Source organism: Saccopteryx leptura, chromosome 1 (assembly GCF_036850995.1).
Source record: "Saccopteryx leptura isolate mSacLep1 chromosome 1, mSacLep1_pri_phased_curated, whole genome shotgun sequence".
Classification (NCBI taxonomy): Eukaryota; Metazoa; Chordata; class Mammalia; order Chiroptera; family Emballonuridae; genus Saccopteryx; species Saccopteryx leptura.
This window is the reverse complement of record NC_089503.1, coordinates 72,132,123-72,420,480: the sequence shown is the minus strand read 5'-3', so window position 1 is coordinate 72,420,480 and position 288,358 is coordinate 72,132,123. Positions and strand designations below refer to the sequence as shown.

The following is a 288,358-nucleotide window of genomic DNA, read 5'->3' as shown; positions in this document are numbered from 1 at the left end:
AGTCACTGGACTGGGCTCTCAGCATGAGGGAGGGGAGACAAGAGTTGAGTTTCATGCATCTTTATATCCAAGTGCCGACGATGGTGTCTAGCACCATGGAACGAAGGAATACAGCTGCACCCTGTGATGCAGGTTCTGTAATAGGCCTCCCTCTCTGGTATCCTAGCAGCCTCACACTGCCCGAGCAATGATGGTGCCAGGCACCTTGCATACACTACTGCTAATCCTCACAACAACGCTGTGAGATGGGGTTATCAAGTTCAGTTTATAGATGATGAAACCAAGGCTCAGAGCGGTTAAGTGATTTATACAAGTCTGCGCAGCTGGTCAGTGTCAGAACTGGGATTCAAAACCACATCTTTCTGGTTCCAAAATCTGCATTATTTCAACAATTCTGTGCTGCCTCCCTGACACTTTGTGGCAGGAGTTTAAGAATAGTCTGGGCAGCCACACCCCATATTTTGTAGTTACCCTCACCAAAAGCCTGGGTGGACCCCAGCTGGCAGAGTGAGAGAGAATGTCTTTGAACCCAGTGGAATACACAGCAAGCAATCCCTGAGGTCTCCTATGGCTCTGAAGCTAAACACCAGCCATTACCCTGGAAACCAGAAATCATCTGCAGAGGTCAGGGGTACTAGGGAGGTAAGGTTCACTTGGATACATCTCCATCACCCCGAGAGTGAGTGACATAAAAAGTAAGAGCAACTATACCTGCCTCAACACTCGCATGAGAACCAGGCTTTTGTTTTTGAGACCAGTTACCACTATAGCAAATGACCATTAAACCAAAAGGAACGCAAAGAACAAAGCCGTAGCCCTTTGATGAACTCTGTTCCTGACCTGGCATCTCTACGATCTGAGCATCCCTGGCAGCACCCAGGCAATCACATTTACACATAGTACCCAAATCTCTAGTGCACTGAGCCTCTCCCTTCTTGAGCGTAGGAAAACAGGCTTTGACAGAAACCCCTCCAAAATCTTTTTGAGTAGCCCCAGAATGCTCACGTGTTTCCAAGAATCATTGCTGGTGCTGGTTTCTTGCCAAACATTGCAGCAGCTGCCCGAGGCCAGATGCTGCCACAGCCCTCATGAGAAAAAGAAAGCTTCTTACATGCCACCCTCAGCCAGGGCTCCACAGCTTCGGCCACAAAGGGTTGGTGTGTTAAGTAAGAGACCTATTTAAGTTCATACACATATTCCCCTTCCAGCTGTGCATTGTGGGGTGGGGCGGAGGACAGGTCAAGGTCTAATATCCGGTCTCAGAGTAGATCTGGAAACATGACTTTCCTTTCGCCCTGGCTGCCTGAAGAGCCCCTTTCTCTGATGGATGATTCTGTTCAGGAGAATCCATACCTTCTCTTGGCAAATCTGGCTCTTATCTGACAGTCATACATATTGCAGTTATACCTCACAGGTAAATAGAATTCAAATCCTTTCTTTTTTCCTGTCAGGATTACCTGAAACAGTGGTTCTTCCTCAACTAAGATTCTTTATTAGATTTCTTTTGAACAGGCAAAAAGAATCAGTATTTAGCCAATTAGCCATAAAACCTCAGATTAGAATTGTAGATTATTAGTTTTGATAAGGGAATTTACAGATAATTTAGGGCAATGGCTTTCAATTTGTGAGCCATATACCTAGGTGTCTGTGGATTATAATACTCTAATCCAAACACTGTCTAGATCAGGGGTAGTCAACCTTTTTATACCTAACACCCACTTTTGTATCTCTGTTAGTAGTAAAATTTTCTAACCGCCCACCAGTTCCACAGTAATGGTGATTTATAAAGTAGAGAAGTAACTTTACTTTATAAAATTTATAAAGCAGAGTTACAGCAAGTTAAAGCATATAATAATAATTACTTACCAAGTACTTTATGTCGGATTTTCGCTAAGTTTGGCAGAATAAATATTTATAAAACAATTTACTATAGTTAAATCTATCTTTTTATTTATACTTTAGTTGCTCCGCTACTGCCCACCATGAAAGCTGGAATGCCCACTAGTGGGCGGTAGGAACCAAGTTGACTACCACTGGTCTAGATTCTGAATAAATAGTACCTTCCCATCACATATACTATTTTTCAGTTATGCCCTTGTTGAGATGAACAAACTACAAATGCATCTCAAAATGTAACTGAATTCATTATAGTTTCTAGTTGTTACATATTTTCTCAAAAAACAAACATAAAATCCATTTACATTTATATGATGAAGGCATACAAAATTTTTTGATGTTAAAAAGGGCATCCTCACATTCAAAGAAGGTTATGACACTTTCCTCTAGGCCTGCATTTCCCAGAATCAGCTGGGGGTATCTGTAAAACGCACCCCGGATCCAGTAAGACATATCCAGCAGTGGGGCCCAGGAATCTGCACTTTAGGCACATTTTCCCAGTGGTTCATCTACACACTGACCTGTGAGAACCTCGGCTCAGGTCGACCCCCTGATTTTATGGATGACGGAATTCAAGCTTAGAGCAGGGAAGCGATTGGGCCAAGGTCATACAACCTTGATCAATAGCCCCATCTATCTCACACATGTCTTGTCCCTCTCGAGCCAACCAAGGGGCCAAGCAAGCTTTCTTCTTTCCCAGGAAGGGACCAGTGACAAAAACCACAGGGCCTCAGCATGACAGCAAAACACTATGTCCAATGGGAAATGCTCTCTCTGCAAGGTCTTCACTCTTCCACTCAGCTATCACAAACGACCCCTGTCCTCAGTCATGAGCCCATGGCTTCACTGCCGTCCATCATCTGGCATGTGTGGTCTCTAGGTTTTTGCCAGGACTTTTACCACTTCTTGATCCACTCCCATCCCTCTCACTGCCTATTGGTAGATTCCACCAATTCTCTCAAGTCCCACTTACCAATTCTGCTTGAGAAATGTTTCACAGTACCACTCTACCCTTACTGGTCACTCTGTAGCCTTAATTCCTCTACACCTGGGTGTGTGCTTGTGTTTATGTTGTTTGTGTGTGGGCAGTCAAGCTGTGTCTCACAGAGAATGTCTGATGCAGAGCTGTACACATAGGTTCTTGCCTGATGAATGATTGTGTCCAAATATGCATGACACAAACTTCAAAAGTGTTTCGTGTGAATACACACATTATCCAGCCCTTGATTTATTTATAACCATTTCCAAACACTTTCTGCCAGGACCTACTGATATAAAATGGAATAACTGTGGGCCTTCTCTCAAGGAGTTTGTGTGCTGTGAGTGGTTTAGAGTCTTCCTGATGTTTGAATTTTTTTTTTTGTATATTGGCACAAATTTAATTTTTTTTGTCCCCAAATAAATTATAGTTACTTAACTTTGTAATTAAGTAGCAAAATTGTGAGAGAGAACAATTAATGGAAACAAGCATTTATTTAAAATTTCATTTATTGATTGATTTGAGAGAGAGAGAGAGAGAGAAGCATTGATTTGTTGTTCTACTTATTTATGTTTCACTGAGTATTTCTTGTGTGTGTCCTGACCAGAGATTGAATCTGCAACCCTGATATATTGGGACAATGCTCCTACCAACTGAAGTACCAGGCCGGAGCTGGAACACATAAATCCTTAATAAATAATATAATATTTATCCAATTACAGACTACTTACTATATTCTGGGCCACTAATAACAACATCTCAATTACTCTTCCATGCAACCCTTCAAGCACACCATTATTTCTGTTTTAATGATGCAAAATACAAAGCAGCTGACTTGCCCAAGATCCCATCAAATGTGATGTCAGGTTTTAAGCCCAGGTCTGTGCAATAAGCAAGCTTGTGTTTTCAACCACTGCTCTATATCACCAACCCATCCCCTGACAGTCCTGCATCCAGGGTTTCATAAATGCTGATGTGCAAGCAGTTGCTAGAGGATAATGAAATGAACAGGATGAGTCACTGAGGACAGGCAGCCGGCCTGATATGATTGATGACTCTGTTGTCAGTAAGTTGGGTTGGGAATTACAAAACAACTTTAGAATCTAGTGCACAAAACCCCAATTTCTCAGTGCTCTGTGCTAAAAGCTAAAACACATCATGGTTCTCAGATGCTGAGTGTGGTGTCTTGACCTGCATTCCCACCCACTTACCCTGGAGCCTTCTCTCCTCCAAGGGCGGTTCTCTAGAAGCAGTCTAGAGAATTCAGATTTAAAAAGCTTGCTCTCCGGCCATCTTTGCCTGACTCATTGTGTGGTCTCTCAACGGTGAGTCACCCGTCTATGACTCAGTTTTTGTGTCCTACACAGGGCTCAGAATTTGCTGTTCAGATCCTGGGGACAGATTTCTATGGAGGTAACATAAGGTTAGTGATGTGCTGGGCTCAAAGGTTAGCTGGTGAGGACTAGATAGATTAGATTTTGGGAATAACTGGGGCTCCAAGCAATCTCCTGCCTTTGTTTCCAAGCAAGATATAGCTCACTTGAGCATCCTGGGAGACACCATTTCCAGAACAAGCTGTTATGAATGTGGGGCATAACAAGATCTTAGAATGGGATTTTTCTTGCCGCTAGTTCACCTGAGATCCCAATATGATAAACATCGAAATTCAAAAATGAGTTTTCCAGCCCTGGTGGAGCAGGAGGTAACATCGTGAGAATCAACATCTGCCACCACAAAGATCTAAAAGTTGAGCACAAGAGCCCAAGAGCCAGGACATCTACCTTAGGTTGTTGGTCAAGGTGTACAGATTTCTGGCCAGATGAACCAACTCTACCTTCAACCAAATGGTGCTGAAGGGATTGTTCAGGAGTTCCCACCAAGTGGCTGCCTCTGACCCTTCCCCGAATGAGCCAGAACAGCGGTTCTCAATCTGTGAGTCGCGACCCCGGCAGGGGTCGAACGACCAAAACACAGGGGTCGCCTAAAGCCATCGGAAGAATGACCAATGGCTTTAGGCGACCCCTGTGTTTTGGTCCTTCGACCCCGCTGGGGTCGCGACCCACAGGTTGAGAACCGCTGATCCAGAAGATGAAGCTTCCTGGCCAGGAGGACAAATCTGCTGTGGTTGTAGGGACTGTAACTGATGATGTGTGCATGCAAGAGGTGCCCAAGGTAGATTAAGGTCAGTTGAGGCCCCAGGCGAAGAAGAAAATATTGGGCCCCTTAAAAAAAATAGAGACAGGGAAAATAAAAATACATGCTAACCATATTTTTAAATAAATAAAAATGTTTTGTACTATTAATGTTTTACTTCCAGTAAAATTTGAATATAATATATGTATAATATAATTAATAATAGCATAATAATAATCATAAAGTTTTGAACTAATAGTTGAACATATGTAAAAGTATAATTATAACTAATGATAGTATACGTATAATAGGAGTAACAATCAGAACTTTGAACAAAAGAGTCATAGAATTTTACTTGAAATTAAAATTACAAATGTGAAATATTTAAATAAATTTTTTCTTGCTTTTTGTTTTGCAAACTTATTAACTATCTCATCACAATCAAACTAATTTACATCCTTGTGTATTTGCGTATAGCCTTAAGTCTGCTCTGCAGGAGAACCTTTATAAGTACAAAGTAGCAAATACGATTCTATTGCTCCCATGAGCGGTAGCGCGGCTGCGCGGGGCCTATGCAACATAGTCTGTGTATAGTATGCAGCGTAGCAATAAAATAATGAAAATGAGCGAATATAAACATACTATCAGGTTTTAACGCCTACTATAAACTTGTACGTAATTAAAATTGCACCTATGAAACCAAACTTAGTGTCATTTGAAAAAAGTACGAAGTTGGGGTTTTGCGGGTCCCTTCAGAAGTCGGGTCCCAGGGCACGTGCCCGGTGCACCCGCTGTTAGATCTGCCTCTGTTTGTGCACTTAGTGTGAGTAGCTGTGCCTGGAACTGCATCTTCAAGGTTGAGGGTTCAGACCCTTACTTTCAGCCAGCTGGTCCTGGACTCTCGCAAGGGCCGAGGCACGTCCTGCTCTCTGGCCCTCAAAAGGGCCAAGAGGTGTACAGGAATTTCAGCAAGGCCCCAGGACCCCTCTCAGCCACACCAAACCCAATCTATGCTCCAAAGGCCGGAAGTTTGAGCACGGGAGAGGCTGATATGCCAGCTGTGACTACAAAATAAACCCAGATCTTACCTGTTATTGAAAAGATTTGGAGGCCCTGGATGATTGTTCAGTGGATAGAGCGTCAGCTGGCATGCAGACATCCTGGGTTCGCCTACATAAGAAGCAACCATATGCCTCTTTTCCCATCCCTCACCCCCTTCTCTCTCTCTCTCTTCTTCTCTTACAGCCAGTGGCTCGATTGGTTCGAGGCCTGACACGGGCACTGAGGATGGCTTGATTGGTCACAGCGTTGGCTTCAGGTGGTGAGGACAGCTCGGTTGATTTGAGCATTGTCCCCAGAGGGGGTTGCCAGGTGGAGAGAACGGAGCAAGGAGAGGACTGAGAAAAGGTTCCTTTGGAGAGAGCTGCTGCTTCTCTCTCCCATAAAGGAAGGCTAGAGACGCTGCAGCAGAACATTGAAAGATGTTCCCTGCAGGAAGGAGACACAGAGATCTGGTGTCTTAGTTATGCCCGAGAAAGCTGACTGTGACTGGCACCTGGCTTCTACCCCCAGCAGGCAGAGGATGCTAGGGGGTGACTTTTATCTAGGTGCAGGGACCAGGAGAGAGGGCTAGGTGGATTTGCATTGCACTCCCCGAGTTTTCAGGGTAAGAGATGCAATTTTTTCCTGCGCTTTCGGCGAGCCGTGCCAGGGAGAGAACTGTCGTGTGGCTGAGTCATCGTAGGCCTTGTCTGAGGGTGCCTGCTGGAGGAGTGAAGGGATTTCAACGGGAAGACAAGGTGTGCTGCTCCCCAATGCCTCAAGTCACACCAGAAATGGAGTTATATCTGTCAGTGTCGAGGGAACTGTAGGATGGAAGTCTCAGAAGGGACCTTGGAAAAGCCCAGAAAAGGATCCTGCCCTGGCCCACCAAGAGGTACTATTGTTGACCAAAAGCCAGGCTCAAGTCAAAGCTGTCTGATCTCCTTACCCCTCCTACCAGTCATGGCTTTGACCTGAAACAGCAGAGAGAAAGCAAAAGAGAGTGGGGTAGAGAAGAACCAGGACAGGAGGAGTCAACAATCAAGTCTCGTTTCCACTAGGCCACGAGTCCTACTTGCTCAACATATGAGTTACAAAAGCCAGAAAAGGTGTTGCCTGTTTTTCACTTGTTTATTTTCTTAATTACAAATAAACATCTTTGCCTTTCTCAAGGACCTTGACCATGTCAAAACCTTTCTATTCCTTCTTTCTGTATCTCAGGTTTTCTGTAAGTCTCTATGATAGCATGCCACCTTGTATTAGATCTGATTGCTTACCAGCATTCCCCATATTAAAAGATGAGTTTCTTATGGGCAGCAACTATATCTTATTCCTGGTAATATTCTTTGTAACTAGTACAATGATGACATGTGGTTGGTATGCAGTCAGTTCTTGCTAAATGAATGATTAAATGAATGTATGCATATTGATAGAAAGGATTTGGCCAAAGGGAGATATTTACAGGTTGGGGCAAAGTAAGTTTACAGTTTTGAGTTTCCAAAACAGAGTTTATTCTTGTATTATTAATGATTAATTATTGTATTTTCCATATGAACAACTGTAAATCTAATTTTGCCCCACCCTATATTTAGACCGTTTAGATCTTCTTAAATCTTACCAGCTGGGCTGTACCCACTAGTTCGACTTGTAACTCTAATCATGCTCCTTGGAGGCCTGGGGAGCTCTTTGCCCACTTGGATTTGTTCAGGGGTGTAAAGCCAGCAGGCACGGCCAGGGCCACTATCAAAGCAGCCCGGCCCATGCAGGTTCGCATTGGATTCGGACAGTCGGTAAAGAAACAATGGAGCCAAAAACTGGTGGGCCATAGTCTTTAATTCTAGCTTGCACCTGGCGGGCAAGTAAAAACACACACTGGGCTCCAAAACCCACTTACATTCAGTGCTCACAAAGCCACTGACTTATCCGAGTTTCCTAGAATCAAAGGTTTCTAGCTCACCAGCCTTATTCTCCTCAGTTCCCCATCTCCTTCCTTCTCCAGCATCAAACTGCACAAACTGGCCTCTCACTCAACACTCCACCATCTTGGCTGCTTCTCCTGGCCTACTCCACGTGGCCTCCTTCTGCTCTCTGCTCTGCTCTCTCCTCTCTCATGCTAGTCATCCCAGGAACCAAGAGCACAAGCTCCCGCTCCGACCCCATTTTATAGTGTAGAAATCCAAACCCTTAATCCAATATACATAATAGGGAAGTCTCTACTACAAAGTCACTTCTCTAAGGCATGATTGGATTGTACCACCTCACACCAAAAAGGGTGGGAAAGGCTTAATCCCAAAACCAAGCCCCAGGCTACAAGGATTCTCAACACACATTAATATCACCTGGGCGACGGCCTCCCCGTGGGCAGCGTAATCTCCAACAAAGTGAGCATAATACATTTTATCTGCTCAACAAGGGGAATCCCAAGTATATTCATGAGAGAGCACATCTCTGAGGAGAGAAGGAGAAATGAAGATAACAAGCTCTCCATCGGGGTAAATGAAAAATGGGAGCTGAGCCAGGCCTGCCGGATTTCAACAGAACCCTTTGTTGTATAGGGAACAGAGGAGAAATTGTTCGTCCACATCTCATTCTTTGTGGAAATATTCTGATAGCAAATTTAGTGTCAGCTTTGATTTCCTGCCCTGGAAGGAGATGTGGTCAAAAGGCACAAAGTGGGCATGTGCAGAGGCAGAGGGATTGGAGGATTGGGAGGTTGCATAAGAGGAGAGGGTCACACTTAATCTTTGTTCCAGGGTGGAACTTCTAGCATGGGGGTGGGCAGCCCAGCCCAGCCCAGCCCAGGCCTAGCCTGGGGCTCGGCTAAGAACTCCATCCCCTCTTGGAACCATAACAAGATCACAAGCGGAAGAGCGAAGGTCAGACGAGACCTGAGGGTCAGTGCCCCAGTCCTTTGCTTGCTTCTTGGAAAGGAACGAGCACAGATGTCCTGGAGTGATGGGAATCTGAGGGGCCGAGGGCAGGCAAATCAGAGGCAGAATTCACCCAACTATTCCAGGTCCCCTTACAAATGACACCAACTAAACCTGGAAAAGGCGCTTGTGGAGCAAAAGCAAAACCAGTTGCTGTCTCAAGGCTAATTTTAAGAATGTTCTTTTCTCTCGAAATTTCATCACCATGAGTCATTGCACAGCAGGCCAAGATTCTGAAGCTCTGAGTCAGACTGGGCCCTGGGAGTTGAAGCTCAATGGGGAGTTTTACCTAAATAAAGCCTGCGAACCCAGCCTGCTGTGATAGATGAGTTAGAAATTTGCTAATTCAGCAGTGCACACACCCTTGCACCTCTGCCATTCACAGAGCTGCCTACAAGTTCCTGGAGCTGTTGGTGTGAGGCTTTCTCTTAGACATGAGATTCCCTCTTGCTTTTTCTCGAACCTACAGTTAGTATGTTTCTATATCTTCCCTGCTAATTACCACCATCTGGTCATGACTGATATTGGTGCTTTTTCTGACACCTGCAGCCAGAACAGGTATGACGGTAAACACAAATTTCAGGGAGAAGCCAGGGTCCCCTTCCTGAAATGCCAATCAAAGAGAGTGACATTTACACTTGGATTTTAGAAAGTCAGAGCTGGAAGGAGCCTGGGCTCACACCCTCTGCCCTCCGTGTCACTGAATAGATAAGGAATCCAAGACTCAGAGATGTCAGCCAACTTGCCCAAGCTGACACGGTTAGGAAGAGAATCTAGACAAAAGCCAGTATTGTCTGCTCAAATCTTGACTCTACTGCCTCCACTTTCCTGCCCGCCCCCTGATTAATCCAAGTAAATCCTTAGACTTGAAAAAACCCGTATCTGGGTACTGGGGGTGGAGAAGACCTACAAAAATGAGAGAAGAGGCAATTGTCAGGGTGGACTACCTGCTCTTTGATGTCTCTTGAACATCCGATCAGTGACCTAAGAAGGTGTCTGCCACAACCATGGTGGCAAGAGGCCTGCAATAGACCCTGGAGAAAAAGGTAGGCTAGTAGGGAGTGGGCTGGGGGAAGAGACCCAATCTTAACTCAAAGATGGTGGCAGTGGGAGGTTAACCAAAGAAACAGTCAAGGAACTTGGCATATGGAAACTTTGTTTTGGCTGTCCTCAGGACACACAATGGGTGTCATCCTTATTGCGATGAGAGGTTGGGAGGGTATGTAGTCAGGTGTAGTAAGACTGGCTTTCGCATCAGACTATTGAAGTCCGAACTTTTTTGGTGGCAACAGAAGCCCAGTCACTCAAGCTCAGGAGGAAAGGATTGTGAGGAGGATTCAGAGACCTCACAGGAAGCCAAGGGTAGGTGCCCCATGCAGCCAGGGCTCTTCAGGCCCAAACTCAAGACTGTCAGGAGCTGAAGGGGCCAGCCCTGAGACAGTATAGGGGTAGCACTGAACTCCATCTTGACTGACAGAATGCCATCTAAAAGGCCTGACTATGATTTCTTGCCTTTTTTTTTTCCCCTGAAGTTGGAAACGGGGAGGCAGTCAGACAGACTCCGCATGCGCCCCACTGGGATCCACCCGGCATGCCCACCAGGGGACAATGCTCTGCCCATCTGGGTCGTTGCTCTGTTGCAACCAGAGCCATTCTAGCGCCTGAGGAAGAGGCCATTGAGCCATCCTCAGCACCCGGGCCAACTTTGCTCCAATGGAGCCTTGGCTGTGGGAGGGGAAGAGAGAGACAGAGAGGAAGGAGAGGGGAGGGATGGAGAAGCAGATGGGCACCTCTCCTGTGTGCCCTGGCCAGGAATCAAACCTGGGACTCCTGCACGCCAGGCCAATGCTCTACTACTGAGCCAACTGGCCAGTGCGATTTCTTGCTTTTAATAAAAGTCTGTAATTGAAATTAACCTAGCCACATCCTTAAAGGAAAGAATATATAATAATAACATATTTTCTTAACATCACGTTCTGTAAAATAGTTGTTTTGTCAATTAAATGGTAACTAGAATATTTGCACAAGCATTATTTTCCAAGCCCTTTGAGTTGTCCACTGACCATGGAAAACATCTTGTGACTTCCCCGGGATCAACCGCCACCAGATGACAATCACAGGATGATTGACCTCGTCCCCATTCCCAAGCCCTACACCCACCTCAAGATCCCTGTGTAAGCCTTTCACAAGAACCCCTCAGGGAGCTCAACTTCTCTGTTCTGGTTGACTCCCTTGTGTGCAAACTCTTCTCAATAAACTCTATCAACTTGATCTTGTACTGAGTTCAGTGCTCATTTGTATGACATTGGGACTAAAGAACCTGGCCTTCAAGGTCCAGTAATAGTGCCAGGCTCCATTCTCTTTGGGTCTGTGTTCCTGCCCCTGATCTCTTTCTCACCCTCTGTCTCTCAGTGTATCTCTCTGATTTTACACTCATTTTCTGATGACATCTCTGCTTCTCTCTGTGTATGTGCTCCATATCCCCCTCTCTGTGGCCTGTATTCTTCACTTTAGTTTGTACATGGTTGCCCAAATATTTAGTTTACCTTCTTAACCTTTAACTCTTCTATAGCTAACTAGCTGTGGTTTTTCCAGGATCTAAAATTATAAGAATTATAAGAGAGAAGTCCAGTAGGCCCAGATCACACTTTTGAGCCTGGTAGCACAAATAAAAGGTTGCTGGCCACCTCAATGATTAGCTGCCTTTGTGTCAGTTGTCTAAGCCTTATCTAATCACTGTGGCCACAGCGTCAGGGTCTCCAGGCTACAGATAATCGGCAGGAAGTGGGAACAGTATAGACTATGGAGGTTTGTCAAGACACAGAGTACTTACCTATATATTCTAGCTTTCTTGCTTATAGGACTTGTGACTCTAGACAAGACTTTTTATGTCACTGGACCTTAGTTTCCTTATCTGTAAAATGAGGGGATGTTGGTCAAATGTTTGTAAATATGATATATATGTTTGCTTGCTTATAGTTTGCATTGGGTGGGAGACAGTCTGTAAGCAGGCAGGGTCGTTATAGCCTAAGACTTAGTTTTAAGACTAAGCTTTTCCCCACACCCTCGACTGTTGCATGATGTAATGTAGCGTGGTGCACTCTCATGAGGAATCCCATTATGCCTCAGATAACTGACTTTGTATTAGAGACTTCCTTATAGGTATATTGGCTTAAAGGTTTGGATTTCTACAATATAAAATGGGGGAAACCGGGGGCTTGCTCTCTCTTGGTTCCTGAAATTAACATTGCATAGGAGAGCAGAGAAAGGCCCCGTGGGGGAGAGGAGAAGCAGCCAAGACGGGCGGAGTGATGAAGGAGAAGCCAGTTTGTGCAGAGTTTGTGTAGAGAGAAGGAGATAGGGAACAGAGGTGAATAAGGCTGGTGAAATAGAAACTTTGATTCTAAGAAACTTGAATGAGTCAGTGGCTTTGGGAGTCCTGAATGGAAAGGGAAGTGTTTTCCCACTGTGTGTATTTCTTTTTTTTTCTTCTTTTTTTTTTATTTTTTTTTATTTATTTTTTTCAGAGACAGAGAGTGAATCAGAGAGAGGGATAGACAGGGACAGACAGACAGGAGCGGAGAGAGATGAGAAGCATCAATCATTAGTTTTTCATTGCACATTGCAACACCTTAGTTGTTCATTGATTGCTTTCTCATACGTGCCTTGACCGCAGGCCTTCAGCAGACTGAGTAACACCTTGCTGGAGCCAGCGACCTTGGGTTCAAGCTGGTGAGCTTTGCTCAAACCAGATGAGCCCGCGCTCAAGCTGGTGACCTCGGGGTCTCGAACCTGGGTCCTCTGCATCCCAGTCCGACGCTCTATCCACTGCGCCACCGCCTGGTCAGGCCAGTGTGTGTATTTCTTACCCACCAGGTGTGAGCTAGGACTAAAGGTAATGGCCTACCAGTTCTTGGCTCCGTTGTTTCATTACCGTCTGTCCGAATCAAATGCGAACCTGCCTGGGCCAGGCGGCTGTGATGGTGGCCGTGGCTACTGGCTTTACAGGGGAATATTGAATATTACCTCTTTGAAAAAGTTGTTGGGAAGACCAGATAAATATATCTAATTAACCCATGCCTTGCACAGGGCAAACACTCAATAGTTGCTGTTATCAACTAGTATTATTTCTATCAACTAGTGTTTAAGAGAACCAGAGTCTTGGGCAAACACAGCACATTGTAGCCTGTGGCTTTTTGGGCTTTTTCTTTTTTTGCCTTTCTTCACTTGGAATCTTTTTTCTTTCCCCTCTTGATGTTTCTTAATTTTCCCCATGTTGTCAGTAACCCAATGAGGATTTCGCAACAGGATGCACTGGAGCCAACGTTTTCCATTTAGATACGACTTACACGCTCTGCCTTGTTGTCAGCAGTGTTACAGCGCTGGGGGGTGTAGTGTTCTGCACTGAATAACACTGTGCTCTGTTTTTTTGAAAACTGCTCCAACAAAGGAAGGAAGTTGTCTGTGATGACACTGCTGGCTTTTAAAACATAAATATGAAGCTCAGTGTTGTTGTTTGGCAAAATTCCTAAAATTTCCCTCAAGAAGTTCAGGCAAAGTGAGAGCCAGCTACAGAATGCTGAGATATATTTAATAAGAAGCAAAACTTACTCCAGCTGCCAGAAATTGTTATAAACAAATAGCCAAGCACACACAGCCTTCTCTCTTCCTATCAGTCCCCTATCTGTACACATTGCAAAGTCACTGCTTAGAATGCTGAATGCATGAGCTGCGTCCATGACAATGTCAGGGTGCAATGACTGGATTGGGGAGGGGGCGGGGGCAGCTAGGTTACTGGGACCTTGGAAAATTAAAAACAGAGCCACAAATGAGGGAAAGTGTCAACAGAACATGGTGAAGATAGGGCTGTTTTATGGAAGAGCAGGGAGACAGGATGCAAAACAGAGTGAGAATCTGTGAGAAAATATCTAGGTCATTTCAAAAATTGCAGTGGAAACTGCCAGGGCCCAGGCTGACTTCATGGGCATGTGAGCTGGGCACTTGCACCGGGCCCCACACTCAGAATGGCTTCGTGGTTGGTTTAACGCTCCACTGTTAATGTATAAAATGCTTCAGAACTTTTGAACAAGAGGCAGACCCTAGATTTTAATTTTGCATTGGGATTTGAAAATTATGTTGTTGCTTCTGGCCAGAAAGAACTGAACCAAAGACTCATTTTCAGAAATGCAAGCTGGCAGGAAGAGTGAGGGAAGAAGGGAGTGAGTCCAGGGCAGGGGCAGGGGCAGGGGCAGGGGCAGTCATCGAGTGATTTTATAACCTAATGAAAGCAGGCAGAGGTCAATGACCCGGCTTGAATAGGTGAGGTCTATGGCAACAACTGATACCCCATTAGGGCTGTGCCTTGATGTGTGCCTTGAGGTGACATGGCACACTGAGCACGGGCTTTCGGATATCTGCCCTGGTGTCAGATAGCAGTCCTTATCCAATCAACTGTGACCACAGAGACAGGGTCTCATGAACACAGCAAATCAGCAGGAAGGGAGAGAAGTAGAGGCCAAGTGCAAGGGAAGGAGGGCTCCCACAGACAGACCTAGACAAGTGCCAGCTGTGCCACTCACAGCTCTTGTGACTTTAGGCAAAAGCTCCTTACTTCACTGAGCCTTAGTTTCTTCACCTATAAAATGAGGGAAACAATAGCTGCTCACAAGATCGAGAATAAGATTAGATGAGATACAGAATATAATGTTCTTACCACTTTGCCTGGCACATGTAAATAATCAACCATTACTATTCTGATGTACTATCGATTCAAGAGGATTGGAATTAAGAAAAGTAGATTCTAAGCTCACTGACTGTGACCTTGGGTAAACCACTTTACGTGTCTGACTCTCAGTTTCCTCATAAGTAGGAGGGAAATATAAACTCCAGTGCCTAAGACAGTCTTTGCACATAGTAGGTTTCACTATATGTTAAGTGAATGGATGAAGCTATGTATCCTGCCATACCGTAAGAAGAAATATGAGATCTATGTGCCTACCTGCAAAGGGCTTTGCAACTATATTTTCTGTTTTGTTGACTTCAGAGAATCAGACTTATTACTTTTGGGGGATAAAAATCAAACATGTCAGATCGCCCTGTTCTGAAAAAAACTTTTTGTGCGCTTGCCTGCGTGGGTATTTGGGTCAATTTTTTTGCTACTGGCATTAACGTACAGCTAACTAATCCAAATGTAACCAAACTGGGCTGGAGTCTTTGCTTTTTCCCCCAAGCAAATTTTTTTCCAGAATAAAAGGGAAGTGCTATTATCATACGGGTTACCACAAATCAAAAAGTCTAATTAAAAACATTCAATCTGCATGTACATACATCAAATGGATTCAGAGAATGTCATTTCTTTCCGGTACAGCTCATGAAGCATGAGGAGTATTAAGAGAGAAAAAACTCTCATTCGTTAGCCTCAGAGATGCCAAGAGGGGAAATTACTTATGTACAAGTGATATATATAACACACATACTTTTCTTGCTCTGAGTTTACATATCCCATACGGAATAAAAGGAAATGCAGCATCACCATCATACCAAGCGCCTTGGATGAGAAGAGTTCCAGACAGAACATTGAACACTGAAGGCCAAGGGTCAGCCTCCTCAAACTAGGGTGATTGAATGGATTCTTAAAACATTACAGCCTCTCTGCCTTGAAGAATTAGAGTGTGATATGGTTAACAATTGCTGCTGAGGACAACCTGGTTACATCTCCACCAAAAATAATCTGTATTCCTCCTTCCATTGTATAGAATTGTGTCTTCTCGATCAGGGGCTAAGTATCCCAGGTCTTTAGCATTAAGGGTGACTGTGTAAATAAGTTCTCAACAATGGAATGCATGTGGAAGTGACATGTGTATATCTTCTTTGTAGAAGTGGAATACAAATCCTTGGCCCATTATTATTTGGATAGTTTGTCTTTTCTTTTCTTTCTTTCTTTTTTTTCTTAAGCAAGAGAAATAGAGAGATAGACAGGGACAGACAGACAGGAAGGTAGAGAGATGAGAAGCATCAACTTGTTGTTGCAGCACCTTAGTTATTCACTGATTGCTTTCTCATACATGCCTATATGGGGGGCTACAGCTGAGCCAGTGACCCTTTGCTCAAGCCAGTGACCTTGGGTTCAAGCTAGTGACCTTGGACTTCAAGCCAGCAACCTTTGAGCTCAAGCCAGCAACCATGGGATCATGTTCACGAGCCTGCGCTCAAGTTGGTAACCTTGGGGTTTTGAACCTGGGTCTCAGCATCCCAGGTCAATGCTCTATCCACTGCGCCACTGCCTGGTCAGGCTGTCTTTTTCTTGTTGAATTGTAATAGTTCTTAATATATTCTGGTTAGCAGTTCTTTCTTTGATACATGGTTTGCAAATATTTTCTCCCATTTTGTTGGTTCTCACTTATTTATAGTACCATGAGATGCACAAAGTTTTTAAATGATGAAGTAAAATTTTTCTCCTTTTTTCTTTTGTTGCTTGTATTTTTGATGTGATAACTAGAAATGATTGCCCAATTCAAGATCACAAAGATTTACACTTATATTTTCTTCTAAAATTTTTATACATTTTTTAACTCTAACATTTTTAACTTTGAACCATTTGAGTTCAATTTTGTGTATGGGAGTCCAAGTTTATTTTGCTATGGATAGCCAATTGTACCAGCTCCATTTGTTTAAAAGACTATTCTTTCCTTATTGAATATTTTGCCACCTTTGTCAAAATCAATTAATCAGGATTTATTTCTGGACACTCAAACCTATTCTGTTGATCTATATGTCGACCTTATGCCAGTACCATGTGGTCCTGATTGCTATAGTATTATAGTATGTTCTGAAATCAGAAAGTGTGAGTCCATTAGCCTTCTCTCTTTCAAATTGCTATGGCTTTTCTGAATCCTTGCATTTGCATTTGAATATTAGAATCTGCTGTCAGTTTCTGAAAAACAAGGCAGCTAGAATTTTATTAGGATTGTCTTTTAATAGTGAGAGTTAATCCAGTTACTTATCACTACAAATATGTTAAAATTTGTTTTTTATATTTGCATTTTCTATTTAAATTGCTTTTTTTTCACATCTCGTTTCTGCTTTTAATTAGTTTTTTGAAGTTTTCTTTATTTCTTTTTTTTCCTTCCAATGTTTAGACTGTACCAGATTCCAGTTCCGTTGGGATGACACGCCCTTTTTGTAGTAGATAAATCTCTGAATATATGACCAATTGAGGAAGTAGGATTTCCAGCTAATAAAGCAAGTGGATATTTAAAGTATTAACTATAAAAATGAAAGAGGCGTGATAGTATTTGTGCACCGAGTCTATGGAAAGTTCTTATAGCATAAAAATGGAGATAATAGTCCTATCTGTCCTCTCTGTATCACAGGAGAATAAGAAGTAAAAAGGAAATGTAAGCCAGTTCTATTCTGTTGGTGTGTATATTAAGCTAGTTATAGCTCTATTTAAACAAGTGATTTGAACTAATTCTCAAAGCCTCAGCCTTACCTGTTTGTTGAGAGTGACTAGATGGATTTCAGGCACAAGGAAACACATAAGCCTGCCTCTAGGTCAATATTGACTTTTCCCAATTTGCAAAATTTTCTTACTACACTGAATCCCTCTGAGCAGATAAAGGTCCACAAGGTAAAATAAAGGATACAACGAGCTGCCTCCTTCAGGAGCTCAGAGAACCTTTTCTCAAGGAAATCCATGAGAAATCTGTCATTTCCCATTCACCAAAAGAGGGAAAATCCTATCTGTTTAACAGCAGGTTTAGATTTTGTTTACAAGGCTGAAAATCTTGTTTGCATGTCTTAGCTTTTTACTTCTTTTCTTCTCCACTCACATCTAGTTCATTCTCCTCTGTGATATTTCATTGATTAATTCATTTTTATTCACTTATACAGTCAAAGTTTATCAAGTGCCTATAAAAATGGTAGGTATCAATGATACCAAGATGAGCAAATGCTCCCCCCCCCCCCTCTACAGTGCAGTAGCTGTTTCTTAAAGAATGAATAATAGGAATTTCCTGTAAACAGAGAGATTTGGGGCAGAGCAAAAAGTATGTACAGAATTCTTTCTTATCTTCATGGTTCTTTTTAAATATGTCTAGGATGACTTTGGAGTACTGGATGATGGCAATGAAAGCTCAGGAAAGCCTCTTTACCAAGAAAATAACAGGAAATTCATCTGTTAACTGACCCCTCAGTGTTTACAATTGGTGGAGGAAGAGAGGCTCTTTAAAGAAACCCATATAAAATTATCAGTCAGAAAGTAGAGGCAGAATCTTGGAAGGGGATCTATGCAATTGTGGAGCCCTGAAGCTTGCCTTTCATTAGCTTGGTGAATCTACATTTGGCCAGAGTTTCATCTGTGGGAAAGAGGGATACATTTCTGTTCTGGACCATGAAGTCATTGGCTTTTTTTTTTTTTTTTTTTACAGAGACAGAGCGAGAGTCAGAGAGAGGGACAGACAGACACGAATGAAGAGAGATGAGAAACATCAATTCTTTGTTGCCACACCTTAGTTGTTCATTGATTGCTTTCTCATATGTGCCTTGACCGGGGATTGGGGATGGGGTTTACAACAGAGCAAGTGACCCCTTGCTCAAGCCAGTGACCTTGGGTTTCAAACCAGCAACCTGTGGGCTCAAGCCAGACACCATGGGGTCATTTCTATGATCCCATGCTCAAGCCAGCAACCCTGCACTCAAGCCAGGTGAGCCTGCGCTCAAGCTGGTGACCTTGGGGTTTCAAACCTGGGTCCTCCGCATCCCAGTCCAACACTCTATCCACTGCACCACTGCCTGGTCAGGCGGCATTTGTTTTTCAGCATGTTTTGCAGGAGGTAACCCACCCAGGAGACTTCATGACATATCCTTTGGTTTCAATTTTATTCAATCATTTTAGGCACTAAAACTTTTAGAACCCTGAATTGCAATTGATCAAGAAGAGTGTGTTGAGCATTACATGGACCTCAGGATGCTAGTCTCTTTTCTGAGATGGTTGTTATTCTCAGAACAGCAAGCATCATCATTCCTTTTGGGGGCAGAGGGCTGTGAACCCGCACCAATCTTCAGAGTCACCAGGGCAGCCCAAGGTCCTACTTCTGGGCAACATAAACTTGAGCATGTTGAGCATGTTTCTACATGTATTCATGGGCCAATCAACTTGAGTCCTGAATTTAAGGCAGCGAATCACCTTGAGGACAGACTGTGCTGTTGGTGCTTGCAGGAGTTTAAATGGCCAACTTGGGAACCAACACTGTTGAATTTAGAGGGAAAATATTGACTTAAAAAATGTTTCTCTCTCCCACCAAAAAAAAAACTCAGGATTAATCCTTATTAAGAAGGAGGAGCCCTGCAATGACTGGCAAGAAAAGAATGTCTGAGGAAAATCGTGATTTGCTAATTCACTTAGTATCTTACTTCTATCTGATTTCCTTTCTCATCTAGGAATTTTGTTTGGCATTGTATGTGCTTAGTCATCTTGTCGTGCATCAGTGAAGGCCATTGCAGAGTCTAAGCACTGATGGGAGCTGGGGTGACAAAGGAGCCTAAGAATTGGGTTCTGCCTTATGGAGTGTTCAACAAAGAATCTGACCCCAAGAGGGTGATGTTGAGCAAACTGCTTAAAATCTATGTGCTTATTTCCTCATCTGCTCATTGAGATTAAGGCTAGTACTTTCCTCAAAGTGCTTTAAAATTATAAGAGATAATATATGTAAAGTACATGGTAAGATGTCTGATATGAATGTTTAATATTAAGAGTATTCTGAGTTACAAATGATTTACAAGGGCCCGAAGAATACAAACAAATAGAAGAACAGGAAGCTTGTGTTTGGATGGTTGGGGACTAGTATTGGGGTGACATGAAAATGGAATTGAGGATGGGTGGGTGGATGGGTGGGTAGGTGGGTGAATGGATGGATCAGTGGCAAAGCAGGAGTAAAGATGGCCTAAGATCTGTTGTTCTATTTGTCTTCAGCAGAAACTGTTTTCTGTCCTATTGGCCTTCAAGTCTCCCACAAGATAGGCAGGGTGTGACAAAACATTGGTGTGAAGGGCTTTCTTTCTTTACATTTCTGCATAACCCACAATGCATAATTCCAGCATAGTAAAGTATCAACACACCAGGGATTGAGGAGGGAGAGCCAGGCAGAGAAGCAATATAATCAGGGAAGTAAATGTGATTTTTTTTTTAATAAACAAACCAAAGAATTGGGGGATCATATGGGTCAAATGACTTACTTCAAGTCACTCAAGTACATATTCAAACAATGATGGATGATATTCAATGTGTGACACTTTCCCAGAGCACATTGAGGGTTACGCACAATGCCTTGCATACAAAACTATGACACAATCCCTTTTTTTGACTAAAGAAAGCATATCAATAAACTACTGTGAGACGGTGATGCTATTATAAGCAGAAACTTAAATCTATTGTAATGCATTTTTAGAGAAAATAACTTGCAAATATTTACCTATTACTTCTAATATATAACTTGTGATGACTTCCACAGACTACAATCTACTTCTGTGTCATGACACCTCTACTGAGAATGCTGCTCTGACTCATGCCATTTCCTGCAGAGTGTAGTAAAATCTTGAAGACCTACTAAGTTACCCACCCCGTAGTATTGACTGGACACCCAGACATTGTTTGGGAAAAACACCTCCCACAGGCAATGGGCTGGCAGGAGTTCTTTGTCAACAGATGCCTTGGTCACATTTCAGACCCATGGATAGATGGATTCCCACAATGGATGGCACGCAGCTACCTTGATTGATGAATTTCCTCTGAGAAAAGTTCCTTAAGCAAAATCAGTTAGGTTAGAAAAATGAGCCAGTTCTGCATGTATTACTTCCCCGAGCATGACAGAAATAGGTTTAATGCACACATGCAGTCTACTCTTGCCTGACAGCCAGTCTTAGGAAAAGAATGCGCAGCCTGAGCACAGGCATTTCCTACCCAGGGATTTCCTTTGCTGGGTTCCTTTGTCCTCACTGGGAGCTGTGGAGCAGGCGGAGGAATCTTCTTCCAATTTTCACCTCAGTTTTCCACCCACTGCTCTCCTGGTCTCTTTTGTCCTGCCATAGTTTCTGAAAACATGGAAGAAATATGTTAATTATTGTGTATGATACACTATCCTTGCAGCTTATGTGTCTATTGTCCAATTAAATGAAAACACCTTGAAGGCAGACACTGTATTTTCCATCTCTATGTCTTCAATATGCAATAGTCTTCAATAATAAATTAGATTGAATAAGTAAACCTAAATAGCCTTCTTTCCCTTTGTATAAACAATCTCTTATTGTAGTCAAAGGATTACGTATAAGTCAGATAAGAAGTCTAACAGCTAAAAAGGAAGAAAAAAGAAATGATAATAGTTGGAACAACTGAAGTGCTGCAACAAAAAATTGATGCTTCTGAGCTCTCTCCCTTCCTGTCTGTCTGTCCCTGTCTATTCCCATCTCTGACTCTCTCTCTGTCTCTGTCAAAATAAAAAAAGAAAAAGAAAGAAAGACATAATAATAGCTGGCATATATTAAGAAGTAGCATATGTCTAGCACTGATTTGAGAGCTTTTTCTATATTGAGGGACCCTGTGCTCCCCAAGCCCCATACATGTCAGAGTCTGGCATCTTGCACTAGAGTGATTAGAAAAGATGTACAGTCCACAAGAAACATACGGCTTAACCTCATCTGTTATCAAGATCCGTCAACCTCGACGTGGAAGTCTGAAGGAAAAAGTGCCCAAGCATACCATTATTTATTTATTTTAAAGTAAAAATTGTTTATATATAAAGTGTACATGATGATTTGATATACATAGTGAGATGATTACTACAGTCAAGCTAATTAGTATATGTTCTCCTCACATAGTTACCATGTCTGTGTGTGTGATGGCACACCTGAAATCTACTCTCAGCATATTTCCATCATTCAATGCTGTATTATCAACTGTAGTCATCATGCCTTATGTTAGACCTCTAGACTTACTCATACTACATAACTGCAACTTGGTACCTGTTGAACAATATCTCCTTTGCCCTACTCTAACCCTATTCCCCCAGCCCCTGGTAACCACCATTCTACTCTGCTTCTATGAGTTCAGTCTTTTTTTTTTTAAAGATTCCACATAATGAGATAACATGGTATTTGCTTTTCTCCATCTGGCTTATTTCACTTAGTCCTATAGATTAATCTCTGTTTTTGCAAATTGCAGGATTTTCATTTTTCTCATGGCTGGATAATATCTTATTTTTATCTATTCACCCATTTACAGGCCCTTATCCAAGAATATTTTCAAGAGTCCTGTTTCACCATAGAAACCCAGTTGCCTTATTCTAGGAAGGAATTTTGACCTCACAGTTTCTGTGTTTATATTCCTCACTTTCTTCCCAATGAATCACTGAGATAGGAACCAATAGAAAGGCTTTCGTATTTAAATCAAATACATTGCAAAGGCTGGTTTCATTAATAGTGTTTAGGCCCTAGCTGTTTGGCTCAGTGGTAGAGCGTCGATCCAGCGTGTGGATGTCCCAGGTTTGATTTCCAGTGAGGGCACACAGGAGAAGTGAACATCTGCTTCTCCACCCCTCCCCCTTCTCATTCTTTCACCCTTCCTCTCCCAGTCATAGCTTGATTGATTCGAGCACATTGATCCTGGGCACTGAGGATGGCTCCATGGAACCTCCACCTCAGGCCCTAAAAGCTCGGTTGTGAGCATGACCCTGGATGGGCAGAGGCTGCTGGTTGGATCCCAGTCAGGGAGCATGTGGGAGTCTGTCTCTCTATCTTTTTCCTCTCACTTGGAAAAAGAAGGAAAAAATAGTTTTCAACTCTTTTGAACTTTACAACAACCCTATGAGGTAGGTATTCATTATTACCCCTATTTTACAGGTGAGGGAACAAAGAAGCAAAGAGAAGTTAAGTACTCGCTCAAGGATAGAAATCCAAATAACCTTAACTTTTGATCCTGTGCTGTCATCTAAGCCATTACACTTTCAAGCTGGGTCCACCTACATACAATGTAAAAACAACTGCTAACTACAGTGATTCAGAAAAACATTGTTTTTACTGATTATGTTTTCAGGTAGATAGAGTAATATCCAAAATCTTTTAAAATTTTAACTCTCATCAAAAATCTTCAGAAAATTCAGTGGATATAATAATGGATTCTCCAAAGAGAAACCAAACTCTGACCACAACAGCTCATTTAGGTTCCCGACCCTCTCCTGCCTCATGACTTCTCTTTGGTCCGATCAGGAGCTCGTCACTCCACCTCTCCTCAGGGCTTCACTCTTGTGCAGATCAGAGCTGCTCTCCAGTGAATCACTCTTTTCCCATGCCTTCTGCATTCCACTAGGCTATCATTTTGCTGTCCCCATCTTCATAAGCCCTGAGCTTCAGCTTAACCCTATGTTTTACCTTCTGTTTTCCAACTAACCCTTCAAGTGTTACTGGAGAGACTCCCTTGACCACGCTGGTTGGTGCTATGACAAATCCAGAGCTTCTGACCAGGCTGGGCCTCAGTATCACTCTGCAATGTTTTACTGTGCTTCTGTTTTCTCACAAGGAGTATCCAAACTCGCTCCACTCCTGCCTGAGCAGGTGGTGGCACAGTGGGTAAAGTGTTGGCCTGGGATGTGAGGACCCAGGTGAGGTCACTGGCTTGAGTGTGGGATTGCCAGCTTGAATGTGGGATAATAGACATGACCCCAACATTGCTGGTTTGAAGCCCATGGTCACTGGCTTGAGCAAGGGGTCACTAGATTGGCTGGAGCCCCCAGGTGCTGCAATTATCAGTTGATGCTTCTCATCTCTCTCTCTTCCTGCCTATCTGTCCCTATCTGTCTCCCCTCTCCCCTCTCTCATTCATGTGGACTTAAAAATAACTAACTAACTAAATCAACTCCACTCTTGAGTTTCTAGTCCTGTCCTTCATTTAGTTGAGTGACTTGAACAAATCATTTAAAAGCTTTATATTTTACTGCCTTCATCTGTAAGAAGACTTAGTCAGATCAGTGTTTTTCAAATTTCATTAAATGCATGAATATGGAATATCTTTTATATTATTTGGGTTTTTTATATACCACCTAAGTTGTGTATGAAAGGATTCCTAAGAGAGGAAAATGCTAATTCTCTGCAATATTTTTACAGTCTTCAGTGTATCCGTATTATACAGTTTCCATTAAATTCCCATGAATTTCCACTTATTCACATTTTTGGGTATTTTTGATACTAATGTAAACTGTAAAATGTTGGCTTGAATCTTCCAATTGCTGCTATTATATGGAAATACAGTTCATTTTTGCATGACTCTGGCCTGCTAAATTCACTTATTCTAGTAAATTTTTGCAGATTCCTTCATTTTTGTTTTTTTTTTCTTTTTTTAAAAATAACTAGATGAATTTTATTATATAGCTTACTTAGAAACCCTTAAATGCACAACTTAAGATGGTACACATTGGGTTTTGAAAGATAATTCCACTCCCTTATCTATCAGGGAGTAGTAAAAACCAGAGCATTACAAGGTAGTTTGAGTTATAATGAGTTCCTGTTTCTCTTGTAGAGCTCTGATGAGTTTGGGCTTACCTTCCAGAGTGCCTAAGCTTGGCTGCCCCACTCCTGTTGGTGGCCTGCCTGTCCTTGCCTCTTGCTAATCTGAGAAACAGCTTCTTGCTTCTAATACTCTGCACCATGCTGACTGCCAGCTGGGTCTTCATCTCTCATTTGGGGATTGACTTCTCTTACAGCTTCCCTCAACCTTGAGAGCTTACCGGAGTATATTCTCTGGCCCAATTCTCCGCACCATGCTTCACCCTCCAGTAGTCATGAAGGGCAGAGTGTATTAAAAAGAGTGATTTTTCAATGGCTGGGAACTGAGATTAAAAAAGGACTGCAGCCTGACCAGATGTTGGCGCAGTGGATAGTGCATCAGACTTGGATGCAGAGAACCCAGATTTGAAACCCCAAGGTCGCCAACTTGAGCACGAACTCATCCAGCTTGAGTGCAGGCTCACCAGCTTGAATGCGAAGTTGCTAGCTTGAGCATGGGATCATAGACATGACCCTGTGGTCACTGGCTTGAGACCAAAGGTCACTGGCTTGAGCCCAAAGGTTGCTGGCTTGAGCACAAGGTCGCTGGCTTGAGCAAGGGGTCACTTATTCTGCTGTAGTGCCCCCACCCTTAGTCAAGGCTCATATGAGAAAGCAATCAATGAACAACTAAGGTGCTGCAATGAAGAATTGTTGCTTCTCTTCTCTCTCCCTCCCTTTCTGCCTGTTCCTATCTGTCCCTCTCTCTGTCTCTCTGTCTCTGTCATACAAAAAAAGAATGACAGAAGTCCAGTGGTTTGTTTTCCAACTTGACCTTGACATCAATTATTATGTAGGTAGGATGGGGCAGAGGTGCAAAAAGTATACAAACAATGTCACAATCGAAGAGATCACAATAGTAAAGCAGCCATTCTTATTTTGATCACACACTTTTTCAACTCTCTTCATTGCTCAGTAATAGAAAAATAACATAATCTAAAGGCCATGAACACATGTATTCTCAGCATTGTTTCTTAAGATATGAAAGTAGATTCATGACTTTTCTAAATTTTAATTGTTGTTCACCTATATTAAAAGCTGGTTCTTCTTCATGCTTTCGTGTGGTTTTGATGTTTCACTAGTTTACTTCCCCTGCGCAGCATCTATCACACTCTATCATAATTGTTCCTCTACTACAAGACTGAATTCTGGGAGGACAGGCTTATCTCTCAGATGGTCATATGTTATCCTTATATCCAACATATGGCCAGGCACAATAGGAGGAAAAGATTCTTTATGATTTTCTATATAAACCATCATGTTTTCTCTGAATAAAGACAGTTTTACCTTGTTTTCTCCAAGTTTTATGTCTTTTATTTCTTTTTCTTGCCTTATGGCACTGGCTGATATTTTCTAAACAATGTTTAATAGAAGTGGTAAGAACAAACATTCTTACTTTGTTTTTCATTGTAGGGAAAAAGCATTCAACATTTCACCATTAAGAATAATGTTAAATATTGTTTTTTTCATAGATGTTCTCATCAGATTGATGTAGTTCTTTTCTCTTTCTATTTTGCTAAGGATTTTTAAAAAATAAATGGGTGCCGAATTTTGTCAGCTGCTTTTTTTTGCATCTATTTTATTTACCACATGGTTTTTCTCCTTAATTTTCATAATATGGTAATTATAATAATTGATTTTTAAAGGTTGAACTACCATTACTCTTCTAAAATAAGCCCCATTTGGTCATAATATAGTATCTCTTATATATATGTCTATATTGCTATGTTTTGTTTGGAAATATTTTGTTAGAAATGTTTTCATTTATGTTCTTGAGAGATACTAATTTTTAGATACTTTTTGCATAATGTCTATTTGATATCACAACTGCCATGAATATTAGAGAAAATAACAAATTTTACATTGGTTACTAATCATTTAATGGTGTTGACTATATTAGGTTTACTTAGTTGCAAGTAATAGAAAGTAACTTGAGCTAGGTTGGGCAGCTTGCACCGAACCCAGGGTCAGATGTAAGATGTGTATCCAGCCTCTGGAAGGAATTGGGATTCAAATCACCCAGCCCTCCATTTCTCATGGTACTCCTGTTCCTCAGCTTCGTTCTTCCCACTTGCTTCTCTGAATCATACAGCAATTCCTAACTTTATCACTAATAAACAAACAGGTAAACACACAAATGAGGCTTAGAAAAATTTAGGAAATTTTCTTATGCATCACTAGTCAAATACATGCATAAATACAAATTAATAGATTAGTTTCAGTCTAAGGAAAAGGAAAAGCGAGTTGGATTAATTGATCAAAGCAAAAGCTTCAGGAGTAATGATGATAGCTAACAGTTACTGAGTGCATACTCTTGTGTTAGAGCCTTGGTAAGCACTTTACTTGCTTTATTGTATGAGATATTCACACCCTTGTGGATAGAATCTCTTATTAGCTCAACTTCACAGATGAAGAAGCTGAAGCTTAGAGAGGTGAAATACCATATTTCCCCATGTATAAGATGCACCTTAATTTTGAGGCCCAAAACTTGAAAAAGCATGTATTACTTAAAGTTATTGAACTCAAATTTTATTCATCATAAAATTCATACAATTCCTCATCATTGTCAAAACTCCCACCCATTAGTTTGTCCTCATCTGTATCTGATGACAAATCACTGTTTTCAACAATGAGTGCATAAACAAGCGCAAAAAAGTGGGAAATGCAAGTAAAAAAATCTACAACCACTGTATAAGATGCACCTAGTTTTTAGACCCCAAATTTTTGAAAAAATGTGTGTCTTATACATGGAGAAATACGGTAACTTTACCTACTTATTTATCAATATTGCTGCATCTAAATGCAGTGCAGGCCTCTGGGTGAAACAGAAATTCTTTGAAACAATAAAAGAAGAAAGTGGAATGTTAGAACTGTTAACTTTCACATTGTGTATGAGTTTACCTTCACTGTGTGTGGTAATATGAAGAAGATTGCCAACAAAACACTAAAAGATAGTGCTGCTGCACAGTCAAAATGATAAGATTAATTTTTACTATATTACAGTAAGGAAGCTTTTGTATTCTGCTGTAGCAGAAGAATATCAGAAGGAAAAGAGGAAAACAACTTTGGAGCTAAAAATTCTAAATTAGAAAAACCAGCCAGTAACAATATAACTGTCACTTAGCCAGTGCGACTCGTAATTTTGCAAGTCTCGAGTGGGAACAGCAGAGGATTAGAAAACAAACACAGAAAGAAATAGGATGGGATCAGGAGGTCTTCTGGCGGCTGATGACCTGCCAAAAGTGCCTGCACGCCCAAAAGTTTTATTTTTATAGCGTAAAGCAAAGTCATTTGCAAAACAAACAAAAAAAAAGCTCAGATACAAGTCACATTTCTGAGGCAAACCAAGAATTCTCCCAGTGTAGAAAACTCCCCACCATGCATAACATCTTAACTTCACAAAACAAAGGGTCGAAAGAAAACTGCCTCCAGTCTCTCAGAGGGACATGGTGGATGGGAAGAGTAGAAACCATCAGTGTTATAGCTAACATAGAGGTGTAGGAAGGGCATGTAAGTCGCCTTTACCAACTGAAACAATCAGAGGTTGTGGGGAAGAGCTTACTTAACCTTTAGCAACTTAAGCAAGTGAGGTGGGGGGATGGGCGGCAAGGACTCTGTCAGTTTCCTGCCAGTCCCCCACACCTCTGTCCCCCACAAATCTAAATTGCAAGGGCTCTGTCAGCTTGCAGTCTCCTACATATAACAATAATTACTACTTTATTAAGGTTTTGTTTTGTTTTTAGAGAGAGAGAGAGGGACAGACAGACAGGAAGGGAGAGAGATGAGAAGCATCAACTCTGCTGTGGCACCTTAGTTGTTCACTGATTGAATGCTCATATGTGCTTTGATCAGGGGAGCTTCAGCTGAGCCAGTGACCCCTTGTTCAAGCCAGAGACCTAGGGCTCAAGCCAGCAACCATGGGGTCATGTCTAGGATCCCATGCTCAAGCTGTCAACCTTGTGCTCAAATGGTGAACCCGCTCTCAAGTTGGCCACCTCGAGGTTTTGAACCTGGGTCCTCAGTATCCCAGGTTGACACTCTATCCACTGCACCACCGCCTGGTCAGGCTTTATGAAGTGTTTGTTAAGGGCTAGGTGCTCTAGTAGATGCTTTACCTTTATTGGTTTATTTGGTAGTTGCAGTCTCCCAAAAAGTGAATATTATTAGCCCCATTTGAGATGCAAAAACTGAAGCACTGAGATGTTTAGGAACTTTCCCAGGATTCACAGCAAGTGAGCAGCATAGCCAGGATTCTAGCTTGTGTGGTGTGAGAAGAACTTATATTAACACCGATGAGCTCTTTGCTTTGGGACTGGTGTGGTTCATTCATTTTGCTTATTTTTAAAAAAGTATTATATTTTGTGCCAATTTCTCAGGATTGCTTGCTGGCCTCCAAAATTAAGATACTATTGTGAACCCAGGCGCTCTAAGATGCTCTCATTCTAGCTCTCAGCCATAGCAATTCCTGTGTTTCCTGACCACAGCAACCTCTGGCTTTTGCAGCCCAGTGGCCCAGGGCTCAAAGCCACTTCCAGTTTCCCAGAAGTGCTGAAGACTAGAGTGTAAATAGTCCTTCAGTATGAAACAGAGCAGTGCAAATACCTCCCCAGGCATACACAGGCTAGAAAGTTTGCTCAATACACAAAGCTCTAATAGCAAACACAGCAAAACAAACATAGCACTGAGATGCAGAGAGGGGAATGGGGCTATGAAGAGTCTGTTGATTACACCCAGACTGTTATCCATCTGAACATCGGGTTCCTGCCGAGGTACAGGGAGGAACCGGGAGGTCAGATCTGCTTCTTCAGACACTTGTTGTACTGCTTTTGGTTTAGCCTATAATTTGAACAGCAAAAGCCATTTGGGAGAGACCTCTGTTTGACCATATCACATTTGAGCAAACAAGATGAAAACACCTTCAATGTTGACATTGATCTCACCTGGGTTAAAAGAAAAAAGACAAATATTAAATCAAGTTGCTTCTAACCACTGAAGTCCACAGACAACTCTCAGTCTAATGAAACCTAGGCAAAAGGAAGTTTGAGGACTCCGCCCAGGGGATCTCTGTGGTACTTCCTTAGGTAAAGGCTGCTTCCATTAAGGGCTCTATGAGTTAGGAGGAGGGAATCCATGTCCACCTTTCACCAACCCACACTACCCCCACGGTCTTCACACCCACCCATGCTAATAAATCTATTAATGCACAGATGGCTTCTTCAGTGGTTGTAAATTGACTAGTACTAAACTTTTGAGTGTAGCCAGTAGGTTTTTAAGAGATAGAACCCTAAATCCTCATAGTTTTCTATTTGCTAAAATAGAAAATGACACCACCCATTGGATTGGTCAAATACACTTGCTGGCAAATCTGGAATATGCCCTTCCAATGAATGGACAGTATTCCAAAAAGACTAATTCTGTAGATATAAAGTGACAAAGAGATAAGGTGAAGATCAGTATACAAAACACTTATTCACAGTTCTGCCTGACTGTTTGTCTTGAGAATGAATGATTCTCCAGGAGAAGGTAAGCAGCACACTGTAGAGGGAGCCAAGCATACGGTGGGGTTTCAGTTCTTGTACTAGGTCAGGAAAACTGAGATCTAGTGTGCCTAAATCATTCTGAACATTTCTTGAGCTCCCTCTCCATTCCAGACACAGTGTTGGGTACTGGCGGGACATAAAGATGAAGACACAATCTCTCGGAAGCATGCAGGTTGGCTGAGAAGACAGACACACAGACCATTTCTATTGAGCATGTAGGTGCTGGACCAGAGTTAAGTACAGGGCAACATAAAAGCACAATCTAGGAGGATGCTTAGTCCAGGCTTGGTGCAGGCAAGGGAAGGGGTGAAGAAATGCTCTGGGCAATGATGTCTGAGTTGAGTCATAAAGAGTGAGTAGGAGAGGACCAAGAGCAGATAGGGAGTTGAGGGGATGGTAGTGTGGTCTTGCCAGGTCCCAAAGTGGAAGCTGAGGAGGTTTTATTGATAGAAATGAAGCCACAGAGAGTGAGGCAGGGGCCATAAAACAGAGCAGTGTGTGGGAATGAGATTGTTATCCCCATTTACAGATGACGAAAAAGATGTTTGAAGAGATTAAATCAAACACCTATGATTTGAAGTTAAGACAGTCCCAAATAATGACAGTGCCTACTTAATAAGGGTATGTTTAAGATCAGACAATACATGAGTGTGACTCTGACCCCATCTGTGGTGAACACCAACAGCAGCAGTGGGAGTGGCCTGCTGTGGGGGCCAGAAAGGGGGTGGGGGTTAGGTGCCAGCTCAGTAGATTTGCTTTTTATTTTTGTCAAGCATGGAGAATTCTAAACATTGTCAGTGTTAAAATATCCCTTCCTCCAATATCTTTTATTGGGCTAAAAATGTCTAAATAGTTGTCACGTGGTGACCACTGAGTTTAATACTATATATGAAAGCCAGGGCGGCCTCTGGCACACATTGGAAACCAGAGAACTTGCCTTGGACCCCAGTCGGGGAAGCAAAGTTTTCAAATGATTACTCAACCACTTTGTTTCTCTGGTTTAAATTTTAGACAGAAAAACTTTCCAAATGATCACACAGGATTACAGACATGAAGTGACTCAAGTTCTGTTTCTTTGTCTTCAATGACTGTGCTTCCATTGTTTACTCAGAATCTATTGTTTCAATGAGGGAGTATGTATCTATACGGACTGGATACAGAAACTGCACCCAAAGTGTGCTCAGATGATTGTGAATCTTTAGGAAACTAAGTTCTCTGATTAACTTCTAGGTAAACAAATGCATATTAAAGAACAAAGAATAAAACTGGGCTAATCTAAAGCTATTTACTGCAAATTTTTTAAACATGGAGGATACTGTCAAAGTTATGTGCTCCAGGTTTCAAAAATACTAAGGTACCCAATTCTGCATTCCTGTCAGGCTCTGATGTCCCTGTTCCTTCCTGACTCCTGCAGAGCTCCAACGGTCCCAGTAGCTCTCCTTTCTCTTCCTGGAACCCCTGACTCAGGTTAAATTGTGTTCATCTGAAGCCTTGTTAAAATGCAAACCCATCACCTGGGCTGAGCAACACCTTAGTGCTTAGTGGCCATGGCAGCTTAGGAGGGATGGTGCTCTCTAGAGTATTTCTCCTTGCCTACTCCAAGCTTTCCAAAATTTCTCCCAATTTAGCCCATTTAAGCTTTAATATCTCCTTTCCTCTCTTTATCTTTTTTCAAAGATTTATTCATTTTAGAGAGAGGAGAGAGAGAGAGAGAGAGGAGGTGGAAGAAGCATCAACTCGTAGTTGCTTCCTGTATGTGCCTTGATTGGCAAGCCTGGGATTTCAAACCGGCAACCTCTATTGTTTCAGGTAGATGCTTTATCCACTGCACCCCCACAGGTCAAGCTTTTCTCTTTATCTTAATTCTATGTTATGTAGATCAGTTTAATCTCTGTTTGTTTGGTTTTTTTCTTTTGCCTCCTTTGTCATAACTCCAAGTCTTCTCCCTCCCACCTCCTCCAAAATGTTGATCCAGCAAACAAGGGTCCTTTGGTGGAGGTGGTGGATGGGGAACTGAAGGAGGGAAGGAAGGAGATTTAAATTTGCAAGTTGAATCATTTCTTTTGTCTCTGACAACAATATAAAAAAAAACCCACACTCATCTGAGATCTAAACATAACTTCAGTTTGGAATTGTATCTTTCTTAATTAACTTATCTAATTAAACTGTTTACACCTGATTAATTTGATAAAAGGAACTGTTTTTATACATTAGTAAATATATAGATGCTTTTTATCCTCAGCAAATTCATTCACACACACCCTTTCAATGTTTAGCTTTTCGTTTTAACTGAACCAAGCCATTCACACTAAGTGCCCAGGTGAGAACTGGATGCAGGAAGAGCTTTCAGCCGCAGGCAAATGGAAAACTGATTTGCACCAGTGAAAGTTTGGCACATTCTAAATCTTTTAAGTGCTTAGCCTCTCTTTTCTTTCACCATTAAAACCTGGAAAACAAACCTCTAGGGAACGTCATGATGGGACACGTGGCATAAGCCACAAAGGTAACTCTAAGTTTAACTCTTTTGTCTTTGTTTCCCCAATGGGGTAGTTCTGTAGGCCAGACATAAGGCCACGGACAAGAATTTCAGAACACTCCAGGCCAGAGTCCTAGGAGCTAGGAATCCTAAGAATAATTACTGCTGAAACCTGCCTAGTTTCTGAAAGAAAGGAGAACAGCGCAGGTCTATCAAACCTGTGAAATATCCCTCTGGAAATTTCCATCAGCAGTAAAAATTTGAAGAGTCAACAAGTGGCCTTGGGGTGGCTGCACTGCAATTTTCCCATTTGGGGTAAAATGTTTATCTTGCCAGAAAAAGTTATCATCCATTGCAAAGAAATCCAGAGGCAATGAGCTAACAGTGATATATATGGAGCACCCACAGAGAGAGCCTCAGGTCATAGAGGATGCACCGGCCTGGGAGCTGGGAGAGAGCTCTTTTCCTGGCTTTGACTTCAATTATTGGTGTGACCTTGACCTTGAGGGTGCCTTCTAGGGCTGATATTCTCTGACACGAACACCTTCATAATCTATGATTCAGAACCAATGTACACATAAGACTTTTATGTAAGCAATAAAGTGAGCAATTAAGTGAGCAATAAAGACTGTTTTGGCTCTGGGCCTTGGGTTCATTAATAAAAGACAAGCTAGAACAGAGATGAGCAGAAGGTGCGGGGAATTGAGGCGTCTGTGCCCCAGTGACTGACTCCTTGTCCACTTCCCTGCATCCACACCCCCTGCCACTTAGTGCCTGGGGCCCTGAAGTCTGCTCACAAACCTCTTCTGAGCTATAGAATAGTCAAGTCCAACCAGCTCTGTTGGAACAATGGCTGCTGAGCTATGTGCCCAAGTTTTCATCCCAGATCTCTGCTACCTCCCCCAACAGGTTGACTAGATTTTCATTCTGGGTCTACTTTAGTCTTGCCCATCCAATGTCACCTGAGATGCTGAATTTTAATGTGTGGAACCCATTGTTTATCCCTAAGTTTGTTTGGGGTTTCCTACCCAAGCCACGAACATCAGTGTGGAGTAAAGTACAGAGCTGTGCATTCTCCAGTGATGGACACTGTGCAGCCAGGCACACATAACTGACTCCAGATTAAGGACACAGGGAACAGAGAACAGAAAGGTGATTGTTTTTGTTTGTTTGTTTTTTGCTAGACTGACAGCCTACTCTGTGAAGTTCATTGACTTCAAGTGGTAAAATAGAAGTTAACAATCATAATAACAATGATAATCTATTGTGTGGCCTAAACTATCTGGGGTATTGGTCCATAGTTAAAGAGATTAGCCACAGAATTGCTTCTCTTGCCCTGTCAGAGGATTTGTTTGATACTGATCACCCTTAGTGATCTCTGCTTGACTGTGGGCCTGGTCTCTGAATTGAAGTCTTTGGAGAAAGCTCATCCTTACAGAAACAACTAGTAGGGGTCCTGGCATGGAGGCGTCTTTTCTTCCACGGCCACATGGCTAAAAACCAAGGGATAATTTTTTCTTGTTGTAAATGTGATTAATCAAGTCCGGGGTAGAAACATGGGCCTCTTTCATCACTTCAAATTCCCAGGATGCTATTCAACCAGGGTCATCTTATTCCATGTGGTTAAGACTTCAAAGTAAAAATTCTAAACATGACCTGTCAGTATTGAGGAAATTTCCCTTTTTGTAAGACCTATTCATTAATGAAATGTGCATGCTTTGGAATAGGTGTTAATTAGTCATAAACCAAAGAGATCGTTCCTCTTAAGGTAATGCGAGCTGCTGTAACACATAAACTTCAAAATGTTAATAGCTTAGCAAAATTAAAAGGTACTTCTTGTTCACTTAAAGTTTAAGTAGGTGTTCCCACTTAGTGGTTGGTTATCTTCCAAGTAATAATTAAGGAACTCAGGCTCCTTCCACCTTGAAGTTTCTCCGTCTTCCACATGTAGGTTCCAAGATGATTGACTTGGGAAGAAGGGCACAGAAGATGTCTGGGCCAGGCCTGCAGGTAGCTCAGACCACTTCTGATCATATCCCATTTTCTTCAACCTGGTTTTATGGTCACATTAACTTCAAGGGTGCCTGGAACACGTAATAAAACTCTGTGTCCAGGAAGAAGAGACAGGTTTGGTGAACACCTGTAGTATTAACCATAGTCCCTAAAGTCCATGATCTAAAACCAGGTAATTTGCAAGGTATTTGGAAATCTTCCAGGGTACATGGTCCTGTACAGCCTAGCTTGCTGAACATGATGATGATGATGATGATGGTGAAGAAAGTAGGTTGTTGCTGCACCAGAGTTCCTGACGAGCCAGTGAGTTCACCACCAAAACTCATCCAGTTGTCTTGCCTCTTTAAATCTGTTTCTGAGTGGGTATATAAATTGGTGAAATCCATCTTTACCATTGAAATAAATTAATGATAGTTGGTCATTAGAATAATCCTCATATCTTAACCTAGAATTAATACACTGTCCATGAGTTGAGCAAATCTTTGCCTAGAGAGGCAGTGGCTATAAACTTGGACTGGAATTATACCTGGAATGGTACACATTTTGTCATATAGTAGCTATATTAATTAGGACTCTTTATTTGCAAGTAACAAAGACAAGCTTCAGCTAATTTATGCTAAAAGATTTATTGTAAGGATATAGGGCTATCTTATAGAAATTAGGGGTAGAAATACAGCCAGAGCTCAAGGAAGGATGGGAATTAGGAGCTTGAAGGCTACTAAGACTCTGTTTCTCATCTCTTGCTTCTCTCTTCACAACTGTGTTGTCCCCATTTCTCTGCCACTTATGTGTCTTCAACCATATTATTGGAATCTGCCTCTCCCAGGCTGTCAAATTCCTGTGTTCCCGCCACAAGCATGGACTTATAGTTTATGAATTCCAATGTCAAATTTCTAGGAAAAAGCATCTATTAGCTCAGCTTGCTGGTCCCAATCAATAACAAGGGGAACAAGATTCTGTCCAAAAATAGCTTCCGGAAACCCAGCTCCTGTAGATGTAGGTTCAGTTCCTGGGGTTGGGAGGTGGATGGGAAGGGGGAGACAAAGACAATGAACTAGAGATAGGAGAGAGAGAGAACGAGAAAGAGAGAGAAAGGAACTCTGCAAATAACTGTCTTACCTCTCTGATTCTGCATCAGTAAAATGCAAATAAAAACACCTAGCCCAAAGGGTTATTTTGAGGATTAAATCAGATACTGTATATAAAGTCTAGCTTATATTGTGAACAAAGAAGTTATTCAATAAATAATTAATGAATGGGTGTCTATAAACTAACAACTTTGTTTATCAGAGGCTACAAGCATCAAGGGAGAAAATTGGATAAACAGGTAGAAGTTCTGATATAAAGGTTATCAGGTTTCAATTTTATGCAACTACATTTTACATGCTTCAGTCCTGGGAACCTGAGATTGTTACATACAAATAATTAAAATAGTAGGATCTTGAACCCTATTATATTAGACTTGCAGCCTTACCAAACTTCACATCTGAGTTTTTAAACATGAATTTATGAAAGTACAAATAAGCCTATTACAAAAGGAAACTGTTGTTGCTAACTCACATGATTTAATTTGCCTCATGTGATTTACTAGATCAAGCAGATGGAGATTTTACAAAAACAATTCATTCCCAGACTTCCAGCCTGTCACTAAATTGCAAGTTCCTGCCCCGAGGCAGTCTTTATGGCCAAGATTTTTACTCTGATCTTCCATGTGAGCAAAACAGAGTTAGAGGCGAAACTCTTCCAAACCCTATACCAAACTCTATTTGGCTAACACTGTGATGGCCTGGGTTTCGTCTCACTGCCACTGCCGTGCACAGGGCCTCGTTTGTAAATCTCCTGGATCAGAGGTGGCTCTCATCCCATCTCCTCTTCCCACTCCATTGCACAGACCAGGCTGCCCTCTGTAGAAAGAGTAAACTTCACATGTCGCAGGTTAGCAGTCCCGGCCCTTTGCAATATGATCCCAGAATATTTTCCAATCTTCACATTCATTGCTCCTCACTCAATTCCAGTAGCTTCCTTTGCATTTTCTGAACATCCTTCAGTGTTTGGACTTGGTTTTTCTGCTCCTGCTTAGCTTTCTGACTGGAATAACCTACCTATTTCTCTCACCCATCTCTTCTCAGTCCCTCTCCTCATCCATCCAGAGACTTGTTACCTGCATCTGTTTGTACAAGTCTGTATTGGTTGTTCGTATCAGTTGTTAAACTTAAAATATCGACACTAAAAAACCATCATGGAAATGAAATGTTCATTAAACGTTTATTGGTAGGTTAACATTTAAATACGGTTCTGCATGCTAGTAACAAAGTCCTGGTATATTGCAGGGAGGGGGGCAAGTCAATAAGACTTGGGAATACTACATCTAAAAGTGAATTGCAACAGAAAGTTGGACTGGTGTTGGATTTGTCATTTGCAACATCTGGTAGTAAAAAAAATAATGTTCACTAACAAGTTAGACAAAATGATTATAATCTAAGAATCTTACACTTATGAATGTTGAGTACAAAATTTGTTTTTAGCCACGCATCAATTATACCATCTGTATTACTCCAGCTCTTGGCTGGAGCTGACAGAAACTCAGCATATCTACTTTATCCACTGACAGACTTCAGACATGGGTCAGTGATGTCATCCGGGCTCTGTTTCCCCATCTCTTGGTTTAAACTTTCTCTGCACAGAGCAGCAGGAGACCACCAACTGCCTGAGACTCATATCCTATAAGTTTAGAAATCCTCAAAGAGAAAGTGACTCTGTCCAATGGATCTGGAAGAAAGAGCCAAGGATTAGCATCATATGCCTTTTCCTGGGGAGAAAAATTAGGTGATATTAACTTTACCCAAAGCCAGGAAGGTAGGGATCTGTAACTAGGAGGGGAGAAAGGATGCCGAATAAGCAAAAACCACAGTGATCCACTGTACAGCTCATGCACAAGGCAAATGAATATCAAATAAAACACCAGCACTAAAATAATAAGAAAAAAATGGTAATAAACAATTCTTCTTTTAAAATTTTATTGTTAATTTTTAGTAGACCCTAGTAAAATGTGATTGAGGACTGGTAGAAGGATCCTTGATACTGAAGAGGCCTCTATAAAAAAGAAACCTATTTGTATCTTTGAAATAAATTGTAATTTCTTTCAAGAAAATTTAACTTTTGTAAGGAGGAGAGCTGATAAAATGGCAAAATAAGAAGCATATTCCAGTTTCCTTTTAGAGTAAGGGAAATGAGGTTAGGGAAGTCAATGCATAAAAACAATCTACTTTTGTCTGGGACTATAATATAATTTTCTATCAATAAAGAAATATATGTTTATATGACTAGGACTAAAAAGCTAACTATTATCAGAAAATTATATAGCTCCAATATTAACTAATAAAGGAAAAAAAATAATTGAAAACTTGATCACAGTAGCAAGATGAAAACACAGAAAGAGGAAGTAATAACAAAATGTAATAAGTGGTATCTGTGACATATCATGGAAGGAACATAACTAATTCAGATCAATTAAATAATAAATTGAATAAATTAAATGACAAAAGGATATAAGTTGGGACAAAAATTAAAATCTGGCTATTAAGCTATTTATAAGAAACCAAACCAAATAAAAATGCTCAAAAATGGTTTTTAAAATACTTAAATAATGTGCATGGAAGCTAACCAATCAGAATATATTTTTTATTATAAGCTACTGATATTGGTGCATCAATGAATATCAACTTCCTGTTGGCCCTGTCAAAGAAGTACTGATAAATGTCTAGAATATGTGAAAACCAAGAAATAACAAGAAGACAAAATTATTACCAAATAAAGCAGAATTCAGAGCAAAACATTCAATAAGACAGAAAGGCTATCTTGAATGATAAAAAGAAGATATGGTTACTACAAACCCTTATTTACAGAACAAAATAGCAGTGAACTGCATAAGATAAAAACTCTTGAAATAGAAGGAAAATTTGATCAAACCATATTTGGGCCTGACCAGGTGGTGGCACAGTGGATAGAACGTTGACCTGAGATGCTGAGGACCCAGGTTTGAAACCCTGAGGTCACTGGCTTGAGCACAGGCTCATCTGGCTAGAACACAGGCTTACCAGCTTGAGTGTAGGATCTCCGGCTTGAGTGTGGGGTCATAGACATGACCTCATGGTCTCTGGCTTCAGCCAAAGGTCACTGGCTTAAAGCCCAAGGTCGCTGGCTTGAGCAGGGGGTCATTGGCTTGACTGTAACCTCCTGGTCAAGGCACATACGAGAAAGCAATCAAAGAACAATTAAGGAGCTGCAACAAAGAACTGATGCTTCTGATCTCTCTCCCTTCCTGTCTGTCTGTCCCTATCTGTCCCTCTTTCTGTCTCTCTCACAAAAAACAAAAATTTGGTTCTTTCCAATTTGGTACTACAGTATTTGGTTATTACGAATAAACCTTCTGTGAACATTCAAGTAAATATATTTGTAAACATATACATATTTTTATTTATCATGAATGTTGGGTCATATGATAAGTACACATTTAACTTCATAAAAAACTGTCAAACTGCTTGTACAGTTTTGTATTTCATCAGCAATATGTGAATTCTAGTTGTTTTACTTCTTTACCCACACTTGGTATTGTCAGTGGTGTGTATTTTAGCCATTCTAGTGAACGTAGTAATAACAAGGGGTTTGTATAATATAAAAACTGAATGAGATAATGTTTTAATGTATTTAGTCCAGTCTCTGGCAATATAAGCATTCAATAAGTATTAGCTATTAGAATTATTGTGTAGCAGAAAAGGAATTATTATAGGCTTACAATAAAAAGAATGGCTATAACTTTTTTTTTTAATAATTTTATTTTTTTAATGGGGTGACATCAATAAATCAGGATACATATATTCAAAGATAACAAGTCCAGGTTATCTTGTCGTTCAATTATGTTGCATACCCATCACCCAAAGTCAGATTGTCCTCTGTCACCTTCTATCTTGTTTTCTTTGTGCCCCTCCCCCTCCCCCTTTCCCTCTCCCATTCCCCCCTCCCCCCTGTAACCACCACACTCTTATCAATGTCTCTTAGTTTCACTTTTATATCCCACCTACGTATGGAATAATGCAGTTCCTGGTTTTTTCTGATTTACTTATTTCGCTTCGTATCATGTTATCAAGATCCCACCATTTTGCTGTAAATGTTCCGATGTCATCATTTCTTATGGCTGAGTAGTATTCCATAGTGTATATGTGCCACATCTTCTTTATCCAGTCATCTATTGATGGGCTTTTTGGTTGTTTCCATGTCCTGGCCACTGTGAACAATGCTGCAATAAACATGGGGCTGCATGTGTCTTTACGTATCAATGTTTCTGAGTTTTGGGGGTATATACCCAGTAGAGGGATTGCTGGGTCATAAGGTAGTTCTATTTTCAGTTTTTTGAGGAACCACCATACTTTCTTCCATAATGGTTGTACTACTTTACATTCCCACCAACAGTGTATGAGGGTTCCTTTTTCTCCACAGCCTCTCCAACATTTGCTATTACCTGTCTTGCTAATAATAGCTAATCGAACACGTATGAGGTGGTATCTCATTGCCGTTTTGATTTGCATTTCTCTAATAGCTAAAGAAGATGAGCATCTTTTCATATATCTGTTGGCCATTTGTATTTCTTCCTGGGAGAAGTGTCTGTTCATATCCTCTTCCCATTTTTTTATTGGATTGTTTGTTTGTTGTTGAGTTTTATGAGTTCTTTGTATATTTTGGATATTAGGCCCTTATCTGAGCTGTTGTTTGAAAATATCATTTACCATTTAGTTGGCTTTCTGTTATTTTGCTATCAGTTTCTCTTGCTGAGCAAAAACTTCTTAGTCTGATGTAGTCCCATTCATTAATTTTTGCCTTCACTTCTCTTGCCTGTGGAGTCAAATTCATAAAATGCTCTTTAAAACCCAGGTCCCTGAGTTGAGTACCTATGTCTTCTTCTATGTACTTAATTGTTTCAGGTCTTATGTTTAGATCTTTGATCCATTTTGAGTTAATTTTTGTACAGGGGGAGAGACTGTAGTCCAGTTTCATTCTTTTGCATGTGGCTTTCCAGTTTTCCCAGCACCATTTATTGAAGAGGCTTTCTTTTCTCCATTGTGTGTTGTTGGCCCCTTTATCAAAAATTATTTGACTATATATATGTGGTTTTATTTCTGGACTTTCTATTCTGTTCCATTGGTCTGAGTGTCTATTTTTCTGCCAATACCATGCTGTTTTGATTGTCGTGGCCCTATAATATAGTTTGAAGTCAGGTATTGTAATGCCCCCAGCTTCATTCTTTTTCTTTAGGATTGCTTTGGATATTCGGGGTTTTTTATAGTTCCATATAAATCTGATGATTTTTTGCTCTATTTCTTTAAAAAACGTCATTGGAAGTTTGATGGGAATTGCATTAAATTTGTATATTGCTTTGGGTAATATAGCCATCTTTATTATATTTATTCTTCCTAGCCAAGAACAAGGTATATTCTTCCATCTCATTGTATCTTTTTCAATTTCCCTTAACAATGGTTTATAGTTTTCATTATATAAGTCCTTTACATTCTTTGTTATGTTTATTCCTAAGTATTTTATTTTTGTTGTTGCAATCGTGAAGGGCATTATTCTTTTGAGTTCATTCTCAATTGTTTCATTGTTGGCATATAGAAAGGCTATTGACTTCTGTATGTTAATTTTGTATCCTGCGACCTTACTGTATTGGCTTATTGTTTCTAGTAGTCTTTTTGTGGATTCTTTGGGGTTTTCGATGTATAGGATCATATCATCTGCAAAAAGTGATACCTTTACTTCTTCTTTTCCGATATGGATGCCTTTTATTTCTTTGTCTTGTCTGATTGCTCTGGCTAGAACGTCTAGTACCACATTAAATAAGAGTGGAGAGAGTGAACAACCCTGTCTTGTTCCTGATTTAAGGGGGAAAGCCTTCAGTTTAGTGCCATTTAATATGATGTTAGCTGATGGTTTATCATATATGGCCTTTATCATGTTGAGATATTTTCCTTCTATACCCATTTTGTTGAGAGTCTTAAACATAAAATTATGTTGTATTTTATCAAAAGCCTTTTCTGCATCTATTGATAAGATCATGTGGTTTTTGTTCTTTGTTTTGTTGATATGGTGTATTACGTTAACCGTTTTACGTATGTTGAACCATCCTTGAGATTCTGGGATGAATCCCACTTGATCATGATGTATTATTTTTTTAATATGTTGTTGTATTCGATTTGCTAGTATTTTGTTTAGTATTTTAGCATCTGTGTTCATTAGAGATATTGGTCTGTAGTTTTCTTTTTTTGTGCCATCCTTGCCTGGTTTTGGTATGAGGGTTATGTTGTCCTCATAAAATGTGTTTGGAAGTATTGCTTCTTCTTCAATTTTTTGGAAGACTTTGAGTAGAATAGGAACCAAGTCTTCTTTGAATGTTTGATAAAATTCGCTGGTATAGCCATCAGGGCCTGGGCTTTTATTTTTGGGGAGGTTTTTAATGGTTTTTTCTATTTCTTCTCTACTAACAGGTCTGTTTAGGTTTTTTGCTTCTTCTTGACTCAGTCTAGGAAGGTTGTATTGTTCTAGGAATTTATCCATTTCTTCTAGGTTGTTGAATTTAGTGGCATAAAGTTTTTCATAGTATTCTACAATAATTCTTTGTATATCTACGGTGTCCGTGGTGATTTCTCCTCTTTCATTTTGGATTTTGTTTATATGAGTTCTTTCTCTTTTTTCCTTGGCAAGTCTTGCCAAGGGTTTGTCAATTTTGTTGATCTTTTCAAAGAACCAGCTCCTTGTTCTATTAATTTTTTTTTATAGTTTTTCTGTTCTCTAATTCATTTATTTCTGCTGTGATTTTTATTATCTCCTTTCTTCGGCTGGTTTTGGGTTGTCTTTGTTCTTCTTTTTCTAGTTCCTTAAGGTGGGAAGTTAAGTGGTTCACTTGGGCTCTCTCTTGTTTGTTCATATATGCCTGAAGTGATATGAACTTCCCTCTTATCACTGCTTTTGCTGCATCCCATAGATTCTGATATGTCGTATTGTCATTTTCATTAGTCTGTATATATCTTTTGATCTCTGCACTTATTTCTTCTTTGACCCATTCATTTTTTAAAAGTATGTTGTTTAGTTTCCACATTTTTGTGGGATTTTTTTCCTCTTTTTTGTAGTTGAATTCTAGTTTCAAGGCTTTATGATCAGAAAATATGCTTGGTACAACTTCAATTTTTCTGAATCTGCTGATGTTGTTTTTGTGGCCCAACATATGGTCAATTCTTGAGAATGATCCATGTACATTGGAGAAAAATGTATACTCAGTCACTTTGGGATGAAATGTCCTGTAGATGTCTATCGTATCCAGGTGCTCTAGTGTTTTGTTTAAGGCCACTATGTCTTTGTTGATTCTCTGTTTGGATGACCAATCTAGAGCCGTCAGCGGTGTATTGAGGTCTCCAAGTATGATTGTATTTTTGTCAGTTTTTGTTTTAAGATCAATAAGTAGCTGTCTTATATATTTTGGTGCTCCTTGGTTTGGTGCATATATATTAAGAATTGTTATGTCTTCTTGATTCAGTGTCCCCTTAGCCATTATGAAATGGCCATTTTTATTTCTGAGTACTTTTCCTGTCTTGTAGTCAGCATTATCCAATATGAGTATTGCTACACCTGCTTTTTTTTGGATGTTATTTGCTTGGAGTATTGTTTTCCAGCCTTTCACTTTGAATTTGTTTTTATCCTTGTTACTTAGATGAGTTTCCTGTAGGCAGCATACAGTTGGATTTTCTTTTTTAATCCATTCTGCTACTCTGTGCCTTTTTATTGGTGAGTTTAATCCATTTACATTTAGTGTAATTATTGATACTTGTGAGTTCCCTATTGCCACTTTATATCTTGCTTTCTGTTAGTTTTGTGTCTTGTTTGATCCTTCTCTTTCGTTTTTCTATCTTTTGTTTTTATTTGGTTGTATTCCATACATCTTTCCTCTGTTGCTATCTTTTTTATTTCATGTGCTTCTGTGGTGGTTTTTTCAATGGTGGTTACCTTTGAGTAATGAAAAGGGTCCCTACCCTGTTCATTGTAGCGAACTATTTTGTGAGTACTTTTGCACTCCATCGTCCTTTGCTACTGTTAATCTCCATCTTCTCCCCACCCCCCTTTCTTTTTGTTGTTGTCACAGTTTAAATTTGGTTTTATTGTGTTCTTCTTGGAGGTTTTACTTGTGGCTCTATTTTTTTTTGTTCTTTGTATCTGATTGGAGAACCCCCTTCCTTCGGGGTTTGGTAACTTCGGGTGTATTGCGAAGCATCTGGAGGCTCCAAGTGTAGGTTTTTCTGTTTCTGGTTGAAGATCTTGTTGAGTTTTGGGGGAGATTTATCAGTATCGCTTCCTACCCCGCCATTACTCTGACGTCATCTCTCTGCTATAACTTTTAAGAAAGAATACTTTAGGAGAAATTGAGTCAATGAAACAAATAGTTTGTGGAAAAGAAATTATAAGAAGACAATAAAAATGTAAAAGGAGTCTCACCCTCACAAGTTGTCAGGAAAGTAAAAATTAAGACAATCATGAAGCATTACTGTTTCCCATTTGATTGACAAAAATAGTGTGAGTGATGGCATCAGTGTCTTGTGACTATGGAAAGGGGCATTTTTGTGTACCGTTGATGAGAATGTAACTTGATAACTTTGGGGGAAGTAACTGTGCAGTATCTGTTAAAATTTTAAATGTAGACATATCTTAAATTGATACTTGCACTCCTAGGATTTTTGTTGTTCATTACTAAAAGCATGAAAATATGATAATGTAGTTTATAACAGAAACAATGAAAAATCTCCTAGATACCCATTACTGGTAGAATAGAAGAATAAATTACATCCAACCTTACTAAGGAATATTATACAACTATTAAAGGAAAAAGGTAGATCTTTATGTATGTCTGGGAAAATTCTACATATTTATATATATATATATATTATAGTTAATCAAGTCATAGAACAATATTTATGGTATGGTTTTATTAGCAGGAATGACCTTCATGGGCCACAAATTCAGATGTGCAAAATGTATATAATTGTCTCTATTGTTTTATGACTGAACTTAAGTTCTCATTCTGCCTGATGAGGAAAATGGAATCCTATTCATTGCAGCTTTTCTAACCCCTCTGCTCTTGTCTCTTACAAGGTGGGTTTAAGGAGACATAAGGCTTTGAAGTATGTAGTGGGGCAAGCATGGAGCAACTGGTCCTTGTTTTTTTTGTTTGTTTGATTGTTTTTTGTATTTTTCTGAAGCTGGAAACAGGGAGAGATAGTCAGACAGACTCCTGCATGCGCCCAACCGGGATCCACCCGGCACGCCCACCAGGGGCGACGCTCTGCCCACCAGGGGGCGATGCTCTGCCTCTCCGGGGCGTCGCTCTGCCGCGACCAGAGCCACTACAGCGCCTGGGGCAGAGGCCAAGGAGACATCCCCAGAGCCCGGGCCATCTTTGCTCCAATGGAGCCTTGGCTGCAGGAGGGGAAGAGAGAGACAGAGAGGAAGGAGGGGGGGTGGAGAAGCAAATGGGCGCTTCTCCTATGTGCCCTGGCCGGGAATTGAACCCGGTTCCCCCGCACGCCAGGCCGACGCTCTACTGCCAGGGCCCTTGGTCCTTGGTTTTATCTGTTACTGTGTCTCCAGTCTCTCAGGTCTGCCAGCAGCTGGTGCCACATTGATTGTAGCACAAGGGAAAACATGCTGCTGCTCCCCAAGGAGCACCGAGAGGCCTAAGTACTGTGCAGGCACCACAGTCCTATTGCACACTGCTTCTCCTTAGAGGTATTTACTCATTCACAGCAGTGAGGTGTGAGAAAGGCAAGCAGAGAGCAGCAGCAGAGCAGAGTTTTGACAATCTTCTGGAAATAGCATTCAAAAATTAGAGTTTAAGGTTTCCAAGTGCTATATGAACTGAACATTTGTGTCCTTCCCTCGGCCTTCCACCAAATTCATAGGTTGATCCTTATTCCCCAAAGTGATCCTATTTGGAGCTGGGGCTTTTGGTAGGTCATGAGAGTGGAGCTCTTGGGATGGAGTTAGTGCCTTTATAAGAGAGAGTTTGCTCCTTCCTCTCTCTGCCAGGAGAGGACACGTGGGAAGACTGCCATCTATAATGCAGGAAGAGGGCCTTCACCAAGAACCAACCCTGCTGGCATCCTGACCTTGGACTTCTAACCTCCAGAAGTGTGAGAATTAAATGTTAGTTGTTTAAGCCACTCAGTCTGTGGTATGTTTTCAACAGAAGCCCAAACTGACTAAGACACCAAGTCATGCAAGACTGGAGGGACCAAGAACCTTGAGGGAAGAAAAGTGTGGAAAAGTGAGTTCTTGAGGTCTATGCCAAGTCTTAAGTGGCCTCAGACAGAAAGCAGCTGGTGGGAGGCTGAGAAGCCTAGATGAGCTTGCCCTACATAAAAGAAAAAACTAGAGCGCAGGGTCCTCTGTGGAGAGCAGACACTGGTAGATATTTCAGCTCCTCAGTTGGTGCCCGAAGGGCTATACTCTACAAATAGGTGTAAACTAGAAACAGAATCAGCTCTTACCTTTTTTTTTTTTAAAGGATGAAGTTAAGAGCTCCTTGGCTTTCTGCTTTCTTCTAGCCCAAGAATTTGTATCTTTTCTGTTGTGGTAAAACTTCACTTTGAAAGTGTTTTTCCAAGTTTATTGGTAAGATTTTATAGACAAGAACCATATCCTTTTGATTCTCTTTTCATTTCTGTTGTAGTAACTTTACTCTTTGAACAACGAGTGTCAGAGGCGAGTTTGAGGAACACCAGGTTTAAAGAGGAAAAAAATTAAATGAACAAAAACGTGAATCTATATGCATTAGATGGAGAAGATGAAATCTACTATGCAGAAGTTGGTGAAATAGAGATAATGAATGTGAAGTGTCTTAATCAGGGGGTAGCACACAGTAGGACTGCAATAAATTATAATTCTTACAATTCCCTCTTTAAAGGTTGTTTTTGTGAGGCTGGACATAAGAAGTGATCCTTCCAAGCTCACCCAAATACTTGTTTGGAAAAGCAGGGCACTATAGTTAACTCTAAAAGTTTCCCTTTAATGGCTACTATATATTTTACGTTGTGGACAATCATCTAGATCAGTGGTCCCCAACCTTTTTTGGGCCATGGACCGGTTTAATGTCAGAAAATATTTTCATGGACCGGCCTTTAGGGTGGGACGGATAAATGTATCACATGACCTAGACAAGCATCAAGAGTGAGTCTTAGACGGATGTAACAGAACGAATCTGGTCATTTTTTAAAAATAAAACATTGTTCAGACTTAAATATAAATAAAACAGAAATAATGTAAGTTATTTATTCTTTCACTGCGGACCGGTACCAAATGGCCCACGGACCGGTACCAGTCTGTGGCCTGGGGGTTGGGGACCACTGATCTAGATCACTGTTCTTCTGAAACCATAACCTTTGAAGTTACAGCAGTGTTGAACACAGCTGAAATTTAGTAAAAGAATCAGAGAGACTTAAAATAGAGGTTCCTTATTCTCACTTTAGCCTCTCCAGAACTTAGGGGTTTTAGAAAGGAAAGCTGAAGGTTTAGAAACTATTTCAGGCATTAAAGCTTTGCAGAAACTGAAAGTTTGTCACACTAGTGAAAATAAAAGGTCAAGCTTCTTCAGACTGAAATATCATCAATTGTATGTTGACATTGCTTACCTCCTGGATAAAACCAAGGGGTGACATGTTTTTACAGAGACATGTTTGGTGGTTTCAGTTCCAGCAGAACATGTCCAGAACAAGCCTGACTCTGGACACAAGTATAGCCCAATAGCTGGAGTTAGGCCACTAGCTGCTGACTTAACTTTTCCCTCATTATTACAATTAGTGTCACAACCATAAAAGTGACTCATGTGATTATGAAATTCATAATACTAAATAAAAATGAAATTATTGATAGTTACACAATAACTGTCCAAGCAAAAGGCACTGGTTGAAAAAGTGAACTTTTTCTTACTAAACAGAATTCATATAGACAGGAAGAGAAGTCTTGGAGAATCAAGATTTGGGAAATCACCTACTTGAAGTGAGACCAAGACCTTGAGTGGCGGGAGTTATGAGAGGAAAGATGTACTAGGCCAAGCCTGCAGGGTAAGGTGGTTGAAGGCCCTGGAGAATATGTATGACTTGGACACTGGGGAGTGGAAGTGCCGCGGGAGCTGGTGACTGCTTGGACACAGCAGGGAGGAGCAGAGTGGGAGCCCTCGTGGGGAGAGCTGGAGCAGCCATCCTCCGCGCCCAAGCAGAAGAGGCTGCTTCAACATTCTTGGGGCTCCTGCCTCAGAGAAGAAACTCCACGAAATATATTTTTCAACATACCCTTTCTGGATGAATCTAAATTGCAGACATCTTGAAAGATAATCTTGAAAGATAATTAGGAGATTTTAATACCAAAGCCATTGAAGTAGTATATAATATATTTCCTATTCTGTATCCTATGCCTATTTCTAAGGTTATTAATAATAAAATCTTTACCAACAATAAATGAAGGAAAGAAAAAATAATATATATACCTTCTTTATTTATTTATTTATTTATTACATGTCTCTCTTTCTCTCTCTCTCTCTCTCACACACACACATACACACACACACACACACACTTTGCTTTCAAACACCCTGTCACAAGCTCTGATGTTTACATTTGATCCAAAAAGTAAACAATCTGTAATCCCATTGTGATCAATAAACTTGGGTTAACTATATCCAGTGAATATATATCCATTGAACTATATCCATTGAATTTGGTTTCAATCATTCTCCCTCAGCTTTTATACTATCCTAAAACCCAAGTAACTGTTCTAATCTCATAAAGAGGGTCCCTGTGGTCCCCAATTTTTAAGCACAGAAAACATATACTTCATTCCCTTGTGGCAACCAAAGTTTTCAGAGTCACTTTATGCTCATCTTTTCTGCTTTACCACCTTTGGCATTTGAGTGGTTTGGCCCATTGGGATTCATCATGCACTGGCCCTGTGAGTCAGACTGGACACATCCACTTAGGCTCCCGAAGAACCAAGACTGTCTGGAAAAGATGACGTGATGCAGGATCCCAAACAGACCCTGTCAGGTCACGGGCACCCAGGCTTTTCACTTGTCTGCAGTGTTCCACTAATAACAACGCTGAGTAAAGAGGCCCCGTGCCTGGCACAGTTTATTGAATGAGAGTCATGTGTCAGGGACTCACATAGGAAAGCTTAATCCAAATTTCTATTTCCTATACTAAATAATCCTTTTTAATGCCTTCATGTAGTGATGTGGTATTAATGCAGTTTAGCTCAAACACCTTCAAATTAGATAGTAGCATTCACTTTCTTCTTAGAGATTAATAAATTGATCCAAGCCTGCTAGGGTGATACCTCCACACAACAGGAGACTCAAATAGGTAATTACAGAACTCTCCCTTTCTAGTTTGGTGTGTCATCTAATTAAAAAGATATTAGGTACAGTCTTTGTTTCGGCTAAAATTTTCCATCAGAGGGATGATAATTGGCCCAGGAGCAACACGCTATGACTGTGATCTAGAACTGTTTCATCTCTGAACCTTATGTGTTATCCACATCTCTTGTCAGTTCTCCCTCTTACTAAGTTCTCTGTGCCTTCCCGCCCTTTCTCCATTATATCTGCAACCATCATTTAGAGCAAATAATAACAGGTTAATCATACAAATATCAGAGAAGAGTGGTAACTGGACAACTGACTTTTCTAGTTAATTTAAGATTAAATGGGTCCTTCTGGGTTTTAACATCTTAATGAAAATGAATTAATCCACTTTTTTTTTCATTTTTACCTTGAAATTTTTGAAAGTAATTTAACTATGAACCCTCACTTTGCAGACCTATAACTATAGGGTAGAAAGAAAGGGTATTGGGCAGAACATTATTGAGTTCAGCCTTATCATGTAATTTTTTTCTTACAAACTTTGATATTTTTTTATTTTGTTGGTGTTTTTTTTTTCTTTAAAATATTCAATGCTGCCTGATCAGGCAGTGGCGCAGTGGATAGACCATCAGACTGGGACGTGGAGGACCCAGGTTTGAAACCCCAAGGTCGCCGGCTTGAGTGTGGGGTTGCTGGCTTGAGTGTGGGATCTTAGACATGACCCCATAGTTGCTAGCTTGAGCCCAAAGGTCACTGGCTTGAAGCCTAAGGTCACTGGCTTGAGCTCAGGGTCACTGGCTTGAGCAAGGGGTCACTAACTCTGCTGTAGACCCCCGGTCAAGGCACATATGAGAAAGCAATCAATGAACAACTAAGGTGCCCACAATGAAGAATTGATGCTTCTCATCTCTCTCCCTTCCTACCTGCCTGTCCCTATCTGTCCCTCTCTCTCTCTGTCTCTGTCAAAAAAAAAAAAAAAAATCAATGCTGCAAAAATAACTAAATGAGAGATTGTGAGTGCTGACCTTTTAGCTGACTGAATACCAGGTCAGTGGTCTCCCCTGGCTCAGCACAGAGTTCCGTTCCATCCCAGTTCCTGTTAGTGCAGTCCCAGACTGCTGCTCCATCGCAAGTGTGCGTGATGCAAAGCTATGAGTAAGAACTAACACTTGGATAACTGTCAACATTATAAAGATTGCAACAAGCTGAAAACATGAGCTGAAGTGAGCAAAATTACAGCTAAAATGCATGAGAACAGAAAGGTATTTAGGTTAAAAATGGTCTGTAATCTCAAAAAAAGAAAAGTAAATTGTTCAAGTAGACAACTGCCTGTTCAGCTAGAGCAGGTTTTCTTGGATGCTCTTATGGGAAATCCAACTTGGGTGAAGAGCTTCCTGACTGGTCTCCTGTGACCTTCTACTCCTTCCTGGCTGGGATGGTAAACCCCACAGCCTCTTTTTGGTCCTGTCTCTCCCCATCAGCAGGGGTGGGTCATGGCTCAGGCTCAGTTACTTTTTGTGGCATTTCCTTAGCCTTCGGAGTGTCGACTCACTCTGACTGGAGTGAAAAGTAGGAGGTCACCTCACCCTGCAACTGATCTCTCTCCTCACCCCCCATCACTGGCTCCACCAGATAGCCTCCTGCTGCAGAACCTCCCGCCTGCAGGGCCGAGGTTCAGGTCTCTCGGGGCTGCCTCAGGATGCTTACCTTGCTGGCCCCGGAGAGGGGCATCTCGCTTAAGCATCTAGCCCGAGACTCTCCTGCCCTCTCCCAGCGTGTTTCTCTCCAGGTGTGGTCCCCTTGGAGGTTTCTTCCTATGTCTACCTACAATTACCAAAAAGAGAGCCCTGGGTTCTAGTTTTCTCCTAAGGGGTGGAGAGGGTGAGAGTTGGAGAATTCGTTTTTCCACATCTTACAGCACTGGAGGCCATGTCTGATGGCTCCTTGGTTTCTTTATAGAGTGTGGGGTGCCACCTATTGACCTTAGCTTGGGGCTTTAGCTGAAATCCTGAAAAAGTAAGAAAAAACCATTTGATATCTTGCCACACAATATACAGAACAGCAAGCAAGATTTAAGAGATGCAAACATGTTTTTCCAATTTAAGAGCTTTTTTACTATTCTCATCTATTATCAATCACTTCTTATTCTAACCAAGAGTTTCATCTTCTTGGCTTGGTCAGAGCTAGTCAGGACTTGTGACTAGATCAAAAATCCTTAACTTAGAGCTAATTGGCGGCCATGGACTTTCTCTCTAAGAGCTCAGCATGGGGTGACTATCAACACGTCTCTCACTTTCTTCTTATAAAAAAGAAAATGACTTTCTACAACATGAGGCTTGATAAAAGCCGGAAAATAAGAGGGAGAGAAATAAGCTGCTGAGTGTGATCATTATTTAATCATAAGGAATGGGTTTCTTCCGCAAAGGACAGTGTTCTCTTCATTTCATTAGAAATCCCAGCACTGCAGGAATGCTGAATGTCAACTTTGGCATCATCACTGATTTTTTTTTTAATTATATGGGTTTTATTATTTTTATTTATTTATTCATTTTTAGAGATGAGAGAGAGAGAGAGAGAAGAGAGGGAGGAGCAGGAAGCATCAACTCCCATATGTGCCTTGACCAGGCAAGCCCAGGGTTTTGAACCAGCAACCTCAGCATTCCAGGTTGATGCTTGATCTACTGCACCACCACAGGTCAGGCATCATCACTGATTTTTTATAAAACTAGATCATCTCTGAGGTCCCTTCCAACAATAGAATTATGTAATTTCACATACTCCGTATTTACCAAGAGTTTTAGATAGCTCCCAACTGAACTTCAATAGGTCTCCAGGTTTGTAAGACACCCCGATACATCCTTCATTTCTGTCACGTGCATCTTCTTCAAGCAGAGGTTTTTAAAGATCTGTGTCAGGGCATCTCATCCTGAGTAAGAGCTCAGATTTGGATGCATGTCTGTGGAGTTAAACAGCTTCTCCTGGAGGTTCTGAGCGTGCTTTACACAGACAAATGTTGTAAATATCACAGGATGCTTGGGACATTTAAATTGCTGTCTGGGCACATGCTAATTTGCATGTGGCCTTGGAGCCTCAGAAAGAGATGCTTGAGCCTAATCACCACTGACTAATATGCATGTCTGTTACATACCTGGAGGGCCACCTGGAGCTCAAAGAAAAGTGCTTCATTTCCAGAAAAACAGTATGAAACAAAGAATGTTTGCAGGACAGACTAGAATTAGAAGGTAAGACAGAAGGAAGCAGAGATTCAGAGAACAGTATGAGGTTGTCCTGAAATCCATTTTTGGCCCCATCACCCCCGGGGACATGTTTGCTCTGAGGTGGGGGATGAGTAATAATTAAATCCATGCCATTGTGCCAGGGATCTGCCTTCTTCCAAGGGGATGGGGGATTAATTTGAAAGAACTGTGTCAAGAGGAGTCCTATATCTTCATCTCTACCTTTCTCTGCCACCACAGAGAGTTAGATGCTAGAGTCTCCAATAGGAGAAAAAAAGTGGGGGCCACAGAAATGCAGAGACAGGTAGAAACAGCAGAGTTTCAAGCAGCTCTGGCTGAGAAAGCAGCTTCTCTGGGGGCTTCAGAAGTTACAGGGATTGGTGCCACTATGTGGGGACCTGAGCAGAGTTTCAGCAGTGCCGGGGGACTGGAACGGGTGGCTACAACCCCAGTAAGCAGAAGGGAGCAGAGGAACCATCGGTGTAGCCCAGATTATAAAACCTGCTTCTCTGCTTGGCAGACTACTGGATATGCACAAAGTAGGGGTGACCTGAGGTCCTGTCATTTGCTGAGTGGAGGAAGATAGATCTAGTAAACTAAAGGCCAGTGGTGTGCTTGTCTGCAACATGAGTTGGGTGGAGAGATGCCTAGGGAACATTTACACAACTCCTGTTTTAATATGTAGAACCAAACATAAGGCCAGTTTGTTCAGTGGTAGAGCATCAGCACAGGGTGTGAATGTCCTAGGTTTGATTCCCAGTCAGGGCACACAGGAGAAGCGACCATCTGCTTCTCCATCCCTCCCCCTTTTCCCTCTCTCTCCCGTTCCTCTCTCCTTCTCCTCTCTCCCTCTCTCTCTCTCTCTCTCTCTCTTTCTCTCTCTTCCCCTCCTGTAGCCATGGCTCAAATGGTTTCAGCAAGTTGGCCCTGGGCACTGAGGATAGCCCCACGGCCTCTGCCTCAGGCACTAAAAATGGCTCTGTTACACTTCTCCCAGAAAGAAATACAAATGGTCAACAGATATATGAAAAGATGCTCATCTTCTTTAGCTATTAGAGCAATGCAAATCAAAACTGCAATGAGATACCACCTCACACCTGTTCGATTAGCTATTATTAGCAAGACAGGTAATAGCAAATGTTGGAGAGGCTGTGGAGAAAAAGGAACCCTCATACACTGTTGGTGGGAATGTAAAGTAGTACAACCATTATGGAAGAAAGTATGGTGGTTCCTCAAAAAACTGAAAATAGAACTACCTTATGACCCAGCAATCCCTCTACTGGGTATATACCCCAAAAACTCAGAAACATTGATACGTAAAGACACATGTAGCCCCATGTTTATTGCAGCATTGTTCACAGTGGCCAGGACATGGAAACAACCAAAAAGCCCGTCAATAGATGACTGGATAAAGAAGATGTGGCACATATACACTATGGAATACTACTCAGCCATAAGAAATTATAATATTGGATCATTTACAGCAAAATGGTGGGATCTTGATAACATGATACAAAGCGAAATAAGTAAATCAGAAAAAACCAGGAACTGCATTATTCCATACGTAGGTGGGACATAAAAGTGAGACTAAGAGACATTGATAAGAGTGTGGTGGTTACAGGGGGGAGGGGGGAAAGGGAGAGGGAAAGGAGGAGGGGGAGGGGCACAAAGAAAACTAGATAGAAGGTGACAGACAGAGGACAATCTGACTTTGGGTGATGGGTATGCAACATAATTGAACGACAAGATAACCTGGTCTTGTTTTCTTTGAATATATGTATCCTGATTTATTGATGTCACCCCATTAAAAAAATAAAATTATTTAAAAAAAATGGCTCTGTTGCCAAGCAACAAAACAGCAACCCCAGATGGGCAGAGATGGCCAAGTGCATCTGGGTCGGGTGCATGTTGGAGTCTGTCTCTGCCTCCCCACCTCTCAATAATAATAATAACAACAGAACCTACATAGTAACATAGTAGCTAAAAGATTCATACTTTGTGTGTGTTCTATGATAATTAATATACAGCTAAAGCTCACTGAACATCCAGCCTCTGCCATTGACCACCTTGGAATTATACCAATATTTCACATTGACCCTTTGAAAGCTGAACCCTTGAAAATTCAGTTAAGCGCAATTTAACCAATGTTTATTCAGCAATTATTTTGTGCCCAGAATTGTTCTGTGGGACTATAGAGGAAGTATTGAAATGGTGATCATTACTATTTATTGGAAATTTACTATGTACTAGGTATTTAATCCTCACAACTACTTTGTGAACTAAGTACTATTATTATCACTCTTATTTCATAGAAATAAAACTCTGAAGTTCAAAAAGATCAAGTAGATCCCATAGGATCACACAGCTAGTGAGAGGCAAAGCAGGAATCCAAACCCAGATGTGGCTGACTCCACAGGAAAAGCTCTCAGCTGCTGTACAAAGAACTTGACATTTATAACGACAAAAGTCTGAGACAACCTGGAATGATGATGCTAGTGTCTATCCCTTAATTTATTGTGCAAATTAAAATGTTAAATAACATGCCGATAGAACTCAAGCCTCAAAACTTGCTTGGAAGCCATAGGGTCAAGCTTGTAAAAAAAATTTTTTTTTTACTGTGTAGCTAATTCTGATGTTTGAAAAGCAAAAAGGTGTCTCTCCCGTCTGTATCACTTAGATGCTGCTTGTTCGGTCTCTATTGCTACCCTTTGTGAGCCAGTCTTTTGGATTTGAAACCAAGCTTCGAATTCAAGCTAAGGAGAACTAAATCCACCTGCTCTGAGAAACACGCATATTGCTGATAAGAAGTGGCCTGCAGGGACCGACTAGTGGGACCTGGAGGAGAAACACTGCGTTTCACAGCCCAGTGAATGCTTGCTCTGTGGGCTGCCTGATGACACAGATAGCATTCAGTGCAATAAAAACCTGTACAAGCTGAAGCTCTAACCTGTGAATCTACAAAGGAAACAAATTACACCTCTTTGGGGGGAGGCTCAGTGAGTGGGTCAGGGGGATCTGAGGCTGAATATGCACTGGGGGGAGGAGCAGAGTGGTTAAATCGTCTGAGAAGGGGGGAAAACCCAACTGAAGTAATAAGGAGCTGAGGAGAACCCAGGTCCCCTGGGTATAGCCTGTCAATCTCACCCATTATGCATATGGAAAAAGATACTATAAAAACACCAGAAAGAAAGATAACCCAGGCTCTAGTGAGAGCCTCTGGATTCCTCCAGAAAGCTGATTATTGTTGTCCCAGTGAGAAATAAGATTGTCAACAGGGAAAAGCACTTTTTCCCATTATGGAGGTATGTCAGGACTGTTGCAAAATCGATGAGGAAGCAGGAGGATATGCTCATTACAGTGGAACAAGCCTGGAGCCCAAGGAGGGAAGGAGCTGGAGAAGCAGGGGTCAGGGCATGCAAGCGGGGATGCTGAATGGGCCAGATGGGCAAATCACACTGTGGACAAAGAGCCCTCCCCTTCCCCCGCTGGGCCACCACCCTGACCTCCAAACAAATACCCAGGGCACAAATTTGTTCCCCCTTATCAGCTGCTTAGCTCAGCAGCTGCTGCCATGGACTTCTGTCTCCATGTCTTGCTTTTTTTGAACAGTTGCCTTTTTGTCTAACTTTTGTGTGAAGAGGGAGGAGGCCGAGGGGCCAGGAGCAGAATGGAAGATGGAATTGTGTCTGTCAGAGGACTGAGTGCTTGAATGGAGTGCTTCAAGAGAGGCAGAAAATAGATTTTTTTAAAATAATAATAACCCCTGGGAAATCCAGGGGCCTGGAAGATACCCAAGATGTGCTGGTCATTTATTCTCCCCCTGGTCACTCTGGTCAAGGACACTTTTTTCTTGGAATTCCTATCGCTGGGTGGAAGTGGGGGCATGTATGAGATGGATTATAAATTATTGGTGCCTAAGCCAGCCATGAAAATAAATGCTGGCCCATAGGCCAGGCCAGGAAATGAGGCAGGCTTGTTGAGGATTAGTGCAGAACTAAAGGCGAATCAGGCAGGAGTCTGTTGAGAAAGTACAATGTAACAAGTTGTATCATTCTTTCTGGAAGCAATTATGTTTGCTACAACTACTTGAGTAGAGGACTGAATGAGTTTATAAACAAAGATTTCAAAGTGGTTTTTGTGACAATAGTATGCAGGGATAACTGAGACTGGTGGGCCTCCTCTATCAGAAATGTGGTTACTTCAAACATATGTTTTTCTTGTTCAAATCAGATATTAAAAAATTATGGCACTGCAACAGAAGAGAAAGGAAATAGAATGCCAAGCAACAGTAAAATAGGAAACGTGCTTTTCATCCCCAGCTACCCAACAAAATTATTGTTTCATTTTTCCTTGTGGCATTTTTGGAATGCCAGAGAACTGTTTATTCCTACTTAATGGGATGGGGGAGGATGGCGGGGAAGTGGGAAGAGGGATAAGAAGAGAAGGAAAATCAGTTACCCTGGAAACAGCCCCAGAGGAAGCGGATCAAAGAGTCCAAGGCAGAGGCCCGCTGACTCCTCCTCCTCCGCATGGCATTCCTTTCTAACTCAGGACTCTCTCTGCCACTTTGTCCTTCCCTGTTCAGGTAGATCAGACTCAGTTCAGTGGCATTTGTCGTACACAAATCTGTGCTAGGTATTATGTAAGATACAGGGCTGACGAGTCACAATGAGCGTGATGGTTGAAGGTCAGATAAGACTGTGTATTTGGTGCTCACCCCTACCAGGCCCGGCTAAACCCTTAGTGTCCGGGTGACAACCATGGTCCCTGGTGCCTGAGTTTAAATCCTAACCCCACTTCAGATGAGTTATTTGACTTTTCCAGGTTTTGTTTCCTTATCTGTAAAATGGGGCTAATAATGGTACCACCCTGTATCAGGCAGAGTCCAGTCAAGGAAACCAGACCACATTATGTATACTTCAACAAAAAGTACTAAATAGAAAGATCTGGTTTTGCAGGTGCGAGGGCCCTTAATAGGAAGGGAGTGCTGAGGCCAGCATAGACTGTAACCATCGGAAGCAGCTCCCATCTCTAAGGCTGGAGGAAGGAAGAGAAGAAGCTGGGACCATCGGAAGCTGGACACGTGCAGGAAGAGACCTGCTGCTAAATTCGTGGGACCTGGTGAAGCCGGTTCTAAAATGTGGAGGAAGCTGGGGCCAATGGCTGACGGCGGCTGCAGGGCTGTGGCTGGGTCCAGGAAATACCGAAATAATAGCATGCAGACAGGAAGGAATCTCCCCTCTCCAGCCTTCACTCTTCCTCTAGGGACCCTACTGGCATAAATTAACAGGAAACCTGCTGCCAAAGAACTGGTTTGCAGAGTCCAAGCTCCAGCAGGAAACCAGAGTATAGAAAGGTATATCTGGAGCTGAAATACCTTAACAACCAGCTCAGTGTTTCATAAAAAATGTTATAAGGCTAAATGAGTTAATATTTATAACTCCCTAAAATAGTGCCTGGCATGTGGTAAGTGCATTATAATGCACTTTTAAGAAAACAAATAAATACATTAACCCACCAAGAACTCGTATGGGAAGTAAATGGGAATCCCAGTTTTATCCATGAAGATGATGAAGTTTCAAGAGGTCACATAAAATGTCTAAGGTCACACAAACTCATCACTGGTGAAGTGAGGACTGTCGGAATTCGAAGCTGTTGTTTTTAACCTCTGAGAGCCCCTTTGAGGCTGAGAGAAAACAAGCACATAAATAAATCACTTCATGGAGAGACAGACTGTAAAAGTGCAACCAGAGAGGTACAGAGTGTGGGGAGCCTGTGGGAGGGCGGGCGAACGAGCTGCTGGGGAAGCTGGAGAGAGGACGTGCTGGAGGATATGGTGTTTGAGCGGAGTCGTGAAGGGAGGACAGGGCTGCACCGAGAGCAGGTGCCCGGAGCAGAGCAAACAGCTGGAGCAAAGGCCAGAGTGCAAGGCATGTATCGGAGTGGTGAGTACATGGACAAGGAGGAGACAAATGTTCTTCACCACGCTCCTTTGGTGTAGACAAATAATAGAGTTGAAGTATCTCCAAATACTAGCATCAGTGTGAGTTAAAGCAGTTGTTTTCAACCTTTTTACACTTGGGGACTCTTGAAAATAGGGGACCACTAAGGCAGAAATCACCCTGAGCATAAGCAAATTCAATTCAGATCATTGGGTCTATAATCTTCATACAACATCAGAGTCGTTAACTCTTTTGTGGACCAGCATTAAATTTCTGGTGGACTGGTGGTTGAAAAATAGAGTTAAAGAGTTCTTTTAGGGCAAACATGAATACAAATGTTGTGGGGAAAAGTATACATTTGTGAACAAATAGTATTAACCCCCCAAAAATGAATTTTTAATGTATCTCCTTTTTATAAGCCCATATGCTGGGTCATTAAAATATGCTTATAGAAAGCAAATATTCTTTTTTGAAGATAACTGTTGGGCAGATAAAATGTATTATGCTCACTTTGTTAAAAATAGGCGCTGCCCACGTGAGGCCATTGCCCAGGTGATATTAATATGTGTTGAGAATTGTTGTAGCCTGAGGCTTGGTTTTGGGATTAAGCCTGTCCCACCCTTTTTGGTGTGAGGTGGTACAATCCTATCATGCCTCGGAGAAGTGACTTTGTATTAGAGACTTCCCTGTTATGTATATTGGATTAAGGGTTTGGATTTCTACACTATAAAATGGAGGCAGAACGGGACTTGGCCCTTGGTTCCTGAGGTTAGCATGAGAGAGCAGAGAGAATAGAGCCAGCAGCGGGAGGAGGCCACGTGGAGAAGGCCAGGAAAAGCAGCCAAGATGGCGGAGTGCTGAGTGAGATGCCAGTTTGTACAGAGTTTGTATCTGGGATAAGGAAGGAGATGGGGAACTGAGGAGAATAAGGTTGGTGAGCTAGAAACCTTTGATTCTAGGAAACTCGGATAAGTCAGTGGCTTTGTGAGCACTGAGTGTGACTGGGTTTTGGAGCCCAGTGTGTATTTTTACTTGCCCGCCGGGTGCAAGGTAGGATTAAAGGTTATGGCCCATCAGTTTTTGGCTCCATGGTTTCTTTACCGACTGTCCGAATCCAATGCGAACCTGCACTGGCTGGGTGGTTGCTCTGATGCTGGCCCTGGCCCTGCCTCCTGGCTTTACAATAACCAACCTCTAAAACTCTAACTTGAAGCTACTTAAATACCTTTTTAACAATGTACAATATTTTATTTCAATCAAGTCCACTCCTTGAAAGGTTATAAATCAAATTTTATTTGTACCAGTTTTAATTTAATACAGTGAGTGTATTCTTGGTACCAGGCACTGTCCCAGGTACTGGAGGTGCATTGACTTGTAAATTGTGGTTCCAGTCCTCAGGGAACTCCACCTAGCGGGGCAACAGATAGATATGCAAATCTCTGAAATCAGAATCGTAAAACAAAGATACCCAGTGGATTGGGAATGTGGAAACTCCGGGCAGAGAGGGTAAGAATGGGATTCCTTTCCTGCCACCCCAGCTAGCAGTGTTACGACGATGGCAGAAGTCAGTAAGTAGGATGTAAAGGAAGAGAGGCCACGATGAATCACGGAGACTCATTAGTTCTACCTAGTGCTGGACCAGACCACAGGGCTGACTAGCTAAGGAAGTTAAAGTTGGAGAAGGAAAAAGTTCTGGAACATTTTCATGACTCTGAACCTGGCCTCTCTAATCCTATATTCTGTTCCAAAAGTAAGGACGTTGTCATGAAACCAGAGATAAACCACATGTGTCAAAAATAATAGCTAACAGTTTCTGAGCATCCATTCCATGCCAAACACTTTAATATAAAATGAGCACCATATCTAGACTCGTGGTTACTGGTCCCCAAGATCATTCTCTCCTTCCTTTTAGTAATAGGCCCTGCCACGGAGCTTTAGTAGCATGCCTGCACGCCTTACGCTCTAGAGACAATAGTTTCCAGGCTCTCTTGCAGCTTGATGTGATCTTGTGACTTAGTTTTCGCCAACGGAACGTGAGTAGAAGTAATAGTGTGTGCTACTTCCACATCACTTCCGTAAAGGAGACTCACTTGTCCTCTCCTTCCTCTTTCCCTTTCCTCACTGGATGGGATGCTGATGTGCTATTAGTGCTTCTGTGGAGGGGAGGACACAGCCTGGATAAGAACCTGGGTCCCTGGATAGCTCAACAGAGCAGTTGCCTCCTCTTGCTCCTGCTCTCTGCTGCTGTACCTGCACCTGCCTTTAGCAACTTTCCTTTACTGTGGCCAAAGATTAAACACACACAAAAGAAAATTAGTATCGTTAGAATTATGTCTGGTTTAAGAGAATATAGTTCACAGGTGGGGACATGCAAGAGACTCATACATAAACTGTATGAGCTTTAGTGAATAGATTGTATAAAAATTACATTGGCTTGTTTGGGAAACTTTGTTGTTTACATCCTAGTTTCTAGCTGAATTTTAAATGACTTAAAGGTTACCCATTAAACTGTCCTCCAGGTGAGAGAGAGGTCATTGTATCAATCAAAGGCAGATTCATTCAACGGATAGTTTTTGACAATTTGCTATGTGCCAAAGATGGAACACACACCCACATATAATCTCTACTCTCAGTTTGTTTGCCCACTGGTAGGAAGATGTGCAGATATAAAAACAGTATTGGGAGAAAAATATCAGTTAACACTCTTGGTTGCGAGCAACCAAAAACCTGACTCAAACTGTTTAAGAAAAGAAAAAGATTATTTATGGGCTTATATAAACGTACAGTTCAAGAATAAAACTGACTTCAGGCATTTGAACCCTGGGAATTAGAACCTCCATGGATAGACCTAGAAATCTGTATTTAGCCCACCCCATCCCCCCACAAGATAATTTTAATTATGTTTTGAAAAGCACTGTTTTATATAGATTGTCAGAGCTGCAAATTGGTGATTGGGCTGGAAAGGGGAGAGACGGAAGGAGGAGACAGTCACTCCTGAGGTAGAGGAGGAGATCCTGATTCCAGACTGGGGTAGTCCTGAGCAATGCCATATCCGCCGTGTACTTAGAACAGGGCTACAGTGTGTTTTGAAAGCTGCTTGAATGAGGAGGTTCAAAGAGGAGTCAGCAGAGAATGATCCCATCTGTCTGGTAGTCAGTTTGAGGATTTACAGTCTATGAAAGTCGCTGTCACTTCCCTTAATTCTTCCAACAGCTATTTATTGTGTGACTATGTACCAAATACTGAGCTAGGCAATACAGGGATTATAAGCAAAGAGCCTTTCCTCATGAAGTTCACATTCTAGGGAGAGACAGACAATAAACAACTAGAAAAATCAGTTAATACTGGCTGTGCTGAGTCCATTGAAGGGAAAACCCCTTCACAGTATAGTCCCTAGTAGAGGCCAACACTGGATAAAGGGGAGGACAGGACTTTTAGTTGACAATTTAGTGGAAACCTGGGAGAATGAGCATTCCAAGTAGAGGCAACAGCATGTGCAAAGGCCCTGAGGTGGGAAAGGCCTGAATAGGGTGGAAACACAGGAAGGAACAAGTGTGGCTAAAACTCAGTGAGAATGAGAAGAGAAAGTAGTGAAATGAACCTGAAAAGTTAGTAGGAGCCAGGCTATGGGATAACCTGTAGGTACCAGAAAGAGGGGATTTTATTCTACACACAATGAAATGTTAGCTTTAAAATGAAGCTTCTGGCTACCATGTGGACAAAGTATAAAATTAAATTCAGGACTAAATGGACACAAGGAACCTGTCTGGCCTCAACAATCCATGGCAGGCTCCACGGGGCCCCTAAGGACCCCAAAGATGGAATGTTCCATACCACTGCTGTTCAATCCCATAGCTACTGTGTCCAAATGGCTCTTGAGCATGTGAAATGTGGCTAGTATAGAGCCATGTGTGGCTCATGGCTTTAGTAGTGGATAGCACAAAGCGACACTGAGCACCGAGTGTCTGATGATTGCTATTCCGCATCCCGGAGCCAGGACCCTCCCGAACAGAGGGAGAGTCAGAGGGTAAATGCTTCCTAAATGCTAATCCTCTCAAAGCATACAGCTTCTTAAGAGAGAGAGGCTTCAGGAGACAACGTTCTGAGCTTCACTTCGTCTTTGCGGGGATTGGGGGCACGCGCAGAGGGCTATGAGGAGCTCCACGCGCGTTCTCAGGGGAAGTCCCGCACTACGAATAGAGGTTTCCAGAACGCACGAGCCTCGCGCTCTCGCTGCTGCCGGTGCGGTCCAGCCACCCGCGGGAGAGAAACGGGCCGCAGCACCCTGCCCCGCCCGCCCCGCAGCCGGGCCGCGAGGACATCACCTTCGGGCGCAGCGCAGGTGGGCAGAGGACAAAGGGGGCCGAGGCGAGCCACCGAGCGGGGTTGCAGGTTCAGGGGCTCTTCGCCGCGCAGTCTCTTCTTCCCGGGGGCTGAGGGCGGGGGTGGCGCGCCTGTCACCGCACAGATCTGCCTGCCGGCTGCTTTCGCTTTGCCGGGCGAGTGGCCAGGCCTGCGCACCGCACGCCTGGACAGCAGCGCAGGTGGCCGCAGAGGAGGGGCGGGGCCGGCGCCTTTAACCCTTCGGGACCCCCAGCCCTCTTCCTAGGACGTGCCGGGACCGCAGGCACGGTGCGCGGCAGCGCGCGCGCGGCCTGCCTGGCGTGAAGGCGCCCTGACCTTGGTTTATCCTCGGTGCCAGGTTTGCTCAAGGACCATGGGCGCCGCTCTGGGCACGGGCCCGAGGCTGGCTCTCCTGCCCAGCCGGGCCTGCGGCGCCATCCCACGTTGGGCGCCCTCCGCACCCGCCCGATGCAGCCACTCCAAGCCCGGCCCGGTGCGCCCTGTGCCCCTGAAGAAGCGAGGATACGATGTCACCAGGAACCCGCATCTCAACAAGGTAACGGTCCTCGAAGGTAGCTCGGCCTAAGCCGGGATCCTGGGCGGCGGAGGGGGGCGCCCCGCCTCCTGGGCCTGGGACGCATCTTCCCAGGCGCTCTTGCAGCGATTTTCCATTTTTGCTTTGTAGGGGCTTGATTTAACTCGGTTTGGGTTTTTCCCCAACCCCTCTAGGAGGTGATCAGTAACGCAGGGAGCCCAGTTTCTTCTGTGAGAACAGTGTAGACTGGGTTAAGGTCCTTATCGCCAATCTGACCTGGTGTCGGATCTCCCCTTGACACATACTAATACTCTTGATCTTAGGCAGTTCCTCTAACCTGTCAGTCCATGTTTCCTTATCTGTAAAGGAGAAACAGTTGTCTCAGAACTGTTCTGACATTTAAAGAGAAAATGGAGGTAGAATTCCTTGCACAGTTACTGGCACCCAGTGAGAACTAATGTCAGCTGACGTTATTATTACTCTGAGAAAAAGATTAATGTGAAAGCAGGAACAGGAAAGTCTAGAATTATAGAATCTTTAGACCTTGAAGGGGCATCAAAGATCCTAATTCAAACCTCTGCTTTTACAGATGAGAAAATAAGACAAAGGGAACTTGCCCAAGGTCACCAACTAGTTACTTCTGGCAGCTCTGCCACCGGAATCCAGATTTGGATCTCTGGTGCTTTAGTCAAGTTCAGCCCACTGCTAATGTGGTGCTTAAAAGCACACACATTTGTTTCTGGGAATAGAGTTGGGTAGCCCTGGTTCAGATGATTGAGCTGAGAAGGACGGAACAATATTAAAACCCAGGAAGCAAGAAGGCTGGATTTTGACACCTGTCACCCTACACCTTCTCAAATTAAATTTTTCTGAGGTTCAATTTTTTTTTTTTTGCTTGAAAGGGGAATTATGACAGACCCACCATTTCTACTTTATTTGGTTTTTGTGACAATCAAATGAATTGCTGAATTTGATATAATAGTTTAAATTATATAAACCCCTTGGTAAGCAATTACTGCAAAATAAAATTTTTAATAATTTCTTTGTCTCAGGATCGGGAATTCAAGTGAGGAAAAGGTGTTTTACGGAAACAGAAACAATTATGTAGATACTAAGTAATGTGATTGTGAGAAAAATCTTTCTTTCAAACTCTACCTATCGCACTATCTCCCTGCCTTCCCCACAAAAGACTCTACATCTTTTGTATATTCCTACCTGGAAATATTTAAGGTGTTTCACAAACTTGAATTTCTTTGGTAGAAATGATAGAAAATTAATTAGCTTAAGTAAATAAAATGTGCCTTTTAACTAAAACTATCTAGAGGAGGGTTGCAGGCAAAGCTTGATCCAGCAGCCCAGATGGCATTCCGGAGGATGACAGTTTTCTTTGGAACTCTGCTCTGCTTCTGCAATGTTAGCTTCATCCTCAGGCCCCATCCAGTAGAGTCTTTCACCTCAGTGCTGCCATAGTTTCACATCTTCTAATCCACACCATCCAGGGAGAGACAGACACTTTCTTTTGGTAGCTTCTGTAGAAAAGATATTTTCTCTGAAGCCTCAGAAAAATTATCCTTCTGTCTCATTGACTCTGATTGAATTTCCTTCCTATTCCCAAACCAATCACCATAACTTAGGCCAGACAGGGCCCACCCCTGGAGTTAAAGATAGAATTTGAGGTAAGGCCGCCCACACTAACACTAACTGATTTAGAATAAAGGAGATGTGCTTCCCCCACAGTAAAATGATGTGCTATCATCAGAAGAAAGGATGGATGCTGGAAGGCAAAACAATAAATTCCCACTGTAGAGTCCAATCATTTCGACAATAATTGCCTTAGAAGTACTGGCATATTACTAATCAGCACTTAATGCTTTGTGAATAGTTAAAAATATAAAAGAAGGGCTCAAATGTCTGGGTGTTTTTTTTGGTTTTTTTTTTTTAGCCTTAGGCTGATAGATCCCTAAAAGCTCTCTTGTCCCTGTCCCTTTTTTCTTCTAAATGATATAAATGGGACATTGTCCATAAATTTAGAGGACTTTAGATTTCATGATGTTAAAAATATTTGGATATCGCTAAAGTCAGTTGATGTCAATCTGGAGTGAAGAGGGTATCTAAGATGGTGCCAGGAAAGCCCACTGGTGTCTCATTCACCCTTGGGAGAGAGGGAAAGCAATGGAACAGCAGCACATCCTGGCAGCTGCTGTGAATACTTTCCACTCCCTCCGGAGTGCCAGCCTATTGCTGTCCTGCTGACCTCCAGCACTCAGTCTCCAAGGAAGGCTTGAAGCCTGATGCTGTCCCTCAGCCACTGGGGAGAATTACTGAATTAAACAGGATAACTGAGTTTATCATTGAGAAAGCAAGAGAGGGGTTGCTATGAAAGGGTGCTGTGTTTAGTGGGCGGGTCTGTGGGTAGTATTTTGTTCTGCAAGACTGAACTCCTCCAGGGCAGGGACTGATGTTATGCATTTGTGTCCGGCAGGATGCAGTTTCTGAAGAATTCAGCAAGGGCATGGACATGTAAATTAACATACATTCTTGGAATGTGTTCACTAGATTTGCATCCCATTTTTGACAAACCAGAAAAGAGATTTAATTTGAAGCTTGAGGGAAGAGGACTGTCAGGAGGTAGGGTTCTCTGGGAGAGGAAGAGCCTCTGAACAGCCCATTCCTGGCTACTGTTGAGCAATGACAGAGTTTTGTCGTGCCCTTGCCGTGGGATCTGTGAGGAATCTTAGGTGCTTCTTGGTCCATCCCACTCACTGCTATAAGGGTCATGGGCGAAAGCCCCTGTGGAATCGTTATGAAAACTGTGAAATGCTAAATATTTGATGATCATGACAATTCCCAAAGTCAGTGTTCCAAGAGCCCTTAGACATTGCTCTAGCCCGGAACTGTTCAGACTACAGGTTACCAACTGTGGGAACAGGAACTTAACTTAAGTGGCTCTAATCAGCATTTTAATTTTAAATAAATGGATTAAAATAGAATAAAAACTAGTAAATGTACTGAAACTAATAAAAATAAGTATTATACCAGATCAGCAGGTAAAATGCTGATTTTCACTGTGGTTTGTAATAAAAATGTTTTTGAAAAATGTCATTTCCATTCATCATCTTATTTTCAGATGAAGAGACAGGCTAAGAAGGTCATGTGACTCTGCAGAGATTGTCATTGGTTGCAGAAGTGGGCAGAAGCTAATTTTAAGTCCACCATGTAGTAAAGACAACTCTCATTCATAATCTGCTTGGGCTGGTTTAGGCATATAATCAATGATGACCGAAGAGGAACTAGAGGATTCCAAAGTCACCAATACATCAACTTCTATTTCTTTTCTTTTCTTTTTTTTACTAATATTCCGCCTTTCTTCTGAACTTTATGTAATGACTTCCATTGTTCATGTAGATGGTGGCAACAGATTGATTACATATTACAGGATATCAGTTATATTTTACTTAAATTAAACAGGCAACTGTCAACCCTATTGTATAGGGATATCTTCATAGGCAGGTTTCATGCCTGTTCTATTAATGTAGGAAGGAGGCCCTTAAAAGGCACCTGACTTCAGTTTACTTATAACCTCTCTTGGGAAGGGCTATCCTATTTCCACTCCCCATATTAAGTGTGAGTCCCCTCTTGTTTGCCAGTGCTTCCTTCTGGCACTGAGCCCCCTGTTATAATGGCTGTTTAGTTTGTCTTCCATACCAGACCCTGAGCACCTTAAGGACAGACACATGACACTCTCTCTGCCTGACTTGAGATGCTCAATAAATATTAGCAGTTTATGACCCCTTTCCCCTGAACTTGATTAACTAATGCTACTACTTTACAGTTAGCCTAGTGTTCTTGTTGCCTAGAGAAATGGTTACAATTTAGCCACTGGTGGAAATGCACTTATTAGACCCAAATCTTTCCAGACTTCAGGGCATTTCACCGATGGGGTGTGTGATCTCCCCGAGTGTGTCAGCCTTCTTTTTTGACCCACATGCCAACAATAATTTTTTGCCATAAAGTTCCACTGACTCTTCACTTCTAATTTTTAATCTCTTGATCTTCGTAGTCATGGAAAAAATGAATAAAAGGGGTACTCAGTCAAGTCACTATGATTAAGGACCAGCACATTTCATGCAGAAACTGCAGATCACTGCTGGTGACCACCTACCCTCTGATTGATCAAAAGAGAAGCAATGGATTATTAGGTAAACAGTTTTATAACTAGCAGTTTACTCTAGATTTGAGCCTCTTGTGCATTGACTCAAAGCACTGAGAAGCTCAAATATCATTCAGGTATTTTAAGAACGAACAAGCGGAGGCAGGTTACAATAATTACTTTCCTGTTGAATACTGTCCTGGCTTAATGGAATTGATAACATTTGGTATTAGAGCATTGTACTTGGAACAGCCAGAAGAACTTGTATTAGTTAGGCTAAAGGTTAGGCAACTGTAATAACATGAATGCCAAATACAGAGGCTTAAAAAGATAAAAGTGTATTTCTGTCTTATAAACAAGTCTGTAGACAGTCGCAGGTTGGTATGAGGCTGGATTTGTTGCTTGCCCTCCTCAGTGTGCCTTAACATTTCATGGCCCAAGTTGACTTCTGTAGCCTTTGCTATTAGTTCCCTACAAAAGCCAGTGGAAAAGAGAAATGCCTTTGAAAGGCACAAATTGGATGTTGCAAATATCACTTCCTTTCACATCTGATTGGCTGGAATTTGGTCAGATGCCACACCTAGCTGCAAGAGAACCTGAGAAATGTAACCTTTAGCAGGCCACCATGTACTCAGCTTAAAGTTCTACCTACACTGCTCACAAAACTTCGGGGATATTTTATTGTTTCATATACATTTTGAAATATCCCCTAATTTTGTGAGCAGTATATTAAGGAAAGAGAGAATGGATATTGAGGAACTGCCACAAAATGTTTATGTAAAAGTTTAATTTTTTTTACTGTCAATTTTACTCCAACCTTTAAAATCCATCAATTTTTCTACATCCCTATTACCACCAGCCCTGTTCACTCCTTCATCATCTCTTGTCTAGATTATGCAGGGGCCTCCTCACTGGTCTTCCATCTCCCAGTCTTGTTTCTTTCAACCCGCTGCTCTGTGTCTGTTAACCCTACCTTGAGAGGCTAAACCCTTGCACACATCCCTAACTACTCTCTTTCTTTCAGACCTCATCTCTAATCCACCAGATAACCATGTTGCTCTCTCTTAAGACTAGACCTGGAATCCAAGCCCTGCTCAGCATGGGTCCCACTCTGTCCCAAGCCACACTTTCTGCTAGATGCCTGCAGCAGACTCTAAGCTGTTCTCCTTGCTTCCCCTTCTGCTCCTCTCATTTACTCTCCACATAATAGCCAGTACGATCCTTTTTAAACCAAATTTGATCATGTCACTCTTATGCTCAAAACCCTGTGAAGTCAGAATCCTTACAGCACCTTGCATGATCTTTCTGACCTCATCTTTGCCTACTCCTCAGCCTCGACCGTTGCCCAAACCAGTCTGGCCTCCTCGCTGTGTCTCAAATATTCTAAGCATACTCCTACCTACAAACTTTGCGCTGGCTGTTTAGTCTTCCTAGAACACATATCCGCTAAATAGCCATGTGGTTAACTCCCTCACCTTCTTCAAGGTTTCTCCCTTTCTCATTGAGACTTATTCTGACCACCACCTGTGAAGCTGTAAATACTACTTCTTGATCACCCTTAACATGGTCTACTCTCTGCCATAGTAATTAATACTTCCTAACATACCGTTTAATTTTCTTACTTATTATGTCTCTTGTTTATTGTTTGTCTTTGCCCACTATACTGTAAGCTACAGATAGGCAGGGATTTCTGTCTTTTTGTTCATTGATGTATCTGACATACTTAGAACAGTGGCTGGCTCATGGTTGGCGCTCAGTAAACAGGTACTGGATAAGTGAATTATTCAGAGAGACACCTGCTGGGACTCCTTCCTATCATCCCTCCCCTTCATCAAAGCCCCCTTTCTTTCACCCTGATGCCTCCCCTCCCCCAGAGACCCCCGCTGTGGAGTTGATATGCCCAGGACCACTTCTATCTGAACTGTGGATAAATCTCAAATCAGCCCTCTGTGTGCCCAGAGGCCCACTTTCGAGTGAAGATTGGAAGAACACAACTCAGATGTTCACTCTTTCTTATTCCCAGTTTTACCACCATTAAACCAAGCCCAGTGGAAGAAAGAGGACCTATTCAGGAGATGCAAATGGTGACTTGGAGCCAGAAATGGGAGAGGACATTCTTGAGGCTCATAGAAAAAAACAAAGGCTGGATGTGTAGGGAGTGGAGCAGAGAGGTAGGAAACTCCACTCTGTCAGCATCCCCAACTTCCTAGAACTCCCCTCCTTTACTCTGAATTCCTGGAGTCCCCATCCCTGCTCTGAACCCCTCTGATTCCATTGTCCTAAAGAACCACTACTAAAGACAAGGGAAGCCATTTTATGGACTGAGTGTTGAAACCCTACCACCCAATATGATGGTATTTAGCAGTGGGACCTTCGGGAGGTAATTTGATCCTAAGGATAGAGCCCTCATGATGGGATTGGTGCCTTTTAAGAGATAGGAGAGCACTCTCTCTCCCTTTCTGCCATGTTAGAAAATGGCCACCTGCAAACCGGAAGATAGCCCTTGCTAGCAACTGAATTGGCTAGCTAGCACCTTGATCTTGGACTTCCAGCCTCCAAACTGTGAGAGATAAATGTCTGTTGTTTAAGCTTCTCAGTCTCTGGCATTTCATCACAGCAGCCCAAGAGGACTAAGACAGCAGACCAGGAAGCGCTTCATCTCCCTGGGGTTAGGAAGTTGAGGAAGAGCAGGACAGGTGCCAGAAGCTCAGGAGGGAGCTTCTCCTGGAACCCAGAGGTGATGCTCAGAGAGTGTTTTCTCATCAACATGTCATTGCGAACAGTAGTCGAATCGATCTCCAAAGACAGTATATTATTATGTGTTAGATTAGCATTTATGTGATCATTGTTTCAGAAACGCTGGCTTGTGTTTATGAATGCTTAATTCTTTCTTTCTTTTTTTTTTTTTTTTTTTTTTTTTCTGAAGCTGGAAATGGGGAGAGACAGTCAGACAGACTCCCGCATGCGCCCGACCGGGATCCACCCGGCATGCCCACCAGGGGCGGCGCTCTGCCCACCAGGGGGCGATGCTCTGCCCCTCCGGGGCGTCACTTTGCCGTGACCAGAGCCACTCTAGCGCCTGGGGCAGAGGCCAAGGAGCCATCCCCAGCGCCCGGGCCATCTTTGCTCCAATGGAGCCTCGGCTGCGGGAGGGGAAGAGAGAGACAGAGAGGAAGGAGAGGGGGGTGGAGAAGCAAATGGGCACTTCTCCTATGTGCCCTGGCCGGGAATCGAACCCGGGTCCCCCGCACGCCAGGCTGACGCTCTACCGCTGAGCCAACCGGCCAGGGCTGAATGCTTAATTCAAAATGCAAAATGCTAAGTGGAATCTATAACCACGAGTGTTACTGCAAAAATATGCAACTGTAAAAAGACTTGGAAGTGAAAGTGTGGATAGGATTGTGTTAGGGCAGCGGCATTCTGGGAGATATTTATTTCCTCTTTATATAATTTTCTTTAATGTTTTCTTGTCTTTTTTGATTTTTGGTTACAGTTTCTTTTGGGAATTAAGTTTCTAGAGCCAACTAAACATTCAGACCAACTTTTGCAAGCTGACCTTTCCGCAACACAGGGGTGATATTCTTATCCTATGGAAATTCCCCTAAAATAGTGTTATTTTAAGGGAATAGCTGCATATAATTAGCTATTTTCCAGAGGTGATATGTTTAGATTCATGTAATAAAACATTAACATAGGAACTTGCTGCCTGTTCTAAAAAGAGTTGTAAACAACAATATCTTGATTATGTAAGCAGCAGTGTGGAGGGCAGGTCCCATACAGAAATACATGTTGTCTGACTCAGACTTGGGCCAGCTGACATCTAAGCCAGTCTGAGTCTGGGCTCTCTGTGGATACTCTTTCAGGTTCATCTGTTTCTAGCTTCTCTTGGTCTTCTTGGGCTTTTGTAGGCTCTGGGAGTTATGACTGCATTTTACTTTGCATTTTTGTCATTTCTATCAAAGATTTCTTTTATTGTCTACCCTCTTCTTTGCAAATGCCAGTCTCATAGTGGGGGGGGGGGGAGACCTGATTCATACGGCCATTGCAAAGGGGTCACTAATGTGCAGCACTTCTGTTTGCAAAGGCATGGGTTATAGTCAGCTTCAAAACTTCACTTTGATGTGGAGAAAGTACATTGGGAAATCCTTTGGGGTGGTGTCTGACTGCCTCTCTGACACAGAGTACAAAAGATGCTCTATGATTGTGCGATGAAAATCTGAGGTCTATCCTACGATTGGGATGCTGAGGTCAGTGGTTAAAAGCATGCATTCATTCTGTACCCAAATGGTTGCCTAGCAGCCTGGTTAAAACACAGCTCTAACCAAAAGGACAGAGTAAAGAGTAAAATGTATTCAGTCATTTGAGGAGAGGGATTTTTGATGGAAAGATCATCAGCTTTTGAGGAACTTGAATAAGAGAAAATAAAAGCTGCATTTGCTTTTAAAAGTGATATTGAAAGCTAGAGGGACCGTAGGGGATAAGGTTGAATGATGAGCAACTTGAGAATATTATTTTTTGAAAGCATTTTGTCTGGGTTCTGTATTGTTGTTTGGTAGTAGATCTCCATGAAGCTCATTGCGTATTTGAAACATTCTCCCCATGATGTGGAACGCTGGAGAAGGCAGACTGTTAGTTTCTGGGTTTTGTTTTACTTGGTTCTTTCACAAAACAGAAAAAGGGAGCCAATGCCTACAAAAGGTGGCATCCCTTCTGAGTTACTAAGCTGTTCGTTGACTTCCCCCACAGGAGAAAGGCTGCCGGGGACCCTGATGACTAAGGTGGAGCTGGGTCTCCTCTCCCAGCAGACAGTCTCCCTTACCCTTCCCCGGTATCTGAGGGAGGTGTTGAGGATTCCAACCCAGATTCCCGTCACACTGAATTTCCTTCAGTAGCAGAATGCCTTGTAGAGGGAATTCAAATTATGTGATGAGTTAGTATTTTTCTTTTTAGGATATACAAGGTACCAGCAATTGTTCTAAGCAGTTTTTATACCTTAACTAATTTAATACAATCTTTTCAAGAACACTGTGATATTACAGATGGGAAATCTGAGGCTCAGGGAGGTTAGCTACTTGCCCTAGGCCATACAGCTCATAGCAGCAGAGCTGGGTCTTGAACCCAGACCACCTGGTTTTAGGGCCCTCATCCTAGTTTCCAGTGCTCTCCTGTCACTCCCTATGTGCAAGTGCCCCCTGACTTGACACTAATGCCTGGAGCCTGGTGTGTTGGGGCCTGGCTAGGTACGAAGGGGGACACGCCCTGCTGCAGCCCTCTGATGGGCTGTTACATCCACTACTTTTAGAATCAGAATCTGGGAGTTGGAGAGAACTTTAAAGATCTCTAGATGCCTTCTCTTCACCATCCTTTTTAAATACCTGTAATTCTCCCAAGACTCATTTGTTTATTTATCAAATTTATTCAGTAGACATTAGCTGAGTACTGATTAGATTTTAGGCAGTGAAAACCTCATGGTGAAAACATTTCTTTTGCCTTCAAGAAGCTTACATGTAAGAGGGATGGAGGTGGGCGCAGTTAGTAGGGATTTCAATTCAGTAGGTTGGTGTAAGGAGAGGAGCATAGGCCCCAGTGGGAGTGTGGTGTGGAAATGCTTCCCGTACAGTGCTGTGGGCACTGACATGGATGGACGGACAGATGGATGGATGGATGAAAGAGGAGGACTTGGCAGAGGGAGGTACTGAAGGAGAAGCTGGCTGTATCAAACCATGAAAGGCAATGGCTTGTTCTGAGAACGGCCACTGTTTGTGCAGAAACTGAATAATAGACCTATACCCTATACAGTGCCCATTTTCAGAGAGCTAAATAGTAGTATAAAACCTCTAATTCTACAGATAGAGTCAATGATGGATCTCCAGTAGTGTGACATGTTCTTTGATTTTGGTCTTTTCCTTGCTTTTGTGTTGCACTGCAGGGGTCAACATTCACAATAGGTTCACTTATCAAAATTTTTGGTACACTTGAGGGCTCAGCTCTCCAAGGACACCACTGCCACACTGCCTTCCTCATAGTGCCACATGGAAGTGACTCGTTCATTCTCTGCCCCTCTGGCGTTTAGCTTGTCCCATGTTTGGTCTCAATATACATCCATAGTGTGGACGTGTGTCTCCATCTTGATGCCGTCCTCAAAGCCAGGACCCCATCTTAGGCACTGCAGGGCCAGCACAAAGCCTTCTTCACAGCAAACGCTCCATAAAATCAGTTACATGAATCCTTTCCACACACCCCCCACCCCGGACAGACCAGAAACCGCTGTGGTGAAGACTGCCAACACACATCCCCATCTGCTGTCTCTTTCATTTTATATAAATCTAAACTACACTTCGATCTCTCCATAAACCTTGAAGAATTTTGAAAGCTGAGGTACATATTTTATTTTGGTCATATACATTACAGGAACTCACTTCCTTGAGAGAGTTTTCTGCTCTGATGCTGTCCCAGTTGCATGTAATCTAAAGAACAGCACCTTTATGAGATGGTTTATTCTCATTCTTGAGGCTTCTTTAAAGACATGAGCTTTAGACCTACTACAACCAGCAACAGGCTGGAGGACTATGGAGGTGAAGGAAAGTACTCGGCTGGAACTGAATGTGTGACCTACTCCTCTCTCTCTCTCTCTCTCTCTCTCTCTCTCTCTCTCTCACACACACACACACACACACACACACACACACACACACACACACGTACTGCCGCAGCCCATGTCCAGGCATAGGCAACAGAGAACACTGGCTGTGATGTAGGGTTTTGGGGATCAGAAGAGCCCCAAGTTCTAGTACCAACTCTGCCATTCACTAGATTTGGGATCTTTGAAAGGCCACTTTGTTTCTCTAAACCTCAGTTTCCTCATCTGTGAATGGGATTGATAATAAAATGTCCCTACTTCATAGGGTGCTGTAATGATCAAATGAAATAATGTATGTAAAGCACATTGTAAGTGTGTTTGCTCCATTCTTAACACAATGCGAAGCCCTGTGAACTAGAAGAAGTCACAGACATGGTAGGGTTTAGACCTCATGCTTGCCCTCATACAGCTTTCAGTCCAGAAGGGAAGGGGAGGACTCAGGGATCCAAAATCATTCTCCATGAGCGTGAACACATCTGATTTTGGCACAGACCTGATAAGAGGCGAAAGTCAGGGAAGAAGCAGGTTGGCTGGAAACTTCAGTAGTAATGTTCCCATACTTGATAGAGTTGAAGGATAATCTAGACTTTGTCTGGAAGAAACTTAAATGTATCATAACTGCAGAAAACACAAGTACCGTTTGAAGAGCTGGTATTTTGGGAAGTTGAGTCTGGTGCTGAAGGGAGTGGCCACCATTGTACCCAGCAGGAATCTCAGGATTTTGCACCCAATATTTTGACACATTCTAACCAAGGTTTTTAAAACTTATGCTGGAAAACATATCCAAATTTAGCCAGATCTGTTTCTCTCCCCACCCCCTACCTGCCTGCCTATCTATCTATCTATCTATCTATCTATCTATCTATCTATCTATAATCACTATGACACTCCAAATTTCATGAGATTATGATAGCAAAACAGCAAGGCAATAGAATGTCTGCTGTGGTAGTTTAACATAAAAGTTAAAATGTTGCTGTAAAGCCAGCTAAATAGGGCATGGCTGACCCCTTCACTCAGCAAGGAGTTTAAGATAGTCCTGCACTCTCTATATACTCTGCCATGGGTAATTAATAAATACTTGCCTATGTACATTTTTTTTATTTTTTAATTTCATTTAGAAAATGAACTTTAACATGGTGACACTGATCAATATGTATACAATTTAAATAAGCATCTCTCCTCTGTTAGAACTCAGAACGAGCCTTCCCTAAGAGACCATTATGAAGTCATCTTGTCCAGCCCTTTGTCTTTGGGCAGATAATATCCTGACATGTTACCAGCATTTTACAGATAAGGTTTCAGAGACCCAAAGAGATTGAATGTCCTGCCCAGGAAGTGAGTTGTGGAGGCTGACTTTGGCCCTCTTTGGGTGGTGGTTGTCTCTTAGACCCACGCTGCTTGCCCTCTGGAAATAGTACCCGAGTCCGTCTCAGTCGACAAGCAGGGTGCTTTGAGTCTCTCCGTAGGAAGGAGGTGCTTTAATATGGAGCACTACTGAGCACTGCAGACCTGAGCCCCTGCGAGCACAGCTCTTGCTGCCACTCCGATGTGTCCATTCCTGATGAATGGGCATGCTCCTGACTCCCAGCCTCGCGTCAGGTTTTCTATTTTTTCTCTGCAGTAACATGATCTTGAAGACAGTCCGTAAGCCATTTGACAGAGAGCTCAGCCCTCCTGTCATACTCTCCCTTCTTATCTCTTTTATTTTTGGTCTCTTCTAGCCCATAATTACTTGTTTTGACTGGCGAAATCACTTCGGGTCACAGGACAGCAAAGAGCAATGCGGTTGCCACCTGATAGAGCAGGAGTAAAGATAGATGCGGTGGAGACAAACCTGTTAACAGCCATTTTTAGAAAGAGACTTTACAATCTGCTCGTCAGAGCTGAAAGATTTCCCCTGTTCTCACACTCCAGAAGCTGACAGCAGCTTCCGCTCACATCTGAGACGCCTGAGAATCTGTCTCACCATGCCTGCGGAGGTGATGGCATAGGCGCCGGTTGGGCAGCCGGCTAGGTGGTGCCAGGAGGACCTGCCAAGCGGAGGGAAAGCCCTGCCTCCAGTAACCAGCCTCAGCCGCAGGCTCTTGAGTCATCTCAGCTGTTCTTTAGTTAACTGAGCTGCTCAGTGTTCTGTGACCTTCTACCAGTCAAATGGACACAGAGTCAGCTGCCTCCTCTGGGACTCATAATTGCTAGAATAATAACATTAGAAATAATAATAATACTTATATAATACTTACTATGCTAGGTACTTTTACAGTGCTTTACATGTATTATTCCCAAGCAGAGAAAAACCTGTAGAGAAAATAAGCAGAAAATACTGCTCTCTCATCTCCTGTTTCCATGGCCTCCTCCTCCTTATAGATATTTTTACAAGACATCCTGAGCATCTTCATTGTAGCCCTAGGCTTCTTAGGGCTGCAACTAAGTGGACCTTTTCACTGTACAGAGTTCTGTTTTCTGTCCTAGATCTTATCTCTTCTTTACTTACTTCTCTGCCTTCTCATCTATCCACCCATCCTTTCTTCCTTCCTTCTATCCGTCCATCCATCCATCCATCCAATATTTATTGAGCACCTGCTCTCTAGCAGGCACTGTTAGGTGTTGAGAATAACATAGTAAACATGACAGTTATGACTCTTCCCTTTATTGAGTCTATAATCTAGTGAGAAAGACAGTAAGTATACAAACAAATTTATACAGATGTGTTAGTGGTAGAGAATAAATAAACAGGGTACAGTGTAAGAGAATAACAGGGTCTACTTCATCACAACAGAAGACCTCTTCAGAGGTGATATTTGAGAAGAGACCTAAGGAAAGAGGAGACAGCTGGGAGAAAAGGCAAGTGAGAGTGCTTCGGGGGAGAGAATAGCACATGCGGAGCCTGGAGGCGACAGGGAGCTTGGCTAGCAGGTTCTGGGAACTGACAACAGGCAGTCCAATAGGAGGGTAATGAGCAAGGTGCGGCAACTGCCTTAAATCAGGAGAGAGTGCAGGGGTCTTAGTTTTGTATAGTGGGGCCTTGTAATCTGTGGGATGTGGGCTCAGTTTTAGTCTCTGAAAAATAGGACACTATTACAGTAAGTCCCCGAGTTATAAACATCTGACTTACCTACAACTCAAACTTACGAACAAAGTGCCATAAGGGCTATTGGTAATGGCTATTGGTAATCATCTGCAGTTGGACATCAGTGAAAATGATGTCATAGAGTTAGTTAGTCGACTCCACGGCAAAGAACTAACCAATGAAGACCTTATGGAAGTAGAGCAGCAGATGACAGCATTTAGGGAAGAAAACAGGGACCTAGAAACTCCAGAAGAAAAAAACTTTTCTACAAAAGACTTAGTTGATGCTTTTCATCTCATTGAAGCAGGAATGGCAAAGTTGGATGAACAAGATCCTGATACAGAGAGGTTCACTGAAGTTTACTGTACAGTTACGGAAGGCCTGAGACGCTCGCTACAGGGCCATTTATGATGAGAAAAAGAAAAGCTCTGTACAAACCTCCCTTGATGCCTACTTCAAGAAACTGACTCCAGCAGCAGACTCAAACCCTGACTCTCATCCTCTCCAAGAAGTCCATCATCTCGTATCCAAGATTATTTAAGGTTTTAGTTTAAAATGTTTAAGTATTTATATGCACAGAAAGATAAAAAATAAATACTTGTTAAAACAAACATCTGAGTTACATTTACTAGGTAGATGTACCTGTTCCAATTTACATACAAATTCAACTTAAGAACAAACCTACAGAACCCTGGGTGGTTGGCTCAGTGGATAAAGCATTGGTTCGGTGTGTGGACATCCCAGGCTCGATCCCTGGTCAGGGCACAAATGAGAAGTGACCATCTGCTTCTCTTCCCCTCTGCCTCCCCCTTTTCTCTCTCTTCCCTCTTGTAGCCAGTGGCTTGATTGGTCCAAGTGTCGGCTTCAGGTGCTGAGGATAACTCCGTTGGTTTGAATGTGAGCCTTTGGCACTGTGGATAGCTCAGTTGATTCAAGCATCAGTCCCAGATGGAGATTACTGGGTGAATCTCGGTCAGGGTACATGTGAGAGTCTGTCTCTCTATCTCTTCTCCTTTCACTTAAAAAAAAAAACCCACAAAAAAACAACCTACAGAACTTATCTTGTTTGTAACCTGAGGACTGACTATAAAGGGTTCGAAGCAAGGAGGTGATTTAATTTACATGAATGAAAGATGTCTCTGGCTGCCATGTGAAGCACAGATTGGAGAGGCAAGAGTGGAAGCGGGGAGACCAGTGAGAGACTACAATTCTCACATGCTACAATGGGCATGTGAGGTGGTGGCTGGGGTATGGGAGGTGTTGGGGCAGAGGAGAGAAAGGTTGGATTGGAAATAGAGTTTGAGGGTAGAATGGACAACATGTGTCTCTGTGTCCTCCTTTAGATGCAACAGAATTCGGTTTATATTTTTCACTGCTGTGCCTTGCCCCCTTCATACAGGTACCACCAGTGTTCATTGCAATTTATCCCTATCCTTCTTCAGCATACCTTATAGGAATAAGGAAACAGAGTGTTTGTGTTTTACCTTTGGCTCTTATGACATGCTTCCCAATTGGTCATCCCATTTGATCCTCACAAAAAACCTTATAAAGCAGGCATTATTGCCTTTGTTTTGACGGGAAGACCCTACGGCCTAGAGAGGCTAAGTTAGCTGCCCATGGCCTCCCTGACAGTAAGAGACAGCAGCGAGACTCAATCCAGATTCCCTAGGACCATTCACTGGTTTATCCAGCAGACATCTACTGAGTGCCTGCTGTATTTCAAGCACTCTTCTAGGTGTGAAAAATAGAACTAAATCAGTCGTGGTCTTTGCTCAAAAGGAAATTAACCCTTTGAGTAGTACGAACGTTCATGGATGTACTTGTGCCTCCTGACCATCCAGAGTACAATCGATTTATTTTAAAAATGTGTAAGGCAACATTAAAAAAGGCAAATGTATGTTTTTCTTGTTTACATAAATTGGTTATCACATAAACATGATTTTAAGTTAATAAAACTGTAACTGAAACTAATTTTATTTTTAAAAAAACCAAAACTCACTCCCAGGGGTCAGCGAGCATGAAAAAACTCACTACTCGCGGGGTTAAGTGTTCAGAGGACGAGATAGACTTGCAAGCTTATAAATGTAATAAAGTATTATAGGTTTTATACAGTATTATATTAAAGGTATGTTATTAATAATGTCCAAGAAATTTTTACCTTGGTGGGAGAAAAAAAGGTGAGGTCTCTTAAAATGGGTGATCTTTGATTCTTATATTAAATTACATAAATAATGTGTTGCATAAAGAAAAAGAAAAATCTACTCTGACTTCTCTCCTGAGATAACTACTTATTAGCCTTGGTGTGTCAGTGCTAAGATCTAACAGATCTATAGGAATTCCCTGGGCAGAAGAGGTGGGAGAAAGATATTCCAAGCAAATATAGCAAAACTGCATGGTATGTGAGGAACCGGAACCGTGGGTGGTTGTTAGGAGCCCAGAGTGTGTGGAGTAACAGGCGGGAGAGCAGGGCAGCGGTCAGACATGGATGAGAGTCTGGGGCTGCTCTTTACCTGGGTGAAGAGTTTGACCTTAGTCCTGAACATGAGGGGGGCACTGGGAAGTGACACTATGGGATTTGAGCTGTAGACAGACCATTCTGGCTCCAGGGAGGGGACAAGATCAGATTCAGGGAAACTAAGAAGGAATTCAGTTACCGTTAGGGAGATGAGGAAGACCTGATATGTCCGATATAGTGAGGTAGACACAGATAGATATGAGAGACGCTAAGGAAGTGGAAGTTGTGTCCCAGAATTCCTTGGGCTCCATAATAGCAGCAATAGGAGTTCAGACTTATTGTCAATATTCTAAAAAAGAAAGAAATAAAGGAAGAAAGAAAAGAGAAGGAAAGAGAGAGAGCGAGAACGAAAGAGAAAAACCTAATGGGAACCTTATATTAATCCATCACAAATTTACACAGCTTAACCTTGGTCTTTGCCTAGAGTTAAACAAAGTAAAACTATTAACACCGTTTCTCTCATACAAGTATCAGAACTTCTTCTTGGCAGTTAGATGTGTCTTAAACATTGGAAAATAAATTCTTACAAATGCCAGATTTTCAGCACATGAAATTTCTTAAGGGGTACTTTGGGACTGGTGAAAACGTGAGGATTTACTGACTTGGGCTGTCTTTATTTGAAGTGTTTATTTGAATATTGGGGTTGTTGGTCTCTAACTAGCCATCCTTATTCTGGTTCTGTTTGCACAAAGCAACACGGTATTAATTTTATCCTCCACAGCAGAGAGAAGGTGCAGCCTCACTGAGTACATGGTCACGTTAGCAGGCATTTTTGTCCTAATGTGGACATCGCCCAGCCTCCTATGCAGAAACTGACATCTTTGCTCCCATCACAAAGCCCTATAGAAGCTCACGGGACTTCCTTCTTCTGTGTGTTTCCTCAGTCTCCTGGAAAAACAATAATTCTTTCCATTGAAAATAGAAAGAATGTTCATAGTTTAGAAAGTACTATGTTTTCTATATGAGAATTTCCTCCTTTTGGTTTTGTTTTTCTTTCCTTCCTCTCTTTTTATGGGAAGACCCAAGTGGAATAGAACTAAGGATTTGAAGTTCATGCAATATGAACCTTTCACAGATTTGGCCCACCCTGGGCAAAGTGTTCCTTTCTCTATGAGATTGAATTTTATTACCTTTCTCTTTGCTGAGTCCTGGCTTGTCTTATGAACATGACACTGGAGAGGGAAAATAGAACATCAGAAGTTTGCAGGAATGATTTTGTTGGCTAATTCAACACAATATCAGCTGCTTGTCTAGGTAAAAAGCTCTTTAAAACAAAAATTTTAAGGTGAAGTTTTCATAGAATTAACACCAAGAATACTGTAGTAAGGACACTTATTTTTCATACATTTTTTTATGTCATCTGGGCAGGATCATCTAGTCATGAAGCTACTGACATCATAGAAAGTTTGATAAAAACAAATTTTCCAAAATGCAATTTCTTGGGAAGCTAAGTCTTACGGTTCTTACAGAATTGTGTAAGAATCTTTGGTTTTGTTCCATGGGTTTCTCAAGTCTTTGATCCTGGGTAACTCTGTGTAGTAAACTGCAGTGGTCATCTTTAATTCAACAGAATAAATTTTCGTAATGGGTCTTAACACTGTAAACATTTCCTAATATTGCAGCTTCAAAGAAGGAAGACTGTAAACACATTTGCCTCCATTTAGCTGATGGTTTGTAGAGCTGAGAGACTCTTTAGGTGCCTATATTCCATGGGGGGAGGGGGGAGCATTTATTTTTTTGGCTTCGCCTCTGAAGTAGTTCCCATCAGCCCACTCAGAAAGTGCTACATTAGCATCCTTGGTCAAATAGCCTTTTCTGAGGTATTCCCTTTGGTTCTTGTGTTTTAATTCTCTTTTCTGTCTTAAATGGTTTTGTTAATTTTACTGTTGCTTTTTTTGTTTTCCCTATCAAGTGAGTGAAAAAACTTTTCTTAATTTCTTTTCTACTTAGTGTCAGGACCTGCTATTTAGCCCATCAAAGTTGCATAAGGGTTACTAACAACTGTAATTCAAGATATTATGCATTAATTCTTTTGAGGTATATTACTATGTGCCTTTCATCGGCCCCAGTGAAACAGAGACCAGATTATGTGTGCTCCCTAATTGATGACTGGTGTTCACCTTCAGGGTGTATGTGTGTCAGAAACACTTTATTCTGTGCCACATCCCAGGGGTGAGTCCTGGGGGCTGAACGGAAAGGGAGGGTGTATCCTGGAATATCAGTGGTGGAAACACCAAACCAAGAAAGAGAAAAGAAAACCTGAACGAGGAAGTGGGCCAGTGATGGAGCTCAAGAAGAACTGGGGTTGTGTGTCATGTTGATGAGCATAATTAGAGGTGTAACATGGCAGATGGGAAGGGATGTGAAGAGCGAGAATTGAGATGAGGTCTGAGACCATTCAGGATCAGAACAAACGACTGCTGGGTAACCACGGAGCTTACTGTTTTGGTGGGTCTTGACATCTCTTAAGGAGGTAGTGCGGCTCCTTAAGAAAACCAGACTGAGCTGGAGAGCTGCAGCCTACCCAGTCAGTGCCAGAAGCCTGTGTCATTTAAGTACATGGTAGTCACACATTAAAGCTGATGTCCCAAACACTGGGATCACAGACACACGCCTCTGCAGACCGTAGTGGTTGCCTTATTCTGCTGTAACCTGAAGGATATTGGGGCCCTTGAGGTTCAAGGAAATAGAACCCACGGGGCTTCTAGCTTGGGAAACTCCATACTCTCTTTATTTCCATTACTGCAGTGGCCTTTAGTACCAGAAGTTAATATGCTCTGTGGATATCCACCAAACCTGAATTCCCTGTTGCAGGATCCAGTGTACCAGAGGATGTCATTACAGGAGTCTTGCCTAAGCATCAAAATATCATCGTGCAGTCTTGAGTTTGTTGTCTCTTCCTTCTATGTCAAGGACCTCTCGAATGGTTATCCCTTAACTGTACCCCACTCTTAGTAGTAAAGGAATGGTGGGACCTGGGCCAAAAAATTTGAAGGTGGCCAAGGTTTGGTCTTGAGGCCAGACATCAGTTCTGGCCTCATGTCCACTCTCTCTTCCTAATAGTAAGTGTTCATTCAGGTCACATGCCCAGAAGAGGGTTCTGACTCCCATCAGCTCCACGCATTCAGCCCTCTCCCACCTCCATCTGACCACACCCTGCCCTCAGTCACCTGCCGATGCCCAGCACAGTTAGAGGACTGTGTTCCAATTGCCTGCCCATCTTAGAGAGCACATGCCTCTTAGAGCAAAACTACTACATTCAGATTTCTTTCACTTCTCAGTTCTCAGCTTGAATACGGAGCTTCAGTTTTATTCCACTATGCATTTCAGTTTCTAGAAAATAGAGGGTATTTCTGTTCAAGACATCATTGAGGTCAGCATACCTGAGTTTATAAATAATTTTTTCCTATAAGAGAAAATTAGCTTTGAATCCGAACCCAACAGAAAGCTCAGGCCCAGGATTCTAGCACAGAAATCATCACACAAGGGTGTCCTACGAGCCCTTTCATAGAAGTCGTCCTTTGTGTGCTGAAATGGGAGCTAGGATACATGCTGTGTGCCAGCAGCGATCGGTCATGGCCATGCATGGGGGGGGGGGGTGTTTATTCTTGGGATAAATATTTGGGCGGGAAGTGTTTCAAGATGCTCAACATGGATTGTAAATAAAACCATTTTGCTATGATTTAATCACTTCTTATTTCCTTGTAGGATCTTGAGGAAGCAGATTGTGTACATTAGGGTGCCTCCGCTCACTCATTTCCATTGAGTAAACCTGCTAGAGGAAAAGGCATTACATTCCCCCATCCTTCTTTAGACTCAGGTGAGGATAGAAATCTCATTATTGAAAAGAACAAAAAATAAAATCAAAGAACAAAATTTTACAGGAAACCATTAACCACTGAGACAGGAATACTCTGCCTGATATAATGAAAAGAACATAGACCAGGCAGGAGACCTCAGACAGAAACTGAGCGGCCCTCCTTCTCAGCGGCGGGGCCTGGAGGACTGATCCGCACCAGCTCCGAGCTTCTACTTCTCGGGGGTTGGAGTCTGTGGCTTCCTAGGTTCCTTCCCTGCTAACCGTCTCCGGACATAAGAATGGGCAGTGTGAGAGCGACTTCCTCGGGGGCTCTCCAGGCAGCTATGGAGCTGTGGCCGTTCATAGTGTTAATCCAAATTCGGAGGGACCCGAAATATGGAAGACAGGAGCAAGGTCCGTCGTTTACACATTAAAGCTTTATTGTCTAGCTTGGCCAAGCAGCAGGAACTCTGACAGAAATCTGACGGAGAGCGCACTGGCCCTTTGTTCTACTTAGTTTTTATAGTTTTGTTAGTGGGAAGTACAGAAGCAAAAATTGCAATTAGGAGCCCCTTACCGCTATTGGTTATAGTCATATGTCCTTTAACATGATAGGACCACGTTCAATTTGCAAACCATACATTATTTTGGAGAAAACAAAATTTACAAGTCAACACAATGGTAGAAAGATATCTCTTTACATATTAAAAGGTCTTCCTATATTTTCTAGTGTTCATCCGCCATCTCTCTGTCCAGAGTCAGACGTATTAACCACATGCATTTACATAAGAGAGGTAGTTTCCGTGGGGACAAATGCCCGCAAATGGCTCATAGTTATAAGAAAAGGTTTATTTTGGCTTTTCCCTTCCTGCACCTGGCTAGCCATTCACTCCTTTCCCCACAGGTGTGGTGGAATGTCAGGGAATCTATGTTTTCCTTCCCTTTTCATTTACAATACAATGCCAAGGGCCATCCTGGTTATGCCAATCACACAGCACAGAGACTATTCTCACAATTTCTCTTCACACCTTAACCCAAATTAATAAAATGTTCTCCAAGCCTCCTAAAATATTAATATTAATTCTGTAGCCTTTTGGTACTTTACAACATCTGCAGGTGAAATGGCTCAGTGGCTCCTCAATAGTTCTGCTAGGAGACAAGCAAGGGAGTCTAAGTACAAGAAAAGGAGCTCAGGCTTTGGAATTCAAAGGACATAGGTCTGCACCCTGCGCCTGCCCCTTACTGGCTGTGTGATCTCAGGAAGCTATCTGATCATTCTTCCCTGCAGTCTCCTGTCTACTGAGGATAACAATTCCCACCTTAAAGGTCATTTTGAGGATTAAAAGAAATAATATATGTATGTCTAAAGTGCTTCCTTAACCCAGTATCTGTTCCTTAGCTGCCTTCCCCTTTTACCAGTGTTGACATTATGTTAGTAAGCATTCAAGAAATTTGAAAAATAATGTGTCATCCACCCTCAAACTTCCTTCCACAAGAGCTTCTGTTTTTTTTCCCAGCAAGAGCTTTTGTTTTACCAAAGGCATGTTAAATATTACTGTTTCCTTCAGTGAGTGCTGTGGGTTGTGATTGTTTTTCATGTTTATAAAAATCAATAGTAAGCGCTGCTCTCCCTCTCTCTGCTGTAATTGCCACGTTAACGTGAAGGACTGATTGCACAAAGGACTGCAGCTGCCCTGCCTCTGTCCCCATGGCCGGGTGTGCTGTGTGGCATCCAGGCACACAGCACTCCCTGTACTGACAGCGTTTGGGAGGAAATGTCCAGAACCGCAACCTCACAGGCAGTGTTTAATCACCTCAATCTCTGGGTTTGAGGTTAGTCTGGAAATAAAAGGCCATTTGGGTTTACCACAGCGGAGAAGGAAGAAGATAGGGTATGTTTGAGGTAACCCCAGGGGGGGCAGTCAGGCCTGGGGCCCCCTGGGGAGCTGGAAGCCAGGTGTGATTCATGCCAGGGTGTTTCAGCAAAGGCAGGCCAGCTGGTTTTGTGCTTGTGCATGTGCATGCAGACTTCTGCATCACATCTTTTCTCATCTGGATATTTCTTTTTTTTTCTTTCTTTTTTTTTTTTTAATTAAGTGAGAGGCAGGGAGGCAGAGATAAACTCCTGCATGTGCCCTGACCAGGATCCACCCAGCAAGCCCATTAGGGGGGGCAATGCTCTGCCCATCTGGGGCTGCTGCTCTGTTGCTTGGCAACTGAGCTTTTTTAGTGCCTGAGATTGAGGCCATGGAGCCATCCTCTGTGCCCTGGACCAACTTTGCTGGAACCATTCGAGCTATGACTATGGGAGGGGAAGAGAGAGAGAGATAGAGGTGGGGAGGGGTGGAGAAGCAGATGGTCACTTCTCCTGTGTGCCCTGGCTGGGAATAAAACCTGGGACTTCCACATGCCTGGCCAATGCTCTACCACTGAGCCAACTGGCCAGGGCCTCATCTGGATAATTCTATAGCCTCTTTATTGTCTTTATCTCCAATCTCATCTACCTCCAATTCAACTTCTACTCCAACTCCCACCAGATGACATTTTTAAAAACATGGACACTCCCCTTTTTAGAAAGCTTTGTGGCTTCCTCACACCTATCCTAGGAAGTTCAGACTCCTTAGCCCAAGATCCAAGGCCCCTCTATGGGGACTCTCAGTCTAGCTTCTTCATCTCTCCTCCCAGCCATGTGCCCTGTGCAACCTGCAGCACACTCCATACAGTGCTTATACACACAGCAGGCTGTCTGTCCTTCCAGGTCCTTGTGCCTGCTAATTTCTTCCCCTTCTTAACTGTGACAGCACTAATGTCACTTCCTCTGGACATCCTCCCTGACAGCCCCAGACCAAATACAGGCTTTTTCCATTGCATCTCCATGTTTATTCCACTGCCGTGGCTCTCTTATCACACTGCTGTGATTGGGCTTTTGTTTTGTTTTGGCTTTGCTTTTATTTTTACCTTACTCACTGTATAGGACTCCCTACAGACAATGCCTGTTCTTTTCATTTTTGTAGCCCCAAGAGTCTGGCATGGTGCTTCACACACATAGCAGATGCTTCATAATATTTATTGAGTGAGTTCGTGAAGACTCACTAAATGTGCATGAATAGATATTAGCTATGGATAAGATGCAGCCACTGTTACTCTTGCAATCCAAGACTGGATAGAGACACCAGTAGTCGTTTGCTCTTTTTGGAGTTCATTTTTTATGTCTTTTATTTTTTATGTAGACACAATAATAAAGGTGAGTAAACAGCAAATCCTCAGACACATATCTTGAGCTTCTCATCTCCTCCAGTGAGCCACTCCTGTGGTGTCATGTCATCTGAAAGCCAAAGGCCTCACTGTGTAACTACAAGCGAGGCACTTAAGGAAAAATAGAAGCTAACATTTTAAGGGGCACTTTTCTCATTGAATCCCCACAACACCCTTTGAGGTAGTCATTTATCAATTTTTTTTTAGAATGAAGAAACTGAGAATCTGAGAAGTTAAGTGTCTTGCCCAAGATCACACACAGAGCAAACAGAAAAGCCAGGGTCCGTGTGCAGCTCTGATTCTCAGACTTGTGCATGTTCTACTTGACTGCTCTATTCTCTCTGAGTCTCAGTGTCCCCATCTGCAGCCTCACCGGATTGTTGGGGGTGGGGAGAGGAAGCAATGGTGGCTGAGCAGGTTGCCACGTGTCTCTGGGTGTGAGGAGTGCAGTTACTCCGGCCTTCCCTCTGGGTGATGCCCCCACCCCAACCCAGTGCTGGCCACAGTGGGCAGGTGATGCCCAGCCACTCCACTCCAGCCCAGGCCATGACCTTGATCCCTGTCTTTATGAGTGTTTGATTAATGGTAGGCAGCATCCTCAAAGCACTTCACAATCATTGTCTCATTGTATGCTCATAAAAACCCTATAAAGCAAATTCCATACTACCATAATTAGTTCCACTTTATAGATAAGAAAAGCTGAGGTGCAGAGAACTTACTAGCCATCCCACAAGACTTACGGGGAATTAAACCCAGTCTCAGGGCAGACCGCCCCTCCCCTGCCTCCCCCACCAGCTGTCTTTACCACTGCACGGAACTGCCCTCTGTTCCTTCAGGGAGAGGCCCAGTTCCCCCCTGTGACCTCGGTGGGCCGGCGAGAGGGCTCTGCCATCTCTGCCTGACACTGTGGGAACTTTAGTCCTGAATCTTTCTGGAACCTGTGAAAGACCAGGTGAAAGAAAGCAACCCAAAGGAACCAGAAGGGAAACAATCAAGTCAAAAGACCAGGCTTCCGATCCTGGCTCTGCCACTTCACTAGCTTATATTGGTCCCTCAACCTCTCTGAGCCTGTTTCCTTACCCGTACAATGGGAATAACGATATTATTCAATTGTTCTGGGAAATGACACAAGTTCTGTGCAGTCTGTGAATTCCCAGTCTTGGTCAGCTCAGGCCGCTACAGCAAAATACCATACACTGGGGGCTCAACCAACAGACATTATTTCTCACAGTTCTAGAGGCTGGAAGTCCAAGGTCAGGGCACCAGCATGATCGGATTCCGGTGGGAGCCTGCTTCCTGGCTTGCAGGTGGCCACCTTCACACTGTGGGCTCATGTGGCCTTTCCTGGGTGCATGTGACCATGGGGATCAAGAGCTCTGGTGTCTCATCCTCATCTTATAAGGATACTAATCTAAGCATGAGAATCCTCCCACTCAACCTCATCTTAACCTTTTTATCTCCCAAAGGCCCACCTCCAAATACCATCACATTGGGGGTTAGGACTTCAACATATGAATTTGAGACAGGGACACAAACATAACAGGCCTCAACTTGAAAATATTCATTATCATGATGTTAATGAGGAGGACGAAGGGGTCTATAAGACCAGTCACCTTCCAGTGTGGGGGACATATTAAGGTCACCTGCACAGCCCTCATGCCTCAAATGCATGAGCAGTCCCTAGTTTTCTAAGTGCCTGGTGACATTGAGAATGGAGGAAAGGTTCATTCTCACCCTTCAAGAATTGCCTTAGAGAATTCTTTCTGAATTAACATTTACTGTTTCTTATCATCAATCACAGTTTCAGTTTGTCCTAAGAGAGCAAGCCAAGGATAGTGTTCAAAGGAACCTGCCAAAAGGCTTCCCTGAGAGACAACAATGGACAAACCAGCAGCTATCAATGCCCCTCATTTTTTTTTTTTTTTTTTTTTTTTAGGATAAAAAACAAAACAGACAAACACAAAACTTAGAACCATTTTCCAGCCCATGAATGCGATCCTCTCTAACCCGAGCCTTCATGCACAGTAGACAATGTCCCGTCTCAGGGGCATGAGACTAAAATACTACCAGTCAACCTTTCTTGTTTGGATAATTTACTTTCAAAGACACAATCATTTCTTTCAAATCAAAAGCCACAGCTTTGCTGAGAGACATGTCAGCACTGGATCTGACTGTGAGCTAAGAAAATGGGAAGCCTAACGTCTATGGGTCAGGCTGCCGCCAAGCTGACAGGATGCAGGCGTGGAGCCTCAGAGTGGCTCAGGCTGCCGGGGGATTAGGAGTCAGGAGAGCCCGCCTGGCAGGGGTGGAGGTGACTCACTGGGGACTCACATGTAGAGGCATGTGCCCCAGGCTCTGGCTCCCATGCTCCCTGGTTCATTTGGGGGATTTGAATTGGGGCCCTCACATCTGACTGACCAGGTGGAGACTTCCTGAACACATCCCTCAGGTGTTCCACCTCCTCCTCCCTCTTCTCTTCCTCTTCCTCCTTTTCCTTCCTCCTTTCTTTCCTCATGCCCAAGATTGCTGTGTGTTGCAATGGAAAAAGAGGGGAGTATTTTGGGTGGGATTTGGGGACTGAATCAATGGAATATATTAGGGTCAATGGAGAATAAACATGAGAAGGAAATTCTGGTTCCTTCTCATTCCTCCACTTTGGACTCCAGAGGCCGGGTGGTGGCAGAGTCTGCGCAGTGAGGTGAACCAATGGCCCTGCTGCCATCTCAGCTCTGCCACTGAAGGTGTGCCCGTCATTTAACCCTTCTGAGTCCCAGGCTCCCCATCTGGACGGTGGGATGCAACCTCACAGGATCACCATGTGAACCCAGTGAGATGATAAAGAAAAATGGCTTGAAAATTTTATGTTAGCCTGAATTTCTGTTAGTACATACATTAGTTACACCATCAGCTACCAGTCATAACACTTTCTGTGTGCCAAGTACTGATCTCAGCACTTTGCATGTATTAACTCTTTTATATCTCATTACAACTTTAGGAAGTAAGTACTACTATTATTCTCATTTTACAGAATTTGAAACTGAGGCACAGAGTTAAGAAACTTGTTTAAGGTCACTCAGTGAGTAGGTAGTGGAGCTGTGATTCAAATCAGAGCACTCTAGCTCCAGAGTCTCTGCTTGTAACCACTCTTCCGTGAACACTAGCCACAATCTTACAGAAAGAAATAAGCATGGGTCCAGGATGATGCCTCACTCCTGTCTGTGCTATTCCTTTGCTTCCCTTTGTCCAGTGGCCTCAGTCTTCTCTACGGGGAGCTGCCCAGGCTCCATGAAGCTCCACTGTATCTGCCACATCACTGAGATCTGCTCCATCTCTGAGATTCTAAGCTGTCTCAGCTGAAACTCACCTGCTGCTGCCTCTTCCGCCAGACACTCAGGATAGGCACCTCTGTGCTGTTGGCTTCTTCTGTCCCTGGCCTCCCTGCTCATGTGTCCCCTTTCCCAAAGTCCTGTTGACTTTTTCTTCGCAGTGTACCTCTTACTTTTGCATTTCTGGTGCCACTGTCCCAGTCCAGCTCTCATTGCACATTGCCTGTCACAGCACCCTCCTGACCGCTTGCTGCTCTTCTCCCACTTCAGTGGGCTACACACGCTGCCGCGGCCAGCTTTTGATAGGTTTTCTCTGTCATACATTGTCTTGTTTGGAAAGTTGCCTGACAAATATAACCAGTACTGGGATTTAAATAATTTAACAACCAGTCCTCTGCCCTAATGGCCATTTTAAGTATTAAAAAATGATATTCCGAAGGTAGTTTATTATTTCACACATTTAATACTTAAATAAGAACAATAAAAGAGATACACAAAACTAGATTATGTTATAAGAAAAAGTCTTAAAGTATTTTTTTTCTTAAGTGAGAAGCAAAGAGGCAGAGAGACAGAATCCCATTCAGCAAGCCCCCTAATGGGGTGATGCTCTGCCCGTCTGAAGCCGTTGCTCTGTTGCTCAGCAACCAAGCTATTTTAGCATCTGAGGTGAAGCCATGGAGCCATTCTCAGCACTCAGGGCCAACTTGTTCCAACTGAGCCATGGCTGTGAGAGGGGAAGAGAGAGAGAGAGAGAAAGAAGGGAGAGGGGGAGGAGTAGAGAAGCATATGGTCACTTCTCCTGTGTGCCCTGACCAAGAATCAAACTCAGAACATTTACACGCCTGGCTGATGCTCTGCTACTGAGCCAACCAGCCAGGGCAAGTTTTAAAATATTAATGAAAAAATAATACCTGAAAAAAAAAACAATAATACTGTTATTTAAGATATTTCCAATGACAGCTTGTCACCCCCCTGGTTGTTTGGCACCTTTTCTCTTTACGTTATATGTTTGTTTACTGAAGTAACAAATATGAGGGAATTAAAATGTAGTATTTCATCAGAGGTATAATGAGTTTTATGAAATGAATAATTATCACATAGTTCCGTCAAATTTTTTTTCATCTATGGATGGAATGAACATTACTACAGGCACTTAGAATACACTGTTGCACAGATGAACATTAAAAAAGAGTAAGGAATGGAAATCTGTGATTTCCACATTGGGCGGCTGCCTAGGCACCCACCTTAGAGAGAACCCTGATTACAAGTGCCATTTTAACAACCGGTTTGTTGAACTCAACAAAATATTGGGCATTGGTTCTGCTGAACTGGTATGAACTGGTTGAACCCCACCAGTGAATAAAACCCAACCTCCTTAGCCAGTTGTTTAGGTCTCCAGTGATCTGACCTTTACAGCCTGGCTCCCCCATTGCTTTCCTTCAGACATGCTATGACCCAGGAAAACACAGCTCCTCATTCTTCCTAAAAGTGCCTTCATTCCTGCCTTTTTGCCTTTGTTCAAGCCATTCCACCTCCAGAAAGGACCTCTTCCAACAACCACCCATCTTCACTTATGCCAGGGAAACCCGAAGGCCCATGGCAGATACTTCTTATGAAATCATTCATGATACATCAGAGAGACATACTCTCTTCCTCCTCTGGTTGTCTCTAGCACCATTTTGCCCCGTCCTGGAGAAGAGCATGTATTTGGGTTTCAGATCAACCTGGATTTGTATCCCAGATATCTGTGCAAATACCTTCTTCTTTCTCAGTTCTGTCCCTCCCAGTGAGGTCTCCACATCCTATCTCGTCTCCTTTTATTTCTCTTAATACATTTCTCCTCCATGCTCTTATTTTCTAGTTATTTAACAAAATGGTATTTAACAACAAGGGCTCCAAGCCAGCTGATGTGGATTCAAACTCTGGTTTCACCTCCCCTAACTATGTGACTTTGGGAAAATTGTCTAAGCATGTTGTGTTTAGTTTCCTGATCTATCAAATAGAGTCAATAATAGTACCCCTCCTGTGGTTGTTATGAGAGTAAAATGATTTCATATCGTGAATGTCTCAGTACAGTGCCTGGCACAAGGTAGGAGACTAAATTTCAATTTCTTCCTGGTCACATCTCTCCTGTGTGTCAACAAGCCACTGGGCACCATAAAGCCACTTTATACTTTAAAGAGAGGAGTTTCGGTGGTCAAGAAAATAAGAAACCAAACCCTCAGCCAGGCCACACAATGCTCAATGGTGACTCAGTGGTCATTACTGGCATGCATAGCAGAGACCCACAGCGGTCCTCTGTGGAAACCCGCGACATCCTGACTCTGCGTCCCTGAGCCCAGGGGCTTGTGTGGTGCTCGGGAGGAGGGTGACTAAGTGTTGCCATTCGGCTGTGGTGACTGACTCATGAATGAGAGGGTTGAGCGATGGGGACCCTTAAAGCCCATGGCTCCTGGTTTGTGTCCCATAAGTACATACTTACCCCAGGGATTGGGGTTTTCATGGAGGAATGATGCCCAAGAGGGGTTCATGTGACTTCCTAGCACCCTGGGTTACCCTGAAGGAAACCTCCTGCATTTACCGTCACTCACACCTCCCCTGCCACCCATTTCTGCCCTTGGTCTCCTCGGTACCCTTTGTAGTGAGTCCGCAGGTTGTCACGGAGGATCGATGCGTGTGGTGCTGGAAGGAGCCTTGGGGATGTGGCGCGGGCGGCTCCTCATTTTGTAGACATGGAGAGCATGCCCCAGGGGAAGCGGGGTAGTTAGCAGTACAGGCAGGAACCCTAAGGACTGAGTTCCAAATCTGTGTTCTTTTCGGGAAACCTCATCAAGGTGAACAGATGGCTCTGCTTGACTGTGGTGTGAGGAATAGGCAGAAGCAGGTACAGGCGAGCAAGCCTCAGGTACACAGCTGAGCAGAGCCCACTGTGCCTGGCTCCACTGGGCTGTCTGGTTTTGCTTCTTAGCTCCTCCATTTACTGTCCCCCAGAAAGCGGGGATGCCAGGTGAAGCAGCCCTTCCGGGAAGGCACTCGGCTCAGACTCTGCACCCCGGCCCCGTGTGTCCCTCGAACACATCTCTTTCCGCGGTATCCAGGTCACACCACCATCATCTTGGTGTCAGGCCAGCAGAAGCCAGAATCGCGGCCACTGTGGGGCCCTGGTCAAGGAGCTTATCCTCTTGGAGCCTCGGTTTCTTCCTCTTCGATCTTCCACATTAAAGATTAAATGAAATCACTTACAGCCAGTCCTCAGACCTCTGTTTGGCATAGAATAGGCACCCAGTGCCCAGCACCTATTATTTTCCATTGCTAGTTATCTTTACGTCTTTCTCTCAGATTGTCCTTATTATGCCCATGGTTCCGGATGAACCACAATCACCTAAGGAGCTCTGTCGATCCGATATGAAGCTGGGGAGTGTTTCAAAACTTCACCGAGGAGATGCTGATGTGGTCTTGAACTTGGGAGCGCAGAGCCCCCTTGCTGCCCACACAAGGGGACGCTCTCACGAGTGTTGCTCTGGTTCTTCCATATTTTTTCATTTCCTGCAAAGTAAAGGCAGTTTGGTGGGTGGGCTGGCCTTGGCTTTGAGAAACCAACTGAGGTCTCTGATTTTTCTGTCCCTCTTAGTGAGCTGCTTCTCACCAGGACACTGATGGGCAGCGAAGGGGGCTATGTCCACTTAGGAGGCAGGAGAGCACAGAGACTGAAAACACTGGGCCTCTGGACGGGAAAGCCCCATGTTCAAATTCAGATTCTCTCATTTACTGACTGTGACCTTGGGCAACTTGCTTCATCCCTTCAACCCCAGGACCACTGGGGTCTAGCCACTTGCTAAGCACTTTGTTCTACCCAGTACTTGCAATTCCATGTATAGCACCTCCCCACCAAACCAGCTGTTCTCTGGCCTCCTGTCTCCTGGGGCCTCAGTGATCTGGGCTCACCTGTGACGTGGTCTGTCCTCCTCGGCATCTGCCCCATTCAGGCCCTTGCTGCTGTCCCTGCCACCTGTTGGAACCGAGACATCCATGAGCACCCTCTAACCACTCACAGTCTCTTGCTCTGCCCTTTCCAAGTTCCCAGCGGCCAGAGAATCGTCTCCTTCAGGGGCTCTTGGTTAACTATCACCTCCTCTGAAATGTCCCCTGCTTCCCTGGCGCCTACAGACCCTGCAGCACTGCACAGACACCAACCCAGCCTGAAAAATACCGACTCGGGTCTCTGCCAGACTACTCACTTATTAACATGATTATTCAAGAAATAACAGTTTTTGAGGAGAAACGCTGGAAGCTGGTATTCTGAGAAGACGCCAAGGAGCGTGTTTTCACTAGGCCATAGGCCTGATTTGTTCCAATCTGCTTCATCCTGTTGAGTTTTCCTGGCATTTGGATTTGTTTAAGGTAACCACTGCCGGAGATTTGGTTTGCACTTAAAGCTGTGATGTTGCTTTGGGGTTTGAAAGTTTGTATGTAAAGCAACTAGTCTCTGTTTAAACCTTTGTCTGTTTCTCGGAAATCCAGAGACAATGCAATGCATAGCATTACGAGGGTCCCAGGTGAGTCACTGGGGACAAAATCCACTTGGGCAGCCAGCTCAGACATCTGGAGTGGGAGGCCCGCGCCTGCAGAGTCTGGGTGCATTCGCAAATCACTCTTCTAACAAGTGTTCCCATCAGGGGCTCGTGATCAGAAACCCACACTTGTGCTCAGTGGTGGGATTCAAATAATTTAACAGCTGGATCTCTGCCCTAATGACCATTTTAAGTATAAAAAAAAGATATACCGAAAGGTAGTTTATTATTTTATGCATTTAATACTTAAGAACAATAAAAGAGGTATACAAAACTAGATTATAAGAGTTTTAAAATATTAATTAAAAATATTAAATAATATCTGACAAAAACAATAAAACTGTTATTTAAGATATTTCCATTTTCTTGATTTGCGTCCTCACTTGCAATTTTTTTCACCTATGAACAGAATGAACATTACTATGGGCGCTTAGAATACGCTGTTGTATAGATGATGTTAAAAAAAGAGTAAGGAATGTAAATTTATGATTTCCACATTGGGCAGCTGCCCAGGCGCCCACCTTAGAGAGAACCTTGATTACAAGTGCCATTTTACCAACTGGTTCGCCGAACTCAACAACAACAAAAAAGGTATGGGTTCTGCTGAACCGGTGCGAACGGGCTGAATCCCACCACTGCTTGTGCTGCTTGCTCTCTTTTCCTTTATTAATAACAGAGGTGGGTCAAGGTGGCTCAGCCCTCTGCTCATGTACTATTAGCATGGCCTTGGAACACTCGTTGTCAAAAGAACTCTTTTGGGAAACCCTGTACAGAAAACAGATAAAAGCAATGAAAGGTTTATTGGGAGGATTTAGATCTTCATGAGAGGAAGTCATTGTCTGCAGACCCTTTGAAGTTCCCCAGGTTCTGGAGCTCTGAGACCAGTGCCCCGTGTGGGCGTTATTCAGATGCAGTGTTTTCTTCTGTGTGTCTCATCTAGCCTCATTGTTATGGTTCAGGTCTAGGAGAATTAAATCTTGACAGTTCAAATTTAGATTGTTATTCACATCCAACTTCAATCACAGTTTCTCTCTCATCGAAGATGGCTAGGGAGGCCCCTGGCAGCAGCGGGTGCCTGGTAGCCCAGCCAGCAGGGTAATAACTGTTAGCTACCTTATTAGGTAAGAATGACTGCTTCACTCAAAACCTCAGACAACCATGGCCTGTGTCAGGCGGGCCACATTTGACTTCTGGAAGCACCACGGAAAATGCAGGACTCAGCAGACACCAGGACACTAAGAACTGACTTTTGGATTGGAAGAGAGTGTAGACTGGCTGACATTTTTTTCTATTAGAAAGGGATACTAAAGCTTTAAGTGGTTCATTTTTATATAGCGCCTAAGGCACCAAGAGAGATGAAGGCAATTGTAATCAGTGTTCTAGTAGGTAACGAAAATCTGGTGATCTTTATGCATTGGGAGGGAGGAGTCTTGTCTAAAGCTTGATACTTGGTCACCTGCTTTCTTCAGTTTAAGAGAGGATCCCTCAGTTTTTAAAAACCATTGTAAAGTTAATTGTCTTCTTTAAGAAAACAAATAGATAAGTATAAGCCCTGAATCTCTCTCTTGAAGAGCATTTTGAAGCCCCATAGACAAAGCCATACCTCTGGGAATAGTCCAGCTGCTTTCAATGTTATGACAAAGGAATACAAGTCCAGGGACATGAACTCGTGATGCTAGACGTTCTCATGACCCCTGTGAGAAAGATGTTGGGCTCCAGTTTCCAGGTCTGGGTTTTCTTTCTCCCAAAAACAAATCATCAGTCAGTTCCCACTGAATTCTCTGTATCACCAGTTAACTGTCAGAGGAGCAGGGGCATGCATGTGGCTCACAGGCTTCTCTCCACAGAGACTGCTTCATTGGGTGGGTTAATATAAGACCTTGAGGAAGAAAAGTGGACTGGCTCTGTGCTTGGGGCGAATCAGATGACAACCACAGTCACCTTCTTTGTTTGGTTTTTCTATCCCTTACTTTCCAGTGGGAAATAACAGATCCAGAGGTCCGTCTCCATGTGAAGTTCCTTCTGAATTGTTATAGAGCCCTCTGTAAGAATGTGAAACTAGGGCTCAGGGGTCCCATCATTGCATCGAGGCCCATTCAGTGGAGGGGTTGGAACTCTGGTCTGCATAAATTCAGTCTGAATTTCCATCTCCTGTCTTGATTACCTAACCTATTACCTAAAAAGCACCTAGGACCTTAGGCGGGCAACCAGAACAGAACCATTATTAAGAGCTTCCAGGCAGAAGTAATCTCTAGATCAAGAGCTATTGTCAAATAGTCTACAAGGTCAGGGACAGATCCATTATAGGACACTGGTTCTCAATCTTGACTGCACCATATAATTATTTGATGAATTTCTTAAAATACTAAGGACAGACCCTATCTCCGGATACTCTGATAAAACATGTCTGCTGTAAAACATGTCTGCACATCAGAATTTTTAAGAACTCCCCAGGTGATTCTAATATACAGCCAAAATTAAGACCCACAGGCAGCAATGGTATTTTGGAATGGGAGATTGGAGCTGCCTAAGTATCTGCTGTGCCAAGGGCAGGACCCAGAAGGCTGGAGATGGCTGGAGACGGGGTCGGGCAGTAGAGTTTAGCTGAGGCTGGGCACCAAACTGTCACACTAAATGCCCATTGTAATCGCTGTAAGAGCCTAAGGGTTGACTCTGTGTGCTAACTTATAAATGTTTCGTGTACTTAAATCTGAACACATGAAATGGATTATAAGCTCCCTTGGAGTTTGAAATGCCAGTACCCAAAAGACGTCTACCATCTTCCCCATTATATGCTATGCCCTGGAGGGTAGCGCTTACAGTTATTCTTCTTGATAGTTCCAGGCTGCAGAGCACAGGGCCTAGCATGTGGTGACTGGACACAGAGAGCATGGTGGGGGCACGTTAGCCAGAGGCATGGCCGTCCCTGGACTGGTCACATTTTTGTGTTAATTCATCCCAGAGGCAATTGGGAATGTGCTTAGGCATGATGTAACTGATGCCACCCTTCTTGGAGTCCACAGGCCTCCCGCCACAAGGATAGCCTCCTGCGCTTTTCCTCTGGTGCAGGGGCACAGGCTTCTGCCGTGCCGTCAGTGCAGGGCTGGCGAGAACGGCGTTGGCAGGAAAGCCTTAAGGAGATTCTCTGGATCTTGAGGGCTGTGATTTTGAGGTTGATACTAAATCCTTCAGAGTGAGGAGCAGAGGGCAGACTTCCCAAGTCAGCAGAAAAGTTGCCAAGAACGTGCTTGCCAAATGGCTGATTTGCCAAACATACATGATTCTCAGAACCTTGGTAATTTCACTCTGTGTCTGATTGAAAAATCACACTTGTGGTCTTGGGCAAGGCAATAATAATAATAAAAAAAATGCACTTAATATTTGTATGCATATAGGCAGAGAAATGTTCCATTTGAAAAAGTCATCCTTCCAAAGTTGAAAATCACCTAGGGCAAGCAAATTTGGTCCCATTTTTGTCAGAAGGATTCAGCATTCATCCTTGTAGCCGTGATGCAGAAAAGACACAGAAGTTGCACACTAACATGTACTGTGCCTCCACCTAGACAAGTTGTTTTGTAAAGGATAGATCATGCTTACCACACTGTATGCTACCCATGAAGATAGTTTCAAAATACATACGTGAACCTTTAACCCATCTGCTGAATACCTTCAGTGGCTTACTTTCCAGAGCTCTTAGAATAGAATCCCTGATCCTTGATGTGATCTACAAGGTCTTGCCTGTGTTGGCCCCAGGCTGCCCATGGCCTCTCTGCTCTCAAGTGAGCCCGGCTCCCTCCCACGTCAGGGCACTCATGCGTGTACTTCTTTCTCTGGAACACCCCTCTCCACTCTCCACCCCACAGCCTCCAGTTGCTCTTTACCCATTGGTTCCAACTCTTCCTTCAGATCCCAAAGAAAGTATATCAGTCAGGGTCCAGGCAGGAAACTGAAACCCTGTTAGTGTTTTAACTGGGGGGGATACAATATAATAAATTATTAAATAAGGGCCAAGTTATTAACAAGGTAACTAAAGGAGTGAAAAGAAACCTCTAAGCTGAGGTCCAAAACTATAGTCCATGGACCAAATCCAGCTCGTGACCTTTGGTGTTTGGATGACCAGTGAGCTCAGAATGCTTTTTACATTTGCTAAGAGTTGTTAGGGGGGAAAAACAACAAAGATCGCATGTGGCCCACAAAATTTGAAATATTTGCTTTCTGGCCCTTTACAGAAAATGTTTGCCATCTGCTCTAAGGCACCACAGCTGTCGCAAATGTGGAATGCAGCTACCACCTCTGTGGGAACAAAAGTTGGAATTATTAAAACTTAGACACTTAGAGCGTCAGACTGGGATATGGAAGACCCAGGTTCGAGACCCCCGAGGTCGCCAGCTTGAGCGTGGGCTCATCTGGTTTGAGCAAGACTCACCAGCTTGAGCGCAAGGTCACTGGCTCCAGCAAGGGGTCACTTGGTCTGCTATAGCCCCCTGGTCAAGGTACATATGAGAAATCAATCAATGAACAACTAAGGAACCGCAACGAAGAATTGATGTTTCTCATCTCCCTCCCCTCCGGTCTCTCTGTCCCTCTCTCTGACTCTCTCTCTGTCTCTGCCAAAATAAATAAATAAATAAATAAATAAATTTAAAAAAATAAATTAAAACTTAGAAACTTGACAAAGGAGCCCACAGGTCTGAGACCCAGACCCTGAAGTGGGGTGACAAAGCTGGCTTGTCAAAGGGTAGTAGAAAAACTGTACCTTCAACCAAGCTGCTGTCACTGGAAGGAGCTGCTGCTGCACCAAGTGACAAAGCATGGATGTGCCGCCTGTGGGCACTGAAGCCCACAGGCCACCTAGGATGGAGACAGGAAGGGGCAGGTTCCTTCCCCCTCCCCTAGGCTGTCTGTCTCTCTCCTTCAAACCCTCCTGGTAGAGCCCAACATAAAGGCAGAGCAAACTTGTGCTTTGCCCCCAAATCACAACACAGACTATAGAGGTGCCCTCTGTCTGTCTTTATTGCACTTTGTGTCTTTTCTCCTTAGCAACTTCCTACAATTATTCATGATAATAGCAAGCACTATTGTAGCACTTACTATGTGCCAACACAGTTCTAAATATTTTTCAAGATTTAATCCTCACAGCAGCCCCTGTGGAGATAGATACTCATATCCCCACTGTACAGATAATGAAACTGAGGCAGGGAGACGCAAAATAATCTAGTCAAGGTTATATTCAACTAAGTAGGAAAAAACCAGACTGTGAATTAGTTTTGCTCCAGGACTGTGTTCTTTACCCACTGCTGCCCCTCATTTTGAGTTTGATGTTTGTGAATCTTGACTCGGTGTGTGTCTTCCTCATGGGACTGATTCATGAGGGCTGGCCCTAAGTGCCTTCCTACTGACCACGGGGTCCCCAGTGCCTGTCATCCACAGGTGGATGAGTAGATGGACGAGTAGTCAGAGTCACAGAAAGTTAGCCCACAGTGAACTGTCAGAGCTGAAATTCAAACCCAGGTCTGTTTGATTCCAGGCCCATACTTTTCCCATCATGAGCTGGCGAACATGGGCTCTCCAGCCAGTGACACAGGAGGCTCCGAGGATGGCCCGGAGGCACTGTAAATGCACCACTGTTCTCTGTACTTAAACAAATGATAGTGTTCCTTGTGGCTGCGGATTTATCCAGAATGTGTGACCAGCTCCATTTCTTGATCGGGCTGCATGAGAGGAACCACCGTGCTCTGTAAATAAATAGTCACCAAACCCGGGGAGCTGGGTCATCTAGCAGAGCTTTCTCAGCACGAACTGTGTTAACTAACAGTCACGTCTGGTGAGGAGTTTGGCAAAAGGGTAGGGATTCTTGTGCTTTTTATTCCATATACTATCCAAGTACTTGGATTTCTTTTATAATGAGCATACTAAAGAAAAAAAAAATTTTTTAATACTGGAAAAAAAAAAGCAGCACTTCTTCTGGCAAATTTGAACAAATTTGAATGGTGTTTATGGCTTCAGGATAATGTTTTTGCCCCTTAGCATGTCCTAGTCTCCTGTCTGCCCCTGTGGTCTTGCCTTCTCTCTACCCTATGTGGTTCCAATAGTTGCCAGGCTCCACATGCTGCATTTTCTCTTCTCTCTGTGCCTTTTGTGTTCACTCCAAGTAGAGCCAACATCCCCATAATGCTGTGAGAGGCACTCCACGACCTGGCCTTCAGCGCAGCCCATTCGCCCGTCTTCTGTCTCATGCCAGAGTAGAAGTCAGAGGAATCGGAGGGGTTAACAGAGAAAGGCAGCAGAGCAGTAGATTTCAGAAACTTTTATTCATTCATTTAACCTTGCAACCAACAACTAAAATGTAACCAGAGTAATCAAACTTGGTCAGTTTTCTGTGCTAGTTCTCTCAGCTATTCCTATGACAGTAGCAGCTCCAGAAACTGTATTAGGTGTGGCATAGAGCAATAGCCAGGAGGGGGGAAGTAAGGGAATGGCCTCAAAGCTGTCTTTGTATGGTAAGCATATTGTTTTTAATTGATTCTATGTTTGTTGGGCTAGAAGGATCTGTCAGAGAATCCACAGAGTTCACAGCCACTGCTAGTGAAACTATATAGATGCTAGATCTCTGCTGGTAAAAACAGAAACAAGCTTGATTTAGAGCAGGGGTCCCCAAACTTTTTTCACAGGGGGCCAGTTCACTGTTCCTCAGACCATTGGAGGGTCAGACTATAAAAAAAAAACTATGAACAAATCCCTATGCACACTGCACATATCTTATTTTAAAGTAAAAAAACAAAACGGGAACAAATACAATATTTAAAATAAAGAACAAGTAAATTTAAATCAACAAACTGACCAGTATTTCAATGGGAACTATGCTCCTCTTGCTGACCACCAATGAAAGAGGTGCCCCTTCCGGAAGTGCAGTGGGGGCCGGATAAATGGCCTCAGGGGGCCGCATGCAGCCCGCGGGCCGTAGTTTGGGGACCCCTGATTTAGAGTAAGAAAAATAGAGACTGAAGGGTTCTAGGAGGTCAGACAGATGCAGTCAGTGGGACACAGGCAGGCCATGGGGGACGCTGGCACCAGGGGCTGGGAAACTCTCAGCCGACTCCAGTTTCTCTTCTCTCATCACCAATAAGCCAGCTTCTTTTATTTCTCAATTTCTCCTTGTACGAAACATGGCTGCCCCACAGCTCCCAAATTTGTATTAAACTTCCAGCCTCAAAGAGAAACAAACTCAGCCATCTGTTGTTCTCAATAGTAAATTATGAGAGAAGGAATGGATTGGTCCATCTTGAGTCAGGTGACCACTCCTGGTCTAATCAGTGGCTAGAAGGAAGGTGTCACATTGTCACACTGCACATCATGGCTGCTAGAGGATAGGCAGGCACATGCTTGGGGATAGGGATGATTTTGAGCTGGGCAAACATTTCAAAGATGTCTACTATACAGTGGTACCTTGAGATACGAGCAGACCAACATATAATTTTATTAAGATACAAGCTGCGATTCTGTCCATAATTTTGTTCGAGATCCGAGCAAAATTCCGAAATATGAGTCGTGATTCGGAAAGCTGCCGCTAGTTGGCACACGGGTCCAGTATCGGCAGCACAGCACCAGCATCTCATTTTTTCTCACGTTTTACCCGCAGAATCAAGTCGTACTTGCATCATGTGCTGTACTCGTTCTTGCATCACTTTTGCATTTTTTACTAACTGTTTTTGTGTGCTATCATGGGGCCGAAGAAAGTGAGTGTAGAGGACAGTGGTGAGAAGAAGAGAATGATGTCAATAGAAGTAAAGCAAGAAATAATAGAAAAACATGAGCGTGGTGTATGAGTGATTGAACTGACAAGGCTGTACAATCGCAATATATCTACAATTTGTACCATCCTTAAACAAAAGGATTTGCCATCAAAAGCACAAATACAGCTAAAGGAACTACAACTCTGTCCCAATTAAGGACAAATATCCACGAAGAAATGGAGAAGCTTCTGCTGGTGTGGGTGAAAGAGAAAGAGTTGGCAAGGGATACAGTGAAGGAGACTGTAATATGCAAAAAGGCACGTATTATTTATGGCGACTTGAAGAAGAAAGAACCATCAACCTCAAAAGAGGCAGCAGAAGATACGTTTAAGGCAAGTCATGGCTGGTTTGAAAATTTCAAGTAGAGATCTGACATCCACTCGGTGGTGAGGCATGGTGAAGCTGCGAGTGCTGATGTTAAGGCAGCTGAGGAGTACATCACACGTTTTGCTTCACTTATTGCAAAGGAAGGCTACATCCCCCAACACGTGTTCAACTGTGATGAAACAGGATTGTTTCGGAAAAAAATGCCCCAGAGGACTTTCATCACTGCAGAGGAGAAGAAGCTGCCAGGCCATAAACCCATGAAGGACCATCTGACCCTTGCATTGTATGCAAATACTAGCTGTGACTGTAAAGTAAAGCCACTGCTAGTGTATCATTCCAAAAATCCTCGAGCCTTTAAGACTCACAAGATTCTTAAAGAAAAACTGCAGGTTATGTGGTGTGCCAATGCTAGGGCATGGGTTACACGGCAGTTTTTTATTGAATGGGTAAATCTCATTTTTAGTCCTGCAGTGAAGAAATATATTCAAGAAAATAAACTCCCAATGAAAGCATTTTTAATCCTTGAAAATGCTCCAGCCCACCCACCTGGTCTTGAAGATGACATTCTTGATGAGTTCAAATTTGTGAAAGTCCTCTACCTCCCACCCAACACGACTTCAATCTTGCAACCTATGAATCAGCAGGTCATTTCCAACTTTAAAAAACTTTACACAAAGCACTTGTTCTACTGCTGCTTTGAGATGACTGAGAATACAAATCTAACCCTTCAAGAGTTTTGGAAAGATCATTACAACATCATGATATGTTTACGCATTATTGACTTGGCATGGCAAGAGGTTATAGAAGAACCTTGAACTCGGCATGGAAAAGTTATGACCTAATGTTGTTGCAGACAGGGACTTCTAAGGATTCAAACCAGAGACCAAGACCAAGGTAGAAGCGTTGGAGGAGATTGTGTCCCTCAGAAAGTCGATGGGTCTGGAGGTAGATGAGGGTGATATAAACGAGCTCATCGAGGAACATGAGGAGGAACTCTCAACTGAGGAGTTGAAAGAGCTACAGATGATGCAACATACAGAGCTTCTGTAAGAGATTAGTAGTGAGGAGGAGGTAGAGTTGGAGGAAGTGATTTCTACAAGTGAAATTAAAGACATGCTGGCAATGTGGGAGAAGCTTTCAAGTTTCACTGAAAAGAAACACCCAGAAAAAGTTTCAACTGGTTGTGCTTCAGCACTTTTTAATGACACTTGTTTGTCACATTTCCGTAACATTTTTAAAGGCAGGCAAAAGCAAACCTCTTTGGATAGATTTTTATTCAAAAGTCCTGCAAGTGAAAGTGCCGAAAGTACAGCCAAAAAGGCAAAAAACAGGTGATGATTAAATGAAAAATACGTAATGTTAAGCTTAGGTTAAGTTTATAGTTAAGAAAGTGCATTATTTACAATTAAGTTTTTGTGGTTTCATTTTAAGTAAAGAAAGTGCAGTTTTAGTTTTGTTTAAAGTAAAGAAAATGCAGTTTTAGTTTACATTTAGTGTTAAGAAAGTGCAGTTTTAGTTTACGTGTCTACAGTGCCTGCATCCCTTCCTCCCTCCCTCCTCCTCCACCATTCACCTCCGTTAGCCGCACTCGTCTGTCTCCAAGGTAAGAATACAGTACTAAATAACACTTTTTTCTTTTATTTCATATATTTTGTTATGCATTGGTAAAGTATACATGTGTGTTTCTTAATTAAAAACATGTCTTTTTTTTATAATTTGAGATGGTTTGGGGATGGTTCACAGGGCTGGAATGGATTAAATCTACTTCATTTATTTTAAATGGGAGAAATTTGTTTGATATATGAGTTGACTGACTTATGAGTTCGGTTACAGAACGAATTAAACTCGTATCTCAAGGTACCACTGTATTAAGAAAAAAGGCAATTATTACCCGCAGAGGAGAAGTATATGTTCGCAATACATTTGGACACACAGAGAATGCTTGATAACTGCTTGCTTTGGAAGGACCCCCAGAGGCACCTTGAAATGATCTACTGATTGAGTTGTGAATTAAGCTGTTATTTCTATATAGTACCTTGGTTAATTGCCTTTTGACTTGCTGGTCACATCAAAAGTATGAAATAAAAAATAATAATAGCCAAAGACTTACATAGCACCATGATAAACCAGACCCTGTTCTAAGGACTTTACTTTCTGTTAATTTATTTAAAACAATCTTCACAACAATGCCATGAGTAGGTACTATTATTTCCATTTTATTGATGCGGCATGAAGAAGTGACATCATTCACCCCGGATCACATTGTCAATGGAGGTGGAATTCAGTCTAGCTTCAGAACCCCTGCTTTCAGAGGGAATGATGGGAAGAGCTGAGAGCTCTATCCAAAGACAAAGCTGGAACAACACTCTGCGATCAGCTCTCTCTTGGTTGATGATGGCAGCCAGAGCCAGGAACAGGAGAAGCTGCAGGAAACAATGAGATGAGAGACAAGAAAATATCAAAAATATGGCTGGAAGGAGTGAGAGACTAGACAAAGAAGGGGGTGTGAGGATGTGAGGACAGTGTGAAGGAGGAAAACCATAGAACAGAACTGGCAAAAAGAAAGGAAATACCATCTCGGTTCTTGTCAAATTGTGGTCCAGAGACTTCCTTAACTCGTAATAAAAATGCAGTTGCATGGACTCCACTCTGGACTGAATCAGAATCTTTCAGATATACCAGAAATCCACATGTTTTAACAAACACTGTTAGGTATTCTCATTTCATAAGAGCACTTAGTGAACAGCAAACAGCTTTATGAACCCCAGGACCGTAGATATGACAGTATCTTCCTTTGATGTGTACACAATGGTAGAGAAGTGTGCAATACATTTTGTAATGACTTCTATTAATAGGAGGATCTAAAATGAGAGCAAAAAATGCTGTGTTTTAATTCTAGCTCTGTCACAATATAGCAGCGTGACCATTAGCCAACACTTAATTTTTCTGCATTCTAAGATTTCTCCTCTATCAAGGAGATAGATTAAACTGGCTCAATAAAAGATATCTGAAATATGTTCTTTCACTCACATCCTCAACATGTCCTGCAACATTCCACACTGTCCTCTGGCCATAGTAGACATTATTGCTCCATCGTGACCCTTCCCGCTGAGCTGTGATGTGGCTATCTAGTGTATTTCACGCAGCGCTCCAGGCACCCTTTATCTTAAGATAGCTTAAAATTGACTTCTGGTTGAAACTTACTTGTTACCTATAGACTGGATGACCCACAAAGCTTCTGTAAGCTCTGAAAATTTATAGCTCTCTAAAGGATAAAAGTAACTTTATTTTTTGCTTTAAAGGGTTTCTTTTCATTTATATAAAAATTCATTTGACAAATATTTTAATATTTAATAGTTTGATATTCTGATTTTTTTTGTCTTGAGCAGACATTTCTTCTTCTAATTATTTCAATATAGATTGTAATTATAATTAAATGCTGCTTGTCTTGAAAAACTTCTAAATCTTCATTATTAAATTATGCTAAGATGTTTGACGAACTTGACCTTTCTTACACATACGTTTTAGGTCAGCTTGAATTTGAAGATATCCTTATTCACAAAATACAAGTTCAAAGTTTAAGAATTTTAGATTTTAAAATAACGGGTGGGTTGACGGTGGGATGAGTTTTGAAGAAAGCCCTGAATTAAAAGGACTTTAGGAAAAACACATAAATAAAAACTTTCTGATGTGATGAAATCAGCCCTAGACTGTTGATTACTCAAAAGAAATTCTGCCTGACCTGTGGTGGCACAGTGGATAAAGCATCAACCTGGAAACACTGAGGTTGCCGGTTCAAAACCCTAGCTTGCCTGGTCAAGGCACATATGGGAGTTGATGCTTCCTGCTCCTCCTCCTTCTCTCTCTCTCTCTCTCCCCCCTAAAATGAATAAATAAATAAAAAAATTAAAAAAAAAAAGAAATTCTCGTGACAGTTGTAAATAATTATGAGTTGTGAATTTTTGCTTAAGAATTCTGAGAATCATGCTTACCAATTAGCCAAGACTAAGGGTGGGGGAGGTTTTAAAAATACGATGCACTTGACCCTTATTGTTCTTGAGGCCCATGAATCTGTGCCAATTAAAACATTGTTTTTCTTTCCATTGGCACTGGGTTGAAATTGTTGAAAATGATGATTTCGCTTTATTTATTAACCTCAAAGAACATTGTGTCAAGATGGGAAATGAATATTTCAAGAAGGCAAATAATCTTCCCAAAGCAATTATGGAGAAATTTGGAGTTGGCCTGAATAGATGGGCTTTAATATTCTGATCTGGACTTAATACAGAAACATTTTGGTTCTGGACAATTTATTGTGAGGCCTGGAAGAGTTTCTTGGACATTAACTGTGCCCTGGACCCAACCCCAAACCTACTTCCAAGGACGCCTAGTCAGGAGCTTGGACTATGCTGCATTACTTAACCAATCACAAGGCCTGAGAAATCTCATACTTTGATGGGAAAATATACCAGACAAGTGTCCCCTAGGTCAGATGGAGCCCATTATATAAAACCTCAGGAAATTAGACTGAGGTTCTAGAGGGCAGAGAGGTTGGCTGAACTAGCAAAATGTTTGGATTATAAAATATTTGACCAGAAAGAAATGTATTATATTAAGATACACAAATGGCTGAAACTAACTCCTCAACGTGTATTACCAGATGGAGCTGTCCATAAGATGACTCCTTTGTAAGCGGCAGAATCAGTGTGTAAATGAGTGGTGTGATCAGCTTCCTTAAATGGATGTTCCCTTGCATGTGGCCAACCTCTGTGACTATATTGCACTGTGCAAAGTTCCGTGCATAAAGACCGACATATTAGAAAACAAAAGACATATATATATTGTGACATATAAGAAAGGACCCTTAAAAAAAGGAAGAAAAGAAAGGACCCTAAAAAGAGGCAGTATGACACAGCTAACAGTGGTCACTGATGCCTTAAATTTATGCCTAAACTTTCATAACTTGAGTTGGTTCATCTGTAAAATGGACCCATGACCTCTACCCCATCTACCTCACAAGGAAAATTTCATGGCTACAAGGCCCTACTTGCTTGTCCTCTCCCAGGCTAGCGTCAGATCCTCCTGGTCTTCTTGCTCCTGCCACTCTGGTCACACTTGCTTTACCTCTGACCTGCTTGCTTTACTGGCTTTGTTGTGCTTTGCCCTCTGCTTTGAACCTGGTTCCTCCAGATAGCTGGTTGGCAAACTCCCTCACCTCCTTCAAGTCTCCCCCTTTCAGAGGCCAATGTTGACCAATCTCGTCAGTGCCATGAACTGCTTTCTCCCCATGTCACACTCTAGTCTAGACCTTTCATATCCCATTTGACTCTTCTTCCTTAGCACTATCACTAACACACTTTTTTGTTAACTTGTGATGTTTATTACTTATCTATATCCTTTAAGGTAAAACCTTTGTGTCAGTTTTTTTTTATTAATGTTGCACCTAGGACAGTGACTGACACCAAGAAAAGCACTCAATAGATATTTTTTAAATGAATAAATGAAAAGTAAGCAGCCAAACAAGCAGAAAAGCTTATTAAACACAACTCATTTGATTTATTCTGAGGGCACTGCTAGAGTCCCTTTCCTAAAGCTTTTGGCTCTTATTTTTAGATCTCATCCCAACTAGTAGGCTCTCTGGTTCCCTAGTTCACAACTATATTAGAAAAGAGGGTGGCCTGAAAGATGGCAACATAACAGCAGCTAGAAGTCATTGCTGACACTTTGACAGTAAGAGAAGAGATTGAAGCCCTGGCCACTTGGCTCAGTGGATAGAGCGTTGGCCCAGCATGCAGTGGTCTGGGGTTTGATCCCCAGTCAGGGCACACATGAGAAGCAACCATCTGCTTCTCTTCCCCTCCCTTTCTGCCTTCTCTGTCTCTTCCCCTCTTGCAGCCAGTAGCTTGATTGATCCGAACATTGGTCTTAGGTGTAGAGGATAGCTCAGTTGGTCCAAGCATTGGCCCCAGACAAGGTTACTGGGTGGATCCTGGTCTGGGCAAATGTGGGAGTCTGTTTCTCTATCTCCCCTCCTCTCACTTAAAAAAAAAAGGGAGAGAGAGAGAGGAGATTGAATACTTAAAAAGCTGGGAAATGAAAAGATCACATGTGTCTGAGACCATTTTGTGAAGGCAGAGAGCCTCAGGACTTCAGTCATATGAAATGATATGCAGTTAATAATTATAGTCATTAAGGTAAAATCGAATCATGTTTATTAAGATACTTAGAAGAAGGTAGGAATATCATACAGTGCAGTTAATAAACCATTTATTGACCTTCTATGAGGTGCCAGGCACTGTACTCAGTGCTAAAGATTTGAAGGAAGATATGTGTTTATAGTCTAGGGCAAGAGTAGTCAACCTTTTTATACCTACCGCCCACTTTTGTATCTCTGTTAGTAGTAAAATTTTCTAACCATCCACCGGTTCCACAGTAATGGTGATTCATAAAGTAGGGAAGTAACTTTACTTTATAACTTTATAAAGCAGAGTTACAGCAAGTTAAAGCATATAATAATAATTACTTACCAAGTACTTTATGTCAAATTTTCACTAAGTTTGGCAGAATAAATCTTTATGAAACAACTTACTATAGTTAAATCTATCTTTTTATTTATACTTTGGTTGCTCCACTACTGCCCACCATGAAAGCTGGAAAGCCCACTAGTGGGCAGTAGGGACCAGGTTGACTACCACTGGTCTAGGGCATGAAAGAGATATTGTAAACAACTTTATCTTTAAATTTTGTCCAAAAAATTGTAGTTTCAGCACTTCATAAGGAATGATTAATTACACTGGAAAATATACTTTATATGGAACAACTCATTCCCTGGATTAATGATTCATTGCTATGAATTATTGTGAATCCCAAAGTTAGAAGAGCATTAGTCAGCTAATCAGGCTGACACCAAAGGAATAGATTTGCTTCCCTAATTAATGTATGGTAATTAATCCAAACTCTTCCTTCTCTCCACTTCCAAGAGGTATTATGTTGACAAGTAAGGCAAAATTTGGCAACCAGAAGGAAGCTGACATTAGTTAGTGTCATAGTTTCAACACTCAATTTCATATTCGATTATGCAGTTTGAGTAGTATTTTATAATTTTCATATGAGTACTTTTTTACCAACAAGATGGCAAATTTCTTAACATTAGAAACAAGGTCACAAGTGTGACCAGGTCAGTGCTGTGTTTGTTCAGACTTAGATTTAGCTAATATTTATTTATTGTCTCCTATATGCATGCTTGTGCAAGGAATATTTCACGTTATCTCATTTAACTCTTATATTGTCTCTCAAAGAATCTTCTGATGGAGATATTATTATAACAATTTTTGGAGTGAGAAAACAGAAGCTAAGTGATTTGTGTTAAGTAAATTTATGATCCTACATTTTGTAGTAAAATTCAATTCAAGTCCTGGACGTCAAGGCCAGTGATGTTGAACAATGGGCTTTAGCCATGCCCATCCTAAGTCTTCCACCGAAGTTAGTTTAAGGTCACTTCAGAATATTTTTTAGATTTTTGGTTATTTATTTTCCTTTTGTCATTTGGACCCTAACTTGTAGATCAACTTTCACATCTGTGCTACAGCGTGGCACCCAAAATAGAAATTTTCTATGTGATAGAGCCAGAGTGTATTTTTCTTTATCTTTTGGTTATTATTTTTCTACTCACATAGTTTGTGGTGAAATTATTTTCCTTAGACTTTCATACTAAAATAATTTGCCTTTGGATAGAGGCCAAGCCCTGACCATTTTCAGTTCTCTACAAGATTATTTTGCTAGGCAGTGCTAGTGAAAGAATTTTCACGTCTTACAATGGGCATCTATAAATTGGTTATTTTGGGCAATCAATGCTAGAATGTCATCTATTTTCAAAACCTTGTATCTTCTACACCTACCCTCATGAAACAACTCAGTAACTATACAGAAAGCGAGTGCAATGACCCAAAAGTCCATACCAGTTACCATTTCCAGATTTATGTAACAGTTTGTTTCCTTTGCTTTGAGTTTGAAATTTTAATGAAGCTGTTTAGTTTTCCACATTTTACATATCTGTGGCTAAAAATTCCTTTTTAGCTTACAGGAAAATAAGAATTGGAAAGAAGAACCCTCAAACTTAATAAAATAATCCCGTGGCTTACATTTGCCAAGCACCCATCTTGTGCCAGAACTAATGCAGAGTTCTTTATCTGCATTATAATGGTTAAGGCTGACAACCCTGTGTGGTAGGTAGTTTTCTTCATAAAACATAGATGAACCTACACTCAAAGAAATCATTTCTGTAAGATCACTCAGCTATAATAAATGCCAGATCCAGGACTCAAAAACCAAATCAGACTGGCTCCAGAACACTTGTTCTTCATCTTTTTGAAAATAGACTTTTATTTTGGAATATTTTAAATTTTCAGAGAAGTTACAGAGATAGTACCTCTCACTCAGTTTCCACTCGTGTTAACATCTTACACTTCTGTGGTACGTTCGTCAAAACTAAGCAATTGATGACAGTACTGTTAACTAAACTCCAGACTTTATGCAGGTTTCATCATTTTTTTCCACTACGGTCTCTTTTCTATTCCAGGATCCAATCCAGGGTACCACATTGTATTTGGTTACACTGCTCCACTCCCATATCTGTCTACTCTATGGCAGTTTCTCAGTCTTTCCTAATTTTTCATGACCTTGAAAATCTTGAAAAGTAGTGGCCAGGTATTTTGTAGAAGGGCCCCCAAGTGAGTTTGTCAGATGTTTTTTCATGGTTAGAATAGGGTTATGAGTTTTCAATATTGCAGAGATAGAACCCTTGTTGATAACTACTTCATCTATATTATAAGTGGACAGAGTATTTATATTTACCATTCTATCAAAAAATAAACTATAGCTTTAGTGTGAATTTGAACAAGTAAAACTATCCTTATTTGCTGATGATATGATACTGTACATAGAAAACCCTAAAGTCACAGTCAAAAAACTACTAAACCTGATTAAATTAATTCAGCAAGGTGGCAGGATATAAAATTAATATTCAGAAATCAGTGGCATTTTTATACACCAACAATGATCTGTCTGAAAGAGAAATTAAGAAAACAATCCTCTTCACTATTGCAACAAAAATTAAAATAAAATACCTAGGAGTAAATTAACTAAGGAGGTTGAAGACTTGTTCTCAGAAAATTATAAAACATTGATAAAAGAAATCAGAGAAGATACAAACAAGTGGAAGCATATACCGTGCTTATGGTTAGGAAGAATAAACATCATTAAAATGTCTATATTACCCAAAGCAATTTATAAATTCAATGCAATTCCTATTAAAATACCAATGACATACTTCAAAGATATAGAACACATATTTCAAAAACTCATATGGAACCATAAAAGAACATGAATAGCCTCAGCAATCTTGAAAATAAAGAATAAAGTGGGAGGTATCACACTTCCTGATATCAAGTTATACTACAAGGCCATTGTACTCAAAACAGCCTGGTACTGGCATAAGAACAGGCATATAGATCAATGGAACAGAACAGAGAACCCAGAAATAAACCCGCACCTTTATGGACAATTGATATTTGACAAAGGAAGTAATAGCATACAATGGTGTAAAGACAGTTTCTTTAATAAATGGTGTTGGGAGAACTAAACAGCTACCTACTAAAAAAAAATGAAACTAGACCACCAACTTACACCATTCACAAAAATAAACTCAAAATGAATAAAGACTTAAATGTAAGTCATGAAACCATAAGCATCCTAGAAGAAAACATAGGCAGTAAGCTCTCTGACATCACTTGCAGCAATATATTTGCTGATTTTTCTCCATGGGCAAGGGAAATAAAAGACAAGATAAACAAATGGACTATATCAAACTAAAAAGCTTTTGCACAGCTAAAGATGATATGAACAAAATAAAAAGACAAACCACACAATGGAAGAACATATTCGACAATATTTCTGATAAGGGGTTAATAACCAAAATTTATAAAGAACTTGTAAAACTCAACACCAGGAAGATAAACAATCCAATCAAAAATGCACAGAAGAAATGAATAAACACTTCTTCAAAGAGGTCATACAGATGGCCAATAAGCATATGAAAAAATGCTCAACATCACTAATCATTAGAGAAATGCAAATTACAACCACAATGAGATATCACCTCACACTAGTCAGAATGGCTCTAATTAACAAAAGAACACATAATAAGTGCTGGTGAGGATGTGGAGAAAAGGGAACCCTCATGCATTGCTGGTGGGAATGCAGACTGGTGCAGCCACTGTGGAAAACAGTATGGAGATTCCTCAAAAAATTTAAAATGGAACTGCCTTTTGACCCAGCCATCCCACTTTTAGGAATATATCCCAAGAACACCATTGCACTGTTCCAAAAGGAGAAATGCACCCCCATGTTTATGACAGCATTGTTCACAATAGCCAAGATCTGGAAACAGCCCAAGTGTCCGTCAGTGGACAAGTGGATTAAAAAGCTGTGGTACATATACACAATGGAATACTATGGGGCCATGAAAAAGAAGGAAATCTTACCTTTTGTGACAACATGGATGGACTGGAAACTATTATAGATATTAAATGAAATAAGTAAGCCAGGCAGAGAAAGAAAAATATCATATGACCTCACTCATTTGCAATCCAATGAACAATATGAACTAAAGAATGGAATAGAGACAGAGGCGAGATCAATGGATCCAGAGGGAAAGTGGACAGAGGGAAAGGGGATGAAAGGATGGGATCAGAAAAGGGAAAGATATTGGTGAAATTATACACACATAACACAACGTTATAGAGAGCAGAAAAGCTAATCCTGGAGGGAAAGGGGGAGGACATTGGGGGAAGGAAAGAAAGGAGGATGTTGTGGGGAACATGGGAGGGGGTATGTATTTGGGGGGACACTAGAATCTATGTAAACACAATAAATTAATATTTTTTTTAAAATGATGTTTATAAAAGATGGGTAATATATAGTATAGACAATATTTAGTGGAAAAAGCAAGCTACAACATTGCATGTTTGTTACAGTCACAGCTAACAATATATGCATTGTTCATAAACGTCCAGAAGAAAAATGTACCAAAATGTCAACAGCGATTGGTCTTCGCGTGGTGGGATTATGAGTTTTACTTTCTTCTACTTTTTCATACATTCCATGCAACTAAGATGTTTGTTTTGCTGTGTTTAGAAAAATCTCTTCAAAGGAGTATACGCTTAAACCACTACAAGAACATTTTGTGATTTTTAAGAGGTGTTTACACAGAAGAATCCTTGAAAACAAGACACATGAATTAGGCCTCATTCTGTTCCTAACCCTAAGCCATAGGTCAGGATGCTAACATCCTCTGAGTACGGGAGTTAACAAGAGGCAGGAGGTACCCCACCACTTCCCACCTCATACCACCATCAACACCCACATACACACACTCCCCAACCTCAGCAGCCCTCCCAAGGTAAGGTGCATACCCATAGCAGCCTAACTCTAGACTGAGACAGAGGTGGATACTTACTGGCTCTGTGATCTTGAATCAAGAAGCAGTATAAAGAAGTGGTTAAGTGAAGTCCCACTACCTGGATTTAAACCTGGGCGGGTTATTTAAATCTCTGTGCTTCCGGCCCTGGCTGGTTGGCTCAGCGGTAGAGCATCGGCCTGGTGTGCGGGGGACCCGGGTTCGATTCCCGGCCAGGGCATATAGGAGAAGCGCCCATTTGCTTCTCTACCCCCCACCCTCCTTCCTCTCTGTCTCTCTCTTCCCCTCCCGCAGCCAAGGCTCCATTGGAGCAAAGATGGCCCGGGCGCTGGGGATGGCTCCTTGGCCTCTGCCCCAGGCGCTGGAGTGGCTCTGGTTGCGGCAGAGCGACGCCCTGGAGGGGCAGAGCATCGCCCCTGGTGGGCAGAGCGTCGCCCCTGATGGGCGCGCCAGGTGGATCCCGGTCAGGCGCATGCGGGAGTCTGTCTGACTGTCTCCCCCCCGTTTCCAGCTTTATTAAAAAAAAAAATCTCTGTGCTTCCATTTTCTCATCTATTAAATGGGAATACTAACAGTATATTTCTTTTGAGATTTGGGGGAAGACAAAATAAGTTAATACATGCCTGGCACTTAGTAGGTACTCGATACGTGGTATTAAATATGGTGGCTTATACTGAACATTACTTTCTATTTAACAGGGATTTGAGAACCCTCTACTAAATGGTTTCTCAGGTAAACTCTAGCTCTAAAACGTTATGTTTCCAATTATCCAGAGGCTACAGCTTCTCAAACTATGATTTTGAAAAATATGTGTAGGGTCCAAATCCAGCCAGAAGAATTGTATATGCATTCCAGCTTTGACTTCTGAGAGTCAAGAAGCATGTCCCAAAAGGACCTCCATCTGAAGGCCATAGCTGTTGATTTTTCATGCTGGATTATATATATATATATATATATGTATATATATATATACATATATATATATATATACATACACACACACACACACACACACACACATATATAATATAAAGACTTTTTAAATATGGTTTTGCCAGAGTGGCAGTATTCTTACAGCCAAAAACCCTAAACATTCCCTCGAGGTCACATGTGACATGATTTAACATTTTAGATGTTTTATAAAGATGTAGCACATTAATTCATTTGAAAAAGTAAGTGCTATGGAACTAGGAGTGCCAAACCCTTAATATTTAATACAATATTAAGAATAATAGAAAGAGAAGTGCCTTGCCTATTCATGGGAGTGGATACAGAGAAGCTATTGAAAAGCTTACTTTCCAGAGCACTTAATTCAGGAAAGTGTTTGGCAAGTGAAGTGAGTGTTTGGGTTTGAGAACGTAGCTTGAGGAGACTACAAAAAACATCCTTAGGCGTATGGTTGGTGACCATGGCCAAGAAGCTGGCAAGACAGGAAACTGAGGTCCAGGAAGACAGGAACTGTTCTTGCTTTGGGAGCCTTTGATGCCCAGCCTGGCCCACTGAGGACCCAAACAGAAAGAAAAACAGGTCCCGGGTCTGCTCAGATGGACCAAAGGGGGTCTTGGATTCACAGCAAGGACGTAACCCAGCCTCTGTGTTTTGGATTTAAATTAATCCCAAATCAGCTTAATTTAAGAGAGGATGTTTTAATCTAGTTGAGGTGAGTTTATAACTTTTGCATGAGTAGTGGAAATACTATTTGCCCCATCTCTGGTGGTATAATTGCCACTGAAGCAAGGAACACCTGGGTTTGAATTCCAGATCCAAAATTTATTAGCTGTAAAACTGGGGCAAATTGCTTTAGCTGTCTGTTCCCAAGTTCCTCTTTATAGGTGCTGGGAAGCTTATGTGAGATGCTATTTCAAAGTGCTGAGCACAGAGCTAGGCACATAGTGAACATCCAATAAATGGTAGCCGTGGCTATATTGTCCTTGATCCTGACAACAACTCTGTGAGGTGGTGGCTGTGCTGGCCCCTGTTCTAAAGATGGGGAGCCTGAGGTTTAGAGAAACTGAGTAGTTTGTCCAAGATCAGACATATAGAAGCAGAGGAAGAGCCAACATCCAAAGCTCCATCTTCACACTTAACTTCAAGTTTTTCCGATTGCAAGACAAGTCAATGCCTTCCTCTGAATGTAGCACCAACGAGCTGTTCCTATCAGTCAAACAGCAAGTGCATTTTGAGCAGCTGCTTCTCTTTGCATGTGCACTTGGGAAACCAAGGAGTAACAACACTTGCCCCAGAGGCTCTGGCAAAGTGGTGCAGGCTCTGAGTCCCGCTGTCCCTAATTCTGATCCAGACTACAGCAGTTCAATGGCTAGTGAGATCAGGTCAGCAGTGTGGCCAGGTATGTGAGTCCCCATAATTACAGGTAGTTGTGGGGGGAGGGCTGAAGTACAATGTTCAGAACAATGTCTGGGAAGTCTGCTTAGCTTGATGCAGTATCTGGAGCTTGGGGCAGTCCAGAACCAATGCCACAGCTTGCTGAAACGACATCTGAGGTCTTCCACTGCACCCTAGCCTTTCTGATCAATAGTTGATTCTGTTTTGTTCAGCAGAACACTTACCCCTTATTGTCCACCAGTCACTGTCTGGGTTTCAAGTTGTAGCAAGTCCTCATCATACTTCCCAAAACTCAAAAGCAGGCAGTCTGTCATCATTATTCATGCTCATGAACACAGATGCCCACATCCCCACCAATCTGCCTTAGAGTAGCAAACAAACCTCTCCCATGCAATCTGAAAGAGAACCTTAGGATGCCAGTGGGTTCAATCATTTCCAGCCACCCCTGGCCACCTCTGGCGGAGAGGCTCCGAGTTCCCCAGCTACATAAAGAGGGCCAAGTTGATATCGGAGTCACCAAGTCCAGGGTCTGAGTCCCTCAGGCTGGACCTCCCCAGGGAACCTTGGAATGGAAAATGAAATGTCTTTCTAACACTCTGAGTTCCGTTGCACTTTACTTGTCTGTGCACAGATCCTGCACTCAGTATACACACCAATTTTCACACTTGCTGGTCCTACCCTTCATGTTTAGGTCCATTTTAAATGTCCCTTCTCTGTACAGTATCAGGAGCAAGGTTTCTTTCCTTTGAACCATTAAGGTATTTGTCTTCTTCTATTGATCACTTTTGTTACTATGAAATATTTCAGACATAGAAAAAGTATATATATATATAAAGAAGAGCTATGTGCCAGTCATCCATCTTGAGAAATGAAACATTCTAAATACATTTAATGCCTGACCTGTGGTGGCGCAGTGGATAAAGCAACCTGGAAACGCTGAGGTTGCCGGTTCAAAACCCTGGGCTTGCCTGGTCAAGGCACATATGGGAGATGATGCTTCCTGCTCCTCCCCCCTTCTCTCTTTCTTTCTCTCTCTCTTCCCTCTCTATAATGAATAAATAAAATCTTTTAAAAATAAATAAATAAATAAATAAATAAATACATTTAATGTCCACTCTATTCTCCTCGCTGATCACTTTCCCCTGCCTTTTGCCAACCCAATGTAATCATTGTAATAAATTTGGTGTTAGTGATTCCCATGCATGCTTTAATACTTATATTCTTAAATTATATAGTCTTTTTGTATATGTTTAAACATCTTAGCGATCATATCAAAATAGGTATCCTTCTTCAACTTCCTCATTTCTATTATGGGTTTGGTGATAGTACCTATGCTCAAAAGGTTATTGTAGGCCTGACCTGTGGTGGCGCAGTGGATAAAGCGTCGACCTGGAAATGCTGAGGTCGCTGATTCAAAACCCTGGGCTTGCCTGGTCAAGGCACATATGGGAGTTGATGCTTCCAGCTCCTCCCCCCCCTTCTCTCTCTCTGTCTCTCTGTCTCTCCCTCTCCTCTCTAAAATGAATAAATAAATAAATAAAGGTTATTGTAAAGACTGAGTTAATACATACAAAGCACAAAAAATAGTGACTGGAAATTAATGTGTTAAATAGATGTTAGCTATATTTTTTTTCCACTTATCCATGTTATACATTTAGACCACTGATTTTAATCATTATATCTATATATAAAACATTTTATTGTATCAGTAAACTTAAATGTAACTTCTCTGTGACTCTGTTGATGAGCATTTAGTTGTTCCAAGGTTTTGCTATTAGAAACAGTTTTGCAATCAGCATTCTTGTACATGTCTCCTTGTACATGGGCAAGTTTTTCTAAATTATATAAGAAAGTGGAATTGCTGGCATGTATCTTCAATATATCTTAAGTCACCTCTGACAAGTATTATAATGGTCTGTGTTTGTGTATGTGTGTATGCACACATGTACATGCATGCACCCAAATCTTTTATTCATAACAGATTGTAAACTCTTAGCAGACAGGCCTAATGACATTTAATCATTCATTGATTCTTTTAGAAAATATGTATTCAGCTCCCAGTATGGGCAGCATGCTGTTCTAGGTGACAGGATACAAAAATTAAATGCCATGAATTGTCCCCCAGGGTCTCTGTACTCTGGAAGACACACTCAAGACACATGTGGTTAGACTGGTGGTCATTTCAGAGGGGAAGGTTTTCACTGATTATTCGAGATGAGCCAGGTATTGTATGTACACTCTCAGCCAAACCCTTCACTGATGACACTGCTTATTAATTGGGTGCCTGGGACTAGTGGTTAATCTTGACTCCAGTTTCTTCTGATGAGAAAGCACTATTTTATTATGTTAAGAGCACCTACCACAGTTCCAGTCCCGGTGTCACATGTACGAACTGCATGAACTTGTACAAAGGATTTAACTTCACTAAGTTCCTGCTTCCTAGTCTGGAAATGGTACTAATAATATTGTCTATCTAAAAGGGGCTTGTGAAGATTACGTAAGAAAATGAATTAGAGTGTCAAGTGCAGTGATTGGCACAAAATATATGCTCAACAACTGGTGGCATAGTGATCATGTTGAATAGGTCATCCACTAACCTTTTAGAAATCAGCACAGTGGGAAATTTTTAAGATATTTTTGCTTTCCTCTTTGCACTGTGAACCATCAGCCTATTTACCTATGCTGACATTTTAAAATATTACAAGTTACTACTTCTTCTATATGAATGCATATTCCTGATATATTTGACCTCAGCCTTTCTTTAGAGAATGGGAGTACTTTGTTTTGCTTTCTAAATTTTTTCATCTGCTTTGGCTCTAATGAACAGAAAGAACTGATAACTCGCTGTGTTCCTTTTCATTCCCCTCTGCACCCTGGGTTCAGCTTCCAACCCATGAGCTCTGCCAGCAGCTGCACAATTGAACCTCTAGAGGGAGCTTAGCAAGTATTCGAGTCCATTGTTCTGCCTGCCTTGGGGCAAAACTGCCTTTAAACCATAACTGAAAATATCCCTATTGTGAATGGATCCTCAGAGAAAAATTCCAGTATGATTTTCCAAAATAGATTCAGACGCTGCCCAGATTGCTTCTATGACACGCATCTTTCATTTCACCAGAATTGGGTTTCGTTTCGGTATGGTCTCCAGCTCCCCACTGTGGCCCCTCCTAGGAATTTTTCCTAAATTAAGCAAGCATGCCGGGGCTCTGAGAGACACAGAGGCCCTATCATTTGGGTGCCTCTTTGTCCATCTGCAAGAAATAGGCATAACATTTCACAAATAATGAGCTTCAGCTGAACTGTAATCTGCTCCATCTATTGCAGAATGTTTAGAATTCATCTTGTCTCTCTAAGGAATACCTTCTGTTATTGATACTTTTCTGGATTTGTAACCTTATATTTAAGGGGTGTACTGCTTCTGCTTGAATTAATCAGTTCTGAATAAAATGTATTTCTATTCCCTCCAAACAACAGACTACTGTCAAACACTTGGGAAATAACCTGGTAGGCATATTTGGCTTGCAGGTACAGACACAATCCTCTTCCTATATGCCAGAAAGAATGATTCTGGGACCTGCATCTCCTTTAAAACAGAAAGGGGAAGAGAGTTCTCCTCAAGTATTAATGGCCATCAGAAGAATGGGGAGTAGACATATTCTGCATCTGTACAGGGCTGACAAAGACATATAAGAAGAATTTATTGCAAGATCAACTTTTGTTCAATGTAAAGAAAAACTTTTTTTTTTTTTAAAAAATGCTGACATCTCCATGTCTTGAAGTACTAGACTGGAAGCTGAAAAAAAAGTCTCTCAAAGATGTTACAGAAGGAGGTGGCGAGAAGGACCAGCTGAAAATATCTTGTGAGAAGAACTTACTTTCCTTGTTGGCCTTTTTATAATGATAATGACTTTGGGGGGATATTTTTCTCCTATAGTAAAATACTATTTTTCTCTTTGGTGTTATACAGTACTATGGAGTCAGAAAGGAAGGATGCGTGCGGTGGGACACAAGAGAGGAAGTGATTAAGGAAGGTTCCCTACCCCTGAGATCATTGAAAGAAGTTAGGGAAAGTTGGGGGCTTCCAAGGCAAAGGTATGAGAAGATAAAATGTCTTGGTTATTCAAGACATGTTTTCTGGAATGCCTTGACTTATTACCATAAGGTTCAGAGTTAATACCATAAGACAGGGGTCAGGAAGCTTTTTGGCTGAGAGAGCCATGAACGCCACATATTTTAAAATGTAATTCAGTGAAAGCCATACAATGACCTGAGTACGTTATGCATTATCCAATAAAAATTTGGTGTTGTCCCGGAGGACAGCTGTGATTGGCTCCAGCCACCCGCAACCATGAACATGAGCGGTAGGAAATGAATGGATTGTAATACATGAGAATGTTCTATATTTTTAATGTTATTTTTTTTATTAAAGATTTGTCTGTGAGCCAGTTGCAGCCATCAAAAGAGCCACATTTGGCTCGCAAGTCATAGGTTCCCAACCTCTGCCATAAGAAGTAAAGGTTAATACATCGAGGTGATATTCAAAATATTTATCGACCTTTATGCCATGATATAAGCCTGTACTCCATAATTCAAAATGAAGGCCAGCCACTTTACACAGCTGGTGGATACATCAGCCCAACTAACACATCTGAAATTTTGACCAGAATATCCCAACTAAGGAGTAGCAAATCATATCTGCAATTTTTTTTAAATTTTTTATTTATTCATTTTTTAGAGAGGAGAGAGAGAGACAGAGAGGGAGAGAGAGGAGAGAGAGACAGAGAGAGAGAAGGGAGGACGAGCTAGAAGCATCAACTCCCATATGTGCCTTGACCAGGCAAGCCCAGGGTTTCGAACCGGCGACCTCAGCATTTCCAGGTTGACGCTTTATCCACTGTGCCACCACAGGTCAGGCCATATCTGCAATTTTGAAATATCACTCTGGGAAGAGGATGGATAGCAAAAGTTCTTAATGATTGTGAATGTGATGAGTTGAATAGGATTTATTCAGCAAGTTTCAAGAAGCAATGCTACATTAAACTCTAAATCCAGCTATGAAAAATAAGCCTATCCTTCAGTCCAGAACAACAACAAAACCTACAACTTGCTAAAACGAAAACCAAGCTGTTGGATTACAAGAAATGTAACCCTATCTCCTTCTCTTGTTGTTGGTGCCAGACTGGTTTTCAGGCAAAGCCTGGTTTGGCATTGATTCAGAGCGAATTTGCTGAAAACAGCAACTTCACATGTTTACATTTCTTTCTCCCGGTGACACATGAATCAGAAAAAGAAGTAGGGATGATTAAGACAGGGAGGATAAGCATCAGATAATCCAAAGCCAGACAAATGACCTCCAAGTCAAAACCAGCCAACCAACCAAAGTCACCCTGTCACTCCACCCAAAGTGTCTTCCTTCACTTTCCGTACAGGGAGAGTCATCAGCACTGTGGACTACAAGTCATTTCCAAGGGGGTAATAATGAATGTTTCCATTATCCCCATGTGGCAACATGAGGCCTGAGCAGCATTTGGTGGACATCGGTCACTGGGGTTGTCGGGGATATTTTGGGGGACTGTCAAGCTCATAGGGCACAGAGGGAAGTCTGGAATGTGAGAGCACGAAGAGGACCCTGAAATAGCTTCACTTAAGGCTCATCACTGGTGGATTATTTAGGGTCAACGCCAGGGTTTCATATGAATGGCACTTGTGTGTGTGGTTATAAATGGCCAGAGACACTCCCTTCCCTTTGCTGTCTACAAAGAGAACCTTAATGAGGCATATCTGAGCTCTCTCCCCAAACTCCAGCTCAATCTAGCATGTCAAGGAACTGAAGGGCATGAGCCTCAGTCTCCTCCTCTATAAAATCAATCTTCATTGAACTTATGGAATTGCTGTTACATTCACATTAGATACTAGGCTGTGGTGGACAAATTGATCATTGCTGTGTAAGGGTCACATCGCATTGTTATTGTCATTCCCAAATGAGCTCAGACAGCATTGAGGAGGGAGAAGAAGTGGAGTCTTCCCACTGCAATGTGGAGTGGACTCTCAGATTCTTCCATAAGAGGGACACGTGTGGGCTTCCAAGCTCTTAGAAAATTTGTGCAGTGGAGAAATAGCCAAACCCTTCTGGGCAGTTGTGGGAACCCCAGGGGTCAGGAAGAAGAGACAACTCAGGGAAGAGAAAAATCATTGAAAGGGTACTGGAGGAATATATTTGAATTAAAAAGACTCCTGGCTTTGGAGTCATGTTGTCTGGGTTTGGACCCCAGCTAACTCCTCCCTCTCTGGCTGTGTGATTCCAGAATATTACTTGCCCATTCCATCTGTAAAGCAGGCATGAGTTTTACAGGCCCTATTTTTAAAGTGTTGTTACAAAGATTTAAAATAAGGTCTTTTAATTGAGCCAAAAATGATAAATATCAATAAATAATGACTATTACTAAAGACCACTGACTTCAGTGTAATTCAACAAAAAATACGTGTTCATGCAAATATATCACTTGTATGTGGAATCAAAAAAAAAATTGAACTCATAGAAACAGAGTAATAAAGTGGTTGCCAGAGGCTGGGGGATAGAAGTATAGAGGGTACAAATCGCAGTTATAAGAGGAATATGGCTGAGGACCTAATGTATAGCATGGTGGCTGTAGTTGATAACATCATTGTATAAGTGAAACTTGCTGAGAGTAGAACTTAAGTGTTCTCACACACACAAAAATGTAAACGTGTGAAGGGAATCCTTTCACAATATATAGGCATATCAAATTATCACATTGTATACTTTAAATATATTACAGTTTTGTCAATTATGCCTCAGTGAAGCTGAAAAAAAAAATACATGTTTATAGTGGAAATGCCTGTTCATGGACTGTCAGGGCTTGAAGAAATCCTGTGTTCACCTAATTCACAGATGAGGAAGCTGACACCCAGAGAGGCTGGCTCGGGGTCACACAGCTATTGGTGACAAAGTTGAGCCTCCAACAAAAGTCTTCAAAAGCCAGAGTAATTCCTTCCTCATCATACCCCTAAGATACTTCCCAGGACGGGGATGCACCCCTTAGATCCCATGACTGAGAAGCACATGCAGCCTTCCGAATGCTTGTGCCGCAGCGTGTGCAGGTGTTCCGAAGGGCAGCAGACGGGGTGCAGGCTGGAAACCAGATTGGCGTGGCCAGGCCTGGGACCCTGCGGGTCACAGCTGGGGGATGGGGGTGACAGAAAAGCCAGATCACCAAGTCTCTTTTTGAAGATGGGAAGCCACTGTAGGGTTGTAGAGGGCAGAATAAAACAGTCAGACCTGTGTCTAAGAAAACTTATTCTAGCAATGCTCTGAGGATACTATTTGGCTTTGCCCAGGAAAACACCACCAGTACAGAGTATAACAGTTTACAAAGTGTATGTGTGTGTGTGTGTGTGTGTGTGTGTGTGTGTGTGTGTGTGAGAGAGAGAGAGAGAGAGAGAGAGAGAGAGAGAGAGAACACAAGACAACCCTTGGAGAAAGATAAGGCAGGTATTATCACCCCATCCTTTGGACAAGCAAAACCGAGGGTCAGATGTGAAGCCGTCTGTCTGAGCCTGACTGGCCGTGATGAGGCTGGCTCAATCTCAGCCCCTTGCCCGCTACACCACACTGGGTTACATATGGTGTGCGCATGTCAGTCATGAAAGTCTTGTCTCCAGCTAAAGTAAACTACATTGAGAACAGAGAACAGTAGATGCTTTTAATATATTATTAATTTTTTCTGCTACAAACCACAAAGTTTAATAACAAATCTTTTATAAGAAATGTTAACAAATGTAGTTTTCCACAACAAACACTTAAAGTTTCAAGGCTGTAAGACAACAGTACTTAGAAATATTAAACAAACTTTTTAATATCATAAGAAATCTCGATTTGTGTCAGCTGTCACCCAAATTACCCATACTTTCTGTGTCATGTTTTTTTCATCTATAAAATGAGAAGAACAATACTATCTGGCCCTGGCTGGGTATGTAATTTGGTTAGAGTGTTGTCCTGATATGCCAAGATTGCGGGTTTGATCCCCAATCAGGGCATATATAAGAATCAACCAATGAATGCACAACTAAATGAAACAATAAATCAATGTTTCTCTCTCTTCCTGCCTCCCTCTCTCTCTCTAAAATAAATAAATAAAATTTTAAAAAGAACTTCATAAAAAAGAAAAAGATTTAAAAGTGATTGTAATAATAATACATGCCTCATTCAATTGTTGAGAGGATTAAACGAGCTAAGAGATGTAAATCTATTTACATCAATGTAAAACTATTTATGTCTGTATACATTTACATTCATGTCATGTTTATTTGTGTTCACATTTATATGATATATAAATTTCCTACTTTTATCCAGTTCTAAACTGTTTCTCAACAAAACAAGAAGTTATAATATGCAGAGAGCATTGGTTTTAGGGGGAAACACATTGCTCTTTTCTTTCCTGGGAGCAGTTCCTTTGCAGCAAGGGATACTCTCTTGCTCAGAGTCATTTTCCATGTAGGTATGAAATGCTCTCACTGAAAGGTCATGCTGGGTCTGAGGCTACACATGGTCCACTGAATGTACTTCAGGGAGTTGGGAAGGGGTAGACATGGAGCTGGCTGCGGGCCTGTTCTCGATGCATTTCTAGTGTTCCTCCCTCCCAGTCCAGCAGCAAGATATGTGACCGCCGTGGTCAGGTCCCCACTTTCCCTCACAGTCCTTTGGAATGGTCAGGTGGCCCCATTCTAGCTACAGGGGAAACTGGGAGATATACAGATATATACAGACTTGGCCCTGGCCGGGTGGCTCAGCGGTAGAGCGTTGGCCTGGCGTGCGGGGGACCCGGGTCCGATTCCGGGCCAGGGCACACAGGAGAAGCGCCTATTTGCTTCTCCACCCCTCCCCTCCTTCCTCTCTGTCTCTCTCTTCCCCTCCCGCAGCCAAGGCTCCATTGGAACAAAGATGGCCCGGGCGCGCTGGGGATGGCTCCTTGGCCTCTGCGCCAGGCGCTAGAGTGGCTCTGGTCATGGCAGAGCGACGCCCCGGAGGGGCAGAGCATCGCCCCCTAGTGGGCAGAGCCTCGCCCCTGGTGGGCGTGCCGGGTGGATCCCGGTCGGGCGCATGCGGGAGTCTGTCTGACTGTCTCTCCCTGTTTCCAGCTTCAAAAGAAAATTAAAAAAGAAAAAAAAAAAGAAATATACAGACTATTTCATCAGCTACTGTTTCTACCACACTGGTCTGGGAGAATTTAAAGAACTCTGAGTCAGCAGTTCATTGCTGGTTCTTCCTTTTAAACTTGTTTCTTAGAACTGAATTTCAGTTTTTCATTCTAATTCCACATACTTGGACCCCCGTGGTCACATCCCTACCGTGGTACCTTGGGTCTTATGAACTCAAGTCCTGCCACTGAAAGGCAATTCATGAGTCTGGATCCTGGCTAACTGCTGCTTACCTAATCTGCTCACTACCCCTCTAGTACCTGATGTCAGATTCCCTGTTCTGCACATAGCACCTGTCTGTCTGGGCCTCTGCCTTCTGTTAGATTTGTCAGCTAGACTTTCTCTGGCTCTCTGTTGCCAGAACCTTCCCTCTGTTGCCTGTTACTTGCTTTCTGTGGCCTGTTCTCAACAGCCTGGTCCACTCTGGTTTAACTCTATTATTATCTAAGACCTGATTCTGACAAGGAAAAACATAAAGAAAAGGAGAAAAGATACCATGAAAGGAAAGCAGAAGAGAGAGGCAGAGTGATATTATAAATGAACATTGCCTGACCTGTGGTGGCGCAGTGGATAAAGTGTCGACCTGGAAATGCTGAGGTTGCCAGTTCAAAACCCTGGGCTTGCCTGGCCAAGGCACATATGGGAGTTGATGCTTCCAGCTCCTCCCCCTTCTCTCTCTCTGTCTCTCCTCTCTCTCTCCTCTCTGTCTCTCCCTCTCCTCTCTAAAAATGAATAAATAAAAAAATTTAAAAAAATAAAAATAAAAATAAATGAACATTACACTTAGAATGAGGTTCAAGTCTAATCTCTGCCACTTTCTGCCTATAAAACCTCAGCCAAGTCACTGAACCTTTCAGAAACTTTAGTTTCCTCATCTGAAAATTGAAAGAAGCAGGCCAGATGACCATTACAGTTCCCCTTAAAGTTTCGTAGACTTTTGAGAGTAAGGAATAAGAAGGCTGAAGCATAAGCACTGACTGGGAGGTATTATAGGCTGCATTTTGAGTGAGAACTACTTAGGAGTATCAGTTCCTCTGTTTAAACATTTTCCTGGGCTTTACTAAGTAAAGCCTGAAACTTGGACCTTCAAAATGGAGAAAGAAAGGAGTTGGCTTTAAATATATTTCATCTGGCTATGATGAAAGTATTAAAATTGCACAAGTAAGAAACATATAGGGCACTTCACAGTCTGCTCATTTTTGCACTAGCTGGAAGAGACTGAAATCCAGTACGTTCTCAAATTAAAGAAACTCCTTGTCAAAGACCCCTCAATCCATCTGGTTATCATTATTAAAGCATTATGGGGTACATGTGCTTTCCATAGGAAAAAAAATGAATAATCCCTTCAAGTATGTAATTTCATAGGTTTTCAAATATGAAGGCAACTGGTAAGGGAGCTATCAAAGCAGTCTGAGGTACAGTGTGAGTTGTCAGGGGGAAATATAAGAGAATTTTCAACAACTGACGGTTCTACTGATTCTAATGCCAAGGCCTAGTATTGTTAGAATGCTTCTTGGAATTCCTAAAGACTGTTGTTCATTGTATGGAGGCATCTGAACCCAAAAGATAAACTCTGAACCACCTGGACCGTATTAGAGTGTCTGGGACCCGGAAGGTGTAGAGAGGCCCACCCAGATGTGCCCTGCCCTGCAACACAAGTGCCCGCCCAAAGCACAGCACAGCTCAGAGCTTCTGTTCCTCTGGCAGTGGCACTTGATTTCAAGAGCACTGTGCCCAGGGGCAGCCTGGCCTCTGAATACACCAACCTTAACAAGGAAACATTCGTCTTTAAGATACAGGAGAAAGAGTGAGGAATTCGGATGACCCTTGACTTGAGCCAGATCCAGGCCACCAGCCCTCTCATTTGTGTGGTTTGTGACCCTGGGCCAGCACAGTGCCTGGTTCCTAGGAGACACTTAGTAAATTCCTCTTGACCTGAACCATTGAACCAGGGCGATTACTTTCTTGATTTGATCATCAGCTTCTGTCTTATAAGATAGTGTTTAAGAACAGTGGCTTTAAAAGCATAACAATTAGGATCGGATCCTGACTTTACAAATATTTAACCTCTCTTTGCCTCAGTTTTTTCATTTCACAGATGGAGCCTAAGTGCTGAAAACAGTGCCTGGTACATAGTTAGCACTATATATTTACTTATTATAAAGAGAATATTCTGAAATTTTCTAGCACGTGATAAATGCTCCAAAAATACTATATATAATATTTTCATTTTCTTTATTTTTTACTTATGTTTTATTTACTTATTTTATCTATTTCCACACATATTCTAAGCCCCTGTCAGAGTCTTCACACCCTCCAATAGCCTCCATGAAAAATTAAAAAAAAAAAACAACTCCCTTCAGCTGACCAAGTGCTTTCATGAGACAATCTCATTTGACCCTGACTTCAGCCCCCACTCCTGCAGAGGCCCTGTTTCCTGGCTTGTTCCGGCTGACCCCACAAGGAGGGCTGGCGTTCGGCTGGAAAGACTTACTACTGACGTCTCTGAGACACATCAGGTCTCAACAGCATTTTCTGCTACCTTCAAGGGCTACTTTGCAAGGCGTGGGAGCTGATTCTGTTGTTGCCATCGCTGATTTTGGTGGGGGTTTGTTTTCTCACTGGGAGAAAAACAACTTTGAAACTTCTCATTTGGATGGGAATTTAAATGTCTCTTCAGTTTACTTGTGTTTTGTTAGGTGGTGCTTAACACATGGGGAGAGAGATGGAAGGGGCTAACTCCTTAAGGAATGCAACCTCCTCATTGAACGTTATGAAATTGAAAAACAAAATAAACCATTACACGCAGAGTGCTGGTGAAGATGCAGTAGGATGACTATATACTGCTAGTGGGGTTGGAAGTTGCCCCAGCCTTTCTGAAAGTGATTTGGCAATATACCTAAAGGAACTTAAAATTGTTTATATAGTAGTCCCCACCCCCTTATCTGATGTTTCACTTTCCACGGTTTTGGTTATCTGCGGTCAACCATCGTCCAAAAATATAAAATAGAAAATTCCAGATAAATAATTCATAAGTTTTAAATTGTGTGCTGTTCGGAGCAGCATGATGAAATCTCGTGGCTTCCTGCCCCAGCCGTGAATCCTGCCTTTGCCCCTTCTGTAAACGCTGTGTTTGCTCCCCCGTTAGTCATTCAGTGGCCACCTCTGTTCTCAGAGCAACTGTGCTGGGAACACAGTGCTTGTTCAAGTCACCCTTATTTTACTTCATAATGGCCTCATGGTGCAAAGAGCAGTGCTATGCTAGCAACTCAGATAACCAAAGAGAAGCCTAAAGCACTTCCTTTAACATATATAGGGTTTGGTACTATCTTTGGTTTCAGGCATTCACTGGGAGTCTCAGAACATATTCCTAACAGGTAAGGGAGGCCTCCTGTAGTAACCTTCATGAAGGCAGGGATATTTTGTTTGCTTTAATTTTTTTCTTCTTATTAATGTATTATCAGTTTAAAATATTGTGCAGTTCCTAGTGTGTGTTCATTATGTTCATTAAAGATTTGTTGAATAAATGAGTCATCGGTTTCTTAAGTCCACTTACAGTATTTCAATCTAAAAAAAATACATAAATGCAAACAAAGTTTATGTGTGCTCATCACAGCATAATTTATAATAGTGAAAGTTTGAAAAAAAAAGAAAGTTTGGAAACAATTATGCAAAATGTTTCTATTACAGTTTTTCAAATGTTTTTTAGTTTTTTAATGGTACGTCAGGTTGAGGTTTTAGTATATGAAAATGCTTATCATATAATTTTAAATAGGGAAAAAAGAGAAGAGAATGAAATTTCTATACAGTATAATCCCAATTTTGTCTAAACAAAGATTTTTTAGCACAAAATAAATATTAGAAGAAAATAAACAAAATGATATAATGGTTATCTCTGAATGATGAGAATAAGAATAATTTTTATTTAATTTTTAACTTTTTTAGAATGTATAATAAGTATATATTACTTTGTTTTTCAACAAATTGGATTGTATATGTTATACAATCCTTATTAAACTTAGAATCAGAGGGAGCCAGGCTTGTGACCCAACTCTGCAACTTGCTGGCTGTGCGCTGACGTTCTGAAGACTCTGTGGGACTCATACGATATGGAAGTGTTGTTTTGCAAAATATTAAGCATGAAGCCAAACTATGAAATGGTAGCTTTTATAGCAAAGTGTTGTGGCAAGGTGGCACTTCTGAGAAAGTTGTCCAGAGTTTCATAAGAGCCTTTTCTAGTGGATGTAAAAATTCCCAACAAGTTGGGAATGACGTTGTCAGTTCCTGGAGGGAGGACCCTGTGTGTTTTCCATAGTACAATATCTGGCATTTTGCAGGTGCTTGCTAACTTTGACTGGGGGAGTATAGAAGGGTTAAGGAATTGCTGATCTGCTGCGTTAATTTGTCAGAGTAACGGTGAACTGTAACACTGGTGTACAGCATGAGTCATTTTTCTGGCAGTGAGCCTAACCTCTCACCATCATCTCCACACAATTCCTTTGTTCCCTCTTCATACATAATCACACTGAATCCTCATAGAACCCTGTGCAAAGGGGTCTGTATTATGCATGGTTTATAGATGAGGAAGCTGAGGCCAATGGAAGATTAAACAGATTGCCTAAGGCCACCATTGGAGCCAGGGTTCAAATTCAGGTCTCCTTGGCACTTACATTCTGTGCTCTCCCCACCCTCACTGGGCTTCATTCCATGGGAGTGATGAGGCGTTGTGTGTTCTGCTGGTCTTGCTGAATGTGGGGGCTTCCTGAAATATTCCAGGCAGTCCTGTTCTAACCTTTTCTCTTGTTGCTAGCCAGAAACAAAGAAAACCCAACATCTCCAAATCTGGATAGGAGTTAGGTAAAATGCTCCTTTGTTACTGGGTTTAGTAAGAACCCTTAGATAAATGGCTTATCTCAGATGTAGAGACTGAGCAAGCTACATCCATGAAAGCCATGTCTTCCCATTGGTTACCATGAGATTCCCTATGTTTGCCTAATTAGGGGCACAGGCCTCTCACTTCTTTCTCCTTAGATTTAGTAATGAAGTAACCACAGCTGGGGAAGTGCTCCTTGACCTCTCCAATAGCCTTTGCCTCTTGAAGATGGATTCCATTTATATTGTTCTTCCAAGTGGTATTTATTCAACAAAGCTCAGCAGTCATCTTGGTATAAGGGGGATATTCTCCCAACGCCTAAGAAACCAGCTCTGAGCCTATGCCAATAGCTGGGTATTGTAAGCTTTGTGAACCAATTGACTGGTTCTTTAGACAAAAGCAGCAGTCCACCGTTGGTAATAACCCAGTGCCATTCTTGTTCAAGAAATTGAATTCCCTGGACTTACATGCCCATTCGTTGTCATGGTGCTTGTGGTTGTAATAATGGAATAGGCCAGTGGATAAGCTGGGCTGGCTGGAGAAATAAAAAAAGGGAACATGGTCCCAGTTCCCAGCCTTTGTTTATCCTGCCCAGGTGGGTTCAGGCAGGCTTGGGCTGGGAGAGATTTTGTTCATGGAGGCATGCTCATCTACTCGAGTTGACATAACAGCACACCATAGACAGGGTGGCTTAAACAGAAATTTATTTCCTCACAATTCTGAAGACTAGAAGTCCAAGATCAAGATGTTGGAAGGTTTGGTTTCTTTAGAGTCCTCTCTGACTTGCAGATGGCCAGATGCTTTCTTGTGTCTCATTTCAACTCTCTCTGTCTGTTGTTTGTGTCCTAATCTCCTCTTTTTCAAGGACATCAGTTATAGTGGATTAAGGCCCACTGTAATGACCTCATTTTAATTTAATTACCTCTTTGAAAGCCCTAGCTCCAAATACAGTCATATTCTGAGGTATTAGGGGTTACGATTTTAACACATGAATTTGGGGGTGAACACAATTTAGTCGATAACAAGAGACCTACAGAGAATCATAATTGAACAATCACTTGCCGCCGTCCAAACCCTGTGGGCTAATGTTGGCAGCTCCTCCATGCTTGGGCCCGGGGCGCTAATCAACTCCAGGAAGGGAAAAGCATCACAGAGATAGTGAAGACCCCAGCACAGAGGCCTAAGCAGTGCTGAGGAACAGAAATGGGGGCTGGCCCCGTCTCCCAGGCTTGAAGCATCCAAGGCCTGTACGTCTTCTGCCTTCCCCACATAATACACAGGAACATCATGTCTTGCTTTCTCTCCCTCTGAAATGTATGTTGGAGCTGTCCCTTCTCTTCTACACATTACTGCCCTGGAGTAAAGTATCTTCCTCCTCCATAAGGATGGTAGTCACAGCCTATCACTGCCTCGAAGCCTCCAGCCTCCCCTCCTCCCTGGTCTTCCACTCAGCTACCAACAGGCTCTTTAATGAGAAGGTTGAATGGTACTTGTCACCTGATGACCTTCCTCATTGCTTATAGGATAATTTGCATTCCTTAACATGCCTCATGAGACCATGAGTCAAAACCTTCAGTGGTTCCCCAGTGACTCCAGGGTAATATAATTAACTTGCAACCTGGTCAGCCCTATCCCTCTAGCCTGACTGCCTGATGTATCCACCCCTCAGCCCACCCCATATGGTCTAGCTCCCAGATCTCCGCCTCTTCCCTCAGGCACCACAGGCCCGCTCTGCTTGAAGAACTTTCCTGCCTCTAGGTTTGAAGAACTGTTCAAAGGCAAGGTCTAATTTAAATGTCACTTTTCTGGGAAGCCTTCCCCCTGCTCTTCCCCACACTCAAGGAGAACTGTTTTCTCCCTACTCTGTGACCCTGTAGCACTGGATACATTGCTGTATCTGTGCTTAAGATCTTGAATTGTTTCCTTTTCTTCACTTTAACACTAGGATGTGAGCTCTTTAACAAATGAACTTCCTCTTCCCCAGCTCTGTCTCTCCACTGCTCCACACAGCCCCACGTGTAGTAGGTAGTCAAGAGACGGATGCTAGGTGAGTGAGTAGATGAAGTCATGGGTGTCTCTTCATAACTTTGTTGGTGATCTATGCTGTGGCATTATCAGGTAGTCACAGAATATAAAAGCTGGAAGAGACCTAAGGGGGAAAAATTTCTAGCTGTTGGGCAGATAAAATATATTATGCTCACTTTGTTAAAGATGGCGCTGCCCACTTGGAGGCCGTTGCCCAGGTGATATTAATGTGTGTTGGGGGCGGGCTGTGGGCAGGCAGGATCCTTGTAGCCTGGGGCTTGGTTTTAGGACTAAGCCTTTCCCACCCTTTTTGATGTGGGATAGTACAATCCTATCATGCCTCAGAAAGTGACTTTGTATTAGAGACTTCCCTATTTTGTATATTGGATTAAAGGTTTGGATTTCTACACTATAAAATAGGGGCAGAACTGGAGCTTGCGCTCTTGGTTCCTGAGATTAGCATGAGAGAGCAGAGAGAACACAGCAGAGAGCAGAGAGAGGCCTCGTGGAGGAGGCCAGGAGAAGCAGCCAAGATGGCGGAGTGTTGAGTGAGAGGCCAGTTAGAGCAGAGTTTGTGTAGGGAGAAGGAAGGAAATGGGGAACAGAGGTGAATAAGTCTGGTGAGCTTGAAACCTTTAATTCTAGGAAACTTGGATAAGTCAGTAGCTTTGTGAGCACTGAATGTGAGTGGGTTTTGGAGCCCAGTGTGTATTTTTTACTTGCCCGCTGGGTGCAAGCTAGAATTAAAGATGGCGGCCCACCAGTTTTTGGCTCCATTGTTTCTTTACTGACTGTCCGAATCCAATGCAAACCTGCATGAGCTGGGCTGCTGTGATGGTGGCCCTGGCTACTGGCTTTACACTAGCGTAGGATCTTTCAAACAGTTCTCTCATTATCAGGTAGTCTGATGTTGTCCTTTTCAAATTTTAGTGGGGAACACTTCCTTGATAGTGACCATGACCAACCTGTGTGCAGCAGCATGTCTGTCTGCTCTGGGCTGAGCCAACAGTTTGAGACAGTCCGCAGAAGTGCTATAAAGTGCAGTGTAAGTTATGTCAAAATTAGACAGGAGAAAATGGAGCTAGAGGCAGAGGCTAAACACACCACTTGCCTCAAGAGTCCCTACATGCCCCCTGTGTGATGGGGCAGTGCACACGGACACATGGAGGCCAAGCATGGCAGCTTCACGGTCTGAGCTCTGGTCCTAGTAGAACACGCCATGGCTACTTAGCAAGTGAATTCCCTTATTTGTGTTATTCCTCCTGAAACCTCCCAAGAACAAGATGCAGAAAAATGTTCTAACACTGGTCAAAGCCGAAAAGATACAAGTACTTACCCATCACAGAACATAAAAGCTGGAAGAGACCCAAGGGGAAAAATTTCTAGCATAGGATCTTTCAAACAGTTCTCTCAGCCATAGAACCTTTTATTCAAAATCTCAAATAAGGAAATGTAATGTGTAAAGCAGGTGAATATCATGATGGCTGGGTTAACTGTAGTGGGGAAGCAAGGCAGGCCTTATTCCCATGACACTCCCCATGTGACACCTCTGGAATCAACCCCTGAGGACCCAGCGGAGTCTCTAAAATTTGAATTGTCAGCCCTGGCCGGTTGGCTCAGTGGTAGAGCGTCGGCCTGGCGTGCGGAGGACCCGGGTTCGATTCCCGGCCAGGGCACACAGGAGAAGTGCCCATTTGCTTCTCCACCCCTCTACCACGCTTTCCTCTCTGTCTCTCTCTTCCCCTCCCGCAGCCAAGGCTCCACTGGAGCAAAGATGGCCCGGGCGCTAGGGATGGCTCTGTGGCCTCTGCCTCAGGCGCTAGAGTGGCTCTGGTCACAAAATGGCGACGCCCAGGATGGGCAGAGCATCGCCCCCCGGTGGGCAGAGCGTCACCCCGTGGTGGGCGTGCCGGGTGGATCCCGGTCGGGCACATGCGGGAGTCTGTCTGACTGTCTCTCCCTGTTTCCAGCTTCAGAAAAATGAAAAAAAAAAAAATTTGAATTGTCATTGCTAATCCAGTTGCCAAACCATGGAGACCAATATTCATTCATTGTCAGTCAATCAGTCGATCATATTCTCTCTCTTTCCTTCTCTCTCCCTCCCTTTCTCCAAACATTTATTACACTTCTACTACAAGCCCAACACTAAGGTAAAAGAAAGACCCAGTACCTGCCTTGGTCTGGGCAGAGAAACTTGTAAACAAACACTTGCTGTAAATCTGACCAATATATTCAGAGCTCAGGGCTGGGCAGGTGACAGTGAGGTAACAAAGAAAGGAGAGGGTGGCCTGACCTGTGGTGGCGCAGTGGGTAAAGCGTCAACCTGGAACCCTGAGGTCGCCGGTTCAAAACCCGGGGCTTGCCTGGTCAAGGCACATATGGGAGTTGATGCTTCCTGCTCCTCCTCTGTTCGCTCTATCTCTTTCCTCTCTCTCTCTCTCTCTCTCCTCTCTCTCTAATAATAAAAATGAATAAATAAAATTTAAAAAAAAAAAAAAAAAAAAAAAAAAAAAAAGAAAGGAGAGGGTAATTGATTTTCCAGCCCATGACAGAAATAAGGTTGCCTGATGCCCACGCCAGTGATAGTCATTCCCTACCCCGCTGGTGCTGCAGGAATAAAGGGGAGCTTTCTTGCAAAGCGCCCAGGCCTCCGGCTCAGCTGCTTAGCCATTACCCCAGCAGTGCCTGTGCAGAGGGCACGAGCAGCTGGCCCAGGAGGGAGGGCAGGCAGGGGGAGGAAACCTCTCTGCAGCGCCCAGGACCCACAGCTGCTGCTCCACAATGAGCAGGGCCAGAGCCTCAGCCCAGTTCTTTTGTCTGGGGCCACTGCGGAGTTTGGAAAGCCTTTGTGCCCAGAGGTCTTTAACTAACGTTTTCACTCATGAGTAAACCTGGGAAAACCCAGGCTTCCTTTCACTAGAAAGGAACTGAGCCCATTAGAGGAGGAGGAGCCCTCCCCTCCCCTCCACAGTTACTGGGTAGACAGCGGCGGTGGAGAGGGCCAGGCCGCTGCCCTCAGTAGCCACATTCCAGGCCCCATTTGAGGCCGCCATCTTTCCCTTCACACAGCTGAGTTCTGGGACAATGCCTTACCCACCCTGTAGTTGGACGTGTTTGCTCTTTCTGCTCAGGAACCAAAGGTTTGAGATTGAGATATGTGACTTGCAGTCATTTTCTACTGGGTCTCCTTTGACTTAGGAGCCTGCAGCAGACAGGAACTTAGTCTCTTGCCAAGGTTTCCTTGGTGCTCTATTTGTATTTGCGTGGGCTGGAGATAATACCTACTGTCAGTGAGAGCCCCTGAAGATTTCTAAAATAAGTACTTAGTATATACTAGCAAGCAGTCCTGGTTATATTACTTTGACTGAAAGAAATTTGGAAAAGCAGGCTGCTAATCAATGTGTGTGAAGGGTGCGTTCTGGCTCCCAGGCTATTATATTGGCAATTATTGTGATACTGTTTGTGTAATTCTCCCTCTCCTTCTGATCTGCAAGCACTGCCATGGCCCAGCTCCAGCACAATGCTGGCACATAGTAGGGCACACCGCAAATATGCTGAATGAATATGCGGATGACCATATACGATCTTCCGATGACCTTGTGGCATTGGTATAAACCCATTTTACAGATCCATAAATTGAGTTTCTGAGAAGTTGAGTAACTTGCTTAAGGCCACACAGCCAGTCATTAACTGAGACAATATTACCTAGAGCTTTCCAAACAAATGCTTTTTTATACTTGAACCTGAAGGCACCCCTTTAAGGAAAAATAAATAAATAAAAAACAGAAAAGAGAAGAAATCCTTTTCCTCAATGCTCTAGGAACAACTCTTGTTCTGCCTTCTTTCTAGGTGAGAGAGACAGCTTATTCTCTTATAATTATAATTGAATGTCCTATATGCTTGCTAACATAAGCGGTGAGTGTAGGCCTTTTTTATCGTGTGTGTGTGTGTGTGTGTGTGTGTGTGATTCTGATTATAAGAATAAAAACATTTGTGGAAAAGGAAGAAGGTGTAGACTGGAATAGTCATGAAGGGCGTTATTCTGGGGCTAAGATTTGAGGTAGGCCTTGGGGATGAGTATGCCTTACCCAGAGGGTTGAGGCTGAACTCTGCAGGGTCAATGTGAGCCAAAGTTAGAGGCAACAACGAAGGCAAAGAGGCCTACTTGTCTAGAACAGAGGCAAACAGAGACCATGCCTTGGACCACTTAAAATCCTACAGAAGCTCCCTAAGCACAGCCTTTCAGCTGGACCCTGAAGCCTTCCATGACTGGGGTCCGCCTGCCGCCTGCTTTTCCATGCCTCTGGCCTCATCACCCACCACTGCTCTGCCCAGCGGCCCCACTGGAGCAAGGGCACTGGCCTCAAGCAGCAGGTTCCCTGGGCCTCTGCCTCGGTGTGCATGCAGATCCTTCTTCCTAGAATCCTTGGCCCCTCGGCAGAACTGCTACTTGATGTCAGCTTAGATAGGACCTCCTTTGCAAAACCTTCCCATCCACCTCCTTTGTAACTCCAAGCAGTTAGCCCCTTTCTTCACACTTCCAATCCCTTTTTTATTTGCATCTGTTTCTCTAACAAACTTTCATGTGTGTACACCCTGGCCCCTGACCCAGCCTTCCATTCTCACCCTGTATCCCACTTGGATTTCAGGAATAATGACCTTCCCTTATATTTTCAATCCCTTCTAGAACAGTCTCTTCAACTCCATCTGTTAACTAAATCCCACTTCATCACAAGTTGACTGCGTCTTCCAAACCCCTCTCCTATTTCTGTTTACAGTCCTCCACCCTCCAAGTCAGGACATAGGTGGATGATATCCTTTCATCTCCCAAGGCCACTTTTAGAACTCTTCCATCCCTTCTTAAAATACACTTCACAGCAACAAAGTCTGCTTCTCTGCTCCTTTTCTAAGAGTTGTGCTACTTAGAGATACTGACCTTTTCTACTTTTCATCACTGTTACTTACCACCTTTCATTCACTGAGGACCTTGGCACCAGCTTATAGATGTTCCCCACCCTAGTCCTGCCATCATCTTGGATGAGTTCAGCATCAATATGGCTGGATTCTCCAACATTCTGGCCTCTCCCAACTGGAATAATTTTTCTCTGCATTCCCTTCATCTACTCCCAGAGTCACGCCCTGGACCTTGGCATTGTGTTAAATTCCTCTGTGTGAGAAATCATAGAATCATCATCAGTGATTCTAACACACTCTGACCAGAGATGCTGCCTGATCAGCTATGCCCTCTGAACTCACTGCAGTTCTAGCCCATTCAGCCCTCTCTTTGCCCTTCTATTTACCTGCTCCAGACATCGTTCCTGTCCTATAATCTAATCCAGACCTACTTGGATTCTATGATCCACCATTCTCACTACTCCTGACAGTAACCACACCTTTTTGCTCCAATATCTTTTTACTGCACTCTCTTGAGAAAAATCACAACCCTGAATAAACCCAGTGTTTGCTTTCTCTGTGCCTGTGGCAGGCAGCCAAGCCACACTGGAGGAAACATGCAAGAGAAAAAAAGTGTACAACTATACACTATGATCACCAACCTCAACTGGAGCTCGTAGCAAAGCCCAGAAACTTCATATGTTTCTCAGAGCACCTTGCTCTCACCCCTCCCCAACAACCCCCTCCTTCAGACTTCTCCACTCTGACATCTCTGACCCTCACTCCCAGCAGATAACTTCCTCAGCGAGCCTGCAAATGCACAGGCTGTCCTCTGCGTGTCCATCCCACCTCCCCTCGTGTTGCAGCAGCAGAGATGGTCTCCCCCGTCCACAGCTGGCCCCTCGGCCTGCACTCTGGCTCCCATTCTCTCCCTTCCCGAGGAATCAATCTACAGGCTCAAGTCTCTCCACCTCAAACCATTCCTCTTTGTAGCCAAACTTCTTGGAAGAGTTGTGTGCATTTGCTGTTTCTATTTCCTAAGCTCCTGTCCTCTCTTCAAAACCGCTCTGGTCTAGCTGTAGCTGACAGAGACCCTCCGCTTGCGGAATCCAGTGGACTGTTTTCATTCCTCATATTACTTGGCCTTTCAGAGAAATTCAGCAGTGTTGACCACTCCTTGCTTTCCTGAAACATTTATCCTCCTTGGCCATCGCGTGACCACCCCTCTTCTGGTTCCCCTCCCATTTCTCAGCTGCCTCTTCTCACTCTCCTCCGTGGGTTTATCCTCCTTGATCTAGCCTTGAAGTGCTGGAGTTTCTCAGATTTCAGACCTAGACACTTTCCTCACTCTGAACTTTCTCCATAGAGCTTCAGTGACCACAAATGCATTTGCTAACAATTTTCAAATTCATCCTGTAGCCCTTACTCCATAAGACCCAGACTTACAGATATCCAGCTGCCTACTTACACCTCCGGATGGATGTCTCAAAGGCTATCAAACTCAATTTGTATAAAGTACAATTTAAGAGGCAGTCCTCTCATTCCTCCCCCTCCCTTCAAAAATTCTGGGCCTCATTGCTTAGTGTCCCATCTCAGTGATCCATCCAGTTATGATGACCATGATTCTTGACCCCTCTCTCCCTCAACCTCCACATCTCATACATCACTGGGTCTTGTGCGTCTTATTGCCTTCATAAATCTCTTACTCTTCTTATCTCCACCTTCACGCCACCATCCTAGTCCAAGCTCCAGTACTTTCACCTGGAAAGTAAAGTTTGCAGGAAACTCCTAAAGCACCAGCACATTCTTACTGCCCTCCAAAAATTCCTCTCACTGTAGTCAAAGTGATCTTTTGCAAAAAATTAAAGATAGAAATAAATAATAAAAAAAAAGCACAAAGTGAATTATGTTTCTATTGTTTAACCCTTGAGTAGTATGAACATTCGTGTATATCCTTGTGCCTCTTAACCATCCAGAGTATGAGTGATTTATTTTTAAAATGTGTAAGGCAACATTTAAAAACGGCAAATGTATTTTCTTCTTGTTTCCATAAATTGGTTATCAAACAAACATGATTTTAAGTTAATAAAACTGGAACTGGAACTAATTTTATTTTTTTGAAAAAAAAACCAAACAAATTCACTCTCGGGGTCAGCGAGCATGAAAAAAACTCACTACTCAAAGGATTAAAACCTTTCAGTGGGTTCCCATTGCCCTGACGCTGAAAACCTAAGTCCTTAACAAAGTCACCCACACACTGCCCAGTCTTGGTCCTGCCTATGCTTCTTCCCCCTCCCGAGCTTTTCAACACGTCATTCTTCTCCACTTAACAATGCTTCTCTGCTCTGCTCTACTGGGGGCACTTGGCCTAATCAACTCTATTTATCTTTCCTATCTTATCTCAAATGTTGCTTCCTTGAGGAAGGCTCTCCTAAGGGCCCTCCCTCCATAGGAAGCCACATCAGAGCTCCCAGTTCCTCTGCATCTGCCTTGTAGCATTTCTTATCATGAAATAATTACTTGGGCAATTATTTAATAACTGCGTTTCCTACTGGGATGTGAACTTTTTTTCACAGCTATATCCCCACTCTCTAGCTTATCAGCTTGCACAAAGATAAGTGCTCACGATTTTTTGTCAAATGAATAATATTGCCTTGTTTTGTAACTTTGACATATAATCTTGTTTTATAGCATCTGTAATATGAGACTCGGGCTTTTTTGTCTCTTTCAGTTGCACCTAGAATTGTGCATGTCACACAGTACAGCTAGTTGAATGAATGAATGATGAATGAATGAATGAATGAATGAGTGAATGATTAGATTGAGAAAGTGAGGTGGGCTAGATGGTGGACAGCTCAACAGAGACAGCAGTAAGAAAAGCATTCTTTAAGCCTTGGATTATCTGGTTTGCATTAACTTGCAGCCATAAAAATGCTTCAGAGATTTACTTTCTGTAAAAAGCCAGTCTCTCATTTTGACTGCTAACAAAAATTTAACTGCTCCTAACACCTAGCTACTTAAATTGAAGCTTCTACTCTCCCTTTCCCCCCTTACAATGCAGAATAACAAGGAAATCCCTTTGTTTCTGCCTCTGTGGAAATAACTCAGCTTCTGTCTTCTCCAGCCGGCATGGCAGCCAGCTGTTTTTCCCTTTGTTATACACTTACCCAGCCTGGACTGTCGTGGAGCTTTTCCACTGGGGACAGAGAGCAGTCTTGCTACCTGCCACATACATGCATAATGCTTAGTAACATCATTGTGCTTTGGCAGTATAAAGTCTTCACGTTTTAAGGCAATAACATGAATAGATAACTATTAAATATATTATAAATTATAATATATTAAATAGAAGTAGTTTTCCTTCATGTCATTGCTGCTCATTTAAAAAGATACATCTTTATGAATAAATCAGCATCCACCCACCCCTTTCTTAGGAAATTCTGCTAATTGAGTATCTATTAAGATGTTTTCCAATGACAATATACTCATCTCTACTCCTGAATTTGTGTGTTTTGGGTTAGAGTTTGAGCAAAACTTTTATCTGCCCTGTGGTGCTGTTTCTCATAATCAGCAGGAGCACAGCTGAAAAGCTCTGGCTCTGCTGTAAGAGCATTTACAGGTTGAGGACCAGAACTTGAATTTTAAACTGGCAACCAGGTGCTCCTGATGTATGCTGCATTTTGAGAATCAGGATACTTAAATGGAAGTCTAAGTCAATGACCTTTGCAAACTTCAGTGCGCTAGAGATCAGCAGCAGCACAAAAGGGCACTCTGGCCGAGGAACCAGCAGTTGCATACTCTGAGGCACGAAAATGCCTGCTTCCTCTGGGAATGGGAAAGGAGTTTGGTATGTTGAAGGCTACCCAGGGATGTTGGCAGAAGATGAAGCCAAAAATGACGCACAGCTTATGAAAACCCTTGCAGGCTTTAATAAAGGTGTTTTGTATTAGGAAGTAAAATGATCAAATTTGGTCTTTGGAAAATGTCAGTCTGGCAGAAGTTCTAAAAGGTGTGTCCCAGGGGCAAGACAATGAGAGTGTGGGGAGGGAAGGGTAAGACTAGTGTCCAGTTCTAGTAGAACCATTAGTTTATTAGCAGACTAGGGTATTAGCAGATGTTGGTATTGAAGAGAACACAACATTGAGAATGAGGAAAATAGATAACAGGAAGAAATTAGAATTACTCAGGAGTGAGAAAATCAACTGGACTTAGCAATGATTGTGTGTTTGGGTTGAGTTGTGAGGAGTCCAGGGTCCTCTTAAGTTTCTAATGGGCCAATGGGTGGTACCATTGTTGAATGGAGGATGCAGGAGGAGGTGTTGGCAGGGACGATGAGTTTGGTTTGGGGCATGTAGTGCTTTGACAGGCCTATGAGACATGTAGATGGGGATGCCTAGGGAGCAGAGAGATATATGCATCTGGAATTAAAATGATTCTGGGGATATAATGCAAAGTATTGCTCTTGCTTACCACCAACTTGTTACTCCAACTGCCTAATTTAATATAACAACAACTGACAGTTAGTTAGTGAGTACTTACTGAGCACCAGGCAACCTGTTGCACATAACACACATTATGAAGTAGGTATATTATCATCCCATTTTACAGAGGAGGAATATGAAGCTTGAAAAGTTAGACAACGTACCCAGAGTCAGCGCTGGGAATCACAATGGCTATCTGACTCCATCACTCATAATCATTATCCTATGCTACAATGTTTCTCAAAATATTTGAACCACAACCTGCAGTTAAAAGTACACTTTACATCACAAGACACTAGACATACATACGCATTAGGAATGTGTTCACACACACACACACACACACACACACACACACACACACAGGCACCTGAGCCACAGTTTAGCAAAACAGAACTTGCCCTTACTAATGTGATGCAGCCTGATACGTTCTCTCAAGTTTATCTCTCTTTCCAAAATGTTGGCTGCTCCCTTTAAATTGACTTCACAGCCAATTCTATTGGGTTTAACAAACACCCTGTGTTTTATTCTCCAGGACAAAACATTTCATTTCTATTTCCAGCCCTTGTCATTTCCCCAGCTTTGGGGAGAGAACACGAGATGTTGCTGCTTGCTTCTTTCTTTTCCTTCAAGAGAAGGTCTTAAAGGGAAAAGTAGGATAAGATCGGCCAGGAAACACTCCCTTCGGTAGACTGATCATATCTTGTCTTTAATGTGGCTGACAGAGATGACTGGAGAGCGTTCAGAACCACAACAAAGAAAGCAATGCACAACAGTGCCTGCAAAACAGTGACGACGAGTGGGGACTTCGGCAGCACACAGACCTGAGCTCATATTCCAACTCTGCAACTTATTAACTGTATGATCTTGGGCCGATGCTCAACTTCAGAAAGATGTTGTGGAAAGATAAAATTAAAGTAGTGCATTGGCTCAGTCAGCACCTACCACAGGTCTGTTCCTTAGTAGGCACTAAAAAAATAGTATTAACAGCTTTATCAATTTAATGTAACTTATAAAGTATAGACTAATCTACAAATTGTTCATCTGTAAAAGAAAATTAGTTTTCAGACTACTCAATAATGACCCAATCAGTCAATGATATATTTATTTAATCAATATTAATTGAAAACAAGCTATTAGTAGGTCATTTAAAGGAGACTTTAAATATTGACTTTATCATAGGATATAGGTTTTAGAAGAGCCTGTGGCTAAATGTCACTAAATATAACCTTGGGCATAAAGTTGTTTATTTTGAGACATTTGGAGGAAAGGTCACCCTGCAGGTCTCTAAATGTCAACATCACTTCCTTCAGGGTAGACAGGATAATTCTAGAATAGCCAAGCCACATGTGCAGGAATTCCAGTGACCTTTCAGAAAATCCTCAACAGAAAAGCGCTATTGGATTAAGTGCATGCGATTCTGACCCATATAGATTGTTGAGCTAATCATGTTTATGAAATGGGAAAATTTTTGGAAGACTCTCAAATTCATTTAAGTGCCAGAATTAGATTATATCACAGGAGGGAATAAAGAAACAATTTATTGTTGATTATTAGACTAAGCACTGGTAAAGAGATAAACTCGTGTGTTTGGAGGTTCTACATTTCCCTTTCCCATTCTTTTAATACAAGTCTAATTTTAAAAAAGGAAATACAGTTCCAAAAGCATTCCTAGTCTTGAACTTTTAACTTTCAGCCCAGTCCCTTTTGAGTTTCTCTCATTAGTTTTTATTTCCAGTTAAAATTTGTTGGGCACTTACCCTTAGGTTTCAAGAAAATGGTATCCCAACTGTGAGTATCAAGGAAGATGAATAGAATGGATAGAAGGTAGAATAGAGGTTAGAGGGGGAAGAATTATCAGGATGAGAAGCACGAGGTTTAGGAATCCTTGTGTTTCTCACTGTATCTCCATCTGGTAGGAACCTGCCCAGCTGTGTTTATTAAGTGCCTCAGATGTGCCAGCCACTATCTAGGCACACCACTCGGGGGAAATTCTCATGGCAACCTTTTGAAATAGGTATTACTACCTTCATTCCATGGATGTGGAAATTGAGGATCAGAGAAGTTAAGGGAGTTTCCAGGACCATACAACTATTGAAGGCAGAACCACAATTTTAATCCAGGACCAGCAACTTCAAAGCTGGATCTCCCTCCTCCATAGCCTATCATGGGCACATCTGCCCTGAAAACCTGAACTCCAGCAAAAGTAGCGCTGGTGTTATTTTGCTGAGCACTCCAGCCTGCCAGGCACCAAACTAGCCTGCATAATTCTAAATTAATTCCCAGAAATAAAGAGTGGAAAGGACACTAGTCTGGATGAAAAGATCACTGGACTGGGACTCCATGGGCAGAGATCTCTCATTGGGTGTCCAATGGCTGGTACATGGCTAGTCCTCAAAACGTACCTATTAAATGAGTGATATTGTAAATGAATTAATGAACCAACAATTTGTAGTGGAATTCCAGGTTCAAGTCCCATTTCTGAAACTTTCTAGGGCCTTGATTTTAGACAAATTATTAAACTTTCTGAGCCTCAGCATTACTGTCTGTGAAACGGGCCTGACACTTCCAGAGCCTACTCCTTAGGGCAGTGATTCCTAAACTCTACTGTAGCTTATGATCACTTGTGAACCTGTAAAAACTCATCCAGGCTTCTAGCCCCAGAATTCTGACTTAATGGGGGTGAGGCATGACCTGAGCATTTATTTATCAGCTACTTAAGGGGTTCTAATAGCTAGGAAAGTTTGGGAACCACTGTTATAAGGATATTCTTTTTGTTTGGGTGAAACTGTCAAATATAACAAAGGAAATAAAACTGCTTTGTGAAAACCTTTTTTAAAAAGGCAGTTAAGTATAAATGGTTGTTATAAAATCAGTCCAAAATGACTCTGAACCTAGAACTTCTACTTCCTGATGTCACAACAGAGGAGGAGATTGGTTACCCTTTCGTCCCATTGGCCGCATCGGTCATTCTGCCTCCAGGTCAGAAAGGCCTCCCTCCTGGTTCACCTGACCAGGTGGCAGAGTTGAGGTCAAGGCCCAGGAGAAGGAGAACTGGGTTAGCATCAGGGCTGGAACAGATTAACAGTGATCTGCTGGACAGTTGTCCTGTCAAATGAACTTGTTCTTCGCCAGTCTCCCTTCCAGTTCTGGCTCCCCACCCACTCAACTGCACGCACAGGCATGCACGTACAATTCCTATTCGGAGACCCTCCCAATGTGTCTGTTTGTTTAATTCCTCCTGGTCACAGTTCACTTTTTGACCCAACCCCCCCCCCCCCCCCGGCTGGGCCCATCAAAGAGCTGTTGTGTTGTTGGAGGAAGGAAGAGGTACTCCCCTGTCCTCAACCGCTCCCCTGCCCGTCACCTTCCTCTACCGTCACCCTGTTGCGGTTCAGCTGACTTAGAGGGCCTTCACGGTGCCAAGAACAATATTATTTAATTTTTAAATAATAGTCTCCTGGGAAGAGAGGGTCATGAAGCATTCAAATCGCTGCGGGGAATTTTGCCAAGAGAATGATTCATAAGCCTTCCAACTATCCACCTCTGTTCCCTTGTTCCGTTAGGACAAAACCCTAGAGTTGCCAAGTATTTCAGGAGCAGATTCTTTCGTTTCTCTTCCATGTTGGTCCTTATCCAACAACTTTTCATAAAATGGCAGAACAATTGAAATAGTCATTATTCTCACATGCTTTTGGGAAGCATGTCCTAGCCACATGCCCTCAGCATGTTGTTAACACATCTGAGTCTTAATTTCCAATTCTATAAACAGGGATAATACCACCGTCTCTGTTTAGGATCAACTGACATAAACCATATGAGAAACAATAAAGCAGTAAAAATATGGAAGTTGTGCTAAGAAAAAGGGACTGTAGTTCATTTAGGCATAGTCCCTGTCCTTAAACAACATATTGTCATAAAGGGAAAAGAGACAAAAGGAAATAAACACTATAAATTGCTAAATTGCTTGTAGTCCTCAACCTAGAGGGATATGAAACTGCAATAAACTTTCTACCACATCTTTGATGTTACAAGGAGATCTCAATATAGAAGCTGTCGTTTGATTGACAACCCCCGGAAAAGGCAGCAGACTCAGAGGTGAAGTAATTTCCCCAGAACCACACAACCAGAAAATGGAGGAACTAATGTAGAACTTCATCTTCCGATTTCCATTCACTCCCTGAGACTGGCTGTGTGAGCGCCGCACCTCCGTGTCCTGGTTGTTATACCCCGGAAGGAAAATTGAACTGTGTCTCTCCCTAGAATGAGAGCTTTCGTGTATACCAGGGGTCCCCAAACTTTTTACACAGGGGGCCAGTTCACTGTCCCTCAGACCATTGGAGGGCCTGACTAAAAAAAAAAAAACTATGAACAAATCACTATGCACACTGCACATATCTTATTTTAAAGTAAAAAAACAAAACGGGAACGAATACAATATTTAAAATAAAGAACAAGTAAATTTAAATCAACAAACTGACCAGTAATTCAATGGGAACTATGCTCTTCTCACTGACCACCAATGAAAGAGGTGCCCTTTCCAGAAGTGTGGCGGGGGCCGGATAAATGGCCTCAGGGGGCCGCATGTGGCCCGCGGGCCGTAGTTTGGGGACCCCTGGTGTACACCATAGATGGAAAGATCAGAGGCAGCCTCCATACATTTGCAGCCACAGCACCAAAACCCAGTCTTTGAGCCCAAATCTGGTTTAGGGTTGGTTCTGGACAGTAATGAGCAGTGTGTCATCCACTCCCCTTTTGGGAATTTACGATGTGTTTCTGGATCTGTAATTTTGCACCTGATCACTGAAGTATGTCTGGAAGGAAGGTCGTTCTCAGCTAAGACTTGTGTTTCTCAGGACCCCATATATCCACCCCAGGAGTGTGCTTAGGGGCCCTCATAAACCTGGGGTTCAGTGAGAGAACAACAGCTACAGTAATCCCACTTCCTGTCTCCAGCCAAAGTCCACGTCATCATCACCCTAGCTCATAAAAATCCCAGTCATGAAGTACTATGCAAAAAGAGCAGGAAATGCCTTCCGGTCTCCTAACAGCTAATCAGCTTTAATTGTGCTGTCTCGGAGCTGACTGCCCACAGCTCGGCCCCAGCCACGGCTACTCTCTGTTGCAGCAACTGATTGATGGAGGAAGCTGCTTACAGCATAAGCAGTCAGTTCAGAGCATGACGTAATGATGGTGGAACAGAAGGCCATTACTTAACACGTGTGTTCATTAATCCTTCCAGTAATGAGGCTCCCTGTGTGTGGTGAACCATGTACATAATCACAGAGGTAAAACACACCTGTTTGCAGATGGGCTGACCAACCTGGCACTGATACAGATGATCACTCAGCAGTGGCTGAACCATTAAGGTAACTGGCTCTGTTTGGAGAAGCAGAATAACTTTATCTCTAATCAAATAAAAGCCAACTCAGTCAGCAACCTGTTTAATATATTAACTTGCAGGGACAGTTGAACGCAAAGGGAAGAGTGTGAATTTTGGGAGCAAATAGACCTGGGTTCTACTCGTTCTTCCATCAACTTGCTCTGACCTTGGGCACATGTCTTAACCCTCTGGGCCCAGTTTCCTAGTCCATAGAGTTGGGATAATAATAATCACAGGATGACTAACTCAGGGCTGCCATGAAGACTAGAGATGGCAAGTATAAAGTGCCTGTCCCAGTGTCTGGTCCAGCCCAGCGGGTGCTCAGTACAAGGTGCTGTTTCCGTTATTACTGATGATGTTAATATTGCGCTACAGCCTGTGTTAGGTGCTTCAAAGTGTCTGCTTCCCACTTCCCCAAGGTTACAACCTAGTAAGTAATGCTCAAAAAATCAATCAGGAAACACATTTCATGTGCTCAACTTGATGACACGGAGAAAAGGGGGAGAGCTGTGTGAAATGGGGTGTCTTAGAAGAAGAGGCCTTGGCTGTGGACTGGAAGATGGTGGAGGGAGGTGGTCAGAGCATGGTGGGCAGGGGCATTGACGTGAGTCAAAGCACGGCAGCCAGAAAGAGTGCCCGGTGGGGAACGGGGAGAGTGCACGGGCTGCAGAGGCAGGAGCCTGGCACAGTCACGGACAAGCAGTTACAGTGGGGAACGGGGAGAGTGCACGGGCTGCAGAGGCAGGAGCCTGGCACAGTCACGGCAAGCAGTTACACTTGGGGTGGTGATGTCACTTCACCCCTGTTTCTTCCATCCCCTCCTGCCAGACTAGCACCTGACTACCCTTCAGGCCTTATCTCCAACATCTCCTAATGAGCTCTCTTGTGCCACCTTGACCTGTGACCAAAACAGTAATAGTAATAAGGAGAACAGCTGACGTTCATTGAGGACTTCTATGTGCCGACACCTGTGCTGAGCATTTCACGGGCCTTATTTCATTTAATCCTGCAACATGTGAAATGGGCAACACTCCATTTTATAGGTGGGAGAAGCGGCCTCCCCAAGGCAGAGGCCCAGGATCACCTTTCGATGTTAATCCACATGTCTTGTCTAAGAGACTTATGAGGGTGGTGACCAGCACTGTTCCTTTTGGGGACTCCAGTGCTTAACAAGGTAGGCCTGGCACTCAGAAGGAACTCATAAATGCTTGTGAATGAATGAGAAGATATTGTCATGCGCACAGCAGGGCTTTGGATCCAGAGGCACCAGGCAGATCACCAAGCGGGGTTGGGGACCTCCCGTCAGCAAAGTTCCGTCAGAGGAACAAGGAGTTAGGAACCCGGGGGTCTCTGAACAGCAAGAGGCTGGGGCAGGGGCTCAGCCTGGTGGACTTTCTGTCTCTGAGCCCTGCCATTTGATGGTGGGACCTATTCAGATACCTCTTCTTTCATGTCAGTATGATTTCTCCTGGGAACTTGGGCAATGCTCAGTCCACCAGTAGAGTTCTGTGACTGGGACAGAGATGATCACTCAGGGAAGGTGATTAGGTAAAGTCAGGGGTGGCAGTTAAATGATAAACACTGATGATACAGCATTAAAGCAGCCCCAGGTCTTGATGCAAGAGGAGGGTCTTGAGGTCACCTACCTTGCCAGACCTTAACCCATGGGTTGTTGGGTCTCTGGGAGGCCCAAAGATTTCCTGGGAGAAGCTGGGGCTGGTTGAGAGGAACATCTGGCTGGGGGAGTGGTCAGAGCAGTGGTTGTATAACAAAACATTTCCAAAAGAGTAATAACTGGAAGGGCCCTACTGGTGTGCTCTGAATACCACTAGGATATGAAGTTGAAGTATAAACTAAGAGAATTGGCCATTTTTCAGCCCTGGCCAGTTGGCTCAATGGATAGAGCATCAGCCCAACATATGGACATCCTAGGTTTAATTCCCAGTCAGGGTATGCTTCTCCCCTTCCATCTCCTCCTTCTTTCCCTCTTCCCCTCCCTCAACCAGTGGCTCAATTGGTTCAAGCATTAGCCCCAAATGCTGAGGACAGCTTGATTGGTCTGAGCGTTGGCCTTAGACATTAAACATAGATCAGTTGATCTGAGCATCAGCCCCAGACAGGAGCTGCTGGGTGAATCCTGGTTGGGAAGTGTGAGGGAGTCTGTCTCACTGTCTTCCATCCTCTCGCTTAAAAAACAACAACAATAAAAAAAGAATGAGCCATTTTTCAAAAGCCACTTGTCCTATTTTGAGGTCTTTGTTAAAACTAGAAAATATGTATATATTCATAACTATTTAACTAGGCACACAGAAACTATAATTTCTCAATGTGCTAAGAATGAATAAGGACCCCACTGTCAATTTCTCCATGTTGTACAGACTCTATTTTTACCCTTGAACTCCTGGTATGTTTATGGGAATTATAAATTTTTGATATACAGATGAAGAGCTGACTGTCAATTAGCAGGTTGTTTTTTCTTTTGTAGAGAACTGTGAGTTCTAATACTTTCTCCCTGCAGCCTAGTGAATCCCCTTGTGCCTGCCCTATTTCGGAGGCCATGGTACAGCAAAAGTGCCCGAGTTACTGTTTTACGAACATGTAACTATGAAGTAGCCTTAACATTCACTTCAGGATGAAAAGAAGCTTCTAGTGGTATTTTTTTTTTAATCTCTGAAATTACCAGTTGCTAAATGGTCATACTTTTTCCTCAAATACAGAAGTAATTGGTGGGAGTCAGCCAAGAGAAATATATACTTAGCACTGTAGAGAGAATCAAATTTCTACAAAAAGCCACAGGGGTCATTAACAAAGATGATGTCATTATTAAATTCCTGGGCCTCCCTGGGATTCCCCAGGGCCAAGGAGACACGGCCACAGTCTTCACCAAGCCGGTGAACAGTTTCCTGCTCGACAGTGTCTGGTGAAAGTACCCAGTCTCCAGGGTGAGAAGGTTTCCTGCCAAGAGACCAGCGACCTCTGTTTGCACCATGCTTGCAAAGCTGGCGGCCAGCACGGGGGATTTGTGAACTGGTGACTTTGGGCTTCGATGAAGAAAAAGGCTGGCATTTTCTGTGTGGAGAGTACTTTAAGAAGTCTCTGTGAGTCATACTTTCAATCAGGGTCGAGCTTATCTTAGGAAGAGTGAGGTTTCTTACGGTTCCAGCAGTCCTTCTGAGAGGAGGAAAGATTCTTCAGGATTTTCTTAAGCTGATTCATTATTTTACAAAAACACAAGAGGAGCCTGGTATTTGTAGTTTTAAAGAGCCCCAAGTTCCGAAACAAAGAGGAAATTGGAGGCAGTAACCAAGCAGCCTCTTTTATTCACTTTTTTTCCCCTCCTTCTTTCTTTCCCACTCTTTTCTCACCACCTGCCATCCCAATTCACATTTTCTACCGTCCATCTCACCAAGATCTTGGCAGGGTGACCACTGGAGTGGCAGAAATGCCACCTGGGATCAAATCTCAGTACTGCCCCTTACCTCTAGTCAAAGAAGTCATCAGGAAAAGAAATGACCACACCAAATATACTTATTAATTATTAAATCAGTAGCTTCCTGGTTTAAGAAACAGTAAAATTGGGGTGATAGCTTTGCAACTTTAGGAGCATTACCTAACCTCTCCTGCTTAACCTTTCACCTGTAAAATGGAGGTTGTGAAACCTCCCACAATGTGGTTGTAAGGAAACTAGAGAGTACCATATTTCCCCATGTATAAGACGCGCCCATGTATAAGGCGCACCTTAATTTGGGGGTCCAAAACTTGAAAAAAAAATGTACAGTATTACATAAAGTTATTGAACTCAAGTTTTATTCATCATAAAATTCATACAACTCCTCATCACTGGTAAAACTCCCATCCATTAGCTTGTCCTCATCTGTATCTGATGACGAATCACTGTCTTCAACAATGAGCACAAAAACTAGCATGAAAAAAGTGGGAAATGCAAGTAAAAAAATCTATAACCACTGTATAAAATGCACCCCGTTTTTAAACCCCTATTTTTTCGGGAAAAGGAGCATCTTATACAAAACATGGGAAACACGGTAAAGTCAGGTATTCATCAGACTCCCTTCCTTAGAACTGACCATAACAGCTACTCTGAGGTGAGGATGGTCAATATATGGGCTTGATCTCCTTGTCATTATCTAACTCCCTATAAAGGAGTTTGTAATCATTGTAGATGAGATAGTCCGTAGCTGGTGGGGAATGAGGGGAGCTTTCATGCCCCTCCCTTTTCAGCTGCCCCTCCCCAAGGGAGCCTGGGGGAAGCTACATCCCATCAGCATCATTTAGGTCCACTTCCCACCCACACAGCCTTCTTCACTGCTAGGAAGAACCTGGAATTACTGGGGGCTCATTAACAAGTGTAGCCTCAGGTATCAACCAGGTCATATTAACAGTTAGTTTAATTCATTTGATAGTAGTTAGTTAATTGGTTGGTTGGTTGGTTGGTTGGTTGATTAAAAACTGTTCTCAGCCCCCTACATAATCCACCCATGAGAACTCTAGTCCCTTTCTTGTTGATGGCCACACCCAGGGAGCCACTCGGGGGCTGGCCACTGTCTCCATGGCCAGGGCCCTCCGCGAGAAAGCTGAGGAGGCTGAGGCAGAGCCGCCTGAGTTCTACTCAGAAGAGGACTGCTTTTCACTGTGTGTTGCACCTTATCATTTTGGGATAAAGGTGTGGCAGCTTGTGTCCCCATGTCTCACAGTGTTCTTGATGAGGACAGTTCCTGCTACTTCTGCCAGCAGACATTATCCCCACAGGGCTTCACTGGGCCAGGAGACAGATTCCATGACATCCTCCTTATTCCCCTCTCTCCTGCCAGTGCTCAAACCAGAAATGCTGTTCTGTGCAAGACACTGATGAGAGAATAAAAAGACAAGCCACGTACTAGGAAAAATACTTACACAACATGCGTCTGATACAGGACTTATATTCAAAACATGCCAAGAATTCTTCTAAGACAGTTTTATTGAGCTATAATTCACATACCACACAATTCACCCACTTAAAGTGTCTAATTCGTGTTGGTAATATAGTGGTGAGCATAGTTGCCTTCCAAAATATATAATTCGGTGGTTTTGAGTGTTAAATACATTAACTTTTTTAAGCTATGGAAAAGTATATATCACAAAATTTCCAATTTTAAGTTAACTGTACAATTTAGTGGCATTAAGTCCATTCACAAGTGTGCAACTATCACCATTATCCATTTCCAAAACTTTTCATTGTCCCAAATAGAAAGTTTGTAGCCATGAAGCAATAACTCACCAATCCTCCCACCCCCTGACTAATATTCTCTAATCTACTTTTTGTCTCTATAAGTTTGCCTATTCTAATTATTTTATATAAGTAGAATTATACAATATTTGTCCTTTCATATCTGACAGATTTCTTTTTTAGTTTTTATTAATTTTTAATTTATTGTGTTTACATGAATTCAAGTGTCCCACTGAATATAACTCCCTCACCCCCCACCCGTGTCCATTTTTATACCCCCTTTGCCACCCTCCCCCCTTCCCTCTAGGATTTGCTGTCCTGTTACCTATATCTCTGTGTTATGTATATATAGTTTCACTAATTCCTTTACCTTCTCTGACCCCATACCCCCATCCCTCTTCCCTTTGACAGCTGTCCCTCTGCTCCCTGTGACCCCGCCTCTGCCTCTATTTTGTTTCTCGGTTCACTTTGTTTGTTAGATTCCACATACATGTGAGATCATATGATATTTTTATTCTCTGCCTGGCTTATTTCACTTAGCATAATCAACTCCAGGTCCAACCATGCTGTCACAAAAAGTAAGGTTTCCTCCTTTTTCACAGCCACATAGTTTTCCATTGAGTATATGTACCATAGCTTTTTAATCCACTCATCCACTGATGGACATTTGGGCTGTGTCCAGATCTTGGCTATTGTAAACAATGCTGCAATAAACATGGGGGTGCATGTCTTCTTTTGAATCAGTGATTTGATATTCTTAGGATATATTCCTAGAAGTGGAATAGCTGGGTCAAAAGGCAGTTTCATTTTTAATTTTTTGAGGAATCCGATCCATGCAGTTCTCCACAGTGGCTGCACCAGTCTGCATTCCCACCAGTCCGCATTCCCACCAGCAGTGAAGAAGGGTTCCCTTTTCTCCACATCCTCACCAGCACTTATTATGTGTTGTTTTGTTAATGAGCACCATTCTGACAGGTGTGAGGTGATATCTCATTGTGGTTTTCACTTGCATTTCTCTGATGATTAGTGACATTGAACATTTTTTCATATGCCTATTGGCCATTTGTATGTCCTCTTTGGAGAAGTGTCTATTCAGTTATTTTGCCCATTTTTAAATTGGATTGTTTACCTTCCTGATGTTGAGTTTTAGTAGTTCTTTATAAATTTTGGTTATTAACCCCTTATCAGATGTATTGACAAATATGACCTCCAATTGTGTGGGTTGTCTTTTTATTTTATTCATGGTGACTTTTGCTGTGCAAACTTTTTAATTTGATATAGTCCCATTTGTTCATCCTGTCCTTTATTTCACTTGCCCGTGGAGATAAAAATATTGCTATTAGAAATATCAGAGAGTTTACTGCCTATGTTTTCTTCCAAGATGTTTATGGTTTAATGACTTACATTTAAGTCTTTTATCCATTTTAAGTTTATTTTTGTGAATGGTGTAAGTTGGTGGTTTAGTTTCATTTTTTTGTAGGTAGTTGTGCAATTTTCCCAACACCATTTATTAAAAAGACTCTTTTTACTCCATTGTATACTCTTACGTCCTTTGTCAAATATCAATTGACCATAAGGTATGGGTTTATTTCTGGGTTCTCTGTTCTGTTCCATTGATCTGTATGCCTGTTTTTATGCCAGTACCAACCTGTTTTGAGTACAATGGCCTTGTAGTATAACTTGATATCAGAAAGTGTAATACCTCCCATTTTATTCTTCATTTTCAAGATTGCTGAGGCTATTCATGTTCTTTTATGGTCCATATAAATTTTTGTGATATTTGTTCTATATCTTTGAAGTATGTCATTGGTTTTTAATAGGAATTGCATTGAATTTATAGATTGCTTTGGGTAATATAGACATTTTAATGATGTTTATTCTTCCTATCCATGAACATGGTATATGCTTCCACTTGTTGGTATCTTCTTTGATTTCTTTTATCCATGTTTTATAATTTTCCAAGTACAAGTTCTTTACCTCCTTGGTTAAATTTACTCCTAGATATTTTACTCTATTTTTTGTTGCAATAGTGAAGAGGATTATTTCCATAATTTCCTTTTCAGACAGTTTATTGTCGGTGTATAAAAGTGCCACTGATTTCTGAATATTAATTTTATATCCTGCCACCTTGCCGAATTCATTTATCAGGTCTAGTAGTTTTTTGACTGAGACCTTAGGGTTTTCTATGTACAGTAACATGTCATCAACAAATTATGATAGTTTTACTTCTTTTCCAATTTGGATGCCTTTTATTTCTTCTTCTTGTCTGATTGCTGTGGCTAGGACTTTCAGAACTATGTTGAATAAAAGTGGTGAAAGAGGGCACCCTTGCCTTGTTCCTGATCTTAAGGGGATTGCTTTTAATTTTTGCCCATTAATTATGATGTTGGCTGTGGGTTTGTCATAGATGGCCTCTATCATGTTGAGATATGTTTCCTGTATTTCCACTTTGCTGAGAGTTTTGATCATGAATGGGTGCTGGATTTTATCAAATGCTTTTTCTGCATCTATTGATATTATCATGTGATTTTTCTCCTTCCTTTTGTTTATGTGATGAATCACATTGATTGATTTGTGAATATTGTGCCAGCCTTGCCTCCCCAGAATAAATCCCACTTGATCATGATATATGATTTTTTTTCATGTATTGCTGGATCCAGTTTGCTAACATTTTGTTGAAAATTTTAGCACCTAAGTTCATCAGGGATATTGATTGGCCTATGGTTTTCTTTTTATATAGTGTCTTCACCTGGTTTTGGAATGAGGATTCTTCTTGACTCATAAAAGGAGCTTAGAAGTCTTCCCTCCTCCTGAATTTTTTGAAATAGCTTGAGAAGGATAGATGTTAGTTCTTCTTTGAATATTTGGTAAAATTCTCCTGTGAAGTCATTTGGTCTAGGACTTTTTTGCTGGGGTTTTTTGATAACTATTTCAATTTCATTTGCTGAAAGCAGTCTGTTTAGGTTTTCTGATTCTTCCAGATTGAGTTTTGGAAGATTATATGTTTCTAGAAATTTATCCATTTCACCTAGATTGTCCAAATTTTTGGCATACAGATCGTCATAGTATTTTCTTACAAGCCTTTGTATTTCTGTGGTGTCAGTTATTAGTTCTCCACTCTCACTTCTAATTTTGTTTATTTGAGTCCTCTCTTTTTCTTTTCTTGGTGAGTCTGATTAAAAGTTCATCAATCTTGTTTACCTTTTCAAAGAACCAGCTCTTGGTTTCATTGTTCCTCTGTATTATTTCTTTAGCCTCTGTGTCATTTATTTCTATTCTGATATTTATTATTTCCTTCCTTCTATTAGCTCTGGGCTTTATTTGTTGTTCTTTTTCTAGTTCTTTTAGATGCAGGGTAAAGTTGTTTATTTGAGCTTTTTCTGGCTTCTTAAGGTATGCCTGTAATGCTATGAACTTCCCTCTCAGGACTGCTTTTGCTGTGTTCCATAAATTTTGAGTTGTTTGTTCATTTTTATTTCTTTTCAAGAAAATTTTTTATTTCTGCCTTGATCTCATTGTTAACCCATTTGTTATTTAATAACATGCTATTTAGCCTCCAAGTGTTTGAGTGTTTTTCAGTTTTTCTATTGTAGTTGATTTTTTGTTTCATGCCATTGTGATCAGAGAAGATGCTTGATATGATTTCAATCTTCTTAAATTTATTGAGACTTGTTTTGTGTCCTAACATGTGGTCTATCCTAGAGAATGTACCATGAGCACTTGAAAAGAATGTATATTCTGCTGCTTTGGGGTAAAAGATTCTGAAGATATCTATTGAATCCAGTTAATCTAGTGTGTAATTTAAGGCCGTTGTTTCTTTGTTAATTTTCTATCAGGAGGATCTATCTATTGATGTTAATGGAGTATTAAAATCCCCTACTAAACATATGTATATAATAGTATTGCTGTTGATCTCACCCTTTAATTCCATCAAAACCTGCTTTATATATTTAGGTGCTCTTATATTAGGCGAATAGATATTTACAATAGATATTTACAATGGTTATATCCTCCTTTTGGATTGTTCCCCTTATCATTATGTAGTGACCTTCTTTATCCCTTACTATAGTCTTTGTTTTAAAGTCTATTTTGTCAGATATAAGTATTGCTACCCCAGCTTTTTTTTTCATTTCCATTTGTGTGAAATTCTTTTTTTCATTTCTTCACTTTTAGTCTTTGTGTATCTTTTGTTCTGAGGTGGGTCTGTTATACATGTACAGGTCCTGTTATATATGTACAGGTCCTGTTTTTTTACCCATGCAGCTACCCTATGTCTTTTAATTGGAGCATTTAATCCATTTACATTTAAGGTTATTATTGATATGTAGTTGTTTATTGCCATTTTATTCTTTAAATCTACAATTCCTTTTTTCTCGATTTTTTTTCCTTTGCTCTTTTTACAGCAGGCCCCTTAACATTTTTTTTTGCAGTACTGGTTTGGTTGTAATGAATTCCTTGAGTGTGGTTTATTTGTTTGTTTGTTTTTTGTCTGAGAAGCTTTTTATTTCTTCTTCAATTTCAAATGATAGCCATGCTGGATAAAGAAGTCTTGATTGTAAGTTCTTGCTTTCCATCACTTTGAATATTTCTTGCCAATCCCTTCTGGCATCAAGTGTTTCTGTTAAGAAGTCAAATGTCATCCTTAAGGGTGCTCCTCTGTAGGTAATTAACTGCTTTTCTTTTGCCTCTTTTAGTAGTCTTTCTTTGTCTCTTAATTTTGACACTTTAATTACATTGTGTCTGGCTGTAGACCTCCTTGGGTTCCTCTTTAAAGGAACTCTCTGTGCTTCTTGAACTTGTGTGACTTTTTCCTTCATCAATTTAGGGAAATTTTTAGCTATGATTTCTTCAAACAGGTTCTCTATTCCTTGTTCATTCTTTTCTTCTTCTGGAACCCATATGATGAGGATGTTGTTTCTCTTCATGTTGTCACAGAGCTCTCTTAGAGTTTCCTCAGACTTTTTGAACCTCTTTTCTTTTTGCTGCTCTGCTTCCATGCTTTCATTTATCTTGTCCTCTAAATCGCTGATTCGATCCTCTGCTTCATCCAGCCTGCTATTAATTTCTTCTAGTGCAGCCTTCATTTCTGATATGGTATTTGTCATTTATGACTGGTTCTTTTTTATGGTTTCAATGTCCTTTTTGATGCTTGCTATGTCTTTATTTATGTGTTCATTATGTCCATCCATTGTTGCTCTAAGATCCTTGAGCATCCTAAAAATCATTGTTTTAAACTCTGCATCTGGTATTTTGGTTCCTTCCATCTCATTCAGTTATTTTTCTGGGGATTTCTCTTCTTGATTCACTTGGGCTGCATTTCTCTGTCTGCCCATTTTGTCTGTGTATTAGGTAGTTCTGTTTGACTTTGAAATTTTTGTGTGGTCTTTATGGAGAAGATGGGCTCCGTGGTACTGCCCTCCAGGCCACTTATTTCGCTTGTTCTAGGAATGCTTTCTGAGGCTACTATTTTCCCTCTTGTTGTATGTGAGTATTGGATGCAGTTGGTCTTTTAGTGGGTACAGTTATCCCTTCGGGCTGGCTGGCTCTAAGGGTCAACCTTGATTATGTGTATTACACACTGTGCAATGTCTGTCCTGTTGAGTGTATTTATTCTCCACAGTGTCTGGTGCTTGCTAGACTCCATCTTTGGGTATGCTGCTTGTATAGGTAGTTGATTCTAGGGTTGGTGCTACCTGCCACCCACTAGTGTTGGCTCTAGCTCAGGGGTCCCCAAACTTTTTACACAGGGGGCCAGTTCACTGTCCCTCAGACTGTTGGAGGGCCGGACTATAAAAAAAACTATGACAAAATCCCTATGCACACTGCACATATCTTATTTTAAAGTAAAAAAACAAAACGGGAACAAATACAATATTTAAAATAAAGAACAAGTAAATTTAAATCAACAAACTGACCAGTATTTCAATGGGAACTATGGGCCTGCTTTTGGCTAATGAGATGGTCAATGTGCTCCTCTCACTGACCACCAATGAAAAAGGTGCCCCTTCTGGAACTGCAGTGGGGGCCGGATAAATGGCCTCAGGGGGCTGCATGTGGCCCACGGGCCATAGTTTGGGGACCCCTGCTCTAGCTCTTCTTGGGTTGGCATCAGCTATTGTTTGTAACTCACTATGAGCTACCAGTCTGCAACTACTGCACTTTTTTCTGTTTGTGTCAGCTTTTTCTGTGTCTGGGTACTGTGAGAGAGGCCCACTTTTGTATAAGGATCAGCTTCCTCCTGCTTAGAGATGACAACAGCTCCGTAAAAGCCCCATGCTCTGTAAGATTTGTCTCCACTTTTCAGCTTCTCCTGTTCCTCTTGCAGCTGCCTGGTCTTCCCACATAGTCTTCTGTATTAAGACTGTAGTGTGGGCTCAGATTGGCTTCACCCAACCAACCCCTCTACAGGCTGCACATTTGGTGGATTAGAGCAGCTGAGGTTGTGAATACAACATTTGTGGGACCCCCTACTTCAGGAGTCTCTTGGTCAGGAGCTCAGTACAGGGAATGTGGCCCCTACTCAAGAGCTTGATCCCTCAGCCACTGCTGGAGGATTTTATCTCTCCCCAACAAGGTAAGCAGTAAGTTCAGACTGAGTGTGGCCGACAGTCCCCTCTGCAGAAGTTCTTTCAGCTGTTGAGACCTCAGTTTCAGAAAGGAAGACTGAGAGACTCCTATCCTGGGGCTGACTGGGGCCCTCCTGAAGGTGGCTAAGCCCCTCGACCAGATCCAACAATAGACTACAGGGACCCATACTATATATGTCTGTGTTCCAAGCCTCTCTCCCTTCCCCCTGTGAAATCTAGCCTAGCAGGACAGGATATTCGATACTCAGGCCAGCTGACTGTAAAGTCCACCTTATCCAATGCACATGAGCTGCTGTGCTGGTGCTGATCACAGAGAGTGGACCTTGCCTTAGCTGCACCCAATGTAAGGAGCTTTTCCTTAGGATAGCACTGTAGCAAGGGTTGTTAGGTCCTAAACCAATGCTTTCTGCAGCTGGCCCCTGGATATGCCAGCCCTGGGTCTTCCAAGCAGGAACCCAGCACTGGCCAGTAGGAGACATTGTCTGTGCATGACTGGCCCTCAGCAACCTTCTTGGAGCTACAAGCAATTCAGGGTTTGTGGCTACCTTTGCTGGGCCCAGGTGTACATGGAAATACCAGCTGCACAGCTAGGCTGGCTTTTACCCACTCTGGTCCTGGGGGAAAGTCTGCTCAAACAGCCAAGTTTCCTTGAGTCTCGCCTCCTGCAGCCTGTCTGCTGGCTGCATGTTGGGCTCAGCTGTTGAAAAAACCCCTGCTAGAATCTAGAGCCTGTGGCAATTCAGCAATTCAGAAGGGTGGTGGGTGGGCTCTGCCCCTTGGCCCCAGATGTCAGTCTGTCCAAACTTTTTTCACAGACCTCAGTAAGGTGTGGGCCCAGGAGTCCAGTGAGTGTGGCCTCTGAGACCCAGAGATGTGGTCTGCCCCCTCTCTGGACAGTTTCAGCTGAGTCTCTTGTGAATTGGAAGCAGTCACAGACTCGGGAGAGTGTGGGTGGAGGGAGCTCCAGTCTCAACACCAGAAAACTGAGTCACTGAAGCACCCCCTACTTCCTGACCTCTCAGAATGACCCGTCGCCATCCCTGGGGTAGGAGAGACTCCCAACAGTGGAGCAGCTGCATTTTCCAGGCTGATGCCACTCAGAGGGGATTACTCCACCCAAAAAAGATGGCAACTGCAGCACTGGGGAATGATTCAAAATAGGGGTTCTGGTGGCCATCTCCCAAATGTCTCTCCCTGGCCCACCAACTTTACACTCTCCTCCTGCAACTCCAGTCCTCTCAGCTCTCCCCCGCCAGAGCCCCAGTTAAATGGCTGTGAGCAAGGTTTTCTGCGCAGGGCTCTTTAAAACAGAGTCTGTGTCAGAGAGGTGTGTCTCTTTCTCACAGACAGAGACCCGGCTCTTTTCACAGCTGTACGCTGTCTGGGCTCCTCTTCTAGGCTGGGGCTCTGGTCCTGGGGCTGAGGACCCACACCTCTCAGGGCAACCCTCCCCACCACGAGAGTCCCTCAGGCAGCCACTCGCTCCTGGGAGCAGGGCAGCCCTTTCCATGTCTCCGCCCTTCCTACCAGCCTCAGTGTGGCTTCTTCTGTGATCCTTGGTTATAGATTCCTTTTAGTTTAGTCCAAAATTGGTTTTTTAAGGTGATTGTTCTTAAATTAAGTTTTAATCCAATTTGGTCCTGGGAGGTGGCAATTGGAACATCCACCTACTCTGTCGCCATCTTTCTTCTCTTGCAATCCTGGCATATTTCATTTAGCATAATTTTTCAGGGTTCATCTATATAATAGCATATATCAGAAAAAACTCACTTCTTTAAATTTGAATAAATTTTTATTGTACATATATATGTTTTGTTTATCCTTCATATGTTGGTGGATACCTAGTTGATTCCACCTTTTGGCTGTTGTGAATAATGCTGCACTGAACGTTAGCAGGCAAGTGTCTGTTCAAGTCCTTGATTTCAATTCCTTTGGGTGCATGCCTAGGAATGAAATTGTTGGCATCATATAGTAAGCCTCTCTTTAGTTTTTTGAGTAACCACTAAAATATTTTTTCATAGAGGCTGTAACACTTTACATTCCTACCAGTAATGTATAAGGGTTTCAATTTCTCCACATCACCACCAACACTTATTTACTGTTGTTTTTTTTTTTAATTAAAGCCATCATAGCATGTGTGAAATAATATCTCCTTGTAGTTTTGATATGCATTTACCTAACAGCTAATGATGCTGAGCATTTTTCACATGCTATTGGCCATTTGTAAATCTTCTTTAAAGAAGTATCTATTTGAGTCACACCCCTCTCTTTTTAATTGTTTTTTTTCTTGTGTTGAGTTATAGCAGTTATTTATAGATTCTGTATATTATATCCTTACCAAATGTATGATTTCTAAATATTTTCTCCCATTCTGTAGGTTTCATTTTCACTTTGAGACTGTCCTCTTATGCACAAAAGTTTTTAGATAAAGCCAATTTATCTAATTTTCCTTTGTAGCTAGTTCTTTTGGTGTCATAGCTAAGCATCCATTGCCAAATCCGAGGTCAAGAAGGTTTAGGCCTATGTTTTCTTCTAAGAGTTTTATAGTTTTGGCTCTTATAGTTAGGTCATTGATTAATTACAGGTTAATTATTTTTATGTGAGGCGGGGTCCAACTTTATTTATTCATTATTTGTTTGTTTGTTTGTATGCATGTGGAAATCCAGCCGTACCAGCACTAGCTCTTGAGAAAGACTATTCTTCACCTTAAGTGCTATTGCTAAATGACAGAAGGTTTAGATGATCTTGATTATATGACATTCTGGAAAAGGAAAAACTGTAGAGATACTAAGGGGAAAAAAAGAGAGAAAGAAACCTCATTAGTTGGCAAAGGTTCCAGGAAGGAAGGAGAGATGAATAAGTAAGGCACATGGGATTTTTAGAGCAGTGGAGCTTTTTGTATAGCACTGTAATGGTAGATACGTGACTCAATGTGTTTGTCAAAACTCATAGAACTTTATGGTATAAAGAATGGATGTTAATATATCCAGATTTTTAAAACTCATTCAATAGGTTGGAGGATCCCATGAAGGAATGCAGACCATGACAAGGAATCTAACTGTATTACAAATCTGTGATACGACCTCAGCGAAGAGGGTGGAAGGAAAAATGATGGCCTAAGCAACTTTGAAAACGAGTGAAGTTTGTAAGACTAAAGATCAAAGGAACTGCACATAAGCAATGTACTTGGGTTTATAAAGTTGTTTCCATTGTGATACAGGTTAACAATTTTGATGTTACTATATGTGTATACTGGAACTGAATAATTAAATAAATAGCAGATAGTGGGACCTAGGTTTGTCAGTGTTGGTGTGAGAATTTACAGCTTAGCCAAGTGATGAGGCCAGAATATCCATGTGATAATGAATTAGAGTTAGAGACATTAGTACAAACTTACATTCAGCTTAATATATAATATAGATTTCTTTTCTTGCTGCCAACTGGGAGGGACTAGAAACAATAAAACCCCAGTAGTAGGAAGAACAAGTAAAAAGTAGAGCCCAGATCTTGGTTTCTAATACCATGCTCCATAAAAGAAATCAAGCCTCTGAAAAAATGGCTGATTGTACAACTGGGGCAGACAGTATCCAAGATGAGCCTGGAGCATGTTTTGTGGCAGATAAAGAAAGAAAAAGAGTAAGACGGAAAAAAAGAGATAAGGAAGGAAGGAAGGCTGGGTGGGAGGAAAGGGAAAAAGGAAAAAATAAAAGGAGAAATAGAAAAATGGAAGGAATGAAAAAATATCATGGAAGTATGTCAAAGGGACCCAGGAGCCAACTAAGAGTTCCCGATGACCTACTATATAGAAAGATTGAGCAACAAAATCAATAAAGCAATATTGGGTTATAACCCAAAGTATAAAATAAATATCCTTGAGTCTATTCTAATATAAATAAATGATTGAATAAATAAATGAATGGGAGAGGAGAGACAAATATTCCATGTAGAACTCTTCCAAACAATGAATAACTTACACTGGAGAAACCTGACAAGCACTAATTCATCCAAATGATCAAGGTCAATATCTCAATATCAACAGTGATAAATCAAATTGATAATATGTACCTTGATCTAATGTCATATAAATGACACTTCATCCTGTGGTATTCCTCAAAAGAGAAAGGAGAAAAGAAAAAAGAAAGAAAGAAATATTATCTCAGCCTAATCATGAAAAAAAAATCAGACAAATTTTAGTAGAGGGGTATAACTCTCAAGGGCATCAGAAACAAGAAAAGTCTGAAAAACTGCCAGAGAAGGCCTAAGGAGGCATGAGTAGTAAGTGTGATGTGGGATTCTGGACAGGCTGCTGGAAGAAAAAAGGGCATCGGGTAAAAACCAAGGAAATCTGAATAAACCATGGACTTACACTTAATAATAATGTATCACTGTTGGTTCATTAACTCTAACAAATGTACCGTAACGATGTAAGATATTAACAGTGGGGAAACTGGGTGAGGGGATCCACGGCAACTCTCCATACCGTCTTCTCAATTTTTCTATAAAGGTTAAAGTGTTCAAAAAATAAAAATAAATTTAAAACAACAGAAATAAGCCAAAATGCTGATAAGGTAGGTATTTTCCCCGTTTCTCCAGGAGGAGGATGCTGAAGTGCAGGACAAAGTAGCTGGCACAGATGCCCGGCTACTTAAATGTTAGAGGCAAGCTGGAGTCCAGGGTCCTTTCTGTTGGTCACAGTGACTGTTGCCCGTCTGTGGGTGGGGCCTGGTCTGCTTCTTGGTTTCCGGCATGTCTGTTAAATGCGGTTTTTTTTCTTGCTCCCCCCAGGGCATGGCCTTTACACTTGAAGAAAGGATGCAACTTGGAATCCACGGCCTAATCCCGCCCTGCTTCCTGAGCCAGGACATCCAGCTCCTCCGGATCATGAGATACTACGAGCGGCAGCAGAGTGACCTGGACAAGTCAGTGCCTGAAGTTTGCTGTCCGAGCCTGAGCCCTGGGCTCAGCTGTTCCCTGTGGTTGGCAGAGTGTTTTCTGTCTGCTCTCCAGCTGGGAAAGGCTGAGTGAGGGTTTTTCCAAGAAATTCCAAACCTAGCCCTGCCTTCCAACAGGTTGATGATATATCTCCCTGAGGGACAGGGCTTGCTGTGATCGAGGCAGTCAACAAGTCCTGGGAGAACTGGGATAATAGCCAGTGGAATCTGGGAGAACCTCTGGGAAGTGGTGGGACCTGAGTCAGTCCCAAAAGCACCGATAGGACTTCAGCAGACAGCCATGGGTTCACAGATGGCATTTCACTCAGGGGGAAAAGTGAAGTAAAGACGTAGGGGCAGGTGTGTTGAGGAAGTGGTGCATTGGCCCAGGTTCCTAGAACAAGAGGAACGTGGTAGAGAAGAGGGAAGATGGACAGGGACACCTTGTCCCTCCAGCTATGCCATATGCTGGAGGCTTATGGGAAACAGTTGATAATCTTGCCACCCTTCTGGGTTCTCCCAGTAGGTACATAGACATGAAGAACCAAATGGGAATGACAGGGTCAGCTTGACTAAATAAGGTAGAGACCTCCCCCAGGTCACATGGCAAAACCAGAATTTGAACACAGGTCGTTTGATCCAAAGTCTGTGCTTTTAACAACTCTGCTGCACTACAGTTAAGAGGCATCAGAGTTAATGCTACAAGACTAGACTGTAGTACTAGAACAAATTCAAATCATCATTTCCTCTTAATAGCGGAAGTTACTTAGATTACCTGGGTCAGAATGCTGCTATGCTGTTTCATTCATTAATGTCCACGTATAATAACGTAAGTAACCATCTTAGCACAGTGGTTGAGAGCAGAGGTGGATTAAGGTCGGTTGAAGCTCCAGGCGCAGAAGAAAATATTAGGCCCCTTGTCATTAGAAAAAAGTATAAAGTTGGGGTCTTGTGGGGCCCTTCAGAAGTCCGGGCCCAGGGTGCGCGTCTGGTGCGCCCGCTGTTAAATCCCTACCTCTGCTTGAGAGCACAGATTCTGGGGTCAGATTGCTTAGCTTCAAATGCCTACTCTGCCACCTTGGATGAGTTACTTCAGTTCTCTGTGCTTTGGTCTCCTTTGTCTCTCAAGTGGCAAGATTTGTAATACCTACCTCACAAGTTGTTGGGAGTTGTAAATGAGTTCATGTAAAATACTTAGAACAGGACCTACACCAAGTATAATAACAAGCACCATAAGGCAGGTAATATTCTTCACATTTCATAGAGAATGAGACCCCTGCTTGAGGAGATGGGTGGTTTTCCTGTGAACGTGGCACAGTCGGAGCCCTGGGGCTTTGCATGAGCAACCTCCTCTGGGCCACATATGCTGCTCATGTGAACAGCTTGGCTCTTGTCTCCCTTCCCAAGGTACATCATCCTCATGACACTCCAAGATCGGAATGAGAAACTCTTCTACCGCGTGCTGACATCAGATGTAGAGAAATTCATGCCTATCGTGTATACGCCCACCGTGGGGCTGGCCTGTCAGCACTATGGCCTGACCTTCCGCAGGCCCCGGTGAGCCATCTGGGGGCCAGGGCTCAGGGTGGGTGTGGGTCTCAGAGAGGAAACAATTCGTTCTGCTGCCCTTGCTTTATTGGGACTGGAGACTACATCCTGATTAGTCCAGCAGCCCAATAAGGACACACTTGATTTTAAGCACATTGCTCAGGAAAATGACCCCATGCATAAGCCAAGATAGGAGCTGAGACTATCTAGCAAGAGGAGAACAGAACTTCTGCACTTTAGAAGAAATAATGTGTTATCCAGAATTGGCTTGAGAGGCATTTCAGGTGTTTTTTTTCTCATTATCTACCTAACATCTCTCCCACTACCCCCTACGTCTCTGGTCTTCTCCAAAGAACCTGCAGCTCTGTTGCCAGTTTGGGCCAATGAATAATGGAGTGTTAGATAGCAAAGACTGAATTCTTTTGCTGACTCAAAACACCAGTATTCCTTCCTTTGGGCTTGACTCAGATTCCACTTAAAATATCTTTTATTAGGCAAAAATTTGGCTTGACATTTTCTTTTAGAGCCAAAGAATTTGGGGGCAATTTTCCAAAGAGATTGCTTGTTTGTTTTTTCTTTTCACGGTGAGTTCAGAATATTCATATAAAATAAAAAGGGGGAAATGAGAGCATTTTCAGAAGTTCCTCAGTGTGAGGTGCCTGGTAATTATCAATATATAATCTAGCACTAATGATACAGGAACTGTCAGGGTTTATTATATGTAATGGGAACATTGTTTTAGTCTGTGTTAGAATATGTAAATACACGCTGCATGCCTGGTACACAGATGTGTCGTTAACATTTATAGAGAATGTTAAAGTGTTTATAAATCATGTGCTATATGAGGAACATGTAATCATGGATCTAGAACATCTTTTGTTAATTTGGAAAAAGCGTCCTCCAGTTCTGAAACCGACCTTCGGGATGAGCGCTGCACCCGATCACAGCACCCCAGCCAGTTCTTATCCTGTCCTGGTCCTGCTGTTACCATTGGCAGAGGACATTGTGTCAGGCCTTGTCTTGATGGGGGTGTCCAGCTGTAGAAGCAGACATGTCCTCATCACTCAGAACAGCCAGGCTTCTGCAGTTCTACTGGGGAAGGGGGGTGGATGCTGCTCCAAGACCCCACAGCTGCTCTGGTGTTCAACCTGCCTCTTTCAACAGGAAAGAGATGCTTGTTCTTTTGTTCTTACCCCCAGAACCAATACTGGCAGAGACATTGGGAGCTGACGGTACATTTCTAAAGGATGCGGGACCCTATTTACCTCCCAGTGTCTATCTACTCAGAAACAGTGCTTCCAGGTCCCTCCTCCTGCACAGTGCAGGTCAGCTTAGGTCATGCCCTCCTCCAAGGCCACCAGCAGTCCCCCAGGCCTTCAAGAAACAAGTCCAGCACGATGACAAAACTAAGCCTGTCATAGTCCAGCTCATACTCAGAAATCCCGTGTTCTAGCTACATTGACCTGTTCCATCCCCAAGAACACCTGGCATTCTCCTCCTTCGTGCCTCTGTACAGGTGGTCCCCTCTGCCTCAGATTTCTGCATTCTCTCCAGACCTCATGCTCTGAGGTGACCGTTCAAGGCCCACCCCAAGAGCCAGCTTCTCTGTGGCGCCTCCCTGGTCCCCTCGGGCTGAACGAATCGCTGCCTTCTCAGCCTCCCCCACAATTGATTACACATACTTGTAGCCTAGTAGTTTTATTTCTTGTATTTATATTTTTAATTATTTGTCCATCAGTCTCCTCTACTAGAACACTAATTTCTTGAGGGGGCAGGAAACATGTCAGATCCATTGTATATTCGAGACCAGTGCTTGTAAGCAATCACCTCTCAGATGGGAAAGTAGTATTGTGTGCTGACTGGGAGTTCTAGGCTCCTGGACCTTGGGCAAGCTTCTTATCCTCTCTCAGCCTTAACTGCCGCATTTATGAAATGGAGGTAATAATGCCGCTACCTCAAATAAGCAGTCTGAGGGTAAGAGGTGATCGTGGATAAGGTGCCTGGCACAAATGTATGTGTCTGTTTTCCTTCAGTAACTGTCACAGAAGGAAGGAAGAGTTGATAATGTAGAGTCGTATTATACAAATGCACTTTTAAATTTGTACAAAGAAAACAGTCACTGAACATATAATCAACAAACACATTTAACTCCAGACACAATTTGGCTCTTCCAAAACCCACTGTTACTTTAGACCTTAAGACATGGCTTTTCACCTCCCCTGGCTTGCAGCTGAGACCTTATGGAACTGCGAGGCCATCCCACTCCCACGTCCCCACCCCAGGCTGTGTGGGAGCCCTCCTTCCATAGACTCTGTGTACTAGATTGTGGACTCTGTTCTTGGTTCCCGGCTAATGAGTTCCAGGGTCAGAAACCTGCACATGCAACAGGCTCATGAATGTAGACTTTGCCTCCAGAGCCCACTCCACAATTCAGGGAGCACACAAGACTAAATCTGAATTCATGAACATTTATGGAGCAACTATACTGCTCACAAAAATTAAGGGATATTTCAAAATGAATATGAAGTGATAAAACATCTCCTAATTTTTGTGAGCAGTATACTAGGTGCTAGGCATCACGTAGGCACTATAAAGTTACCCCAAAGAACAAAATACAGTTTTTGACCTCAAGCAATTTACCAGCAGAGTGAGGGGGCAGACAATAATAATATAAGTTAAATTTAATAAAAGTTACAAGGAAACAGGATATTTGATAGGGACAAAGAATTACACAGACACAAGGGAAAGGAAAACTTATTTTTTCCGTGGGCAGCAGGAATGCTTCACAGAAGAGATGATGTTTGAACTGGTCCTTGGACATTGCCTAGGAATTCCGTAGATAGAGAAGGAGGGAACAGTCACTCCAGGGAAGGGCTTGTTTCAGCGGCTGTACAGACACTGGGATGGTAGCTCACTTGGGTATCTGCCCATCTCCTGCACCTGGGAACGAGGGGGAGGGGAGAGGGGAGCTAGATCTCCACACCCATTGGCCTATACTGGAGCCTTCTAAGGTCCTGTAAGATTAGTTTGGTGACAGACTTTCCACTTTACAGATGAGGATATTGAGGTAGCCAGAGGAGAGGAACTTGTCCAAGATCACAATTGGCAAGGACTTGGTGAAATCAGAATTCTGACCGTGGGAACCAGGGAAAGCCACACCAAAGAGGTGACATTTGAGCTGGGTCATGAACGATGAATGCAATTGAGACAAAAAATTAATTGTCTATAGTGACTCAAGCATACTCACCTCCCTCTTGCTAGTATTATGGCCTCTGGGACCTCACGGTAGGTGAAACGGAGAATAAGGGGCTGGGTAGAGGAAATGACCAGGGGTTCTGCTCAACAAAGAGGAGGTGTGTGGTCTCCTTCCCACCACTTGGGAGTTGGGATAATGGGGAGCTGTTTCAGACTCAGGTCCAGTCCCACTGGTGGTTCTCCGATGGGTCAGGGATAGAGAGGAACATGGCAGCATAATGGGCGTCCACGTGGGTGGAAACGGGGCTTTGCCAAACACTTGAGCTGGGAGGACCTGGTCAGCCCTGAGTTGCGGGTGCTGCAGAAGCTGGGCACATAGACTGGAAAATAGGCCCGTGACACACATGGAACCCAAAATGGGACCCACAGCTGGACAGCAACCAGGAGGAAAGCATACTCATAACTGCTTGCTAAGGACCAGATACTATCCTAAAACCTTTACATATATATAAACCATTTAATTATTATAATCCCCATAAGAGGTAGGTACTGTAATCATCCCATTTGTGGATGAAAAAACTGAGTCACAGAGAAATAACTTGCCCAAATTCACAGAGCTCATAAGCTGCAAAGCCAGGACTCAAACCCATGCAGTCTGAACCAGAGTGTAGACAGGTAATCACTCCACCTCGCTATCCCCTATCGTTGTGGACTGTGCGCATTTGGTGGGCATTCAGGGAAGGGTGTCTTTGCAGCTCCAGGAATGTTTGATTGCCCAGGGATCTAAGGTGGGGACTGCTAGGCACCGTTTCCTGAGCCTCTCCTGGGAAGGAAAGACACAGCCAGGCCCTGGGCCCCAGGCTGGGTGGGGCTGAAGCAGGCTCAGGCAGACAGAACCGTCCTTTTGAATTCGTCACCCTTGGTACAGACTTCCCGCGTCTGTTTTGCACAAACCCTTCTTCAGGTGATTACCCAATTAAGTTATCTGACATGTGACATTTGAGCTGTTGCTCCAGGTTTCCAGTTGGCTGCTTTCCAGGTGTTGATTCCACACCTGCCTCGCTCCTGAGGGAAATGAGAGTTTGGGCTCCACCCCAGCCTCTAGCTTCATCTGAGGCCTGGCTGGGAATGGCGGTTACGGATTAGCATCTGAAGGGAGGACAGCTCCGAGGCCAAGAAGGGGAGAGCCAGCTCCTTCTCGGTTTCTGCAATGATAAACATTCCTGCCAGGTTCCCGGGAACAATAGAGTCCTCTGTGAAAGGGCCTGCCACCACCAAAGCTAATTAGATCCAGCTGATGCTAAAATTGAACCTCCAACATGCCTGGGGCTCTGCATCGCCTCACTCGGGAGATACCAGAGGATCTCAGGGGCACCTGGGTATCCCTGGGCATAGGAGACACACAGAAGGTTCTGGGCTCTGTGCAAACTTCCCTGCCCCATCCTGCTTCTGCCTTGGCATAACCTCTGCACGTACCTTCATGGGCCAGGGGACCTGGCTAGCCTGGCTTGAAGGAATGCCCCCTGAAAGTCATTACTGTGGGACTTGGAAGATATGAAAGCCACACAGAACTCCTTTAGAGATAGGTTGCAGGGAGGAAGCCGATATGCTGCAGTCTGCTGTCCAGTGTGAGTGAATACTCTCCCGGCCCCAGGTCGCCTCCCTCTTGACCAGCCCTGTCTTTGCTCTTGTTGTCCTCTGGGGCTCCCAGCAATGCGCACACACTTGCAGACCTAACATTTCCCAGCCCAACCTTCACGGGTGCTGAGGGCTGGGTTGCGGGTGGTAGAAGGAGCACAGCCTTTGCATCCAGGAAGACTTGGCCTTGAATCCCTGCTCCTGGTGAATTCTGACAATGAATTCAGCAACCCCTCAGTCTCCCCTGTGTAAAATGGGAATAATGCCCCAAGTGGCTGCTTGTGAGAACTCCGTGAGATTCCACGTGGAAAGGGCCCCATCATCTAGGTGCTCAGCGGCTGTGATCCCCCTGACCTGGCACCCCCAAGATCTGTCACCTGACTTAGTCACACCACCCAAGAGTCTAAACTGTAAACCAACAGGGCACCTCAATCCTCCGGAATGCCTCCAAACTCTGTTGTCTGATTCACACCTTACATTATCGGTACTTGTGCATCACTAGCAAATCCTTTAGCAAGTACATGGGAGGACTCCGAGGCTGTGAAGTTAGAAAGATGAGGGTGGGATGTGGGACTTGGTTTTACCAGCAGAGGTTGACCCTGAGCCAGGCTGCTGTCTCTCTTACCTGCAGACAGGTGGGTTTCTGGACACAGGCCAGTAACATGCACACAGGATATTAACAGCTACCACTTATTGAATCCTTATGATGCTCATAGTGGGCTTTAGGCTAACTACTTCCTGTACTTTATCTCTGAGCCCCACAACAATCCCACAAGGGACTCTAGATGGAAACGAAGGCTAATCTGTCTAAGAATTTGCAACCAACCCAAAGCCAGTTGCCTGTGTTTTTACAGCATTCACAGACCAGCTTCATGTGGCTGTGGTTACCATGATGCCTCAGAAATAAACTCTTGCGTTCCTGCCTTCAAATAAACTCCCTTGTGTGACCTGTGTGCGTATCTGAGGGGGTGTGTGCGCGCATGGTGGACAGAGCTTTGGGGCTGGAGTCCAGAGGGCGTTGGCCAGCTCCCCCGTTAATAGCCATCTGGCCATGGAGCCCAGCTACCCGACCTCCCCAAGCTTGGGACACAGGAACTGCCTGCCTTGTGGGGTTGCTGTGAAGGTCAGATGAGCTAAATGCATATGAACGTGCTTTATCAATCATAAAGTTCCTCACAAGTTTGAAGGAGTATTACTTTTCTTATCTTTTCTCCCTCTCCCCCAATCCCCATAAAAGGGAGTTGACGCTCACATTCACTTCCCACTCACTATGTCTGGGGAGCCATTGCCTTGCTTTTTGGTTTTTGGTTTTATATTGGAACGCTTTTATCTTCAACCACCCCCACCACTACAACCTCCGCCCACATGAAAACACACAGAAAGGTTCATGGGGCACATGCCCCTGCTTCCGAAACGCCACTAACGCCGTTTCTAGCCATTTACAGGACAAACAGGTGTGGACATCTTGACCAAAGCCATTCTGGGAAACAAAGACAACCTTATCTCAGCCAGTGCCAGAGACCCTGACACCAGGGCACAGTTGGCAATCTGGACACCACCCCGGCTGTCAGTCCGTCAGGAACACAAACACACATACTCCCAGCCTAAGTAGGAGGCAGACAGAGCAAGGATTAGCCTTGTCAGACCAGGCACCTCCTCCCCATCCTCGAGACACAAAAGTGTTGATCCCTTTGGCCGAGCCTGCACCACGCCCAGCTGCGCCCAGGTTCCTCTGCCAAATTGTCCCAGCTGCGCCGTTGGAAGGGCTTCCCGGAGCCGAGCAAGCACGAGGTCTGCAGCTGGGTCTGCTTAGCTCCTCATCTGGCCCTTTGAGTCCTCCCGGCTTGGTGTTGTGAACAGGGCACAGGGGTAGGAATCAGGAGTCTAGCCCTTCCCACCCTCTTTCTGACTATGACTCCACAGACAAGTCCCTTAGCTCCTTAGTCTCAAGTCACAATGATAGGGTTGAATCACAGGCTTCTGTGATCTCTTCCAGCTCTACCCGTTATGACTAATAACCCAAACTCTTCAGCCAAGTTAGGAAGGAGATCTCTGAATGAGCTGCAGTCACAGTATGTAGCCGAGCCTCCGTTTCCCCGCCTATAAAATTAGGAGGGTTAAGTTAGAGCAGTGATTCTCAGTCACAGGTATGCATTAAAAGCACTTAGGAAAGGTGGATTTAAATCAGAATCCCTGAGGTGGGGGCCAGGAAGAATTAGTTTTTAAAAGCTCCCCAGGGATTCTCATGAGCAGCCAGGGCTGAGAGCCACTAAGCTGGGTGATCTCTGAAGTTCCTCCCAGACGTGGATATTCTGACTTTGGGGGAGTTGACAATCTGCAGCCCATATTTTTTAAGCCACCCCAGCCTGGCAGTATATTGAAGAGTGGGATCATGCTAATAGAACTTCCATCTCCACTCGACCCTCAGCAAGCCAAACTGTAGAACCCCACTGGCAAGTTCCCGCCTGTCTCATTCTCAGGGTTAGTGGGGGGGGGGGCAGTAGGAAGGAGTCTCACATGTGCTTTCCTCCTCCCTCCCCCAGTTTCCTCCTGAAGCCCCCTCCCAAGCTACATGCTCATCCTGTCAATAGTTGATTAGATGGGAAAAAAGCATCAGACCAAAGGTGACCGATCATTTGGATGAGCATGTGATGCATGTGGCCTGGCTCAAAGGAGGAGCTGGGCCAGATGGAGCGCTTTGCCGAAATGTGAACTGAGACATGGGAAATGCTATATGGAAAAAAATTTTTCCAGCTAGGAAGGGAAAAAGCAAAAGGATGCAATGGTTTAGACTTTAGATTAGGGTCATGGTAGACCAAAAACAAACATCAGCTATGAAGAAACAAAAATAAGGGTAGGAAGTAAAGGAGAGAGGACAATGGGACAGTTGGGAGAGAAGAGGGGAGAAGCCAGGCAGAGCGGTGACAGTCCCTGGGGCTTCCTCAGAGCATGATAGCTTTCCGCTCCATTTCCCCTTCACGATTTTACAGTGAGCTCTCTTTCTTCATAGGTAACTTAAGTGAACTTGTGCCTTAGGTAACCAGAAGAGCCAAACTGAAAAAAGAGTTGTGAAATTAGATGGGTCTGATTTGTATCCTGACCTCCTTGCTAATTGGTGGGTGGGACTAACATTAAAAGTAGGGCGTCTCAAACGTTAGCATGCTGTCACACCACCAGCAGGCTTGTTAAAACACAGACTCAGCAAGCCTGGGATGGGGCAAGAGAGCTGACATATCCAGCAAGTTCTCCATGATGCTGCTGCTGGTGCACAAAACACACTTTGAAAACTACTAGATTAAAGGCCGGTGAAAAGTTGCTCACTAAAAATGAACAGAGCCCATCTGACAAAGCAGAAGGTGTAGATACTTCCAGGCCCCGCTGCGCATTAGTAGAAAGAACTGGGAGTCACGAGACAGAGGTTCTGCTTCCAAAGTTATTGGTGTGACCTTCAGTCAGGCTCTCCCCCTTTCTGGGCCTCAATTTCCTCATCTATACAATGAAAGGATTTTCACTAGGTGATCTCAGGGACTCCTTCCAATCCTGACAGTCTATAATTTCTGAGCAGATTAGAGAACTGTGCTATAAATTTGCCTCTAAATTTTCTGACATTTAAGGGAGGAAAATTCAGAAATAGATAAAAACATGTACTTTTCACTTTCTGTCAAGAATAAGCTTGCAGGCTTATCTACAGAAGTGACACTTTTGCTGAGAGCTCTGACTCACACATGGGCATCTTCTCAGACAGACCAGCTGTGCAGTCTGGGGTCTGTCAGGGGTTCGGTGCCATGGCTTGGAAATCAATGCTGGAATAGATCACAGGAAGGTGGCACGAGGAGTCCTTCCAAAGTCTGAGGTTGTTGGGCTCTTTGACAGCAGTGTCACGATATCACGTAGAATCAGTTAAATTGTATCTGGAGCCTACATCACTGAAACACTTTGGAACAGAGAGATGGAGGAGAGAAGGCTCATTTATTTTTGTCTGAATCACATGGGTGGTTGCAATCACTGAAGGAATTGGTTTATACTTTTTTAGAGGAAGTTTTGAGATTTATATACAAAAGGAAAATGAGTGAGTTTGTACTTAATTCATGTGACCTGCCTGAGACTTTAGCCTCCAGAAGGAGCAGCTTGCTGCGTGGGGCTGATGGAGGACACGCCTCGGCCATCCGTAGCGTGGAGGCTAAGAGTGAAGGTGAGAGGGGTTGAGCAGTCCCACACCGATGCAAAGATTATGTTTTCCTACTCAAACTGGAGGCAGATGAGCTTTATTAACTGGAATGCTCTGGGTTTGACTTCCTTTAGTCAAAGGCAGATTTCCCTGGCAATGTAAGCAAACTGACTTTTGTTTCTTTTTTTTTTAATCTAACTCTGTCCTTTCCCTCCTTTGTCCCTGACAATCCCAGCCATAGTGATCAAAGGGATAGGTGTGGGAGAATTTCCTTCCTGAGAAGAAAATATTAATACATCCATATAGGCAGGAGTTGAGTAGATCTTTCCTCAAATAACCATGATGTCTCATTAACCTGTAAAATGCACAAAAGCTTGCTTGCTCATACTTAGTCCAGAAAGAATGGCTTCTGAAGAGATGCTGCAAACAGTGCAAATGTTTTGAGAGGTTCTGGATTAGAGGAAGAGTAAAGGACCATTGTTGTGGAATTTCTAGAAGAAAAGCAGAGACTGTCTTCCCTAAAAAGAACCCCACCACCAGCTACCCAACCCCTGAATCCTTTATTGCATTCATGTCCTTGACAGGTAGGAATGAGAATAGATCAGGAGGATCCTGTCTAAGGTCCTGGAGCTAGAAACAGGGCTCGGGCAGAGACCCTAGTGTGGTGTCAGCATTGTCCAGAGGTAACTGGAGGGTGCAAGTGGAGAAGCTAAGAAGAACAAAGGCAACATGGATAGTGGAAGACGGACTTTCCCAACTTCATGGGGCTTATCATATGAGCTCACTCCAGATCACAAGGTTCGGGGGGAAATTAACTGTCTTGTTCTTCCCCAAATCTCTTATGTGCCAGAGAGAGCACTTCAAGACTATCTTATACAAATATTGATTGACTTACGACCTATGCAACTTAGGACCATTCGACTTTACGACCACAATCGCTAGCCATGACTGCTCTGCGTCTGGCAGCACAAGCATTGCCCAGCTGGGCGTACAACAGAGCGGACCAGCTTCCGGCAGCACTACCATCTCTGCGTACACCATTTCAACTGTTATCCCAGACTCGGTACAGCAATTTGTGTTTTGTGTCTTGGATATTTTTCATCAAACCCCTCCCAAGATGTCTACTAAGAGGAAATTGTCTTTGCAAATATTAAACCAGTTGTACTGGTAATGCAGTGTTTTACTTAAACCCGATGAATGTAAAAATAAGAAACAAAATGGTGTAGAGATGATACAAATGGCATAAAATGAACAAAGATAATTATGATATATAATAATAGTGAAAGAAAATTATGATAAAATATGACTTAAAGATTTTTATAACATCATTTCACAGTACTGTACATATAGCCTACTCAACTTATAACCAAATCGTGTTACTACCGGTCTGTCAGAACCAATCGTGGTCATAAGGCGAGCACTAGCTGTAATTAGGTTCATCCAGCATTGATCAAGCACCATCTCTATGGTTGGCCACCATCAGCACATGAAAGATCCAGATGGAATCGTTTACTTGTCCTCCTTGTCCCTGAGGAGTTTGCAGCCCAACAAAGAGGAGCAGCCCGAAGGTGGTACGAGCCAGTTGGTGAAGTGTGGGGTGCACTATCTGGTTCACTCAAACTATTGAGGTAATTCTTTATGGTAAGAAATCTCTGCACTGAATTGTTGATTCTTGATCAAAATCTTGAGAGAAAGATTTTGAATCACATCGGGAAGATAGCCCAGCACAGTCCCTGGCATGCAAAGGTTTTTTTATTGGATGGGTCCCAAGCAGGAGGAACTGAAAAAAGCAAAACATGTGGCTGGAATGAGCCAAGAACTGCAGACTGTCAGGACTGGGAATGTGGAAGACATTGCTGGTTGCCCCTTCGTCCTTAACAAAACCCCAGGTTTTTTTTTCTAGTTATCTTTCCTTCCCTAAATGGCCACAGTGCTTTGAAGGACATTTGGCCCTTCCCAGCACCAAGCAGTAGGTATTATTTTTTCCAGTTATAGTGTCCCTTTGCCAGTGACAATTCTGGCCAAAGAGATGTGAAGCTAATCTGCCAGAGGACTTTGGGAAGGTTTTTATCACAAGAGAGCTCCTTCTTCCCTGGACGTTTTCATGTCTGCCTGGGATGCCAGGAACTGATGGTCATCCTACAGTTACTAGGGAAACAGCCCTAGGAACAAGCCTGTAATGCCAAGGATGGTAATGTGGGAAGCCTGCATCCTTGGTGACATTGTTGAGCCACTAAATAAACAACTCCTGGGGCCTCTTTTTCCTGGACTTCTTGTTTGGTGATTAAATTTCCTCTTTCCGGACAGTTGAGTCAAAGTTTTGTTACCTACAACTGAAAGCAGTTTCCCTTCCTGATGGCATGTGTGAATCACTCTGTCACACAACAGTAGCTCACATTTGTCTCTTCAGAGCTTCCCAGGCACCAGGTAGTCTTTAGGTCAGTGGTTCTCAACCTTTCTAATGCCATGACCCCACAATACAGTTCCTCATGTTGCGGTGACCCCAAACCAAAAAATAATTTTGGTGGCTACTTCATAACTGTAATTTTGCTACAGTTATGATTCGGAATGTAAATACCTGATATGCATTATGTATTCTCATTGCTACAAATCAAACATAATTTAAACATAGTGATTAATCACAAAAACAATATTTAATTATATATTGAGAAATATTTATTACTAAATGGACCTCCTTACCTAGTGTATTGGGGCTACCATTCTGTAAATAGCTGCTTAACTAATGGATCTGTTTTTTCCAGATTAGTGGCAAGTTTTCTATATAGAACAGTGTGAACTACATCATAGGATACACTGCAGTCTCTGCACAGCATGGTATCTTTCAGGGCTCTTTCACACTATAAAGCAGCGGTTTCTGCGGTGGAATCCACATCTCATTTACTTCAATGGGAGACTCGTGGATTCCACAGAAGAGAGATCCCCTGTACGGCAGAAATGCAGTTCTGACACATTTCTTCCTCTCCTATTCAAGTCAATGGGAGGCCGCAGCAGATTCTGATCAAATACAGAGTATGTTGCTTAATTTTTTCCACGCTAGAACTTTTCCTAGAGCAGAAAAATTCCAAAGGTGGAATCTGCCACCCCCAATAGACTTCTATAAGAGGCAGATCTTTTACACTGCAGAATCCGCACAGCAGATTCCTCAGTGTGAGGACTTGTGCTCTAGGAAAAGTTCCAGCGTGGAAAAAATTAAGCAACATGCTCTATATTTGAGTGGAATCTGCTGCGGCCTCCCATTGACTTGAATAAGAGAGGAAGAAATGTGTCTGAAACTGTCATTTCTCCGCCTCTTACTGAAATCAAAAGGAGGCTGCAGCGGATTGTGTGGTAACCCAAGATTCTCGGGAGCTCTCTTCCACAAAATCCGCTGCACTCCCAATGAAATCAATAGGTGGCAGATTCAATGCTGGAAACCGCTGATTTCAGCAGTTTCCTCATTCAGAATATGGGGAAATAGTGGGAGATATGGGAGATAATTATACATTGGGGAACAGTGTGAACTACATTTTATAGTGGTCTCTTATAGTATAAGACCGATGTAGTTCACACTGTGTAAATGTATGGTGCTTTGTGTAAGTGTAAGCTGCTTTGTGTACTGTGTAATGATTACACACAAAGCACCTTACACTTACACAGTATTGTGTGTATGGTGTGTGTACTGTTTTTACATTATTAACCTTTTTACACCAGCAGGCTGTCTCGCAGGCTCTCTTGGCTCTCCTGGCTCTCCGCCTCTTGCCTCCTAGGCTTCTGTCCTCTGGCGCTTGCTGCACCGCCCACTGATGACGTCAGCAAGCGCCAGACACACGTAATGCGCTGCTATGGACTGTGGAGCATTCCCCCAGCTCCCCCGCCCCTTAGGCCCCTGACGGATGATGCAATCACGTCTGCGCATGACCGCAGGCATTCAGTTTGGAACGCAAGTCCATAACGGCGTGCGTTCAAGCTGAATAGCGCTGCTGCAGATGGTAGCACGGCTTCTCAGTGGCTAAAACCATCAGGAAATATGTATTTTCCAATGGCTTTAGGCGACCCCTGTGTTTTGGTCGTTCGACCCCCGCCGGGGTCGCGACCCACAGGTTGAGAACTGCTGCTTTAGGTGCTTGATTCTTTTAGGCCCTTCAACATCTCTTGTGGTATAGATACTACCAGGCCCGTTGTCAGGACAAGGGAACAGGGGCACTGAGGTTAAAGTAACCTGACAGAGGTTATGAATCCGGCCCATGGTAGAGCCACTGTTCAAACCCAGACTCCAGAGCACATGCCTCACTGCTGCCTGTCATGTCCTTCCTGAGCCTCTTCTCTCTGACCCGAGAGGGAGGTCCCACCACCATGTCAGCACACACCATGCGCAGCGTGTGTGAGGAGATCACTCCACTGACAATGTGGGGAATGTGAGGCCAATGTGAGAACCAGGGAACTTGAATTGCTTTAATGGGGATCGCGGTCCACTTTTGAGAGGGAGGCTGTTGCAAAGCATTTCTCAAGGAGGATAACTCTCTGAGGACTGGGCACTGCCGTATTAACTGAAGCACAAGGAGAGAAGAGCCTGACAGGGTCCTCGGTGTGGAGACGAAGGCTGCAGACACAGGGCGCCCAGGAAGAGGAGTCGGCAGCACACAGACGAGTTGGACATGAAGGCGAAAGTGAGAGGAAGAATTATCAGATGTGAACTGTGTCATGGTGTAATGACAGTCAATAAAAGTTGAGCATGGACCCCAGAAACGGGGCAGTGAGCTGGATTATAGTAACTGCTACCACTTCCTGTCATTGAGTGGCCAGTGCCATGACAGTCATGTTACCTTTATTATCTTGGAGTCTCACAACAGCCCTGAGAAATCGGAATATATTATTGTCCCCTTGTCACAGAGGAGCAGTTCAGAGGTGATGAGTGACCTGCCTAGAGCCAAGTGGCAGGCTCAAACACTACTCTGTCCTACTCCAAGGTCGCTCCTTCCGTCCACATGGGAACTCCCTCTAGGCCTGCAGCGCTAAAACTCAGATCATCTCTGAATCACTTGTTTCCAAATATGCCCCTCCAAAACTACAACAACAAAGCAAACACGGTCCTTGGACAATGAAATTAGCAAGAGTGCCCTGTGCCTTAGTCTCAGTGGCAGTCCCCTGCAGGGAGGTGGGCTGAAGTGGAACTGTGAATGGAGTGCTGTGTCGAGGTGCCCAGTTAGGCTCAGGAAGGCAGCCAGGGCCTCCACCTGGGCAGGTCCCTCACGCCTGCACAGGCAGAGTCTCTTAGGCATGTAGCAAGGACATGCCAAACACTTCATGGCTCTTGTTTCCATGATACGCCCTTGATTTGGTGTTTGGATATTTAATATCCTCCAATTTTAAGAGCATCCTGCATAGCCAACACGAATGTCACTTGTATGTCCCCTACAGCCCACTACCTAAAGCCCCCAGACAGCTTTCCACGCTGGCCTCTAACACAGGCTGAGGCCTTTCCCTCCTTAGAGAACTTTGAAAACAGTCATACTCTACCCCTTGGGTAGAACCCTGTCTTTAAAGAGATGAAATTGACTAGCTTAAAAGAGCCTCAAGCTTTGTATTTCTGTAGGTTTTCTGCCTCCCTTTGCAGCATATAACAACAGGATCATGGAGCTGTAAATCAACCAGCTCAAACTGAGGCCAAGAGGGGACCTGACACATTCCCTACCAGGGGACAAGTCAGTGGAAACAGTAGGATTAGAACTCAGGTTTTCTGCTCTTCACTCCCTTCCACAGTCAGAAAGACAGGTGCCCCCCTGCCATTTTAATCAAACTTAATTTATAATTATTACTTATATGTATATTTTACTTTGAAGTTTTAGGGTGACTTCAAATACAGCCCTGCCAACCACGCTGTGAAACAGACAGGGCAGCCCCTTTCACAGGAGGAAATGGAGGATTCTAGAGATTGACTCCCTGAGGCTGTGCAGATAGTAAGAAATAGAACTGGACACAGAGTTGAGAACTTTCTGTTTGCCATCCAGGATTCTTTCTTCTGCTGGACCGTGAACCTCGGATGGGCAGGAACCATGTTTGTTTAGCTCACCACTGGATACCCAGCCCACAGCCTGGAGTGTGGTTCTTATGCGCTGGAAGGAAGATGAATGGGACAATGAATGGAAGAAACTTGGAGTCTTAGTTTCCTGATGACTTCTAATAGAATCTTAGAGGAGTGATCTGCTATTATTAATGACTACTCACTTGAAAACAAAGAGCTTTGACTCTTTAACTTTGTTTAACTAAGATATTTTGAATGGTAATGTAAAAAGTGGTTTGATTCCTTTAAAGAATCTTTATCAGGAAGACTTGACAGGACCTGGGTCACAGTAAGCACTTAAAAAGTTTCTGGAGTGTAATTGAATTTATAAGCTAGGCTGGAAAGGTGAGAATAATTGCAAAGTTCCTATGTTACTCCAATAATTCCAGAACAGACTTTATCCATTATTTGCAAAATAACTCTCTCAATCCAGGCCTCTCCATTGGGAAGAAATCAATAGCTATAGAGTAGAATGAGATCATGACCTGCATTTCCAGAATCCTTGGTCCTGGAGGATTAATAACTATGGTGAATCCTCATCACAGATGAGGTCCAATAAGTTGCCTTTGCCTGCCCAAGCAAGATGGACTCTGTGAGCCATTCGATGCTTCTCATGTGCAGCCAAGTGGAGAGACATAAATGTGAAGTTGTCATGGTAACATTTTACTGATTGAAAGAATAAATGAAGCTAAAATGAACCTCCTTGAATTGTATGTAGGTGGGGGTGGGGGTAACCAGTAGCAAGGGGCAGAGAAATTCTCTTTCTAGACAAGGACAGTGAAGCAAATTTGAATTCAAATAATAGTAGAACAAAATCAGGTAAGGCACTGGCTAGAATAATTAAGATAAATAGGTAATTAAATTATTTTGATTATCAAATTGGAAGAGCAGTGATTAGAGTAAACCTCTACCTAGGCCAATGGTTTTTAAATTTCCTAGGAGTCCACTTATTAAGAAGTATAGACTTCAGCCTGACCAGTGGTAGTGCAGTGGATAGAGCATCGACCGGGGATGCTGAGGTCCAAGATTTGAAACCTCGAGGTCACTGGCTTGAGCATGGGTCATCGACATGATCCCATGGATGCTGGCTTAAGCAAGGGATCACTGACTTGACTGGACCCCCCACCCCCAGTCAAAGCACATATAAGAAATAATTAATGAACAACAAAGGTGCCACAACTACAAGTTGATGCTTCTCATCTCTCTCCCTTCCTGTTTCTGTTTCTCTCTCTCTCTTTCTCAGAAAAAGTACAGACTTCAGTTCCCTTTCCCAAGATTCTGACTCATTGGGTCAGAAGTGGGGCCCAAGATTCTCCATTTTAAAACTACTCAACTTATTTTCCTGAAGAAAACTTATGAACTACACTGGTCACACATGGACCACATTTTCATCAACTCTAGTAAGCAGAAAGCATCAGAAATCAAACTCAAGCTGGAGTTGACCCAACTATTCTTGCTTAATGAAAAAACTTAGGAAAAATAAAGGCTGTTTTCTACTGAGTCCTTGTTTAAAAAAACAAACAACAGAGTTTAATTAGTCAGTGATTGATAACGGCTGAGTTTATAAAACATGTTACTTTAGTTTTACATTGTAGTTTCTCTTAATCTTACATTCTCCCATATGCTTTACTAATTGACAGAAATCAGCAGCAGTTGCTGGCTTTGCCTGCTGGCCTTTCCCCATTTATCCACATGATAAACTCCTACTTCCCCTTTCAAATCTATTCCGAATGTCTTCCCCCCTTGCCACCTCCTCAGTCTCTGTCCTCTCTCCCTTGCTTGCAAAACAGGTTGCTCCCCTTCTATGTCTGTCCACAGTAGCCTCTGCTATTACTCTGATAGAATTTCCTGCATAATAATCCAATAGTTACTTACAATCTCTTCTACTGGACAAGGAACTCATCAGACAGTGTGTCATACTCATTTTTGTATCTTTGTCCTTTCTCTTCTGACATTTACCCTGTGAATGAATGAATGAATGAATATAAGCTCCATAAAGGTTGGAATTGTTGTCTGTTCACTGAAATAAATATCCCAAGTGCTTAGATAAGTGCCCATTACGTAAGGAGTCTAATAAATATCAATAATTGCTGAAATAATTCATGAACAAGTACTTTAGCATATATAAGTTAATAGAAAAGACTGGACCTGCTCTGTTTCTCAGCATAAAAAATATATATATTTTTCTGGTAGCACCCATACTATCTCAGTCTCCTGAACAGATTAAGGCTGAGATCCTTCTTTGATACTTCTGTCATCTAATAGCTTGGGGTTTAGCTTTATAGATTATGGGGCAGCTGTGTTAGGCTTACTCATGGGTTTATTGGCTGCAAGCACTTTGCTTGATTAGTGCGTGAGCACGTGGCAGAGGCACATGTGCATAGCCTATATAAGGCTATGGGTGCTCCTGATCGAGAAAGATGAGAGATTGAGGATTGAGGATTGAGGATTGAGGATTGAGGATTGAGGATTGAGGATTGAGGATTGAGGATTGAGGATTGAGGATTGTGGATGAGCGGATTGCCTGCCCATCGTGGTGAGGGGCCATTTTGCTGTTTGTTTGCCAGAGGAGAGGTGGTTTCCCCTACCTGTGTGCTTGTCCGCTGTTGTGAGAGTTTATTAAACGGAATGGCCCAACCCTCTCTGGCTCCGCAGTTTTTCTACTGTCTGCCCAAATCCATTATGAACCTGCCTGGTCTTGGCCACTGGCATTACATAGACCCAGGTGTTCTAATAGAGCCAAAGCAACACTATTGCGAGCATTAGAGTTCATACCTATATAGTTCAGATCAAGTCAACTTTTTTTTTTAGCTTTACTCGTTACATTCTATAATGGCAAGTCTGGGATGTGAAGGATTCTTTAGGATAGTTTACATGGAATAATAGTAAAAATAGCTTTCATTTATTGAGCACTCACTAAATGTGCCAGGCATTGTATTAACTGCTTCCTGCATATTATCTCTTGTCACATACAACTTTATTAGAAATGTTTTATTATTCCTAGTTTACAGGTGAGGAAACTGAGGTTTATATGTAGTCGTTTGCCAAGGTCAGTTAGCTACTAACTAGAAGACCTGAGATTTGAGTCTCAGTCTGTTTGAGCCTCTGCTCTTGAACTTCACAATAGGCTGGTGTTTTCCTTTGAATGGGTCCACTGGGACTTATTTCTGACCAGGGAAGCACGTATCTTTCCCCAGTCACTTCAAAGTAAATACTTTCTTGGCCTTGAACACTTTTGATCTTAAGTTTTCTGAGATTTTTTCCCTTTAAAGATATTTATAGTTTAGACCTAAGCTCAATCAAAAATGACAAATTAAGTCAAATGTGCCCCACACCCCCTTGCTTAATTACACCTGATGAGTGGCCCTTTCAGACATTTGATTCTGGGCATTTAGCTGTCTCTTCCCATTTGCTTCCAGCAATCAGGGTCCCTGAAGTTTACACATATGTTTTCCCAGTGAACTTTTGTCCTCTCTGAAAAAATGCATTCTGTTCTCCTTTATTAAATTCCAGCTTTCGTGACTAATAGGCAATGATAAGCTCCAGAAATGTTTATATGATAAATTAAAGTGGGCAGAGTCTTCCGCTTACAAATTGCTTTAAGATAGGACTCAGACGCCTGCGTGTAGAAATGTCTCATAAATGCTAGCACAAAATGGATTCAAGCTTCTACAGTTTCAGCCTGGCCTTGGCTTGGGGACCTATTGTTTCAGTAACTCTTGATTACATTCTGATCTCCTCTAGCCTATTTCTCCCCACTGAGACTCTGAGATTTATGACTCAGTGGGAAAAAATAGGCGTGACTACTCCTCCCACCTGCTTTGCAAAAACAAACAGGATGTTTTGTCTCCCTGTCTCGCATGTACCTGTAAACAAGCAACTGGTTGGCAGGGCCTGAGTTGGGGGTATAGCGATCCGCAAACTGTCAGGTTTGATGATTATTTGCTTTGGATGTTAACAGAAGTTCGTGTCAGAACAGAGCCACGTTCCAAAATACTTATTGCCCAGAGACCCAGATTAACTAGAGGCCCTCTAGACAGCAGGAAGGTGTTTGTTTATGTTATAAAGTGGAGGCATGTGTGGGTCTGTGCGATGTTCGCAGCCATGAAAGAAAGTGAAGAGTGTTAAGTGTGACTTCTCAGGGAAAAGGGGGCCTACAGCCTCTGTGATTATTATTTTTGGAGGAGTAAATATTTAAGTAGAAAAAGAAACTCCTTTGTACGAACTCTCTCTGAGTTTTCTTGGCACATTTGAATATTTTCAAGTAACAGCTGAAACCACAGCTGAAACCCTGTTCTACATTAATTGGAAGCATCTGGGAGTTGCAAAATTAGAATTTTCGGATTTTGGAGTGATTTGCTGTTTGGACAAGGGTGTCAGTTTCAGCTGAAATCTCCATCTATGGGGCTCTTTTTTCTCCTTTTCTCATGATGATAAATTGTTCCGTCAGCTAATGATGTGATGGACACACGGGCACTCCATCAGCTTTTCCAGGTACGCAGGCTTTTACAATGAAAACTGCACTTTCTTTTCCAGCTATTTGTACCCGTATCAAGGTTCTTCTTATTCAAGCAGGACAGATGGAGAAATTCCCCCCAAACCCTTGGAATTTGATTCAAACAGTTTTCTCCTGCCAAAAAGCATCTCTTAATCAAAGACACTAGAGCAATATGTGGTATTTGCAAATTCCAGGAAGAAAAAAAATACCAAAGACAATGAGAAACCTATTCCACCTATTCCAGGTTTTCTCTCTGTTACTAGAAGCCCGTATTCTAAAGGGACTCCTGAAACTTCCACAAGAGACAGGAAGGCACAGCAGCTTCTCACCTGCTGTCCGAACCACTTTGTTTGCTTCCTGTCTCATTGATACTGTTTCATCAAGACTTCGTATTCTCAGGTATAACTGAGAATGATACCAGCCTCTCCGACTCTTGGTGATGAGTAAATGATGTAGCATTTGCAAATTTCCCCAGTGGGAGCCATCTTAGTCTGTTTAGGCTGCTATGACAAAATGCCACAGACCAGATGACTTATAAACAACAGAAATTTATTCCTCACAGTTCTAGAGGCTGGAAGTTTGAGGTCAGAACACTGGCATGGTTGGGTGAGGACTCTCTTCTGGGTGTTAGACTTTCTGTTGCATCTTCACATGGCAGAAAGGGCTAGGGATTTCTCTAGGGCCTCTTTTTTTTTAATATTTTTTATTTTATTTTTTTTTAATTAATTCATTCATTTTTTTAGAGATGAGAGAGAAAGACAGAGAGAGAGAGAGAGAGAGAGAGAGAGAGAGAGAGAGAAGGGCGGGAGGAGCTGGAAGCATCAACTCCCATATGTGCCTTGACCAGGCAAGCCCAGGGTTTTGAACTGGCGACCTCAGCATTTCCAGGTCGACGCTTTATCCACTGTGCCACCACAGGTCAGGCTCTAAGGCCTCTTTTATATGGATGCTAATCCTCTTCATGAGGGCTCCACCCTCATGACCTGCTCACCTCCCAAAGGTCCCCCCCCCCAAACACTATTGTATCGGTCATTAGCATTTTAACATATGATTGGGAGTTAGGGGGGTAGTGAGGGACACATTTAGACTATAGCAGGAACTAAATAAGTGTTAGCTTCTTTCTTACTTTTTATATATGGCAACTGAGATAACAATGACATGACTTAACCTGAGGCCAAAGATCAGTTCCAGAAGGAGCCAAGAACAGGCTTGAGGTTTGTGGCCTCACGCCTATAAGCCTCCACCCTTTGTCTGGATTCAATACCAATTCTGCAGAGTTTGACAAAGAGTGGCTGTAGACTGTTCCAGAAAGTCATGGAGAGCAAAAGACTATGGGTGATACAAGCCACTTCACAGATGTTTTATGTTAGTGGGATTAAAATTAATGACTACACAGGGAAAGGATTCCAAGGGCTGCCACCAAAAAAGATGAGTTTGACTTTCCAGGTAGACACTCAGTGAATGTTTGCAGTATTGGATTTAATAGAGTAAATCTGAAGACCACAGTGAGTTTTTCCGAGTGAAAAAGAACACAATTTTATCAAGACAGAAGTGAACCAGAATACATAGTCACCCTATCTGTAAACCCTGGCATGAAATCCCGGGTCTCCTGGAGGGGAGCGGACACTCATTTCTTTGACAAACATTTCTAAGGTTCCCACTTCAGATTTATGAGAGGCCTCTTTGTGACTGAGAGTAACTGAAATTGTATTGTTTTATTTAATGCTGACACCAACTCAGTGAGACAGATTTAATTATTAAATTAATTATTAAATAGAGCTCCAATTTAATATGAAGCAGCCAAGACTCCATGAGGTTAAATAATTTGCCATAGTTGCATAGCAAATAAGAGTTAGATCTGGGATTTGAACCCAGGTCTGTCTAGCTCCAGATTCATGCTCTTGCTGTTAATCCACAGATACCTGCCGGTTTTGCTAGATTACATCATAGAATCATAGATTTGTCTGACCCACCGTCTATATTTTTTCAATGGAGAAACAGGCTCAGAGAGGTCTGATAACTTTCCCAAGTCACACAGCTGAGTATAGTGTGGTAAAACTTCTACCACCCTTGTTTTAACTGCTCTATTTCCACCTTCAGGGGAGAAGAGAAAGGAATAGACCATCTGTTCAGAAATCTCTTTCTGAAGTGGATGTGAGGTTTATAGGGCTGCATTAGAGGCACATGGAAATCAGTGGAAGTAGAGAATATGGTCCTGCCCTTCTGATGCTGCAAGTCTTCTTGGAGAAAATTGTCCAACAGCAGCAAGAGGGAGGGAGCGTGGGAAGGGAGGGGAGGGCCAAGAAGCCATAGACCCAGCTTCCTACTCGCCCACTCTGCCATTTATCCTTCCTGGGCGTGCTTGTTCTGTGGTTTTCCCCATCCTCCAATAATGTCTCTGTTATACCCAATTGTACTGCATTTTTCCCGGTCTGTCTAGACCAGAAAACCTTTCTGGACCATATGGCTCTAGGATTTGTTCATTCTGTTTCCTGTGCCCAGCACAGTGTCTGGCACAAAGCAGGATGCAAGGAGCCTGTGCTGGGGGCAGGACAGTTGTTCACCTCAAACGCGAGGAATCCTGGAAGCGCAGCCCATGCCGAGGTCCACTGATAGAGTCCCATGGCTGATGTCACTATCCACACCTTACACCTCACTCCAAAGACAGGAAAACTCCACATCACTTGTTATCTGAGAGGGTCAGAAGGAAAGGGGCCTCCACAGGGTGGAGAAGGAGCACAGACCCACTCTTCTGTAACATCTCGGGAGGAGACAGAATGGGAACAGGATGGGCTGTCCGAGGTACAGGAAGTTAACTGTGTCTGTTAAGTGGGTTAAAATAATCAAAAAGTTCCTCAAGACTGAAAACAATACCAAAGGATTGCTAGCGACCTGCCACTGACGTGTCTCTCTCACTTGGGTCACACTCCCCCGAGGGCTTTTCACACCACCAGGGAAGAAGGTGATTTTTCAGTTTCTCCAAGGCCTGGACAGTAGCCCCTTTTCTGTCTGCTCCGCTTTGCCAGGTGCTGGGCTGCGGGGCCCTGGGATTTCTCCGGCCTCCGTTTTCCCGCTGTGCTGTTGACCCTGGACACGCTGCAGGGCTTTAAAAATAGCCTCTTGCGGGTTTTCAGACAGGTTCCCTTTCTGCCAAAAAAATGTGTGGAATGGTAGTTTCGTGGCAACAGTGAGCTTTTGTTCCAGAGTTGAAAGTGCACGTCTGCCCTCCCGAGCCCAGCCTCGGTGGCTTGCCTGCTGTCACCGACCCGGTTTTAATTAAGTCCTCCTCTTTTGTTGGACTTGGTGCCAAGAAGCCTAAGTGAGTGTTGTCTATTCGAGTGAGTTTTGCTATTTTTTTTCCCCCCAGTTCTATTTTAGGACACTTAGGGTCACTCCTCTGCAGGTCAAGATAAGGGTTAAGTGTCTTTTTCTTAAGAAATAGCATTCTCCTAAAGTGAACATTATCTCTGTTTTTCTTTCTCTCTCGTGTAACTGAATTCTAAAATTCAAGAGGATTTTTCTGGCTCCTGATGGAAACTGGAGATAGTGATGCAATTTACGGGCCTTTGTTGGATGGAGGAAACTTCACCTGCACTTGCCCTTATGAAATTCCAACAGACTGAGTTTTTAGAAATGTACAGAGAAGGAATTGTGATTGCCACTACTCATGGCTACCGCCTAAAAATTGGATAGTTGGCATATTAGCTTCCTAGGGCTGCTGAAACAAAACACCACAAACTGGGTGGCGTTCAACAACAGAAATGTATTGTCTCGGTTCTGGAGGCTAGAAGTCTAAAATCAAGGTGTTGGCAGGGTCGCGCCTTGCTCTGAAAGCTGTCGTGGAGAAGCCTTCCTCGCCTCTCCCAGCTCCTGTCTGCTGGCCCTGCTTGGCTTGCACATGCCTCGCTCTGCTCTCTGTCTCTGTCAAGTGGCATCTTCTCCCCAGGTTCTGTCTTCACTTCTTCTTATAAGGAACATAAACCGTATCGGATTAGAGCCCTTCCCAATGACCTCATCTTAACTTCATTACATCTGCTAAGACCCTATTTCCAAACAATCACAGGCACCACCTGGCATTAGGGCTTTAATATATCTTTTTTCTTTTCTGTTTTATAACACAATAAGAAAGGCCCATGTTCTGAACACTAGGGAGTGAGTGCCTGTTATGTGCTTGGTGTTATGTTAAGGCTACCACACGGAGAAGACAGGCATTGGCCTGCCCTCCTAGGACAGTGTGGTGGGAGGAGACAAGCCTTAAAGACATGGCTGTCTGGGTACTGACCACGAACTCAGTGCCATAGCACCGTTTCCACTCAGGATCTGTTTCCTCTGCTGTCACTGCCTGAGATCTGCTGTAGGAACAACGACTGCTGAGATGAAAAGCAGTGAGGAGACCATCCAGGGAGGACCCTCCCCTCTGCTTTAGCCAGAGCTTTAGGATCTTGCCTTTCATACTGGGCATCTCGGGAAGACTTTGGTGAACGGCGCGTCCCGTGGCCAGGTTATGCTGAGGAATGCACAACCTAAGGTTTCAATTCCTAAGATGAAATGTATTCTGTGCCTCTGCATCCTGTCCCTTGTGGGTCAGCTGGGGGCTGTGCTCTGTCCTCCTCACTCCGGGACCGGGCTAAAGAAGGTGCCTCATCTGGAATTGTACAGATCACTGCGGCAAAGAGAAGATGGCAAATCACACACTGGCCAAGTGAGTTATGTACGTGAAAGAAGGGAGTGGGTGCTCAGTGCGGTTTTGGTGAAACATGAATCTGTCTCTTCTCTCTCCTTGCACTTACCCCAAAGCTCCGTGCAGGAGGGGCTGCCCCATCTCTCATCTCTCCTTCTCGGCTGTGGTCAGTGGGCCGTGATGACGATGCATCAGCTCAGAAAGACCTGTGTTCTGTTTCTAGAACCCGAACTAGAAAAGGGTTGCCATAAACCAGGGGACAGCAATTTTTGTTCCAAAAAGCTTCCTCTGTAGGTTCCCTTTGAACAGCAACCTCCCAGGTATACACACAATATAATTTTAAGCATAGCTATTTCACCCACAACGTTTCAGGAATACGCTGTATGTTATTTAAAGCAGGGCATGGATTCATTTAAACCCTGGATTCCATAGGCTGGCAGCTTGCCATATTCGTTATATATTTTTTTTTTCTTCTTTCAAATTCTAAAAGTGTTTCCCTGAAGTAAACAGGAAAAACTTAAGGGAAGTAATCAGTAGCTAAAGTTATTTTTGCGTTTTTCCTGTTCCAGTTAATTACTATTAACAGCGAGACGCCCATGAGGGCCTCCACCCCAGTGCCCACCTTCGCAGCACCAGGAGCAGTGAAGGGCGTGCTGTTCTAGTTACTCAGAGGGGCTGTTAGCCTTGACAAATGCTCTGCTTGCATTAGCTCACTGCAGGATGTTCAGCACCGTGGGATCCCTGGGCAGCCTATAATTCACTCAAAAGCTGCAAGTGTTTCTACATCTCAGAAGGGCCAGGCCCAGGGCTTCCTGGAGCTTCCCACCTTCCTGCCTCCTTGTGCCCCAGAGCAGAATAACATCACACCAGCTGTCAAAGGCAGTGTTTCACAGGGCATCATTCATGCTGGGGGCTTGGCACCTTCTGAAGGAAAGAAGATTGAAACAGACCCAGCTGTGGAATACAGAGAGCTCCTTGACACCTAAATTACTACCCCATGTATCCATAAGGGGCCGCCGGGAAAGCAGACAGGGGCTGCCTCTTGGGGAGACTCACTTTAACGCCTCCTCTCAGATGTGCCATTTTGGGCAAGGTCGGATAAATATTAATATTCTCACTTCTGCAGGGCTTTACAATATGCAGAGTTTTCAGGCACTAGCCTTGTTTGACCCTCACAGTTTCTCTGTAATGGAGAAGGAGCCATTGCCCCCATTTTACTGACAACTAAGCCACAAAGCAGTGAACTGTCTTGCCCCAAATCATATACCTAAAGGGGCCACATTTCTGGGATCCAAGAAACCTATGTTTGAATCTCACCTCTATCTTCACATCTCTACCACTTAATCTCACCTATAGAATGATGATGATGCCACCTGATAATGAGATAACATACATAAAGGGTCCCCAAAACAGAGGCACTCAAAACAGCCTACTGGATGGGTGGTCAGATGGACAGATGGATGGATGAATGGGTGAATGAATGGGTGAGTGAGTCAATGAATAGATGAATGGAAAATAATTTAGTGAATGAATGCCTATTGCCCTGCTTTAACTTACTTTCCTTCTCAGGTTGCCCTTGATCGTACTCTCTGAATATTAGCTCTTGCAGGGAGCGTGGAAAACTTTTCATCCCCACTCTGCATCACCAGAGACCTTTTCACTTTGCCTCCACTCAGTGACCCACATAATGAAAAGTTTTCCACCAAACTTTATGACTGCCTTCCTGTTTCACGAAAAGCACATATAACTGTCAACGATGGCTCCTGACAAACAGCACACAGGCTTGGTATAATTCTAGTTAAAATATGAATTAATAATTAGCAACTAACATTTACTGAGCACTTACTATGAGTCAGGTACCTCCCTGGGCATTTTGCCAGCGTCTGAATTTAGTTGGTATTACTCCAAAGCTTGCACTCTTAGCCCTACATCAGCTCAGCACCACTGAAAACTGCCTTTTGCTGAGTGTCAGTAGAGACCATAATTAGCTCCTTAAATATGCATTGTCTTAGTTAATCCTTAATAACAAAGGTGTGAAGCCGCTGGTGTCCTGTTCTCCGTCTTACAAATGAGCAACAGAAGCTTGAGGAAGGGAAATAACCTGTCCATTGCCACATCTCTAGTGAGAAGCAGAGGCAAGCTTCCAGCCCGCGCACTGTGGCTGCAAAGCACAAACATTAAGCCCCAGTCTGTGCTACCTTCAACCTGCCTTTTCTCTGAAACTTCACTTGAGTGGCAGGCAGCCTTGTCACTCTTGGTGCTTTGTAGTACTGAACTCACTTGACAACCCCATTCCAGCCCCAGGAATTCCCACGGGCCTGAGTGAGATGGAGCAGGTATAGGTAGGAGCCCCTTTCTCGGCACCTAGAATTCTCCCTGAAGCCACTAAAAAGGAGTGCAGAAGAGTATCAGTGCTTCTCACTTGGCCAGAACCTCATGGAAGCTGAAATGAGATCTAACCCCATCACCAGGGACTGCTGCAGAAAACAGGATCCCCCCTCCCCCAGTGAAAGCAGTTAATGCCTCAAGGCATTGAAGAGGTTTTCTTTAATGAAAGTATCTTCTTTCTGAGCTGGTCTAGATGCGGTTCTGCCAGGAAGTGGGTAGATGGGCAAGAGTATCCTGCTGGAACCTGGAACCCACGTGTTTACCATCTTAACCCCTCACTCCACACATTTTACTTCCTCACAACCTGAATCAGAGAAAAATATTTCATTTGTGGCCTTAATGCACATCTCTGCTTGGTACATTTCACTCTGTACCTCTAGCAGTCTGTGGGGAAGCAGATCCCCCAGAGAGAACAGACAGCCCGGGTCAGTGGGGAGAGCACTGGACTCAGAAACCTGGGCCAGGGCAGGCTCTGCTGCTTCAGAGCTGCGTGACCTCAGACAGATCACCTCTCTGGACTTCAATGTTCTCATTTATAAAATGAGGTCTTGGACTAGTTACCTCAAAATCCCCATCCAGAGCAATCCTTTTGGGATCGTTTGTAGCTGCAATTTAGATAATAGATGGAAAAGCACTTTGAGGAGTGATTAAATTATAAATACATCTCAAAAGGTGTTATTTTTGCAGCATGATCTCTACAGAGCATAAAATTGTTTTTGCAAAAAAAAGAGAGGGAGAAGAGGGTCTTTTGAAATTTAGTAGTTCAAATTAAATTAAACAATACTTATCTTAAGTGTCTCTCCCCCCTCTCTTTATCTTTGACAAAGGGGGCCTATTAAAAAATATATTTATTGATTTGAGAGAGAGAGTACAGAGAGAGAGAGACGGAAACATCCATCTGTTCCTGTATGTGCCCTTGCCAGGGTTTGAACCCACAACCTTTACATTTTGGGACATTCTAACCAACCGAGCTATTCAGCTAAGGCCAAAGAGAACCTATTTTAATGGACTAGATGTCTGTACTCACACTTTTCCCATGTTTAGAATTAACCACATCAGAGCTTTGCTAGAGTCTAGTGCCTGAACCCCCCTCTATAATATGAGAGCTTATGCTACTACTAAGCCTCTTAACCAAACAAAGAGTAAGGAAAGGCAGGGTGTGCCAGGCAGAGGGAGCAGGATGTGCACTGGCCCTGGGGTAAGAAGACCATGTGCATGGAAGATGGGAAGAAGGCCAGTATGGCTGACAACTGGAGAATGGAGTAGAGTAAGGATGAAGTGAAGACACTGACAAAGGCCAGACCACTCAATGCCTTGTAGGTAGGCCACAGGCCATTTTAAGAACTTGGGTATTTATTCCAAAAGACATGAAGGATATTTTGCACAAAGGCTAACACAGTAAGACTGATTTCAAGAACATCACCCATATAGAAAATAGACTGGAGGCCCTGGTTCGTTGGCTCAGCAGTAGAGTGTCAGCCGGATGTGTGGATGTCCTGGGTTAGATTCCTGGTCAGGGCACATAGGAGAAGTGACCATCTGCTCCTCCAGTCCTCCCCTATCCCTTTCTCTTTCTTATCCCTTCCCGCAATCATGGCTAGATTGATTTGAGCACATTGGCCCTGGGAGCTGAGGATGGCTCTCTGGAGTCTGCACCTCAGGCACTAAAAATAGCTCGGTTGTGATCATGGCCCCAGATCGGCAGATCATCGGCCCCAGACAGGGTTGCTGGGTGGATCCTGGTCGGGGCACATGTGGTAATCTGTCTTTCTATCTCCCTTCCTCTCATATGGAAAAGAAGATAAAAAATAAACTGGAGAGAGATAAGAAGAGATGTCACAAAGTTATTGTGGTACTTTAAGGAAGCAATATCAGGAGTTTGGCCCAGTGTATGAACCAGGAGCTATGTGGGAAGTAGAATTGAAGGACATGGCAATGGATTGTATTAAAGGGGAGGGGAAAATATCAAGGATGACTCCAGGGTTTGGGATTGTTCAATAGATGTATAGGGGGTAATATTTCCTAAGAAAGGGAATAGAATCAGATTTGTCTTAGGTCTTTATTTTTGTCTTGTTTTTGAGTCATAATGGTAGAAGATTAGATCGCCAATTTGGTTTTGGCCATGTTAAGTTTGAAGTGCCTTTAAGAGGCGCAAACTGCTTGCCATATTCTGTACCGTTCGCCACTCCGCAGCCCAGGTACACATGTTCTCTCATCCCTAATCCCAGGGCATAAGACTCAGGTCCATATACATGGTCTAAGTTCTAAACAAGATAATAAACTGTTTAGTAAAATATGTTTCAGCCTCCTGCCTTTCCAGACATACCTACCTACCTTCATAATGGTCTGGGAGGCCGAGTTTGAATTTAGAATTTTTAGTTTCTAGCAGTGCAGAAAAAAAAATGGCTCAGGGCTGGCAGCTCACACCTCCCCCATCCCCAGCGCCACCCCCCACTACAAGAGACCTCATGTACATGTTTCTGGACACTCCAACCCACCTGTCCAAGTTCCAGTCACAGCCCCAGGCTTAGGGGCCCACCCGCTGCGGTGTGGTCTATACTCAGAGAGTGGGACCTGGAGAAGAGCCTTACACAGTCGCTGAAAGCAGTACTGGGGCCATTCAGCCAGAGAATTCTGATGTGCTGTGTGCCTGGTGTAGAGGGAGGAAGGGGCGTGACGGGTCTGGCAAGCCCAGGCTCCAGTGGGCACATCCCTCATCCCATGGGCTCCTTGCCCTGCAGAGAGGAGAAATTGAATGAGGACCAGAGCAGGACCTTCTAAACAGTTGGGGCTTTGGGCAAGGATCCCTCTTGGCCAGACCTGTGGACAAAATTAAGTGACACAATGATACACAATACTTCAGCCTTTGCTTTGTTCCTAGTCTGACTGCCTCGTTTCTCTGTGTGTACGTGTTTTGTTTCTCCTAGTGGGCTGTTTATCACCATTCACGACAAGGGCCACATTGCAACGATGCTGAACTCTTGGCCAGAAGACAATATTAAGGTACGATTCTGTTTTCTTTGCTGTTGTTCTATTGTTGGATGAATCCTTGCAGCCTGGACAAGAGTCATTCCCAGCTTCAGAATGAGCTATTGCAACACTGGCGTCAAGACACTGCCCCCATCCCCAGGCCGAGCCCACAGGCCTGGAGCAGCCAAGCGCTGCTGTACCACAGGGCAGACGTTTGCACTAACCAGGCACTCACGTGAAATTGTCCTTTATTAATAGTTTAATATATTATTATTGATGCATTATAATTGTTAATAATAATAGCCGTAGTAGTCTGACGATATGTTCAGCATGTATGGAGCGCTGCCAGCTGCTATGCTGGATACTGGGGGAAATCAGACACGGACCCTCTTCTCATGCAGCTGATTTTTCATGAGAACAATAAGATGGAGACACAAAAACACTATCACGGTGGAACTTGATTAGAGGTAAACAAGTTGCACAAAGAGAGCTAGGGGCGTTCAAAGAGGCAGAGATGACTTTTAGCTTGAGGGAAATCTAGGAAGACTCCATGGGAGAGGTGACATTAGAACAGGGCCTTGAATCGAGGAGTAGAGTTTGAACAGTTATTGGATAGAGTAGGAAGCAGGGTGGGGACATTCTGCAACAACAATTAAAAAGCTATGACAAACAAAACTTCACACTGGGTTGTAGACAGCAGGTGGTGGTAGAGGGGGGGGCCTGCAGGCAGAGGAACAGCATAACTTGGCACTTCTTCCTGGAAAATCTATTTCACTAAAAAAAAAGTATATCATAAACAGGAAAAAATACAGGATGCAATATATATATTAATTTTAAAATATAAACCATGCAGCTTTGTAGAAACTTGTTAGCCTCTGGCTATAACCCCAGGTTTCCTCGTGCCTTTGAGATTTCTGTAAGTGTTGGAGGGGCTCTGGCGTCTAAGATCACTGTCGCTTTCACAATCAAAGTGGATGAAGCAAAAACGCACAACATCTGCTGACTGGTGGTGACGGCATTCCTGGCACCGACGCTGGGAGGGCCGCAGCTGACCGAGCGTGCCCTGTAGAAGCACCGCTCTGGGCCAGGGCTGGCATCGTCCCGCCTCTACTGGGAACCAGGACACTCCACTGTTTGCTGGCCAGGCCTTCCTCCCTCTGTCCCTGCCCGTTCCCTGAGCCACCCCCGCCTCTGTCATCCAAGCCCCACGTACAGCTTCTCTCTCCCTACTTCTCTGTGTGTCCTGCTCACTTTGGCTTTCTTGGAGGGTCTGGTGGCATTCAGAACCAGAGAAGGTAGGACGGGCCCTCGGACTTCAGACCCCCAGGAAGAGCTCGTTTTCATCCATCTCCATCTGGCTGTGATTCCGCCCTGTGCTCCTCTTTCCTGCTTATCTGCTGAGACTCCAGTTACACGCAGGCCTTGGCCCTGCAGGTTTTGGTCCTAGTCCCAGAAGAAGCAAATTTCCAGGGTGTGCCCAGGATGAATCTATAATAAAATCTTGAGAACATCAAGGGAAGGCAGCTCGCTCGATGGCAGTTAACTCCAGCCTTCCCCGCAGGGACATACTGCTGAGGTCCTGCAGACTAATCTTCCCGCCTTCCTGGACAGCTCACCATGGTGAACCCTCATGCATAGCAGGCACTCAGCAGATGCTTGCTGAGTTGAATGAAGTCGCTTGATGGACTTGGTGAGCGTCTTTCATGTACTGGGCACTGTGCCAGGAGTGGAGAGGCGCAGTCTCCACCCACACATACTGTGCCTTTGTGCTAGTTACAAGAAATTAGAAAGAATGACAAAAGGCCTTGACCAGCAAAAGAAAGGTGCTCCTTCCTCCAGGTTGAATTGGGGGCTTGGAAGGGGGTCAGGGGGAGCACCATTTCGGGTTCTGATCGCTCCTCTTGTCAGGGCAAAACTTGCAGACCCTCAGGGCCCTGCTGTGAGGAATGCAGAATGAAAACACAGACTGACCCCAACTCAATTCACTCCAGTTCAGAAATCAAGATATAAATTCAAAACAGAACCTTCGGCACTAAATATTTGTTAGCTTCAACAAACATAGTTGGAGAACTTTCTAAGTTCTGAATGCTAATTACTAGAGAGTTGAAGACAGCAACTGTTGTGATTTTAGTGGAAGAGAAGCTGGGCTTTGGGGTCACTTTGGAAGAGGCAGGACTCAAATAAAGAGAGACACCCAGGGCCTCTGTGTAAGTTACATGAGTGACCTGGGCCAGTGCAGCTAATGCAGCTGCACTTGGTAACCATTCAGTGAGTAGCCACGCTGGACGAGTTCCCCGGGAGTTCCGGGATAAAGGTGTGCAGGCCCAACCTCGGGGAGCCCGCAGTCTAGTGAGAGACTGACCTGGGAACAACTACAGTAGACTGTGCCCGTGCTGCCAAAGAGAGAACCTGGGGGTGAGGAGCAGACAGGCGACTGACTGGCCATTGGCCCGGCAGTACCCCAGCGTGAGTGAGGGAATGCCTGGTGCCACCCCCCCTCTTTTATTCCCATCTCACTTTGTAGAAATTTGGAGGTCAGTCTTGTAATCAGACAGAATGGGTTCTAGTCTTATCCTTCCACTTACCTGCTGTGTGTGCAGACAACCTCTCTGATCCTTGCTTTTCTGTTGCAAGGATTAACTACAATAAAGCCTGTTCGAGACTTAAGGGCACTGATGTGGATGTTGTCATTGCTGAAGGAGGAAGGGTTGGCGGGGGGGGGGGGGGGGGAGCTGTGGCTCACAGCAGCACAGGGAAGAGACACAGAGGCTTAAGGAGGCCATGGAGGCGGCCCGTTACCTGGAAATCACAGACCACAAATGGGCAGCCGTGTGAGTTGGCCCCTGGACATGTTTAATTTGACCCTCAGTGGTTTTTGAAAGTTTTGAACTCGAAGTTAACATTCTAAAATCAGGAGACTTCATTTAAAAAGCAAAGCACTTGAATTTGTTTCAATTAATGAATGAATGAATTCTTTTGCTTCTCTGGAAAACCCAGGAACTCTGCGAACATTAGGCTTGTAGTTTGGCATGTAAACAATTAGGGCTGACGGAGCTGTTCCTGGCTGGCCCCAGTCCCCGCCCTGCCCTATCCACCAGCCTTTCACTGGAGCTCCGTCCTCCTCACCCCCGGACAGCTCTTTCAAAGGTTCATAACGTTCCAGGCTGCAGTCTTCCTTGTTTACTGGCGTGTGTTCTCCAGTTGCCTCGAAAAGAGGAGATGCAGGCCTCTCTTACTTAGGTAGGGAATCTCTCTGCTCCTTACTCCTTTCATGATACTTGGGAGCTGACGCCTCCTTCGCCTTCCTTATTTCACTTGATCCTCACAGTCCGAGACCAGAGAGGAGTAAGGAGTGCTTCAGAAACCCCTGAGGTGGGTCCTAAAGAAGAGGTCGTGGTGTGCCTTTGCCCAGCTGAGAAAGCTGAGGGGAGGCGACTTGCCTGCGGTCACCCACGCGTCGGTGTTGAGGCCACCCAGCTGCGGCCGAACCGCCCCCTCAGCTGCCGGGCAGTTTTTCACGGCACAGGTAACTTTGGCCCCTGATGTTGCTGGCTACTTGGCTGGAGGAAGGGGTGGTTCAGAGGAGCTTCTGACTCAAGTTGGAAGATAAAAGGTGATTTTCAGTGGTTTCCCAGCCAGAAAGCAGAGCCACAAACTGAGATGTAAGAGAAGGGGACTGAGAGGAAGTGAGGCCACCGCCCAGGGCTGAGGGGACATGCGGTCTTATCTTGTCGTCGTCCCCCCCCCCAATACCCGCCCTCTTGTTCGGGGAAGAGGGGGCAGCCAGCTCCAGAGCTACCCCGCATAAATCACCAGGAGGGGTGAGAACTGCTTTTCTGACTTTTTCCCACAGTGGCCGTTGCCCAAGCTGGGAAGAAGGCTCAGCTGAGAACAGCCCTCCTCCCCAACATTTTCCCAAGCCCCTAAATCTCTCCCTCCCCCAGGCCAACAGCTTTGGGGCGAGGCGCTGAGCGGCGGCTGGGGCCCTGGGGTCATGGGAGCCCCTCTGCCTCCGCGCACCGGCCGCTGAGACGCTGAGACGTATAAACTTGGACCAGATGCAAGCACCAAGTGCCCGCCTCTCACGCGTGGGCCCACCGTGTGTTAAACCCCACTCTACTCAGCGTCAGAAGTTGGAGTTCCTGGGAAACTCCAGTCTGAGATAGAAATTAGCATGTTAGGAGCCTATTAGGGACTGCTCGTGGGATTGGCACCAGCAGAAAGGAAGGAGGCAGGATGGAGCAGAGAGGTAGAAGGTGGGCTGAGTCGTCAGGACGGAGCCGAGCCCATGAGGAGGCTCTGAAGCTGGGGTGGCCCTTCAAATTCATCCTGAGTTGGGGCAAGAGAGCCGGGCCTTCATCCCCTGTGCTCGTCAGTCATTAGCTGCTGCCCTTGGAAGGGGGTATGACTTTGGGCAAGGTGGCTCTCTTGAAATTCCCAAAGTGGGCTGATGGCTAAGGTTACAGTGGGGGAAATAACCCCTTCATTCCTGAAAGGGGTCTCAGCAGCGCATCGTCATGTCCGCCCCACACGGCATTCTGCTCAGTGCTGTGCACAGATGAACTCACTGGCTTCTCCTAACGACCCTGCCTGAGGCAGGCACTGTTATATCCACGTTTTATAGGCAAGGAAGCTGAGAGGCTAGGTTTTTTGCTTGTGAGAAATGGAACCAAGATTTGAAACTATGGAATGTATATTATTGAAGCCATTGAAAGAAAGAGGGAAAAAAGAGGAGGGGGAGGAGCACAGGAGGGGTGAAAGGAGAGGACGCACACCGCGTGCTGTGGGCGCCTGTGACCACAGGTGTGAGCCCAAGGAAACCAGAGCCGGAGGAAGCAAGGACTCATGACCCTCAGGTTAATCTGGGGTCAGCTCCATTGGGTCCACCTAGGCTAAGGAACATGGCTGATAAGCCAGAAGAGGCTGTCAGTCCAGGCTAGGTGGACAGAGGAAGAATGTGGCACCCATAACTAGCCATCTGAATCTTCCCTGAGTCACCTGAAATACAGAGGAAATGTGAGTTGTCAAAGCCATCCAAACAACGAAACTGATCCTGTGTTTTGCTGATGGTTGTTGCTGGGCTCTCAAACCCCACGATGCTGCTTGGACTTGCCCTCAGCCTTCTGTCCTCCACTGCACGAGTGGCCCTGGCATCGGCTGTGTTGATGTCGTGAAAAATAAGAGGCAGAATATTCTCTCTGAACTTTTATCTACACCAGGTCTGCACTCAGTTTCATGGAGAAGATCCTTGGTTGTCTCTGGTGGACCCATCGCATTGTCCACCACTTATTAAGTTCATATCACATTGCAGAAGCCGACCTAATTGCTGCAGAATCAAAGATGATAAGGCCTGTTACTTGCGCCAAAGAGCTTAGAGCTACTGTGAAGGCAAGGAAGCAACTATAAGAAAGCAAAAGGTGCTGTGCAAGAGGAAAACGCTTGGAGAATTCAGAGGAGGAGGCTTCATGGAAGAAGGTGCCTTTTGAACTGTTCTTTGAAACATGAAAGGGTTGTAGGATTCAGATCAAGAACTATAGGGAAAGAGAAGTAAAATGGCATATAGTCAAGAAAGTACAATCCTTTCTTATGTTTTAGTTTGAATACAGCATGGGGTGGAATAAAGGGGAATTCAAAGAGCAGATTGTACGTAGACCATGGAAAGCCTTAAATCCAGTCTGAGTTATTTGAGTTTCATGTTATAGAATCAGGAGCCACTAGAGGTGCGGTGGCAAGAACATGACAAACCTGAGTGTGCTTTGTAAAAATGAAATGAAGTGGAATAGGGAGGATCAGAGAGTATTGAGACCAGTCCGGGGAGCGCTGCAGTGGTCAGGTGATCGAAGGCAGTAGCGTGGATGAAGATCATGGACCAGCTGGGGAAAATATAGAGCAGGTCAAATCAGCAGAACTTGGCGACCATTTAGCTGTGGTTAACTAATGACAGAGAGGAGCCGAAGCAGACTGGACAGTTTTGAGCCTGGGAGATAGGAAGTAGCAAAGTGAGGGAGGACAGCAGAAGTAAAAGGTTTTAAAGGTGTAAAAGGGAAAAGCGCATTCATTTAGTTAAGGATTGCAGAGTTTGAGAGGACTCTTGGACCTCCAGTGTCAGTGTCCAGCGGCCTATTAGCTATAAGCATCTGCTTAGAGACCACAGTAAAAGCCACTGGAATGCCCGATGCTGTCAAGGTTAGAACACTGTTGAGCTTCACATAGCCAGGCTTAAAAGCTGCATTTGCCAAGGTCGCCCCTTTATTTCCCTTTCATTTACTCACTTAACAAATAATCAGTGCATAGTTTCTCTGTGCTAATATTGAACTAGAGGGATGAAACAATTAAAAATTCTAATATATAATCTTTACCCCAATAATCATCATTATATGCCTAAGAGCAGCACCATTTTCTGATCGCATACTTTATACAAGGCACCTGGTTAAAATAAGACATATTATTTTATTTCTTCTTTACAACAACCTGATGAGTTAGGTATTATTATTATTATTATCCCCATTTCATGGGAAATTGAAATTCAAAAAGTTACCTGTTGACTCAAGATTACATGTGGCAAATCATCAAAGAGCCAAATTCAAATACTGGTTATCAGACTCCAAAACCCCTGCCATTAACCTTTAGGCTATTTGTTGAGATAAAATCAGCATTTAAAAAAATATATTAAATAAGAACCCAAATGCTATCACTATCAAATGTCTAAGTAGCAAATGTGGTGCTTGGAAGGCAGGCAGGCAGACAGGAAGGGTAAGCAGGCCAGGTACATTGTAGACATAACAAGTGTTGGGAGAAATCACATTCAATCGCAACGGGCAGGATTGACACCACTGGGAAAGAAGAGAAGGGCCTCCTAGGACAGGGGAGTGTGGAGGCTGACCGGTCAAGGGTTGTTGGTGAAGTCAGAGGGTATCTGGCAGGAGCGAGGAGGCCAATTTGGCTAGAGTGGACAATTGTGTATGGATGAGTAGCAGGAGATATGTTTAAGAAGGTATGTTGGGTTCAAGTCATTAAAGAGTTAAGCGTTTTGAGCTCTAGTTTATAGACAGTTAGAAGTTACTAAAGACCTTTGAGCCTGGGAATGGCATAATGTAAATGCGCTTCTGAGACAATGAACCTGACCCTGGTTGTCAGGAGAGACTGGGATAAAGATGAGAGTCTGTCTGTGAAGCTGTTGCGATATCCTAGCCATTAGCACGGTGGGATTAAGAGTGGATGACGGGTGGAGGAGTTGGGGTGCAGTAGGATGTCCTGGAACATTCCAGTCTGGGAGGGTGTCCTTGACGCCCTGTTACCATCTGGAAAGACCCCAGAGTTGTAGGGTTAACAGCATGGAGTAGCAGTGGATTTAACTGCATGTCGCTCACTGGCCCTCAGCAGAGAGAAATTCTAAGGGAATGAGAACCAGAGTCGGAAAGCTTTGATTAGGGGAGATGGTAGAGAAGGGACCAGACAGGGTTTGGGCACCCAGGGCCAGCATGAGGGCACAGATTCCACCAGGGAATGCTGCCAGGGAGTCCGAGGAGGCTGTGGAGAGGGTGGCACTGAGACAGGGCAGAGCTTTGCCAAAAGCACAGGTGCTGTGACCCAGTCGAATGGGGCAGTAGAAGGAGTCCTGAGCCAGGAAGCCAAAGCTGATTAAAACCCCAGCCTGCCACATACACAACAAGGCGGCCTGGGTGAGTCATCTAATCTTTCTAAGATAACTGATGTGAAAACATCAAATCCAGTTTCTGGCATGTGGCTGATACTTAAATATGTACAGTACATGAGGGTGTCAGGGCTTCAGTTTGCTCACCTGTGACATGGGGATAACAATCTTAGACTTGCCTACCCCCGGGGCCATGAGAGGACCAGGTGAGGTGTGGGTTGTGAGCACTCTTCCCAGAGAGGAATGGTCATCTGTGTGGGTCTGTGGCACTTTCCAGAGCTCCCTTTCCAGAAGCAAAAGTGTTTTTTAAGAATCTCTATACCTATTTCTACCAAAAGGCAGCACAGCCCTTGTGTGCACTCGCCCTTGGAGAGAGAGAGAAAAGATGAGATGCCTTGGGCCCTTTGGGTACTGGATTATAAATTCTTACAGGGCAAGGATGGGTCTTTATCTTTTCATTCCCCATACCCAACATTATACCTTCATGGATAGAACTGACCCCTATATTGCCTGTGGGCATCACGCTTGGGGCCAACCAGGACATCCACAGCTCAGAGCTGGTCCTATGTCTGACCCAAAGCCATTCCAATGAAGAAATGAGTGGCCTTTAAATTTAACTCATTTAAAGATGGAGGGACCCAGTGATGATGAGCAGCTTGGGGTGACCTATAAACAACTTCATTGTCACCTGCAACGGCTCTCCAAGGCCCTTCACAGTTTGATTCTTGCCTGACTTCCATTCCTTCTTTCCATGCCCTGCCCTGTACCCCACCCTACTTCTACCCTGGATCTTAGTTTCCTTTTGTATCAAATGCCTTCCTCCCAACCACACCCCTGATGGACAATCTCCACCCGTCCAGGTCTGGTGGGGTGTCCCCTCATCCAGGAAGCCGTGTCCCTTCCCCAGTCTCTGCTGCCCGTGTCCTATTCCACCCCCTCCCACTGTCCTCCCAGAGTCATAATTATAAGTGCACATGTTCCATCTCTCTTTAGGCCCCTTACTTCTTTAAGGGCTGGGTTCTTGCTTTTACAGATGAGCTCCTTCCCCCAGGATCTGATACAGTGTCTTATGCACAGTAGGTGCTTCATAAATATGTATTAAGGGAATGAATAAATGAATATCCATCAGCTTCCTCAGCATCTGCTCATTCACAGTAGGTAGGCCTTGAACTAGCACTATGTCTATTACCTAGTATCCCCTCAGTGATTATTTGCCAAAAAACAAAAATAATCCCAGTACAGCTGAGAAACCTCTGGCTTTCGTGCGAAATAGTGACCCCAGCACAAGTCCCAGGAGCTCTGTGCTTTGCACATTGGATTTATTATACTCCAGGAGCCCCGGCCCCGAGAGCAAGGTCTCTGAACCGGGGTTGTAGCAGCAGCTCCAACACTTATTTTCATTATCTCCTTTGCTCATGTCCTTCCTTCCTGCCCCTCAGATCTCAAGCTGAGAGTATCTGCCTGGTTTCTTTGAGGGAGAGTGACTAGATGTGTTTTTCCTCTAGCTGTGTCTGCAGGCCCCACCCCAAGCTCTGAATGCAAGACAGGTGTCTTTCTGTCATCTCACCTCGGTGGGGTTTCTCACCAGCCTCCCAGAAAGGAGCCGGGTGGGAGGAGGACCCACCACCTGCAGTTGAATGAATCCTTTGGCCTTATCCCAGACAAGCTGTTTCATTCCCCAGCAGAGGCAGTGATGTCAGGCCGGACGTGCTAGAGCTGTTGGGACCAGCACGCACTTGGTCATGGGAGGTGCTGTTCGTGACTGACAGGGCTTTGTTTTCCAGGCCGTGGTGGTGACTGACGGGGAGCGCATCCTGGGCTTGGGAGACCTGGGCTGCTATGGCATGGGCATCCCCGTCGGCAAGCTGGCCCTGTACACGGCGTGCGGAGGGGTCAACCCACAGCAGTGCCTCCCTGTCCTGCTGGACGTCGGCACCAACAACGAGGTAATATGCTGCCTGGGCCAAGAGCTCTGGGGTCAGAAGGTGACAGCCAGGATGGGGTGGGGAGCGCCTCTGTGGGGCAGTTATATCTACAAAGCAAAAGCCACGGCTCCCCTTTGTCAGGGCTCTGTCGTTATACAGCTGTGGAGTGGAAGCTGTTTCTCCTGCCTGCTTGCCCACCCTGCCCTCCGGGTCCCTCTTCCCTCAACCACTGCTGGGGCTTCTTGATCCTCTGCCTCTGCTTGGGCTCTCTTTGCTTCCTTGCTCCATGATCCCAGGCAGCTGGCTTCCAACGCCCACAAGGCTTCTTTCTCTCTGATCCACTAGTGAAAAGGGCCGCTGATGGAAGCGGCTGCAGGGCGGGTGTTATTTTCAGCATTTTAGAGGGAACTGCCTCAGTGAAAGGATTAAACTCAGAGCTCCAGGGCCCAGGGCTGAACCATCTGCCCCAGGCAGCTGAGCGTCCTGCAGACCCAAGGAGCGAAACTGACCCAAGCTATGGGTGAAACCCACCTGTAGGGTTCCAAGGGGTTTCAGATTGAAACAGCTCAAAACCTCTGCCAAGACTGTGTCTGCTCTGAGTACCACCTCCCTGGAACACGGGGTTTATGCATGTCTGTGTTTTCAGCTCTATGTCCGTGTCAGAGAACATGAAAAAACATCCAAGATTTTTTTTTACTGAGACAGAGAGAGGGATAGATAGGGACAGACAGACAGGAATGGAGAGAGATGAGAAGCATCAATCATCAGTTTTTCATTGCGACACCTTAGTTGTTCATTGATTGCTTTCTCATATGTGCCTTGACCATGGGGTTACAGCAGACCGAGTAACCCCTTGCTCAAGCCAGCGACCTTGGGTCCAAGCTGGTGAGCTTTTTTTTGCTCAAACCAGATGAGTCTGTGCTCAAGCTGGCGACCTCAGGGTCTCGAACCTGGGTCCTCCGCATCCCAGTCCGACACTCTATCCACTGCGCCACCACCTGGTCAGGCAAGAATTCCTTCTTAATGACATTTATCTCTGAGTTTAAAGTGAGTATGTGTTCATGTGTTTAAAATTGAGAAAAATCTAGAGAAATATTAAAATAAAGTTATCAGTTGCACAACCAATACTAATCACTGGTTACATTTTCGTATATTTCCTTCCAAACTTTTCTCCCCAAAGCATTTATAACAACAAAATTGGGTTTTTCTTACATATAGTGTTCCATCCTGCTTTTTTAAATGTAATGAACACCATCAGTTTTCTCCCCGGTGATTAGCCATTTGTCCACAGTGTCGTTGTAATAGCTGCGCGCTAGCCCCTGGATTACTTAAGCAACTCTCGCTGTCGGACATGTGGGTGGTCTCTAGTGTTCTCACTGATGTAATTGTGCTCTGATACCCATTTCTGCAGATCAGTCTCTTTTCATCTATGATTATTTCCTAAGGAAAAATTCTTAGAAATGGAAATATTGAGGCAAAGGGAATGGTCATGTTTCTAAAGTCTTGATTAACATTGTGAAAAAAGTGATACTTCTATGCATTCTGTGATGATCTGTCTCAAGAAAACTGGCCATGACTCTTTGCATGGCTCCTCCTCCCCGGACGTCGCACATCCCTGTTTCCAAACAGAATGAGCCCTGTAGCTCGCACTGAGGAGTGATGCTTATTCAGGCTTCCTCCACAAGTGTGATCACATGAGGGGGCAGCAGGGCAGACTTTGCTTCAGAGCTGGCAAACCCTGGGGGGGGGGGGGGGGTCAGTAGACAGGGGCAGAGGGAGAAGCCTGGACAGGAAGCAGGGCCATGGGGCTCCATTCCCCTGACAGCCAGTGAGTCCTGCTCCAATTAGATTTGATCCCCTTTCAGTACAATGAGGGGCAGGACCCGAGGTTTCTGTGTGTTCTTCCATCCCTAACGCTCTTCTCCATATGCCTCCCCACCAGCCTACGGGACAGACAGCAGGCTGGGTGGCGGCACGAGACTTAGAATCACTCTCAACAACAGTCTTCAAAGGGGGCTCTGCACCGTGGCCCCCTCCCCATAGCCAGATGCCTGAGTTTTACTAAAATTGTCCCTCGACTACGAAGAACATGTGTGGAACCATGCCTGCATGTGGCGGACTTTGTTTTAGTTTTTATTCCCATCTGACACCTCCTGCTACATTCCAGATGGATTTATTTGAGACCTTGACTCTGTCTCCTGAAAGCTAGCTCTCGGCCCAAAATGGGACAGCTTGGGTTTGATCCTGAGACCACTGCATCCCCTGGAAGGGTACTGGTTGCCTCTAGCAGGCGCATTAAGATCCTTTGTCACTGAAGGTCCAGCACCCAGCAATGATGTGCTGAAGTTTAGAGCTGGCCCCATTTACAACCAACTCACCAGAAAAGATGGCAGGAAACCATGAGGAACCATGGCCATGCCCTTTACACAGACCACCCTGTGTGAGCCTGACCACAACCCTGTGAGCAGAGCATCTGTTATTAACCTGCTTTTACAGTGGGGGAAACTGAGGCCCTGAGACACTCAGCTAGAAGTGGGATCCTAATCCACACCACACCACGCCACCTGCCTGGGTGCCCGTTGCTCTATAACTAAAGCTTCTTGCTTGATTTTTAGAATTTTTATTACTAAAGTAATTTTAAAACATTGCTTAAAATCTTCATTTTAAGAAAGGAAATGGCATTTCTCCCACAATGCTACATTTGTGTATTTCTCCCACAATGCTAATATCTGTCTATGTATATTCATAGATGTAGTTATTACCTAATCATAATCATAATGTGCCCATAATTTCTGTTCTGACTTTTCCAGTGAAGGTTATTTTATGAACACTTTCTCTCTACTTATTTAACAAGTTAAATTTATTTATTGACATTGAAATTTATTTATCTATTAAGTGTATTTATTGAGTGTTTAGTAGGTGTCAGGCTTGAGAGATGAGTGAGAGCCAGGCGTGGGTGGAATGCTGAGTTGACAGCATTTCAACGCTGTCACCTAATTGATCATTTTAATGGCTAATGGGTTACATCTACTCAAAGTGTCTGCTTCGCCCCCTGAGGCTTTAGGCCTCTGAATCACCTCTCTCTCCCGGTTACAGCAGGGAGAGAGCTTCCCTGGCCTGCTCCCTTCTGTAGGGAAAGGCCAGAGGATTCCCAGCTGGGGGGAGCAGGGCCTGCCCTGTCCTTGAGGCAGCTGACACCCTGCGATGTGAGAAAGCAGTTCCCGCCCAGTCCACTAAGACCAATACCAGCACCTGCCAGGTGCCAGCCATAGTTTTAGGGATATATGTTTTCATATCATTTAATTCTGACAACAGCTATAGGAGTCACTGTTCTCTCATTTTTACATGAGAGAACTGAAACTGAAACATGTTAACTATATACTTACTTCCGTTTTCATGGTTCTAAGTGTCAGAGCTGGGATTTGAACTGAGGTCTCTCTGGCCGCAGAGCTGCCTTGTCCACCATGACACACTCCTCCAAGAGACCAGGTATTTGTGTTACAGGCTGGGAACAGAAGACTGGGAAAGGAGGTGTTTCGTGTAGTCGGGGGTCCGTGGACCCTTGGGATCAAGTCAGGATGTACTAATGCTATTTCCATGGTCTCCCCACTTCAAAGAAAGGTGAACTCCTATCAGATCCTCTTCAAAAAACTCAGGACACAAAAATCCAAAGTCACAAAGTAGCCAACATGTGGAAGATAGTAATTTATCTTCTTTCAAATAAACTCACTTTGTGACCTTGCACGCTACAATTCTTTTTAAAAATGAATCAATTTGCAAGATTTTTGCCCTAGAAGTCTTGGGGAACATCTCTCCTGCCCAGCGAGCCAGAGCGGCAGGGAGGCCCAGCCTTGCAACTTTCTTCGCACATGTCAGTGCAGGAAGGGTGTTTGTGACAGTCTGGGATTTATTTCCTTTTTATCGAATTTATTGGGGTGACACTGGTTAACAAAATTATACAGGTTTCAGGTGCACAATTCTGCAACATATCATCTGTACACTGTACTGTGTGATCACCACCCCAAGTCAAGTCTCGCTCCCTCACCATTTATCCCCATACCCTCTCCCACCTCCCCCAGCCCTGCAATCCCCACAGTGTTGTCTGTGTGTTGTGATGGTTTTAAGTGTCAGAACAACTAGACCATCTGTGTGCATGTCTCCGTAAAAATCCCTGAGGCAACAGGAGCTTTCAAGTCAGAGAAAACAACCCTCCAGGCTTCCTGCTGAAGGAAAACATCTGCTGTCTGCAGCCTGAAACTCTGAGTCACTTTTACCTGACACACCAAGGAGGTATGGAAAAACAAATATGTGAGGCAGCGAGCCCATGAAGAAGGGACATTCCTGATTATGGTCCCAGGGGCCGGGGAAGGAGCCGTCCAGTGCGGCCGTACACCTGCTACGCTCCCTTGCCTGGCTGTGCACAGCCTGCTGTGTGTGTCCCGTTTCATCCACATACAGCAGAGCCACACACTGTCTGTGTGAGAAGGGACCTGACATAACTCTAGTTAACCCCTTTGTTTCACATGGGAAAACGGGTCCCAGGGCAGAAATGGCTTCCTCCAGGTTTGAGCCCAAGCCTGATACTCCTCCCCCTCCATGCGAAGGGTTCTGTGGGGCAGCCTGGGGTCTTGGCTTTAAACTGGCCCCTGAGCCCTAGAGGGCTTCTCCTGGTGGAAGTCTTGAGCCTTGATGGCCTCACCTCTCAAACAGATGCCAGTGAATCTCTGTGGGACCGGTTGATGAGGAGATGGAGCAGAGTGATGTCAGCTTCAGGGGAGGCAGACAGGGGAAAGGATCATCAACAGAGCCTGGTAGACGGTGCCCTGGGTGTCACTGGAGAGCTGAGGAGCCTGGGCTCGCAGCCCTGCTGGATGTTGAAGGGGTTCCTCGCCTCCGGGGTTGTCCTTTGGCAGCTGATAAATCGTCAGCGTTCGCCAAGTGTGCCAGCAGGGACGCTCCCTCTCTGTGCACGTGTGACCCCTGAGGATCTGTACAGCTCACCCCTGAGCTTACCTGGGCTTCCAAAGAAATGTGTGGTAGGCATAACTGCCACCGTGAGGGAACAGTGAGCTGTGTCCGCAGCGTGAACCCAGTGCCACGACCTCCCAGGCCCCCAGTTGCTCTCTGAGTAACATTGTGTGCCTGTTGCTATGCAAGATAAATATTTTCCTGGACCAGCAGGTTCACCTCTCTTCCAGCTTAAATCCAGCGCTCAGTGAATGGCAAATGAAGAGGAGAAAACCATTTTGTTTTCCCCAACATTTCATCTCCAAGAAAAACCTTAGGAAGTCAGAACTGGGCAGACAGACAAAGAGGGCATATTCAACTCCCACGGCAGAGGAGAAAGTTCTGGCTCACCCTCTTTGGATAAAGGCCTTAACCTAAAGTTATAGTTATAGACTTACTTCATTCCGAACCCTGGTAACTATCTAACAGAGGGGAGTAGTGAGGTTTGGGGGCGACCCGGGAAGACCTCTGATCTAGAAAATGTTCTCTCCACCCTGCTGATCCCACCAAATCTGCTCTGGGACTTTAGGCAGCTCATTTAACATTTTCAGGGCCTCAAAAACTCATTTGGAGGAAGCTGAACCAAGTGATTTCTAAGAACTTCAAAGTTCTTAATTCAGCCTCTCCTTAGCCCAGTTCTAGAATTCTTGCAACTCACATCAATAAACACTTTTTAAAAGCCTGCTATGTGCATAATCACTGGGAGACGCAGTTGAATGAGGACCCTTTCTCCAATAAGCTTGCATTATGCAATAGGGATCATTATCATCCCCATTTGACAGAAGAAAAATAAAGTGGGGAGAAGATAAATACCTTGCCCAAAGTCACAGAGCTAGTTAAGTGACAGAGCCTGTATTCAAGCCCAGGTCCACCTATTTCAAAGCTCAGATCCCCTTCTGATTACTGTAGAGGTGCTCCCCAGGGGACTGCCTGACCAGGGCCACCAGGCCCAGCAGCGCCCACTCCTTTGCAGTGTTCTGCTTGTCAACTTTTTTTTTAAAGATTTTATTTATTCATTTTATAGAGGGGAGAGAGAGAGAGAGAGAGAAGAGGGGAGGAGCGGAAAGCATCAACTTCCATATGTGCCTTGACCAGGCAAGCCCAGGGTTTCGAACCGGCGACCTCAGGGTTCCAGGATGACGCTCTATCCACTGCACCACCACAGGTCAGGCACCTGCCTGTCAACTTTAAGATTCCGTCTGCCTCTCTTGAAAGAGTTACCAGATTTAGCAAAGAGAAATCTAGAACAGCAGCTAAATTTAAATGTTAGATAAATAGCTAATCATTTTTTAGCATAAGTACATTCCATGTACTACTTAGAGCATATTTATACTAAAAAAATGATTGCCTATCTGAAATTCAGATCTAACTGGCCATCCTGTATTTCACCTGGCAATACTACCTGCTAAAAACTTCTCTTCTTAACAATGTTCTGAGGAAGTTCAGGATAGAGGAAGGCTGAAAGGAGATGGTCCAGGACAGTTAACCATTCGAGACCTTGCCAGCAGTCACTCTCAGACTCAAAGTGCTCAGGGGGACACAGAGCACAATGTGGACTTCTTGTTCCATGCTGTGCCAAGACAGCTATGGAAGTTCCACCCTCTGCTGTTTTTAAGATGCTCTTTTCTCTCCTGGCTGGACATGTGGACATGGACTTCGTCCACTCAGGCCGCCACTGCACCCAGCCTGGACCTCCCCAGCTACTACTGAACTCTTTTGGGGAGACCAGGCAGAAGGTGAGGAGCCACCCCAGCTTCCCTAGTTGCCACAACATCAAATGATGGAACAAATAGGACACTGTCATGAGACTCAGATAAAGCAAGGCTCAATTTCTGCCAGAAAGTAGCTATTTTGGCTGTGTCAGCTTGGAGAATTTATTCCAACCCTTGAGCTCCACTTTCCTCATCTATAAAATGGGGACAAGAATATGTAAGATAAAAGGATCAAATTACTTTTGATTCAGAAGGAGTGAATTACTTGAAAGTTCCATAAAACTGTAAGAAGCTATTTTTTCGTTGTCATCTCCATATAGAAACTTTCCGCCCTGGCCGGTTGGCTCAGTGGTAGAGCATCGGCCTGGCGTGCAGAAGTCTCGGGTTTGATTCCCGGCCAGGGCACACAGGAGAGGTGCCCATCTGCTTCTCCACCCCTCCCCCTCTCCTTCCTCTCTGTCTCTCTCTTCCCCTCCTGCAGCGGGGCTCCATTGGAGCAAAGATGGCCCAGGCGCTGGGGATGGCTCCTTGGCCTCTGCCCCAGGCGCTAGAGTGGCTCTGGTCGCAACAGAGCGACACCCCGGAGGGGCAGAGCATCACCCCCTGGTGGGCGTGCCGGGTGGATCCCGGTCGGGCGCATGCGGGAGTCTGTCTGACTGTCTCTCCCCGTTTCCAGCTTCAGAAAAATACCAAAAAAAAAAGAAAAAAGAAAAAAAAGAAACTTTCCAATATTTTTGTGTGTTTATTTTTGAAGTATTTCAGCCATAAAACAACTTACTAAGGTAGTAAATATAAGGACTTTTTAAAGCTTTGTGTAGTCACCCTTATAGCACAACCATACCTCATTATGATTGACCTTTCATCTTAAATGCAGATGTACTGAGAAATTTTTGGAAAACCCTGAAATTCGTCAGTACCACTAGAGAAGTTGCCTCACCCCAAGAGCCACACGCAGCACTGAGTTCACTCTCTGCTGCCCGATCTACCTCCAGTTATGTCTGTGACTTGGCAACATTACACACTATAACTTAATGTGGACCCTTTTTAATCTCTATAAGAACTAAAAAAGTGAGTATTTTCTGCAAGTGCCAAGAGTTATACTATTTTTACCATTTTTGTGTATGCCCTTCCGGGCTGTATTTGTGTGTTTTATACAACTGACAGTACAATATCAGTGCAGTTTTATACCCTGCTTTTTTCACATTAAATAATTTCATCCACATCTGTCCAGGTGGCTGCATTGTCTTAAAAACCACAAATTTAAGGCCATGGCTGGTTGGCTCAATGAATAGAGCATTGGCCTGGTGTATGGACGTCCCAGGTTCGATTCCCAGTAGGGCACACAAGAGAAGTGACCAACTGCTTTTCTCCTCCTCCTCTTCCTCTTCCTCTTCCTCTTCCCCTTCTCTCACTCTTCCCCTCCTATAGCCAGTGGCTTGATTGGTTCAAGTATTGGCCCTGGGTGCTGAGGATAGCTCCACTGATTCAAGCATCAGCCCCAGATGGGGTTGCCAGGTGGATCCCAGTCAAGGTGCATGTGGGAGTTTGTCTCACTATCTCCTCACCTCTCAAATAAATAAATAAATAAAACCATCAATTTAAATGACTGTCTAGCTGTCCACTGACTCATTCATTACACCATCATTTATTTTGTTGTTTGCTTGAAAACCTTTTTGGCTGAATTTTTTCTGCCTTTAAGTGGCTTTTAGATGGTTACTTTGAAAGTGACATGTGAAATGGTAGGCACCATTTATGTCCCACTCTCATTCTTAGGCACACACACACACACACACACACACACCTGCCAGGGCAGAATCCTAAACAATCTCATCAATGTATATGTAATCTGGTGGGTGAGGAGGTTAAGAAAAGAAGATAAGTGCCTGACCTGTGGTGGCGCAGTGGATAAAGCATCGACCTGGAAATGCTGAGGTTCCGGTTTGAAACCCTGGGCTTGCCTGATCAAGGCACATATGGGAGTTGATGCTTCCAGTTCCTCCCCCCCTTCTCTCTCTCTCTCTCTCTCTCTCCTCTCTCTCTCTCTGTCTCTCTCTCTCCTCTCTAAAATGAATAAATAAAAAAAATAAAAAAAAGAAAAGAAAAGAAAAGAAGAAAAGAACCCACCCTCTTTCTAACATAGACCTGCAGTGCTTTGGACAAAGCATAGCTCCACCTGAGATTATATGGACCTAGGATTGGGGGTGGGGGCTGGGAAGGCAGATACTGCTGTTCTTTTCTATCCCCTGTGCCTTTGACCAACCACCTCCTACTGCACCATCAAGATAGTATAAACCTACAATAGTGTCTAACAAAAAATAAGTCAATTCTGGTTGATGTGCAAAAAAGACACCTAAGCAGCTTGGTGGTGAAGCTCGTGGACTGTGGAGTCAGGCAGCCTGAGTTACTAGCCCAAGGTCTGGGCAAACTGTTTCTGTGTCTCATTGCCCCATTTTAGTAGCGAAAATAACCAGACCTACCTCTCTGTCTGCTCAGGTCCTCCAGGAAACAGGTGTGCGAGGTGTGTAGAAAGAAACAGCTGTGCAGAGTAAAGGGAGGGAGCAGGAGTAGTTGGTGAGTGGGCTGGATCTTCAGGGGGTGACATCCCTGAAAGGGAGAAGGAAGGAGGGAGACAGCAATAAGAGCTCTGTCTGCAGCACAGCCCTGGGACAGTCTCAGGGCAATGGGAGTCCCCGACCAAAGACAGCCTGAGAGGGTCCCCGCTGGGCAGGACTGGCCCACCATAGCACCTGTCATGCTTGGTCAAGGCTGGGGGCCGCCCCAGGAGAATGTGGCTGCTGAGAGCTGTCCCCAACGACCCTGACTTGGCAGGTTCTCCGAAGGGAGCTCTGAGCTGCACAGCTCCATTGCCACACCCGGTAGGGGAGGTTCAGGGACTTAGACTGTCTCCTGGGATGCAGCACCTAGGACGCGCTTTGAAAGTTAAAGCTACTGTTTCTACTTGTGACTGTGTGTTATATGTATTTCACAAAGCTCCTTCACATATATTATTTCACTTACTCATCACAATCACCCTGTGCCATTGGTATTTTATCCCCACTTGACAGAAGAGAAGAAGACTCTGAGAGGTCGTATGACTTGCCTGACCTCACAGAGCTAGAGATGGTGGAGGCGAGACTTGACTCTAAGTCCTCGAGGGCACAGCCCATGCCACCCTTATCTCTGAATGCTGCAGTAGCGGTGCAAATGGAGATGAGGATCACACTAAACCTTGTTCTCAAGGAGCTGGTATTTTTGTGAGATAGACACAAAAATAGATAATTCCTAGAGACTAACATATGGAATTACTTCCTGTTTCCTAAACACACAAGGTACTTTTCCTCCATCTACTCTACCCTCAGCCTTTCTTTGTGTTGACCTCTCAGCCTGGAGGGCCCAGCCCACCTGTCAAAATCTGCCCTTTAATGTTTAACCTTTTGGGGATTACTTCATCCTTCTCTGCACTGCCCTGTGCCACACTTTGCTCCAAAGCAGTGTTCCTCTGCCCTGCAGCAGTTTGTTGGTTTACTCATCAGCCACCTGCAGTAGACAGAGCAGCTTGAAGGCGGCAACCATTTCTCAATTGTCTACAAATCCCTGTGAGGCCCAATGTCAGTGATAGATGGTCAGTAAATGTGTCATGCACGAATGAGCCCATTCATTCTCTGGAGGGATGTGGGGAGTATAGAAGAGGTGGGAAGTCAGCCAGTGGGCATGGTCATCACACCAATGCAGATAACAGAAGGTATCCAAACAGTGTGTTAATGCACTGACAGAGAGCTACAAGAGGTGGAGTGGGTGTCATCTAACACAGGCGAGCCACAGGCTAGCATTAAGGATTAAGGTAGGCCTCTTTCTAAAATGAAACTTCTGGTTGTATCATTCTATTCTTGTATCCCCAGGGCATAGCATACAACCAAGCACATGGTAGGTATTCAGTAAGATTTTGTACAAGGAAGGGAGGGAGGGAGAGAGGGAGGGAGGGAGGGAGGAAGGAAGGAAGGAAGGAAGGAAGGAAGGAAGGAAGGAAGGAAGGAAGGAAGGAAGGAGGGAGGGGTAGGAACAATGAAGGAGAAGAGGAAGGAAGGAAGGAAGGAAGGAAGGAAGGAAGGAAGGAAGGAAGGAAGGAAGGAAGGAAGGAAGGAAGGAAGGAAGGAAGGAAGAGTTTTCTAATTCGAGTTCAGATCAGTGTCTTTGGATGAGACCTAATACTTCAGTTCAGATGCTGCCTATAGCGGTTCTCAATCAGGGGCAATTTTGCCCCCAAAGAAGACATTTAGCAATGTCTATAGACATTTTTATTGTCACAACTGAGAGTGCTACTGACTTATAATGGCTAGAGAGCAGAGATCAGTGCTAAATATCCTACAATATGGAGGTCTGCCCTCACATCAAAGACTTAGCCAAGCCCTGGCCAGTTGGCTCAGTGGTAGAGCATCGGCCTGGCATGCAGGAATCCCGGGTTCGATTCCCGGCCAGGGCACACAGGAGAAGCGCCCATCTGCTTCTCCACCCCTCCCCTCTCCTTCCTCTCTCTCTCTTCCGCTCCCGCAGCCAAGGCTCCATTGGAGCAAAGTTGGTCAGGCACTGAGGATGGCTCTGATTGCGGCAGAGCGACGCCCCAGATGGGCAGAGCATCGCCCCCTGGTGGGCATGCTGGGTGGATCCCGGTCGGGCGCATGCGGGAGTCTGTCTGACTGCCTCCCTGTTTCCAACTTCAGAAAAATACAAAAAAAAAAAATACTTAGCCAAGCCCAAATGTCAATGGCACCACTGCTCACAAACACTGAATAACTCCAGAGCCGCAGCCAGAGGTTGGAAGATGGTGTTGGGGAGAGGCTTGACTGTTCAAAAGATCCTTGACTTCTAAAATGGGGACCACCTGGGACACCACCTTCAGTCAGGGGCTTAGCCTTCATTCAGACCCTTCCAGAGACCATAACTGGGGAGTGGTGGGCATCTGGCTTCCTCCTCCCTCCTTCCCCCTCACCCCCTGGTCCTTCCCGCTAAACCAGGACACCTGAGAAAATGGCTGCTGTCTGTTCCAGGAGCTGCTCAGAGACCCTCTGTACATCGGCCTGAAACACCAGCGTGTGCGTGGGCAGGAATATGATGACCTGCTGGATGAGTTCATGCAGGCTGTGACAGACAAGTAAGTGAGTCAGTCTGTTCCTTTTGAAAGAGGGCTCTTAAGAGACAGTATGTCTAAAGTCAACATTGGTTTTGGTAAATACACAAACAAGGGGCAGTAGGTGCGTGCTTCTCCAGGTGGTCTGAAAATTCCAACTTGACCCCATATACTTGGAAGCCCCAAAGCCAAATGGGCTCGTTGTCCGGGAGAATGTTTGGGAGCAGAGAGGGGAGGGGAGAGGGTTGGTGGCTGAAGGCCTGTGATCTGGTGATAGTTAAGTATCTGATGTTTCAGGAGGAAAACCCCCTCAGCCTGAGCTGCTCTGGGTTCTCGGCATAATTAGGGATGTTGGGAGTGGTAGAGGAAAGAAGTGTGCCTTCCAGTAAAATGGCTTTGGAAGGCAGCTTGCCAAATCAGAGGGATCACTTTCCACCTCGACATGAGGACCAGGCAGCATTAATAAGCCACTGTGGGCTGAGCCTATGAGATTTATGAAGTGTCATCTCTGCACTGAGGTGCATGATATTGGCGCTTCCGCCCCCCTTTCCTGCCCCATCGGTGTGCCATCATGGCCACCCCTCATCCTGCTGTGACTGGCCTGCTGCTGGCATGGAGCTCTGGAAACAGACCCCCCACCTCACACACCCACATTTAGTCTAACAGGCCGGTCAGTCAAGACAGTTTCAGCAGCTCAGCAGGTCACTGCAGACCCAGCAAGAACCCTTCTCTCTTGAAAACCTGCAGCCTTTCTTACTGACCCAGCAGTGCCCAGGTGTGCAGAGCTGGCCTGCATGTCTTTGGCAAAGTATCCCCTTACCTGAGTTCAGGCACTCGAACCAGGCAGTGGCTGGAGAGAGCTGCTCCAGCCTCTGCAGCCCACGAAGTCTCATTCGGGCGGCCTTTGCGGTGGGAAAACTGACCCCCTACCACCAATGCTACTTCTGTGACCTTACACAGGTTACTGAGCTTTTAGTTCTCCATACCTGGGGATGAGAAGAAAGCATTGTGTTGTGTTGTGGGTTTTGGTTTTGGTTTTTTTTAAGATGAAAGAAAATGATACTGTAGTTATATAGCATGGGAGTGATCCTGTAGAAAAAAGGAAATAGGTAATGGAGTGTGGGATGTGGGGGCAAAAGTTCCTTAGGAAGCAAGACGGCAAGGCTCTGGTGCTCAGTCTAAGCTAGAGCATGGAAGGCCATCCCAGGGACAGAGGGAAGGCAGAGCACTGGGCACAGATGCTGGCAGGTGGGGGAGTGCGTAGGGTCCTGATTGGATGAAGGCAAGCTCATCTGCTGGGAGTGAAGATGGTGATGGGGGTGGGGAGTTGGGGATGGAAGAGGTATGATCTGGAATGTCCAATGTCCACGCTAGGAAACTAGAGGAGGATTGCCAAGCAGCTCATGGGCCCCCTTGAGGTCACTCTTCATGAAGCTAACTTGGGCCAGTTAGCCTATTTCTGTTTTTTCTCTAGCCAGTTTCAACCATCTGGATGCCATGTAGAAAGAGACAGAAAGTCGGATTTAATCAGCAATGGGGTTTTGTCAGGCAAGGAGGAAAAAGAGACAGAAAGGAATTAGGAGTGTATTCAAGGGTGTGCTTATAATGACGTGTCATGAGTTCTAGGTTGGATAAGAAGGGACATGAGGACATAGTGGAGGAGTGAGGTAAGGGACAGTACTATGACCAGTGGATGGTAAGTCCTGGTGAAGCCTAAGAGTTATTGAGTTGGGTACCAGATGGAATGAGCTGGAAAGAAAGGAGGTGATAATCAGAACATTAGGTGTTTGAAGCTGAGGTAATGGAGGAAGTGCTGCTATTGAGATAGACCACCAGAGCAGATAATTCAAGGGTCAGCTATATCAATAGAGGCTTATTATCTAGAACAAGGGAGGTGAACATTCCACTTAATTCTCCTGCTTTCAGACCACCCTAAAAACCACATTTGGTTTGGGACAAGATACTTGGAGGGTCATAAATTCCCTAATGTGCCTTTGGAGAGCAATAATCATGATGGTGAAAGAAGTTAAAGGCTTAGCTTGGAGGGGAGAAGACTTAGGAACTATCTGTCCATATCAAGGGCATGGTACTCCCTTCAGATACCTGAAAGCTGTTCTTTCAGAAGAAGACTGGACTGGTTTCTCTGTGCTCAAATGGAGAAAAACCAATTGGTAAAATGCCAAAGGAGGCAGTTTTCAGCTCAAGATAAATCAGACCTATCCCACATTTTTCTGGACCTTCTGTGAGAATGAATTCCTTGTTACAGAAAGAGTTCAAGAATAGGTTGCATGGCTTATTGCTGGTGCTCTTATAAAAGGAAATGTAAGATTTAAATATTCTTTAAGGCCCTGGCCAGTTGGCTCAGTGGTATAGTGTTAGCCTGGCTTGTGGATGTCTGGGTTTGATTCCCAGTCAGGGCATACAGGAGAAGCGACCATTTGCTTCTCCCGCCTCCCCCTCCCTTTCTCTCTTTTTCTCTCTCTCCTTCCCAAAGCCATGGCTTGATTGGTTCAAGCACACTGGCCCGGGGCATTGAGGATGGCTCTATGGAGCCTCTGCCTCAGGTGCTAAACATAGCTCAATTGCGAGCATGGTCCCAGATGGGCAGAGCATCAGACCCAGACAGGGGTTGCCAGGCGAGTCCCAGCCAGGGTGCAGGTACGAATCTATCTTTTCTCCTCTCACTTGGAAAAGAAAAATAAATAAATACATAAGTATTCTTTAAGATGCCTTCCCACCCCAGCATTCTATTAGGACCTCTGAAGAGCCCTGGTTGGCAGGATAGGTGTTATTATTCTCATTTTATAGAATAGAAACTGAGGCCCCGAGAAGTCAAGGAGCCTGTCTCAGGTCACACAGTACCTGGCAGGTGAGCAAGCTGAACGTGGGTCTGCTGACTCCGAGGCCAGACTGCTTTCTACATGCTCAGTTACCTGTGGGAGGCAAGAGAAGGGAATGAGATGGGCTTTGAGAGCCTGTGTTTTGCTTCCTGTTTCCAGGGCTCACTACTTATCTAATGAGTCAGTAGTCATTCCATGATTTCCCCACAGGGAAGTCTTGTTATTTGTGTGAGAAGGTTACATAAATTGGGATGTAAGAGGCTCTTCAAATTATCATTAAACCCAATTTATAGTCTCACAGATACACACAGCCCAGGGGTGAACCCTAGGGGAGAGCTGTGCATCAGCCAAGAGGAATGTGTCCTTCAGTGGAAAAGATGATGGTTTGACAGCTGGTTGTTTTGAATCTAATAAGTTAGCACAGATGTTTGTGGATTCTGTAGGTGGGAAAGGAGCTGGTCTCCCCTGCACGCTCTGGGGACTATAGTAACCCCAAGATGGAATGTCCGGCCTAGGGGTGAGTCAGCAGCCTTAAAGCCAAATACAATGTATTTTAAGAAAGAACCTTGGGAAACAAGGAATTCTGCCTTCAACATACTTGTCTCTTTCCAAACATCCTATTAATAAAAAACTCCATCTTCTTGTCCTTACCCACTCATCAGGATGTGTTGTTAAGATTTTTTTTGGCCTGAAAAAGAGCCAGCATGGCTCAGTTACTATCCTGGAGTTTGGTCACTGGGGAGGACCCACCAGGACTGAGAGCTGAGGGCAACAGTGACAGGTGACTGTGAGCCTACTGCTCACAGCTGAGAGAGTGCTCAGTGAGCCTCTGGCAGACTCATCATTCCATTCTTCCTGTACTCTCCCTCCCATTCGGTGGGACCGGAGTGTGGCACCCAAGGGACATGTTTTCCCCCATGGTTCTCACTTACATTGTCCATTTCTGTTACTTACAGCAGAATGGATGGGAATGGTCTGCTTTAAGCTTGCACCTAGAGCCCAGGCTCTGTCTGACACTGGGCTTTGGTTGATGTCAGCAGCAGGTTCAGCCTTTAGGCAGATCAGGAAAAAAAAAACACCCCCTTTTTGTCTAGCTCCCCAAACCCTAGGATAGAGATTGCCGAGCTGCTGAGGTAGAAGTGATAAAAAAGGGAAGTGATGGGTTTAAAAAAAACGGACTTTTTTTTTTAAGTCATCGCTTTTTAGCTCCAGGAAAATGTCTTCTTTTTGAGTCCCTTCATCTCTCCATCTCTGATAAATTATCTGTACTATGCCCTGATCAGGATGGCAGCGAGCAAAGGTTTTGGTACTTGTCAGGACTTCGTACAAAGCGGAGCACCACAGCTCAAGGCTGGAAACCAGGAGGTGAGATTCCAAGACTGTTCACTGCCCTCAGGTCTGCCATGTCAAAGCGCAGACCCCGTTTCAGTTATCTGTTGCTGCGTAGCAGTTAGTGACTTACCACATTTATTTACTCTTGATTCTTGCAAGCTGAGTTGACTTAGCTGGGTGGTTCTGCTGCTTTTGCCAACAGTCACTTGTAGGGCTGCTTTCAGCTGGGCTCGGCTGGGACTGAAAGAAAGGCTGGGCTCCTCTCTCTCTCCAGAGTCTCAGGGTCTCTCCCTCTTCACACGAGCTGTCCATACAGTCGGTTCACTCAACAAGGTAGCTGAATTCGATTCTTGGCAGTCCAGGGCTCCCAAGAGCACATAAATGGAAGCTTCCGGGCCCTCCTGACACTAAGCCTTGAAACTGGCACGGTATAACTTCCACCACATTCTACTGGCTATCCCAGATTCCAGGGGAGAGGATAACGCAAGGATGTGAAGACCAAGAGGAAGGGTTCACTGGGGATCCACGAGTGTAACCCACTGCCACACCCCATCCAGCCTGGGAGGCACGAGGAATGGGGCAGCTATTGTGCTCTGGAAATGCAAGAAGAGCAAGAGAAGAATGACACAGTTACTGACACAGAAACAGGGAAATGTATCCTACAGCACAGTGGCATCTGGGCTGTGCGCAGGGAAAGTGACTGGTTTTACCCAGAGGGCCCTGCGCTGCCTTCTCCGCTGGCCAGGGCGTGCACAGTCTTGGCCTCCTGCTCGCTGCTGGCGCTGCTGCTCACCACTCGTCTTCTTCGCTGTCTGGCACATTCTAGCACTCGATGAGCTGAAGACCAAATACAAGAATCCTAGAGCAGTGTGATACCTTGACTCCTCTTATACTTCCAGAGCACCTCTTCCATGTTCTCTTCCGGGTCATGTTTCTTTGTGCAGCGGAGTGACTAACACTGGGTCTCAATACACCCCTCTTGGCATGTCATATTTGGAGGTATATGGGTAGCCAGTGATGAGTGGATCAGGATTCTATGGCCCTACAACCATCACGAATGCATAGTGTTAGAAAAAAGGAGAGAGTGCAAATTAGCTTTTTTATCTGCTAGCCTTTTTTTTACTACCTATACAGCATGATCTATGTTTCAGTCAGCTCTTAGAACAACACACAGAAGAATTGGTCCAGTTAAGTGCATGCAAAAAGCCACCAAACAAAGGGATTCTATCTAACAAGATCCTCTTTCAAAGAGTAGCCTATGGAATCTGAGCAGTTACATTTTTTAAATATTTGTACTTTTTTTTTTTTTTTTTGCTGCTTGTGGAAAGACTGTTTTCGTGTTATACTCAGATAAAGAATTTAAGTGGAATTACATATAAATTAATATAAAACAGCTACCTCTGGTGTTGACAGGTTTGAATTTCCATTCCTTAAGGAACAGCTATAATCCCCTGGATGATTGCATTAATTAGACTATCCTTAGTCCGTTAGAAACTGTTTTTTTGTTTGTTTGTTTTGTTTTGTTTTTTAGCAAACAAGAGAAACAGACAAACAGGAATGGACAGACAGGAAGGGAGAAAGATGAGAAGCATCAACTCATAGTTGTGGCACCTTAGTTGTTCATTGATTGCTTTCTCATACATGCTGTGATGTGGGGGCTCCAGCTAAGCCAGTGACTCCTTGCTTATGCCAGCGACCTTGGGCTCAAGTCAGCAACCTTGGGCTTCAAGCCAGCAACCTTTGGCTCGAGCCAGTGACCATGGGGTCATGTCTATGATCCCACGCTCAAACCAGCAACTCTACACTCAAGCCAGCAACGTTGGGGTTTTGAACCTGGGTCCTCTGCTTCCAAGGTCGATACTCTATCCACTGGAGCACATCCTGTTCAGGCTGGAAGCTTTTGTTTATAGAAACTTACAGGGCTCATTTTGGTTTTATTGAAATGCCATCTAATTATAAATTCTTCCTATGGAAATAAATAAATTCTTTGCTATAGAAAGTCACAACACATTCCCAACAAATATTTCTATTTTTTGGAATTTGACTTTTCAAACTTATCCCATGAGGGGATGTATTTTTCTGACAAAGAGATAGGAGCAGTGGGTACTGTGTCCAGTGCTCTGAGAACTGAGTTTTACTTTCACTACTAAGTTGAGAACACCTATCATAGAAGCTCTGAGAAAGTTAGGAGTAGCACAAACAAAACAAAACAAAAATGTGTCTAATCATGCATTTCCAGGACTTTTAAATAATAACTACATGCCCAACACTCTATTAGGCACTATAGTGAGATTCAGCAGAAAGAAAGAACATGGGCCATGTCCTCAAGAATCTTACAGACCTTCCAAAATGACAAAAAAGAATTGAACAGGAAGTAATTAGAGAATAGTTAAAGTCTAACCTATTCGGTATTGATCATCAGTTCAGCGGGAATTCAGAGAAAGGAACAGAGAAACTTGGGAAGTGATGGAAACTATACAAATTCAGTCTCAAATGTGTATAAGCAACAGAAGTAAAAACACATTCTATATAGATAATACATTATGAGAAAAGCAAGAACACAGGAAAGGCAGAAGACTCTAGATAACTGGCCCAACTAAAGATGAATGTGTATTGGTTCAAAATAAGCATAAGTAGGAATGGAGCAGGCTGTGATAGGCTTTAAAACCTAGGCAGAGAATCATAATTATCAGAGCTCAAAAGTAGACAGGGCTTCAGCCATCTAATTCAGTGTTTTGTGTTTTTTGTTGTTTTTTGTTTTGTTTTGTTTTTTTGTTTGTTTGTTTTGAGAGAGAGATAGGAAGAGAGAGGGGAGGAGGAAAGAGATAAGGAGCATCAACTCATAATTGCTTCATTTTATTTGTTGATTCATTGCTTCTAATACGTGCTTTAGCCCAGGGGCTCAAGTCAAGCCAGTGACCCCTTGCTCAAGCAAGAGATCTTGGACTCAATCTAGCGACCTTGGGCTTCAAGTCAGTGACCTTTGGGCTCAAGCCACTGACCTTGGGATTGTGACCTCTTGCTCAAACCAGTGACCTTGGGCTGTGTTTAAGTCAGCAACCCCATGCTCAAGCTGGCAAGCCTGAGCTCAAGCAGGTGACCTCAAGATTTTGAACTGGGGAACTCAGTGTCCCAGGTTGATACTCTATCTACTGCACCACCACCTGTAAAGCAAATTTATTCTAGTGGTTTTTAAACTAAACTTCCTCAAGCCCCAGGCATTATGAGAGGTTCATCAGGAGTGCTAGAAATGAAATATTTCCCACCTATCATATAAGATTTAAACTACTTGAAGAAACATGTTGTCTTTTATTGTTTTCTGTATCAGGATTCTGCTCAAGATTTCATTAATTAAATCTTCTGTGGCACTGGCCAATTGACTCTGGTAGAGTGTTGGCCCAGCTTATAGAAGTCCCAGGTTTGATTCCCAGTCAGGGCCCATCTGCTTCTCTACCCCTCCCCATTTCACTTCTATCTCTCTCTCTCTCTTTCTCTCTCTCTGTCTCTTTTCCTCCTGAAGCCATGGCTCGATTAGAGCAAGTTGGCCTGGGGCACTGAGAATGGCTCCATGGCCTCCCCCTCAGGCACTAAAAAATGGCTCTGGTTGCAATGGAGCAATGGCCCTAGATGGACAGAGCATTGCCCCCTAGTGGGCTTGCCAGGTGGATCTGGGTTGGGGCACACCAGGGAGTCTGTCTCTGCCTCCCCTCCTCTCACTAAAAAAATTTTGAAAATAAAATTTAAATAATAATAATAATAATAATAAAGAATTCTTCTGCTAAAAATGTTTGAAAACCACCAATCTACTCAATACCTTATCTGGGACTGGATACAAAGAGCAATAGGGAGCCATGTTAGGTTCTTGAACCACAGAAGTATCAAAATTAACAGAATGCAAGAGAAGATTAGAACAGAAGCCACAGCAGAGCCCCTACTCAAATTCTGGCTTCCCCCAGGAAATCTGCCCTGACCAGCCTGGCCTGAATCTCCTTCACTGTTTGCAATCATAGAGTAGCTTATTGGGCCTATAATTCATTTCCTAACTGATTATGCTCGGCATTGTGACATCTGTTCTATTAATTGTCTAAAGCTTTTCATTAAAGCTTTTTTATCTTTCATTTTTTCACAAAGCAGAGATTAGGCAAAGATGCACCTGGACTGTTATAGAGAGGTTCGAGTATCACATGATCAAAATATGGATTTTGTGAATCATTTCTTCCTCGGGTCCTATGAACCTGTAATGTCTCTACCTGACCAGTAGTTTTCAGGGGGGCAGGGATCATGACTTAGTCATGGTGGGCTCATGGTTATGTATGGGTGGGAGTTGAGTGGTTGGTTGATTGGTTGGTTGATTGGCTGGTTTGTTGAGAGATTAAAAGCCTTCACCAGGCTAGCTATCATTTAGAATGGACTAAAGATTATGGATTTGACCACATCTAAGGAAGGAACTTTGGGATTCATTCTAGCTTGTCTGGCCTCTGAAGGAGCAGGACAGTCTTCCAGTCTCTCCTGGATGTGGTTAATGATTGACAGTCCAGCTCCTACACATTCCCATCAGGATAGGAGCCAGGTGTTGCATGAGGACAAGATTCTCATGCCCACAAGGAATTTGTCCTGAGTCACAGAAGGGACAGGAGGGCTGTAGCAAAATGCAATACAACACTCAACATTTAGGACCTATTCATTTCCATCGTGGCTGTGCAGACTGAACAAGTGAGAGAGCGTGCGATTCATAGTCAAGGTCCAGCCTCAGTACTAAGGCCAAATGTGCTGGAGGAAGATTACTAACAGGGAAGAGAGATTCCAGGATGCCAGATGGCTGATGCCTTTTCCTTTTCCCTCAGCAGCCAGATTATATCACCTGGTATCAAGAATAGGAACAAAAATCATACCCAGCCCTGAAAGTTTCAGATTATAACAGAGAATATGAAAGAATAGAAGGGGTTCCTTCTATTTTTTCCAGGTTTTCCTCAGTAGATTTAAAACAACTCTACTTAATTGCTTACTATGTACAGACTGTGATATAAGCACTTAACACATGATTAATTCATATAATTCTCATAGCAATACTCTGAGGGTAGGTACTATTATTACCTTCATTTTAAGGGAAGAGGAAATCAAAGCTTATAAAGTGTAAGTACCTCACCCTAAGAAAGAGGATCCTGCCTGACCTATGTTGACAAAGTGGATCAAGCATCAACCTGGAATGCTGAGGTCACTGTTTCAATCCCTGAGCTTGCCTGGTCAAGGCACATACAACAAGCAACTACTATGAGTTGATGCCTTCCGCTCCTCCCCTCCTTTCTCTCTTCCTCTCTCTAAAATCAATAAATAAAATCTTAAAAATAAACAAATAAATAAAAACAAGAAAGGGGAGTGTATTAAGGGCCCACCCACTAACATTGGTTGTTAAGAAGACAAACTCTAGAGCTAGACTACCTGAGCTTAAACTTCACACTTGCCACTTATTAACAAGCTACTTAATTTATCGTGCCTGCAGTTTTTCATTCCTAAAATGCATTCTTAAGGCTTCACTTGTAGAGTGCTTATGATGGATAACTAAGATAATTCACATAAAATGTTTAATATTTTACCTGGATAATAGTAAACACTTAATGTTTGCTATTCTTCTTATCATTAATGTAATCAATTTCCAAAGCTGCTCTCCTTTAAGCAGTGCTTTAGCGGTGCCCCTATTCATGCATACTTGCTTGAGCTAAATTATCCATTAATACATCCATCACTTCTTTCCCTAGGCCCCCACTCATCCATCCCCATCATTCCAATCCACTTTCCCTCTCTTCCCCAATTCTTCTTTCCCAGTGCTAATCTTAGGGCATACAAAACCAAAACAGCCCTGGAAACACTGGATGTGATTTGTCTCCATTGTCACCCCAATAAATTCAATAAAATGAAAACAGTTGGTCTTCACACCTACATCTAATCAATCTAATTATGCTCACACCCCTCCACCAGGTGTAGATACTTCTGTGCACATGTCACGGTGAAATCTCCTATTTTCTGAGATTGTTTCAGCTGAGTGTTATTTGGACCTTACAGACCCACCACTCTGAGAACATTGTCCCCTTGCTTAATCAAACATCTCTTTACATGACGCATTTCTCAATGCAGAAATGAAAAACAGAAACTTGCCCAAGGATAGAAAGGTATTAAATCACTCCACGATCAGCCCCCTGGTGCTGACTTACTGAGAGGCTGCACAGACAGTGCTCTGGCACTCTGCTCTTGGAGCTGGAAGGAAGCCTTGGATAGCTTCCCCTACTCCCACCCACTGCCTTGCTGCTCCATTCCAGCCATGCTGACCGTCTTGCTGTTCCTTCAGCATGTCACTTTTTTTTTTTTGGAACTGCAGAGCCTTCCTGCTTGCTATTTCCCCAGCCTTGAATGTCCTTCCATTTTTGTGGCTGTTTCCTCCTCATCACAGGCTTGGAAATGGGTCTACACCCAGTCAGGGTCCAGTGTTGAGGCCCCTACAAGGCAGAAACTGGGAGTTCTGCAGAAAATTGGGAGCTTCAAATGACTGCCCCCCCCCCATGAAAAAAACATAGTCTTTGCTCCCCCACACAGGGAAATGACAAGGAACTTGTAAGGGGAGGAATGTTTCTTGGAAGAAAGCAAAACACCAAACCTTCATCACATGTAAATTTAGAGTCCACGTTTACCATAAACACATGGTGCAAAAAATTCTCAAGTTAAAAAATGAGTATAAAATACTGTCCCCTCCCAGTGATGTGGCTAAAGAAGCTTGAGGGGGATAAACAATGCTCCAATAAAAATAGATTCACGAGTCACAATAGCCCACAGGGGGACAATTCACAATGTGGGAAAATCAGAAGCCCAACTAATTGAATAATTACAACCCGAAGAAAAAGGAATGTTCTGAGAAAGATTATAAAGCAGCTATACTTTTTCTTTTGTAAGATATGTTTGTAAGAATTAAGTAATAAGGAAAGTGTCCAACACTGAAAAAAAATGTCAGGCAGATTTTAAAAAGAACAAAATAAAACTTCTGAAAATGAAAAGCAGAGTCATGGAAATTCATTGAGTGCTCTCAAGACAGCAAGAAACCATCAGAAAAACCAAATCTTCAAAACTGAGTGGCTGCAGGCATTTCAGAGAGACCCTCCTACTCCTGGTTATCTGGTTGATACTCCTGATTATACCGATTATGTCCTGATTTTACTCCTGAAAGGAACTGAGACATCAACATGTTTTATTAAAAAAGGTCCTCTGAGCTGCTGTTGGTGAAACAGAGCACTTCTTGAGGGAAAGAGAGGGTGGGTAAGACTGAAATCCCCAAATCCCAACCTCATCACCCCATGCCAGACAATCATGGGCATGACTTACTCACTCTTATTTTGTCTTCACCTCTCTTTCTCTGTGTCCTGCTCATGGAAACACATGCAGACGTAGTCTCATTTTTATCCTGAACCCATTTTATTAGGCTTAACTAGATTGTTTTTCAATAAACTTGGATAACTTTAGGAATAAAAATTCCTAAAATTCTTAAAGACAAATGACTCCATCAAGATATACTATGTAAAGAAAAAAGGGTCTGGACACATGTACACCAAACTGTTAACAATGATTACAGTAGAGACAGGAGATTGTCAGAGATTTTTGTTAGCCAAGCCATTTTTTTTTATTAAATTTATTGTGTTTACATAGATTCTAGTGTCGCCCCGATTACATCCCCCCTCCCCCATATTCCCCTCAACATCTCCTTTGCCCCCCCTCCCAACTGCTCCCTCCCCCCTTCCCTTCAGGTTTAATTCCATTCCTCAGTCACATTGTTCCTTGGATTCCTCAAATGAGTGAGGTCATATGATATTTTTCATCTCTGCCTGGCTTATTTCACTTAACATAATAGTTTCCAGGTCCATCCATATTGTCGCAAAAAGTAAGATTTCCTTCTTTTTTCATGGCCCCATAGTATTCCATTGTATATATGTACCAAAGCTTTTTAATCCACTCGTCCACTGACGCACACTTGGGCTGTTTCCAAATCTTCACTATTGTAAACAATGCTGCCATAAACATAGGGGTGCATTTCTCCTTTTGGAATAGTACTATGGTGTTCTTGAGATATATTCCTAAAAGTGGGATGGCTGGGTCAAAAGACAGTTCCATTTTTAACTTTTTGAGGAATCTCTATACTGCTTTCCACAGTGGCTGCACCAGTCTGCATTCCCACCAGCAGTGCAGGAGGGTTCCCTTTTCTCCACATCCTTGCCAGCACCTATCATATGTTGTTTTGTTAATGAGAGCCATTCTGACTGGTGTGAGGTGATATCTCATTGTGGTTTTAATTTGCATTTCTCTAATAATTACTGATGTTGAACATTTTTTCATACGTCTGTTGATCATCTGTATGTCCTCTTTGGAGAAGTGTCTATTCATTTCTTTTGCAATTTTTTGATTGGATTGTTTATCTTCTTGGTGTTGAGTTTTACAAGTTCTTTATAAACTTTGGTTATTAACCCCTTATCAGAGGTATTGTTGAATATGTTCTCCCATTGTGTAGTTTGTCTTTTTATTCTGTTCATATTGTCTTTAGCTGTACAAAAGCTTTTTAGTTTGATATAGTCCCATTTGTTTATCCTGTCTTTTATTTCACTTGCCCTTGGAGATAGATCAGCAAATATATTGCTGCAAGAGATGTCGGAGAGCTTACTGCCTATGTTTTCTTCTAAGATGCTTATAGTTTCATGGCTTACATTTATGTCTTTATTCATTTTGAGTTTATTTTTGTGAATGGTGTAAGTTGGTGGTCTAGTTTCATTTTTTTGCAGGTAGCTGTCCAATTTTCTCAACACCATTTGTTAAAGAGACTGTCTTTACTCCATTGTATGCTCTTACCTCCTTTGTCAAATATCAATTGTCCATAAAGGTGTGGGTTTATTTCTGGGTTCTCTGTTCTGTTCCATTGATCTATATACTTGTTCTTATGCCAGTACCAAGCTGTTTTGAGTTCAATGGCCTTGTAGTATAACTTGATATCAGGAAGTGTGATACCTCCCACTTTATTCTTCTTTTTTAAGATTGCTGAGGCTATTTGTGTTCTTTTTTGATTCCATATAAATTTTTGGAATATGTGTTCTATATCTTTGAAGTATGTCATTGGTATTTTAATTGGTATTGCATTGAATTTATAAATTTCTTTGAATAGTATAGACATTTTGATGTTTATTCTTCCTAACAATGAACACGGTATATGCTTCCACTTGTTTATATCTTCCTTGATTTCTTTTTTCAATGTTTTGTAATTTTCTGAGTACAAGTCTTTAACCTCCTTGGTTAATTTACTCCTATGTACTTTATTTTGTTGTTGTTGCAATAGTGAAGGGGATTGTTTCCTTAATTTCTCTTTCTGACAGTTCTTTGTTGGTGTATAAAAATGCCTCTGATTTCTGTGTATTAATTTTATACTCTGCCACCTTGCTGAATTCATTTATCAGGTCCAGTAGTTTTTTGACTGAGACTTTAGGGTTTTCTATATAAAATATCATATCATCTGCAAAGAATGTTAGTTTTACTTCTTTTTCAATTTGGATTTCTTTTTCTTGTCTGATTGCTGTAGCTAGGACTTCCAGTACCATGTTGAATAAGAGTGGTGAAAGGGAGCACCCTGTCTTGTTCCTGATCTTAGAGAGATTGCTTTTAATTTTTGCCCATTAATTATGATGTTGGCTGTGGGCTTGTCATAGATGGCCATTATCATGTTGAGGTATGTTCCCTGTATTCCCACTTTACTGAGAGTTTTGATCATAAATGGGTGCTGTATTTTATCAAATGCTTTTTCTGCATCATTGAAATTATCATGTGGTTTTTCTCCTTCCTTTTGTTTATGACATGAATCTTATTGATTGATTTGCAAATATTGTACCAGCTTTACCTCCCCAGAATAAATCCCTCTTGATTATGATGTATGATTTTTCTCATGTATTGCTGGATCCAGTTTGCTAATATTTTGTTGAGCATTTTAGCATCTAAATTCATCAAGAATATTGGCCTATAATTTTCTTTCTTTGTGTTGTCTTTGCCTGGTTTTGGAATCAGAATTATGCTCGCCTCGTAAAAGGAGTTTGGAAGTCTTCCTTCCTTTTGAATTTTTTGAAATGGCTTGAGAAGGATAGGAGTTAGTTCTTCTTTGAATGTTTGGTAAAATTCACCAGTGAAGCCATCTGGCCCAGGGCTTTTGTTTGTTCGGAGTTTTTTGATAAATGTTTCAATCTCATTTGTTGTAACTGGTCTGTTTAGGTTTTCTGATTCTTCCACATTGATTTTTAAAACATTATATGTTTCAAGGAATTTGTCCATTTCACCTAGGTTGTTTAAATTTTTGGCATACAGTTCTTCATAGTATTTTCTTACAATATTTTGTATTTCTGTTGTGTCATTCTGGAGTGTTATTTCTCCACTCTCGTTTCTAATTTTATTTATTTGAGTCCTCTCTTTTTTTCTTGGTGAGTCTGGTTAAAGGTTCAGCAATCTTCTTTACCCTTTCAAAGAACCAAAGAACCAGCTCTTGGTTTCATTGATCCTCTGTGTTGTTTCTTTAGCCTCTATGTCATTTATTTCTGCTCTGATCTTTATTATTTCCTTCCTTCTACTACCTCTGGGCTTTACTTGCTGTTCTTTTTCTAGCTTTTCTAGATGCAGGGTTAGGTTTTTTATTTGAGCTTTTTCTAGCTTTTTAAGGTATGCTTGTAGTGCTATGAACTTCCCTCTCAGGACTGCTTTTGCTGTGTCCCATAAGTTTTGAGTTGTTGTATGCTTGTTATTATTCATTTCTAGGAATTTTTTTATTTTTTCTTTGATCTCATTGTTAACCCATTCATTATTTAATATCATGCTATTTAGTTTCCATGTGTTTGAGTATTTTTCAGTTTTTCTGTTATGGTTGATTTTTAGTTTCATGCCATTGTAATCAGAGAAAATGCTTGATATGATTTCAATCTTCTTAAATTTGTTGAGACCGCTTTTGTGCCTTAACATGTGGTTTATCCTAGAGAATGTACCATGAGTACTTGAAAAGAATGTATATTCTGCTGCTTTAGGATGAAAGGTTCTGAAGATATCTATTAAATCCAGTTGATCTAGTATGTCTCTTAAGTCTGCTGTTTCTTTTTTAATTTTCTTTCTTGAGAATCTATCTAGTGATGTTAGTGGGGTATTAAAATCCCCTACTATTATAGTATTGCTGTTTATCTTGCCCTTTATATTCATCAAAGTCTGCTTTATATGTTTAGGTGTGTAGATATTTATAATGATTATATCTTCCTGTTGGATTTCTTCCTTTATTATTATGTAGTGACCTTCTTTATCTCTTAATTTTGTTTTAAAGTCTATTTTGTCTGATATAAGTATAGCCACCCCAGCTTCTTTTTTATTTCCATTTGCATGAAGTTTTTTTTTTCATCCTTTTACCTTTAGTCTATGTGTATCTTTTGTTTTGAGATGTGTCTCTTGTAGACAGCATATGTATGGGTCCTGTTTTCTTATCCATGCAGCTACCCTATGTCTTTTGATTGGATCATTTAATTCATTTACATTTAAGGTTATTATTGATATGTAGTTGTTTATTGCCATTTTATTCTTTAAAGCTATCTTCCTCTTTTACTATATTATTTTCCCTTTTGTTCTGTTTACAACAAGCCCTTTAACATTTCTTGCAGCATTGGTTTGGTTGTAATGAATTTCTTGAGTTTTTTTGTCTGGGAAGCTTTTTATTACTCCTTCAATTTTAAATGATAGCCTTGCTGGATAAAGAAGTCTTGGTTGTGGGCTCTTCTGCATTTCTTTGAATATTTCTTGCCATTTCTTTCTGGCCACAAGTGTTTCTGTTGAGAAGTCAGATGTCATCCTTATGGGGGCTCCTTTGTAGGTGATAACCTTTTTTTCTCTAGCAGCTTTTAATATTTTCTCTTTATCTCTTAGCTTTGATATTTTAACTATGATGTTTCTTGTTGTAGATTTCTTTGAGTTTCTCTTTAATGGAATTTTCTGTGCTTCTTGAACTTGTGTGACTTTTTCCTGCATCAATTTAGGGAAGTTTTCAGCTATGATTTGATTGAACAAGGTTTCTATCACTTGTTCTTTCTCTTGTTCTTCAGGAGCCTTTATGATGTGGATGTTGTTTCTCATATTGTCACAGAGCTCTCTTAGAGTTTCCTAAGACTTTTTGAGTCTCTTTTCTTTTTGCTGCTCTGCTTCTGTGCCTTTGTGTATGTTGTCCTCTAACTCACTGATTTGATTCTCAGCTTCATCCATTCCACTTTTAATTCCTTCCATTGTGTTCTTTATTTCTGATATTGTATTTGTCATTACTGACTGATTCTTTTTTATTATTTCAATGTCCTTTCTTATATTTGCTATCTCTTTATTTAGTTGCTTACTATGTTCATCTATTGCTGTTCTCAGATCTTTGAGCATCCTAACAATCATTATTTTAAACTCTGCATCTGGTAATTTGTTTATATTTGACTCATTCAAGTACTGTTCTGGGGATTTCTCTCGATTCATTTTGGTTGCATTTCTCTGCCTTCCCATTCTGTCTGGTATAAGAAGGATGTGTCCACATGAGTCCAATGGGTGTGGCCTCTGTGTTCCCCAGGTGTGGTCTGTCTGCAGGTGTGCCATTCCCTCTGAGGCTGCCTCAAGCATTCAGGTAAGGGCGTTGCCAGCGCTGGCCTGCTGGGGCAGTCACTGAGGTTTCTGCCTCTCCTCCATGGTCCAGGCTGTGTTCACGTGCTGGGGCTACAAGCCCTGGCAGGCCTTGGCCTTTGCCCCACCCCTTTGAGTGGCACTGCGCTCCATGCTGGGGCCGCAAGCCTTGACACTGCAGGTGGGGCCACGCACCTATGCTCAGCCACAGGTTTCCGCCCCCACAGGTGGGGCTGTGCTTGCGATGACCATAAGACCCAGCTCCAGGGGTGGAATTGTGCACCCTTGCTCAGCCATGGGTCTCTGCCTGTTCCTTAGCTTTTGCCCCACCCCTGATGGCAGGGCTGCATTAGCGCACTGGGCCACACACCCCAGCTCTCCATAGGGGCTGCCCACCCCTGCCCAGCCAGGGCTCTCTGCCAGTTTCCCAGCTTTCGCCTTGCCCCTGCAGGTGGGATTGCAGGCAGGACTGCTTTTGCTCACCTGGCCCGCAGCCAGGTTGGATCACTTTTGTGTGCCCCTTCTGCCCCCCAGGCAGGACTGAGCTAACACTGGGCCTCAGTCGCAGCTTGCCCAGCTTCTGCCCCCACTGACAGGACTGCGCTTCTGTGTCCTGCCAATGCCGCCTGCCCTCCAGCAAGCCCTCAGCAGTGTAGGAGGGGGTGCTGCTGCTTATACCCTAGCACTCAATACTGTATTCCTGAAGGCTCCCTCTTTCTAAGCGACTCTGCTCTGAGTGCTGTGGGAAAACTTGTTTGGCTAGTGTCCTGCTTCCCTTTGCTGGTATTGCTGGTTCCAGGAGAAATAGTCACTTTAGATTTGGGGAGTGACTCAACCCAGGGGTTAGGGTGGCTGTCCCTCAAAGTGTTTCTCCCTGCACCTCTTTAGATTACTCTCTCTTCCTGCTACTCTGGTCCTCTCAGTCTCTCCCCATCCCCCAGAGTCTCAGGTGAGTGGTTGTGAAAGAGATTTTCTGTGTAGTCCCTTTAAGAAGAATCCTGGGTCTGAGAAATCTGTCTCTTTCTCACAAACAGTATCCTGGCTTGTTTCATAGCTAAGTACTATCCATACACTTCTTCTAGGCTCTGGGGCTTCAGGCTGGGGCTTTGGTCTTGGGGCCCAGGACCCTCCCCTTTCTGCTAAACTCACTTCCCGCCACGCAAGATCTTCCAGGCTGCTGTTCACTCCCGGGAGCTGGGCAACCCTCTCTGCATTTCTGCTATTCCTACCAGTCTCAGTATGGCTTCTTCAGTGTTCCTTGGTTAAAGAGTCCTTTTAATTTAGTCCAAAGTTGGTTTTTCCAGATGATGGTTCTTAAAATTAAGTTGTAATCCACTTTGGTTCTGGGAAGTAGAAGTTAGTACATCTGCCTACTCCACCACCATCTTGCTGCCTGACATTCACTTATATAATAATCCAAGCCATTTGTTTTTAAATGTTTTATAATGTTGTTTGTGAGCAGGTGTTTCTTTTGTAATTGGAAAAAAAAATAGGTTTTTTGTAATGTGTTCAGCAGCAATTCTTTCCTAAATATAGTTCCTTGCATTAAAATAATAATAATAAAGAAATATTCCTGGCCAGTTGGTTCAGTGGATAAAGCAACAGCCAAGCATGCAGACATCCTAGGTTTGATCCCCAGTGAGGGCACACATGTGACCATCTATTTCTCTTTCCCTCTTCCTTCCCCTTCTCTCCCTGTTTCTGTTCGACAGTCAGTGGCTTGATTGGTTTGAGAATTGGCCCCAGGCTCTGAGGATAGCTCAATTGGTTCAAACGTTGCTCTCAGGCACTGAGGATAGCTTGGGTGGTCCAAGCATCAGTATTGGACACAGAAGATAACTTGGTTGGCCCAAGCATCAGCCCTGGGTGCTGAGGATAGCTCTGTTGATTCAAGCATCAACAAACGGGACTTACCAGGTGGATCCTAGTTTGGGTGCATGCAAGAATCTGTCTCTCTATCTTCCCTCCTCTCACTTGAAAAGAAAAGAAAAGAAAAGAAAAGATAAGAAAAGAAAAGAAGTAAGCATTCCACCTTTCCCTTTTGGTGAATTGAGTGCTGGGCTAACCTCGGCTCCTGTGGACAAAAAAGCAACTCACGTACATTGAATTTATTTAATGAAATAATTATATTACATAGGTACAATAATGATCCTATTCCACTAAAATAGAAGTTCTAGAGAGAGATCTCTGTCTCTACTACTTGATGCTGATTCATCTCAAGCACCAAGAACAATGCCCAGTGCAGTGTGGATGCTCAATAAACACTTACTGAATGGATGCACACTTTACAGATGAGGAAACTGAGGCACAGAGAGATTAGGGAACTTTTCCAAGGTCAAACCTTTAGCAAATGGTGGAACCAAGCTGTGAACCCAGGTAATCTAACTACAGAACATATCCTCTAACTTAGATACTTCCCTTTCTTTTCTTTTAACATGGAAAGAAAATCCAACATACTCTAGACACCTTCTTGATACAATAAGCAAGGAGGATAAATGGGAAGGTCTTATGGAAACTATCCTACTTAGCCTACTCATGTCTTCTAACTCAGGTTTGTTCTAGTACTGGGTTGGTGCCCCACTCTGCCTCACCATCAAAGGGGCTCTGGAGGAGCCACCCATCAACTCCCATTTTCAAAACTCTAGCTACTGGCAGTGAGGGAAGCATCCTTTTTTAAAATTATTTTTATTAGGATATAATTGACATATAATATTGTACAAGTTTAAGGTAGATACATGTTGATTTGATACATTAATATATTGCAATATGAGTACCACCATCGTGCTAGCTAACACCCCTATCATGTCACATTATTATCATGTCCTTTTTGTGGTGGAAAAATTTGCCAGCATCTGGGTCAGTTGGCTAGCGCCTCCTGGTTCCAACATTGTTTTTTCAGAGAGAGGAAAGGAGAAAGAGAAAAAGACATCAGTTTGTTGTTCTACTTATATATGCATTCACTGGTTGATTCTTGTATGTGCTCTGCCCAAGGATCAAACCCACAACCTTGGCTTATTAAGACAATGCTCTAACCAACTGAGATATCCCACCAGGGCTGGTTTCTCCTTCTTAACCACCCATGGCTAGTGGTCTTCTTGACCCTCCACTCACCAGAGCTAGTCCCCCCTTGCAGCACTCTTCACAAACAACAAGCTCCCCTCCACCCACACCCATCCTGGTACAACCTACTCCCAGGAGGAGGGGGTGGGTAACTGACAGGCTCTTTGGGTCCAAGCTTCTTCTGGTGCATTTAAAATAATATAAACAAAGGAAAACCCTCAAGTTTATGGCATCCAGACTAGAAAGAAAGTTTCAAACTTTTACTTTAATTTTAAAAGATAGTAAAAAGTATAAACTGTTAGCTCTAAGCCTTGATTATAACGCTTCAAGGGGGCATTCACATTATGAGCCCTTCTCAGCAGAGCCAGTCACTGGTCAGTATTTTTACCTACAATGAATTTTAGGATTGTCTTCTGCAGATCAAGCTCTATCTCACTTCATTCCCACCTGGTCCTCCCTTGAACTGCGATCTCACAGTCACAAAACACTTCAGCAAGACGTACTTGCCCATTTGATCCAAATCCCTAACTTTAGAAGTAAGGAAACTGAGACAGAGAGAAAATTATTTCCCACAGTCAGATAATGATAAAAGCATTGGAAAATTAAGGGCAGTGGTTGGCAAACTCATTAGTCAACAGAGCCAAATATCAACAGTACAACGGTTGAAATTTCTTTTGAGAGCCAAATATTTTAAACTTAAACTATATAGGTAGGTACATTCCTTATCGAGGTAGCACCCACATGTGGTCTTTTGTGGAAGAGCCACACTCAAGGGGCCAAAGAGCTGCATTTGGCTCACAAGTCACAGTTTGCCGACCAGGGATTAAAAGGAACCTATCCAGTTGTTTTTTGTCACTCATAAAATTTATGAAATTGTTCCCAAATTCTTATTCACCATATATCAATATTTATCATGTGCTTTCTCTGTGCAACCCGAGTGTGTCTAGAACAGAGAAAAGACCTGTCCTAAATAATTCAGTTCTCCCTGAGACTGTATTTTTTTTAAGCAGGAGAGAGAGGGACAGACATATGATAGGAAGGAAGAGAAATGAGAAGCATCAACTCATAGTTGCAGCACCTTAGTTGTTCATTAATTGCTTTCTCTTACGTGCCTTGACCAGGGGGTTTCAGCGACCTTGGACTCAAGCCAGTGACCTTGGGCTCAAGGCAGCGACCTTCAACTCAAACTAGTGACCATGGGGCCATGTCTATAATCCCATGCTCAAGCCAACAACCCTATGCTCAAGCCAGATGAGACTGCACTCAAGCCAGCGACCTCAGGGTTTTGAACCTGAGTCCTCAGCATCCCAGGTCAATGCTCTATCCACCACCTGGTCAGGATTCCTGAGACTGTTATATGAACATATAAAATAATCAAAAAAATAGTTCAAGGCAGTATTAAGTTATCTATTTCTTCATGTATACATTCATCCATTCATCCATTCAATGGATATTTATTGCACATAGAAATAAGTCAAAAATAGACTTTCTTCTCAGGGAGCTTATAATTGATTGAGGGAAAAAAAGATATGCTCAAAGATTTACTGCTGGGATGATATAGATTGATCTAGTGCCTAGTGAACCGCCCTGCTTGCAGTGTCAATCAAGGCTAATAAGGGAAATCAGTGGTCGGAGGTCCTAGGACATTTGGTTGTATTTAAAAGTCACGGCCTTCTGCTCAGGAAAGAGCTAGCAACTCACTTTTACAGAGCACCTACTCTTGCTGGATGCTTCACATTTAGACCACAGCTACCCTTAGAGGTCAAACACTAAGGCTCAGAAAGGTTACGTCACTTGTCCAAAATCACCCAACTAGAAATTGGAAATCAGGATTCTGACTCCAAAACCTGAGGTTGCTTACTACAGACTCTCTGTGCCTGCTCATCCAGCCTGGCTGGGAAGGACTCCCCACAGTGGCCTTGTCTGTGCTGACTCGCATCCCTGAGGGTAAAGGAAATGCCCTGAGCTGTTGTGATACTAAGATGCTTTGCCACTATGGCCCTAGAAAGGGACAGTGCAACTCCAAGGAGAACTGGTGATGTCATATGGTAGGTGTCCCACCAGGCATTTCTGTCATGGGACCACTCTCTAACATTCTTTCATTCCTGCTTTCATTTGTTCACCAATATTTAGGGAGCCAATCAGGCACAGGGCATAGGCACACAGCCACAAGGCTGCTTGGTCTTTTAACATGGGTGTCTGAAGCTGATTCGTCCAGAGGGCAGGAGAGGGGTCAGTTAGACCTCCTTCAGTCGTCCTGCCATGCAATGGTGAGTGAGACACCTCCGCGGCCCTCCAGGACTCTGCCTGCTGCCTGCTTTGATCTAGTCTGCCGAGTAACGTGACAGTCTTCCCCTCTCTTCCCCTCCCTTCCCTTCTCTTCCTCTCTTCATCCTTGGATCAGTTTGGTCCCAAAAGCCAATGAACACAGACTGGCTTTTCTGACTTTATAGTCTTTCACCCCCAGACTGACTGTCATAATTCAAGGTAGAATATAGCCAGTTCGGAGTGAGGAGCAGTTTAGACTCTGAGGAGGTTGAGACATGATTGTATGGCAGACTGTATGGTACAAATACCACGGTAGTTCCCCTGAATAGAGAGATCAAAGTGGGTGTAATGAATTAGAAAAGCTTCATCGAGGGTATCAGTGGCCTCGTGACAACTCAAATGCTGATGCTCCCAAGCCAGCTGGTGGGTTGGTGTCTGGGAAAAGTTCACGGACTTTATGAGCAGAAAGTTGAAGAGCCAGTTGTTGTGAACCTAGAGGAAAAGCTCAGTACTGGCCTCTGACCTTTCAGAAGTCAAGGGGTCAGCATGTCAGCCACCATCCTCCTCCCAACACTGGGATTCCTGGCGCCCTTTGCATGCTTGCCCAGGAACTCAGACAAACAGCGAAACTGAGGAGGAAATCCAAACTGTTCCCGAGTGTTTTCTGTCTGGCCCAGCATTGCCGTCAGAACAGTGACTGACGAATGGCCACATTATTCTGGGATTTTTGCTTAGAAGTTCTGCTTCCTGTGACTGTCTTGTTACTTGATGGAAGGTTTCCCCATTGGGCCAGAACGCCAGCCACAGGAGCCCGCCAGTCTGGCTGCGGGGCCGGGCAAGCGCAAGGGGGATCTGCAAGTGAGGGACCTGGGAAGGGAGGGGCCTCAGGGGTCCATCCCCCACCCCCTCTGGATTCCTTCCTCAACTCCTTCACCAAGTGGAGCTCCAGGGATCGCGGAATCACTTCCAGGGACTGGCAGCCTCTTTCCACCCAGTGTTTGAAATCTTTGCCTTATTTGGCACTGAAATGTGTATCCTTCTGACTTCCACCTGTTGACTCTGCTTTTTCTAAGGCTACAAAAAACAGAACAGTCCTTCGTCTTTTTTGAAGATGGTCATTACGCTTCATTCCACTTGGCTTTCTCTTTTTCAGGCTCAATATTCCTGCTTTCTCCAGCCTGTGGTTTCCAGTTTCCTCACCTACAGAACAGTTCCGCTGTCATCCTTGTGGGTCATTTCCAGCCCCTGCCCCCAGCAGAGTGACTCACCCCCTCATACATAGCAGTGGTGGAGCTGTGATGTGAGGGCTTCACATTGTCCCCTCCCCTGGGTCGGGAGGTCTTAGGGAGAGGGACAGGTCCTCCTACTCTAGCTGGACTCCAGCTCCTTAGGGTCTCCCCATCATTACTCCTCTCATCTCTCTCCACAGTGGCTCCTTTATCTCATATGCACACTTCCCATCTCAAAAATGAATCCATTCTTCAGTCCCACATCCCCCAATGGCTGTCACCTTCCCTCTACTTCATAGCCAAACTTCTTGAAATTCATAATCAATGACATTACCCCCCCCCCTTCCATTTACCCTTTAACCCCCTGCAGAATGGCTCCCTGCCTACTGTTCCACTTCTAAGTGCCAGCTCCCACAGATCTGTTTTTCAGGACATTTCAGCAGCATCTGACACTGCTCTGCCGGCCCACCTGCCACCTGGACGGTTCCCCTGCTCACTTTCCTTGGCTGGACTCGTTTCCTCGGTGCTCTCTGCTCTTTGGGCGTAGGTGCCCTGGGGTTCTGTCATTGGCCCGGCTTCCTGCTCACTGCACATGCTCTGCCTGAAACCGCATCTAGTCCCAGGACTTGCACTGCTCATGATGCCCTGGGCTTCATGTTCCTCTCTGCTCAGCCTCACAGTGTCTACTGCTCATAACATGTCCCCTGGGGCATCTCAGCTCCTCTGACTCAGCACAGCCCAAGCCTGTCTCACCAAGTAAGGCTGCCTGTCCTTCCCCACCCCACGCTCGGTGGGCAGTGCAATCACCTTCCACCACCCTGGGCTCCTCTTCCTCCTTCATCTTCCACATCTGGCCCCTTATGGAAGCCTGTCATTAATAACCATCGCCTCTGTGGACTGGCTGCCACGCTATATCACCTCGTTTAATTCTCTCAACAAGGCTGCAGGCCATTATTATCCTACTCTATTGTCAAAGACAACTGAAATTTGGATAAAATAAGTAGCTTAAGATCACACATTTAGTAAGTGATGGAGCCAGACTCTCCCGTCCCAAAGCTCACTGTACTCTGCCTTTTTTCCTTCACATCTTCTCCTACCCTGTCCCCATGCCTTTTCCCAGGACTTTGTATCTCTTACTGGGTGGCACACCTCTTTGTCTCCACATCTCCTCCCCGCTGCCAGCCCATCCTCTGCTCTGTTGCCAGAATGAACTTCCTAAAACACAGGCCTACAGCCCCTCAGTGGGTCCCCGCTGCCCTCCAGACTGTGGAGGCTCTTTACACAGGAGCAGCCCCTGGCTCCACCCAGCCTTGTCTCCGCAGTTCCTCCCCTGTCCACACCCCTCTCCCAAACTCCTACTTTATTTTCCTGCAGCTGCAGGAAGGCCTCCTAGTCTCTTCCCCCAAGCACAAGTGTTCCCTGTGCCGAGAGCACCCTTCTCCCGCCCCGGCCACACCTGCGCACCATCTGCCGGGCCTCTGCTCTTCCTTCTGCCCCACCGGAGGCTCCTGCTCTGTGGCGCCCTCACTGCCTCCCTCCCCCCCGCAGAGCTGCCCGCTCCTTTTGAGGCCTCCTTCATACCTAGCATGGACCTTTATTCCTACCCTTGCCACCGTATGTGGCAACTGCTTCGTTTTATTTTCTTGTGTCCCCATCAGACTGTAAGAGTCTTGGATTTGCCTTTGTCATCCAGCAGGTAAGACAAGCCCTTGCAGTGGACACTTAGGAATGTTTGCTGCTGAATGGAATGCTTATATCACACCTAAGATGGTTCCTAAAGCAAAGAGGATCCCCTGTTGTATACATGTCTTTAATATTTAAAACAGAAATGTCAAGAAATAATCGTGATGCAATGTGATATGTGCGATTATAAAGATGTCTCCAGAGTATCACGGCAGCCCAGAGGGGAGAGTTGCTGCTACCCCTAGGGTTGAGAAGGTGATGGGTCAGAGAAATCTTCCTAGAAGAGGTGACATTTCAGCTGGGACTTAGAGTTTGAGTAGGAGTTGGCCTGGTGAAAGGGAGCCTTCTAGGCACTTGAACAAAAGCACGGAGCTGGGCCAGGGCCCCCAGTGGTAGGGGAGGAGCAGCGTATGCCATGTTGGAAGACATGGCAGGGGTTGAGCATTAAGGTTGGTGCCAAACTCAACACCACCTAAGGAGTTTGGGCAGAATCTCAAAGATAAGTGGGGGCCTTCTAAGGATTGTCAGAAAATAAGTGGCCTGGACAGATTTGTGTTTAAAAAGATAGGGAGAATGGATTGGGGAGGCAGAATAAACCTCAAGGAGGTGAAATCAGTTATTATAAGATCCTGGCCAGAAGTGGTGATTGCCACATTCCCAGAGAGAGGTGGTCTTGCCCTGAGTCCACCCAGCCCCACTGGTAAAGGGGGTGGTGTCTCTTAAAGTGTGCTGCTCCACCATAGGTGGAAAGGGTGGAACTCAGAAGGGCAAGGTCTCCAGTCAAATAAGTTTTAAAAATTCTGGGTTAGGCCCTGGCTGGTTGACTCAGTGGTAGAGCATCTGCCCAGCATGTGGAAGTCCCAGATTCGATTTCCAGTCAGGGTACACAGGAGAAGTGTCCATCTGCTTCTCCACCCCTCTCCCACTTTATCTTTCTCTCTCTCTTTCCCTCCCACAGTCATGGCTCAAATGGTTTGAGCAAAGTTGGCCCCGGTGCTGAGGATGGCTCCATGGCCTCACCTCAGGCACTAAGAATAGCTCAGTTGCCGAGCAACAGAGCAGCATCCCAGATGGGTAGAACATCGCCTTGTAAGGGGCTTGCCAGGTGTATCCCATTGGGGCTCATGTAGGAGTCTATCTCTGCCTCCCACCTCTCAGTTAATAAAAAAAGAAGAAAGAAAGAAAAGAAAAGAAAAGAAAAGAAAAGAAAAGAAAAGAAAAGAAAATGCTGGGTTAAATAGGTTTCTTTTCATTCAAAAATGCAGGACTTTTCAGAGCCTTTAATATACATTGCATGTATTGTAGGTAGCATTCAGAGTTTCTCACATGGGGTGAGCCATAGAAACTCTTTCTGAGAGCATCTTGAGGGACTCGAGTCTAATGGAATGTGTGAAATAGAAACAAACACCCCAAGGTCTCATGACGCTGTCTGCTCTAGCTCCTGGCGGGAAAGCGTAAGTGAAAGAACTAGCTCTTCATCGGGACAACTGCTTCTCACGGAGCACTCTGCTGTGGGAGTCACGTGTGTGCACTGTTCATTGGAAGGACAGAGTGGGCTCCCAGGGAAATATGAGTGGTAGCTTTTAGTCATTCTGTTTGGAGGCAGGCTGTGCAAATTCACCTGCTCCTCCCAGGTCCCTCATGTGTTTGTTCAGGCCTGAAAGAGGTCAGACCCAGGTGTTTAGAAGAATGGCAGGTCCTGACCCATGGAAAGAGAAACCAAGTCGGCAGCCCCTGGAATGTGCTGCTCTCACCACATCCCTCGGCAGCATCAGTTGGCTTGCTGGGAGCAAGGGCGGAATAGCCACCTCAGAATCCCTTACCCTTGGGAGGCCGCGTCCCAGGTGGCAGATCTGGCTCTATTGGCCCAAGCCTGGGTCTTATCACATTGTCACACACAGCTCGCTAGTTTACAGGCTTCCTCTTGCCTCAGAGTTGGAGAAAAACAATGTAAACATTCACCACCACCCCCAACAGCCTGTCTTTAGTGAGCCCTTGCTGTGGAATGCCTCCCCAAGGCCCTTTCCCAGCTGAGCCCTCAGGCTTAAGAAATGCTGGCGCTCCATGTGTGGCTTGGGGAGGTGCCTTCTTCTCCATTGCAGGAATTCTGCCCTGGGAAGTCTCAGCTGCTCCTCAGCCCCTGCCAGAGCTTCGGGGCGAGGTGTTCAAAAGTATAGAAGGGGACAAATAAGCAGGAGCCTCCCTGGAGATCAGTGAGCAGCGGCTTCTGGCAGCCAAGAATGTCAGCGATGTGCTGCCAGCACCCAAATCGGGAAACTGTCAAGGACCCTTCCCAGGGGCCCGAGCAGCGACCCTTCCCAGGGGCCCGAGCAGCGTCCCTCCCCAGGGGCCCGAGCAGCGACCCTCCCCAGGGGCCCGAGCAGCGTCCCTCCCCAGGGGCCCGAGCAGCGTCCCTCCCCAGGGGCCCGAGCAGCGTCCCTTCCCAGGGGCCCGAGCAGCGTCCCTTCCCAGGGGCCCCCCAGGGGCCCGAGCAGCGTCCCTTCCCAGGGGCCCGAGCAGCGTCCCTTCCCAGGGGCCCGAGCAGCGACCCTTCCCAGGGGCCCCACTGCTGCTCTGGCTGTACCGCCCAGAGGGCGGCTACCTCAGACCTGCACACTCAGCCGTGTTTCAGCTCAAAGGGGATTCTAAAATACTGAATCTCAAGGCTGTCCTGCCACAAGGTGCTTTGACTCAGGATCGTTAGACCTCCCTACCTTGGACTCATTGGAATATCTGAGTGAAGCTCCTGGTTGATCTACTCCAACCCTACATTAAGTAGCCTGTGCTACTCCTCCAACACTCTCAGAGCAGAAAACTCACCCCAAAAAAGGGGGCTCAGCCCCATGTCAGAGACAGGGAGAACTCGGTGTTGTTGTCTCCCAGTACAATGCACTTTCTTTCTCCATGGAGAAAGAAATCCAACTTCATCATCTGCTCTTTTACAAATTCATACCGCCATTTAAACTACACTAAGGTGAGTTCTACAGGGATCAAGAGCCAGATTCAGATTCCTTCCCCACCATTTGGCAATCGCAGTGGAATCAGTAGCCCCCTGGCAAATAACATCTGTAGCAACTGCTTCACAAAGTCCTGTGAGGATTAATTGAGATAATATCTAAAGAGCTCAGGGAGATGTCCAGCGGGTAATAAACACTCAATAAAGTTAGCTATTTTTGTTACTATTGTTATTAATAGTAGTGCATTAATAAACATATATAAGGCAGTTATAATTAACATTTAAATTGGTGTTACCCTGAATGCTCATTACCTGTATTTGGATGTACATGAGTGAATTGAAAAAAGTTTCTTTTAACCTAAGCCATTTAAATTTTTACTTTAAAATGTTGCTATTCTTCTTAATTGGCTTTTAATTAGTTTCACAAATTGACAGGCAAACTCATAACACTAAATTTTTCCTGCTCCTTTATGCATAGCCTTTCCTAAAGCATCAATAGATGCTTTTGGATGGATGGATGGATGGATGGATGGATGGATGGATGGACAGTGATTGAATGGACCAACAGATGGGGCCCAGGACTGAGAAAAAATGGCAAATGTCCCCAAGGTCTCAGTGGAGACAAAGAACAGTGTAGTAGAAGCGAGGGCGGTGGAGTGAGGCTGAGTTCAGAGACTGAAACGGGCAGTGTGGAACTCTAGAGGAGGGCGGGTTTCTGGTGAGGAAAGGCGCGGGGAAGCTGTGGGGAGGGGAGTCGAAGGTGAGGAGGGGAGGAGGGCGGGTTTCTGGTGAGGAAAGGCGCGGGGAAGCCGTGGGGAGGGGAGTCGAAGGTGAGGAGGGGAGGAGGGCGGGTTTCTGGTGAGGAAAGGCGCAGGGAAGCGGTGGGGAGGGGAGTCGAAGGTGAGGAGGGGAGGAGGGCGGGTTTCTGGTGAGGAAAGGCGCAGGGAAGCCGTGGGGAGGGGAGTCGAAGGTGAGGAGGGGAGGAGGGCGGGTTTCTGGTGAGGAAAGGCGCAGGGAAGCCGTGGGGAGGGGAGTCGAAGGTGAGGAGGGGTGTCAAAGGTGAGGCGGGTTCCGAGGCTCTTTAGTTCAAGGAGGTCTAGGAATGCTGTGTCTAGGTTGTTTGGATGAGCGATTCACATAGTCTTTTATACAGTGCCGAGTTACGATTAAAGAGGCCTGAATTAATGAGGGTTTACTCAGTATCTCAGCAAATTGTTCCCTGGGGAGGTTCTCTTATATAAAACTGAATATAATATGAAAGAGTAATAGTGTACTGAGCAAAAGTGTTTATTTATTACTCTTGCCTTATTTTTATCTCAGAGTGGTGTTGTTTAAAGGTCAAATGTGTGTGTGAGAGTGTGTGTGTGTGTGTGTGTGTGTGTGTGTGTGTGTGTGTGTGTTTAAGACAGAGGGAGAAAAAGAAAGGAGGCCAGAATCACATTCTTTTGTTGTCTGACCTTTTCAGCATCTTAGCTCCTGGCCAGTTGTGGAGCCACACTGGGCATCTTGTGAGGATTATATATAGCAAAATGTCAGCAGCTACCAAAGGCTTTCTGTTCCCCCTCCCAACCCAAATACTTGAAATTCACACCCTCAACAAAAATTCACAGTAAATTTTGAGTTGGCAAGCATAGCGTTATATTTGTGCACAGGGTTTTTTTTTATATCATTTCTCTTCATTGTACAAGGGGAAAGGGGCTAGATGGTGGGTCAGGAAACACCACGAGCCCCCACCACGACCCCCATAAGCACTTGCTCTGTGACTGTGAATAAGAATTGTGGGCCCTGGCCAGTTAGCTCAGTGGTAGAGCATGGGTAGAAGTCCCAGGTTTGATTCCCAGTCAGAGCACACAGGAGAAGCGACCATTAGTTTCTCCACTCCCCCCTCCCCCTCCTCTCTCTCACTCTCTCTCCCCACCTTTCCACAGTCATGGCTCATTTGAGCAAGTTGGCCCTGGGCGCTGAGGATGGCTCCATGGTCTCACCTCAGGCGCTAAAATAGCTCGGTTGCCGAGCAACAGAGCAATGGCCCCAGATGGGCAGAGCATCGCCCCATAGGGAGCTTGCTGGGTGGATCCCATTTGGTGTACATGCAGGAGTCTGTCTCTCTGCCTCCCTATCTCTTGCTTAATAATAATAATAAAATAAATTTTAAAAATTGTGGCCAGGATGACACATGTATTTATTACTTTACAATGTAAAAGCCACCTTCAGGTTTTAGTCCTCAAAACAGCCCACAGAAGTTGGCCAGGCAGATATTATTGTGCTCACTGATAGATGGGGAAACTAAGGCAGGATAGAAAAGTGAAGTGACTTGTGCAAGCTCACTCAGTTGTATTTGACAAGAGTCAGGTGAAGCCCATAAGCCTAGTGATCTCAGCCCAGAACTCTTAGCCCTGGACTGTAGCAAGTTAACTGCTTCTCCATTTCTGTCCCTATAACATGAACCCACCCCAGATCCCCCACCAACAGCCCTAAATCACTGAGGTTCTGGGAGGACCATGGTAGAAGCAAATATTTGCCTGCCTACTGGCATTTCTACTGCACAGGGTAAGTCATGCGCAAAATGATGAGGGTGAAAAACAATGTTTTCTGGACCATTTCAGGGCTGCTCACCCTCCCGTCACCACTAGCCTCATCTGAGACAGATGCCCCCACAGCACAGGAAGACCACAAAGAAGTGCACGCCCCACCCACCTTTTCAGCAAGGTCATAAATCATTCTTTCCACAGCTGGTCCCCAGCCGTAGGTCACACCTGGTTGGGATAAGCAGAACACCCCTCCTACCACATGCCCCTGACATTCCTTGCTAATCAATCAGGGCATTTTTCTCAATGAGCATGACCTCAGATACTATTAGGCACAGATTGATCCATGAGATAAAATCTTTTTTTTTTTTTTTTTTTGTCTGTGGATTAAGCTCTCTCCTTTCTCACAGATGGTGTTAACGGCAAACGTAGGTGATGAATCTAGTCATTTTTTAAGTAATACAAACTTTGTCCTGACCTTGAAATCTAGGAGGCGTCTCAGGCAGCTTCGGGAGCCTGTCTGTAGCCACCAAAGCAGTGCTCCCCAGTTTCCTAGACCCTCAGATCAGAGCCGTCGGGGTGCTTACTAGCCGTGGAGATTCCTGTGCAGCGTGGAGACCACAGTTACTAATTAATACTGTACAGATACTTGAAGCTTGCTAACAGAGGAGACCTTCAATGTCCCCATCATGCAAAACAAGAGGGGGTAACTGTACAGGTGATGGATGTGTCAGCTTGATTGAGGTAATCTTTCACAAGGGATGTGTGTATCAAATTATCACGTTGTACACCTTGAATATATGCAATTTTTATTTGTCAGTTATACCTCAGGGAAGCCGGAGGGGGGGACGTGCAGTTTCCAGAGCCCCACCCCAAGCACACTGAGTGAGGTGCTCTGTGAGATGGGCCTGCTGATCTGCATGTGAGACTGATTCTTCTGTACCTTCAGGACAGAGAACACCATCGCCAGAGAACACGCGTGTAAGCGCGTGACAGTGGCTAAACATAGCAGCCTCTCTCAACCTTCCTTGCATCTTCTCAGGGAATAATGCCTGAACCCAGAAGAGTCTCTAGTGAGGAAACTGAGGCCGCAAGACCCACCCAGGGAGACACAAGGAGGCTGTAGAGGCTCCACAGGACCCAGTGCCGGAGAGGCTGGGCTCTCTGCATGCACTTGGGTTTAGAATGAGATTTCTGCTGGGATTCCAAATGGCCACGGGCCACAGGTCACAGGGAGAGCAGGCCCCACTTCGGCCCTTCCATCACCCTTGAGGGTCTGCCATCCATAGCTCCTGGAAGCCACCACCCCACATTAGAGACAGTGATGTGGGCTCTACCGACCACCACGCCCAGTGCCCCTACTTGCTCCCTTCCCTATCCTCAGCCATACGGGGCAGGCAGAGCCAAGAGCCCCAAGACAGCTTGGTGGCAAAACCCCCAGTGAATGAGTCAGGCCACACGCCCGGCCAGCTGACTTGAGTGTCCCTGCTCCCAGTGCCAGCTGGGATCTGCCAGCCATCAGCCCTGGGGGGCAACCATGTGCTCTTTCCTCTCCCACCCCACAGGTTTGGAATAAATTGCCTCATCCAGTTTGAAGACTTTGCCAATGCCAACGCCTTCCGCCTGCTCAACAAATACCGCAATAAGTACTGTATGTTCAATGATGACATCCAAGGTAGGTCTCCGCCCCGCCTGACAAAGCCACCGAGGGCTAGTGCCTTCTCACAAGGCTCACCCAGATGCCAAGGAGGCATCTCGCAGTGGCTTGCCGCCAACAGCTGTTGAAAGAGCAGGAAACTTGCATTCAACTCCCATGTGGCTAATTCTTAGCTCAGTGACCTCAAACAAGTCTCTTAAGTGGGCTAAGCCTCAGCTTCCTCACCTATAAAATGGAGATCATTACTATTTCAGAGGAAATAAAAATTAATATGATTTAATATATTAAATAAATACTAAACAACACACATTTTCTAGGTAGTTGAACTTGGGCAGATCAAGTCTCTGAGCCACAATTTCATCCTCTATTCACTGGGGATAATATACTGCTCACAAAAATTAGGAGATATTTCAAAATGAATATGAATTGATAAAGAAAAGAAGCATTTGATATTTTTTTAATTAAACAAGAACATCAGAAAAGCAAACGACAAGTCAAAGAAAGTTGTTTGATTATGCAAATGAGATGCAAAACCAACTTTTATTTCATTGGTGAAAATGCACTATACAAAAGGCTGAAAGTACTGGAGAATCTACACGTTCCCTGATCCCCTAATTTTTGTGAGCAGTGTAACTACCTTGGAAGGTTATTGTAAAAATTTAAAGAGCTAATATGTGAACAGTACTAGCATATAAGACCCTCAGAACAAAGCATCAGTTGTCATAAAAATGACCTTCCCCAGCCACAATAACTTGCTCTTGGATTTTCCAAACACAAGATCTATCCCCATCAGGGAATCGGAACAGTTCCTTCTCTTAACTTGGCTGGAATGTGTACTACACAGAATGATACCCCTGAAAGACATTGGCACTGGGGCCCCAGAGCACTCCAGAAGCCAATGGGAAGCATCTTCTAGTTCAGGGTCAATGTGGTTACCTGTCCTATGGACCAAAAATGTCTGAAGGCCCTTGCCTGTTGCTGTGGAGATGCTAGCATGTGAAACGGGAGTGCAGGGGGTGGTCCCTTCGGGATCATCTCTGCTGACCCAGGCATCACCAGGAAGGAGCTTTGTGAGCTATTCCTAGTACTTTATAAAGCCCTTGATGACATGTGGATTATTATATAACAAGTAAAGTTTGGCAGGCAAAATCTTTTAAAAATCAAGGAAGCATATGAGGTAAAAAGAACAAGCTAGTGGGGCACAGGTGTTGATCTTTGGGAGTGAAAAATTGGCCAACCCCCGTCTTGCAGATGAGCTAACTTTTCATCGAATGAGGTAAGAAGATTTAACCCCAGGTAATAATAGCTAAAGTTTAGAGCTGAATGTTTATTATACATCAGGCACTGTTGTAATAAGCATGTTACACAGTTAATCTTATAAGATATTATCATCTCTGTCTGATAAATTTCCAAGTTTATAATCACTCGCCATACTGTTCCCAGATATTACACTCCTAATCCAAAACCCAAGGGCTCCTCCTTTCCAGGGGTCCACATGAAGAGCTAAAGAAATGTGGTAAATGTTTTTGTGTGTGTGTGTGTTGCTTATAAATTTTCGAGAGGCCGAATAGCACAGTTAAGCATATTTTAGATAATTAAAATCAAAATATATGACTGCAGTGCCTGAAGAGTGGGTGCCCAGAGAGGGAAGAGCCGGGAGGGAGAGCTGACGCATGGTGACTTCCAGGCCTGTCGCCATTCTGTTGTCCCACCCCTGACACAGGGGCCTGCGGCCGGCACCACAGTCCTTAGGAAACACCTGCCGTCTAGCCCCTGGCCAGCTCCCCCGTCATGGCACTCACCCCGTGAGTCAGCGGCAAGACAGCCATCCCCCTGAGCCCACTGGGCTGCCAAGGCCAGAGAACGGAAGTGGCAAACGAGACCCTGTGGGCAGCACACCTGGTGCCCAGACTCCAGATGTGCAGACGCGCACTCAGCCACGTGTTTACACATCCTCATCGACACAGGCAGAGGGGCACATCCAGGTGCGGTCCGTCCCCTCCCGTCGCCCCACACTGCTGCCGGAACACACCTCTAAGATGAGACTGTGGCTGCTGACCCCTCTTCGTGGAAAGTTCTTACTCCCTCGCTGGAAGTCGAGGCATGGGATCTGCTGGCTTGTGCCCCCCACCCACTTATCTCTCTCTGTCCTCTCGCCCACCCTTACTCTAACCCCCATCCCCGTCAGTTCTCTCTGCACATGGAAGTCCTGATCCTCAGCTCGAGACACGTTCTGTGCCTGAGTGACTCCTAACCACCCTTTACGACTCCGCTCGAGGGTCTCCAGGCCAGGGAAGGCCCCACATCAGCCCCACTTCCCCTGGCTGGTTTGGGTGCACACCAGAGGCTCCCCCGCCTCCTGTGCTCGCCTGTCAGCTTTCCCACCACACTGGTCCCCAAATGCCGGCCCTGGGGTTTTGTCTCCTCAAGAAACAATAAGTTTTTAGAGGCAGGAAGCATGTCTAACCTATTCTCATTTCCCCGCTTCTAGCACAGTGCCTGGCACATTATAGATGCTTCATAAATGTTTAAAAAATGAATGAGTAAAGTATGCACATGCAAACTGACATTCTCATAAGCACACCCACCAATCCATGGGTGTTGATCCCACAGCCGCTTCTTGATATCATTCTGAACACGTCACGCATCGCAGAATCTGCTTCTCAGGGAACCCAACCTGGGCCAAATACTAACATTTGGCAGACATATAGAGCGTCCGGTTTGAGAAGTGTGTTCTAGTCATACTGTCTCAGAACTTCTTTGTAAAAACCCCCTTCCCCTTGTGCTGAGGACAGACATTGCTGTCCCATGTCACTGCTGAGGAAACTGAAGTTCAAGGGTTAAGTTCTGCTCCGGGTCGCATAGCCAGACAGGCACAAAGCTGGGATGAGCTATTTCTGGATAATAATAACTGGAACCTAGTTATTTCTGACTCAGAGCTCTCTACTGTGTCCCCATGACACCAAGCTGCCTCTTTTCCTTTGGGGAAGTAGTGCAGCAAGTCTTCTTGCTAAGGATGAAATTCCGGCCCCCACCTAAGTGGGGGGGGGTCACTTCTCCCCAGGATCCTGCTGCTCTCCTCACCTTTCCCACTCCCTCCTCTATCTCCTGAAGTGTACAGACCCACAGAGGAACCCAGGGAGGGCAAGGGTCTCCCCCACGCTCACCAGCTGGTTAGTGATGGGTGCAGGACCAGGAGCCTGTGGTGTGCATGATCATTGCCTAGTGCAATTAGAAGACTGGTGAGGAATTCCAGGGCTCATGGGGCAATGTGGAAGATTAGGCTCCTGCTAGAATTACCTCCCAATGCTGAGTAAAGAGAAATGAAACGTTAGACTGCGCAGCTCTGCTCAGAAATAGAAAAGGAGCGGCTGCGTGCACAGAGTCGGAGAGGGTTGGGGGAAAGGAAGAGAGCAGTCACAGCGGTGATCAGCAACCAAAGCCAGGCCACATGTGGGTGCTGGGGACAGGCCCGTCTGCCCCAACAGGACCAGTGGTCAGAATCTACCCAGACCTCATACATGCTGGGGGCCAGGGTCAGGTTGCCCAAAGGAAAGTGAGACTGGGCCGCACCGCCTGCTCTGGACATTGGCCCAGCCTCGTGTCCTCAGTGGGACAAGAAGAGACACGGCTCAGGATCCCACCAGACTGAGCCGCACGAGAGCAGGGCCATGCCTGGAGCTCAGCAGGTGCTGGGCACAGGGTTTGAAGTGTCTCTCAGCCAGCCCTCCTGTGACACACACATCTGGGGACCACCGACCCCACAGGGCCAGCCATGGGAGCCAGCCTCTGGAGCCCCGGCTGGAAGGGGAAAGAGCTCCCGGGGCTGCCCGTGGTCTCCTGCCCTGCCCCAGCCCAGACTCCCGGAGAGCTCTGTGCCCTGCTGGGGAGCCGGGCTGCCCTGCAGTTCTGACTCATCGCTGGCAGCCTCTGCAGGAATTTTGGAAAAAGCAGAGGCTCAGGTGACTTTGTTATTTCAGCTGAGACCAGAGAAGCCTCCCTGCTCTCGGAGGAGGAGAGACCTGGAGGCCAGGCCGGCCATGTCCTTCTAAAGGAGCCAGGTCCAGGACACTGCTGCCTAGTAACCATGGGCCCCTGGCCACCCACCAGCTGCCCACAGGGTATGGCTGGGACAGGCAAACCCAGCTGGCTTGTCAGCTCCAGAGCGTCCTCCCACTCTGCCAACCTTCCATGGGCCTGTACTGTGGCAACCCCGCCACATCCCCAGGGGCAGGTGGCCCACATCAGGGTGCCTTGTGGCACATCAGGCCATCGACACCCCTCACACTTTTAAGTTTTCATTTCTGAGCCACAGAGCTTAGCATCAGACGTTGGATTGAGACAAGTCTGGGTCTGCATCTCCACTTTTCTGTGGCTTTTCTTTCTTTGGGCTTTGGTGAAATGCCTTAAATCCTCACAGCCTTCTTTTCCTTTTCTGTAAAATGGACACAGTATCAATAGCCACAACCAATAATCAGCCAGTACCACCAGAGTGATCAGGACGCTTTTATAAAGCCATTATCTGTTCCAGCTTGCTGAAGCCTACACTGATTCATTGTTACGTGTTTCTATCATCACCCCTGTTTATGGCACCAGGTGGTTGTAAGGACTGCACTGACGTACAGGCAGGGACAGGCACGGAATAGTACTCTGTTCTAATACCTAGCACTGAGAACTCCAGTTTCTAGTGGACTCCTGTCGCCCAGGTATGGGAGGGAGGAAGGGGAGAGCCCTAGGGAGAGAGGCTCTGGGGGAGGGGAGTGGAGGGGAGGGACCACTGTGAGCACAGACCTGGGAGCCTGGGGCAGAGGGGGCAGGACCCAGCCTCAGCTCCCCACTTCCCACATGTACCCTTCCAGCTCAGAGAATTACATTTCTGTGGGTTCTCTGCCAACTCTGTGATTTTGAACATGCAGCTTCCTCTGTCCAGAACTCTCTCGTCTGCTCTTGACTAATTTCTCTTTGTCCTTAAAGGCTCAAGCCGTACCTCCCCCAGGACACAACATCCAGGGCCAAGCCTGTCTCCACCTTTCCCCAGGGCTTGGAAGGAAGTGACACTGGGCAGTGGTCACCTACTTTTCAGAATGCTTCAAAATACCCCAGGGCTCAGAGCCATGGTGGGAAAGGGGCCCTGGGGGAGGAATGACCCAGCTCTGGAAACTTTGTGTAGCTGGTGTGTTTTGAGACACAGGGTTATTTCCGGTAGTCAGGGGTATGCTATCCCTTCTTCCCCCCACCCCACCCCCACTCACTGAGCAGCAGCTCCTGGCCTTTCTCTTCTCTCTCCCTCACAGCAAAACTACCCCCGGATTCTTCAACCTGATCTCTCTCCTCGCCCCAGAATCTTCCTTTCCATCAAGTCTGGTATTCTGAGGCCCCACCCTGAGGTTCCCAGGGGTCTTGGGCATCTGATCCTGGCTCCTCTGAGAACCCCCACCACCCTCATAGCCATAAATCTCTGGTTCCTTCTGAATTGTGGCAGAATCGGCCTAACACCACCTTCTTTTGGGAGACTCCACGGGCCAGGAACTGCCTTCTAGAGAGTCTAAAGCTCTAGAAAATTCTCTTCATGAAACAGAAATAGGGCTGAAGTAGTCGTAGAAGGTCTTTGCTTCATATCCAATAAGGAGAACTTAAATTTTCTGCACATTTATGCTGTGAACGCCCTGGGAAAAAAACATTTCATTCATCCTTATGTCCCCAAGGCCTAGCCCAGTGAAGCCACAGAACTGGCGCTCATAACTAGTGAACAAACTGATGGTGGTAATTCTGAGGCTCACGGAAGCAAGCCTGGCCTAGAGCAGAGGACAGCCAGTGTCCCCCTGGCCCAGGCCTCCAGAGCCACCTCAGGCAGACCCTGACAGAGCCGAACTCCCTGTCCTTCCCGCAGTCTGGCCTCACCTGATAAATAACTACTTCTTTCCCTTTTCTCCAATAACCTGCTGTTTAGCATGGAAAAGCATGGAAACTCCTTAAACTTTGTCAAATGTGACTACTAGACGCAGAAGAGAAACCGCATTTTCAACTTGCGTTTTTGTGCTTTTCCTGAACCTTCCACCTCCAATACTTACTCAGTTTGCAGGAAATGCAATTATGGAAAGCTCCCTCTGAAAAGGAGAGATTTGTTTTTCTTTCATCATAAATGAGGAACAACCAGTCACGCTTTCTGCTGCCCTTAGCATTTATGGGCATAAACCATGTTTCAAAACAGCCTAGGATCCCCGGGCTACTGCAAGGGTTTCCTGCAGAAAGCTAAGCAGCTTCCTTCCTCTCCATTTTTAAGTCCCTAACATGTTACCCAAGAGTCCCCCAAAATGAGAGTTAATGGTGGAGATCACTTTATTTGCCAAACTTTATAATATGGGGTTTAAAAACTGCTGTTTTTCCTCTTGAGTTCTGGTCTGCAATTAGGATAACTTGCCACGTCAGGGGATGGCCGCAGAGGAAGATCCCAGAAAGGCGCTGGGAAGAAGCAGACGGTGAGGCAGCCAGTGAGTGTGGGGTTCCAGAGCCAAACGCAGGGAGAGCTCCCCAAAGGAATAATGAGCAACAGTCTCACCTGGCGCTGAGAGGTCAAGGACAAGAGGGCAGAGGCCCGCCCACTAAGTCTGGCAAGGTGGGGTGCTGGTGACTTGATAAGAGGTGGGGACAGTCACCTGACCAGACTGGGTTCCAGGGAGACCAAGAAGAAAGGAAACAGGCAGTGAGGAGATTCCGCTCTTGAGAAGAGTCGGACTATAGAGGGGAAATAAGAAATAGGTTCGAGAGAAGGCTTTTTTAGGAAGGGGACTTTATGACCTGCTTGTATGCTGATGGCAGTGATCCAGTAGAGAAGGAGGAATTTAGGATGCAGAAAAAAGACAGATTCCCTGAGTGGGCAGAAATGATGGGATCCAGCACACATACTGGGAGGCAGCTTTCGCTGGGAGCAGGGACGTTCATCGCTTGTTAGATGAGGAAAGGCAAATACAAATATATGGACTGGGAGGTAGAGGGTTCATAGACTTGCTGGTGAGAGGATTCAGAAGTTCTCTCCTGATAATTTCTCTTTTCTTTGAATTTCACTTTCCACTTTGGGGCGGGAAGGGAGACAATAGTACCTACTTCACAGAGTTGTGAAGATTCAGTGAGCAAATGCAGGTAAGTACATGCATAGCAAAGAGCCAAGGTCAGGTTGAGAATGATCCCTGCATCCCTTTATTGAGATTTTCAACTCCTTTTTATCAGATTTTCCATTGATTTGTACTCTCCACCTCTTCTAGGGTCACAGCTGAAAATGTACATCCACTGCCTAAATTTACTTCCCTGTACTTCAACTTCCACGCACCCCTCAGCCCTCCCCCAGGGAAACCCCACAAAGGCCGTTCCTGCCACCTTCCACTTGAGAGTCAGGAAAGGCTGTATGTGTGAGTGGTATAGACTGTGAAGGGCTGGAGCAGCCCCCAGGCTTCCCTGCTTTGCTTCCACCGGGATGACTGACAGGGGCAAGCCACTACCTCTCTCTGGCCTCAGTTTCCTTTTCTGTACAATTGTTGGATGTCATCCTCTCCAATCCCCATCCAGCACTGAATTGCAGCACTGAATCATGCACCTTCCCATAGTAGGCCACCTAGGTATTTCACAGGTAAGCCATTATTCAACCTGCAGGTTCTAGCACAAATAACCCAAGGAGAGCTCCATTGATGGCATATCTTTGGCGCCATCTGGTGGCAGGTGCTTTGTACATCTCCTCCTGTCAGAAGGCAGAAGATGGTCCGGAAATAGAATCCCACCAGCAGAAAACTCCCTCTGTCCAATATAAGGAAACTAGTACTTCACCTAGCGAAGCCATCTAGCTCACTGGGTCTCAAACTTCAGTGGGCCTAAAAATCATCTGAAGATCTTTCAGATTATAGACTCTGACTTAGTAGAACAAAGGAAAGTGGGTTTTGAGAAGCAAAAAGTAAGACAGATGAAGTTGTTTGCCAGAAGACAGAAAAATAGGGAATGGACACCACAATAAGGGGACTTTGAGAAAATGATGGACAATCAGTATTTGGGGATTTGGGAGGAAGGTCATACCATGCAAGTCTCACCACCTCTGTGGGTGATTTAAGTAAATATTTAGATCACTTTTTGATGCTTTCTTGGATTTCAGGTTGGTGTTCATTTTAAATGCAGTACAGAGATGAGCTGGCCCATGGCATAGCCAGCTTTATTCAGGTTGAATAAAAAGTAGATCTCAGAAAAGAAGGGTGGTAACGATGCCTGGGAAAAGTAGAGAATGCCTGGCAGGGAAATCATTTGGGCTTACTCTTAAGGAAAAAATAATAAACTATATAGAAGGGCCCGATGGATGATGGGAACAGCAGGGTCAAAGCACAGAAGTAGAAAAAAATAGAAGAAGCCTCTTAAGGAATGGTGACTAATGTGATTGGTACATAGAGTATATGTGGAGTAGTGAAGCTATAAAGAGCTCCATAACATGTAAAGAGCTTCATTACGTGTAAACTAACAAAAAGAGCATCGTTAACAATGTCTTTATAACAGTCATCACACTTGTAATCATTTGATAATAGTTTCTTTCTTTCCAAAGCAGTAATGAACCTATGTTGTTACCAATGGTATCCTCAGTTCCAGAATCTGATACATAATTAATGCTCAATAAATAAATGAATGAATGCAATTATTTTTGAAACAATGACCTCTGACTACAAATTGTGGTAATAGTTATTTGTGCCCGAGCCTTGCTGAACTTGGAGTTCCCTGAGTGCAGGAACCATGTTGATTCAGCTGTCCTCTGTAATGCCCACCATGGTGCTTTCACCTGGTAGGCCCTCAGTAAAAGCACACTGAGCTCCTTTGGGACCCTCAGACAATGTTAGAAAGCCCCAGCAGTCCTCAGCCCCGGTTCTGCGACCCTGCTGACACTTCAGTGGTCCCTCCAGGTCATAGTTGTGTGAAGGCTGGAGAGCCTGCACCTCATCTTCTGGGGCATATGCTCCTCTCTCAGGTCCTGCCTTCTGATATCCACAGTGATGAATGTGCATTTATTAAGCTCTAACTTTTTGCTGTGCCCTCTACCTCAGCCCATCAGACAGCATCTAAGCCAGGCACAAATCCAACACATGTTCTGGGGAAAGGCCCCACCCAGAGCTACAAAAAAACAACCCCTTTGGAAAACAAAACAGAAAATTCCCTCATACTTCCACTCTGCAACCATTAGTATTTTGTAGTCCCTTCCAGATTCTCTGTATGCGTGTGTGTGTGTGTGTGTGTGTGTGTGTGTGTGTGTGTTTTACAATTAGAGTCATGATATGTAGACTATTTAAGGTTCTCCTCCTTGCTACTAACCCAATCAAGCATAGTTCAGGGATTAAGAGCACAAGTCCTGGCACCTGATTCCTTGGGTTCAAAACCTCATTCTGTTATGTAATCTTGGACAATTCAGCAAACTGCTCTGTACCTCATTTTCCCAATCTGTAAAATGGGCACAGTAACAGGATTTAATAAATATCTTTACATTAAGACATATAAAGAGGGCTCACCGTCAGGAGCCAAGATGGCAGAGGTGGCCAGAGCGTCCTTAAGGTGCCTGTTTCCGGTCACAGCCGTTGGTGGAACCTGCCTGCAGGCCCGCCAAGGAGCCCAGACAGCTGCAGCCCCAGCTCTCCGAATCAAGAAATTTTCTATCTACTGTTGCGACCCGGGTAAGACTGAAGATAAACCTCATGTGCAAACTTATGAAATTGATCTGAATAAATGTGGTCCTGTGGTGCTGGATGCTTTAATCAAGATTAAGAATGAAAATGAAATTGAGACCTGACCTGTGGTGGTACAGTGAATAGAGTATTGACCTGGAACACTGAGGTTGCCAGTTCAAAACTCCAGGCTTGCCTGGTCAAGGCACATTTGGAAGTTGATACTTCCTGCTCCTCTCTCCCTTCTCTCTCTCTCTCTCTCCCTCCTCTCTAAAATAAATTTAAAAAAAATAAAAAACAATGAAATTAATTCTACCTTCCGAAGATCATTCAGAGAAAGTTATCTGTGGCTCCTGTGCAGTGAACATCAGTGGAGGTACCTAACACTCTAGCTTTCACCAAAGGATTGACACCAAACTCAACATCTTAAAAATCTACACTCTTCCGTGTATGTATGTGATAAAATCTTGTTCTTAATTTGAGCAACTTCTATACTCAGTACAAATCCACTGAGCCTTATTTTAAGAAGGAGAATGAATCCCAAGAAGGCAAGCAGTATCTGCAATCCATAAAAGATCTAGAGAAGCTGAATGGGCTTTGTGAGTGCATCCTCTAGCTGCAATACCTGCTGCCCTAGTGACTGATGGAATGGAGAAAATATTTGGGATCCCAGTTTTCATGCAGGTCTATTGCTGGATGATCATTTCCAGAGACAACTTCATTAAGGAACACCTCACCAAGCTGTAGAACCCCTTCTCTCTGTACCACTACCACACCATCAAGAACTGCACAGGACTTGTCCCAAGGGGCTGAGTCCAGGGAAAGCTATTGTTGAAACAAGAAAATGAGAGCAACCTACAAGGAAAAGAAAGCTTCAGCATAACTGTTCTCACGCTACGCATGACTTGTAATCAGCTCAGCTGAACATAATATATGTGTATCTAATTAGAGTTCCTTCAAAGGTCGTAATTTTTCATAAATGCAGCATGTATAATAATTTTTTAATAAAAGACATATAAAGCACTTAGAAGAATATACTAACTTTATAGCATTTTCTACACTACTACACCATCTCTATAATGATAATTTTTAATGGCTGCAATATAGTCCACTGAGTGTCTATACTATCTAATTTACTTAAGCATTACTCCTTTGTTAGGTTTTATTTCCAGTCACTTTGTATTATAAATAACACTGTCATAAATATCTTACGACATACATTTTGGATTTTTCCATACATAGATTCCCAGAAGTAGAAGCATGAGGTCAAAGGGCAAAAACATTTTATGCCTTTGGTCTATTTTGGGAAAGAATAGTTTTCCAAAAAGGGCTGTAGCTCTTTAAAATGCAGTGTACGCTAAAACGTTCTACTTTTCACTGCGCCTTCACTAACCTTAGACACCATCAATTTCTTTGTTGTGTAACTTTAACGAACCATAAATAGTCCCAGTTTAATTTCCTTTTCTTGGAGCATCATAGAAGCTTATCATTGCCAGTTTCAATTACTTTATTGTGAACTTTTATCAGGCAAGGTCTATACCAGTTGCTTTAAGAGAAAAAAAATTAATATAAAGAATTGTGAATTATGTATTAAAGAATTGAAAAAGCCAAATAAACAGTAAGCCTCTGCTCCCACCCTGAGGCTGGGGAAACAAAGGAAAGACAAGGTGGCTGCTGGCTAGTGTCTGTGCCTCTGACGGGCACGGGATGAGGCTAGTTCTGTAAGTGACGGACATCTGCACCCTGGACTCAGCTGCTGCTTCTGGAGCAAATTGCTATGGTAGGAGTGAAAGCCAAGGCGATGGGTAGCCAGATTTAGCAGAAACAAAATTGGGCAGATGCCCAGTTAAATTTGAATTTCAGTTAAATAACAAATAATTTTTTAGAATATTTATGCGATCTTCTGAGACATCCTTACACTAAAAAAAAAAAAAAAAATTCATTGTTCATCTAAAATTCAAATTTAACTAAATGTCCTATGTTTTACCTGGCAATCTTACAAGGCAAGGATGATGCTGGAAAAAGTATTCCTTCCCCCAGTCCAGCCTTTCAGTCACCCTTGGTGCCCCTGTCCAGCATAGAGCCAGTTGGCAAGGCTGTAGTGTTCTGCAGACAAAACGGAGTAAGGAAGGGTGGGTTTGAAGCTGGGAAATAATGACTCAGTAGCGACACAGCCCACCCTTTCAGCTATTCAGCATCCATACACATCATCCTAGAAACTGGTACTTCCAGACAATAACAAAACAACTCTTAACAAGATGCCTAAGAAAATGCAACTATCCTCCCAACAAATGAAGACATTCTGACCTTCTCCTCAAAAAAGGAAGAGGTGATTTTAAAAGTCCGTTTGTTCATCTCTGGAAGGGTCACACTATCTATCTCTGGGCAGGATTAACTACACTTACAACTCAGTCGCAGTCATGTTTGAAAATTCTGTTACCTGAAGACTAAATTTTAGAATTAACCACCAACAAAACTCATATAAAATAATAAGAGGAAGAAGAAAGGAGAAGAAATCAGCTAAAGTATACCATTATGTATAATCACATAATCAAGGAAGAAAATATGCATGGCTGCTACATTCCTCATTTCTATAACCAGTCATAAAGCCATAGTTGATGTTTATAAATTCCTTCCTCAAGTTCCCATTCCAATTTTCTTGCCAGGGTTCTTGACCTAGCAGAGTGACCCAAACCTTCATTTCTAAAGGATCGCAATTCTAATGGTCCTACCTCTCTTTAGTTGCGGTAGTATATATTAACATTTACTATTGAACATGGAAGTACTAAGATACACTGCAGAGGACCCCCTGGGCTCAGATATAGTCCTTCCTACTCCCAGTTTCCCTTGGTTATCAGGATGAATCACCACAGCCAGTAAAGTAACCCTCTTCTTAGCACACTGGTTTTGTGGTTAAAAGAGCATCAAATGGCCAGATGGCGGTCTCAAATCTCAACTCACTAAAACAATTTTGTTTGTGAACCCTGATGGAAACATTTGTCTCTTGGAAATTTTGGGAACCAAGACCTCCAATCCAGCCTGACCAGGCAGTGGTGCAGTGGATAGAGTGTCGGAGTGGGATGCAGAGGATCCAGGTTCAAAACCCCAAAGTCACCAGCTTGAGCGCGGGCTCATCCAGCTTGAGCACAGGCTCACCAACTTGAGCGCAGGGTCGCTGGCTCGAGTTTGGGATCATAGACATGACCCCATGGTTGCTGGCTTGAAGCCCAAGGTTGCTGACTTAAGCAAGGGGTCACTTGGTCTGCTGTAGCCCCCCGGTCAAGGCACATATGAGAAAGCAATCAATGAACAACTAAGGAGCCACAACGAAGAATTGATGCTTCTCATACCTCTCCCTTCCTGTCTGTCTGTCCCTATCTGTCCCTCTCTCTGTCTCTGTCACAGAAAGAAAAAAGACCTCCAATCCAGAGAGCACAGAACTAAAAAGACAGAAAGCAAAAATTCTGCAAGTGAGTTATTTGCTGAAATGGTGAGAGGTGCCACTCCCACTTCAACCCCTTGACTTCCAGAACCAAGCATTCTGGCTATGGGAGAAGAAGCACAATATATTGTTTGCTGAGTCAAATCATATGTTGTATTCGGTAATATAGAACCTCCCTGTCTCCATGGAGTGTCACCTGAACAAAGTCTCAAGTAAGCCTTCAGGAACCCATTCTAGTGATCTATTAAGGCAGCTGCTCCTGGGTGGTCGAGTACATGGTAGACACTGAATCTATGGGTGTGAGCCCACTGTTACACTGCTACTACTCTGAAATGAATTCCTGATTAGAAATCTTGTTGTCTGGAATATATCAGGATGGTGAATGGACATTCCAAACATCCACAAGTGATGGCACTGATGGAGCATTATAGACAGGGAAGGAAAATCCATATCCAAAGTAGAGGTTTATTCCAGTGAAAACAAAGCTTTTCCTCTGCCATTGACAGGTTAATTGTTTGGCAGTAACAATAGCAGCCTTGGTGAGAGAAGGTCCATACATAGCACCATCCTGTCATCACAGCTACTTTGTACATAAACTCATTGAACAAACCCTAGGTAACTGGGGAAAGATGCTGACTGACATACACAGGACATGCCATGCTGTCTGCCTGATTATAAAGGACTTATTCTCCCTATACCCTATGGTGAGTTTTCAAATGAGGCACAAATATCTTCACACTCTGCACCTGTTCCAACAGGTCCATCCACACACCCTTTCCCCAGATTTCCTCATCATCAATCTTACTATTGTGTTCTTTCTAATTCCCTGACCATCCAGCTAAACCAATGGCAACTGCCCATGAACCAGCGAAGATCTAGCCATCTCTTGGATCAAAGTGGACAATGAAATTTGCCATCTGAAGTTATGTCCATTGGAAAGTTTTTTTTCATCAATACCCTTAAGGGTACCTTTATATTAGGACTGTGAAGCTACATCCATATACTTCTAGTCAATGGCAGCATATCATTAAGAATAATCTGTAAACCAAGTCCCAAGTTATTTTCTCCCTGGGCAACTGGTCATGAGGAATTCCTGTTGAAGCCTAAGGTGCGGATTAAGGGAAAAGAAGTCATGCAGTGGAAGTAGGTGTCAAACAACTCTGAGCCTTCCGGACTGCTCAAGGCATTTGATGATAGTATGCTCTGGGTACAGCCAACCTTATGACTTGGTGGATAATAGAGGCAGCTCCGATCACACGGTCACTTACTGTTTCATGGTTAGTTTGTGGTCTCATGTTTAATGTTTTTTATTCACTTGTCCCTTAACCAAAGAATTTCTATGAGGTTTATACTCTGTTTTGGATTCTATTACATTTGTCCTTGTTATTGCATTTATAAATGATGATGGTAACACCACCTGACTTTCTGATCCTCTTTCCCAAGGTCAAGTAGCAAACCAGGAGCTGTTTCTCAAATAATAGTTATTTGCAAAAAAAAGGGGAAGGGGCATGAATTTGCTTTAAGAACCTCCAAGCCTTCAGGCGTGACTTCTAAAAAGCTAAGGAAAGTGGCTTGTTCCACCACAGGTTGTAGGCATGGGATCTCTGCCAAGGGACTTCTCTTGGGGGTTGGGACGCAGTGACGGAACACTGATCTTAGTCCTCTGTTGCAGGCACAGCCTCCGTCGCTGTGGCAGGGATCCTAGCTGCTCTGAGAATAACCAAGAACAAGCTCTCCAATCATGTGTTTGTTTTCCAAGGTGCAGGTGAGGTGAGTGCTATCAGGGGCTATCTTCTATTGTCCCAGTAGGAGAATAAAAATAGGTGGAGGGGTATCAAGGCAGGAAGGTGTTCTAGGTTCTGAGAAGAGGAAGAAGCACAGGTGCACTCTGGTCACTGCAGCGCCCTTGGCCCCAACATTTGGATGACTCAAGGTGAGGTCTTAACTGGGTCTCCCAGAAGTAGGGGGACAGGAGGGAGGATCTTGGTGAAGCATCTGGTAAATGCTGAATAGCTATTTGCCCCGTCTCTGAACATTCGCCATATTATATGTCCCAGGCAGCCATGGGCATCGCCCACCTCCTTGTCATGGCTCTAGAGAAAGAAGGCGTACCGAAAGCAGAGGCCACAAGGAAGATCTGGATGGTGGATTCCAAGGGACTCATTGTCAAGGTACTGTCTGTCTAGAGACCTGGAGGTTTCCTGACACCTTCAGCTATTGGAAGAGGACAGGATGAGGTCTCCAGGGGCAAACTGCTGAGACAAAATAGAGGGCAAAAGGAAGGCAACACTCTAACCTTCAAAGCAAAAAATTCATCACAAAGTAGCCTTAATTTCTCTTGTCCAATAGCTTTGAATATGGTTGTGTGTGGATATGTGCTCAACCAGCCTAATCTCCCGCTACTTCCTGCCTTGCACTAACCTCGAGCCATAGTGAATCGTAGTTGTCCACAAGTAACATGCACCCTCTTGTCCACATCTTTGCACACTTTGTCCCTCTGCCTGACACGCCTTTCTCTCTTTTCCCTCATACCCATTCTCAATTCCACATACCCCATCTCGTTCCTCCTTATTCTTCTGACTTAGCGCAAATGTTACCTCCTCCAAGACACTTTCTCTGAGCATCTAGGTCTCAGTTTACTACATCTCTGCTCATGTTGCCCTCTCCCCACAAATTGCACTAAGCACATTGTAGAGCAATTGCCCCTCTACCAGTCTGTCTCCCCACTAGGCTATGTAGTCTTGACGTCGATATCTGACATGGAAAGTGAGCAACTAACGTTTGAGGTGTGAGTGAAGGAGTGAATGAGAGTGAACGAGTCCAGCTTCTGACCGGAACATGGTGAGGGGCACAGTTGGTTGGATGACCTCCCCGCTTAAACTTTACTCAGAGATCCATGTTTTCATTCCCAGAATTTCACTAACATAGAATGTCAGTGAGAGATTTAAAAAAAATTGGCAACAGAGATAGGAATAGGGGAAGTAAATGGGACCACTGACAAAAATAGCCAAGGCCCCTCAGCATAACCTGACCTTCCTATTGTTCCCTATAGAGCCAGGTCACTGCTGGAGGGAACTGAGGCCCGGAGTCCTCCTCCCAGCCTAGGTCATTCCAGAGCATAATCCTGGACAGAGGCTGCCACACTTCCCTCTTGCCCACCTTTCCACATCATTTGGTAACCCCATTGAGCTCACCCCTATTAAAAAGACCTCTCAAAGCTGATGTCTTCACTCTGGTTCTCATGAGGGCAGCTAACCCAAATGAGTCATCAGAAATGTTTGTACCCACTTACCAGCCTATCGTCCACCAACTCCCATTTGCTGAACTGAAGGAATATGGTTGGTTTGGCCAATGTAAGCCTGTTCTGGAGCTCAGACTGATATTATTCACAGAGCTGTTAATGGCTCCAATAAAATACATTCAGATTATTTCCCTGACCCTAGGTGGCTAAACCCCTAGCTCTCAGTTGGACCTGGGTGCTAGATGCTTGGGTCCAAGGGCATTGGTCAGACTTAGGCATTTCCTGAGAGCTTCTGTGTTCTGGCCCAAGAAGCCATGACCCCAACAGATCAAAGAAAGGCTTTATAGATTCTTCATATTTGGTTTGGGTTAAATAAACACATCACACACACACACACACACACACACACACACACACACACACACACACACACACAATCCTTAGATTCTACCAGGAAATATGATCAAGAGGACAGGACCCAAGACTTCTGATACTCAGACCACAGCACAGGGCTCAGCGGGAAATGCTCTCAGAGTCTCCAAAAGCATCCAGGCCCCTGCCTGGTGGTTCTCACCACCACAGCTGCTTCGTGTTCTTTCTTTCCCTGCAGGGGAGAAGCCACCTGAACCACGAGAAGGAGCTATTTTCCCAGGACCATCCTGAAGTGAACTCCCTGGAGGAAGTGGTGAGGCTGGTGAAGCCTACGGCCATCATAGGTAGGAGGGGGGACGCAGCCCACTGCCCATCCCAGCTAACTCTCTTGACTTGCAGGTGGAGCCTGAGGCTCAGCAAGGAGGGATAAGTGGTCCATGGAAATGCAGCTCTTTCCCCTATCCTATGTCCAACTCAATGCCACATTTATTGAGTGACTACTGTATAAAAACCATAGAACTAAGGCACCAAGTTGGGGTTTAATGATGCAGTTGTACAGTACAGTGGAAAGGCACAGGGCTGGTCTCTAACCAGGATGCAGTGAGCATTTCCCCCGCCCCGGGACAGGGACCCTGGCATCCCTCTCTGTACTGACAGACTAGCCTACAATAAAGGACAACACCCAGAAATGCCCTCACAGGTGCACCTGAACTGGGCATGGACCTCAAGTGGACCAGTGGACCCTTAGGGATCAACAGGAGGTCTCAGCCAGCTCAAGCAGAAAGACCCTTTTCTCTTCTGCTCCCTCTGCCCGTGTGGCAGACAGGCATCCCCAAGACTCCTGAGTCTTTCGTGGGCACCTAGTTCCTCACCACAGCCAGGAGAGGAATGGGTTGTTTATAAAGAGTAGGCATTCCCACTACCCACCTTTTCCCTGTAGGTGTTGCTGCCATCGCAGGAGCCTTCACGGAGCAGATTCTGAAGGACATGGCCTCCTTCCACGAGCGCCCTATCATCTTTGCCCTGAGCAACCCCACCAGCAAGGCTGAGTGCACCGCTGAGAAGTGCTACCGGGTCACCGAGGTCAGCGGGGAGTCCTTCCTTCCCCAGGCTGAGAGGACGTAGTAACAATAACTATGGATAACCCTAAAAGGGTGAAAAAAATCCCCACATTGCTGACGAGCAAACGAGGTTCAGATGAAGTCACTTGCCCAAGGGTACTGAGCTTATAAGAAGTGGAGCCTCAAAGCCAGGTCTGACTCCACAGCCTCAGCTCTTATATAAATATTGCACACACTGCTCAGGGTTCTTCTAATAACATGGAGCTTCAACCAGAGCTCAGAGCACTTGCAAATTCTAGGCCATGCACATACCTGTCATGTCCTGGGTTGGCCTTCCAGGAGGAGACAGGTAAAAAAGGTCCACTTTCACCTTTCAGCAGTTTCTTGGCTACCAGGTGACTCAGCGGGGCTAACCTTTCTGGTCCAATGAGCGAGCGCAGTGTGCTCAACACAGTGCTGAGCATCTGGGAGAGGATGAAGGAAGGCCCAGCATTTGACACATAGGACTAGGCCACCATTACTGCCCAGAACGGATCTCCAAGCTGCATCTCTGATTTTCTTCCCGCTTCCAGGGCCGAGGGATCTTTGCCAGTGGAAGTCCCTTTAAGAGTGTGACTCTGGAAGATGGCAGGACCTTCATTCCGGGGCAGGGAAACAATGCCTACGTGTTCCCTGGCGTGGCTCTGGGAGTCATCGCCGGTGGGATCCGGCACATCCCCGATGAAATCTTCCTCCTGACGGCAGAGGTATCTGTCCCTGCTCCCTCGCATCTCCCAACAGGGCCGAGGAGCCACCTAAGGTCCTACACCAGGCCCCAAAGATTCCCCCTTTTCTCTTCTACCCACCTGCCCCCAAACCGACAATGGATCCCCAAAGTGCTTGCACCTCAAGTTTCTCTCAACATCACTTTGAGGCTTGAACTTCCCTCCAAACACAGGGTTTTTAAGGGGGGATGAGAAATAGTTAATTGGTGGGGTGTTAACCGGGGGCGCTGACAGTGAGGAGACACCCTGTACAGCTCCCTGCCTTCCAGTAGTGCCCATCCAGGTGCCTAGAGCAGAGGAGATTCTACCAAAGATTACGGCCTGAAACTGCGGGCCTGTGAGCCACTGCAGGCAATGGATGCTTCCAGCCATGGGTCTGGGCCACGTCACTGGGATGGCTGCTGGCAGAATAAGCCCCACAGGGCAGCTTTCTGTAACGAAGGGGATAGGTGGCACGTGTGGTGGGCCTGCCTCTCTGAGCACAGATATGGGGGTGTAGGGTGCTCCTGCTCCAGGTACCTCACTATAAAAGCTCCCAGAGGGGATCTCTACTGGATAGGATGAAAACAATGAAAGAATTCATTAAGAATGACAGCCCCATTCAAACTGTTATTAATAACAGTGACAGCTGATGTTTATCAAGTGCTTACTAAATGTCAACACTTCACATTTAACCTCACTCTGAGGCATAGAAATGTCTCTGTTGGGAGGTTAAGCTAATCAAAGTTAAATACAAATACCAAGTATATTTATCCCCAATGAGCTCCAGAGGCTCCGCTGTGACCTCCGACATCCGTTTGCACTTCCCCCTTGCCACGGCGGCACTGGCGAGCGCCCAGACTGGTAAGACATGGTGATGGCCAGAGGCGAATTTAATAGCAGGCGCACCCAGCACGCCCTAGGCCCGGACTTCTGAGGGGCCCCGCAAAATCCCAACTTTACACTTTTTTCTAATGACACCAAGTTTGGTTTCATATGTGCAATTTTAACATTAATAGTATATACTAGCGTGCGGAAGTCCTGGGTTCAATTCCCGGCCAAGGCACACAGGAGAGGCGCCCATATGCTTCTCCACTCCTCCCCCTCTCCTTCCTCTCTGTCTCTCTCTTCCCCTCCCGCAGCCGAGGCTCCATTGGAGCAAAAGATGGCCAGGGCGCTGGGGATGGCTCCTTGGCCTCTGCCCCAGGCGCTAGAGTGGCTCTGGTCGTGACAGAGCGACGCCCCGGAGGGGCAGAGCATCGCCCCCTGGTGGGCAGAGCATCGCCCCCTGGTGGGCGTGCCGGGTGGATCCTGGTCGGGCGCATGCGGGAGTCTGTCTGACTGCCTCCCTGTTTCCAGCTTCAGAAAAATACAAAAAAAAAAAAAAATAGTATATAATATTTTTTATTTATTTTAAAATATGGTTAACATGTATTTTTATTTTCCCTGTCTCTCTTTTTTTAAGGGGCCCAATATTTTCTTCTGCACCCAGGGCCTCAACCGACCTTAATCTGCCTCTGGTGACGGCTTCCATGCAGCCGTGTTTGGCCCCACTTTTATGAGTCCCACAAAGTGCCACCAGGTTCCTTCTTACTACATCTTGGTCTTTGAGTCCCAGCTCTGCACGGCCACTCAGATAATGTCACACAGGAACCTCTCCTCAATCTACTCACACATCAACTGCTATGAGCAGGACTAGGCTCCTCCCCTCTAGGAGCTGACAGTCTGGTCTTCAAAGACCTGACAAATTATATTTTTGAAAAGGGTGTTTTTAGTGAAGACAACTTAAGTTGTATCTGTTTTTCTTATGAGAAAAGAAATAAGTTTTAGGAGACTTACATGCACTAACGCATTTCACCCTGAGAACTCTGTAATGTAAAATAAGAATAGTGATTATTCCTATGTTACAGACAAGGAAAGTGAGGCACAGAAAGCTTAAGTAACTTGTTGAAAGTCACTGAGCACATAAGTGACAACGTGAGGATGACCCCGGGCAATGTGACTCCGGGCTGCAGCAGAGCATTACCAGCATGCAGCGTCCTGGCAGTGACCACACACACGGGACGCAGCTCCTCACTCTGCAGGGCGGCCTTTTCTCCTGCAGATCCAGCCTTGGAGAGCCTGCTCTTTAATCAGCCCATCTTACATACCTCCACACCGAACATCGCTCCACACCCGAAGCAGGCCAAGCCCCTGTCCTCATTTCAGACCTTTGTGTGGCTCCTCGGTGCTTATGAGATCAAGTCCAGACCCCTGCACACAGTTCCTTGCAACATACTTCCTCACCGGCCTTCCTGTCCTTTCCAGCCTCACTTTTGGCCTTGCCACACCGTCCGTCTCACACTCTTGCTCTCTCCTGCTCAGTCTTCTCTCCCACCTCTAAGTATTAGTCTTTGCTGGTCCCCCTCCTGTTTTCAAGTAATCCGTACATGGTCGTTCAGCTCTTAGCTATGTCAGTCACTCTCTCGGGGAAACCTTTCCTGTACCTGGAAGACTGGACCCAGCCCCTGCTGTGTGTCTATGTCCCTCCCCTTGCCTTCACCTCATTATAATTTTGTTAGCTGCCCACTGACCCCAGTCTCCAGTAGGTCCTCAGCCTACTGGAGGTGTGAGGTCCCCACCACGGGTCCTCAGCCCCGAGCACGGAAGCCCTTCAGAGAGCTCAGTGAACTTCCCACTGAATGAAATGGAGAGAGAGGAATGTGAGAATACTGTCTGCCAAATTCTGAGGCAAGACTAACTCTTTTGCCTTCCCCATTCTGGAACACACAGTTCTCAGAAAGCACCATGACTTTTCCCAAATTTAAATGTGACACAAGATCTTGTGGCAGTAGGATCAGAGCTACCGCATGAAAGAGGCCGTTCTGCAAGGCAGGACCTGAGGCTGGAGGACAAGGTTGTGGGGTGAGCTGGCCCTCAGAGACTGGCTCTGAATGAAGAGGAAATGTGTGGGCGGTGCTGTCCCCAGGGTGATGTGCATAGGGCGTTTATCCAGATAAAGCATAAGGCTTGTCTGCAGTGTCGGTCCTGGGGTAGAAGCATTTCTCCAGCCTGGGACCAACGCAGGAAAGGAGAGCTCAAGGAGCCTGGATTACAGAGAAACAAGATGGGCACCCAGAATGTTACTAAGCACATGGCTGTCACTCAGGAAGTGAGGGGCTAGGGACCCCTATGCAAGAGGCTAGACTAGCCAAGGGAAGTTCCCAGAGTTTACTGTGCGAGTTTATTCACCTTGGTCTTAGTGGTTTTCCTTTAGAATTCAGAGAGCTTCAGGTGGTTTTAAGCCTCAGCCAGTCTCACAGTGCAGAAAGGAAGTGTCCTTAATGCTTAAGCCCAAGCATTAAGGTCCTGTGGGCCACGTGGTGGCAGAGACAACAGTAGGAGACAACATAGGGACTGGCCACCTATGGGGGTAAGGGGAGTCTTTGGTGTAATGGGTTGGGCTTGTTCAGGGAAGGCAGAAACTGAGCTTATTTCTCTTGATTCTATCTCCCCAGAAAATTGCCCAGGAGGTCTCTGAGCAAGATCTGTCCCAGGGGAGACTATACCCACCACTCAGCACCATCCGAGACGTGTCTCTGAGAATTGCCATCAAAGTAAGGAAAATCCTACCCTTTTCAGTATGGGTAGTGAGGCCCGTTGACTTTCTCTGTGACTTTCAGAGTGCTAAGGGGGTGACAGTTGTAGCAACATCCTGAGCTCCTTGGGCTGCACTGCACACAACCCAGAGGCTGAGTGACAAACTCCTGCTTACAGCTTGAGCCCTACCCCCAACACCCACTCAGGCCAGTTCTGGGAATGATCCTGAATTTCCCCTCAAACACCAAGCAGAAAAATCATCAAAGTCCATAGTTTTGTGGACCAGAATGTGGGTGGAATTTTTTTAAGTGAATCATAAGTGCCCATTTATACAGAAAGGTCAACTTGCATAGCATCGTGGAAAGATCTAAGCTGTGGGGTCCCAGCTCTGCCAATCAGCAGCAGAGTTACTGGGGCCAATCACTTTACTTCCCATAGTCTGTCTCCTCTTTCTCCAAAGGGGCCAGTAATGCCTCTCTTCTAGAGTTCCGGAGAAGTTTAAAAGAGAACAGTGCAAAAGCGCCACACTCAATGCCTCCTGGCCAGACTAGATGGTCATTCCCCTCCTTTCTCTCAGAACGGTTGGGATCAAGTTCATGGAACATTCCACAGAAATATCTCACCCTAGAGACCATGCAGAGTTGATAGCTTTTCAAAGGGTGAGAATGTGCTGCAATAAAGACTGGCCGAGCATTGACAATTGTTGAATCTGGATGATAAATACATGAGGATTGTTATACTATTACTTCTTTTAATATATATATTTTACATTTTCTATATTCAATTTAAAAAATCATTTCAGAAAATGCGTTCCACAACAGCACTCACTCCCCATGAGTTAGTCATGGGATCCAGAATCAATCCTACTGCTCAGAGTCCAGCGTCCCCTTGTCCAATTCCTTCCTTTGGGGGAAATTTGGATTAATGCGCTTCTGAAGCCAAATCTAATACCCAGAGAACAATATCCAGGCTGTTCTCCCAATTCAACCCACCACATTTGAAGGGGGCAGGAGTATCAGGCACTGAACACTCTTGCCTGTGACCTGACTTTATCTTCACACCATTCTAGAGAAATATCTCATTACCCCCACTTCACAGATGAGGAAACTGAGGCTCCACAGGATAATGTCACTACTGAGAACCCATAGGCAGTTAGAAGCAGAGACAGACTTTAGTCTGAGACCTTTTGACCCTGGATCAGTGTTTATTCCACTATGTCACAGCTTCCTATTTGGGTAGAAAGCTCAACCTCCTTCCTAGCCAGGGGCTTCATGGGATACAGCTCATGAGAGGCACACATCTGGTTTTTCCTGTCCACAGCTTCCCAAACAAGGGTCCTTAGACAGGTTTCTCCTCAGATCCAATTCCTTAGCCAAACATGTTTTTCCCTAGGTTCTTGACTTCGCGTACAAACACAATCTGGCCTCCTACTACCCGGAGCCCAAGGACAAGGAGGCTTTTGTAAGATCCCTGGTCTACACTCCAGACTATGACTCCTTCACACTGGACAGCTACACTTGGCCCAAGGAAGCCATGAATGTTCAGACAGTCTGATGCAGTCCCATAGGCCAGTGTGGGACTAGACGAAGCCCAGGGTAAAGTAACACTGACAATATAAATGGATTCCAAAATGGCCATCCTTGTCACTGTGTTTTTCCTTTGAACTTTCTGGTGTGAGGGCAGATGCCCAGGCATACAGTGAACGAGAGCCTTGTCCCTGAAGGCCTTGAGTTCACTCTTCTATAACCCTCCTCTGACTTCCTTCCAAAGAATTTCTTTATATATTAATTGCCACTATTGACTAGCCCTGGTGGGAAATCTAGAATTCTGCCTAAAATTCTGCCTTTCAGAGCTCAAGGCCTAGTGGAAGAGATGAGAGATATGGACACAAATGCCTGACCAGGCAGTGGCGCAGTGGATAGAGCATTGGACTGGGATGCAGATATGGACACAATTCATTTTTCCAAAAAGGAGAAAATGATAAGTCCATGAAAGAAGTACAGATAAAAATCAAAGGTGCTCAAAGAAGGGAGAGGATGCTTCTTATGAGGTCATAAGAAAAGACTTTATGGGGAGCAGTGTTTGTTTTGCACTGAGTCCTAAAGATGAAGGTTAGGTGGGAGCCATTGGGAAATGAGGAATGTGAAGGCAGCCACTGGCCAGAAAGCCTGGCTCACCCATTGGCTGGAGGCAGCTCACTAGTCAGAAAGGGTCACTGCCCTGTGGGTTGCTGAATACTAGACATTCCTTTTTGGTTACTACTAAAAGGAAAACCAGAGAAATGTGGTCAGGGAGGGTCAGCTAGCCAAAGAGGAAGGAGGAAGAGATGTACTGAGGGGAAGAGCACCATGGGGAGCTCTAGGAATGACTTGATTTCATTTCCTGGACTTGGGACACTCTTCCACCCTTCACTCTCTTAAATAATTCAGAAAACCAAACAATTTTCTTATAGAATAGTTTCAGTCTACTCTTTGTGTTTCTTAGACCAAGTTCAACCATAACCTTCATCTCCCTCATGCTCATCAGAGTCCATCACGGGTTGGGGGAGGGTTCTGAAATCAAAGACTGCTAAATTGCTAAAAACCTATTGGAATGGTAGCTTCCAACCTCTAGCTTCACTGTAGAACAAAAGAAAAAATAAGCCGTGCTTAGGGGTCTACCACTGCCTACCCCTGACGCCAGCTCAGCTTCAGGACCCCCACTGACCCCAATAAATAAATCCTATATGGCCTATGACATAAAAGTGACAGGCTGTGAACTATGGACTTCTAGAAGAGTCATTAGCAGAGACACCAGTTACCCCTTGCCAATGTCATATTCTTTTAACATCTGCTTTTTCTGGTGCTGGTGCTCAGCCAAGAATTTCCTGAGAAAACATTCCTGTTCTATCATCCCTAGGCTCATAGAGAATGAGAAACTCTTTAGAAGAGGGTTGGAAGAGTAAAATTGGAATCTAAACACCAGGGAACCTTTTATACTGTTTTCTACATTCTGTTCCACAACTTCCTCTGAATCCCAACTATGCTTCTTTTATCCCAATGTAATAGAAAAGAAAAATAGTAGAGAAAAATCAATGAAACAAAAGCAAGTTCTTTGAAAAGATCAATTAACAAACTTCAGCTAACTATCTAAGACAGTGGTTCTCAACCTTTCTAATGCCATGACCCCGCAATACAGTTCCTCATGTTGTGGTGACCCCAAACCAAAAAATAATTTTGGTGGCTTCTTCATAACTGTAATTTTGCTACAGTTATGATTCGGAATGTAAATACCTGATATGCATTATGTATTTTCCAATGGCTTTAGGTGACCCCTGTGTTTTGGTCATTCGACCCCCACCGGGGTCGCAACCCACAGGTTGAGAACCTCTGATCTAAGACAAAAAGAAGATACAAATTATATTATCTTTATTCCAACCCCACTGAACATCTTTCTGGCACTAAACACAAATACTCTAGCCTGTGCCCTTTTACATGCTTGGTCTCCACCTAAAAAGTCCTCCCCTCGGCTTCCCTGCATTTTTTACCAGTTAAATTTCAGTTCACCCCAGCTCTCTACCTGGAGACAATGCAATTGACTCAGTGAAATCTTCTTGGACAGAATTAATAATTATATTAGAAATCAACTACAAAAAAATGGGATATTTCCAATTATTTGGAAATTAAACAATACATTTCTAAATAACCCATGGTTCAAAGAAGAAATCACAAAGTAGATTATATATGTTATATTGAATGAAAAAATCTGAATTAATGAGTTTTAACTAAAGAACTGCTTAGAGGGAAATTTTATAGTGCCTATATCAAGAAGAAAAAAGAAAGGTCTCAGAGCAAACATAAAATTTCTCAAAAAACTTCTATAAAAAAGAAAAACAAACAAAATCCAAAGCCAGCAAAGAGAAAAGCAGAAATCAACAAATCCATTAAAAGTAAAAAAAAAAAAAAATCAATTAGTAATTAAAAATCCTCCCAGATGCCCTTATTGGTAAAATTTTATCAAATATTTAAAGTAGAAATAATACCAAGCCTTCACATACTTTTTCAGAAAATAGAAGAGGAAACATTCCCAAATCCATTCTATGATATTGATATTAACCAATCAGTATCAGATAAAGACAACACAAGAAAACTGAAGACCACTATCCTTCATGAATATAGATGCAAAATCCTAAACAAAATATTAGCAAATCCATCAACATAAAAGAACTACACACAATGAACAAATGGAATTGATCCCAGGAATACAGTTGTTTTAACATTTTAAAATTAATCAGCGTAGTATATGATGCTAATAGAATGAACCAAAATCACAAGATCATGTCAATGGATGTAGAAAAAGCATTTGAAAAAAATATATCTGTTTATGATTTTTAAAAAATTTAACAAACTAGGAATAGAAGAGCACATTCTCACCTAGTGAAGAACCAAAGTCTAATATCATGCTTAATGGTGAAATAATGAATACTTTCTCCCTAAGATCTGGAACAAGGCAAGCATGTTGCTTTTACCACTTCTGGTCAACATGGAGAGTCTAGCCAGTTCAATAAAGAAGAAAAAAGAAATGAAAGGCATCCAAACTGGAAAAGAAGAGTAAAACTGCCTTTATTCGTGGATGATGTAGTCCTGTATGTAGAAAACACCAAAGAGTAGAACAGTGCCTGCCTCCATCTCCCAATCTCTCTCCCTTCTTTTCTCTCTCACCTCCCCCTCCAATAAATAAGTTTATAAAGATCATAGGATGTAAATTAAATTTTAAAAAATTAATTGAATTTCTATATACTAGCAGAAAACAATCTAGAAATAAAATTAAGAAAACAGTTCTATTCAAAATAGCATTCAAAAAAATACTTAGAGTCACCCCATTAAAATAAAAATTTCTTTATAAAAAAAAATACTTAGAAATATAAGAAGTACAAGCCTTGTACACTGAAAACTACAAAACATTACCAATAGAACTTAAAGAAAATCTAAAACAATGGAGGGTGTTCAATGTTCATGGATTTGAAAACTCAATATTGTCAAGGCTGCATTTCTCTTCAAATTATTTATAAATTCAACAATATAACTACCAAAATGCCTGCAGGCTCTTTTTGTAGAAACTGAAGGGCTAGTCCTAAAATTTGCATGGATATGCAAAGGACCTAGAATTGCCAATTTTTTTAAAAAAAGAACAAAGTACACTTTCCAGTTTCAAAACTTCCTCTAAAGCTACAATGATCAATACTATGTGGTCATGTAGATCAATGGAACAAAATTGAGAATTCACAAATAAGTCCTTATATTTATAGTAAATTGATTTCTCAACAAAGCTAAAATAGTTCAAGGAAGTAAAGGATGGTCTTTTGAACAAATAAAGCCGGGACAACTGGATATTGATATCTATTTTAAAAAATGAATTTATACATTTACCTTACACCATATGCAAAAATTAACTCAAAATGGATCACAGACCTAAATGTAAGTGCTAAAACCATAAAATTTCAAAAAAAAAATAGAAAAATCTGTTACCAATTGAGTTCTTAGATACAATTTTAAAACATGATTCATAAAAAAAATATTGATAAATTTTACTTCATCAAATTTGAAAACGTTTTCACTTGGAAACATACCATTAAGAGAAAAGAAGACAAGCAATAGACTGGGAGAAAATATTTGCAGATTATGCATCTGAAAATCCAATTGAAAAAATGGGGAAAATATTTGAATTGATGTGCTACTAAAAAAGATATGTGAGTGGCTAAAAAGTACTGGAGGAGATGCTTTAACTTCATTAGTCATATGAAAAATAAAACCACACTGGGATACCTTTTTACATTCACCAGAATAGCTATAAAAGAAAAAAAAAAAACAACAGAAAGTAAGTGTTGGTGAAGATCGAAACTTTTATATCTACAAAAATTTTGTCTCCTAAGCGCAAGATTAAGGATGATTTCTGCCTGTTTTTAAAGTCTGCATTCTAACTCCACAAACACATACCTCCAGAACTTATCAGCAAGTGTCATTTAAAATAGTGGATGCTGTGGTTGTACCACCCAGGCCCCTCCTCAGATCTGAAACACTCATTACACCAGCTGGCAGGGGTAGTAGCAGGTGAAGATTCACAAGTGCATCTTTCCTCTTTGGGAATTGCACTTGAGTAAAGGAAGATGCTTCATCCAAGGTTATACTCTCACCCTCAGGGACAGCCTGCATCCAATGACTAGTTGATTTAAGTCCACAGGCCCAACCACCTTACTTCAATTAGGGACATCCCTAAATAGCCATCTCAATTTCAGAGCTCCCTGCAAGATTGGCTGAGGCCATGGTTAAACCCTATATATCACCACTCAAGTTCTTCTGCCACCTCATTCTCTTGTTCCCACACAGGTGTTGTCAAGATGGCTCCTCCAAATGCAAATCTCAGATTCAGTATCTGTTTTCTGAGGAACTCAAATTGCAAAATATGGAGGAAACTGGTCAAGCTTCTCAATTTTCCAATCTGTTGCATCACCCCTACATGACCACCAAAAGCCTTGCTGGGTTTCTCTCTCCCTCAGTCAGCAAACAAAATGGCTGCTCACTAAAGAGAGCTCCTCCTCCTCTGGAATTCTTATTCACCTAGTCCTTGATGCTTTCACAGCTCTTTCATGTCTTTAAACTTATGACCTTTTTTTTTTTTTTTTTTTTTTTTTTTGCAAGAGAGAATAAGAGAGGAAGGGAGAGAGATGAGAAGCATCAACTCGTAGTTGTGGCACTTTATAAACTTAGGAATTTTCAAACTTATCCCTATTTTTCTGGTTGTTTTAGGGTTAGTGTTTTCCATGACCTACCATATCCTATCTAGAATGGAAGTCTCTAAACATAGATTTTAAAGATTCCAAAGGTATAGATATTAACCTTTTTCTTTTTTCTTTTTTTTTAATAATTTTATTTTTTTAATGGGGCAACATCAATAAATCAGGATACATATATTCAAAGATAACATGTCCAGGTTATCTTGTCGTTCAATTATGTTGCATACCCATCAACCCAAAGTCAGATTGTCCTCTGTCACCTTCTAAATAGTTTTCTTTGTGTCCCTCTCCCCCCTCCCCCCGTAACCACCACACTCTTATCAATGTCTCTCAGTCTCACTTTTATGTCCCACCTACGTATGGAATAATGCAGTTCCTGGTTTTTTCTGATTTACTAATTTCACTTCGTATAATGTTATCAAGATCCCACCGTTTTGCTGTAAATGATCCGATGTCATCATTTCTTATGGCTGAGTAGTATTCCATAGTGTATATGTGCCACATCTTCTTTATCCAGTCATCTATTGACAGGTTTTTTGCATGTCCTGGCCACTGTGAACAATGCTGCAATAAACATGGGGCTGCATATGTCTTTACGTATCAATGTTTCTGAGTTTTGGGGGTAACTTTTTTCTTAATGTAATTGAATTATAGTCAGAAAAGTATTTGTATCATTCAAATATTTTAAAATTTGCTGAAATTTTTATGGTTGTCTATATAGTCAAGTTCAATAAAATATTTCATGTACTTCTGAAAAGAATATGGATCCTCATTGTTGAATGTAATGCCCCTTATGTGTTCATGAGATCAAGATTGTTTTGTTTAAATCTGTATTCTTACTGATTTCTGAAAGTAAAATTTTCCACCACTATGAAAAACTTGTCAAATTTCCTTGTAGTTTTTTCATATTTGCATTATGTATTTTTGGATCAATGTTGTTTGATGCACAAAGTTGAGAACTGTTATAACTTCCTGGTGAATTGAAACTTTAAATAATGGTTTTCTTTATCTTTAGTAATGCTTTTGCTTCTACTTTTACAAATATTAACACAACTATACCATATTACTTAGATTGTCGCTTTCCTTCATTTCCTTATTTATTTAGATGTTAAAGCTCTTGTAGCAGCAGGTAAATAGTGAACACTGACATGTTATTTCTCCAGCACAACTGTATTCTCAGACAGAATGTAATGGTTAAACTAACATTAAACATGTCACTGTTTTATCAATTATATAATAAAACAAAGTATCAAGTACCCAAATATTACATTACATAGTTCAAAATGCATGTAAACCAAAAAACAACTAGATCAAATAAATGAAATTGGCAAAGTATCAGGATACTAAGTTAATATTTAGAAATTGGTGGCATTTTATACATTAATAATGAACTATCAAAAAGAGAAAGTAAGAAAACAATTCCATCTACTTTTGAAAAAAAAAGTACCTAGGAATAAGTTTAACCAAGGAAGCAAAAACCTGTACTTGGAAAATTATAGAATATTGAAGAAAGAATTTGAGGAAGATATAAATAAGTGGAAGCATACACCATGTTCATGGATTGAAAGAATTAACTTTATTAAAATGTCCATACTATCCAAAGCCATGGCATATTTCACATTTCTAGAACAAATATTCCAAAAATTTATGTGGAGTCAAAAAGGAACCCAAATAGCCTCAGCAATCTTGAGAAAAAAGAACAAAGTCGAAGGTATCATAATAGCTGATACCAAACAATACAACAAGACCATTGTAATCAAAACAGCCTGGTACTGGCATACAACAAGCAAATAGATCAGTGGAACAGAACAGAGAGCCCAGAAATAAACCCACACCTTTATGGTCAAATCATATTTGACAAAGGAGGTAAAAATATACAATGGAGTAAAGACAGTCTCTTCAATAAATCGTGTTGAGAAAATTGGACAGGTACATGCAAAGAAATGAAACTAGATCACCAACTTATACCATACACAAGAATAAACTCAAAGTGGATAAAAGACTTAAATGTAAGTCATGAAGCCATAAAAATCCTAAAAGAAAACATACACAGTAAAATCTCAGATATCTCTTGTAGCAATATTTTTGCCAATGTATCTCCTCAGGCAAGGGAAACAAAGGAAAAAATAAACAAGTCAGACTACATCAAACTAAAAAGCTTTTGCACAGCAAAAGAAACCATCAACAAAATGAAAAGGGAACCCACTGAATGGGAGAACATATCTGCCAATGATACATCTGATAAAGGGTTAATATCCAAAATATATAAAGAATTTATACAACTCAATACCAGGAAGACAAACAATCCAATTAAAATATGGGAATAGCCCTGGCCTGTTGGCTCAGTGGTAGGGTGTCAGACCAGCATATAGATGTCCCGGGTTCGATTCCCAGCCAGGGCACACAGGAGAAGCACCCATCTGCTTCTCAACCCCTCCCCCTTTCACTTATCTCTCTCATTCTTGCTCTCACTCTCACGCTCTCTCTCTCTCTCTCTCTTCTCCTCCCCTCTTGCAGCCAAGGCTTGACTAGACTGCAAGAGTTGGCCCCTGACTCTGAGGACAGCTCCATGGCCTCAGGTGCTAAAAAATGGCTCCGGTTGCAATGGAGCAAGAGCCCCAGATGGACATAGCATCGCCCCCTAGTGTGCTTGCTGGATGGATCCCATTTGGGGTGTATGTGGGAGTGTCTCTGCCTCCCTTCCTCTCACTAAAATAAAATAAATATATAATAAAAATATTGAGAATAGGGACTGAATAGATGCTTCTCCAAAGGAGACATAAAGATGAATAATAGACATATGAAAAAAATGCTCGTCACAATCAAATTATATTAAATTAGATGCAAATTAAAACCACAATGAGATACCACCTCACAGCTGTCAGTATGACTGTTATCATTAAATCAACAAATAACAAGCGTTGGTGAGGATGTGGAGAAAAGGAAACCACTCTGCACTGTTGGTGGGAATGCTGAATGATGCAGCCTTTGTAGAAATAGCATGAAGTTTCATCAAAAAATTAAAAATGAAACTGCCTTTTGACCCAGCAATCCCACTTCTGGGAATATATCCAAAGAATCCCAAACCACTAATTTGAAAAAACATGTGCACCCCCATGTTCATTGCAGCATTATTTACAATAGCCTATATCTGGAAACAGCCCACATGCCCATCAGTACATGAGTGGATAAAAAAGCTGTGGTACATTTATACAATGGAATACTACACAGCCATAAAAAAGAAGAAACTCTAACCTTTTGCGACAGCATGGATGGACCTGGAGAGTCTTATGCTAAGTGAAATAAGCCAGTCAGGGAAAGACAAATATGATATCACTTATATGTGGAATCTAATGAACAGAATAAACTGACAAAATAGAAACAGAGGCATGAATATGTAGAACAGACTGACAGCTGTCAGAGGGGATGCAGTGGGGGGACTGAATGAAATAAGGTGAAGGGATTAGCCAAAAGACATATGTACATAACACATAGTCACAGACAACAGTATGGTGACAGCCAGAGAGAAAGGGGGTGGGCGTAGATGGAGGTGGGCAAAGTGGGTGGGGGAATGGGAATGGAAAGAGACTTTGGGGCAATGGGCACACAATTCAGTGTGCAAATGATGTTTTGAACTGTACACTTAAATTCTGTATGGTTTTATGAACCAATGTCATCCTAATAAATATAATTTTTTTAAAAAAAGCATGTAAAATGTCTGATGGATTCATTGGTAGAAACCCACTATTTTTGTTGGGGAGATAAGGAAAAATAACATACTTCAAACAAAGATAACTTCTAACCAGTATGGCAAAGAATTATAAAATTTTCAGAAATTTTATAATTAAAATTGTTTTAGCTAAAAAGCATCTGTACCTTTTAAAAAATGTTTACTAATTAAAGGACGTCTTCTATACATTATGCCCAAGAAGACCAAGGCAATATTTTACTAGAAATACCTCATAGCCTCCTGCCATTCTGTCTTCAGGCTCTCCCCTCTAAGCTGCATGCTATATATAAATATTATGAGGTTTTATATGATTACATACATGTGAGTCTGTATAACATGTATTTTACATGAACTTTCAATTATATTTGTAATGATTTCAAAATGGCAGTTTCTTTCTTACTTTTTTTTTTAATTCAGTGAAAGGAGAGGAGGCAGAGATACAGAGTCCTGGATGCAACCCAACTGGGACTCAATTGGCAAGTTGACTAGTGGGCAATGCTCTGCCCATCTGGGGCATTGCTCCATCGTTCTGCAACCAAGCTCTTCTTAGCACCTACAGCAGAGGCCATGGAGCCATCCTCAGTGCCTGGGGCCAACTCGCTCCACTCGAGCCATGGCTGCAGGAAAGGAAGAAAGAAAGAGAAAGAGAGACAGAGAGAAGTGAGAGGAGGAGGGGTGGAGAAGAAGATGGGCACTTCTCCTGTGTGCCCTGACTAGGAATCAAACCCAGGACTTCACACGCCAGGCCGACACTCTACTACTGAGCCAATTGGCCAGGACAAATGCTTCTTTTTTTTTTTATTTCTTCATATTCATTTTGAAATGTCCCCTAATTTTCTGAGCAGTATATTTTCCTTCATCCAAAATCACCTTTTGGAGGATGCTTTCATTAATAGTATGTAATCAACTTTGATAACTATTTTTTTAATCTTAAAAATATCTTCAAAAAAGGTCAGCCATGAAAGTTAAAGTTGAGGACTGTTCCAGGTTGAAAGAGTTTAAGGAAATAATGGCAACTAAATGTAATATGCTCATAGTTTGGATCCCTTTGCTAAAAAGAATGTTATTGGGATAATTGGCAAAAGTTTAATCAAGACTTTAGATTACACTGGGGAACAAAATTTTTGTTGCATCCACAAAAACACTTGTTCTTATATAATTCAAGTGTGCTGATATCAAATCTGGCATTAGTTTTTCTCTGTGAACTACAGTTTTTTTGCAATTCAAGATTTTAGGTTTTCATCTTATTGTAAAATTTTCAACATTTAGTTTAATATAATGAAGTAGAATGTCTTCTTGGGCATCATCTTTGTGAAATATATAATGCAGTAAATACACTAAAAGATATGATTGCATCAGAATTTGTCTATAATTTCAAAATAGAACATATTAAAACACTTATTTTAATCATAAAATTTGTGCAAAACTTATTTAAATTCTATTCAGGCAAAAATTTGCGTTTGTAGCTCTTGCATTTGAGTACTTGTTGAGGACAATCTTCTTTGATGCTCCAGCAGTAGTCTGGTCATCACTAATAGCTCCAAAATTTTTGGGAAACTTATCAAGGTGATGTTCAGGAAGTGAATCTTAATGCTCATGTTACATCCAATGTCACGGAAAGCCAACAGCATCCTTTGAACCAGAAGTTCATAGTTTTCTGCTTTTTTGTTGCCAAGGACGTGCTTTGTAACTGCCACAAAAGACTGCCATGCTGCTCTCTCCTCCTTATTCATCTTCCTGGCAAATTCTTCGTCACGTATGAGGGTTCGATTTTGAGATCCATCAAATACACCTGCTTTTATGTTCTCGAAAGACAAGGCAGGAAAAGCAGAAATAATATGTTGAAAGCATTCACTTTCTCTATTCAAAGCCTGAACAAACTGCTTCATTAAGCCAAGTTTGATGTGAAGTGACGGAAAAATGATACTATCTCGATTAACTACATGTTCATTCACAATATTTTGCATCCCTACTTCCAGAGCTTCATGTTTTGGCCACTCTTCCTGTGTCCAGTGTTTCTCCCAAGCTTGGCTGTCCCACAAACACAGAAAGCAAGGATACTTTGTGAAACCTCTCTGTTGTCCTAGCAGGAAATTTACCATTTTAAGATCCACACAAATGATCCAGTTATGCTCCTCATACTTCAGAAAGTCGAGGACAACTTTTATGTCATTATAATCTTCTCACAGATGAGTTGAATAACCAATTGGAATCACTGAAAATAGGCAATATATGTACATGTCACAAATGATGAAATATTGTACCTTTGACATTGAAGTGTGTAACAGCCACATATATAATAGAAGGTGTCAGGACTATTCTTGCATTTACACCTCTCGAAGAAGCCATGATTCAATCTTAAAACAAACAAAAAAAAGGGTGTTTTTATCAGACAATAATTTTTTACATTTAAAAACAACTACAATTATGTAAAAGTGATGTATGTAAAACATTAATTGCCTTGTAGTTATGTTCAATCCAAGAGTCGTTGCCCTTTAACTCCAATTTAAAAACCAATGCATGCCATTAACTATAACAAAAAGAAATTAAAATTGCATAAAACTAGAGCATACACCAAAAAATGGATTTCAGATTTGGAATCAGCGATGCAGAAATATATAGAAACAGTTCTAAAACTTCATGCAACATAAAATGAAAAAAAAATGTTCCCCAGTGTTATATGATAATAATGAATTGATGTTGATTTTATTTGTAAGGCATTATACTCAAAGTATTCAGAAGTGATAGGACATATATGTAAAGCAATTTGCTCTTCATTCCGGAGAAGGTAGGGGGAAAAATTGAGGGGAAGGAAATATTTTACTATTCTTTAATCTAAGTTTGTAATTATTTCAAAGTAATTTACCTGTAGCATTAATTTAGAAGGCCTGCCCCTGGCTTGCTGGGTTAGAGCATCATCCCAATATGCAAAGGTTGCCGGTTTGATCCCCAGTGAGAGCACATACAGAAACAGATCTCTCTCTCTCTCCCTCTCTCTCTCTCTAAAATAAATTTTTTTATTTTTTTCAAAAGAAAAAAGGGACTAGATCATAAGTAATTATTTGATGCTTGTTTCTCTGGATTCTTTCTCCCATTTTGTGTTGCTACTTACTGCTTTACAATTTTAAAAGACTTTTAAAATGTTTTAGCCAATATTATTAGATATTTTATAGCTCTTCCCCCAAAATTTCAGGATATGACAATTGGTTGTCCACTATGATCCATTTCTCCCACGTTTAATACTAGCAGTCCCTGAGTATTTCACTAGACACATGGCCACTGAGCTAGAAACTTTATTTCCCAAGCTCCCTTGCAGCATGATATGACCAGTGATTAAATTCTGGCCAATGGGACATAGCCAAAAATAATGTGCCACTTCTGGTTATACCCCTAAAAATATGCACAGTTGCTCTCCTGCTCTTTTCTTCCTATTTGTTAATTGAGAAATGATGAGAACTAGATCCATTGCCTTGACCCAATGGTAGAAACCACAGGAGAAGCTAGTAGAACCATCTACCATTGTTGTAATAGAACAGTAAGAAACAAAATTCTTGCCACACAATCATGAAGCCAAACTAAGTAATTAGGGAGCCTTTATTTAGCTAGCTATGCACACGGACCACATGGAGGCCAAAGCCCTTCAAATCGTGTGGCCCCATCTGCAGTTTGGAATTAGCTTTTATAGGCAGAATTACATACTAATTGAGGAATGGGGAGGGGAGGAAGCATAGCAGTAAAACAAAGCAGTGAAACAAGCTTTCTTACAATGTTTATCTATAGGGTTAATTCAGGGAGAAACATTCTGAGAATGCCTGCAACCTTGCAAAGCCAGCCCAAGGCCACAGTCTGAGAAACCAGCCTCAAGGCCAGGAATAGGGAGTCTTTTCAGAAAAAGTAAGTTCTGCTAAAAGTCTCTTTGTTTTAGAGAAAGTAAGTTTTGCCAAAAATTATTCATGTTAAGAGCCTTTCTTTCTATACATCACCATCTTGGACTATTTACCTCTAGACCAGGGGTCTCAAACTCAACTCAGCATGTGGGCCGCAGAGCAAGATCACAGCCGTTCGGCGGGCCGCACTAGGTCTACAAAAGGCAACTGTTATGCAACACTTTTCTCACTGCAGTTGAAAACAAAAAAAAAATCAGTACAACAAGCACAATCATACATGCAGTTTACTCAGTGTCACAAAACGACCAGAAACTGTAGTTCGCATCACAACTGCTGTTAACTAAGCTAATATCTAGCTAGGATGCTAGAGAAATGAAAAATACAAGTAGGCCCCTAGGCTTACTTAATTTTATCCAAAATATTTTGAACTTCGTGGATTAGTCTGCGGGCCGCACAAAATTGTTCGGCGGGCCGCATGCGGCCCGCGGGCAGCGAGTTTGAGACCCCTGCTCTAGACAGTTTCTTGAAAGGAAAATGTACTTCTGTCTTGGTTAAACCACTGCTACTTGGTCTCTATTAAAGCCCTATATAAACTAATACAACTTCAATGAAAGGACTAAAGCCCCACCTGATTTGGGCAAAAGGTGAAAGGAAGAAAAATAAAGACTCAAAACCATAATAAAAGACCCTGGCCAAAATGGAATAAGCCAACAACAGTATTTCTCTCTAACCAATCATTACTGACCAGAAAATAAAAAGCAACTACCTGAGGACTCTGAAAAGTAAACAATAGCAGGGAGATTGTGTAAGGAATTCAAAACTTAGAGAATGACCAGCATGGTGATTAATTTACTGGTGAATTTTATCCTCTTCTGGCTTTGACCTGAGGGTGATGTGAGACCCAGCACTATTTAGACAGCACAGACTCAATAGAAGTCCACTCTTTCTGGCCAAGAACCAGGAAAAGGGGCCTCTGCGAACTGGAGAATGTGAAGGGAATGTCTTTTCTCCCTTTTTCCCACACTTGTGTGCCCCAATCCCAGCTGCAGTGAAGAAGCTGCAGGGCCGCAGCAGGGGTGGTGGTGGCACTGCAAGCACCTAAGACCCTGCGAGAGCCCGTCTTCCTGGCCAGAGGAACCAGGAAAGGGACCCCTGTGGTCAGAGAGTGTGAGAGAAGTCCCTGTTTATTATTTTCTGTCTTGTCTCCTGTATGGCCAGTAACCGCGGCCACCATCAAAGCCGCCTGACCAATGCAGGTTCAAGTTTGATTCAGACAGACGGTAAGGAATCAACAGAGCTAAAAACTGGTGGTCCATTTTCCTTTATTCTAGACTCGCACTCAGCAAGCGAGTAAAAACACACACTGGGTTCCAAAACCCACTCATTCGGCACTCACAAAGCTACTGACTCATCCGAGTTTTCCTAGAATCAAAGGCTTCTACCTCACCAGTCTTATTCACCTTTGTTCCCCGTCTCCTTCTCCTCCACGAACTGGCTCCTCCTTCCCCAATCTGCCATTTTGGCTGACTCCTCCATGTGGCCTCCCTGCCCTGTCTCCATGGGCTGTTCCTCTCTACAAGAACGTGACCACTCTCCCCCAGAACATCTCTCACCAAATGGCCTCTGAGCTCCTCCTTTTAAAACCTTTTGGTGTGAAAGCCCTTCCCCAACACACATTAGCATAACCATGCCCCTTCCCAAGCATAAGGCAATTAATGTTATCACCTAGGTGACAGCCATCCATGTGGGCAGAGCCACATTTAACAAAATGAGCAAAATATACCTTTTCTGCCTGACATCTCCCATTGCTTTACCCTGAGTTCAGCCCATCATGCGAAACTATGAGAGAGCGAAGGGAGCCAAAACTCTGGGACAGACCCTGGCTTTATAGCCAGAGGACTTTACAGCCAGAGGACTGGGAATAGCAGGCTGGAGAGTATGGGAGAAATTCCAGAGAGGAAAGAGCTGAAGAAAGAAATCTCATAATTCTGTGTAGGACTCAGATCAAGTCTCAGGTTTACTCCCAAGCTGCACATGAAAAACAGATGCAAAGAAACAAAGTCTTGGAGAATTGAACTGACATTATAACTACGAACCGCAGAAGGTGAGCTAGAACTTGCATTCTAAACTTAAAGAATTTTCTTGCTTAACAAAAATAAACATTCTCCAGAAGATTCTGCGTTTTACAACATTATAGTCAGAATGTCCAAGACACAATACAAAATTACTCAATGTTGGGCAGATAAAATATATTATGCTCACTTTGTTAAAGTTGGCGCTGCCCACATGGAAGCCTGTTGCCCAGGTGATATTAATGTGTGTTGGGGCAGGTTGTGGGTAGGCAGGATCCTTGTAGCCTGGGGCTTGGTTTTAGGACTAAGCCTTTCCCACCCTTTTTGATGTGGGGTGGTGCAATCCCATCATGCCCCAGATAAGTGACTTTGTATAAGAGACTTTCCTATTTTGTATATTGGATTAAAGGTTTTGATTTCTGCTCTATAAAATGGGTGCAGAACAAGAATTTGCTCTCTTGGTTCCTGAGATTAGCATTAGAGGAGAGAGCAGAGAGAGGCCATGTGGAGGAGGCCAGGAGAAGCAGCCAAGATGGTGGTGTAAAGCCAGTAAACAGGGCTACTATCACAGCCGCCTGGCCCATGCAGGTTCACATTGAATTCGGATAGTCGGTAAAGAAACAACGGAGCCAAAAACTGATGAGCCATCTTCTTGAATCCTAGTTTGCACTTGGCGGGCAAGTAAAAACACACACTGGGCTCCAAAACCCACTCACATTCAGTGCTCACAAAGCTACTGATGTATCCGAGTTTCCTAGAATCAATGGTTTCTAGCTCACCAGACTTATTCACCTCTGTTCCCCATCTCCTTCCTTCTTCTTGCACAAACTCTGCACCAACTGGCTTCTCACTCAACACTCCACCATCTTGGCTGCTTCTCCTGGCCTCCTCCACGTGGCCTTTCCCTGCTCTCCTCTCTAATAATAATCTCAGGAACCAAGAGAGCAAGCTCCTGTTCTGCCCCCATTTTATAGTGTAGAAATCAAAATTTAATC

At 43.6% G+C, this 288,358-nt stretch overlaps 1 protein-coding gene and 3 pseudogenes across 1 annotated transcript; all 4 read left to right on the top strand.

Moving 5' to 3' along the window:
* Nucleotides 1-80: 80 nt before the first annotated feature.
* Nucleotides 81-6,058, top strand: LOC136388065 (large ribosomal subunit protein eL18-like; annotated as a pseudogene).
* Nucleotides 6,059-62,444: 56,386 nt separating this feature from the next.
* ME3 (malic enzyme 3) lies at nucleotides 62,445-272,537 on the top strand. The gene is made up of 15 exons (XM_066370372.1): nucleotides 62,445-62,562; nucleotides 62,923-63,120; nucleotides 163,829-163,962; nucleotides 165,382-165,531; nucleotides 195,079-195,154; nucleotides 204,560-204,721; nucleotides 216,465-216,568; nucleotides 248,693-248,802; nucleotides 263,579-263,676; nucleotides 263,964-264,077; nucleotides 265,758-265,863; nucleotides 266,460-266,602; nucleotides 267,153-267,326; nucleotides 270,821-270,919; nucleotides 272,295-272,537. Exons 2-15 carry the CDS (start codon nucleotides 62,938-62,940, stop codon nucleotides 272,454-272,456), a joined length of 1,815 nt encoding a protein of 604 aa, XP_066226469.1. The 5' UTR covers nucleotides 62,445-62,562; nucleotides 62,923-62,937; the 3' UTR covers nucleotides 272,457-272,537.
* On the top strand, nucleotides 221,316-221,878 carry LOC136389693 (protein cornichon homolog 1 pseudogene; annotated as a pseudogene).
* Nucleotides 258,326-259,347, top strand: LOC136395500 (succinate dehydrogenase [ubiquinone] iron-sulfur subunit, mitochondrial-like; annotated as a pseudogene).
* Nucleotides 272,538-288,358: the final 15,821 nt, after the last annotated feature.

Bases quoted from the DNA above. Each gene is read 5' to 3' on its own strand.
- ME3 (XM_066370372.1), top strand. From the start codon at position 62,938: ATGGGCGCCGCTCTGGGCACGGGCCCGAGGCTGGCTCTCCTGCCCAGC. The intron at 63,121-163,828 runs GTAACGGTCCTC...TGCTCCCCCCAG, and splicing joins GGAACCCGCATCTCAACAAG to GGCATGGCCTTTACACTTGA. The intron at 204,722-216,464 runs GTAATATGCTGC...TGTCTGTTCCAG, and splicing joins ACGTCGGCACCAACAACGAG to GAGCTGCTCAGAGACCCTCT.